A 243,793-nucleotide genomic window follows, 5' to 3' on the forward strand; every position below is an offset into this window, starting at 1 on the left:
TTGTCTGTGAAAGGCTGTCTAGAATATTGGCATGTGCTTTAATCTTTTTTTTTTTTTTTTTTTTTTTTTTGAGCTTACTGTTGATTTTCACTACTTTTGCCAGGTGGGCCATTGTTGTTTGCTGGGAGGGAGAGAGGCAAGACCGTGGCTCCCCTACTGGTGACATTGTACCAGGCTTACCTCCATACTGCTTCTTCTTCCTTCTCAGTAAGCATCAGTGACCCTCCTTCCAGAAAGCTGGTGGAGCAGTTTCACCAACCCAGTGAACCTCTTCTGCTTGTGGCATCTACAAACACTGCTTCTGGAAACCAGATTCAAGAGAAGCTAGGAGGTAGAAAGAAACATGTGACAAATATGCATAAGGTAAAGGTAAAGGTACCCCTGCCCGTATGGGCCAGTCTTGACAGACTCTGGGGTTGTGCGCCCATCTCACTTAAGAGGCCAGGGGCCAGCGCTGTCCGGAGACACTTCTGGGTCACGTGGCCAGCATGACATCGCTGCTCTGGCCAGAGCCAGAGCCAGAGCCAGAGCCGCACACGGAAACGCCGTTTACCTTCCCGCTGGTAAGCGGTCCCTATTTATCTACTTGCACCCGGAGGTGCTTTCGAACTGCTAGGTTGGCAGGCGCTGGGACCAAGCAGCGGGAGCGCACCCCGCCGCAGGGATTCGAACCGCCGACCTTTCGATCGGCAAGCCCTAGGCGCTGAGGCTTTAACCCACAGCGCCACCTGCGTCCCTTGACAAATATGCATATCTGGGCGCAATTTGTAGGTGCAGGGCCTCCGATGGGCCCCAATGACCTTGGTAGGTGCTAGTGGTGGCAGCGCCCTGGAAGAACACTTGTTGTTCAGTCGTTTAGTCGTGTCTGACTCTTCGTGACCCCATGGACCAGAGCACGCCAGGCACTCCTGTCTTCCACTGCCTACCGCAGTTTGGTCAAACTCATGCTGGTAGCTTCGAGAACACTTTCCAACCATCTCGTCCTCTGTCATCCCCTTCTCCTTGTGCCCTCAATCTTTCCCAACATCAGGGTCTTTTCCAGGAAGTCTTCTCTTCTCTTCTCATGAGGTGGCCAAAGTATTGGAGCCTCAGCTTCACAATCTGTCCTTCCAGTGAGCACTCAGGGCTGATTTCCTTCAGAATGGAGAGGTTTGATCTTCTTGCAGTCCGTGGGACTCTCAAGAGTCTCCTCCAGCACCATAATTCAAAAGCATCCATTCTTCGGCGATCAGCTTTCTTTATGGTCCAGCTCTCACTTCCATACATCACTCCTGGGAAAACCATAGCTTTAACTATATGGACCTTTGTTGGCAAGGTGATGTTTCTGCTTTTTAAGATGTTGTCTAGGTTTGTCATTGCTTTTCTCCCAAGAAGCAGATGTCTTTTAATTTCATGACTGCTGTCACCATCTGCAGTGATCATGGAGCCCAAGAAGGTGCTGCAATTTCCATTTCCACCAATGCCCCCGATGAAGTACCAATCTGGGAAAACAAGTACCCATGGAAATGCAATTTCCCCAAGTCTTCTCCCTTGCTTCAATGGTATCCCATTGGAAGCCAGTGTGGTATATGGTGAACCAGGTTCACGTCCCCGCTCCTCCACATGCAGCTGCTGGGTGACCTTGGGCTAGTCACTCTTCTCTGAAATCTCTTGGCCCCACTTACCTCACAGAGTGTTTGTTGTGGGGGAGGAAGGGAAAGGAGATTGTTAGCCGCTTTGAGACTCCTTCGGGTAGTGATAAAGTGGGATCTCAATTCCAAACTCTTCTTCTTCTCTTCATCCCATATTGAAGCCAATTCCATTTCTCCCATATAATTTATGGATAGCCACTGAAAAACCAGCCCCCTGTCCTACCCACATAGAGTGGTACCTCGGGTTAAGTACTTAATTCGATCCGGAAGTCCGTTCTTAACGTGAAACTGTTCTTAACCTGAGACACCACTTTAGCTAATGGGGCCTCCTCCTGCCACCGCGCCACCAGAGCATGATTTCTGTTCTCATCCTGAAGCAAAGTTCTTAACCCAAGGTAATATTTCTGGGTTAGCAGAGTCTGTAACCTGAAGCGTATGTAACCTGAAGCGTATGTAACCCGAGGTACCACTGTAATTCCTTCATCCCTGAAGTTCTGTGCTTACAGAGTGTTTCTGAAATTTCAGGTAAACTGGCCGTTATAAAAAAAATGGAGTCTCCTTTATAAAGGAAAACTCTGCAATAAAGTGTATGAATTGTGAATCCTTTACCGGCACATGAACTCTATCACTCACTCCTCCAATAATGCCCCCCCCCCAAGTCCTTCCAAAATGATCATGATATTTCATTGTGTTTCTACCTTTTGAAATTCATTGTGAGTTGCCAGCACTTAAGCACAGGGGGAGGCAGAAATATCCCCACCCTGTAATATATCTCCTGGTGTCAAGAAATAGAGAGCAAGTTCATCCTTAGTGCTTTATTTATTACCTCCTTCCGTGTTGCGAGCGCAGTTAGCTAAAGAGTCTTACCACTTCTCCGCACAATATTCTGTTCTGGCAGTTGCTTTCCATAAATATCTTACAGAGAAAAGAATCCCAGGCTGTGGGGAGTCGGGGAGAGAGAAGAAAGGGAGAGGAAAATGTAAAATTGTCCCCGATGGTGACTTTGCAAAGTAGGCATGTCCTTGAGATTCCACTATTCCATTTTTTTTTATTATTTTATTGAAAGAGAATGAAAGTCAGAATAAAAGATGCTAAGCACCTGTGAATTCAGGAGCCTTGGGAACTAGTATAATGGCATACCCTCCAACATTTCTTTGATGAAAATAGGGACGTCCTATTCCATCCCCTCCAACATCTGGTGGAACGCTCTGTCACAAGAGACTAGGGCCCTGCGGGACTTGACATCTTTCCGCAGGGCCTGCAAGACAGAGCTATTCCACCAGGCCTTTGGCCAGGGCACAGCCTGACCCCTTCCTTTGATAATTCTTCACAGAACTCCAGCCCAATGGTTGCCAGTAATTTGATTTGAACTGATTTTATAATGAATTGATTTTAGAACGCTGTATTATTTTACTGTTGCTAGCCGTTCTGAGCCTGGCTTTGGCTGGGGAGGGCGGGATATAAATAAATATTTTGTTGTTGTTGTTGTTATTATTATTATTATTTTCTCCAGTGAGCTTTTACGATACTACAAGTCAACCACATGTGGTAAAAGTTTCCCTCCTTTTCTTTACATTTCCAGCATTCCTTAATTTTTGTCTTATACATTTCTTGCTAATGAATATTCAACTCTATTGTGCGCAGTGTGATTTGCTGCTGGCTTGCTCCATTCAGGCCTGCCTTCCTTTCTGAGCGAGCTTCTAAAGACCACATGCCAGGGTGGGCGGGGCTTGAGGCAAAAGTGGGAGGAGCAAACCTTGTGAGTTTTTCCATTGTGCAGTCAGCTAGCTTCTACACACAACTCGCACACCCGTCTCTGTCCTGCAATCAGGAAAGCGAGAAGCAGAAACGGCGTTCAAGGACATATTCCAGCCAGGCAAAACTACTCAGGGAGAATGTGAAGTAAGGGTGGTAAGGATGGTGGCTGGGGAGGGGAGCGTGGATTGTGGAAAGGGCCAGAGACAAGGGCTGAAATTGACGTTGTTCATTACTGGGTGAGCATCATCTTATAGGCTGCTCGACCTTTGGAAGAATTAATAATAATAATAATAATAATAATAATAATAATAATAATAATATAATTTATTTATACCTAGCCCATCTTGCTAGGTTTCTGGTTGCCATCTGGGCAGCTCCCAATAAAATATTAAAAACACGATAAATACATCAAACATTAAAAACTTCCCTAAACAGGGCTGCCTTCAGATGGCTTCTAAAAGTCAGATACAGTGGCTTCCGGGTTGGCGCCATCGCCGAATGGCGGACTCCCTCCGAGCTCCGGAGGGAGCCTGCTCGGCAGGGGCTGGGTTCTACCGCGCCGGCGACGCGGGGACCCTCAAAAACCATGGGCGCTGAAACCCATGGGCATGGTGACTCGGCGGGCACCGTTTGCGTCCCCCCCGACCCGCGAAGGAGCCTTTTTAAAGGCTGTGGAGCGGGTGACGGGGGGTGTGTGCTGTGAGTCCTCCGCTTCCCCTGCCGAGCGAAGCTGCATGCCATTCGACGGAGAGCGCTGACTTCATCCATTGAAATTTTGGACTTTAAAAGAATAACCCGTGAGTAATTGGAACTTGGATTAAAAAAGGGGAAAAATTCTTTTTAAATTCGGAGCGAGCGGGGGAGGTGCAAAAAGGAAGTCAGCCTCCCCCCTGTTGTAGAGGAGCTAAAGCAAAGGATTTGACAACTAAGATCGAGTGCAACCTTTTTTTGATAAAGTTATTAACTTCGCGATGGAAAATTATAAGACTGGGCTGGAGGAGAAAAGTGGAATGTGAATTAAAAGGCAACCCCCCCCCCCGGAAACCCCGGGAGCGATCCGTAAGAGCACCGGGAGAGGAGAAATAGAGGTTTTGACAGCTGTCAAAGGAGCTGTCAAAGCGGAAGAACAAAAAGAGAACTTTGTTACGAGGACTTTGCTGGTCACATTTGTTACAAATTGGATATAAATTGTTTAAAACAAGGAATAATAAGTTACTTTGACTGTTGGGTGTGATCGGGAAGGAAACTGAGCTACTATAATCCCTCTAGAGGAGCTGTGGGACACTACAAGTATTATTGGCATCGAATTTGAATAGGACTTTTTATCTCCTGGGAAACTGCAGAAATGGAACACTATTTTGTCTACAGAGGTCTACACACTAAAGGAGACAATAGATTTATCTATTGAAGAATGGAAGGGACTTGACGTAATGTTTTGTTCCTGAATAACAAAGCCTCTGCAGAGGAATTAGAAGCTTTTTGGAATTAGAACATTTGTGCAGGAGAGCAGGAAAAAAAAAAAAGAGGAGGAGAGAGAACAACAAGAACAACAAGAATAACAAGAACTGGACAAAGTTGGAAGATAGACTCCTTCCAAGATTGGACATGTGAAATCAAAGATGACCAAAAGACGGCAAAGACTAATAAAAAGACGGCAAAGCGGACTGGTGAAGGACTGTGGTTTAGATGTGGGAGCTCCAGGATGACAGTAGATATTGACGGACATTGGGAACGCAACCGGGAAAGGGGGGAGGGAAATTTGGAATCCAAAGGGTGTTAAATTACATTTTATTCTTTTTTCTATTTTTCTGTTTATTTTAATCTGTATTGCATATTAAAGAGGGGAACTCGTGGAAGGGAACAGGTCGATTTTAGGGGATGGGAAAATATTTTTTAAATTGGGTCAATGATAAATAATTTTAAAATTTGGGGTAAGAATTTGTTGAATCTATTTGAAAGAATTGGAATACAAGAGGGGGAGGGGAGGGGAAGTCCTGGAAGGATGCCAATGAAAATTAGGTTTTAAATTTGGATGTTTTTCTTTTTCTGTTATATTTGAAAATCTTTAATAAATATTATTTTTTAAAAAAATAAAAAAATAAAAGTCAGATACAGTGGTACCTCGGGTTAAGAACTTAATTCGTTCTGGAGGTCCGTTCTTAACCTGAAACTGTTCTTAACCCAAAGCACCACTTTAGCTAATGGGGCCTCCTGCTGCCACCACGCCACCAGAGCACGATTTCTGTTCTCATCCTGAAGCAAAGTTCTTAACCCGAGGTACTATTTCTGGGTTAGTCGAGTCTGTAACGGGAAGCGTCTGTAACCTGAAGTGTCTGTAACCCGAGGTACCACTGTAGTTGTTTATCTCCTTGACATCTGATGGGATGGAGTTCCACAGGGCAGGTGCCACTACCGAGAAGGCCTTCGGCTTGGTTCCCTTGGCTCTGGACCTCAGTGAACAATGGGGGCGGAGATGCTCCTTCAGGTCTACTGGGCCGAAGCCATTTAGGGCTTTCAAGGTCAGCACCAACACTTTGAATTGTGCTCGGAAATGTACTGGGAGCCAATGTAGGTCTTTCAGGACCGGTGTTATATGGTCTCAGCAGCCACTCCCAGTCACCCATAAGCTCAGAAGAAATGAACAAGGCAAAAAAATAAATAAATCTTAAAGCAGCCAGTTTAACAAGAGAAAGGGAGATCCAGGGCATGTGCTCTCATTAATCAGGGAGAAAAAATACTTGTTAAACCAGAGTAGCGGCAGTTCCGAACATATCATTCTTTTAATCACAAAAACAAGCACTACAGAATCCATTCAGGAGACCATTCGGGACACGCCATTCTCCAAAGCACAGCACGTATATACCTCGAAGGTAATGAAGCTTTGGAGAAACTTTGCCTGGTTTCCCACCACCAAAGTCCCCTCATAACTTTACTTATGGAACAAACTTGCTTCTAGTTGCGTGGCAAGTTCCCGCCTCCCCCCATTGGAAATAAAGACACATGACACAGATATTTAAGGTTAATGGGCTAAATATGGCCACAACTTTATTGGTTACAGGTGATGAGCGGTATTGGCTTAGACATTGGTCCTAACCGACTATATCTGACTCCAGCCCATCTTCATGAAGTCCGGGAAGGGTTAACCACCAGTAGGGGGAGTCCTGCTGATGCACATCAACTAGGAACTCCCCCGGGGTCACCGCTCGGGGGCGTGCCTTGGGCCCTCACCTCCATAGGCTTCGGACAGGGCCACGCCCCCCGGAATCCTTTAACGGACTACCCTTCAATATGTGGGGCAGGTGATGGTGTTACCTCCCCTCTTCCATCTACATAACAATACCAATACCATTTCCTAACCGCCAATGCCAAGGAAGTTGTGACGATTTGCTACGAGGTAGGTGAAAACCAAGTGGCTGGTGCCAATTTGCCAAGTGGAAAAATTCCTACCAGGCCCCTTAACGGCGACCAACCAAGGTCCATAGCAAGGTCAAAGACGGGTGGGGGGGACCTTAAAAGGCAGGAGGGTGTGAAACTGGAGCAGCTGGAAGAGGCAAAGAGGGAGATCCCAGCCCCCCCCTGTGTTAAATGGAGCAGGCCACGCCCCCCAGGCCAGCCGATTGGCTCGCCAGGGGATGATGCGATTGAGGAAATCCCAAGCCAGCCCCCGTGCACATGGTGGGAGGGTGAAGCCCGCAACCCCACCTCCTTCTACGTCGGAAGTGGCTTTGTAGGGCCGGGTGCTTTGGAGATTGAATGATCCCCTAACCGGAAACATGCCTACCATGAGTTTGCCAGGCTGAGTTAACTCATGTGGCCTGGAGGATGCTGTGGCGTTCATATGGAGCCCCCGGTCGTCTCATGGACTATTGACCCGTACCCCACTAATCCACTGCCACCAACCAGGTCCTCCCTGGTAAAATCACTTCAGTCTCAGTCAGCTTTTCAATTCATAAAGAAGAGTGTATTTTATTTCAGACTTAAAGCAAAACTATTACAGCATTCCAAACAGTGTTCCTCTTTACTTTGTTAGTCTTATGTTCCTCTCTCTATCTCTGATACCACCCCACACTCAAGGACCAACTGCCCTAACTGTCTCTCTGTTACCAACTGCCTTTCCCAACCAGCCAACCCACTCAAAAACCAACCAACTCCCCACCCACAACTCCCAGCGAACTAACTCCCAGAACTCCTTTATAGACGCACTGACTCCACCCCCCTGGGCCCTGTCTGTGCAGCCTAGTTAACTACTTCCCCTCCAGCACTCTCTCATATATGGTAACGGCACAGATGCGTTTGTACAAATTCTGTGTTGGCCTCGCTTCGTTCCATCACGACGAACTGCCTTGACGAGATTGGAATTTTGGATTCATTTTCTGCAAGAGAACGAGCTCCGGGGCTGGGATGAATCAGAGGGCTCAACGCTTTTGATCAGCATGCAAGGGAGGCTTTCGCTGCCTCTCTGCTCTGCCTTCCTACACCTTGAATTATATAAAGTTAAAACGGAGAGGAAATATGACTCATTAGCTCACGACTAATAGGAATGGTTAAATGCATCTCTCTTTCCCTCCCCCCCTCTGGCTACCCTAGACAACCTCGGAAAATACATGATGAAATTCTCATTGATTCTATGTCCCCCATTTCTGTTCTCCATATGCAGCCACAGCTCCCAAATTCCCCCATTCACTTCAGTGGAGAAGAGGGTTGCCTGTGGGCACATTTCTTTGCATATCCACCATACAATACAATACGATATCTTTATTGTCATTGTCCCATACAGAACAATGAAATTGGAAAATCTGCACCAGACATTCAAAAATCCCTTAAAAACTCTGAAAAACCATTTAAAAATACAATATACTCCTATAGAGACTCCTTGTAAAGGTAAAAGGACCCCTGACCATTAGGTCCAGTCGTGGCCGACTCTGGGGTTGTGGCGCTCATCTCACTTTATTGGCTGAGGGAGCATACAGCTTCTGGGTCATGTGGCCAGCATGACTAAGCAGCTTCTGGTGAACCAGAGCAGCACACAGAAATGGCGTTTACCTTCCCGCTGGAGTGGTACCTATTTATCTACTTGCACTTTGACGTGCTTTCGAACTGCTAGGTTGGCAGGAGCATGGACCGAGCAACGGAGCTCACCCCGTCGCGGGGATTCGAACCACCAACCTTCTGTTCAGCAAGCCCTAGGCTCTGTGGTTTAACCCACAGCACCACCTGCATCCCATAGAGACTCCTTTTACTGGGTTTAAAACCAGAATTGCATTTGGGTAGAAACTGTTTCTCAGGCGGCTAGTCCTAGTCTTTATAACCCTGTACCTTCTTCCAGAAAAAAGGGACAATTGATATGACCCCCCCCCCAATTCCTGTATATATTTATCCAGCCTCTTCATCCCTGCAGGATGGGGAGCACTATTTTGTGGTTCGCCTCAGGTGCCAGAATGCCTAGGACTGGTCTTGGCAGAGGTTTTGAGGAAGATCATCAGGTTTTAGGATTTTCAGTTAATGCTCCCTGACTTTAGTGCATCGCAGGGTTAGCCAAAAGTGCCAGGGTGATCAATAATCACAGCTCCCTCCTCCTGCTCAGCAACAGGCACCAAGCTTTCCACAGGCAAATAAATGAGGTGGTTTGCCGTTCTCTGAGAACTGCTTATCGGGCGAGTTTCAAAGTGCTCCCATCCCATCTTGAACTTCTCTTATTTATGCAAGCATCCAGCAGGATCCTGCAGCTTCTGCTGATGTGATGCTTTAGAAGCAGGGCTGCCTGCCTTCTTCGTGGCTGGGTGTGAAATGATCGCAGAACAGCCAAACCTCTCCGAACGCCTTGAAAACGGGTATGGAATGTAAATCCTTAACCCTTGGCAACAGTAGAGAACTCCCATGCAGTGGCCTCCCGTTGAGAAACTGGCTGGTGGAAGAAACTACTCCAAGAAAACAGTTAACGGTTAAAAGAGGTTGCCCTCTGCGGGTGCCTTGTTTGTGTTAAATGTGGCATGGCCTGGGAGTGAATTACTTGCCTACACCACAAGTATTATAGCCTCATCCCCCTCACCCCAAAGGTCAATGTGTGTTTACATGTGCACTGCACGAGAGCCAGTGTGGTGTAGTGGTTAAGAGCGGTAGACTCGTAATCTGGGGAACCGGGTTCGCGTCTCCGCTCCTCCACATGCAGCTGCTGGGTGACCTTGGGCCAGTCACACTTCTTTGAAGTCTCTCAGCCCCACTCACCTCACAGAGTGTTTGTTGTGGAGGAGGAAGGGAAAGGAGAATGTTAGCCGCTTTGAGACTCCTGAAGGGGAGTGAAAGGCAGGATATCAAATCCAAACTCTTCTTCTTCTTCTTATGGGCAACAGTTGAAGGAGCTGGGTACGTTTAGCCCAGAGAAAATGAGACTATTATTATTATTATTATTATTATTATTATTATTTACTTATAAATTATTATAAGTGGCCTCCCTAGCCACTCTGGGTGGCTTCCAACAGAATATTAAAAACGCAATAAAACATCAAACATTAAAAGCTTCCCTAAACAGGGCTGCCTTCAGATGTTTTCTAAACGTTAGGTGGTTGTTTATTTCCTTGACATCTGATGGGAGGGCATTCCACAGGGCGGGCACCACTACTGAGAAGGCCCTCTGCCTGGTTCCCTGTAACCTCACTTCTCGCAGGGAGGAAACTGCCAGAAGGCCTTCAGAGCTGGACCTCAGTGTCTGGGTTGAATGATGGGGGTGGAGACGCTCCTTCAGGTATACTGGACCGAGGCTATTTAGCTCTTTAAGGGTCAGCACCAACACTTGGAATTGTGGTTGGAAATGTACTGGGAGCCAATGTAGGTCTTTCAGGACTGATGTTATATGCTCTCGGCGGCCACTCCCAGTCACCAGTCTTGCTGCTGCATTCTGGATTAATTGCAGTTTCCGGGTCACCTTCAAAAGTAGCCCCATGTAGAGCGCATTGCAGTAGTCCAAGCGGGTGATAACTAGAGCATGCACCACTCTGGAGAGACAGTTCATGGGCAGATAGGGTCTCAGCCTGTGTACCAGATGGAGCTGACAAACAGCTGCCCTGGACACAGAATAGACCTGCGCCTCCATGGACAGCTGTGAGTCCATAATGACTCCCAGGCTGCGCACCTGGTCCTTCAGGGGCCCAGTTACTCCATTCAGGACCAGGGAGTCCTCCACACCTGCTCAGCTCCTTCCCCCAAAACAGTACTTCTGTCTTGTCAGGATTCAACCTCAATCTGTTAGCCACCATACATCCTCCAGCTGCAAGGAGATACGATAGCCATCTTCAAATATCTGGAGGGTTGTCATTGTCAGGATGCCATCAGCGGCTTCCTGCTGGTTATCCGGGAAAGTATAAAGACAAGGAGAAGTTTCTTACAGTCCTTTTTTATTTCAGTCTTTACATTTGGAAACAATGGAGATGTACTGCAAAAGATTTGGATTACCACGAAAGATGCAGGAGGAAACGATTAACAATAAGACCCACAAAGGGGACGATGGAATCTTGTTTTTATGTTGTATGTAGGATATGTGATTGTAAAGTTTTAATCTGAAAAGCAAAATAGAGAGAGAGAGTGTGTGTGTGTGTCAAGGAAGAGGAGAAGCTGTTGACAATGGGATGCTCGCATGTCTGAATGCTTTCTTGGCCAGTTCAAAGTAGGAGGAAACCCAACAAAAAAGTATGAATGTGAAAATGCTCTTGCATAGAACATCCCACCCCACCCCTGGGATTTTGCAACAGAGCCATCAGAAAATTCAGTTTCAGATTGAGAAAGGTACCGATCGTTTCAGAACACTTTTCTTCCAATTAACTCACAAATCCCTCAGAGCAAACAATTCAAATTGACTTTAATGCGAGGAATTGGCTGAGTCAGTATTTAACCACTTTCTAAAGTCGGCAGAAATTGGATTCTGTTGATCCTATGACAGAACAGTGTGGGAAGTGGGAGATGCTTCAATTTCTATAAATGGTCCATCATCCTAGAGATCAGGGTGATTTGTAGGCTGCATGTGGCCTGTGAGGCCCTTTCCCATCCCAACTATGGAACTGCATTCATCTCCCCAACCTGGGTTCTTTCCCCCAGCAGCTAAAAACTTCCTTTGTCCAAACCTTTCCTGAAAGGGGAATGGGGCTGGAGTTTCTCCCTCTGCTTCCTGTTTTATTGCAGTTTTTAAGTGGGTGTCTTAATGCTTAATATTGTTGTTGAATTGGTTTGCCTGGAAGCTGTTCCTGGGCTCCCTTTGAGAAGGAACGAAGGGGTGAAAATATAATGCACAAATCCAACATCTTGTTCTGCATGTTTGCAGCCTTACTCTGAAAACAGACAAGCTTAACGGGAGCTAACTGCACGTCAGGCATCTCTGCTAGAGCCGTACTGTGGCCACATTAATAGATTGGCTCTTCTGATGCCCTCCTTTGGTTTTACAAGGATGCATAAAAATGTGACAGAGCAAACACTTTATTGGCTGCTGAGTCAGCGAGAGTTTCCTGCAGCAGGGTTTCTGGGCAACTCGTGTCATTTTACTGAAACAAAGGCTTGATTACATTTTGCCGAAGCACCAGGACCCTTTAAAATACAGAGCATTGCTGTTGGTGCAAATGGTGCTTTATTATACAGATCTATATTATGAAAATAGGGATGCGGGTGGCGCTGTGGGTTAAACCACAGAGTCTGGGACTTGCCGATCAGAAGGTCGGCGGTTCGAATCCCCACGATGGGGTGAGCTCCCGTTGCTCGGTCCCTGCTCCTGCCAACCTAGCAGTTCGAAAGCACATCAAAGTGCAAGTAGATAAATAGGTACCACTCCAGCGGGAAGGTAAACAGTGTTTCCGTGTGCTGCTCTGGTTTGCCAGAAGTGGCTTAGTCATGCTGGCCACATGACCCGGAAGCTGTACGCTGGCTCCCTCAGCCAATAAAGAGTCGAACACGACTTGACCTAAAGGGTCAGGGGTCAGGGGTCCCTTTACGTTTATATTATGAAAAAATGCAGGACTCTGTCCTGAGGAATGTATGGCAATAATAATTATAATTTAAATTTAAATTATAATATGTTTATACCCCGTCCATCTGACTGGGTTGCCCCAGCCACTCTGGGCAGCTTCCAACAAATTAAAATATTAAACACAGTAAACTTCCCTACACAAGGCTGCCTTCAGATGTCTTTTGAAATTAATATAGTTGTTTACTTCCTTGATGTCTGACAGGAGGGCGTTCCACAGGCTGGGTGGCACAACCGAGAAGGCCCTCTGCCTGGTTCCCTGTATCTTCACTTCTCGTAGGGAGGAAACCGCCAGAAGTCTCTCAGAGCTGGACCTCAGTGTCCAGGCTGAGCAATGGGGGTGGAGATGTTCCTTCAAGTACACTGGGCCAAAGCCGTTTAGGGCTTTAAGGGTCAGCACCAACACTTTGAATTGTGCTCAGAAACGGAGCCAATGTAGGTCTTTCAGGACCATTGTTATATGGTCTCAGTGGCTGCTCTCAGTCACAAGTGTACCTGCCACATTCTGGATTAGTTGTAGTTTCCAGGTCACCTTCAAAGGTAGCCCCACATAGAGCGCATTGCAGTAGTCTAAGTGGGAGATAACTAGAGCATGCACCACTCTGGTGAGACAGTCCATGGGCAGATAGGGTCTCAGGCTGCATACCAGATGGAGCTGGTAAACAGCTGCCCTGGACACAGATTTGACCTGTGCCCCCCTGCCTAAATAGTTTACTTCCTTTCTTCCTTATTAGTTTTGCACCCTGCCTTTCCTCCAAGTTGCTTGAGGTGGCCTACGTAATTCTCCTCCCCATTTTATCCTCCACAACGACCCTGTGAGGTAAGGTTTGGTCTGAGAGTGAGTTAATGGCCCAAGGTCGCTTCATGGACCTCGCAGGGCTGTTGTGAGGATGGAACGGGAAGGAGAACTGTGTAGGCCATCTTGAGTACCTTGGATAAATCAATAAATACTCCAGGCAAGCCAAGATAGGCAAGGAGGGTGGAAAACAGAGCCAATGAGCTATGCCAACAGAGGAGAAGGCAGAGGAGAGTCCAGGGAGGGAGGGGGAGAGAGAGAGAGAGGTCTGTGAGGTAAAGCATATTTAGCCGCTGTGCCTGAGGTTGCCCACCACTGCCCTAAACTAAGAGACAGAAAACAAAAGCTTCTCCTTTCCAAGAGAGTCCATTTCCGTATGATTGAAATATCACCTCTGTTTTCCCACCTAAAGGTCCCATAGTCATTTGATGTGGGGCTTTTGAATCATTTCCCCCTGACGGAGGGGTCGGCCATAGCCGAGAGGAAGCAAGTTTTTGCTCCAGACAAGCAATAAATGGGAAGGCAGGAGCGCCCGGAGGCTGGAGATCAGAAGAAAGCCAGGTTGGAGATTATGCCAGGCACATTACATAAAGATCATCAATGTTCGGTACAGTTTGTCCTGCCACAATAGAGAGCTCCCTGAACGCGGCTGACGCTCTGCATAAATCTGTATTGGAAGTGGGAGATCGCTGAATGATAAATAGTTAATAAAATAACATGAATAAGCCGTCGGGGGCAAACGGCAGCAAAGCTCTGATTGCCGCCCCATCGAAGGCCAATCACACTGCTGTTTTGGAGTTACAATGCGCTGTATCCCTAAAGGAGGAATTCAAGTTGTTGCTTTTTCTTAATCTTTCCATAATGCATTGGAAGTGGTTCTCTATATGATGGATTACAGGATTAAGAAGCGGCCTGTCTGTTGTTCTCCTAAATCACCTTAAAGGCTCCGTTCGGCCCCAGAGCAGACAACTTGTTACAAACATTGCAATGGGGCAACGGATGAAATTGTTACCTTTGTGCAGTAAAACTGGTTGCGTGGCGATTCCCGCCGCCTCCCACTAGTTGGAATAAATAAAGACACAGGACACCAGAATTTTAGTTTAATGAACGAAAAATGGCCACAACTTTATTGGTTACAGGTAAGAGCGGTACAGTGGTACCTCGAAAGACGAATGCCTCGAAAGACGAAAAACTCGCAAAACGAAAGAATTTTTTGTTTTTTGAGTTGCTTCACAAGACGGATTTCTCTATGGGCTTGCTTCGCAAGATGCAAACGTCTTGAGAGTTTGTTTCCTTTGTCTTGCAAGTTTGTTTCCTTTTTCTTAAAACCGTGCATTCACTTCGAGGAGCAACTCATAGCACGCGGCGTGGTAGCCTTTTTTGAGGTTTTTGAAGACTTTGGTGATTTTTGAAGCTTTTCCAAAGTCCGTGCTTCGCAAGACAAAAAAAATCTCAAGACGAAAAAACTCGCGGGACGAATTAATTTCGTCTTGCGAGGCACCACTATACATAAATCCGACACTGTTGGAGATACTGGGAGTAGGACTTTACTGCCATTTCTCATCATTGCAAGGATTTCCACTTGCGCAACCGGATTTTACCTTCCCTCCCTGCGCATGCCCCACACCCTCCCCAAATCTGTCCCAGAGGGTTCAGGAAACCCCTAGATCAGATCTGAGGGGGGGCATAGGAGAAAGGAGGGGGGAGAACATTCCACGGTGGAAGGAGAAATCAATACCACTGTATTGGCTTTAGGCATTGGTCCTATCAGACTATCCGGCATGAGAACTGGAAAGGGTTAACACCAGCAGGGGGAGCCCCTGAGATGCACATCCCTAGGCACTCCCCGAGGGGTCACCACTCGGGAGCATGCTTTAGGCCCTAGCCTCCATAGGTTTCGGATGAGGCAACGCGCCCCCCCCCCGAGTCCTTTATCAGACTACCCTTAAATATTTGGGGGAAGTGATGCGCTTCTCCCCCCCCCAACTCATCTGCATAATAATATCCCTACCAATGCCTAACTGCAGCTGGAATGAGGAAGGAAAGGGGCGATCTCGGGCTGCGCTGACCTTAAGTGACCCAAACCCCGCCCCTGCAGCCAGCCGATTGGCTGGCCCTGGGGCTGATGCAGCCTGAGGATTCCCTAGGTCACGCGAAGCCGCATCCAGCCCCATGCGGATGTTGGTGGGTGTGAGCCCGCAACCCCCCCCCCCTTATGTTGGGAGTGGCTCTGCGGCCCACACTCACACACCACTGCCCTCCCTCCTTGCAAGCAAGAATCATGATCAGAATTATTTGGTCCCAAATGGGGAGTCAAATCTTCCAAACCAGGGCATGTCCCTAATAAATATCAACTGTGGTTCTAAGGGTTGGCCCTTCCCATTTTTTCCGTCTAATGGGAAATGAAAAGGTGCTGCAAATTGTTGCAATAAGACTTACAAAAAAAAGCAAGCCTGTTCTTATTTTCTTACGGTCAGGCAGAGAGGTTGTGAAAGCTGAAATAGGAATCAATTACGTTTGGAGAGTTTTTCAGTGCCTCAATTCCTTTGATTGCAGGTATACCAAACCTTGAACCAAATATTGCCTTTGCGCAAACTCCCTCATTACACTACAGATTTAGCAGACAAGCTGTCAGCTTCCCGGTTTGCAGTCTGTCATGCTTTAACTTATAGAAGCAGTTGACAGGGATTTTGAAAAACTTTTCTTTTCTTTCATGGGAGGCTTCCATGCCCAACCTTTGGCCCCATCCATCATTATTATTTTTCTACTGATGTTAAGAGAAAGTTGGCATCAGCTGATATGATAGCAGTAAAAAAAGGTAAAGGTACCCCTGCCCGTACGGGCCAGTCTTGACAGACTCTGGGGTTGTGCGCCCATCTCACTTAAGAGGCCAGGGGCCAGCGCTGTCCACAGACACTTCCGGGTCACGTGGCCAGCGTGACATCGCTGCTCTGGCGAGCCAGAGCCGCACACGGAAACGCCGTTTACCTTCCCGCTGGTAAGCGGTCCCTATTTATCTACTTGCACCCGGAGGTGCTTTTGAACTGCTAGGTTGGCAGGCGCTGGGACCGAGCAGCGGGAGCGCACCCCGCCGCAGGGATTCGAACCGCCGACCTTTCGATCGGCAAGCCCTAGGCGCTGAGGCTTTAACCCACAGCGCCACCTGCGTCCCTATGATAGCAGTAGAATGTTCAATATTGCTTTTTTCTTTCACTTCACCCAGTTGCCTGTTGTTGCTTCAGTTTTTTGTATGCTGCTTCAAGATATTTTAATATTTTAAGCAGTATAGAAATTAAATAATCAATCTCTCCTTAACTCAGAAGCCAAAGCCAATTTTCCTTGCCTCTGTGGCAGAGGGAAGGCCGGACCGTGGTGGTACTACTGTGTGTGTATATGTTTCTCTGGATGTATAACACAAATGGTGCTTGGTACATTGTTACAAGGTACGAGGGTGGTGCTGTGGGTTAAACCACAGAGCCTAGGACTTGCCGACCAGAAGGTCGGTGGTTCGAATCCCTGTGACAGGGCGAGCTCCCATTGCTCAGTCCCTGCTCCTGCCAACCTAGCAGTTCAAACACGTCAAAGTGCAAGTAGATAAATAGGTATCACTCCAGCGGGAAGGTAAACGGCGTTTCCGTGCACTGCTCTGGTTCACCTGAAGTGGCTTAGTCATGCTGGCCACATGACCCGGAAAAACTGTTTGTGGACAAACGCTGGCTCCCTCGGCCAATAAAGCGAGATGAGTGCCGCAACCCCAGAGTTGTCCACGACTGGACCTAATGGTCAGGGATCCCTTTACATTGTTAGAAATGTACAGAGGGCTGCACATTTATGCTTGCCTCCTCTCAATTCGTGATGTACAGATGGAAGTTAAGAGAATGTAGGAGGGTGATGCAGAGTCATACCAAAATTCGTTTTGCGTGGGCTGCATCCACAACCATTTGCACATCACCGTCAGCATCCTCAATAATAGTTATATGCTGCTTAACGTACAAAAATCCCAAAGCAGTTTACATAAAACAGAGAGAGATGATTTTTTTAAAAGAAAAAGTAAATTGTATATGCCAAAGATACAAAGATACAAAGAAATACACCCGTCAAAACAGAGAAGCCATCAACAAAACATTCAGCAAGATAGCAATAAACAACAAAACAGAACAACGTGCTGAATCCACGGTGCTGGCAATGCAATGGTCACAGGTTCGATCCCCATCTGGGACAACTGCAAATTTCTGCATTGCCGGGGGTTGGGCTAGATGACCGTCAGGGTCCCTTCCAGCTCTACAGTTCTGTGGTTCTATGAATCTTATGAGCTCGGGGATGCCTGCTTAAATAGATGGGTCTTTAGGAGATATTTGAAGCTTGCCACAGTTTCTTCCTTGTGAGAAGTACATGGAAGGATGTTTGGCCATTGACCATGTTGACTGGGATGAGGGGATGGAAACAGGAGGAGACAGAGGGTGCTGTCCAGCTCCTGGCAATGAGCTCTTTCTGGCTCGGATTCCTTCACTGGCAGGGATATCAAAATTGTTCGGATGCTTCCACAAAAGCCTGAAAGCTCAGTTCTGCCTACCGAGACACCGCAGTTGCCAGGGCAATAATAACACACCCATAGCCTCCATGGGGCACAGTGTGTGGTTGTGATCAGGCGCAGCCTCTCTCCTTGATTTCCTGCTGATCCTGTTTCTGTGTGTCAATTATATCCAGTTTTCAAACACCGGTAAAAAAGGCTGTCAAGTGTTTATTTGGCACCTGCAAATCTGGTTTGCGCAGCTCTGTGCAGAAATTGGAATTCTAAGTTTATGTTAGTTCTTAGAAGAGAAATGGGAAGTATAATTTATTGAGAAAGAGACTTTGCCTTTCTTAAATCAGGCCTTGTACATAGCAGGGTGACGTTTGACTAAACCCACAGGGGGAAACTCCCTCAGATCTACATAGCGAATCAGAGCACATGCTGCCTCAGGGAGTGTCATGCAACCCTGACTGGTTGCTAAGGAACACATCCGCCCCCACACCCTCTTGGTTGGCTGATTTACTAATAGCAGAATTAACCCTTAGGTTACAAACAGAATGATCTATGCTGTTGCACTTCCGGTGCATGGAAATAGGGGCCACCAAGAAAAAGAAGATGATGGAGACTATTCAGAGATAATGTGGCCTTCCATTTCTGAGCAGGTGGGTGGGTGAGAAAACTTTCCTCACGAAGTTTTTCAGGAAAAGAAAAATCTTTGAGAAAATTCAATGCGACTCCTGCCTGATCTGCAGTTTTTTGTTTGTTTTAAAAACGATCAGAAATGTTATCAGTTATTGATGAGCAGCAAAGGGCAAGGAAGGAAGTGAAAATATATTTACAGGCGCTGATTGTTCCCGGCAGAAAGCCAGGAGCTGTCACTCACCCTCGTCCATATCAGAAAATGGTGCCAGGGATGTAAAGGGAGTAGATGGATCTGTCTCATGTAACTGAGAGGGGGAACTGGCTCCGAGTCAAGAGTATTATCTGGGAGCTTTCAAACAGAACATGCCTTTCTGCACATCTCTCTCCATTTTGTCATGTCTGGGCTTTTCAGCAAGGCCTGTCACAGGACTACGGCACTTTTTTTGTGGCTTAATTGCACAGGGTCTGAATAAATTTACAGGACCAACCTGCCTAATGCTCTACTTGCATTTGTTTGCGATCAGGGCCCGTGTTAGGTCTGTAGTCCTAGCCCACTAACAACAGGGCCCCCCTCCAGGAAATGAAGATCACGGCGGCTGTGGCATTTGCTTCACTCAATGTGTGTCTCTGCTGCGCTTAGAGGGAAGAGGCGTAGCTCAGCCAGAAGTGTAGCTAGCTGTTCCAGCACCGGGAGCATTGGGGCCGGGACAATCCACCCACAGAGATGGGGCCATCCGCCCACGGAGGCAGGGCAGCGATCCACCCAGGGGGACGCCGTGGCGAGCTGCCAATGGAGTCCGCCTGGCGGACGCAGGACCCACACTGCCTTTTTGGGCAGTGTGAGTCCCAAGCCACTGCGCCACTGCCAGGAGAGACGCATGGCTTATTGGCAAAACCTATTTTGTGTTTCACAACTTTCTGACTAGCTGCAGGACCTTAGCCAGACCTAGCAGAGTACACGCAGAATCCACGGAAGCAATTGGCGACTTGGCTGCAGACAGGATAGATGAAGCAGCAACCAGGAATTTGTAGTTAGGTGTTTATTATATACAGTGGACTATTTACAGGAACAGAACATGGATCCTTTTCTAGCTCTCTCTGACATGACTCACAACTCCTACACTGACACACTGAACCACTGAACTCACAAACTAACACATTCCAGTTAGTAGGCCATTAATTATCACTCCCTTGAGAGAGCTTGACCAATCAGGGAGCAGTCTCCATGCCTCTGTTATCTCCAGGCAGACTTACTCCTTCAGATTGCCTTCTAGCTATCTGCCAAACCTTAATTGGCTCTGTGTGAGTAGCTGCACGTACAGTTTCCCAACATGGCTCGGGCACACTGCAGGCCAGGCCCCACGGTAAGTGCCACCCCCTGTGGTGTGCATTTTGTCACCCCCTTAGGGATGACATCCAGGGTGAACCGCACTCCCTGCACCCCCCTCCCTACGCCCCTGAGCTCAGCAATAGAGCACCTGCTGTGCTGGTCCTGTGGGTTACCAGAGAGGCGAGGTCCAAGTCCGGTCCATGGTCGAAGGTACAACGTGGAAGCAGTCCATAGTAGCTGAAGCTGGGTACAGGGCAGGGAGTCGGGTGAACTCAGGAACAGGCTTGCAACAGGGAGCCAGGGCAGGTCAGGAGCTCCGGCAGAAAAGCATGACAGGGTTCAGGCAGGAACTATCAACCAACAATGTTGCTCCCACAACTTGGGACTGGGGCTGGCCGGCTTTTATCTGCCCTGAGGCATAGGGCGGCCCCGATCCACAGGTGACTCGCCCCTCCTGGCCTGGAGGCGAGCACTCCTCCTGCAGGAACTTAGTTCCCTCCGCCTCTCTGCCCTGAGCCTCTGCAGCTCAGGAGAGGCTGGAGGGTTACCGGACCCAGAGGCAACCTCAGCTTCCTCTGACGGGGCTGAGAGTGGAGCACCTGCAGGCAATGGGTCCTCCATCCCCTCAGGGGCCAGAGCAGACTCAGGTGGTGCCTGCACCTGAGGATCCAGCACAGGTGAGGACCCTTCAGGCTCATGCCCCAGCCCCGGCTCAGCTGGTTCTGGAGGCAGGGAATCCTGTGCAGGCTGGGATCCCTCAGGTTCAGCATCCGAGTTCGAATCCCAGGCCATCACACCTGCTTTGCATTCAAGAGGTCCCAGGATCAGTGTTCAGCCTCAGAGTCCAAACTTCTCCCTGTCACCGGCTCTTCATCCCCACCCCCTGAATAATACTTTATTTAGAATTCAACAATAACACAACACCACTTTTACTGAAGTTTTCATATTGCACTTTTATCCCTTTATCTCTTTCTTAACATATCAAAAAGAGAAAGAACAAGAAAGGAGACACAAAAAAGAGAAGAGAAGAGGAAGAGGAAGAGGAAGAAGAAGAGGAAGAAGAAGAAGAAGAAGAAGAAGAAGAAGAAGAAGAAGAAGAAGAAGAAGAAGAAGAAGAAGGGAATGAGGGGAAGGGGGGAAAGGGAAAAGGGAAAAGGGAAAAGGGAAAAGGGAAAACAAAACAAAACAAAAATACATTTGGCTTCTGATTAGACTCATTGTATTATTATTTCTACAATTTTTTTCACACACAGTTCCAAGTTATTGTATTTCTTTCTTTGTTTTTGTCAGATATATATATATAAAACCATTATATTTGCTGTTTTACAAGGCTCATTCTATTTCTGCCAGGAGATACTTGTTACTGTAATGCTTTTAAAAATACAGTGGTACCTCAGGTTAAGTACTTAATTCGTTCCGGAGGTCCGTTCTTAACCTGAAACTGTTCTTAACCTGAAGCACCACTTTAGCTAATGTGGCCTCCCGCTGCTGCCGCGCCACCGGAGCACGATTTCTGTTCTCATCCTGAAGCAAAGTTCTTAACCCGGTAATATTTCTGGGTTAGTGGAGTCTGTAACCTGAAGCGTATGTAACCTGAGGTACCACTGTACTCTTTAAAGATTTTCCATTCTCTTCCTGCTCACAAAGCCCTGTTTGCCCCTTCAGCATCCATCACCTCCCCCCTACCTTCTTTCTCGGTGTCCCACCACCAATGCCCTGCCTCTGAGCCTTCCTTCTCTGGGGTTTCAGATGGGGGTCCCCTAGTTGGTGCCTTCCACCGCTCCACCACTTCATCCAACCAGGCCCTGGCAATCGGTGACTCCAACTCAGAAGGTCACACCAGCAAAGTCCAGGGCAGGCATTGGACCCTCTCAGGGCACGGAGACCCCAGCAGCTGCCCAAGGTCACCAGGCCCTGGTGCCATCCCTGAGTATGTGGCTGCTATAAATAAGCATAAAAGGGAAATGGGGGAAATGATAATCCACCTACGTCCAATTTGCAAACAGAAGCGGATGGCTAAATTATTCCTAGAGATGCTTATTGGATGAAAATAGACCCTACATGTTTATTTCAATTTCCAGCGAGCCGGCTTTAATTTCCTCCTCCGTCGGCCCCTCCTGAATTGCCGCTTCCAGGTTGTCATTAACCTTCTTTGTCTTTCCTTAGAGTATGTGGGTTTTGTTTCTATTTTTGCCTAATACCTCCAAGTCCCTGCCTGCTTGCCTGCCTGCCTGCCTGCCTGCCTGCCTGCCTGGTTGCCATCTCAGTCCCAGGACAGAGGGGCTTGTTCCCCCTGTTTGGGCCTTACTCACCCAGAGGCAGCTCTGGTGACTACACATTTGTCAATTATATCTCTCTTCCGCAGAAGCGGAGGAGCTTTCCAAGAATCCACTATTAGCTGTTGCAGTCAAGGTGCCAGAAAGACTTGGACTTCACAGCGATGCATGGCGACAGCCAACTCCAGTCACTGTGAAGGCTTTGCGAGGGATGAAGAAGAAGAAGAAGAAGAAGAGTTTGGATTTGATATCCCGCTTTATCACTACCCGAAGGAGTCTCAAAGCGGCTAACATTCTCCTTTCCCTTCCTCCCCCACAACAAACACTCTGTGAGGTGAGTGAGGCTGAGAGACTTCAGACTAGCCCAAGGTCACCCAGCAGCTGCAGGTGGAGGAGCGGAGGCGCGAACCCGGTTCACCAGATTACGAGTCCACCGCTCTTAACCACTACACCACACTGGTTCGAGGCATTTCCACGTTCCATGGGTGTGCCTCCTAAGGCTGACTTGGGAACATGTACAGAGGTCTCCTGCCTGTAAGGCACCATGTTTCTTTCTTTCTTTTTAATCAATAAATTTTTATTGTTTACACAGTCATTTTACAATACATTAAACCACATACGCACTTTTAGCTCTGCCAAGCTTGCGACTTCCCTCTTTCCCTTCAGTGGGTATCCTTATTCTCTCCCGTCATGTATTTTCGATTTTTAACCTCATATCTATCTTATACATTGTAAGAGTTACTTCAGTCCTGCCAGTGTTTTTAAGTTCTTACAATTATCCTTTAAATATACAATAAATTTACTCCAACTTTCCTGGAATCTCTGATCGTCCTGATCCCAAATCCTGCCAGTCAGTTTGGCTGACTCCGCATAGTTCATCATTTTCGTCTGCCACTCCACAATGGTAGGAACTTCTTGTAATTTCCAGTTTGGGGCCAATTAATGCACGAAGGGGTTAAGATCATAGAGTAAGCTGTCCTGTCAGGTCACACACTCTCACACTCGGATGAAGGGCTACCAAAATTTTTCTTCTCTCACTTTCCACCATTCTTTTTTCACCATGTGAATGTGACCAGTAAGGAAGTCTAAGCTGAATGGTCCAAGTTATATTTGTGTTTCTATATAAATAATTTAAACTCTTACCATTTTTTTTTTTTTGAAACTATGTTGTACTGCCTGTCTTTTCTTGCTGCTGTATGGGAAAGCACATGAATCTGACCTTTGAAGAGATTGTAAGTAAACCATTTTTAACTTACCAAACTGTGTGGCCTCTTTCTATGCTAAGGGGAAGTGGGAAACTTTGGAAGCAAGTTAGGAGGACATATTTTAAAAGGTCTAACAGCCTATATTTCCATGCTTTACTTCTCTGGATGTTTTGTGGTTTTAAAATCTCTCCTGGGGTTCTCTCACCAAAGAGTAATTGCCCCAAACCTAGATCTAGGCATCCACGGAATTTTTCTTCCATTCTTTCACCAAATTACCAAAACCCAACAAGCAGGGCCCCCCGCCTCCTCTCTTTCAGCCATAAGGAACCTTCTGTGGGCACCGTCAGCCAATGGTGGCTGGAACCAAAAGCAAAAGTAGGCGATTATGATGCTTAGCTTTGTATAGCAGTGTCAGGGAACTGCCATCAGAACCAGAGGGAGAGGGAGGGCTCCAGAGGGATTCCGGAGAGCGTCCCGGGAGGGAGAGAAGCAGCCCATCTTCTGGGGAAGGAAATCAGCATAACACTAGTGGAGAAGGGGGGCAGATGGGGGAATCGGCGAGGTGGCTCCAAGACTCCTCGCTGGAGATCAGCGGGGAGAGCACGGGTCCTCCACTGCCCACACCCTCCCTGCGCAGAAGGCTTCCGCGCAGGGAGAGTAGGCGGAGACTAGGCATCAAAGAGCTTCTTTGCTGGAAGAAGTTCAAGAAACGCCCACTGACGGATTCTGCCAGCGATTGAGACAGCCACGGGCGAGTGGTTGTCTGGACAGAAAGGGTTCACCCAGGTAACTCAGCCAAGCGTGGCACCGATTTACGCACAAGCAACCCCTAGAACCATTACAAGCAGCCTTCAGCCACCAATGCAAAAGGAAGATTTTTATGCTCATGAACATCCTTCCATTCAGGCAAGTAAAGTGCCTTATCACAGTTCAAGGAACCATTCCAGGCAGGCGGCTGCACTCAAGGAGGGCACGAAGCTCTTGGGGTTTAAAAAATTAATTGGTTTATAGCGGAGTTCAAAACTTGGAAGCTAGAGTTACCCAGCCCCAACACCACTTGTTCTGTTGAATTCCCACATCACTAGGACTGCTTAACAGAGTTTAAACACACACACACACACACATGGTCCCACTGATGAAGAAGAAAAGGTCCCTTACTTACAGTTTCTTCATACTTTCGACTTTGGATTCTAAGCCTACGTGTAGGGAGAGGGGGAGAAAGAGAGAAAGGTGGGGTGTGAATTAAGGTTACCAGATGTCCCCGTTTCCCAGGGACAGTCCCCGGATTTAATCATCAGTCCCCATACAAAATCCATTGAAGTTGAAAAGTGTCCCCAGATTCATTGAAAAAAATCTGGTAACCTTAGTCTCTCTCTCTCTCTCTCTCTCTCTCTCTCTCACATACACACACACACACACACCAATTTCTTCCCCTCCAATCTAGATCTGGAAGCATCCCTTAGCAGCAAACAAATGGTCTGTGCACGTGTTGAGTTTTGCTATGTCTCCATTTGTGCCCAACAGGGTACCAAAGCAAACCTAGCTCTCTGAGCTGCATCTATTTAAAAATCTATCCAAGGCAAGGTTTCTTTTTTTTGGGGGGGGGGGAGCAGGGAGATGTGGCTTCTTCTTTTTAACAAGCTCTGCCATTAGCCTCTCATTTCTATTTTTTTTTTTAAGAAGTGACAGGATGTGTTTTAGTCATTGTTATCTCCTGTCATTTCTGGGTTTATTTTAAGCTTGCGGTCTATTGTCTCCTTTTGTAAGCAGAACTCTTTGGCCTCAGAACGAAGTACGCTGGGAATCGACTTGGGATGTTGCCCCCCCTGTCAACAGAAGAGTGGCGAGAGGAAAGAGGGAAGGTTTAAGGGTGGGGATGGAGGAAAGGAGCATCTGAAGGAGCATCTCTAGCCCCATTGTTCTACCCGGACACTGAAGTCCAGCGCCAAAGGCCTTCTGGTGGTTCCCTCACTGCGAGAAGTGAAATTACAGAGAACCAGGCAGAGGGTCTTCTCAGCAGTGGCACCCGCCCTGTGGAACACCCTCCCACCAGATGTCAAAGAGAACAACAACTACCAGACTTTTAGAAGACATCTGAAGGCAGCCCTGTTTAGGGAAGCTTTTAATGTTTGATGCATTACTGTATTTTAATATTTTGTTGGAAGCCGCCCAGAGTGGCTGGGGAAGCCCAGCCAGATGGACGGGGTATAAATAAATAAATTAATAAATAAATTAAAAAACAACAACAACAACATTCATTTTAAATGGATTAAGACCCAAATTACGCATGACAAAGATGTATGCAAACATGGCTTGATGGCTGGCAACGTTAACCCCGCCAGGTGGGAATGTCTTGCAGATGCCATAGTGCATCTGCAGCAGCACAACTGAATGCCTTCATCTGCCCCAGCTGCAACCAAACATGTCTCTCCCATATTGGTCTCTATAGCCACAGCAGATACTGTAACTCTCCAACAGTTTGAGTTCATCTGCAAAGGTGCATTCTTCCATTCTCTCCCAAAACAGATGGATGGCAACAACAACATAGATAGATAGATAGATAGATAGATAGATAGATAGATAGATAGAGTGGTACCTTGGGTTAAGAACTTAATTCGTTCCGGAGGTCCGTTCTTAACCTGAAACTGTTCTTAACCTGAAGCACCACTTTAGCGAATGGGGCCTCCCACTGCTGCTGTGCTGCCATTGCATGAATTCTGTTCTCATCCTGAAGCAAAGTTCTTAACCCGAGGTACTTTTTCTGGGTTAGCGGAGTCTGTAACCTGAAGCGTCTGTAACCTGAAGTGTCTCCTTTCTACCAGTGGCAGCAGTGATGACAATAGAGGAGCATGGGAAGTTAGCCAACTCCCTGGGCCCTGGGTGCCCGGGCACACACAAATTTCATTGCCAGGGCCATGCACACTGCATGGCATCCACAGCCCCCGGGCACCCAAGCTGGCACTCTGATGTGCACATGGCTGACAGTGCGATGATGGATAAGTGCAAATATAATATTAAGTTGTACATATAATCATGCATATCGTATGCAAGAATTGGCATTTTTGTTAGGTATAGTAGGGGAAGAGATCCCAAAGAGAGATATAAAACTATTTATGTAGGGACGTGGGTGGTGCTGTGGGTTTAAACCACAGAGCCAAGGACTTGCTGATCAGAAGGTTGGTGGTTTGAATCTCCATGACAGGGTGAGCTCCCGTTGCTCGGTCCCTGCTCCTGCCCACCTAGCAGTTCGAAAGCACATCAAAGTGCAAGTAGATAAATAGGTACCACTCCAGTGGGAAGGTAAATGGCGTTTCCATGCGCTGCTCTGGTTTGCCAGAAGCGGTTTAGGCATGCTGGCCACATGACCTGAAAGCTGTATACCGGCTCCCTCAGCTAATAAAGCGAGATGAGCACCACAACCCCAGAGTCGGCCACGAATGGACTTAATGGTCAGGGGTCCCTTTACCTTTACCTTTATGTATGTGACAACAGCAGCAAGAACTCTTTTAGCCCCAAAATGGAAGCAACAGGAAATTCTATCATTAGAAGAGTGGCAGACTTAGATGCACAATTGGCAAAGCTGACCAGGGAAATCCAAAACCAGTGTGATCAAGCTTTCTAAAAAGACTGGAGCAAATTTGTAAAATAGTTGAAGGATAACTGTGAACAATTAACAACACTAGCAGGGCTGTTGTAAGAAAACTTACAACAATGAACTGCACCTTTTTATATTTATTTTAAAATTTGTGATAAATGGCGGGGAGTGAAACGTAAATTGGAAAATGTATAAATGCTATGAAGTAATAATGAACTATGAAAACCATGAGGGAAGTTTGAAGCTCGATTGAGCAAATAAGTAATAAGGATGTGTTTAAATATGATAAAATGGAAACTTAATAAAACATTTTTAAAAAGGAATTGATTGTATTTTCAGAAGAACTGGGGTTTGAGGACTCACTATTTGTCAAGATTAAAAAGTGAGATGGGAAATAGGGAAGAAGAAGAAGAAATCCATGTGGGTAAGTTCTACATCAAGACTGTCAGAAAATCCCATCCCAATGAAGTGGGTTCTAACTCACCAAGGCTTGTGCCATAATAAACTTTAATGTTTTCACAAGAATCCTGGCTGTTTTGTGCAGTTTCCAAGCAGCTATAGGGGTCCTTGCCTTTGACCTCCCCCCAAAAAAGTGTTTGGATGATGCGAACACATGCATGTTCCTGTGTCAAACCTTTGCTTTCCATCTGTTTTGTGGCAAACATAATCATTTCTGCCCGTATCAGCTGCTGTGATCCACAATCTGCCTTTCCCTGCATGTAATTGTGAGCCCGGAAAGCCCAGCGACGGCCTTTTATTAATCACATTCTTTCCATCCATCAACAGTTCCAAACAAACCTATTCACTTCTCCTGAGCTGTTGCAAAGCTCCCTTTTAAATCTAATTAAGCTGGCATTAGGACGGAAAAGGTGAGGTTGGAAAAAAGCACATCCAGTAACTAATCAACAGAGGCATAAGAGCACAAGGCGATAAATATAAAGGAAAGTGGCCTTGCTGAAGGGTTATCGCTGGTTTCTCTGCTAGTCCAGGGGTTGAGAACCTAGAGCTCTCCAGATGGACTCCAAATCCCGGCAGCCTCAACCTTTCATGGCCAATGGTCAGGGATGATGGGAGAGGGAGTCCAGCAAATTCTTGAGAGCCGCACAGCTTCCCCATTTCTCATCTTGTTCTTCAACCTGTTTCAAATTCTGGCTGCCAGATGTTTCTGGGAAACAAGCAAGGCATTGCTAAATTGTGGAACTTGCTCCCATGAAAGGCACTGTTAGCCACCAGCTTCCATGGTTTTGAAAAATGGCGGAAGGAGGAGGAGATGATCAATGGTCACTAGCCATGATGTCCGTGCTCTGCCTCCACAGACAGAGGTTGCAAAGATTCTGAATATCAGTTGCATGAAGCCACAGGAGGGGACAGGTGGTCTTGAGTACAGGTCCTGCTTGCTAGTTTATCATAGGCATCCAGGTTGGCCACTGTGAGAAAGCCACTTCCGCCCTGCAAAGGAGGTGGTGTTGCGGGCTTCACGCCCCCACCATGCACGCAGAGGCTGGAGCTCAGCCTCTGCGCAATTGAGGGAATCCCCGGCCGCGTCACCCCCTGGCCAGCCAATCAGCTGGCTCTGGGGGCGTGGCCTGCTCTATTTAACACAGGTGCTCTCCCGGGGATCTCCCTCTTTTCCCACCTGTTCCCACCTGTTCCCACCAGCTGTTCCTGTTTCCCACCCTCCTGCCCTTTAAGGCTTTCGTTCCTTGACCTTGCTATGGACCTTGGTTGGTCGCCATTGAGGGGCCTGGTAGGAATTTTTCCACTTGGCAAATTAGCAGCAGCCACTTGGTTTTCGCCTACCTCATAGCAAATCATCACAACTTTCTTGGTATTGGCGGTTAGGCATTGGTATAGTTCTGTAGATGGAAGAGGGGAGGTAGCACCATCACCTGCCCCACATACTGAAGGGTAGTCTGTTAAAGGATTCTGGGGGGCGTGGCCCTGTCCGAAGCCTAAAGAGGTTAGGGCCCAAGGCACGCCCCCATCAGTGACCCCGGGGGAGCTCCTAGTTGATGTGCATTAGCAGGACTCCCCCTTGTTCTTCGTGACCCCATGACCAGAGCACGCCAGGCACTTCTGTCTTCCACTGCCTCCCACAGTTTGGTCAAACTTATGCTGGTAGCTTCAAGAACACTATCCAACCATCTCGTCCTCTGTCATCCCCTTCTCCTTGTGCCCTCCATCTTTCCCAGCATCAGGGTCTTTTCCAGGGAGTCTTCTCTTCTCATGAGGTGGCCAAAGTATTGGAGCCTCAGCTTCACGATCTGTCCTTCCAGTGAGCACTCAGGGCTGATTTCCTTAGGAATGGAGAGGTTTGATCTTCTTGCAGTCCATGGGACTCTCAAGAGTCTCCTCCAGCACCATAATTCAAAAGCATCAGTTCTTCGGCAATCAGCCTTCTTTATGGTCCAGCTCTCACTTCCATACATCACTGCTGGGAAAACCATAGCTTTTACTATACGTGGTTAAATGGGGACCAAAAGAAAGGTTTGTGCTTTCCCCCTAATAGGAAGGCTTTAGCCTGGCAGATTTGGAGTGGGTCTGTCCTTAGCAAACAGCCATTCAGCCACAGAGAACAGCCAGCAGCCTGTGACATTTGAAACCAGGAACATAATAATTTCAGCTTGTAAAGAAAGTGAGCTCAAGGGCTTCTATTAATAATGAATGCAACACTTTCCTGAAATAACGGTCTGTGTGTGTGTGTTGGGAAAATTCCCCCCCTAGAAACTGCCCGGACAATGAATGCATGAGTGGCCTGGAAACACTTGTCGTTGACATCAAAGACCTGATGCCCATAATTGAAATACCCTATTATTTTGAAATGCAGTACATGAAAGAAAGGGGTGAGGCTGGGGCAATGAGAGACAATTCTCCAACGGAATATGCTCATCTGTAAAACACTGAGCAATGGGTCCTCCCTGTGTATGTACCACACTCAGGGCTGCTCCCGGTGACCTGTTTGTTCAGCGTTCATCTTCATTGATCTGGTCTTTATTGAATATTCATTCCAATTTGTTTATGCGGACAGTTGTATGACTAGGAGCACTGATTTGCTTCTCAGGTTCTCCCGTGTCTTCCCATTAAGCATTCATTGGCCCAGCATTTTCCCATACATTTTCTTGTCACTTTCCAAACTGCAAAAGTCCTATTGTTCTTTTCTCTCTTTTTTTTTTTGAAAAAAAGGGAGGCTCCCAACAGAGATCAAACATTAAAAACTTCCCTAAACAGGGCTGCTTTCAGATGTCTTCTAAAAGTCAGATAGTTGTTTGTCTCCTTGACATCTGATGGGAGGGCGTTCCACAGGGTGGGTGTCACCACTGAGAAGGCCCTCTGCCTGGTTCCCTGTAACCTCACATCTCGCAATGAGGGAACCGCCAGAAGGCCCTCGGAGCTGGACAAGAACATAGGAATAGCTTGCTGGATCATAGGACATAGGAATAGCTTGCCCATCTAGTCCAGCATCCTGTTGTGTGGCGAGTTCTCGCCCCCCCCCCCAGTGGAAATAAAGACACATGACACAATTATTAAGGTTAATGGGCTAAATAAGGCCACAACTTTATTGGTTACAGATGAAGAGCGGTATTGGCTTAGGCATTGGTCCTAACCGACTATATCCGGGTTCGGCCCATCTGCTTGAAGTCCAGTAAGGGTTAACCACCAGTAGGGGGAGTCCTTTTTGAATTATGGTCTGGAGGAGACTCTTGAGAATCCCATGGAGTCTACCGCTCTTAACCACTATACCACACTGGCTCTCAAGTAGTGGCACCCGAACTGTGGAACGCCCTTCCATCAGATGTCAAGGAAACAAACAACTATCTGACTTTTAGGAGACATCTGAAGGCAGCCCTGTTTAGGGAAGTTTTTAATGTTTGATCTTTTATCTTGTTTTTAATGTGCTGTTGGGAGCCACCCAGAGTGGCTGAGGAAACCCAGCCAGATCTGTGGGGTATAAATAATAATAATAATAATAATAATTATTATTATTATTATTATTATTATTATTATTATTATTATTCACACTGTACCATTAAAGCACCTCTGAAGCACATTCTCTCCGCCCCCACTCAAAGAATTCTGGGCACTGTAGTTTGTGAAGGGATGCTGGGAATTCTAACTCTGTGAGGGATCAACTTGGTCATGTACTGGCTTGCTCACGTCCACAGACTGGAAGATGGCAGGATCCATTGCAAAGATGCCTGCGATGTGAAGGCTGGCAACATTAACCCCTTGCAGACAATGGACCACAGTGTCTGGAGACAGACAGTCAGGTTGTCTATCCACAGCGGTGATCAGAGGAGGAACAACTGCTGGGAGAAGCGCAGAAAGAAGAAACGCCATTGCACAACTGCAGCAGCGCAACTGGACGCCTTTATCTGCCCCGGCTGCAACAAAACATGTCTCTCCTGTATCGGTCTCTACAGCCACAGCAGACGCTGTAACTCTCTGGTAATTTGACTTTACTCCTCAAGGTGCACCCTTCTATTGTCTCCTGAGACAGATGGAGTAAGGGGTAAACGTCTATGCCCATACTTCTCCAAGGAAAAGGATGCTCTCTGGAGCCAGTGTGGTGTAGTGGTTAAGAGCAGTAGACTCGTAATCTGGTGAACTGGGTTCGATTCCCCGTTCCTCCACATGCAGCTGCTGGGTGACCTTGGGCTAGTCACACTTTTCTGAAGTCTCTCAGCCTCACTCACCTCACAGAGTGTTTCTTGTGGGGGAAGAAGGGAAAGGAGATTGTTAGCCGCCTTGAGACACCTTCGGGTAGTGATAAAGCGGGATATCAAATCCAAACTCTTCTTCTTCTTCTTCCATAACTTCAGGCTTCATCCTCAGATTCCAAAACAAGACAGGGCATTTTCACCTTGAGGTTGCCCCATGCCTCTGTTTTTCCTTCGGACGAAGCCTGAAACCCAAACCAGACCTTGTTTCCATCAATTAAAAGCAGCAGCAGCAGCAGCAACCCGCCCTCCCTTTCAATAAATAAATAAATAAAAAAGATAACGAAACATTTCTAATAATAGTGAGCTTAGAACCTGTTTCTTTTTTAAGAAAACAAGAGGAGGATTTATATTTTGACAGGCTTCCTTTCAACAAGGAATTCTTCTCGGGGGCAGAGGCTGACTAACTGAAGTATTTATATAGCAGCTGGGTAAACACTAGGAGCAGTGGGGATAGTGGCTCCTCTGTAAAAGTATCAGTACTGGACTTTGCGGCAGAGGGTGTCAGGGAGAGATGACTAGGGAAGACCCTCCCTCTGTTCTAAAAGGGTCCTGGGCCACAAAAGGGAAGTTTATTTATTTTGGGGGGGGGGGTGCTAAGTTCCAAAGTGACTCAGTTCCTTACACAATAAAGGGTTTTGAATTGGAAGAAGAAGAAGAGTTTGGATTTGATATCCCGCTTTATCACTACCCTAAGGAGTCTCCAAGCGGCTAACATTCTCCTTTCCCTTCCTCCCTCACAACAAACACTCTGTGAGGTGAGTGGGGCTGAGAGACTTCAGAGGAGTGTGACTGGCCCAAGGTCACCCAGCATCTGCAGGTGGAGGAGCGGGGAAGCGAACCCGGTTCACCAGATTACGAGTCCACCGCTCTGAACCACTACACCACGCTGGCTAATTTTGGACTCATTTTGGATTTAAAATGAACATATTTGGGGAGGGGGAAGGCTACTAGCCATGATGGCTATTCTCTGCTTCTACAGTTGGAGGCAGACATGCTTTTGAACGCCAGTTGCAGAAAGCCACAGGAAGGGAGCGGGATCTCGCACTCAGGTCCTGTGTAGTGGTTAAGAGCGGTGGACTCGTAATCTGGTGAACCGGGTTCGCTTCCCCACTCCTCCACATGCAGCTGCTGGGTGACCTTGGGCCAGTCACACTTCTCTGAAGTCTCTCAGCCCCACTCACCTCACAGAGTGTTTGTTGTGGGGGAGGAAGGGAAAGGAGAATGTTAGCCGCTTTGAGACTCCTTAAGGTAGTGATAGGGCGGTTCGAATCCCTGCGGCGGGGTGCGCTCCCGTTGCTTGGTCCCAGCGTCTGCCAACCTAGCAGTTCGAAAGCACCTCCGGGTGCAAGTAGATAAATAGGGACCGCTTACCAGCGGGAAGGTAAACGGCGTTTCCGTGTGCTGCGCTGGCTCGCCAGATGCAGCTATGTCACGCTGGCCATGTGACCCGGAAGTGTCTCCGGACAGCGCTGGCCCTCGGCCTCTTAAGTGAGATGGGCGCACAACCCTAGAGTCTGTCAAGACTGGCCCGTACGGGCAGGGGTACCTTTACCTTTACCTTTAGGGTAGTGATAAAGCGGGATATCAAATCCAAACTCTTCTTCTCTTCTTTCCTACAGGCCACTGTGAGAACAGGATGGTGGCTTAGATGGGCCATTGGCCTGATCCAGCACACTCTTCTGGTGTCCGTAAGAGGGGAGAGCCTTGTTTTCTGCTGCCCCAGAGGGCAGGACTAGGTCTGGTGGGCTTAAGTAATAGGATGTCAGAATAATGATAATGATAATGATAATGATAATGATAATGATAATTTATTATTTACACCCCACCCATCTGGCTGCGCTTCCCCAGCCACTCTGGGTGGCTCCCAACAGGATATTAAAATACCGTAATACATCAAACGTTAAAAGCTTCCCTAAACAGGGCTGCCTTCAGGTGTCTTCTAAAAGTCTGGTAGTTGTTGTTCTCTTCGACATCTGGTGGGAGGGTGTTCCACAGGTCGGGTGCCACTACCGAGAAGGCCCTCTGCCTGGTTCCCTGTAACTTGGCTTCTTGCTGTGAGGGAACCACCAGAAGGCCCTCGGAGCTGGACCTCAGTGTCCCGGTAGAACGATAGGGGTGGAGACGCTCCTTCAGATATACTGGACCGAGGCCATTTAGGGCTTTAAAGGTCAGCACCAACACTTTGAACGTGTGTGGAACAGTTTAACAATGGAACCTGTTCCTTCTGGGCTCCCCTTGCCTTTGGGTGGGCAGTCATCTGCCGTGGTGGCACCATCAGGGCAGGACTTTATGGCAGGATGAACAAGGGGGGCACATAGAGTGGGCTTCCCCTAGAGGAGAGGCAGTTTAATTGATGGAAACAACAAAGGCATTCTGTATGTGCTGAGAGGCCATTTGGTCTAGGGCATGAGTAGGCAAGGGACACGGGTGGCGCTGTGGGTTAAAATACAGAGCCTAGGACTTGCCGATCAGAAGGTATCTGGGTTATTTGTGGGGCGCAGGAATTCGTTCATATTTTTTTTTTCAAAATATAGTCCGGCCCCCCACAAGGTCTGAGGGACAGTGGACCGGCTCCCTGCTGAAAAAGTTTGCTGACCCCTGCTCTAGGGACCCAAAGCTCAGATCAACCCTCTGCTTCTCTAGAGCTGCAATCCCGAACATAGTTCATCTGAGAGTAAACCCCACAGAATTCAGCTTGGGCATTGACCTGCCTAGGCTTGCGTTGCACCGGTCTGAGCCTTCCTCCTTGGACCCCAAGAGCTTCTGGGGTCCCTGCTGTGGAAACAATCTACTAGTGGACTTCTTGTGGGCATCTGTGGAGAACAGCTTGCTGGACCAGATGGACCAGATCCTGCAGAGCTCTTCTTGTTCTCCAGATACCCACGGAGGCTGACCTGCTGGCAACTCATGCAGTGGCGTAGCATGGGGGGTGCAGGGGGGGCCAGCCGCACCGGGCGCAACATCTGGGCGTTAGGGTTAGGGGGCGCAAATCCATGTGTTAGGGGGTGCAAATCCACAGGTTAAAGGTAAAGGTAAAGGTACCCCTGCCCGTACGGGCCAGTCTTGACAGACTCTGGGGTTGTGCGCCCATCTCACTTAAGAGGCCAGGGGCCAGCGCTGTCCGGAGACACTTCCGGGTCACGTGGCCAGCGTGACATCGCTGCTCTGGCCAGAGCCAGAGCCAGAGCCGCACACGGAAACGCCGTTTACCTTCCCGCTGGTAAGCGGTCCCTATTTATCTACTTGCACCCAGAGGTGCTTTCGAACTGCTAGGTTGGCAGGCGCTGGGACCGAGCAGCGGGAGCGCACCCCGCCGCAGGGATTCGAACCGCCGACCTTTCGATCGGCAAGCCCTAGGCGCTGAGGCTTTAACCCACAGCGCCACCTGCGTCCTGGGGGTTAGGGTTAGGGGGCGCAAATCCATGTGTTAGGGGGTGCAAATCCACAGGTTAGGGGGCGCAAATTACTTGCCTTGCCCCGGGTGCTGACAACCCATGCTACGCCACTGAACTCATGCACCCCAGTCTGCGAATGGGCTGATTGTGGTGCTTGAGTGGAGAGAGGGGAGACCGCTTTGCACGTGCCCAGGAGCCCCCACACACCCCTCTCTCTCTCCGAATACCTTCCCCACCCAAGCCCTGCTTCCTGAAGCCAGGAGCTCTCCATAAAACCTGCCCTCTCGCCCGCGTGAGAAGTGCCACCACGACACCAGGTCAGTGGGCAGCTTTCTAGAGGCGCGGGTGGGGAGGTCCTCTGCACTTGCTCAGAGGTCCCCTTGTCTTCCTCATCTGTGATCTTAGCACACAGAGAGGGGGGGACCCTGCAACCGAAGGCAACGGGAGTTTCTCGCTCCTGCTGCCTGCTCCTGGATGCTCAAGGGCGGGGAGGGGGGACCTGAGCGAGGCAGCCTCGGGCGGAGCGCGCAGCGAGCGCAGGAGAAGGCGGCGGCTCTGCGGCAGTAGAGGAAGTTAGTTTGCCTGGGACTGGCCTTTTATTAGCCGCGGCGGCGGCGGCGGCGGCGGCTCCGGGCGCCTGCGATGCGCTGGTCTCTGCCGGAGCCGACGCGCTCGGGGCGGGCGTGAGGCGGAAAGGACGGCCGGCACCGGAGGCTGCCCTTATGGGGAGGCGCTCGGCCCAGCCGCGCAGCCCCCGTGCGCTCCCCGCCGCTTTCTTCTTCCTGCTGCCGGTAAGTGGCCGGAGAGAGGTCTCTTTCCTCTGCGGGGGAGGGGAGGAAGAGGTGCCTCTACGGGGAAAGCCCCCCCCCTCCCCGCCCCGCGCGCACCTAGCTCACACCTGCAGTTAGGGACCTGCGAAGCTGCTTGGTTGGTTGGTTCGGCCAGCTCCGTGGTGTCGACACGGACCGGCAGCGGCTCTCCGGGTTTTCCCCCTCCCCCCCCAAAAAAAGCGCCTTACCTGGAGATGTTTCCGAGGACCTTGCGCGCGCCACGAGGATGCTCTGGTACACATGTCTGCGACGCCTGGCTTGCTGTCCCATCCCCAGTGGTTGGGGGCGGAGGGTGAAGGCCCATAGGTAGCAGAAAGGGGGTATTCCCCCCCCCCCAGGAAGGAAGGGGAGCGGGGAGCACATTGCAGGGCACAGAGGAACGCTGGGGCTATTTATTTCATATTATCATTGCAGAGTTAGAAGGGGTTCCAAAGGTCATCCATTCCAACCCCCTTTTAATGCAGCTGAGGAGAAGGTTGTTGTGCTCAGATCTTGCTTGTGGACACCTGCCACCTTCTTTCTTTCTATATTTATGTCTTGCTTTCGCCCTGAGGTGGCGTACATGGTTTCTGCACGTGTGCGCGCACACGTCACATTATCTTCACAACAATCCTGTGAGGTAAGGCCAGCAGCTCTGAGAACAAGATTCTGGGCTAGAAACCCCTCCCCCCCCTTTTTATCAGTTTCTTTTAAAAAATAACACAATCAGGGAACTCACTGCAATCTTTCCCTACATGCTTTGAGGTGCAATTGCCTCCACAACACACCCAAAGTTGGTGGTCCTTCCCTGAAGTAAGAAGAATGGAAAACACTCTGCACATGAACAGAGGACCTCTTTTTAGATACGTTTAATAATCACCTTGCTCATGGGGTGAGGGACAAGTCCTGCTGTTAACAACAAGCTCTGGGATTCAGCTCCCGTGTGCTTTGAATCAAGCCCCCTTCATAATTATTAGGGTTATTATAATTAACCACCTTGCGCCCTAAAAAGATGGTCACATCCAGATTTCAGCCTATGGTGAAGTTTGTTCATTTGTTCCCAGTGGCGATTGCAAGTGCACCTTTTCACACTGGGACTTCCTTTGAACTGGGGGTCCCTAAGGCCCAAACCTAGACCCAAATATCTGAGAGACAGCCTCCTCTCCTACGGACCCTCTCAGGTCTTAAGATCAGTAGAGAGGTCTCTTGTGGTAGATCCACTGCCGTCCTTCAGACAGGGCCTTCTCTGCAGCAGCCCCTAAATTGTGGCAATTCCTCCCTGCAGAGGGATCTGGCCGCTTCACTGCATAGCTTTGGGTGAACAATGAAGATGCACCTCTTAAAATTTATTATTATCCTTTATTAAATTTGTCTACTGCTCAGTGCTTGCAGATCTGTTTTTTATTGCATTCTGTGCGTTGCCTTGAGATGGGCTTAGGAGGCAATTCTTATTATTACATAATAGGTTGTGTCAGGTGTCCATTTTTGTCGTTGTGTTCCCACAGTGGTGTGGCTGATAATTTCAGCTGGTTCCGATTGTGTGTCGATTTCAGTTCCTTGGGTGTCTTTCGCCATGTTCCATTCCTCTTGGTTGCACTGCACTATGGGTTTTGTAGTCTATAGCTAAATAAATGGATGGTTGCATTCCTGCACAATGAATACAAATGTATATTCCTCTTCCACCACGTAGAGCTGCTAGGCTGCCTCCCGCCCCGGTGTGGATCAGGCCCATATATCTGCTTAGCTATTCAAGAAGTTAGCTCCATTATGCCATGCCCTGAAGGCATGTGTTGCGCATGAGAATAGCGATTTGGTGGACAAAGGGAAGAGACTGAAAAGTGTCAACAATACAAATGCGTTTGTTGTGGCAATGTTCAGGGTGGCAGGAGAGGATATATTGTTTATTAATATTCTTCCTAACCTGCGCTAGCAAGTTCCTTTACTTAGCAGAGTTTACATTCCTCTTTTACATGCACAGCAGATAGCTGGTTGCAGGCTTGTGTAAACCTCTCACAATCATACAATTCAGTATTGGTAAGTTCCCTTTTATCCCTCTTAAAAGAACAAAGACACGACAATCTTATTTAAAGTCAATAAAAGATGTTTACTCACATCAGTTCACAGTTGGATCCCCAAAGGCAGACTTAGTTACACATATGTACATGTGGATCTACCCCATATGGGGGAATAATCCAGCGCTTCTGCCGGCTGAGAGCTAGCAGAGCAGTCCTAGCTAAAAGCTGGTCAAACAAAGAAGGAAGTGAAAAAGAGAGGGTGTGGCAGCATGCCTTGTCCTTTTGTTACCTGGACAGGTAAGGTCACGCCCACCTCTAGTCACATGCCAAAGGAAGGAGGCTCCAGCCAGGAGGAAAACAGGAAGTTTTCAACTGGCTGGACCAAACATTCCCCTGCATGTCCCCTCTAGGAAAACAAGGAATGTTGTACTTGACTGCTCTCAGTGGATCACATTCCACATTTTTGTGTGGATACATATGTTTTGTACCAGCAAAAGATAGTGCAAGAAATTAAGTCGTCACTAAGAATACATGCAGTTTCGGGTGTAAAGGATGGAATGTCACAAACAGCATGATCGACAATACATAATGTTTGCTCAGGCAAACATTATGTTGTAAGTTCAGTGGATTTTGGAATGGCTGCCAGAATGATTTGGACCAGACTTTGGAACTAATGGAATTTTAATATTTAATGCAAATTCTGGGGTTTGTTTTTAATCCGGCAATTAGGAAAGCTTAATGTCTGCTTTGGAACATAGGAAACTGCCTTATAGAAACTCACATTATGCATCCCTCTAGCTCGGTACTATCTCCAAGTGTGGAACCTGTGAGGCATGTGAACCTTCAGAAGTTTCTGGACTACAGTTCCCATCATCCCTGACCATTAGCCTTGTTGGCTTGGGCTTATGGGAGTTGGAGTCAGGGGGTTGGACTAGATGACCCTCATGGTCCCTCCCAATGCTACAATTCTATGATTCTATGATATGTGTAAATAAAACCTTCTACGATTCTGTGATTCTATAAGAGGCCAGGGTGTCAAACACATCAGTGATTAAATAATGCAATAAAAATATCTCAAAATCCATATATATGAAAACAATTAAAAACAATTCCAATTTGGGTGTAGACTGGGATGAATATCTCTGCTTAAGGGGCATGTTGAAAGATCTTTAGTAGGTTCCAGAAACACAGTAGAGATAGCACCTGAATAATATTTAATGGGAGGGGATTTCAAAAGGTAGGTGCCACCACAGTGAAGACCCTGTTCCTATATCATATGGAATGGACCTTCTGATAAGATAGTATCTACAAGCAAGGATGGATGAGCCTCTGATCTAGTCAGACTACAACTCCCATCGTTCCCAATCATTGGCCATGCTGGTTGGGGCAGATGGGAGTTGGATTTTGACAACATCTGGAGAACCGCAGTCCCCCACCAAGTTGCAGTTCTGTGCAAAAACTGGATGTGGTTGACTTTTTAAAATAAAATAAAACATACAGATTATAACCAGGCATAAATCCCCACCACTGTGTGAAACAATGTAGGCTGAATTTTAATTTCTGATGAAACCTTAATCAGTAGCAATGGTTTGACAGTTTGAGGCGAAGATATTCTGCAGCTCTGGAAAAACAAAAACAATATTTGGGTAATGGCATCGCTTTGCAGCAGTTCACACGCCTTTGACTTAAGGAATTGACTTTCTGTTTTCAGATGCGCAACTACTTTTTTTGTTTTAAGTTAGCCACAAAATGTAACTTAATAATCAAACAAATGAGGGAGAAATGTAAAGTATTGCACTTGGGCAAAAAAAAATGAGAGGCACAAATACAAGATGGGTGACACCTGGCTTGAGAGCAGTACATGTGAAGAGGATCTAGGAGTCTTGGTTGACCACAAACTTGACATGAGCCAACAGTGTGACGCGGCAGCTAAAAAAGCCAATGCAATTCTGGGCTGCATCAATAGGAGTATAGCATCTAGATCAAGGGAAGTAATAGTGCCACTGTATTCTGCTCTGGTCAGACCTCGCCTGGAGTACTGTGTCCAGTTCTGGGCACCACAGTTCAAGAAGGACACTGACAAACTGGAACGTGTCCAGGATATATTGTCAAAGGCTTTCTCCGCGTCCACGAAAATTAAAACTGCCTTCGTATTAATGTTCACTGTCAACATTTCTATAATATCAATTATATTCCTTACATTGGTAGATATATGCCTACCCGGGAGAAAGCCTGCCTGATCTTTATGGATCTCCTCCACCAACACCTTCTTCAATCTTTTTGCCAAAATGTCTGCAAAAATTTTGTAATCCACATTAAGTAGTGATATAGGGCGGTAGTTCTTGATCTGTTTTTTATCAACTTCAGTCTTTGGTATAAGTGTGATGAAAGCTTCTTTCCACGTCTCAGGTGCCCTTTTCCCCTCTAATATCTCGTTACAAACCTCCTTAAGCGGCTGGATTATCCAATCTTTCGAGGCTTTGTAATATCTGGAGGTTAGTCCATCTGGCCCTGGAGATTTCCCCAGTTGCATATTTTGAATGGCACCCTCAATTTCTTGTTCAGTTATTTTCTCATTTAAAAGCAACATACTTTGTTGCGAAATTTTTTGTAATCCATATTTCTTAAGAAATTCTTCAATGTCTCTTTTGTTTTCCGGCCCTTGTGCGTACAATCTTCTGAAATAACTCTGAAAGCAGTTGCTGATCTCATTTGGTTTCGAAATGTTCTTTCCATCTACCTCCAAATTTGTAACTGTATTCAATTTCAGTCTCTTCTTCAATTGCCATGACAGGAGTTTCCCACATTTATCTGCCGATTCAAATGTCTTTTGTCTCATTCGTTTAATTTTCCATTCAATCTCTTGATTCATCAATTCCATATATTGCTTCTGGTACAGTTTAATTTGTCTCAAGATCTCATGTGACTTTGGGTTGGATCTCAATTTCTTTTCACTGTCTTTTATCTTTTCCAAAATTTTATCTTTCTTCTCCTGTTGTTTCCTCCTTTTCAAGGAGTTCTGCTGTATCAAGAAACCCCTCATCACGGCCTTGCTTGCGTCCCAGATCACTCGTTTCTCCACTTCTGTCCTTAGATTTATCTCAAAATAGTCCTTCAAAGTCTTTTGGGCTTTTTGGTACACCTCTGGATCTTTAAATAGGGTGTCATTCATTCTCCATCTGAAGGAGCCAGCTGTTGTTATTTTCATTTCCATCTTTACCGCATTATGGTCGGAGCATGTCTTTGGGCAGATTTCCACTTTCTTTATCTTAGGAGCCATTCCACTAGTAATCCATATTTGGTCTATTCTTGTCCAGGTCATCTGTGATTCTGAAAAGAATGTTCCCTCCCTCTCGAGGGGGTTTCTTGTTCTCCAAATGTCAATCAGGTCCAAGTTGTCAGTCATTTCAAAAAAAGTCTTAGGTAGTCTCCCGTCCTTGGGATCACCTGTCTTTGAGCTTTGTCCATATTTGTAGAGACGACCCCATTCATATCGCCTAATAGGATCACCTTATAGTCCAGATAGTTCATTAATGTCTCATGTAGTTTCTTGTAAAATTCTGCCTTCCCTTCATTCGGTGCATAAATTCCAAATATCAAAATTTTTTCTCCTTGAATCTGTATCTCGATTGCCAAGATTCTACCCTGTTCATCTTTAAAAATCTGTCTTGGAGCCAATTTCTCTTTTGCATATATCACCACTCCTCTTTTCTTAACTTTATCTGATGAAATAAATTCTTGTCCCAGTCTTTTGTTTATAAGTAGTCTTCTCTGTGCTCTTGTCACGTGGGTTTCTTGTAGACAAATCAGATCCAATTGTTCTTTTTTCAAAATATGGAAAACCTCACGCCTTTTCCTGGGAAGGTTCAATCCATTACAGTTCCAAGTTAAAAATCTCAGAGACATTGTTGATTAGATACCTCCAACTGCACCCTGCAGCTGTTCTTCGTCCGTTGGTGATTTGAGTCCAAATGTCAAGTTCCCCAAGTCTGTATCTGCAGTTGAGTTCAGGACCCCTTTCACCAGGTCCTCTCCGTATTTGTGTAGAAACTGTTCTTTATCTTGCGCTGTTTTTATCTTAACTTTCTTTCCTCTGAAGTTAAAAGACAAACCCTGTGGAAATTCCCACCTGAAAAGTATGTTGTTCTTCTTCAGCAGGTCCACCAAATTCTTGAACTGAGCTCTCACCTCCAAAATATATTTTGGGATATCCCTGTAGATTTGCACAGAGACGTTTTGAATCTGAAGTGTTTTCTGATAATGCAAACTTAGTATCTTGTCTCTCTCCTCTTTCGACCTCAATGTGATCAGGCAGTCCCTTGGAATCTTCCTGCCTTGCCTTCTGCCCAATCTGAAGGCGGTTGTTATCTCGAATTCTGTCCCCTCTAGGTTTTCCTGCCAGAAATCTGAAATTTCTTTTGTGAGAAAGTCCACTAGGTTGTCCCCTTCACTCTCAGGAACCAACCTAAGTCTTAAATTCTTCTCCTTACGCTGCATGTCCCATAAAGAGAGGGTCGCCTCATGCTGGTCAAGCCTCCTACAAACAGGAACTAAATTTTCCTGTGTAGATTCCGCAGTAGTTTTAGCTTCTTCTGCAATTTTCCTTATTGTGGCGTTCTCCTCTACCAATTGTTGTATAATCTCTGTGTTAGACGTTACGCTCTTAGTATTCAAATCCAATTTTGCCGTTAAATCTGCCAGTTGCTTAGTATTTTCTGTACTCTGTTTGTTCAATCTTTCTAAAGATTCATTTATCTTCAATAATGCCTGCGTCACTGACTCCATGAATGCACTTATTCCCTTTTCCTGTCCACCTGGGCCTGTTGGCAATAGTCCTGATAAAGAGCCCCTTTTCTTATGTGCTGCCTTAGACTTGGATCTTGTTGCTATCTCATCTACAGGGCCGCTCATGTCCCAAGGTCGTTCTCACAGGAACAGGTTTGAATGGAAAAATCCAGTGACTTTGTTACAACTGTTACTTTCAGCCCTCTAGAGGGAGCTGAGATCTCCAATATAGCAAAGAAACAATGAATCCAAAAAACCCTCTAAGGGGAAAGTTACTAAAAAGTTCTTTCAGTCTTTTTCGCTGCAACCATATAATTTTTACAAAGTCTCAATAGGTTGTATCAAATAAAGTCTCCACTTTGCAACATCTCTGACAGGTCCCTGTCAAAGTGTTTCACCCAGGCAGTCCGTTCCCAGAGTCAGAGTCTGCGGTAAATTGTCCCTTTAAAAGTTTCCCAGCAGGTTTCCTTTCTTTTTCACCCCCCCCCCCGTTCCTGCTCCCTAGGGGGGGGACTTGGGTCAATGCTAGGGTTAGTCCTTTTTTTAAAAACTTTCCTTAAAAGATGTCAATTGCGGCTTGTCAAATCCGTTGCTTTAGCAGTCATGCAATCTGGGGAAGGCAGACTTCCTTTGTTTACCGTCCCCACTTTCGGCCAAATTTTTAAAAAGATTAAATTTAAAGTCCCGAAAGGGTTGCCAATCCTACTCACGGGAGTCTCTTTCAGTCCAAATTTCAGGAAGAAGTCGGCGCTCTCCGCTAATGGCGATGCGGCTTCACTCCACGAGCTGGGTAGCGACTCTCAGCTCTGCGCACCCCCGATGCTCCTCCGGAGCCTTTAAAAAGGCTCTTTCGCAGTAAAAGGGGGCGCAAACGATGCCCACCGAGTCTCCTTGCTCACAGGCTTCCGCGCCTGTGATTTTAGGGGTCCCCGCTTCGCCGTAGCGGTCAGACCCGAACTCGCGGAGCAGCTCCCTCTCCGGAGAACGGAGAGCAAGCCGCTATTAGCGCTGGCGCCAACCGGAAGACTGAACATGTCTATCATATCACCCCTTAACCTCCTCTTCTCCAGGCTAAACATGCCCAGCTCCCTTAGCCGTTCCTCATAAGGCATCGTTTCCAGGCCTTTGACCATTTTGGTTGCCCTCCTCTGGACCCGTTCCAGTTTGTCCGTGTCCTTCTTGAACTGTGGTGCCCAGAACTGGACACAGTGCTCCAGGTGAGGTCTGACCAGAGCAGAATACAGTGGCACTATTACTTCCCTTGATCTAGATGCTATACTCCTATTTATGCAGCCCAGAATTGCATTGGCTTTTTTAGCTGCCGCGTCACACTGTTGGTTCATGTCAAGTTTGTGGTCAACCAAGACTCCTAGATCCTTTTCACATGTACTGCTCTCAAGCCAGGTGTCACCCATCTTGTATTTGTGCCTCTCATTATTATTTTTTTGCCCAAGTGCAATACTTTACATTTCTCCCTGTTAAAATTCATCTTGTTTGTTTTGGCCCAGTTCTCTAATCTGTCAAGGTCGTTTTGAAGTATTATCCTGTCCTCTGGGGTGTTAGCCACCCCTCCCAGTTTGGTGTCATCTGCAAATTTGATCAGGATGCCCTTGAGTCCATCATCCAAGTCGTTGATAAAGATGTTGAATAAGACCGGGCCCTTGTCAAATGCCTTGCTGAAATCAAGGTAGGCTACATCCACTGCGTTCCCAGAGATGAACGCTGCAACCCCAGAGTCGGCCACTACTAGACCTAATGGTCAGGCGTCCCTTTACCTTTACCTTAGGTGAGGCTTAGCAGAATATACCTAAGGGTGGATGATATCCTAACCGCCAGTTGACCTTCCCAAGTTTTTAAAAATTAACGCTATTCTTCTTGAATCTGCTGAGATGTACAAGAATGCCTCCTGAATAATTTAAACATGGGTTTTGTTCTCAGTGTTTTTGGGGTGTTTTTTTTTTAAAAGATGTAAGCTAAATGAAAGAGAAAACCCATTAAAAATAGAGAATATTCAAGCCAGCGTTTTGTAGTGCTTTGGGCACAGTAAATATTCATGAAGGTCTGCAGCAGTGCCTAGAGCCTCCTTGTCTGGTTGAGAAGTGCCAAACGGATTTGCCAGACAGCTCTGGGACTTCTGAGATGCGAATTTTGTAAAAGCCACTTTGTGGTATGTTGTTCTCTATCAATATGAGGTGTTGGCAAAACCAGGAAATCTTCTTGCACATCAGGAACTGGTTAAACAACAGGAAGCCGAGAGCAGGAATGAACAGACAGTCCTCCCAACGAAAAGCTCCCAGTGAAAAAATCTTTATTGTGAGGAAAGTGGGGTGTTTATTTCAGAGAAAGAGCAAGTAAGAGTTGACCTGATGGAAGTGTACAAAATTACACAGGATGTACAAAGGGTGGACAAAGAGAAAAATATTTCTCCCTCTCTCACAACACCACATCTCAGGGACATCCAACAAGGCTGCAGTATTCAGGACAGACAAAAATGAAATATTCCTTCACATGCCACAGACTTAAACCAGCATATCTCAAACTTTGGTCTCCAGATGTTTTGGACTACAGTTCCCAGCGTCCCTGACCACTGGTCTTGCTAACTAGGGATGATGGAAGTTGAAGTCCAAAAATAGCTGGAGACCCAAGTTTGAGAAACACTGGCTTAAACTATAGAACACATTCTTACTGCCGGGTATAAATTTACAGTGGTACCTCGGGTTAAGAACTTAATTTGTTCCAGAGGTCTGTTCTTAACCTGAAACTGTTCTTAACCTGAGGTACCACTTTAGCTAATGGGGCCTCCTGCTGCCGCCACATGATTTCTGTTCCCATCCTGAGTTAAAATTTCTTAACCTGAGGTACTATTTCTGGGTTAGTGGAGTCTGTAACCTGAAGCGTCTGTAACCTGAGGTACCACTGTAGTGAGGGAAGATCTTAATTTAGTTAGATACATGAAGATGGACAGCATTTTTATTTCCCCATACGTAAACCTGAGGTACCACTGCATACCAGATTGGTTTCCCCAGCCACTCTGCGCAGCTCCCAACAGAATATTAAAACATTATAAAACATCAGACAGCTGGATGATGGGGGTGGAGACGCTCCTTCAGGTATACTGGGAACCAAAGAATCCTGGAAACTGTAGTTTGCTCAGGGTGCCCGAGTATTGATAGGAGACCCCCCCCCCCCGTTCCCCTCACAAAACACACAATGCAAACATCACAGTATGCTGTGGCGAAACACATCATGAAAGAATCTGTGGGTGAAGGTTCCTATTCTTTTTTTTTTTTTGAAAATGCAGTGTGCTCAATTCTACAATTCCCAGAGTGGTTTATCAATCAATCCCTCTTACCAGGGAACTCAGGGGAATGTAGTTCTGTGAGGGGAATAGGGATCTCTTAATAATGGCTCTCAGCACCCTAAAAAAAACTACAGCTCCCAGAATTCTTTAGGGGAAGCCATGTTGACAGCAGTCATGAAATTAAAAGATGCCTGCTTCTTGGGAGAAAAGCAATGACAAACCTAGACAGCATCTTAAAAAGCAAAGACATCACCTTGCCAACAAAGGTCCGTATAGTTAAAGCTATGGTTTTCCCAGTAGTGATGTATGGAAGTGAGAGCTGGACCATAAAGAAGGCTGATTGCCAAAGAATGGATGCTTTTGAATTATGGTGCTGGAGGAGACTCTTGAGAGTCCCATGGACTGCAATAAGATCAAACCTCTCCATTCTGAAGGAAATCAGCCCTGAGTGCTCACTGGAAGGACAGATCCTGAAGCTGAGGCTCCAATACTTTGGCCACCTCATGAGAAGAGAAGACTCCCTGGAAAAGACCCTGATGTTGGGAAAGATGGAGGGCACAAGGAGAAGGGGACAACAGAGATGAGATGGTTGGACAGTGTTCTCAAAGCTACCAGCATGAGTTTGACCAAACTGCGGGAGGCAGTGGAAGACAAGAGTGCCTGGCGTGCTCTGGTCCATGGGGCCACGAAGAGTTGTACATGACTAAATGACTAAATGACTGTCAACATGTTGACAGTGGGTTCCCTCAGGGATGGGCGGCCATTTTGCCCCATGAGTCCCCCAAACTCTACGGAGAAAAGTCACCGCAGTGAAATGCGTTATTTCACAGTTGCTTCTTCTTCACATGGAGCTGCACAAACTCAGTTTTAACCTTGAGGGTGAACAAATAGGGACTAATTGCATGGAAATGTCATCCGTTAAGGTGGCATTTCCCCCGTAAAAACGAACGGCACAAAATCGCTGTTTCTCATCTCTGCTGCGGTGAAGGCTAAGTGCACTTCACTCAGTGCCCTTGCTTAGGAACCCATCTGTATTTATAGACGCTAAAGAACAGGAGCTACCAAACTCCGTAGCCTTATTTTTCCTAAGTAAATAAGACTAATTAAAGCACTACAAAGTTCAGAGTAATCCTGGCTGAATTACCGAAAGCCTTCCTTGAATGGTTTTGAAGGGCGAGTAAATACAGAGCAGTCGAGATGTAGATTAACAATGAATTGTGTGTCCCCTTTTAACTTTCACACCAATAGGAGACAATCAGGGGCTTGGAAAGCTGGAACGGGATCTGCCTTGGCATGTCGATGGGTCTGGAATGCCATGGACTAATCGCCAGTGTTTTGAATCACTGGAGACACACTGGTGTTTTGTGTGCGTACCTGGAGGGGGAAGTTTATTGGCATGTCTCTCCCCCAATATCCAAGTGGTGAGAGATTTGTGGAGGTGTCCAGTGCTTACCCTGGGTTAACTTTGCTTGGAATTGTGGGAATGTTGAGGATAGGAAGAGAGGATATATTGATCAAATATGATCCTAACTCACGCTAGTGAGTTGGTAGCAGAGCACATTCCATGTATATCTCAGGAAGCTAGTTGGTAGATTCGTTAGAATCTCTTGAGTTAAGCAGTCCAGTCTGGCTTGTCCAGATTGGATTGTTCCTGGTAAATTCCCCTTTAAAAGGTAAAGGGACCCCTGACCATTAGGTCCAGTCGTGACCGACTCTGGGGTTGCGGCGCTCATCTCGCTTTATTGGCTGAGGGAGCTGGCGTACAGCTTCCGGGTCTTGTGGCTAGCATGACTAAGCCGCTTCTGGTGAACCAGAGCAGCGCACGGAAACGCCGTTTACCACCAGAGTGGTACCTATTTATCTACTTGCACTTTGAAGTGCTTTTGAACTGCTAGGTTGGCAGGAGCAGGGACTGAACAACGGGAGCTCACCCCGTCGTGGACCTTCTGATTGGCAAGTCCTAGGCTATGTGGTTTAACCCACAGCGCCACCCACGTCCCTTTTAAATTCCCCTTTAATTCCCTCTTAAAAACAATAAAGACACAACAGTCTTCTCTGAAAAGTAATAAGACGTTTACTTACATTCAGTTCACAATATGGTCCCAAAGGCAGGCTTTAGCTTGTAGTTACAGAAGAGAGAGTGGGTTCATCTCATGTGGGGAATGGGCCCATGTGCTGCTGGCTGGGGGCCAGCAGACAGCATAAGAGCATCAGGAAGAGTCAAGAGAGAGAAGGGAGAAGGGAAGATGGCTGCGTGACTGGCCCTTTTGTAGGGTCTGCCAGGGTCACACCCATCTACCTGGTCACATGCAGGGGCAGGATGCTCCAGACCAGGTGTGAGAGGAAGTCTCCTCCCGGCTGGAGCAACACTCTCCTGTGTGTCCACTCTGGGCAAACAGGAAATGTACTTGACTTCTACAGTGATGTTACATCCCACGCTGGAATGAAGGTCAACGGAGACTGGGCTGTCTTTGGGATACATGGTTTTATTTACACATATATACAACCTGAGCATAAGACGCGAGTGGCTCCCAGGATTAACACCCCAAAAGATCTTGCTTCTCCACCCAGCACAAAGAATGCATGTCTTTGTGTTTCCAATCTGCTCCCAGCTCAGCTCACCCATGCAACTCTGGCTATTGTTCTCCTACCTAGCAACAAGGTGAAAGGCCCATCCCTTTGTTCTATGGTACAGAACAATTTCTTTGGTTATGCTAATCGTGTTGCTTAACTAGTCAGCCAAAGCCGTTGCTGAGACAAAGGGACTGATTTGCTTGCTCTTATCGATTCTATGGGATCCCAAGAACTGGAGAGGACTCAGGACATCATCTAGACCAGGCATAGGCAAACTGGGCCCTCTAGATGTTTTGGGACTACAACTACCATCATCCCTAGCTAACAGGGCCGGTGGTCAGGGATGATGGGAGCTATAGTCCCAAAACATCTGGAGGGCCGAGTTTGCCTATGCCTGATCTAGACCGGGGTTTTCCAAACTTGGGTCTCCATCTGTTGTTGGACTACAGCTCCTATCATCCCTAGCTAGCAGGGTCAATGGTCAGGGATGATGGGAGTTGTAGTCCTCACACGGCTGGTGATCTAAGTTTGGGAAACACTGGTCTAACCTTCTTCTGCCTGGAGAGCAGCTCTCTCCAAGGACTCGGACAGAGAGGGCCTTTCCCATCACCTGTTAACTGATCTTTCTAACTAGAGATGTCGGGGACTGAACTTGGGAGATTTTTCTTGCCAAGGATGTGGTCTACCACCGAATGGTGGCCTCTCCACATAAAACAAGCAGTCCTTTTCCACATCTATGGCGGTTGTTGCTTTGGGAAAGGAAATGCTTCTCTGCTCTTTCTGCCAAGCGGGACAGCATTTATTTATTATCCTTTTTCATTATTTCCTCTTTTTCTTTTAGTAAGCTCAGAGTGGCTTGGATGGAGGCTCTGATTAGGTCCAGACCTAGTTAGCTGCAGCAGCTTCCCAGCCTCAGGTGCTCCAAGTTATTTAAACATCCATAACTGTCCCTTTCAGGTATCCCTAGGAAGCAAATGCCATGACTCTTGGGTTTTTGTAGTATAAATTAAAACCAGATGAAGCTTGTCCAAGTGCACACCTAGTGTTGTAAAAGGACCCAGAGCTGTCCCTGCAGTGGAATGCCAAGTCAATAATTAAGTTCTCACAGGCATTGAATAACAACAACAACATATTTATACCCCACCCATCTAGCTGGACGGCTTCCAGCAAAATAGTATGAGTTTAAAACAACAACAACAACAACAACAACAACATTCATTTATTTTATAAACAAGGGACTCACGGTGTGTCCAGTGGTGCACCCTCACATAAATAGTGACAGGAGTTAAAAAACAACTACAACCAAGCAGCAAGGCCAGCCAGGAAAACTGGGACCTAAGCTTTGCTGTTGTGTAGGTGTGGCCTTCAAGGAAACCAGCTCTGAGCATGCTCAGAACAGGTCCTCAGAACAATCTGTCTCCTGAGTCTACTATAGCAGCAGACCTATTAGTGTTTTATGCTATGGCTAGATTGCCAGGGCGACAAAAGAAAAACTTCACAACCAGGGCTAAGAATCACATGCCTTTTTTTCTTCCTTGGGAGAGATGAGCGGGACCTGGCCACAGCAATACTTTCGAATCAAAATTTGGTTGAGTGGTCCAGAGAGCCGATTGGCCAGAAATGTCTCCTGGATCCTCTTGAAATTCAAGTGGAGGATGTGGAGGACTTTGAGAGGGTTTTGTGTGAGGGGAGGTGAAAACAATTTCTTGACATTCCACGCAAAAGGGTTGTGCCCTGATTGCCAGAATGGATCGGACCCCACTGGTATAAATGCTGTAAATAATAGGCAATGAATGATTTTTCAAGCCCAGAGAGCTTGAGAGAGCGAGAGGGTGGGGAATCTGTTGTCACTTCAGATCTGAGATTTGCAAAAGGCAGAAGCAGTAGTAAGAGAGTAGCTTCCGATGCCTGAACTTTGACCTTGCATGAAATGGGAGAAGACCCCCACCAGTCTCTGGGCCAAGGGCAAAAGACTCCTAGGAGAGAGTGGAGAATGGTTTGCATACCATGGCTGTCTCCATCTTCAGTTCCTGGTGTGAAGCGACCTTCTGCCTCTCTCACAACAGATTTTGGAAGAACAGTGAAGCATGGAAACCCTTGATTGTTGGTGTAGCTTGGCTCCTAGCGAGAGAACGGTAGTGCTTTCTGCGTGCGTAAGGAAAAGGCCCTCTCGCACTCTGCAGGAGCCTGAGCCGAGCCCTCGAGCAAGCCTGACATTCAACCTTTCCCTTCCTCTTCTCGCTGTGAAAGCTGAGCAGTCTCCGTGCTCTCCAGAGCAGCCTCGTGAAGTGAACAGCTGCATGAGCGGGATGTAATTTAAACCAGGCGTTTTGAAGTACAGCATCTCTCTCTCTCTCCTCATTTCATTGATCGTGTAAAACAGGGTGTGCTGCGGCTGGTTTGCAGCAATTTTTAAATGCAGCTCGACAGTTCAGCGACAAGCAGTGGCCAGAGTTGCTTCAGAAGCCAGCAGTGGCGGAAGGACTGTTTGCTTTTTCCCCTCCCTTCCTAGTGTTAAAAGACTTTTGGGAATAAATTCAACAGGGAGAGGGTGGGGCTGCTTGGAGATATCGATTGCTGCCAATTCCATTTTGAAACGTTGCGATCGGATTAATGCACAGGTCACAAGTGAACCATCTGGCACAGATTTTGCACTGCTCTGAATTTTGCAATGCAATTCTTGGAAGTTTTAGGCATACAGTGGTACCTCGGGTTACATACGCTTCAGGTTACAGACTCCGTTAACCCAGAAATAGTGCTTCAGGTTAAAAACTTTGCTTCAGGATAAGAACAGAAATCGTGCTCCGGTGGTGCAGCGGCAGCTGGAGGCCCCATTAGCTAAAGTGGTGCTTTAGGTTAAGAACAGTTTCAGGTTAAGAACGGACCTCCGGAATGAATTAAGTACTTAACCCGAGGTACCACTGTACAGTAGTACCTTGGTTTGCAGACAATCTGGTTTGCATACATCTTGGGTTTCAAACATGTCAAACCCGGAAGTGCATGTCCCTTTTTTTGGATTACAACCCTTTAATTATTATTATTACGAACAAAAAAATTTTTGGAGGCCCCATTGGTGAAAGTGTGCCTTGGGTTACAACCTGTTTTGGTTCACAAACGGACCTCCGGAATGGATTATGGTTGTAAACCAAGGTATCACTGTAGTCTGAAATGCATTTAAGCACTGTTTTCAGGGAAAACTCGCATTTAAATGGTATTAAAATATACATCTACAGCAGTGAATTTTTTCATAGGGGAAGAGTCCAGGCCAGAGGTGCCAGCTTGCGGGGGCAATTGGGTGGGGGCAATTTTGTGCACATGAGCTTCGCACCTCCCTCCGTAAGCCAGGCAGACGATTCCCAGCTTTGGAAAAGAGGCACCAAGTTTTTGATACTTGAATACTCCAATTTACCAGGAACATTTAGGGGACTAACCTAGTCCCCCTAGTCCACGGACCACACACCACTGATCTAAAGATTATTCTTGATTATTATTATTTTTAAAAATGCAGATTTCTTTATTATTTATTATTTCAACATTTTGTACACAGCTTGATCACAGTCGTCCCGAAGCAGTGTATGAGAGACTCAGTACAGTAAGGCTAAAAATGAGTTGAAACTGTAGGGATTCCATTTAAAAGTCAACGGGAACATTTTTTAAAAGTCTTCAGTAGGTCTTGAAAGTTCTACAGGGAGGGGGATCTGCCTGACTTCATCTGACCTCAACTGGAAAACAAGTTCCACAAAATGACCCACAATACTGAACATACAGATCCTGGTGCATTTGTGTCATGCATCCGAGCCAAGGAGGACCTCAGACAGTGTCCCCTTTGAAAGGTTAGAATCAGAGAATCATAGAGTTGGAAGAGACCACAAGGGCCATTGAGTCCAACCCCCTGCCAAGCAGGAAACACCATCAGAGCACTCCTGACATATGGTTGTCAAGCCTCTGCTTAAAGACGTCCAAAGAAGGAGACTCCACCACACTCCTTGGCAGCAAATTCCACTGTCAAACAGCTCTTACTGTCAGGAAGTTCTTCCTAATGTTTAGGTGGAATCTTTTTTCTTGTAGTTTGGAACCATTGCTCCGTGTCCGCTTCTCTGGAGCAGCAGAAAACAACCTTTCTCCCTCCTCTATGTGACATCCTTTTATATATTTAAACATGGCTATCATATCACCCCTTAACCTCCTCTTCTCCAGGCTAAACATGCCCAGCTCCCTTAGCCGTTCCTCATAAGGCATCGTTTCCAGGCCTTTGACCATTTTGGTTGCCCTCCTCTGGACCCGTTCCAGAGTGCTCTTTCGATGGCCCTAGTGGTCTATTCCAACTCTATGATTCTATGATTCTATGATTCTATGATTCTATGATTCAATCATTGAGTCTTGAGTTTGCAACTTCATTAATCGCTGTGCCCAGGCTACCCCTGTCCAAGAACAGCTGAAGCTGGCATACCAGCCGAAGCTGGTGAATGTCATTCAAAGCCACTGTGTGTACTTGAGCCTCCAGCAACAAAGACAGAACCTTCCAATCTGTTCTTTTGAAGGGAGTACGGCCTCATCCAGAACCTGCAATACGCTGGCTACCAACCCCCTGTGTCTCTGTCTTCCCAGGGTTCAAGCTCAGCTTCCTGGTCCTCATCCACCACCAGAAAAGGGTAAAGATCATTTACGGCCTGTCCCAGACTCAGATGTTACAGAGAAGTAGAACCCCCTCAAAGATAAGGAAAGAAGTATCCAGCCTTCTGTGATACAAAAGGAAAAAGGAATGGGGAGGGAGGAGGAAAACAAGCAACTTCAGGTCCCAACTTTTCCACAAGGTTTCGTAACGCCCAGGCGGGGTGGCTATTGCAGAAGGTTGTTCGGCGGTTGTGGTGCAAGGAGGAGGAGGCAAGTGGCCAGTTTGATGGAGAGGGATGTGCTGGTCTCGCCAAGGCCTCTGGTGCAGCCATGTTTAACAGACCCCAGTGGAGGAAGTTATGGGATGTTGTATTTCTACGTTTGTCAACATGCAGAGAGAGAGGAGGATCCAAAGGGCATTTGGTCCTGGCAGAGCCAATAAAGGAGGCCTCAGTGACTCAAATTTCCTTCTTTTTCAGCTGCCATAGTATTCACTGCTGACAGTTTAGTGACGCTTCAACAGTCCTGCCTGTTCCCTTCCCTGCTTCACCCCTTTCCACCAATTGTACTCACTTGCACTGGTTCTTGGGTAGCAGCATGGTTCCTCTTTCAAGCTACAGAGCAGTTGAGATGCTTGTGAATATTCCGTAACATCACTGAAGTCTAATTTCTAATATTGTGAAGGCAAACCTCTTGCAGCCGATCGTAGCAACTAGCTATGGATTATTTTAAAAACTCAGCCTATATTTGTGTCCCAGTCTCCCTACCTTTTGAGGGCGAAGTGGCAAAAAGCATCGCTTTCTGCAAACCTGTGCTTTAATCTGACATCTCATTTGCCTCTCTACCACCATAAATACCTCAAAGGATTATCCAAAGCGGCTTTTGATATCACAAATAGAAGTGTTGCATAGAGTTCGTACTCCCCTCACCCCGCTGGCAAGATACCTCATTTTTTTAACAGCTCATTGAGAAATGAAAGATTAAGGAACTGAGATTCAGACTCTGAAATCTCCATTTGCAAGGCAGGGGGTGGGAATGGACGCTTTGCCTGGAACTCTAAAAAGTTGTTTACGATTCAAGTCAAGTCAGGGGTAGATAACCCTTTTCACTTTGAGGGCTGCATTCCCCTATTTATTACATTTATGCACCCACTCTGGGATTTGACCCATGAGAGGCAGTCAAGTACAACATTCCTTGTAATGCTAGAGAAGACATGCGAGGGAATGTTTGGACCAGCCAATCGAAACATCCTGTTTCTCCTGGCTGGAGCATCCTTCCTTTTGCATAGAGGTGGGCGTGACCTTACCTGTCCAGGTAACAAAAGAACAAGGCATGCTGCCACACCCTCTCTTTTTCACTTCCTTTGTTGTTTGACCAGTTTTTATCTAGGACTGCTCTGGTCCAAATCATTCTGGCAGCCATTCCAAAATCCACCAAACGTTCAACAAAATCTACTTACGAGCCATGCTTGCCTGAGCAAACATTATGTATTGTCAATCATGTTGTTTGTAACATTCCATCCTTTACACCCAAAATTCCATGCATTCTTAGTGACACCTTAATTTCTTGCACTATCTTTTGCTGGTACAAAACATATGTATCCACACACAAATGTGGAATGTGATCCACTGAGAGCAGTCAAGTACAACATTCCTTGTTTCCCTAGAGTGGACATGCAGGGGAATGTTTGGTCCAGCCAGTTGAAAACTTCCTGTTTTCCTCCTGGCTGGAGCCTCCTTCCTTTTGCATGTGACTAGAGGTGGGCGTGACCTTACCTGTACAGGTAACAAAAGGACAAGGCATGCTGCCACACCCTCTCTTTTTCACTTTCTTCTTTGTTTGACCAGCTTTTAGCTAGGACTGCTCTGCTAGCTCTCAGCCAGCAGAAGCACTGGGATTATTCCCTCATATGGGGTAGATCCACATGTACTGTACATATTTGTAAGTAAGTCTGACTTAGTTACAAATGTGTAACTGTGAACTGATGTGAGTAAACGTATTTTATTGACTTTGATTAAGATTGTGGCGTCTTTATTCTTTTAAGAGGGATTCAAGGGAACTTACCAGGAACGTACAGTTCAATCTGAGACAGACTGAATTGTATAATAGTGAGAGGCTCACACTAGCCTGCAACCAGCTATCTGCTGTGCATGTTAGAAGGGGGATATAACTACTAAGTAAAGGAACTTGCTAGCGCAGGTTAGGAAGGATGTTAATAAACAGTATATCCTCTCCTCCCACCCTGAACATTCCCACACCCATTTGCTGTCTTGGCACCCAAGGTGGTTGACAAGGGCCATGTCCACACCACACATTTAGAGCACTGTTATGCCACTTTAATATCTCTCTCTCTCTCTCTCTCTCTCTCACACACACACACACAGCTTTATTGTGCTCCATAGACCCAAAATACACAGCACAGCGATAATATATATCAACAGTTATTAAGGAGTAAGAGCAGCCTTGCTAGCAGCCATGGCTTCCCTCAAAGGATTCTGGGAGCTGCAGTCTGTTTAGGGTGCTGAGAGCTGTTTGCAGACACACAGCCCGCCCCATTTCCCCTCACAGAGCTACAATTCTGAATGGCTTAACAACCAAGCCTTCTTCGCAGGGAATTCTGGGAATGGCAGTTCTCTGAGCAGCAGTGCCAAGTTGTGCCCAACATTAAGGGCCCCCGTCGTGTGCACATGATGTCACATGCACGATGCCCCCCACCCAAGTCTGGCCCTGACCCCCCACTAAATTGTGCCCTGTCTCTGAGGGGAGTGGGGTCCTCTTAAAACAACGCTCAGCATCCTTGACAAACTGCAGCTTCCAGAATTCTTTGGAGGAAGCCATGGCTGCTGCTATTATTATTATTATTATTATTATTATTATTATTATCATCATCATCATCATCATCATCATTTATTAAATTTAGATACTCCCCTTCATCACAGAGCCATTTACAGTATATAAAAAAACTAAATGCATAGCACAGTAACACCAAAACAAAACAACAACAACAACACCCCTCACAAAAACAAAACAACACACCCCACACATTTCCCAGGGGACTCTGGGAAGTATAGTTTGGGGAATGGAATTGTGGTCTGTCAGCACCCTTAACAAACCACAATTCCCAGAATCCTTTAGGGGAGATCAGGGCTGTTAAAGTGATATCATACTGATTTAAATGCATAGATGGAGACATGAAGGTTCTTTCTGTGCATCTCTTTCTCCTCCCTTCCACTCCTCTGCCACAACTATATATTTCATTAGGGCTTAAAACCCCAATTAAACATGCAAATTGGATATAGCATGCACAAACACTTAATTAGAGAAAGAGGGACCTCAGTTGTCCATCATCTTGTCTGCTTTGGTCCTAAGCCAGCAGCCATTTCTGGCAGCATCAAATTCCATCCTTTCATCTGGCATTATGTGAATAAGTGCTTTTTTTTTTTTTTGTCTGCCCCAAATTTCTGTTGGCAGCATCGTGTAATTTCATATGAGGGAGCGTCTGATCGTCCCGTAATTGCCCTGCAACATAGCAATTGATCTCTTTTCATCTCAGATGTATAATTTTATAGGCAGAGCTGGACGGTGCCTTGAATTGTTCCCAAGGCTAGCTCCAACGAGAGCTTTCGGTGGACCATAATTCAGAGCACTTCGTGAGAAACAAAATTAGTCGCTGTTCCTCCACCTTGTGCATTGGGTGAACGCCTTAAATTGCCCACTGACTCATGCATGAAGGAATCCTTCATTGTTTGGAGGCTAAGCCCAGAAGGTTTCAAGCATGTGCCAGATGTCGCTGATGAAAAACTAAATATGAAATTGCAGAAGAGCAGCAGCGTTGGCATTCACAGTGTCTAGGCTCTGGTGAATGACAGCCAGCTATGCATTCAGCAACGAGGAACACTGACCTCTATGACTTCTCTTCTCCAGACGGTTGGTGATTTGCAGGAGGGATTCAGATGCGTACTGGAAATGTAGGTGTACAAAAGCATTCTGCCACCCAAGTGCCACAAATCCACCTTGTTTTCTTAAAGGCCACTTTGTGGTTAGGTAGGATTTCCAGATGTCCAGGGTTTCCCGGGCCTGTCCTCCTTTCAAGGTCCAACATCTCTACTTAGGCGGACGTTTACAATTTTCAAGAAATGAGTGGGGGGTTGTTTTGTTTTGTTCTTTGTTTGGGCAGGTGTGTGCCTGGGACGCTCCCCAGCTGAGCCAACACCAGTGCTCTCCCAGCTCACTCTCAAACCAGCGCCGGGCTGGTGGATCCTTTAACTGGCCCTGGGCTGTGGTAGCTCCACAGCCTGGAGCCAAATCCCTATGCCTTTTTCTTGGGCTTAGCTGGCAGCAGAGAGTGTGTGTGTGTGTGTACTGGCCATGTTGTGTGGATGCCTGATTATCGTCCTCCAAAGCAACAACTGTATTCCGAACTTAAAAATGGAAAGCGTAATGCCTGCGGTCAACAAAAGAGGTTCAAAGACTCTCTCAAGGCAGATCTTTAAAAAAAATGTAGTATTAACACCAACAAATGGGAGACACTGGCCTGCTTGCGAGCGCTCCAGTTGGAGAACAGCCTTTACCAAAGGTGTCATGGGCTTTGAAGATGCTCAAACTCAGGATGCAAGGGAGAAACGTGCTAAGAGGAAGGCACGCTTGTCTTTGTTTTTTTAAAAATATATTTATTAAGGTTTTACAGAATAAAAAAATGTTACATAATATATGACACACGAAATAAAAATAAAAAATAACAAGGAAAACGAGATAAAAACAATACAAAAATACACAGAAAAAAATACAAAATACAAAAAACAGAAAAAAAGAAAAAAACACTTAAAAATAAATCCATCTTTTCTTTACCTTATACTTTCTTTACTTATTTCCCTGACTCCCTCACACCTCCCTTTTCTGTATTTCAATTCACATTATTTAGTTCAGCAAGTCCTTTCCCTCTTTGTTTTAATCTTAATCCAATATCTTAACACATTATAACTTTATATTTTCATCTGTTATCAATCTATTTTTACAGTTTCATTTCAAGCTTGTTGCTAAAACCGCTTCGTTTTACTCCAACATCATTTTAACTTTCAATAATTTTACAATATTTCTGCAAATAATCTTTAAATTTCTTCCAGTCTTCTTTCACCGACTCTTCTCCCTGGTCCCTGTATTCTGCCAGTCATTTCCGCCAACTCCATATAGTCTATTACTTTCATCTGCCATTCTTCCAGAGTGGGTAGATCTTGTGTCTTCCATCGCTTGTCAAACCTTCACCGCGATCAACTCCCACAGTCCCCACAGTAGAAGGACGTGTGGATCCAGAATTGGCCTCCATAGTCACTTAAGGACTCATTGTTAAAACCGTGTTTATGGAAGACAACCTTACTTGGCTACGAGGGATCTCCAAAGAAGAAGTATGAAGTCAGCAAATATGTCCTCTTTCTTGTTCCTCAAAATATGGCAACCCTAGTTAGGAAGTGATGGGAGAATGATTTGGAAAGTGTAGAAAGACATATAACATACCCTCTAACATGCCTCAGGTGAAATTAGGGACATTTCTCAAACCCTCAAATTGACCCTCCTTGACCCCCTATTTTTGGTCTCCTCCCTCCTTCAGAACATTTCCTATCAGAAGAAGGATGAGTGCTGCCTACCTGTTGTTGTTGTTGTTTAGTCGATTAGTCATGTCTGACTCTTCGTGACCCCATGGACCAGAGCACGCCAGGCACTCCTGTCTTCCACTGCCTCCCGCAGTTTGGTCAAACTCATGCTGGTAGCTTCGAGAACACTGTCCAACCATCTCGTCCTCTGTCGTCCCCTTCTCCTTGTGCCCTCCATCTTTCCCAACATCAGGGTCTTTTCCAGGGAGTCATCTCTTCTCATGAGGTGGCCAAAGTACTGGAGCCTCAGCTTCAGGATCTGTCCTTCCAGTGAGCACTCAGGGCTGATTTCCTTAAGAATGGATAGGTTTGATCTTCTTGCAATCCATGGGACTCTCAAGAGTCTCCTCCAGCAGCAGAATTCAAAAGCATTGATTCTTCGGCAACCAGCCTTCTTTATGGTCCAGCTCTCACTTCCCATACATCACTACTGGGAAAACCATGGCTTTAACTATAGGGACCTTTGTTGGCAAGGTGATGTCTCTACTTTTTAAGATGCTGTCTAGGTTTGAAATTGCTTTTCTCCCAAGAAGCAGGTGTCTTTTAATTTTGTGACTGCTGTCACCATCTGCAGTGATCATGGAGCCCAAGAAAGTAAAATCTACCTAGGTACACCTACCTGTACTCAGCCACAAAGTTCCCTGGGTGACCTTGGGCTGCTCACTCACTCTCAACCTAACCTACCTCACAGGGTTGTTGTGAGGATGAAATGAGGAGGAGGTAGAGTTATGACCTTGAGCTCCTTAGAAGACAGGTTGGGCAATGAGTGTCCACATAACTTTCTTCCCAGAGAAAGACACTGAAAGGCTAATTTATTGGGGAAATGTAATAGTACCAGTACATTTTGTGTCATATTTCCATTTCTAGAAGGGCTAGAAACTTACAATCTTTTAAAAACGAAAGCTGGGGATCTGGGGATTATTATTAATTGGGAGGGGTGCCACCGCCCAACCACCAGACACCCATTGGTTTGATTTAGATTATCTCCAGTCTGCCCCAGCTCTAATCTCTGATTCTACAACACTTCTTCCCCTAACAAATCCTGTGTTTTCTCTTCTTCCTCCCTTCAGTTTCCCTACTAACAAATCTTCTTGTCTCCTTCCTTCCTCTCAGCTGATTCTGCACTGTGATTCTTCCGCAAGCCTGCCCTTCTCTGCTCTGCTGGAGAGATACTGTGAAGAATGGTCCTCCCATCACAATTTGACAGGTAATAATGACCTTGAGATAGTGTCTAATTAGTAAGGGATGCCCACTGGCTTAGACAACTTAAAAAAATGGAAATTTGCGGCAGAGAGGTATTTCAGTTGGTTGTGGCATTTTTTGGCCATGATAGTGAAATGGAACCTGCATATTCAGAGCCATATTACCTCTAAATATCAAGTGATAGAGACATGCAATGGGTTAGGGCTGTTGCCTTCTTGCCCTTGTCTGTAGACTCCATTTCAATTCTCTCAGTTTCTCATTTAACCAATCATAAATCCAACTGTCCACATTTTGCAGCAATCTGATTTCCTTTTTCTTTTAAGCAACTCATGCAAATTTATAAGCATTGTAGGGCTAAAATTCTCCTAGTAAACACATTTTATATGCAGCCTTGACTAATGTAAGCATTTTTGCAATCAATCTTTCCCAATATAATGCATTTTTATATTCTGTTTTCACTTTCCCCTGCTAGTTCTCACATTCTTTTGTAAAGGGCAAATTTGATAGATTTGGATTTAAATGTGCACTGAATAAAATTTCTTCTCCTTCCCCTACTTCCAGATGACCTGTTTTATTGAATATTTGATCCCTATATGTTTGTGCAAAGTTTGCAGGGAGGTTAAATGACGTCGGCTAGCTGCTGAGCAATCGTTCTGATTTGTTTCTGGGGAGGTTATACGATTCTGCATCCAGCAAGCGTCATCCCATTCCCAGTGGCTTTTATGCCAGTTTCCTTATCTCAGAAAGACCAGTTTGTGGGCAAGGACAGAGGACTCAGCTACATTAGTAAAGAAACAGCGATTTGAATGCACTATAATCATGCAACACCAGGGGGTGCCAGAGAGCAAGAAATTTTAAAACACTATTTTCAATAGAGATTTTTTTCTTTTGTTAAAACAATCTAATTTCTGACTTATTTATAGGGTCCCCCCCCCTGTCTCGATCCACCCAGGGTTTGTGGCACAGAAGCTGCAAATCAGCTCTAATTGCACAAACTCTGAATTTGGTGGTGCCTGAAAATAGTCTGGGAACACCTTCAGAAGCCACCTTGCATGACCGTAAAGGGGAATATTTCTCTTGGAGGAAGGGGACCCATATTATGTGTGTCCCGTCAAAGCAGAAAGTGCATGTCACTTTTAGGGATGGGCAAATCTGTCAATCTTGGTTTCTCTCTCATTTTCCAATCTTAAATTCCCTAGATTTCTTTTTTCTTTTCTTTTTTTATTAAATCTTTATTGATTTAAAATATGATACAATCATACAACGAAGGTAAGTATTTCAGATTTAAATACAAAAAAATGGGGGGAAAGAAATTTTTTGAAAAAAAGACAAAAAAATGATAAAAAGAAGAAGAAAAAAGATCAAAGATTTATACAACATTATATCTATCAAATAATATATTTATTTTTTTTGCAAAAAAAAACTTCCAATCTTTCTTATTATGCTTTTTCTGTTGTCATGGTATTATCACGCAGTTTTGTTTTATATCCTTTTTAATACATTCCACTATAATGTTTATATCATTTATATATTTCCCTACATTTCTGTTTACAACTCCCTCCTCCTTCTCACACTTTTCTCTCAGACCTCAAGCTGAGAGATCATCTTTAACTCACTGCCATTTAGTTTCCTGGCCCAATTCAAAGTGCTGGCTTTGACCTACAAAACCTTAAACAGCTCAGGACCGCAATACCTCAAGGACCGCCTCTCTCCATATGAACAAACCAGGACCCTGCAATCATCATCTGAGGCCCCTTTGTGTGAGAAATCCGGAGGGTGGTAACACCAGAAAGGGCCTTTTCTTTTTTTAAAAAAAAAAATATTTATTAAAATTTCAATAAGAAAAAGATTACAGAAATGATAAAAAAGCATAAAATACAAATTACAGGAAAAATAAAAACAGTTAAAAATAAGTCCCTCTTTCTATATCTTACAATTCATTTACTTATTTTCATGACTTCCTCACACCTCCCTTTTTTGTATTCCAGTTCAGATAGTTAATTCAGCAAATCCTTACGCTCTTTGTTTTGTCTTATTTCTTAATCCATTTTTACATATTCCTATTTAACCTTATTACTTCGTTTCATTCCAACGTCATTTTAACATTCAATAATTTTACAGTGTTTCTGTAAATAATCTTTAAATTTCTTCCAATCTTCTTCCACCGACTCTTCTCCCTGGTCTTAGATTCTGCCAGTCATTTCCTAGAAAGGGCCTTTTCTGTGGTGGCTCCCGGCATGTGGATATTCTCCCCAGGGAGGTTTGGCTGGCACCTTCATTATACATTATACACCTTTTGGCATCAGGCGAAAATGTTTTCTCTACAATGTTTCTCTACAACTAGGACTTTGAAAGATTACCTTTTTAAATGTGTTTGGGGGCGGGGTTTACTGGTTTGTTGTTGTTCTTATTTTTATTTTATTATATTTTTATTTTTACTATGTGTTTTGTGGTTCTTTTATTGTAATATTATGGTGTGAACTGCCCTGAGATCTATAAATGAAGGGTGGTATACAATTATTCTTTTCTTCTCATCTTCATCATCGTTAGCATTAACATTACATAACATGTAATACATTACATATTATTACAGTGAAACCTCGGTTTTCAAACGTAATCCATTCCGGAAGACCGTTCGGCTTCTGAAACGTTTGAAAACCACTTCTAGGTTTTTGCATTTGGGAACTGAAATGTTTGAGAGCGGAGCCATTTGAGTTCTGAGGTTTGACTGTATCACTATTATTAAGCTACACTCTGAGAGATCAAGGGAGCAAGCAAGGCTGCCTTGTTGTTCTCCAGACTTGTTAGCTAGACTAGAACTAGATACTTTTCTATCCAAGTTATAGATTTCCTGCAGGAAACAACTTTGCCATTTCCCCACCTACGAGCATCTCTGTGTGTGATTGCAACAAGTCTGCTCTCAAACCAAGATCTGACAGCTTAAGGGCTGCTCACTCTGTGTACAAAAAGGGGTTTCAGTAGGTAATTGACCCCTGTTATCCCAATGCAGGGTTAATCCACAGAGCCTAGGGCTTGCTGATCAGAAGGTCGGCGGTTTGAATCGCTGCGACGGGGTGAGCTCCCATTGCTCGGTCCCTGCTCCTGCCAACCTAGCAGTTCGAAAGCACGCCAAAGTGCAAGTAGATAAATAGGTACCGCTCCAGTGGGAAGGTCAATGGTGTTTCCGTGTGCTGCTCTGGTTCACCAGAAGCGGCTTAGTCATGCTGGCCACATGACCCGGAAGCTGTACGCCAGCTTCCTCGGCCAATAAAGCGAGATGAGCACCGCAACACCAGTCGTCTGCGACTTGACCTAATGGTCAGGGGTCCCTTTACCTTTTTTTACCCCAATGCAAGGCATTAAAGACGGCCTGCCTGTGCCCCCTAAGTTGGCCTCCTGCCCCCAGGAGAGCACTGTCCTTTGATCACCAGTTTCCAAATAAAATTCATCTGCCAATTCATCTGACTTCTGGGTCTGAACAGAAGTGCCATTTCTGCGGGCTCGTCCCTGTCTGCACCCGCCAACACTGCAGTCGATTGCTGATTTCCTGAGTTCCTCCTTTACAGTTATTCATTCCGTTGGTTAAATGCTCCAAAGCTACAGCTTATTTTTTATCGGTTAATTTCATTAAATGCAACTCCATTTTCCTTCCAGACAAGCCAGATGAAAAGACTATTCATCACGGAGTGGTTTGTTGTTGTCGTTTGGCTTTCTCTTCCAAATTAAGCGCTCTTCTTTCTTCATTCTCTCCACCCCAGCTTCAGATTTGTGGTCTTCTTAAATAAGATTTGAACACCACAATAAAACTGCAACGTAGTTTGCAACAAACAAATCTGTTATGCTTCCCTGCCCATGAAATTGGAACTTCCCAAGTGTGTTGGCATTCAGTCCTGGCAAATTGTTTAGTTCTCAACTGATGGATTTTTTTTACAAAAATCCCTCCTGCTACTGTATGCTGGTAGAAGGCAAATGGCTGAATTAGTTTGCATTTAAAGGCAAACTTGGCAAATTCGCACTTTCCAAAGCAATATGCCAGTGGTGGCCAAACTCGGCCCTCCAGCTGTTTTGGGACTACAATTCCCATCATCCCTGAGCACTGGTCCCGTTAGCTAGGGATGATGGGAGTTGTAGTCCCAAAACAGCTGGACGGCTAAGTTTGGCCACCACTTGAATATGTGGACTCAAATGCAGCCAGCCTTCAAAATTCATGCTTTTTCTGAATTTTGCAGTGCAGTTCCCCAGCCAAGCAGTGTGCACAAAAATGCATGTATTGTGCGCAACGTGTGCATGTAAAATGCATGTAATGGTGAGCATAACTTTCAAAGATGCACTGCATTAGGGGAAATGGTTGGCAAAAAATGTTTCTATTTCCCGAAACTGAATACGAAATTTGTGTTTATTAGGAGACATTCACAGCAGGCCACTGAAACATTACAGTGGTACCTCGGGATGTGAATGGGATCCGTTCCGGAGCCCCGTTCTCATCCTGAAGCGAACGCAACTCGCGTCCGCGTGTTGCGCATGCACGGATTGCGTTTCGCCGCTTCCACGCATGTGCGTGACATCATTTTGACTGTCTGCACATGCGCACAGGGCGAAACCCAGAAGTAATGCGCTCCGTTACTTCCGGGTCGCCGCAGAGGGCAACCCGAAAATACTTAACTTGGAGCACATTTATCCCGAGGTATGACTGTACTGTGGAGATTTTGTGGCTTGTTTGTTTGCTTTTAAGGGAAATTGCAGATTGCCGCAGTAATGTATTTTAAGAGCAGAAAAATGAGAAACGGAGAGAACCAAAAAAGGACAGATTCATCTATCCCTAGTTACAGAAGGGCAGATTTCAGTTGAAAATTAGGGGAAAATTCTTGATGAGAAGGGCAGTTTGACAATGCAACTAGCTACTTGGAGGAATGGAGGAGGTCTTTAAGCAGAGGCTGACCAGTGATCCGTTGAGGATATACAGTGGTACCTCGGGTTAAGTACTTAATTCGTTCCAGAGGTCCGTTCTTAACCTGAAACTGTTCTTAACCTGAAGCACTACTTTAGCTAATGGGGCCTTCTGCTGCTGCTGCTGCCGCCAGAGCACGATTTCTGTTCTCATCCTGAAGCAAAGTTCTTAACCGGAGGTACTATTTCTGGGTTAGCGGAGTCTGTAACCTGAAGCGTATGTAACCTGAAGTATATGTAACCCGAGGTACCACTGTTCTAACTCTGGATTTTTGCACTGAGGAGGAGGTTAAACTAGATGCCTGAACAGTGGTACCTCGGTTTATGAACTTAATCCATTCTGGAAGTCCGTTCTTAAACCGAAGCCATTCTTAAACCAAGGCACACTTTCCCTAATAATAATAATAATAATAATAATAATAATTTATTATTTGTACTGTGCCCATCTGGCTGGGTTTCCCCAGCCACTATTGGTGGCTTCCAACAAAGATTAAAAATACATTAAAATGTCACACATTAAAAGCTTCCCTAAACAGGGTTGCCTTCAGATGTCTTCTAAATGTCAGGTGGTTGTTTATCTCTTTGACATCTGAAGAGGCCTCCCACCGCCAGTGCCCTTCCACCATTCGGCTTCCGTTCGTAGACCAACCGGAATACTACTTCCAGTTTTGCGGAGTCCGTATACCGAATCGTTCTTAAACAGGGCTGTTCTTAAACTGAGTGTCAGGGAACTGCCATCGGAGAGTCAGGTGGTGGAGGGGCTCAAGGAAGCTGGGAGACCCTCGGATGCTGAGGAAGGAACCAGCAGGGGGAGAGGGAGAGTTCCTGCAGAAACTCAGTCGGAGGAATGGCTCCAAGATACTTCCAGGGAGAACAGCGGGGAGGTCTCAGGACCTCCGCTGGGGACGCCTACTCTGCGCAGGAAACTGTCACGCAGAGAATCCAGAAGGAGAGTTTCCGTTAAGGAACTCTTATGTTGGCGTAAATTCCGGAAGCGCCCACTGACGGATTCTGCCAGCGATTGAGGTAGTCATGCACCCATGGCTCCGTGGACTGGGAGAGTTTAGAAACTGATTGCAAAGCCTTGAGGGCTTAAACGCTTACGCACGAGTAGCCCCTTAATCCCATTACAGCAATCCGTCAGTTCTTGACGCTGCTTGTGCGAAGGAGAGGCATCATGAGCAACCCAAACGGAGCCGGAGGAGCAGGAGGAGCTGAAGCAGGACCAACTCTGGAGGAGAGAAACAGAGCGTTGGAACACCAGCTGGCACTGCTAACGGCGCGGCTCGAGGAAAGGAGGGCTCAGGATGCACAGGGGAAACCCACCCCCATCGCAAGGAAGGTACCGGGGTTGGTACAGAAATTCGGGGGTGACCCAAGAAGCTACCAAGCCTTTAAGACAGAAATGCAGTACGCACTGAACCTGCAGTTTGATGACTTTGCCGATGAGGAATCGAGAGTGGCTTTTGTGATTGGGCACCTCGAGGGGGGAGCTAGAGAATGGGTGAGGCCCCTGATGGCATCGAATAATGATGCCCTAAAAGACTTGAGGAAATTCTTTATCGCGATGGACTTGATGTTTTCCAGCCAGATTGAACAGGGCGTGGTACGCAGACAGTTAATGGCATGCAAACAGGGGAATCAGTCCGTCCGAGAGTATTGGACACAGTTTACCATGCTCATACATAAATTGGGGTGGGACCTGTCTTCGGACCCGATTCAAATGCTGTTTGAAGAAGGGCTAGCCCCGGCGGTGAAAGATGAACTTTCCCGCGCGCCCCGTCCGGAGTCCATAGACCAGCTGACCAAGGCGGCGCTTGCGATGGGAGCGTGCCAGGAGGCGAGGGCGCTGGAGAAGTGGGAAGGGAGAGGAGAGCATTGGAATGATTTCTGCATTCCTGAGATGCCGGAGCAACCTTTCCCGCCAGTGGAACCGATGGAGATTGGGACTGCGCGTGCACGCGGAATTTCAAACGTCAACGAAGGGCGGAAGAAGGAGGGGAAGAGCGCCAAAAAATGTTTCCTCTGTCAACAGCCCGGACATTTTGCCAGGGTCTGCCCGCAAGGGAAGGGATGGCAAGGAATGGTGGGGGCTGCTGGGAGTGAGGAGGAGGGGGTTAAGGAGCAGGTAAAAGCCAACGCCTGCTGCCAGCGACAGGGCACAGCAGCCAGGCCAAGGATCAGTGAACGTGCCCAAGCCTGAACCCCCTAGAGCGGCTCTCATCGTAGAGGTGCTGCTAGAGCTGCCCAACGGACATCCACTCACGATAAAAGCCCTATTAGACACAGGCAGCTCCTGCAATTTCATGAGTAAGGAGTTTGCATCAGAGCACCAAATACAGACACTGCCCTTAAGTCGTTCCTTGCAGGTGACAACGATTGATGGGAGGGAACTCCTGGGGGGGGGGAGTTACCCAACAGACGGTCCCCATGACAATGAGGGTGGCAAGGCACACGGAAGTCATTGCTTTTCATGTAGCCACCCTGGCGGGGCCTCCCATCATATTGGGAATGAGCTGGCTGGCGCTACATGATCCGCTAGTGGGATGGCACCAGCGCACAGTCTCTTTTGGGTCAGCTCATTGCCTAGAGCACTGCAAGGGGAGAGAACTTCAGGGGCTGGCTAGGGCAAGTCTTGCAGGGATGGCGGTGGGGAAGGAGGGATAAATACCACGACAATACGCCGACCTGAGTGACGTCTTCAGCGAGAAGGAAGCAGATAGACTGCCCCCGCATAGACCCTTTCACTGTCAAATTAACCTACTCCCGGGAGCCCAGCTACCAGTTGGCAAACTGTACGCTATGTCGGACAGGGAGATGCAGGAGTTAAGGGAGTTCATAGACAAGAACCTAAAAAGAGGGTTCATCAGGGAGTCAAGAGCGGTGGGGGGCAGCCCAGTGTTTTTTGTGGACAAAAAGGACTCTAGTAAACCCAGGCTGGTCGTGGACTTCCGGGCCGTGAATTCGGTGTCGGAACCAGTGGCCATTCCCATACCCAGGATTGACGACATTTTGACCAGGGTGAGGAAGGGAAAGATTTTTACCAAGCTAGACCTGAGGGGGGCGTATAACCTGATACGGATGAGGAAGGGGGAGGAATGGAAGACCACCATGTTCACCCCCTTGAGGGCCTTTGAGTATCTCGTTATGTCCTTCGGATTACAGGGGGGCTTAGCATGCTTCCAATCCTTCATGCACCACGTCCTAGGGCCTTTGCTCTATAAGAACTGTGTGGCCTTCTTAGACGATGTGTTGGTCTACTCAGAGGACGAGGAGCAGCATGTCCGAGATGTCCGGGAGGTCCTAAGCAGGCTGCAAGCAAACCAGCTGTGGGTAAAACTGGAGAAGTGCCAGTTCCATACCAGAGAGGTGGAATTCCCGGGGTACCGTTTGTCAGACAAGGGGTTGTCCATGGATCCCAACAAAGTCCAAGCGGTACTGGAATGGAAGACACCCAGAACCAGGAAGGACGTGCAGAGATTCCTGGGGTTTGGAAACTTCTATCGGAAGTTCATCAAAAACTTTGCCCATTTAACGGCGCCCATCACCAATTGTCTCAGTAGTAAGAAGAAATTCGCGTGGACGGAAGAGGTGCAGCGAGCGTTTGAACGGCTAAAGAAAGCGTTCGCTTCGGAAGAACAGCTCTTGCACGTAGACCTACAGAAACTGATGAGGGTGGAAACAGATGCATCAGACTGAGCGGTAGGAGCGGTTCTGCTCCAACCGGGGAAGGATGCGTCGGACTGGAGACCGTGTGCCTTCTTCTCGCGGAAGTTGAATAAGTCCGAAAGGAACTACACCGTGTACGACCGGGAACTGCTCGCCATTTATGAAGCGTTTCGACGATGGCGGCACCTGCTAATAGGAGCGCAGCACAAGGTCCAGGTGTGCACGGACCACAAGAACCTGGAATATTGGAGAACGGCCCGAGTCCTGAACCAAAGACAAGTGCGATGGGCACAGGAATTTTCCAAATTCCATTTTGAGATTCGCTATGTACTGGGGCCAGAGAACGTAAGGGCGGACGCTCTCTCTCGAAAGCCAGAGTATATGGAGGGAGAGAGGGCGCCCGAAGAAATGCATATCATCCCAGAGGACCACTGGGTGTGTGGAGCAGCATTGGTGGGGCAAAGAGAACTGGTAGAAAGGACAGAGAGCGATGAATACACCCAAGATAAGCTCAGAGGGCTCAGGAGAGCCGGGGAGAACACAGGGGGTTTTGAAGAAAGGAACGGGGCGTTGTATTACAAGGGGGCATTGTACATACCAGAAGGGGAATTGAGGGGTAGGGTACTCAAACAACTGCACGACAGCCCCACCGCGGGGCACTTTGGGCAACACAAAACCATGTGGTTAGTTACCAGGCAGTTCTGGTGGCCCAAGGTGAGGGAAGATGTACGAGAGTATGTAAGGGGGTGCGACTGCTGCCAGAGGGCAAAGGGGGAGAGGGTGGCACCGGCGGGGTTGCTGGAACCATTACCCACACCCGAAAGGCCATGGGAGACAGTGTCCATAGATTTTATGACGGATTTGCCAAAATCCAAGGGGAAAACTGCGGTAATGGTAGTGGTAGACCTGTTAACCAAGATGTGCCACTTTATAGCTTGCTCACATGCGGCCACGGCGGAAGAAACAGCCAGGTTGTTTGTAAAACACATTTTTAGGTTGCATGGCGCCCCCTTGAGGGTGGTCTCAGACAGAGGGAAACAATTTACGTCCAGGTTCTGGAGGAAGCTCATGAGCTTACTGGACGTAGAGGTCAATTTCTCGACTGCCAGACACCCAGAAACTAATGGGCAGGCGGAAAGGGCAAACAGTATTCTGCAACAATATCTGAGGTGTTATGTAAATGACAGAGAGAATGATTGGGTAGAGAAATTGGCCCTGGCCGAATTCGCCTACAATAACGCGGAAAATGTGTCCACGGGCATGAGCCCATTTATGGCCAATTATGGGTGTCACCCCAGGGCCAGTCCCGGGAAAGGGGGGGGAAAGATGAAGCGTACCGGCAGCGGAACATTTTGTGGAAGAAATGGAAGCCATACATCAACAGCTCAAGATGAATTTGGATAGGGCCAAGGAAGAATACAAGAAGCAGGCAGATAGGAGCAGAAGGGAAGGAGAGACCATAAGGGTGGGGGACCGGGTGTGGTTGTCAACACAAGGGTTACCCTTCAAGGGCGGGTGCAAGAAATTGAGGCCAAAACGACTGGGACCCTTTGAGGTTATACAACAGGTCAATCCGGTGGCCTTTAAACTCAGGCTGCCAGACAACATGAAACTGCATCCAGTATTCCATAGGTCATTACTGTCACCATACCGGGAGGGGCGGGAATTTTTGGGACAGGAAGGTGAGGTTCCCGCGGCACCGCAAGTAGAAGAGAGGGAGCACAGCAGTCATGTAGCAGAAATACTCGACTCTCGGTGGAAGGGCAAACAGGTGGAGTACTTGGTGGCATGGGAAGGGGAACCGGAGTCCGAAAATACCTGGGTACCGGCAGAAACGGTCAAGGATGAGGTTTTAGTAGGAACGTTTCATCGCCGGTTCCCAAGGAAGCCTCAGCCTTTGGCTAGGTTCTGGGAGGAACACTTCGGCACCACTGACGAGGAGGAGGAGTTCGAGGGGTTCCCAGAATCAGGACAGGAAGAGGAAGAAGAATCAGATGGGGAAGAGTATTCGGGAAGAAGGGACAGTAGTAGGTGGAGAGCGGTTTTCGAGTCATCCGAAGATGAGGAGGATCCTTTCAGGGGGTTCCCAGCCTCACCACCCAGAGAAGAAGGGGAAACGGGGGGTGAGGGGGGTCCTGGAGGGGAGGTGGATGTCAGGGAACTGCCATCGGAGAGTCAGGTGGTGGAAGGGCTCAAGGAAGCTGGGAGACCCTCGGATGCTGAGGAAGGAACCAGCAGGGGGAGAGGGAGAGTTCCTGCAGAAACTCAGTCGGAGGAAGGGCTCCAAGATACTTCCAGTGAGAACAGCGGAGAAGTCTCAGGACCCCCGTTGGGGACGCCTACTCCGCACAGGAAACTGTCACGCAGAGAATCCAGAAGGAGAGTTTCTGTTAAGGAACTCTTATGTTGGCGTAAATTCCGGAAGCGCCCACTGACGGATTCTGCCAGCGACTGAGGTAGTCATGCACCCATGGCTCCGCGGACTGGGAGAGTTTAGAAACTGATTGCAAAGCCTCGAGGGCTTAAACGCTTACGCACGAGTAGCCCCTTAATCCCATTACACTGAGGTACCACTGTACAACCCTGTGCAAAACATCTGCATGAAAAATAGTGTAACCCATATGGTCAGCCTAAAGAATGACTGCAGCAAGTATATGTGTTTGTGCATAATAGTAGGGATGTAAGCAGGCATCATTTCCCACCCTCAACCTGTACCTGCTGCATGCAGTACTGTTTCCATTCCACTGCAGTTTGACTTCTGCCAAAAGCTACATTATTCGCCTCTCTGTGTGCTGCAACAAAATTACATTAGGTGCGGAACGCACTCAATTAATTGCGCAAATTGCATTGTCATTACCTTATTCCACCACATTCATTTCAATGCAAAGGGAACATGATACATTTTTTTTTTTTTTGAGGGGGGGGGGATGTAATCAATGTTGTACCATTTACGGACTGCAAGCAACACCAGCAGTGATTACCAGTTGTATTTGTCACACTGGTTTCCGTTCCGGATGCCAGATGGCTAAGCAAAGATGGACAATCTCTGCTCCTGTCTTGATTTTTATCGGAATTCTCCAGCCTCTCTCGGCAAGAGGGCAGACATTTGATTTTAAAAGGAAACCAGGATTGTGTGGGTGTTTGTGAGCCAGTTGCATTCAAGACACACAAGAACCACTTTATGAAATAACTTGGAAGACCAGGGTTCAGATCCCCACTCAGCAATGAAGCTCATTAGGTGACCTCACCTACCTCACAGGGTCGTTGTGAGATGGAGAGGGGAAGAGCGCATCAGTTGTGCTGAAGAATGACTTGGTCTTAGGATCTATGCCTTTTAACAGTGCTCTTCTCTGCCCTCAATCTGCCTGGCTTCTCATGAACAAGACTGACTTTTGCTTCAACTGAAGAATGTTCCCCGTTCAGCCCTGCAGCCTTTTTTGCTTCCCAAAATAACAATGACAAAGGGGATTTTCAAGTGCATTTGTATCGTGTGGGTGAACGGAATCAGTCCATTGATTTTCTTTTTCTTTTTTTGGACATGCAACTCTTTCCCCCTCCGTAAAGCTCCCTCACTTTCTCGGGTGCCTAGATGTTGATTTTCAAAACTTGGCAACATTGTTCGCTCATGGAAGACTGGAACTTGACACGCACCCCGTTCGCCAACTTTACAATCTAACATGTTTGCAAATGGGAGGGATAAAGTGTCTTGATGCTTTTGGAGCACTATCGACCCTGAATTTTAGCAACAATCTGCGCAAAGCAAAAAGGAAGGTTACCTTGCAGCATAGCATGGAACAGATTTCTGTCTCTTCCTTCAGTTCCCCTCTGCTCCACATCTGTTGGGTTGCTGATTTCCTTTAAGAGTAAAGGTAAAGGTACCCCTGACCATTAGGTCTAGTCGCAGATGACTCTGGGCTTGTGGCGTTCATCTTGCTTTACTGGCCGAGGGAGCTGGCTTTGTCCACAGACAGTTTTTCCAGGTCATGTGGCCAGCATGACTAAGCTGCTTCTGGCGAACCAGAGCAGAGCACAGAAATGCCGTTTACCTTCCCACCGGAGTGGTACCTATTTATCTACAGTATTTGCACTTCATGTTTTCGAACTGCTAGGTTGGTAGGAGCTGGGACAGAGCAACAGGAGCTCACCCCATTGCGGGGATTCGAACCGCCAACCTTTTGATCAACAAGCCCTAGGATCGGTGGTTTAGACCTCCACCCCAACACATCTAAATAACAATACCCCTACCAATGCCTAACTGCCAAGACCAAGGAAGTTGTGACGATTTGCTACGAGGTAGGTGAAAAACCAAATGGCTCGTGCCAATTTGCCAAGTGGAAAAAATTCCTACCAGGCCCCTTAACGGCGACCAACCAAAGTCCATAGCAAGGTCAGAGGGAAGCCTGAAAAGAAAAAGGATTGGGTGGGTAGGAAACACGAACAGCTGTGCCGGTCAAAGAGGGAGATCCTGGGGCCATGCTCACCTTAAATGGGGCAAGCCACACACCCCAAGCCGGGCGATTGGCTGGCTCTGGGGGATGACAGGGACTGAGGATTCCCCTGATCGTGCGGTGGAAGCCAGCACCCGCGCTTGTGTTGGGGGCATGAATGCCCGCAACACCACCTCCTCCAGATGTCGGAAGTGGCTTCATGAGAGAGGGAGAGAAACAATCATGGTAAGGAATACGCTGTTAGTTCTGTCAGTTTTTCTTGGTCAGTTTTTCCCATGGGACTTCTATCCTGCGTCCCAACATTCCCCAATCATTTCACCCTGTTTCTGTTCTTGGCTGCCTTTATCTTGTGGTGTATAGAGCCACCAGTTCCTATTGCCCCCTGAATTTCACAATGCTCTGAAACGGGCTGTCAGAAACACTTAGGGAAACAGGGTGAGAAACCCACAGTGATTTTTATTTTTATTTTTTAAAAGTCTCACCCCCCCAAAAAATGTGACACTTCCATTGAGTTACTAGATTGTCCAAGCATGCTGAAAGATGAGAAAATAAAAGTTAGCTTTAAGGGCTCTCTCTTCTCTCGCTTTCCCCACCCACCCCAGTTTTCTTTTCTGCCTCATCTGTCATGTCCTAAAAGGCTTTTGGGGAATTCTAGAATGTGCAAAAATGTTTCTGAGGTGATATATGCAACACAACAGATGCAGAGTATTTTTTTTAAAAAAGGTGTTAGGAAATGGCGGACCCATGAGATTCCTTTCCCCTGCTTCTCACAAAAGAGATGGACCGCTCAGATCTTTTAAATACAGCTTAGTCCAGATTAGTTATTCCTAAGAAAACCCCTAAAAAACCTGGGTAGATGAAGAAAATAATTTCCTCTTCGGTGGTTAGATTATAGTCCTTTCTTCTCTTGTGGAATGGTGGTAGCCCATTCGCTAAAGCTTAACCAGGGAATCTCTGGTCCTCAAATGTGTGGGAATGTTCAGGGTGGCAGGAGAGGATATATTGTTTATTAATATCCTTCCTAACTTACACTAGCAAGTTCCTTTACTTAGCAGAGTTTACATTCCCCTTTTACATGCACAGCAGATAGCTGGTTGCAGGCTTGTGTAAGCCTCTCTATTATACAAATCAGTCCACTACAGATTAAATTGTATAGTTCCTGATAAATTCCCTTTAATCCCTCCTAAAAGAATAACGACACGGCAATCTCATTTAAAGTCAATAAAAGAAGTTTACTCACATCAATTCACGGTTGGATCCCTGAAGGCAGACTTAGTTACAAATATGTACATGTGGATCTACCCCATTTGGGGGAATAATCCAGTCCCTAGCTAAAAAGCTGGTCCAATGAAGCAGGAAGTCAGGGAGAGAGAGAGAGTGCTGCGTGACTTGTCCTTTTTGTTACCTGGACAGGTAAGGTCACACCCACCTCTAGTCACATGCAAAAGGAAGGATGCTCCAGCCAGGAGGAAACAGGAAGTTTCGACAGGCTAGACCAACATCCCCTTGCATGTCCACTCTAGGAAAACAAGGAATGTTGTATTTGACTGCTCCCAGTGGATTACATCCCACAAGATGTTGCCAGGCTACAGCTGCCATCATCTCTGACCACCGACTATGATTGCTAGGGCTGATAGATGTTGTGTCAGGTGATGGCTGGGTGAGGAGGTGTAGGGGTAGCTGCCCAACCAAGAGCCCCCCCAGGGAAAGCACAGAGGGACAAGATTTAGATCCTGGAACCTGGTGGTGGGAAACTATCCAAACCCCAGAGGAGGGGAAGAGCTGGGAAGTCCTGGAGGCTGGTAGCTTAAAGGATCAGTGGCGTAGCGTGGGGGTGCAGGGGGGGCCGTCCGCACTGGGCGCAACATCTGGGGGGGCGCTCGCACTCGCAATCTAGTAGAAGAGACTCGAGTGCTAAAATCCACAGGTTAGGGGGCGCAAATTACTTGCCTTGCCCCAGGTGCTGACAACCCACGCTACGCCACTGTGAAGGATGATGAAGAAGGGGAAACAGGCAGGTGCCCCAGAACAAGGCAGGGACAGAAATCTTCTTTTTTTAAAAAAATGCTTTATTGAATCCAAAAAGAAAACAAACAGCCAACATAAGAATAATGCACATTACCAAATGATGAAATACTTTCTTCATAAATAGGTTCTATAATGACTTCCAATCACCCCATCATGGGTCCTAAGTAGTTTTAGCATAGTGCACTTATCCTTATCAATCAAAGCAAATCCCAGTTCTCTTAAATTCCTAAGGTTTCCTACAGAAGTCACTCCAGACCTGCCAACAAGTTCAGGTTTATACAGTGCTCCCTGAGATATTTTCTGTACATGTCCCATTCTCTCGTAAACGTTTGATCTGTGTGGTCCCTTAATTTTTCTGTCATCCTTGCTAATTCTGCATATTCTGACAGTTTCTATTGCCACTTCAGTTTAGTCAGAGTTGAATCTCCCTTCCAATTTTTGGCTATTAGAGTTCTTGCTGCGACTGTAGCGTACAGAAATAATATCTTCCTCACGCTTTTTGGAATATCTGTGCCCATTATACCCAAAAGAAATGCTTCAGGTTTTTGTTTTGGTTTTTTGCAAAGGAGATCTTAAATATCTTTTTGAGCTTATTACATACCGTTTCCCCAAATTCCTTTACTTTCCTACAATTCCACCACATATGTCACATTGTATCTTCCGCCTCTCCACATCTCCAGCAATTGCTTGAGATATTTCTATACATTTCTGCTAACTTTTATGGTGTTAAATACCAACGATAAAGCATCTTCATAAAGTTTTCTTTCAATGAATAGCAGGCAGTAAACCTCAAGTCCTCCTTCCATAATCTTCCCCATGCCTCCATTGGAATGTTATATCCAAAGCAGTGGCGTAACGTGGGGGGTGCAGGGGGGCCCGGCCGCACCGGGTGCAACATCTGGGGGTTAGGGTTAGGGGGCGCAAATCCACGGGTTAGGGGGCGCAAATTATTTGCCTTGCCCCGGGTGCTGGCAACCCACGCTACGCCACTGATCCAAAGTCTTGGGCTGGGACAGGAATCAGACTTGGCAATTCTACCACAAACCCACCTTGATAGCCTCTTTGCAGACAGCCTGCTGGCCTCCCTCCCCAACTCCCAGAACGAGGGGTCTATTGCATGTTGCTATCAGGGACTGTGCAGAGGAAGAATGGTGGAGACCACTTCCCCAGCCTGACCCCTCCAGGGAGGAGGAAGAGGAAAACAGTATAGATTTACAACAGGGGTTTGAGCGAGGTCACAACTCAGAGGCAAGGGACGCGGGTGGTGCTGTGGTCTAAACCACTGAGCCTCTTGGGCTTGCCGATCAGAAGGTTGGCGGTTCGAATCCCCGCAATGGGGTGAGCTCCCGTTGCTTGGTCCCAGCTCCTGCCAACCTAGCAGTTTGAAAGCACGCCAGAAGTGCAAGTAGATTAATAGGTACCACTCTGGCAGGAAGGTAAATGGCATTTCCTTGTGTTGCTCTGGTTTCGGTGTTCCGTTGCGCCAGAAGCAGCTTAGTCATGCTGGCCACATGACCTGGAAAAACTGTCTGCGGACAAACGCTGGCTCCCTCGGCCTGTAAAGCGAGATGAGCACCGCAACCCTAGAGTCGTCTGCGACTGGACTTAACTGTCAGGGGTCCTTTACCTTTACCATTTTTGCAGCTCAGGGGCAGATAAGGGGAAAAGCTGGGAAATATTGGGAGAGCCAGAACAGCACCCGGCTGACACGTTGTCATTAGAAAGCATTGCAGCATCTCCCAGAAGCTGGCGAGCTTTGAAAGTAGGAGAGCAAATTGCTCAAAGACAGAGGGCACATAGCAGCACCCGTAGAAGTGACGAATGAGGAAGTGGGAGAGACGGGGGTGGAGTTTCACTTGGGACAACGCCATTATCCAAGAAGCTGGGTTCTATAGCCTCTCTCTGTAAAGATTGAAATAAAAAAGGACAGTAAGAAACTTTTCCTTGTCTTATACTTTCCTGGGCAACCAGCTGGGAGCCGCTGACAGTATCCTGACAGTTGCCAAGTAGAGAGCCAGGCAGACATAGGTCCCTTGGGGCTCGCCATAGACAGAGGGAGGGACCTGACCCAGGGGTAGGAATGAAGGGGGAGCTACAAGCCAGTCCAGGCAACTGCTTCATCTAGGCAGGAGCAATCCTTAGAAGTCTCCGTGTGTTCTCTGTTCAGCTTCCTTAATAATGAAACAAGATGTAAATTAGCCAGCATTTTACTTTCTTTCTCTGATCTGCAAATGACCTGTTCTCCTTGTCTGCTCCCTGACACGCTGGGAGTCCACCAACATCTGCAGGACCACATTATGTTTATATTCCAGATTTCCTCTATCATAGAACCCAAAGCACATGGTTTCCGGATAGTCACTCACAGGGCTGTCTTAAGCTTATGAGGTGCCAGGGTGCAAAGATCAGCCTGGTCCCACCCCCCAGGTTGCCCAGTCCCAGGCGCGCAGCAGGGTGGAGCCAGACAGCTGCCTCAGCGTCTCGCTGGCTTGGTCACCCCTGAACTCACAGCGCAGAGCCGCTCGTAGCAAAAGAGCCCACCGTGGCACTCCAACCAACAGATGGGCTCTTCACTGGACTCAACTCTCAAGCCCCGGACTCTCGGCCTGGCACCCCTTAGAGCCCAGGTGCCATATGGGTAAGACGGCCCTGGTCACCCATCCAAGCGCTGACCAAACCCAGAACTGGTTAGTTCCAGCAAACTGGTGGCCTCACATAATTTTGCACCATACAGTGTTCTTCAACCTGGTGTTCCCAGATGTGGGTGGGCTGCAAGGCCCACCATACACAGCCACCTTAGACCAATGACCAAGGATGATGGGCATTGTAGTCTACCCACATCTGGGGACCCCAGGCTGAAGAACACTGGCTGAAGAACATTCTTAGCTTAGAAGAGAAATGGGGAAATGGTGGTCCTTCTAATGTTTTCGGACCTCTCCCAACAGCACCTGTAAGACCTGCCCCGAAACTTTTAGATGTGCAAAAACAGTATTGAAAGCTGGATCGCATATAACTGCCCCAACACCATCATGAGCACAAATCATCATGAATGTACAATCATAATAAAAAGTATTTGTACAGTTGGCTGGTTTCTACACTCACTCACAAACCCCTCTCTATCCTCCATGCTGGAGAGCAAGAGGCATCCACAAAGGACATATTCCAGCCAGGCAAAAGTCAGAGAGAAACCACAGCAGATTTTGGTTAGTCCGCCTGAACCTGAAACCTGGTCTGAATTCCATTTTCTTCTGGAATCCCTTGACTTTCCTAGTGATGTCAGGTTTGGCTTCCTTCTAAGTAAACGGCTAAAAGGTGAATTTCCAAGTCAGCCATCTTCTCATGTCCCCTGCCATGCCAAAATCAGAAGCCCCACAAATAAGCATCTCTCCACCGAAGTTATGCATAAGCCTCCAAAACTGTAATATAGTCCATGTTATCACGATACCTTCGAGTATTAATCAGTAATCGCAAAAGTATAACCTCTCCCTGAGGCTCAGGCAAAGCAAACAGTCTTTAAGAGAACTATTTTAATTTGAAAAACCAAATAAATATTTTTTTAAAGAAAAGAAAGTGGCCACCTTAAGACCAGCCTCTGCACAATCCCTTATTTGCAAAAGGAGGCACCGTTCTCTCTCACTAAGACAGCAACACTCTGCAGCAAAACAAAAACTGCTTCTGATTTGCGTGTTTGTAGACCTTGACACGAGCTGAAGGATTGGAACTTTATAAGCGTGAATTATGCTGCTTCCGCACAGCCTGCTTTCTTCCTCATCCACCCACAGCCCCCACACTCTCCCCTCCCTGCAACAATCTGTGATGTGCTCCTTTGTATTTGCAAAACCCACTGGGAAACTTCCAGTGGCTGGCATGAAAAATCTAAATTTCCATGGATTGTGGGTTGGGGCGTGGGGTGGGGGAGAAGTGAATACTGCTCATCGCTCAGATGGAAACATCTCCCCAATTTCTAATGAGATAAAAGCACTCACTAGGGTGCTGGGAGCAACAATTTTCTTCTCAGAGGGACCCCTGGCCAGATACTCTCTGGCTTTTCCCCGAAAGGGAGGTTATCTTCAAGAGATGGACATACCGTAAGCACTGTGCAAATCCCATCAGCAAGATGAGTTTGAAGATCAGACCATCTGGCTTGAGACGCAAGTGATTCTGAGAGCAAATGTTTGAAGTCTCAGAAGTTATTCCACTATTAATCTCTCTCTCTCTCCATCAAAGATGGTTCTCAAAATACTGGGGCGTGCGCCTAATCTCCAAGTGACAGGAAACTCCAGGGGTGCTTGCATTTTTCAGGGGTTCGGTTTCCTCAGAATGAAGGTCACGGGAGACAGTGGTGCCTTTGGGATATATGGTTTTCTTTACACATATCATAGAATTGTAGCTTTGGAAGGAACCTGAGGGTCTTCTAGCCCAACCCCCTGAAATGGAGGAATCTCAACTAGATCATCCATGCCAGATCACCATCCAACATCTGCTTAGAAACCTCCAAGGAAGGAGAAAGCATAACCTCCTGAGGGAGACCATTCCCCTGCCAAACAGCTCTTCCTGTCAGAAACTTCTTCCTGATGTTTAATTGGTATCTCATTTTTTGTAACTTGAAGGCACTGCTTTGAGTCCTACCCCCCCAGAGCAGGAGAAGACAAACTTGCTCCATCTTCCATGTGATGGCCCTTAAGATCTTGGAAGTTGGCCATCATATCTTCTCTTTTTCAGGCTAAACATACTCAGCTCCTTCAACTTTTTCTCTCTCTTTTTTTTACATGTAAATTTTTATTATTTTTCCTTACAAACTTTTTCAAACAATACATTAATCCACATATATACCTTTTTTTTCTTTTCTTTTTTGCTCTACCAAGCTTGTGACTTCCCTCCTTCCCTTCAACCGGTATCCCATATCAAATCCAATCGTGCATTCTAACTCTTTACAGTATCTCTACATTGTAGGATCTACTTCAACCCTGCTAGTGTCTTCAGATGTTTACAGTTTTCATTTAAATATACAGTAAATTTACTCCAGTCTCTCTGGAATTTCTGATCGTCCTGGTCTCGGATCCTGTAATTCAGTTTGGCCAACTCAGCAAAACCCATCACCTTCTCCTGCCACTCCACAATAGTAGGAATTTCTTGTAATTTCCATTATCGGGCCAACAAAGTCCTCACTGTGACTGTTGCGTACATAAGGTCTTTGGTCTATCTTCATAATCTCATTTCCCATCAAGCCAAGCAAAAATGCCTCTGGCTTTTTGGGAAAGGTATACAGTGGTACTTCGGGTGAAGAACTTAATTCGTTCCAGAGGTCTGTACTTAACCTGAAACTGTTCTTCACCTGAAGCACCACTTTAGCTAATGAGGCCTCCCGCTGCCGCTGTATGATTTCTGTTCTCATCCTGAAGCAAGTTCTTAACCCGAGGTACTATTTCTGGATTAGCGGAGTCTGTAACCTGAAGCGTCTGTAACCCCAAGATACCGCTGTATCAACTGTTTCTCATAAGGCTTGGCTTCCATACCTGCTGGGGACTTCTATTTTGTGGTGACCATGGAGAGAGTACTGCATGGAACTGGCTGTTTTGAAACAGGGCCAGCACCAGATTAGCACCTCTGCAATTTCCATTGAAGCTCCCATTGCCCAGATGCTTGTTATCTTTTCTCCCGCTGCAACAAATGTGTTTCCCCAAATATGGCCCCTGGGTTGCCCTTTCTCTTTATCCCAAAGTTCCTGCGTCGCCTGGTAAGTCACGTCGGAGCTGTTCTAATAACAGCTTCTTAATGGCAAGGAAATGGATCTGACTCTTATCTGCAGAGATCGATTTTCCAATGCTTAATTATGTGGAATTCATCATGCAGAATCACTAATTCCATAATAACGCCTTGCCGGTGCTTCAGCCGACATAACTCCACAGGATAGCTGCCAACTTTGATTTTAAAAAGAAAAGAAAAGAATTACTGGACCCCTAGGGTGGGGAGGGAGAGAGTCGGGGCAGCACTTTGGTTTGATTGCCACTTGGTGGTGGATCCGAATCCTTGGCACTTCCTGAAACGATGCACAAATTGTATTGCAGGCGCACTTCTGCAAATCATAGTCTCCCTAGTTTTGCAATGCACGTCTCTGACCCAATTGCGTGTGCGATGATGGAGAGGGGCAGGCGTAGCCAAGAGGGTCCAGATGTGGGACTCCACCTTCCATCAGCCCCAACCAGCATGGCCAATGGTCAGGGATGATGGGACTCCAAGTCCATCAACACCTGGAGTACACAATGTTGGCAGCCCCTGGGTTGGGGGAATATGTCTGCCCTTCACACTGTGTGTTCACCGCATCCTAGGCCAAAACACCATCACAAAAACTGCAGTGCTACTTAAAATGCAAAGAAGCTAATAGAAAAATGAGGGTGGAATAATGCGAGGTTCAATATAGCAGTTTTTCACGCATTCATTCTTAGCACCTTTTAATGGGTTAGCTTCAAAAATTGACAATGTTGTGCCCAGATATCATTTTGGCGCAGTTTCTTTATAGTTTCCCAGCACGACTAACATAATTCTTCTCATGTAATAGGATTCACTCGCACAGTTTTTATAGGACTGAGGAATGGCAAAATGTGCTTACCCCCGGATAAAATATAGCCGGGGTGTTGTTGTGAAACATTCTCTTTAAAATAAAATAAAATATTTGCCCTATTGCAGTCCCTTCTTCTGGAAGCAGTAAATATTTCTTTCCCGTTTTTGTTGCAGCGTGAAGAATTACTGCGAGGAATCTGCATATTGACACTTTATTTGTTTTTATTTTTCCTTGACAAACCCTCCCATGTTGTCATTTTTCATTGCTTAATAGGAATTTGCTTTCGCTGCAGATGCCAGCTTGTCAGCTAAGAAAAAGACAAGCACTTGTCAAGAAAGGGAGTTAGATAAGACTGTGACAACCAAAAACATAAGCAATACCTGACTGTTTCAGAGATCAAGGGTCCCTCTGAGCCCCCAGCTGTATTTTCAGTGATGGCCAAGCAGATTCTATGAGCACAAACTGCTCTTCATCCGTAGTCAAAAAAGATGTTATTCCATTTGCCTAAGATCTGGCTGGTGGTCCCTGATTCTGGGACCTCGGAGATTTCACCAGCGTGTGTGATGGCCTGGGACTCGGGCTCAGACTCGAAACCAGAGGAGACTCAGTCTGCACCGGATCCTTTGCCTCAGGCATCATCTGAACCAAGTCTTGGGCTTGATGCTGAAGAATCCCAGTATGCACAGGTTCCCCTGCAACAAGCTCCAGCTGGGCTGAGTCAGGGGCCTGAGCCTGCCCTGGCTCCAGATGCGGGGATTATCTCGTTGCCTTCAGCTGGGCCATCACTTACAGCTGTTCCACTACCGGCTTGGTCAGGGGAGGCTGAGGCAGCCTCTGGGTCTAGTAACCCACCGACGTCTCCCGAGCTGCAGAGACTGAGGTCTGAGAGGAGAGACCTGAGTACTCGCAGGAGGAATGCTCGACGTCGGGCAAAACAGGGAGGTGAGTCGCTGGGGGATCAGGACCGGCCGTTACCCCAACAAAGATAAAAGGCTGTCGGACCTCTCCCCAGGTTGCGGGACCAACATTGCTGTTTGCTAGATCCTGTACCTGTCCTTGCCTGGTTTCCTGCCTCGTGTCCTGCCTTGGCCCTGTCAGACTGACTCCTAGCGGAACCTCTGGATTCTGGACCGGTCCTGGATCGTGTTTCATGGGTTACCCCTGGGCCCAGAACAGCAAGTAGCGCAGAAAGATGCCTCGGACTTTTGGTCTATCTGGTTCATTAAGAACATAAGAAGATGCTGCTGGATCAGGCCAGTGACCTGTCTAGTCCAGCTCCCTGCTCTCACAGGGGCTGAACAGTTGCCAGTAGGAAATGCATAAGCAGAATTCAAGTTCCTCTCCCCTTCTGCAGTTTCCAGCAATAGGCATTCAGAAGCATTGCAACTGTGGAGACAGAACATAACCATCCTGGCTAGCAGCTATGATGTCCACGCTGACTCTCAGGAGCTCTCTATGGTTTCAGACAGAGGAGTCTCCCAGTCTTGTTTGGAAACTAGGACTGAACCTGGGACCTTCTGTGTCAGACTTCAAAAGTACTCCAATCATCCTCCCTCCTGACTGGATGCCAGAAATGGAAAAACAAGACGTTCTTCTTGTTGTTGTTTAGAGTCGTGTCCGACTCTTTGTGACCCCATGGACCAAAGTACGCCAGGCACTCCTGTCTTCCACTGCCTCCCACAGTTTGGTCAGACTCATGCTGGTAGCTTCGAGAACACTGTCCAACCATCTCATCCTCTGTCGTCCCCTTCTCCTTGTGCCCTCAATCTTTCCCAACATCAGGGTCTTTTCCAGGGAGTCTTCAATGTTCTTCTTACCAATGTATTTATTCACAATTCACAGAGATATACAGAAGGGCAACCACTCGGACAATGGCGTTGCTTCAACTGGGCTCCTCCCCACTCCCTTCTTAGCAACAGTGTTTCCCTTTACGGTGGCCACCAGGGGTTAATTGTCTCTGAGTCTTTTGCTCTTTCACTTTCAATGCACGCCGGGTTCTGGTAGAAGGGAAGTCAGGAATGCTGTCCAGTGATAACGTGTCAGCTGACTGCTCTGTCTCTTTCTCTCCCCTCTCTTCTCCCAACTCCCCCAACTCTTCTGTTCACCTGTCTCTGAGCTGTGACCTTCCTCAAAGCACTGCCGCAAATCAATATCTTTCCCTTATCTGGAAGGTTCAAGAGGAGGGGGCGCAGTCTCCACCATTCCTCCTCAGTCTGGTCTCCCTCATTCCAGTCCCAGACATTCAACCTCATCAAAATCAAAGGAAGAAAGGATATTGGATGGCACAGAGTTATGTCTTAAAGCCCTAAATGGCTTTGGCCCAGTATACCTGAAGAAGCATCTCCACCCCCATCGTTCTGCCTGGACACTGAGGTCCAGCTCCAAGGGCCTTCTGGCGGTTCCCTCACTGCAAGAAGTGAGGTTACAGGGAACCAGACAGAGGGCCTTCTCAGTAGTGGCGCCCTCCCTGTGGAACGCCCTCCCTTCAGGTGTCAAGGAGATAAGGAACTATGCAACCTTTAGAAGACAAATGAAGGCAGCCCTGTATCGGGAAGTATTTGATGTTTGATGTCTTACTGTGTTTTAATTTGTTGGGAGCCGCCCAGAGTGGCTGGGGAAACCCAGTCAGATGGGTGGCATATAAATAAGTTGTTGTTGTTGTTGTTGTTGTTGTTGTTGTTGTTACGATACGATAATCTTTATTGTCATTGTCCCATACAGAACAACAAAATGGAAAAAAAATCTACATCAGACATTCAAAAACCAACAAGCCTGCTATCCCAGCCTTGTTAGCCCCCTAAAAACTCTGATAAAGGTAAAGGTAAAGGTACCCCTGCCCGTACGGGCCAGTCTTGACAGACTCTGGGGTTGTGCGCCCATCTCACTTAAGAGGCCAGGGGCCAGCGCTGTCCGGAGACACTTCCGGGTCACGTGGCCAGCGTGACATCGCTGCTCTGGCCAGAGCCAGAGCCAGAGCCAGAGCCAGAGCCGCACACGGAAACACCGTTTACCTTCCCGCTGGTAAGCGGTCCCTATTTATCTACTTGCACCCGGAGGTGCTTTCGAACTGCTAGGTTGGCAGGCGCTGGGACCGAGCAGCGGGAGTGCACCCCGCCGCAGGGATTCGAACCGCCGACCTTTCGATCGGCAAGTCCTAGGCGCTGAGGCTTTAACCCACAGCGCCACCTGTGTCCCACTCTGATACCCCATAATTAAATACAGTGGTACCTCTGGATGTGAATGGGATCCGTTCTGGAGCCCCGTTTGCATCCTGAGCAGAACGCAACCCACATCTGCGCGTGCCACGATTTGCCGCTTCTGTGCATGCACGTGACGTCATTTTGAGCATCTGCGCATGCGCGAGCAGCGAAACCCGGAAGTAACCCGTTCCGTTACTTCTGGGTCACCGCGAGACGCAACCCGAAGCATATTTAACCTGAGGTATGACTGTACTTGTTGTTGTTGTTGTTGTCGTCGTTGTCATCATCATCAAGGAGATGGAGTAGATCCATTATGAGGAAAGGTTGCAGCATCTGGGACATCTTAGTGTAGAAAAATGGCATGATTGAAGTTCATGAAACAATGTACAGTATGGCATTGGGAAAGTGGAACACTCCCCCAGGAGGCAGTGATGGCCATCAACTTGGATGGCTTTAAAAGAAGATTGGACGAATTCATGGAGGGGAAGACTATCGATGGGTACCAGCCATGATGCCTATGCTCGGCATCCACAGTTGGAGACAGTAATGTTTTTGAGTACCAGTTTCTGGAGACCACAGAAGGGAAGAGGGCTCCTGTGTTCGGCAGCAAGAATACTTATTGCAAAGTATTGGAAGACACAAGACTTACCCACCCTGGAAGAGTGGCAGATGAAGGTGATGGACTATATGGAATTAGCGGAAATGACTGGCAGAATCCGAGACCTGGGAGAAGAGTTGGTGGAAGAAGACTGGAAGAAATTCAAAGACTATCTGCAGAAACACTGTAAAATTAACGAATGTTAAAATGATGTTGGATTGAAAATAAGTGGTATTAGCAACAAAGTTAAAAAGAGTATGCAAAAGTGAATTGATAATGGGTGAAAACATAGAGTTTCAACATGTTAAGATAAGAGGGTAAGGATTTGCTGATTTGATTATATTAATGGGAATACAAAAACGGGAGGTGTGAGGAGGTCAAAGAAACAAGTTAATGAGTTTAAGGTTACAAAAAAGTGGATTTGTTTTAACTTTTTTTATTTTTTTATTTTTTTTTATTTTGTATTTTTTTCTGTTTTTCAGTTTTATTATGTATTTTTGTATCTATGATCTTGTAAAATCTTAATAAATATTCTTAAAAAAAAAAAAAAAAAGAATAGGACTCTGGTCTAGATGAGCCATTGGCTAGATCCAGCAGGCTCCTTCTATGTTCTTAGCAGCATTTGCTTTGGTAGGAATGGGACAAAAGGGCTGTTGGCTTCATGCCCTGCTTGTGAACTTACCGGAAGCATCCTTTCAGCCAACACAAAGAAAGATGCTGGACCAGGTGGGCTGATGTGATCTAGCACAGGGGTCAGCAAACCTTTTCAGCAGGGGGCCGCTTCACTGTCCCTCAGACCTTGTGGGGGGCCAGACTATATTTCGGAGGGGGGGGGATGAACGAATTCCTATGCCCCACAAATAACCCAGAGATGCATTTTAAATAAAAAGACACATTCTACTCATGTAAAAGCACGCTGATTCCCGGACTATCCACGGGCCGAATTTAGAATGCAATTGGGCCAGATCCGGCCCCCGGCCCTTAAAATCATAGAATCATAGAGTTGGAAGAGACCACAAGGGCCATCGAGTCCAACCCCCTGCCAAGCAGGAAACACCATCAGAGCACTCCTGACATATGGTTGTCAAGCCTCTGCTTAAAGACCTCCAAAGAAGGAGACTCCACCACACTCCTTGGCAGCAAATTCCACTGTCGAACAGCTCTTACTGTCAGGAAGTTCTTCCTAATGTTTAGGTGGAATCTTCTTTCTTGTAGTTTGGAGCCATTGCTCCGTGTCCGCTTCTCTGGAGCAGCAGAAAACAACCTTTCTCCCTCCTCTATGTGACATCCTTTTATATATTTGAACATGGCTATCATATCACCCCTTAACCTCCTCTTCTCCAGGCTAAACATGCCCAGCTCCCTTAGCCGTTCCTCATGAGGCATCGTTAGTTTGCCTACCCATGATCTAGCAGGACTTAAGTTCAGAACATTCTTCACGGAACCCCTGCTGACATTTCAAATCCCAACGCTGGGTAATGCTGAGCCAAAATTACAAAGATGGACACCGGCTTAGCTACCCAAGGCATTTCACTTCTTACAATACCCCACACCTTTCAGTGGGGTCTCCCTCGGAGATGACCCGGAGGTGATGCCACTGCCAGCAGCCCCACATCAGGGATCTAATCCCATCAAAATGCTCTCATTGTTCAAGCCGTTTGGCTAATTGAGCTCGTTGCAATATGTAACCACACACATGCATAGCGGGTGACATTGTGGGATTTCAGTGTGTGATAAAAAGTGCAAGGCTTAGTAATTGGGAAGACAGGACACTATCACTTAGCAACCAGCAGGCGCCTTGTAAACTCTCAGGCGAGTCTCTGTCCCATGGCATAATTGTGTAATGCGACCAAGAATATGGCTCCCAGATTTTTTCAATGAATTCGGGACACTTTTTGGTGAGGCAAAAGGCCCTGGGCCCAAGCACACATGCATATTGTATAAAGGTGCAGCGCCCTTCTTTCGCACCCTGTGAAACATAAATGCACAGAGTTTTTTAAAAAACTGAGCAATAGTGCCTGCCCATGGCTCCCGAGCCTCCCCCGATCGGTCAAAACAAAGGGGGAAGGGGAGCAGGAGATTGGGGGAGGCTCAGGAGCCATGGGCAGGCAGTGCGCCATTGCCCAGTTTTTAAAAAATTCTGCGCATTTCACAGGGTGCGAAAGAAGGGCTTTGCACCTTGCCCGGCAGAGAAACCATGCGCCTTGTGCCCCTCCTGGGCAACGGCTGCCCACTCGCAACTCCCGAGCCTCCCCCATCAGTCAAAACAAAGGGGGCAGGAGATCTGTACCGCCGGACGTCCCCGGTTCCCCTTCAGCAGTGGCGGCGGCAGTGGCAGTCGGCAGCCTGGAGCCAGCCAGAGCCGATTGCACTACCAGGCTGGCTCCGGGCTGCTGAGGCTGCCGCTGCCACGTTTCCCGGGGACAGATTTGCAAATCTGGGCACATTCCGGGGATGGAATTTGTCCGGGGACAGATTTGCAAATCCGGGGACTGTTCCCGGGAACCGGGGACGTCTGGTAACCCTAACCAAGCAGCCCTTGTGTGCTGCTCTGTTGATAACAAGAGGAAGTGAGGCCCGTGATCAGACTGTAGTAGTGCAGGACATTGTCACGCAGGGAACAGTGCTGTCAATATCTTTGAATTCCTTGCTTCAGAAATGGGGGAGGCCTGTGCCATTTCACCATCTGAGGTGAAGCAGGAATGTGCTGCTCCCTGCCCCCCCATTGCCAGAATGCCCCCTCACCCTCACTTAACTCCAGAAGAGCCAGGACACTCCTCAAAACATTGCTGCTTGTCTTCTCCACCCTAGGACAGGGAGATGAGCAGCAATGCTGCGTTCAAGGTGCTTCTCAATTCTTATCCACCTGTCATCATGGGCGGAGGAATGGGGTGTGTGGTGGGTGCGGGCCACTCCGGGTGTCACCACTGAGGGGGTGACAAAATGCCAGGTGGCACTCACCACAGGGCCTGCAGCACACTCAAGCCACGTGTCTTTCCTGGCTTGGACACACACAGGCTCCGTGCTGCCCAAACAGGCCGCTCACTTCCTCCCCCCCCCCCAGCTGTAGGGCTGCTAAGTAGGAGGAGGCAGGCAGACTCTGGAGGCCCCACGGTGCGCCCTGCTCCTATGGGTGGCTCCCCGCGCCCCTGGGCACACCGCCCCAGGCACCTGAGTGGTTTCCTCTGCCGTTGCCTGTCATGGGCTGGTTGGATGTAGAGGAATGGTGGGAGGAACTGTGGGATGTGAAACACAAGAGCAGTCAAGTACAGCATTCCTAGAGTGAACATGTTTACACATGGGGAGGATTGTTTGTCCAGCCAGCAAGTAAACTTCCTGTTTCCTTCTGGGCTGGGACAGACTTCCTCTGCATGTGACTAGAGGTGGGTGTGGTCTCACCTGTGCAGGTAACAACAAAAGCACAGGGCAGGGCAGCCATCTCTTTCTCTGTGACTACTTTCGTCAAAGAAGCAACATTTGCTTAGCCAAAGATGCCCTCTTGGCCTCCATCCAAGAGAGGACAAAGGGACTGTCTCCTTATGAAATAGTTTCCAGGTGTATCTTACTTTTCTAAGATAAGTCTGCCTTCTGGGATCCAATTGTGAACAGAATGTGAGTGAGTAAACTCTTTTTATACTTTTATAGAAGACTGTGTCATGTCTTATCTTTTATGAGGGAATAAGGGGAAAATACCAGAACAGTTATTATAGAGGCTTTAGTGAGCCTGAGCAAATGCATCCGCTATGAGTTTAAAAAGGGGAATGTTACTCTGCTAAATTGTGAACTTGTTAACACAAGTTGGAAAGCCTATAATCAAACAGTATATCCTCTCTTGCATCCCTGAACATTCCCACAGGAACCAGCTGGGAAACCTTCAAGGGAAGAAGGCTCAGAGCCAAGGAAGTGGTGGTGGGATGATGATGATGAGGGGTCAGAGGAAGAGACTGGAAAGAGGAGGTGTCAGAACCTGAAGAGTTTACAGGGTTTAGTGAGCAGGAAGAGGCTGTGGCAGAGAGCAGTCTAGAATTAGAGGCAGAAGCTGAAGCAGAAGAGAAGGGAGACCAAGAGGCAGAGATGAGTCAGGCTGGTGAAGAAGCAAGGGGGTCTCTCCCTCCTGCTGTGACAAGCTCCCCTCCCCTTGGTTTCCCAGGACCAGGAGAGGCATGAAGCACGAGGAGCAAAGACAGATACGCAGACAGAGTCTCTGATTGCTTGGGGGGGGGGGAACCTGGAGAGGAGGAGAGATATCTGGCTGTGGGGAGGCAGGAATCTTTAGACCCAGCAACTGCTTCATTGGGGCAAGACCTGAGTTGCTGTGCTCATTAGACCTGACACTCCTGTGTGGATCCTGTTTTGTTAATGAGGAGTTAACTCCAGCTTTCTTTCTGTGATTTACTTCCGGCTCCCTCCTGTCCCCAGGAAGGGTGGGAAGATGAGTGGTCATGCGCCCTCTCTCAAGCCACACCCCTTCTCCACAGGCAATGCCCCTCCCTTGCCCTGCTTTGCACCCTCGCGGAATGCTTTTGTGCAAATGAAATGGGCACGCCTGCAGCTCTGACCATGCTTTTCTGTTTGCCTGGATGGAGAGACCAGTGTATAGAGACGAGCCTATTGTACAAAAGTTACATTTACATTGGTTGCTTTGCCTCAGGGCCCACTCGCATGCGGCCCCTAAAAAGTTGCCCAGAAAGCAGTGTGGCCCTTGGAGTTAGAAGACCCCACCCCCACTTCAGGCTTAGCACTCCCTCCCTGTATTCCATGTCCCTCCTGAATTATAGAGAAAACACAGAGTGTGGAGGCCATGCATTGTGGGTGTGTGGCCTACATTAATCACAGCTCTCCTGGATTTCAGCACGATCAGATGTTTGCCAGAGGGAAGCCAGCACATTCAGTGCTGGGGGAAGGCAATGAGCCCCTTAGAACATTGGAATACAGAAGCTGCTTTCTACAGTCAGACCCTTGATTTCTCTAGCTCAGGATTGCCTAGTACAGTGGTACTTCTGGTTACAGACGCTTCAGGTTACAGGCGCTTCAGGTTACAGACTCTGCTAACCCAGAAATAGTACCTCGGGTTAAGAACTTTGTTTCAGGTTGAGAACAGAAATAGTGCGGTGGCGGCGCAGCGGCAGTGGGAGGCCCCATTAGCTAAAGTGGTACCTCAGGTTAAGAACGGACCTCCAGAATGAATTAAGTTCCTAACCCTAGGTACCACTGTATTTATTTACTGCATTCATGTCCCATCTATGCTCCTAGGCTCTCAAAGTGGCACACATGGTTCTCCCCATCCCAGTTGTTTATTTAGCATCAAGATTTGTTTATTTTTAAAGGCAGGGAATTATGCACACCAAAAATACGTAAATAATGCAGAAACAATACAGATGCACAAATTGCTCCGTTCATGTTGTTCCATAAGGTATAATTAATTATGATTGCATTTATATCCTGCCTTTCCCCCCAAGGAGCTCAGGCTAGCATGGTGGTTCTGCCCCAACTCATTTAATCCCCACAACAGGCTGAGAGGCAGGCACTGGCCCAAGGTCACTCAGCCAGCTTCGTGGTTGAGTGGGGATTTGAACCCTGGTCTCCCAGACCCTAGTCTGATGCCCTAACCACTACACCACACTGCCGCATCGGGATTGAACCCAGTGGCTTCTGCATGCGAAGCAGATGCTCCACCCCCCCCAGTAAGCTACATCGCTTGCCCTCTGGCTGTTGCCTTTCCCTTCTACAGCTTCGGGAGAAGAGATCTCCTGAGCCGTGCAACACCCAGCAAACCCTAAAAACGGATTTCCCTCAGATCATCTCGAATTCTGCCCTAAGCTGCCGGGCTGTTTTTCCCTCCCCGTGCTTGCAATCTGCCCGGGGAGAAGAGCGTCCCGGGGCATGTGCAGAGTGCTTTATCCTTTGCCACTGAGAGATGCTGCCCACCAAGGTTCCTGATTTGCAGCAGTTTGACGGGGGCGGGGTGGGGGGGGGGAGAAACCGATGCTCCTGGGCCCCGTCCCCTGGCAGGGAAGAGTCGGTTCGGTTTCGGATACACGAGGGGAGGTCGGACCCGTCTTGCGCTACGCCTTGAAACCGCTTCTCCCCGATTTCGCAGGAAATGTTTGTCGCTTAAGGGATAATCAAGGCGAGAGAGAGAGAGAGAGAGAGAGAGAGAGAGAGAGAGAGAGAGAGAGAGAGCCAAATGTCAGCAGGAGGGAGGCGCAGGAGAGAGCAGAAAAACCCCCACTGAGAAACCGGCTGTGATTTTATTGGCTCCTGAGCTGCTGTTTAAAGCAGGAGCGCTTGGGAAGATATCTCTGTGTTGGGTTCACCCACCCTCCAAAAGACAGAAGCAGGGAGGAAGGGAGAGAGAATGTAGCCAGTAGGCTTTGCTTCACTGGCAAAGGGGGAAGAGGCAAAAGAAAACCACGGGAGAAAGGAACCTGGAAACCAGCCCAGCTTGTTCCTCCTCCTCCTCCTCTTCCAGAACGGGACCATCATGAACGAGACGGTCGTCCTCCAGTACTTCATCGAGGAGCTGGATGCGAACTGCAGTCTCCTCGATTTGTTGCAGGATGGATTTGATGGTAGGGGAGCTCGAAGAGGGCTGGCAGAGTCTCTCGAGGGGTTCTCGGTGTGAGGGTCCCGGCGCGGCGCGCCCGGGCGCACGGAGCGCGGACGGTTTCAGTCACTCCCTTTTCTCTCTTTTAACTTGAAGGTCCCTACTGCAACGCCACCACCGATCAGATCGGGACCTGCTGGCCCAAGACCAGCGCCGGGGAGCTGGTGGAGAGACCTTGCCCCGAGTTTCTCAACGGAGTCAAGTACAACACCACGAGTAAGTGCCGATCGAACTCTCTCTCTCTCTCTCTCTCTCTCTCTCTCTCTCGCTCTCTCTCTCTCTCTCTGCCTTCGCTTTTCTTGGAGGATGAATTCTGGGCTTTTGGGGTGAAGGTGGGAATGGGTCTTGGTGGAAGCTCAGTGGCAGAATGCAAGATAGATAGATAGATGATGATATAGATAGATAGATAGATAGATAGATAGATAGATAGATAGATATAGATAGATAGATAGATAGATAGATAGATAGATGATAGAGATAGATAGATAGATAGATAGATAGATAGATAGATAGATAGATAGATATAGATAGATGATAGATAGATAGATAGATAGATAGATAGATATAGATAGATAGATAGATAGATAGATAGATAGATGATAGATAGATGATAGATAGATGATAGACAGATAGATGATAGATAGATAGATAGATAGATAGATAGATAGATGATAGATAGATAGATAGATGATAGATAGATATTATAGTCAATATTGCTGGCTCTTTATCTCTTGCCTGTTACGCGTGTCTCAAGGCAGGCACACCACAATAACAGGTAAAAATAGTTTTAAGAACAGTACTGAAGACAAGTTTTGAAATAAGGAGAAATGAACGTCTCAATGGGTGTATCCTCCCCCCCCCCCGTTTTCTCCTTAAGTGTTTTCCTGGAAAATGAGGAGTTTCGTTCCAGAAGAGAACAGATGCAAAATTGCGTTCCCATGTTAAGTTTGGTTTGCTAAGAGTTCATTGACTTATTTCAGTTTTCCCTCGTGGGGAGAAGCGGGAGCTGGGTGCTTTCAAACGGTGCAGTAAAATAATTAAGAAGTAAGACGAGCCACTGGGTGTGTTGTCATGTGGAATCCTTTCTTTCTCGGGGTGTGTGCATTATATCAATTTTAGGAAGTATCTAAGGTCGGCTGTAGTCACTTGGGAATATTCGAGTGTGTTTTGATCTAGTGGTGAAGTTGGGCAAATGTCTTGGCGTCTGCAGGTAGATGCAAATTCCTGGTTGCTACTGGGAATAAAACGCCTTCCCTGATCCGAAGCAAATCAAGCGTGCAGATGGGGAACAATGCGGTTCAGTATGCATGTGGCTCTGCTTGCTCTGGGCAAGAGTAGAGCTCTCTCTGCTCCTGAGTTTTGACCGTTTGGTGCTCCAGATCTGCCTGAAAATCGCATAACCCAGATTTCAGCTCCTAGAAGTCGGTCACCCAGCGACAATCAGCCCCAAGCACTTTATATAAGAGTATATATCATGTGAGTGTTGATCATCACAGACAAATGTGAAAATTTTGACACAGGTTGTTGACACAGTCACCTGAATGTGGCTGTATTTGACTGTGTGATTGTGCTTGAATAGCAGGGAAATAGGTTTTTGAATTTGACAGAATTCTTCCAGAATCAGCAATAGTCACTTCTCAATGTCAGCATTTGTAGATATATCTTGATCTAGTAGTGAAACTGGGCAAGTAATTGGGCAGGGTTTGGGATTCAGAGGAGATAGTGTTGTTTGGGGGGGAGACATTTCGCTGATACCAGGACACAGAATCATCTTTGAGTGGAAATCTGTAAGATCTTTAATCATTATGTTCAACCCACTGATTGCTTTGCAAAATATCTGAGGGACAATATAATCAGGGAATTTCCCATGCTTTTACCTGAGCACCCTGGCACCCAATCAGCACTTAACTGAATCAAAACATGTCCAGGCATCCTAGCCCTGTCCAGGGACCAAAAAGTCTTTTCTGCTAATTCTGGACCACCTCCTGTTCTGGATTACTTTGCATTGTGAGGAGTAAGCCCCAGATCTGGCAACGAATGATGGGACTGTTTCAAGAAGTGGCAGAAAGACATATCAAAATTTGTCTGGCAGGGCAAAAAGCCCAGAATTAAATTTAAGATTTTAACTGATGCAAAGGATAGAGGGGGGTTTGCCCTGCCGGACTTAAGACTTTATTATGAATCAGCAGCTTTCTGCTGGTTGAAACACTGGCTACTTCTTGAGAACACTGACATTTTGGATCTGGAAGGGTACGACAATAGTTTTGGTTGGCATGCATACTTATGGTACGACAAGGTAAAGGTGTATAAAAGCTTTAAAAACCATATTGTAAGGAAAGCATTGTATAACGTTTGGATTAGATACAAAGATTTGTTGGAAAGTAAAACCCCTAGGTGGGTGTCACCAATGGAAGCTAGGGAAGTAAAAAAACTTAATATGGATTCTAAATGGCCAAAATATCATGAGATTTTAGAATACGATGGCGAAAGGGTGAAACTTCAGAGTTATGAGAAACTAAAGCCTAAGGTTCGAGACTGGTTGCATTACCATCAGATAAATGAGACGTTTAAACAGGACAGGAAAATAGGATTTCAGAAAGAGAAGTCAAAACTAGAAACAGAATTGTTGGAACCCAATACTAAGAACTTATCAAAAATGTATAACTTGCTGTTAAAATGGAATACACAGGATGAAATGGTGAAATCAGCTATGATTAAATGGGCACAAGATATCGGTCATGATATTATGTTTGCTGACTGGGAACAGTTATGGACCACCGGTATTAAATTTACTGCATGTAATGCCTTAAAAGAAAATATTATGAAAATGATCTACCGATGGTACATGACCCCAGTCAAGCTTGCAAAAATATATCATTTGCCTAATAATAAGTGTTGGAAATGTAATGAGACTGAAGGCACTTTCTACCACCTTTGGTGGACCTGCCCAAAGGTTAAAGCTTTCTGGGAAATGATCTATAATGAAATTAAGAAGGTCCTTAAGTGGACTTTTCCTAAGAAACCAGAGGCTTTCCTTTTGGGCATGGTGGGCCAAATGGTGCCAAGGAAGGATAGGATTTTCTTTATGTATGCCACTACAGCAGCAAGAATTCTACTGGCAAAGTATTGGAAGACGCAAGAACTACCTACTCTGGAAGAATGGCAAACAAAGGTGATCGACTTTATGGGACTGGCCGAGATGACGGGCAGAATCCGGGACCAGGGGAAAGAGACAATGGAAGAGGACTGGAAGAAATTCAAAATATATCTTAAAAATAATTGTAAAATTGAGGAATGTTAAGATGTCAGGGGGTAAGAAGTAAAGAATTGCAGCAGTAAATAAAAAACTTAAGAAATTTTTGATGAAAGGGAATTAAGACAATGGACCTAAGGGTTGCTAAAGAATTATTAAATAAGGATGCAGGGTAGGGGAGGTATGGGGAAGTCAAAGAAAAAAGGGCATGAACCGATGAGCTTGAAGTTATACTGTTTTATATTGTTCTTTATTATTTGTGTGGAAAATTAATAAAAATTATTATAAAAAAAAAAAAAAGAATGATGGGGCTTGGCTCAGGTGTGGCTCAAATTAACAGCTGCTAGCAATGGCAAGTGTGGGGAATCTGTGGTTATCTCATGTGAAGTAGGAGCTACCTGTGCCAAACCTGTGATTTCCCCAAGAGATGCTTATATGCATTGTGAGTAGACAGCAGGAAACCAGAGCTCTGAACCAATGTGCCAGACACCTGGAAACTATCACAGGACAAGTTTATCTTACTGTATCAGCCACTTCGAAAAGATGACCTGATTGTTGCCTGGAGTCATGGAAGGTGGCACTGCAGTCTAAACCACTGAGCCTCTTGGGTTTGCCGATCAGAAGGTCAGTGGTTTGAATCCCCGTGACAGGGTGAGCCCCCGTTGCTCTGTCCCAACTCCTGCCAACCTAGCAGTTCAAAAGCACACCAGTGAAAGTAGATAAATAAGTACCGCTGTAGTGGAAAGGTAAACAGTGTTTCTGTGCACTCTGGTTCCGTCACGGTGTTCCATTGCACCAGAAGCGGTTTAGTCATGCTGGCCGCATGACCCGGAAAGCTGTCTATGCAGAAATGCCAGCTCCCTCGGCCTAAAAGTGAGATGAGCACTGCAACCCCATAGTCGCCTTTGACTGGACTTAACCGTCCAGGGGTCCTTTACCTTTTTACCTTTACCTGGAGATCTGGAGCTGGAAGGAACCTCAGAGGTCAACCCCTCTAACCCCACCTGCTCATCACAGGTTCTGCAGTGGAAAATGCAACTGTGGAAGGAGTGAGGCACCCTTTGACCTACCCGTTGTGGCTGAACTACAGTTCCCCTCAGTCCCAGCAAGCATAAACAACAACCAGGGGTTGTGGGAGTTGTAGTTCAGCAACACCTGGAGGGCCAAAGGTCCCCCATACCTGAAGTTCAGCATCCCTGAGAGGTGGACATGCAGATTCTATCTCCAGTGGCAGAGAGCCTCTACCTGCTAAGGTAGCCTCTTCCACTGTCAAAAAGCACTTATTGGTTAGGAAGTCTCCCCCAATGTTTAGTCACAATCAGTGGTGATTCCTCCATGGCAGGGGGTTGGACTAGCTCACCTAAAGTGTCCCTAAAGGTAAAGGGACCCCTGACCATTAGGTCCAGTCGTGGCCGACTCTGGGATTGTGGCGCTCATTTCACTTTATTGGCCGAGGGAGCCAGCGTACAGCTTCCGGGTCATGTGGCCAGCATGACTAAGCCGCTTCTGGCGAACCAGAGCAGTACACAGAAATGCTGTTTACCTTCCTGCCGGAGCGGTACCTATTTATCTACTTGCACTTTGACATGCTTTCGAACTGCTAGGTTGGCATGAGCAGGGACCGAGCAATGGGAGCTCACCCCATCGCGGGGATTCGAACCGCCGACCTTCTGATCGGCAAGCCCTAGGCTCTGTGGTTTAACCCACAGCGCCACCCGCGTCCCTACCAGCTCTAAAATTCCAAGATTCCAAGTCTGTTCTATCTTACGCATGAATAGCTATCAGCCCTGGCTATCTGGAAATAGCTCTTGTGTATGATTTAAATGTTTGATTCTAGCATCACTGTAGCACGGTGGTTAGGAGAGGGTGAAGCTGCAAACCAGAACGTCCTGTGTTCAAATCTCGCAGCTGTTGCAAACTCACCTGGTGGCCTTATATGAATGACTCCTCTGCCTTTCACCACAGGGGTGTGCAGTTGTCATCCGATGTGCTGATGTTATTTGAAGTGGGCTTGGAGTGCCTTGATTTGATCTGATGACTTCAAATCTTTGGGAGCTGCAGGGAGTCCTTTTCACACAAACCAAGCATGACAAAGGATACCATAGCAAAGCATCCCAGTGTGTGGTCTACATTTCTAGAGCCATCTGAAAATTAATTAAAATTAAGTTTACCGAGATCACCGACTCTCATTTCCTCTCCTCCTCCTCTTTATTAATTTATTCATTGACTGATTGCAATGTCGTTGATATTGTCTCAGTTGGGTATTACAGGAATGAGCCAGTTTGAGCTTCAGACTTTAGCAGTCTCTCTCCTCCTTTTTGCTGCAAAGAGGAGTTTCGAAGGATCTTCTTTCAGGTTTTAACTCAACCCAGTTAGTTGTTACATCCCAAGTGGGACCTGCAATTAGCTGAAATTCGCCATGGGCCAAAACCAGGTTTAGATCCTGGCTTATTTCAATAGAACCATGGTTTGAACAGACCATGGTTTGTCCTGGTGTAGCAAGAGAATGTGGTTAGTTTACACCAGGAAGCTTCCAATCTCTTCTCTGTTGCCAGGGAAGAAGAGGCAGTTGAGCCCATCGCTCATGAGCTGTCATTGCTGAAATGCTAAATTATGGTTTTGTGTTATGTCTGGACCAGGTCCAAATGTCTATCTCTGCGTATGTGTTGCTGGTTGCAATATGTCATTTCCAGTGCCTTAGTTACTAATAAACAGAGGAACAGGGGAATGTTCACGCCATTATTGTCCCTGTACTGAAAAAATCAAGGACACCTAAATACTCAAACAGCAGCATCACTGCAAAAAGCGAAGGCAGTTTCACAACAAACCATAAACTGTGTTGTGTGGTTTTCCCTAATGACTGGGATAGCTGCAGAGCTGGCAGAGGATGAGACTCTTAATCTCAGGATTGTGGGTTCAAGCCCCCCCCCCAAAGATTCCTGCATTGCAGGGGTTAGACTAGATGACTCCACAATGCTGTGATTCTAAGAAGTTTTGGAGTATAGCTTGCAGCCAGATGGGGGTGTAGTTTGAAAATTCTGGAGTGAACCAGGTTGGGGGACACTGGTTTGGTGAATTGCAAAAAAACAACTGCCTTGCTGGATCGGATTCATCAGGCCCAGCATCCTGCTTTTTCAGGAATAGTTTAGGACAGATGTCTTCAGGAAGCTTCCCAGCAGCAGTCCCCACCTCTTTTGTCATGTTCATTGTCTGGTATTCAGTAGCACACATCTCTGAACATGTTGCTTGCACTTAGCTGTCACCGGTGATACGCGCCTTCTTGACTCATCCATTTCAAACGTGATCTAAGTCTCACTCCTCAAGGAGGCAATGATGGACACCAGCTTGGGCGGTTTTAAAAGAGGACCGGACAAATTCATAAGTGGAGGAGAGGGCTTTCAGTAGCTACTACCAAACCACCAAAGGCCGTAACCATTCCAGCCACTGCAATTTGCCAGGCTGCAGATCACACCATACAGTAATTACATAAAACAAGGCACCAATGATGTGAAGAAAGAGTCAGAATTCATAAATATCACTTGCTAGCTCAATCCTACGTAACTTAACCCATGTTCAAGCTCCGAATCTCCTGCACAACTTATTGCAATACCATCTAGCTCTCGCTTTCTGATTATATATATATATATATATATATATATATATACATATATATATATACATACACACACACACATGCTTTTCAGGTTTATACATTTCACTGATTTTACAATCATTTTAGCATTTCAAAACTTGACATCCTTCCCCCTCTTTCTGCAGTTCCTTAAATTTATTTTTAACATCTTCTGCATATCCAAATCAACTTAATTTGCTCATTTATTCATCTACTTTAAATATATACAGTGGTACCTCAGGTTACATATGCTTCAGGTTACACACACTTCAGGTTACAAACGCTTCAGGTTACAGACTCCGCTAACCCAGAAATAGTGCTTCAGGTAGTGGTTAAGAGCGGTAGGCTCGTAATCTGGGGAACCGGGTTCGCGTCTCCACTCCTCCACATGCAGCTGCTGGGTGACCTTGGGCCAGTCACACTTCTCTGAAGTCTCTCAGCCTCACTCACCTCACAGAGTGTTTGTTGTGGGGGAGGAAGGGAAAGGAGATTGTGAGCCGCTTTGAGACTCCTTAAAGGGAGTGAAAGGCGGGATATCAAATCCAAACTTTGCTTCAGGATGAGAACAGAAATCGTGCTTCACCGGCGCGGCGGCAGCGGGAGGCCCCCTTAGCTAAAGTGGTGCTTCAGGTTAAGAACAGTTTCAGGTTAAGAATGGACCTCCGGAACGAATTAAGTACTTAACCCGAGGTACCACTGTAGTCTTATGAAACTGCAGGTTATTACAATAATCCTGCCAATGTCCTCATCTGTTGACAATTTATCTGTAAATATTCAATAAACCATTTCCATTCTTTTATAAAAAGTTTGTTATATTGATTACATATTCTTCCAGTAAGTTTTGCCATTTCTGCGTATTCCGTAAGTTTTGGTATCCATTCTTCCTTTGCTGGGACTTCTGCTTCTTTACATTTTGGGATGAGCAACATTCTTGCCGCTTTCTAATCTTTTTTGCAGCCAGAGCATAATGTGCCTCTCTATTTATCACAAAACTCTTAGCGTGTCTCTCTCTCTCTCTCTCTCTCTCTCTCTCTCTCACACACACACACACACACACACACACACACACACAGAGTGCCAGATTTACATATAAGCTAAACAAGCTATAGCTTAGGGCCCCACTCTCTTGGGGGCCCTCAAAAAATTTAAAGGAAAAAACTGGATGTACATTTCCAAAATATAAGATAAGTTCAACAATTACTTTGATAAAATACGTATTTTGTTACGTGCAAATGGCTTTAGATACCTATTAATTACCACATAGCATATACAGTGGTACCTCGGGTTACAGACGCTTCAGGTTACAGACGCTTCAGGTTACAGACTCTGCTAACCCAGAAATAGCACCTTGGGTTAAGAACTTTGCTTCAGGATGAGAACAGAAATTGTGCAGCGGTGGCGCAGCAGCAGTGGGAGGCCCCCTTAGCTAAAGTGGTACCTCAGGTTAAGAACAGTTTCAGGTTAAGAACAGACCTGCAGAACAAATTAAGTTCTTAATCCGAGGTACCACTGAATTCAACACAAAAAAGCGACAATTTGTGGTTGACCAAGGACAGCTGGGCATATAAAGGGCCCCATTGACTTCAGTAGCTTAGGGCATCATCAAATCTAAATCCGGCCCTGCTCTCTCTCTCTTTCTCTCTCTCTCTCTCTCCCACACACACACACACACAAACGAACAATTTCTGCCATACTAAGCCTGCTTCCTGGAGTCAGCAAAGGTATTAGCAATCGATCTCTTAGATCCCAATATAAAGGGCAGATCAGTGAGTAGCATATGTTGTCTTCCACCTGAGCTATAGCCACATATGCAGAGCCTGTCATAATATGGAACCCTGTTGCAGTGGCCACCCAAAACTGCTTTGGGCATCACATGGAAACTGAGCTCTCTGAAACCATTTTTTAATGTACCAGGCACAGGTATGGTCAAGTAGCATGCTCTGTGATGCTCTGTTTTCAGAAATGGGAACCGTGGCGAGAAGCTAGGATTCCTAATTAAATGCAATTAATTGCATTTAATTAATTGCATTTAATTAATTAATTAATTAAGCTCTTCTGGATTCTACCAAGATGAACCAATTCCGAAGTTGTACATGGTCAGAAGAGAATTCAATTCTGCATAGTACAGTGGTACCTCGGGTTAAGAACTTAATTTGTTCTGGAGGTCCGTTCTTAACCTGAAACTGTTCTTAACCCGAGGTTCCACTTTAGCTAATGGGGCCTCCCACTGCCGCCGCACCACCACCGCACAATTTCTGTTCTCATCCTGAAGCAAAGTTCTTATACCTGAGGTACTATTTCTGGGTTAGCGGAGTCTGTAACCTGAAGCATATGTAACTTGAAGCATCTGTAACCCGAGGTACCACTGTAATAACTCTCTATAAGGTACATCGTATAGACTTTCCAGTGTTGTGAATTACATTGTGAACCACCCTTTGTGCTGCGAACCATCCTGAGATCTACGATGGAAGGGAAGTATACAAGTAAAATAAATTAATAATAATAATAATAATAATAATAATAATAATAATAATAATGTAGGTTATTACCCCATTCCATATAGCACAAAGGAGGAAAATGTTCAGGGGGCTGAATTGATGAAATTTAGCTGGGTGCAGTCAGCTCTTACTTTAAGTGTTGGCCACCTCAGTTCTGTGCAGAAGAGCCTCTTTTCTGCCTCCACAATGCCAGAAACCACGAGAGGGGAGAGTGGCTCCTGTGTTCGAATCCTGATTGCAGGTTTCCCAGTAGAGACATATGGCTGACCCCTGTGAGAATGGAGGTGGAGGACTAGAGAGGCCGTTGGTCTCATCCAGCAGCCAGGCTCTCCTTCTGTTCTTAAATGTTCTCCCTCACCGAACTTTCAGATCTTGACACATCGCTTTGGCTGAACTCTTAACTGCAAGAGATGGAGACAAATTGCTTTTGGGTCATTCTCTCAATTATTCTTTACCGTACGACATCCTTAAGTGTGGGGTTCTGCGCTCTTAAGTAAATGGTGATTCATAAAAGAAAATGGGAGCTGTGATTTTATGTAGTCTCCCTCTCTGTTAACGAATGGAACAAACGAGGAGGGAGGTGAAACAAAAACCCACCCCGGTTACTGAAAGATATAATTGTCTCACATCAGAAATAATTTCAGATATATGTGACTGAGGAGCCAGGAGGAAGACGATGGGACAGCCATTATGTGGCTGCGCTGTAATTACGGAGAAATTTGTGGTTCCAAATGAACCTTTTAACCTGGCTTATTATATGCCAGGTAGGTAAATGTAATATTTGAGGAACATTGGAAACTTCCCTGTCTGTCTGTCTCCCTCCCCTCTCTTTCTCCTAGCCTAGATTCCCACAGCTTGCCAAGGAAACATAGGTATTTTTTTAAAAAAAAACCATGGAGCATCATAATGAGAAGAAACAGTTTGGGAATTATTATGGGCAGTAGTAATACTAGTAGCCGTGTAGTTGTTATTTATACAGTGGTACCTCGGGTTACATACGCTTCAGGTTACATATGCTTCAGGTTACACACTCCGCTAACCCAGAAATAGTTCTTCAGGTTAAGAACTTTGCTTCAGGATAAGAACAGAAATCGGGCTCCGGCGGCGCAGCAGCAGTGGGAGGCCCCATTAGCTAAAGTGGTGCTTCAGGTTAAGAACAGTTTCAGGTTAAGAACAGACCTCCGGAACAAATTAAGTACTTACCCCGAGGTACCACTGTATAACAAATAGCAGTGTGTTGGTGTTCAGAGTTGTTAAGAGTTCCAGCCAGCCAGGCAGCTCTGCTCTATTCCAGGATACACCATTCCCATAAAAGATCACATGCAAATTTTATACAAATTGTGCGCTCTCTCTCTCTCTCTCTCTCTCTCTCTCTCTCTCTCTCTCGTACTCTCCTTTGGAGATGCATAACTGCCTACTAGGGAAGGTCCTAGGAAGAGCTGACTTCCAAATTCTGGCTGCAGGCACCAAGAAGACACTGCCCTATGTCCTAGCCAAATGCCCAATTGAGAAACAGTTGAGGGAGGTGGGTGTGCTTAGCCCAGAGGAGGGGCATCTGAAGGTACCATGATATCTTCACGTCTAAAGGGCTGTCCCATGGAAGATGGAGCAAACTGGTTTCCTGCTGCTCCATGGGTAGGACCCGAACCAACAGATTCAAATGTTAAGAAAGGCAGTTTCAGCTACTGAACTTTCTGTTGGTAGGTGGAAGAGACTCCCTTGGAAAGTAGTGGACCCTCCTTCATCAGAGGTTTCTAAGCAGAGGTTAGAGGGCCAACTGTCTAGGGTTCTTTAACTCTGATTCCCGCATTGCAGGGGGTTGGACTAGACAAGCCTTTGGATTTCTTCCAACTCTACAATTCTGTGATTCCTCAGATATTGGGGAGGGAGTGAAAGGGGAACTGAGAGAAGCGCTGTATCAGAAGATCTTGGGAATGACAAAGCTTATCCTCACCTCCAGTTCAGTGACACAGCCCTGTAGTACCAACCACAGACACCTGCTCCCTGACTCTTGCCTGCGCTCATAAACTTCATGTCATGAATGAGCCAGCTCCCAGTGAAGGTTTGCAGCCAGCTCTCAGGGAAGGTTTATAGCCAGCTCCCAGTGAAGGTTTGCAGACAATTGAAGAAAGCAGCCAGGAACAGAGAGGGTTAACTGCCATGCCAGATGAGCATTGGCTAGTGCCGACTCCCCCACCCCTTGGAATGCCTGTTGATAAGGGAATGGCTGAGAGTGGGCCAGAAGCCAGCCAACACTCTAAGGAAGTGCAAACTGGCGCGAACAGAGAAGGAATCAGTTTGTCAGAATGGGAAGAGATTGGAGCTGATCCAATCCCTCCTAAGACTTGGCTGAGGGGAGGGATGTTAGACTGGAAATAAAGCAAGAGGTGAAAGTGAGAAAGTTATATCTTCTGTAACCAGAAGTGGTCTTCAGAAGGGTCATCGTGCTTGATGATGTTGGGAGGCTGTGTTGGAGCCATCCGGAGCTATTTTGACAAATCATCCTTTTTAATTAACTACGCTTACTGTGTCATCTGGGACACGGGTGGTGCTGTGGGTTAAACCACAGAGCCTAGGACTTGCCAATCAGAAGGTCGGTGGTTCAAATCCCCGTGATGGGGTGAGCTCCCGTTGCTCAGTCCCAGCTCCTGCCAACCTAGCAGTTCGAAAGCACGTCAAAGTGCAAGTAGATAAATAGGTACCGCTCCGGCGGGAAGGTGAACGGCATTTCCGCACTCTGCTCTGGTTCGCCAGAAGCGGCTGGCCACATGACCCGGAAGCTGTACGCCGGCTCCCTCGGCCAATAAAACAAGATGAGTGCCACAACCCCAGAGTCGGTCACGGCTGGACCTGATGGTTAGGGGTCCCTTTAGCCTTTACCTTTACTGTGTCATCAAGCTGGGAACTGGACTCCTGACACTTCATAGAGAATCACAGAGTTGGAAGGTACCTGTCAGGGAACTGCCATCAGAGACAGAGGTGGAGGAAAGGCTCCAGAGCGATGCCGGAGAGGGTCCCAGCAGGGAGAGAGGCAGCCCAGCTGCTGGGGAAGGAAATCAACATAACACCAGGAGAGAAGGGGGGCAGATGGGGGAATCGGAGAAAAGGCTCCAGGACTCCTCACCGGAGACTAGTGGGGAGAGCACGGGTACTCCGCTGCCCACACCCTCCCTGCGCAGAAGACTTCCGCGCAGGGAGAGTAGGAGGAGACTTGGCGTCAAAGAACTTTTTTGCTGGAAGAAGTTTAAGAAACGCCCACTGACGGATTCTGCCAGCGACTGAGACAGCCACACAGTGAAGGGCTGTCCAGACAGAAAGGATTCAACCAGGCAACCAAGCCAAGAGCGGCGGCAACTTATGCATGAGCAACCCCCTAGAACCATTACAGCACCTTGAGGATCATCTAGTCCAACCTGAGTATTCAGCTGCCCCATATGGGGATCAAACCTACAAACATGGCATTATCATCGCCATGCTCTAACCAACCGAGCAGTTAAAATGTGAGTTGTGCTGACCACACCATAGTAAACAATGTAGGGGTTTTTTTATATAAAAAACCCACAACCCACAGCAATATGGCATCAGTGTTGTTGAAGGAACCCCTATAACATGCATCCACTGGCATAAGCCCACCAGGAAGCAGATTGCCACATTCTCCACCAGTGAATGGAAGCGCAAGAGATGATTTCAAGGGCGGCGTGTGACGAGTACCTTAGCCTTGAGCTGACAAAAGCATGAATGATTGTTGCTAGGTTGTTTTTCCCCAGGAGCTGTAGGTGCAGAGCCACAAGGTCAGCTCTTGCCATCTGTCTCTGCTGAATGGGAGCTGCGGCAGATCGCTTCCCAGGCTGAGCTTTTCCCCACTGCACGGAGGTACAGGGCTTGCATCTGCTAGCCTCTGTCCTGTTTTTTAGCACGTCGAGACAAAAATCCAGGTTTGCATGTGAGGAATGTGTCCCTGAGATCTCTCTTGCATGCGGTTGCATACACAAAGTTCTCATTGGCGTGGGGTTGAATGCAGAAGTGAAATCAGCCATGCTTCGTTAGGAAAATGATGGTTTTTGTTTTGTTTTATTTATTATTATTTTTAGGTTTTTTTAAATCAAAATTATAACAAGTCATATTATCCAAAAACATATCATCCTTATTTCCCCCCCTATTTTTCCTCTCCACCCCCCACATGAAATCAAATGTTTATTGGATGGATTTCCCCCCAAACTGATCTTTGAATTCTGAATTTGTTATTATTCACATTTTATACTGTATTTTATGCTATTTTTTGTTGCATCAATTGTTTTAAATTTGTTGTTAGCCGCCATGAACCTGGTTTTTAAACTGGGAAGGGCAGGGTATAAATAAAAAAATATTATTATTATTATTATTATTATTATTATTATTATTATTATTATCCTCCCAAGCACCTTATTCTGTCCTTCCTCACTTTGTTGCCACCCCGCCCCCTGCTTTTGCCGCCTGAGGCAACTGCCTCGTTCTTTTTTTTTTGTTTAGTCGTTTAGTCGTGTCCGACTCTTCGTGACTCCATGGACCAGAGCACGCCAGGCACTCCTGTCTTCCACTGCCTCCCGCAGTTTGGTCAAACTCATGCTGGTAGCTTTGAGAACACTATCCAACCATCTCATCCTCTGCCATCCCCTTCTCCTAGTGCCCTCAATCTTTCCCAACATCTGGGTCTTTTCCAGGGAGTCTTCGCGTTCTACCTAACAGTAAAGGTAAAGGGACCCCTGACCATTAGGTCCAGTCGTGGCCAACTCTGGGGTTGCGGTGCTCATCTCGCGTTATTGGCCGAGGGAGCCGGCGTTTGTCCGCAGAAAGCTTCCGGGTCATGTGGCCAGCATGACCAAGCTGCTTCTGGCGAACCAGAGCAGCGCACAGAAATGCCGTTTACCTTCCCACCGGAGAGATACCTATTTATCTACTTGCACTTTGGCATGCTTTCGAACTGCTAGGTTGGCAGGATCAGGGACCGAGCAACAGGAGCTCACCCCATCATGGGGATTCGAACCACCGACGTTCTGATCGGCAAGTCCTAGGCTCTGTGGTTTAACCCACAGCGCCACCCGCATCCCTAACAGTACCTAACAGTAGAGCCGGCTATATTTGCATGCCAACCACAGTCTCCAGTAAGCTGTTTTCAGTCCCACATGTAGGGAAATGTTCCAATGCTTTGAAACATTGAGAAGGCAAGAATAGCCCTCCTGGAGCAGGCCCAAGGCCCATCGAACATCCTGTTCCCACAGCAACCAACCAGACGGGGAGCCCACAAGCAGGATGTGAAGGGCTACAGCTCTCTCCTGAGCTTGTTCCCTGACCAACTGGTACTCAAAGGCATGGGTACCTGGCCCTGGTGACTAACAGCCGTCGACACTCATGTCCTCCACGAATTTGCCTAAACATCTCTTAAACTAAGCCTTGCTGTACATCTTGTGGAAGCCGATTCCACCGTTTAGATCTGTCCTGGGTGACGAAGAGCTTCCTTCTGTCTTCTCTGAAACTCTCCCCCATTCAAGCTGCATCTGAAGACCTCTCTGTGGGAAAGTGCTTGCGTAATATAGTTGAGCGAGCAAGAAAATGTGAGAAAGGAATCCAGGCTCTGCCGTGCTTTCTGATCTAAAGGAATTAAATTAGCATTTTTGGATGGGTTTCATTTTTAATGCATGCTTATTGTCAGGGGTCTGCCATTGGAACAGGGAAGGGAGACAGAGGGGCAGCTGGGATACAGGGAACCTCCGAAAATCTTGCGAAGCAGTTCCTCTTCCTGCCGTGGGGAAAGCCACACCTCCAGTGGGGAAGAGGGAAAGGGAAGAGGGGAGCCCCAGCACCGCACCTCATCAGTCTGAATGTGGGGAAAGCCACACCTCCAGGGTAAAGGAGGGGAAAGGGCTAGAGGAGGATGCTGGGAGCCCCAGCACCACTCCTTGCCAAGCCGGCCAGGAGGGAAGCATGCCTCTTCCGTCGCCCACCTTGTGCAGAGTGCGAAACACAAAGAAGGGAGGAAAAGGCTGGGGGTGACTAAGCTCTTATGTTGGGGGAGCACCCAGAAACAACCACTCCCGGATTCTGCTAGCGATTGAGGCAGACATGAACTTGTGGTTGTGCACTGTAAATAGTTTTGCACCAAAATAGTAAAGTAAAGGGATCCCTGACTATTAGGTCCAGTCGTGACCGACTCTGGGGTTGCGGTGCTCCTCTCGCTTTACTGGCCGAGGGAGCCGGCGTACAGCTCCTGGGTCATGTGGCCAGCATGAGTAAGCCGCTTGTGGTGAACCAGAGCAGTGCATGGAAACGCTGTCTACCTTCCCGCTGGAGTGGTACCTATTTATCTACTTGCACTTTGACGTGCTTTCGAACTGCTAGGTTGGCAGGAGCAGGGACCGAGCAAAGGGAGCTCACCCTGTCGCAGGGATTCGAACTGCTGACCTTCTGATCAGCAAGTCCTAGGCTCTGTAGTTTAACCCACAGAGCCACCCACGTCCCTGATCACCAGGGCTAGCTGGCTAAATCAGTCCTATCTGGGCCAGCGAGGAGACCAGGGGAGAATTAGCTGTGGGATCCCAGAGCGGGTAATCTTCCTAAAAAGGGGAGGGGGAGGGAAAGAAGGGGAATAAAAGATCAGGCTAAGTTCAAATTGAAAGCGAGGCAGAATAGCTTGGTCTTACAGGCCCTGCGGAAGGAAGTTAAATCCTGCAGGGCCCTGGTCTCCTGGGACAGAGCATTCCACCAGGAATTTGACTATGAAGTCAAAGAAGCAAAAGGCCACTCTACTTTTAAGAACATGGCTCACATTCCGTCAGGTCTCTCTCCCTAGGCCACACCCATTTTCTGCTGGCCATGCGCCTCGCCAGGGCTACCACACACCCTTCTGGGGTGTTGCTGCCTGGCTGGAGTGTGCCCTTGTGCTCTGGTCATGTATCTTTCTCGCCATGGTGGAGGACAGAGAGGGCTATGTGAGTGGAAATGACGTGGGTCATTTCCCTACTTTAAGGACCCGGGTGGTGCTGTGGTCTAAACCACTGAGCCTCTTAGGCTTGCCGATCAGAAGGTCAGCGGTTGAAATCCCCACAACAGTGTTGAGCTCCTGTTGCTCTGTCCCCGCGCCTGCCAACCTAGCAGTTCCAAAGCGCACCAGTGCAAGTAGATAAATAGGTACCACTGCGGTGGGAAGGTAAACGGCGTTTCCATGCGCTCTGTCACGGTGTCCCGTTGCACCAGAAGCGATTTAGTCATGCTGGCCACATGACCCAGAAAGCTGTCTATGGACAAACGCCAGCTCCCTTGGCCAGAAAGCGAGGTGAGCGCTGCAACCCCATAGTCACCTTTGACTGGACTTAACCATCCAGGGGTCCTTTACCTTTTACCTTTACCTCAGATTAAGAACTTAATTCGTTCTGGAGGTCCGTTCTTAACCTGAAACTGTTCTTAATCTGAGGTACCACTTTAGCTAATGGGGCCTCCAACTGCTGCTGCACCACTGCCACACGATTTCTGTTCTCATCCTGAAGCAAAGTTCTTAACCCGAGGTACTATTTCTGGGTTAGCGGAGTCTGTAACCTGAAGCGTCTGTAACCTGAAGTGTCTGTAACTCTGTATTACTGTACAAAGTTGAAATTTGCATTCGTTGCTCCCCCACTTTTGCCTCTGACCTCGCCCACCGCTGTCATGTGTCTACCCCCAACCTTTGGCAGGTTACTCAGAAGGAATTGCAGCTCTTGGGCTGAAAAAAATGGAAATTTGGCCTGAATATGATATTCCAGCAAGTTCAGATTTCCTCAGCCTTGCATGGCATTTGACTGTGTCCAAAATGTCCGCTGTAGGACCGGTGGATTCCAGCCGGCTTTTGTGGGTCACAAGTTGCAGCGGCCAGATCTCACCCATTCCTGCCTGAGCAACCTTTCCAAACATCTCCCCCCCCCCATACTTTGTGATCTGCTATTTGCCTCCGTCACCCGCAAGGTCAAGATTCTGTTTACTTTTCGGTTTTCTGTGCTTATTTTAGCATTTTGCGTTATGTACACAATCTGCTCCGAGCGCGACAGATTGGAGCTGGCATCAAAACGCCTCTTGGTAATTTAATAAACTCTCAAAGCAAACCATCTCAGGGGAGTGGCGGTGGCGAGGGGTGGGGGGCAGAGAGAGCTATCGAAAGTGGGAGAAGCAGATGGGATGGGAACTTGCAAAATTGCTCTGCTTGAGTCCTGTTAGAGGAGCCTTTTAACGGAGCCACACGGTTCTGGCTCAAAGGTGAGAAACAAGTTTGGGCTGCGCGAGAGGAAGAGATATTTGCAAACAGGTACAATGTGGCATCAGGTGGGATGCAGGTGGCACTGTTGGGACACGGGTGGCGCTGTGGGTTGAACCACAGAGCCTCTTAGGGCTTGCCAATCAGAAGGTCAGCAGTTCGAATCCCCGCGAAGGGGTGAGCTCCCGTTGCTCGGTCCCTGCTCCTGCCAACCTAGCAGTTCAAAAGCACGTCAAAGTGCAAGTAGATAAATAGGTACCACTCCAGCGGGAAGGTAAACGGCGTTTCTGTGTGCTGCTCTGTTTTGCCAGAAGCGGCTTAGCCATGCTGGCCACATGACCCGGAAGCTGTATGCCAGCTCCCTTGGCCAATAAAGCAAGATGAGCGCCGCAACTCCAGAGTCGGTCACGACTGGACCTAATGGTCAGGGGTCCCTTTTGAGGAGATTTCACCCCTCCCATATCCAAGAATCTCCGGATGAGTCTGCTGATTCTCCAGAAAGGAGGGGCAGTGTTCTGCTCTCTACTTATTCTGCTCCAGCACCACATCAAAGAGCCAGTCAGTCAGTGTGTCGGAGAGAGAGAGACTGAGTGTTAGAGATTGTGTGTATGCTAAGAGCAGCTGCAGACACTCAGTGCAGTTCAGCATTCATTTATGTTTAGACCTCATTTAGCTCTGTATATAGTTGTGTATTATAGCTGCAGATAGAATAAAAGAAGATATTCTACAGAGCTGCTCTCCGAGTCGTTTATGCTCTGCTAGACTCTGCTATACTCTGCTGTGCGACGACTGTCTTCTTGTGGGAGTGAATCCGGTGCTCACAACTCTAAGCTGTGAGTCCACAGCACTTTGACCTGTTCCTGTGCAGAAGATGGTCTCTGGAAGTGCTACCCAGCTCCCCTAGCCCAGTTGGGGCTGAAGTGGACGAGTCCAGTTGGTGACACTGGCTCAAGGGCGATGTTGACACCTTTACCTTTACTTTACAATGTAGCATCAGGCACCGCCGCACCATACATTTAAAGCACTATGATACCACTTCAAACCATCATTGGCTTCCCCAAAGAATTCTGGGAGGTGTAGTTTATTAAGGCTAAACATTGGATCAGCGCTTGAATTTGCTCTCCCATGTGCATCAGGTTACCTGTCCACCTTAAAAAATATATTATGGGACATATATGTTTATCCTCCTGCCACAGCCAGAAAATTCACTAAAATTCATGCTTTGGCAGGGTTGAGGTGTGTTGATGATGTCCCAGGTATAAGCCAATTGGTGCCTTCTTCCATAACCTGGTTCATCACCCTCTCCATTTGACTGAACCACTCTTAAAAACCCTAACCCATTTTCCCAGACGTTATGAAAAAGGGAGAGAGGTTTAGAGACACCCAAAACGTTGCCTGCCCATCTGAAGCTGTTTCACCCATTCTCACTCTGAGAATTTAGCTATAAATATAACCGGCAACCGCCATTGGTTGATGTGTTCTCCCGCTAGCTTTTCACCTTGATGGGAAACGTATCCCCTTTATTATACGTGGGGAGCAATAGGGAAAAGACAAAAAGGAAAATGTGTCAGAAAAGCCGAAACTGGAGCGAGAGGCGTGTGTCGTTCTAGGAACACATTTATGCCAATATAAGTAGAATTCGGTTCATCATTGTTCTTTGATAAAGAACATTTGATATTCTTTTCCCCCCTTTGGTGGTGCAAAAGGGGGCACTTTCCTGAAGCTATTTTCCGATAAAGCGGTTACAGAACATGTTCTGATAATTAAAGAGCCTGTCTGTTTTACAAGCGGCCTGCCTGAAGGCTGTTCTGAGAGTGTTCCACACCTTTTGACTTCAGCGCAGCCCCTGAGGGCCTTTCTGTAATCTCTCAGTCCTGCATGTTCTAATTTCCTAATGGCTTCTCCTGAATTTTTAAGACAGGACCTTCCTCTGAATGCATTGGGCATTTGAAAATGGCATGAAAATGGCATGAAGGGATGGGTGTGTGTGTCAGTTCTGCCCCATTGAAAGCTATGGGGTTAACACCAGAGTGGAAGAGAGCAGGTCCCTGCCTCTGTCAGTGGTTGCGACAGTAGTAGTAGTAATAATAATAATAATAATAATAATAATAATAATAATTTATTATTTATACCCTGCCTATCTGGCTGGGTTTCCCCAGCCACTCTGGGCAGCTTCCAACAGAATATTAAAATACAATAACCTATTAAACATTAAAAGCTTCCCTAAACAGGGCTGCCTTCAGATGTCTTCTAAAAGGTTGGTAGTTATTTTTCTCTTTGACATTTGATTGGAGGGTGCTCCACAGGGCGGGTGCCACTACCAAGAAGGCCCTCTGCCTGCTTCCCTGTAACCTCACTTCTTGCAGTGAGGGAACTGCCAGAAGGCCCTCGACGCTGGACTTCAGTGTCCGGGCAGAATGATGGGGGTGGAGACGCTCCTCCAGGTATACTGGACCGAGGCTGTTTAGGGCTTTAAATACATCACTGGTTGGGATCTGACATTTTAAAAAGCAACAACTGCTCATATACACGTCATCCCAGAAAAGCAATGCAATCACTATACTAATCAAGGATAGCTTACACAACACTGTGGAAATGGTGTAACTGGGGGTTTTTTTAATGGAAGACATTTTTTTTAGAAGTCAAAATGCATTATAAGCTAACGACTGTAGGTCGCATTGACCAAAATCAGAATGTCTTTTTGTAATAAGCTTGCTTAAAGAGGAATAGATAATATAGAGGATTGTGTTCTTTGGGTATTTTGAGTGTTTGAAATGGGCTTTTGAATTATTCTAGTCATTGAAAGTCCTTTTAAAATGCCTTTACTAAGTGACCATTTTTGTAATGTCCACCAGATGGAGATTACATGATGTTCTCCGGTGCCTGCAATACATTTTTATAAATGGTTTGATTTTATCGCTTTAGTTTATGCTGATGATGCTCATAGTTTGATAGAAGGCTCCCTTGATATCAATATGTCTGGCAGCTGGCAACAGAAGGAACACATGCTGTTGTTGTGTAACAAGGAGCTGCTTGATTCTATACAGCAAACTTGTAGAAAATGCGTTGAATGGGGCTGCTCATCAGTTTCCAGCGAATCCCCAATCCTGAGCGCAAGTGAAGTGCCCTTTAAGGAGTCTGAGGCATAGCAGAGCCAAAGTGAGATCTATACAAGGTGACACAATGCAAACCGGAAACCCCTGAAGATCTGTGTGGCTGTGAGATGTAATCCACTGGGAGCAGTCAAATACAACATTCCTTGTTTTCCTAGAGTGGACATACAAGGGGATATTTGGTCCAGCCAGTCGAAACTTCCTGTTTCCTCCTAGGCTGGAACATCCTTCCTTTTGCAGGTGACTAGAGGTTGGTGCGAACTTACCTGTCCAGGTAACAAAAGGACAAGGCATCAGTGGCGTAGCGTGGGTTGTCAGCACCCGGAGCAAGGCAAGTAATTTGCGCCCCCTAACCCGTGGATTTGCGCCCCCTAACCCTAACCCCCAGATGTTGCGCCCGGTGCGGCTGGCCCCCCCTGCACCCCCATGCTACGCCACTGCAAGGCATGCTGCCACACCCTCTCTTTTTCACTTCTTTCCTCATTGGACCAGCTTTTTAGCTAGGACTGCCCTGCTAGCTCTCAGCTAGCAGAAGCACTGGGATTATAACTCCATATGGGGTAGATCTACATGTACATATCTGTAACCAAGTCTGCCTTCAGGGATCCAACTGTGAACTGAATGTGAGTAAACTTCTTTTACTGACTTTAAATAAGATTGTTGTGTCTTTATTCTTTTAAGAGGGATAAAAGGGAACTTACCAGGAACATAGGGACGTGGGTGGCACTGTGGGTTAAACCACAGAGCCTAGGACTTGCCGATCAGAAGGTTGGAGGTTCGAATCCCCGCAATGGGGTGAGCTCCCGTTGCTCAGTCCCTGTTCCTGCCAACCTAGCAGTTCGAAAGCACATCAAAGTGCAAGTAGATAAATAGGTACCGCTCCGGCGGGAAGGTAAACGGCGTTTCTTTGCGCTGCTCTGGTTCGCCAGAAGCGGCTTAGTTATGCTGGCCACATGACCCGGAAGCTGTCTGTGGACAAACGCCGGCTCCCTCAGCCAATAAAGCAAGATGAGCGCCACAACCCCAGAGTCGGTCACGACTGGACCTAATGGGCAGGGGTCCCTTCTCCTTTACCAGGAACATACAATTCATTACTGAGTTGTATGATAGTGAGAGGCTTATACGAGCCTGCAAACAGCTACCTGCTGTGCATGTAAAAGGGGAATGTAAACTGTTCTAAGTAAAGGAACTTGCCAGCACAAGTTAGGAAGGATATTAATAAACAATAGATCCTCTCCTGCCTCTATGAACATTGCCGGCACCCCGGCAATCTAGATGTGGAAAGAAATGCTACAGACAAGCCTTTGCTAAAAGCAAGCGTCCCTAAGATTACCGTATATATAATAATGCCAGGATGGGGATGAGAGAGAAAACATCAGAAAGGGGAGAAGGTAGATGTGGAGAAGACCTCAGTTGTGACTCACAGATCAAGCGTGTTGATTTTAATGCCCTTACCGGATAGTGGAGGGGAAGACACACTTTCTCTTTTTTTATACATTTTTATTAATTTTAAAACATATTAATTCCAACATTCATACAACATAACTTCTCATCCTATACAATATTTTTGGACTTCCGTCACATATTATGCATTTTTAAAGTTCATATTGCCTTTAATATCTTTAACTAATAATTCTCCTCATTGTCTTTTTTGCAATATTTCGAATAGTTCACCTTACAAAACTTCTTAAAAACCTACTAGCGTAATCTGTTCATCACAATCACTTTTCAAATAGTCTATAAATTTACTCCAGTCTTCTGAGAATCTCTGGTCCCGCAGGTTTCGAATCCTTCCTGTTAGTTTATCTAATTATGCATAGTCCATCAATTTCATCCTTCAGTCTGGGAAGACACTCTTTCAGATAACCTGGTTTAGAGCAGTTTAAGGAAAATGCAGTGGTGCCTCGCAAGACGAAAAGAATCCGTTCCGCGAGTCTCTTCGTCTTGCGGTTTTTTCGTCTTGCGAAGCAAGCCCATTAGCGGCTTAGCGGCTTAGCGCTATTAGCGGCTTAGCGGCTTAGCGCTATTAGCGGCTTAGCGGCTTAGCGGATCAGCTGATAAGCGGCTTAGCGGCTTAGAAAAAGGGGGGGAACCCGCAGGAACTCGCAAGACACTTTCGTCTTGCGAAGCAAGCCCATAGGAAATTCGTTTTGTGAAGCACCTCCAAAACGGAAAACCCTTTCGTCTAGCGGGTTTTCCGTCTTGCGAGGCGTTCGTCTTGCGGGGCACCACTGTAGTTGGAAAGGGAAATAAACCAGGCACAAGGTAGGTTTCGTCTACTTCATTGTGCTGTGTCTGTAGACAAGGCCTCATCCTCTCCTCCTTTCGGCCTTACCTTTCAAATTCCTCCTGTTCCAAACCTTCCTCAATTTGTACTTTTCAACCTTATCCCCCTTTCAATCACATCTCTGGTGTTTTCCGCTACATGGGTAACCAGTGTGGTACCTTCCAGATGTTGTGAACTGCTAGGTCCATCATCCTTGACTATCAGTCATGCTTACTGCCATTGATGGGAGCTGCAGTGCACATCTGGAGGACCCTACTTTGGCTGCCCCTTTCTGTTTGGGAAACCAAATTGTGACATATTTTGTTTTAGATTTCTCGTGCTGTTTCCCTACCTGGTGGATTCCCATGACATCTCTGAAGCAGTGGCGTGCTGTGAAATTTTGTGTAGGGGAACAGGGCCAGAGGCGCCAGGTTGCAGGGGCAATGAGGGGGCGTAACACAGGTGAGCATCTCACCTTCCTCTCTAAGCCAGACTGAAACTTCTCAGGCTTTGGGAAGGAGATGCCAGGGGAACATTTAGGGGACTGGTCCACTGACCGCACACCTGTGCTTTGAAAGATGGTCACATGAGAATTTAATATGCATTGAAAAGTGAAATCGATGCCTTTGTTTCTTCCCTTATCAGTTCAATGAAGCAATCCTAATTCGTGTGTGTGTGTGTGTGTGTTTTACAATTTAGAATATTCATTTAACCAACCTTAACATATCAAAAAATTCCCTTCTCTTTCCATGGTTCATTTTTCATATCATAAATCCCTGCACATTTTACATAAATTAAACCATTCCGTATTCCATTATTGCATCCATCAAAAATTATTTACACTGTTTTATCTTAATGCTGCCAATGTTTTCAAGTGTACATAATTTCCCCCATATATTCAATAAACATTTTCCAATCTTCTTTAAACGTATGTTCTTCTTGTTCTCTTATTCTATACGTTAGGTCCTCAAGCGACGCATATTACATCAGTTTAAGTTGCCATTCTTCGCTCGTTTTCCATTTTTGGGCTAACGAAACACGGGCCGCAATACTGGCATATATAAATAACCTGGGAATTTCCATCTGAATTATCCCCAACAAAAAGGACTCTGTTTTTTTGGGGGGAAGTGCTTTTAAACATTTTTTTCAATTCATTATGAATTATTTCCCAATACTCTTTTACCCTTTTGCAGGTCCACCACATATGAAAGAACGTGCCCTCAACCTCATTGCATTTCCAGCACTTATCTGATTCAGTCTTATACATCTTAGAAAGCCTAGTTGGAGTTAAATACCATCTGTATATCATTTGTATATCATCAGGTAGCTCTTCTGCAAGGAACAACATGCTGTAAGCTTCAGGTCACTCTTACAAAGTTTTCCCCCAAAGCAATCCTAATTCTCTATTCACATGGTCCTGCATTTCCTTTCAAACCAAGGCAGTAATATCTCAAACAATTTCATCAGGGCTTAGAGAGCCAGTGTGGTGTAGTGGTTAAGAGCGATAGACTCGTAATCTGGTGAACTGGGTTCGATTCCCCGCTCCTCCACATGCAGCTGCTGGGTGACCTTGGGCCAGTCACACTTCTCAGAAGTCTCTCAGCCTCACTCACCTCACAGAGTGTTTGTTGTGGGGGAGGAAGGGAAAGGAGAATGTTAGCCGCTTTGAGACTCCTTCAGGTAGTGATAAAGCGGGATATCAAATCCAAACTCTTCTTCTTCTTATCTCCTTGTTATAAGAGGATGAAAAAATGATAAGGCACCAGTCTTAGACAGACTTCTGGCAGAATCGTCTTAGAAATTTTGCGTTACGTTATTAATTCCTTTTATTAATAAAATAAATGAGCTCTCACAGCAATGGCAATATCTCTGAAACCTTGTAAAACAGTTCAGATCATTCTGAGAAGCAATAAAGTGAAAGGTTTATCTTCACCTGGATCATGCCCATGCATTTCCCAACTGAATCAGACTTCAAAATTTTAGACTTTTGCACATTTACACAGGAAATGTAGACTCACACATCATGACCAAACAGGTTTTGTGCTTGGAAGAAAAGTACATTCCAATGACGGAAGATTAATGATACTTGTAAGTGAAGGTCCATTATCAGATGATCAGGTTCAGGCTTGGCCAGAAGATGCACCGTAGGTCCTATTCTTGCTTTACACGTGTGTAAGACACCCCCACATTGAAGAAGCAGTGGGACCCTGTTTCTGACCCATCTCCTTGACATCTGCACCTTGAGCATGGATGATTGGGAGGAAGAGAGGAAGAGAGGCCCTCTGCATGAGAAGCTCATGAGAAGTGGCTCCATGTTCTAGCAAGACACCTGCACAATCCGATGGCCTAATGTCAGGAGCTGGAGTCAGGGGCAGGTCGGGATTAAAATGAAGTCAACTCGGGATTAAAATGAAGGAGCTGGAGTCAGGGGCAGGACGGGATTAAAATGAAGTCAGTGAATTCAACTCTTCATTCATGACCTCTGTGGATGGCAGGACACACAACTACAGTTTGGGTTCGACTTGATGTGTCATTGGCTTGAGTCAACAAGGCTATTGTCATATTACTATACCCATTCTGCAAATATGTTGTTGTTTAGTTGTTTAGTCATGTCTGACTCTTCCTGACCCCATGGACCAGAGCACACCAGGCACTCCTGTCTTCCACTGCCTCCCGCAATTTGGTCAAACTCATGCTGGTAGCTTCAAGAGCACTGTCCAACCATCTTGTCCTCTGTCGTCCCCTTCTCCTTGTGCCCTCCATCTTTCCCAACATCAGGGTCTTTTTCAGGGAGTCTTCTCTTCTCATGAGGTGGCCAAAGTATTGGAGCCTCAGCTTCAGGATCTGTCCTTCCAGTGAGCATTCAGGGCTGATTTCCTTCAGAATGGATAGGTTTGATCTCCTTGCAGTCCATGGGACTCTCAAGAGTCTCCTCCAGCACCATAATGGGCAAGAATAACTGTTGTTTCTACTGCTGCTGCTGCTGCTGCTGTTATACACCACCCATCTGGTTGGTTTGCCCCAGCCCTCTGGGTGGCTTCCCATACATAGAAAAACATAATAAAATGTCAAACACTAAAAACTTCCTGATACAGGGCTGCCTTCAGATGCCTTCTAAAAGCTGTGTTAGTTCTTTATTTCATTGACATCTGGTGGGAAGGCATTCCACAGGGACGGTGCCACTGCTTAGAAGGCCCTCTGCCTGGTTCCTCTGCCCCAGGGATGGAGGAAGGGGGATGTGGCGGGTGCGGGCCACCCTGGGTATCACCACGGGGGGGTGACAAAATGCCAGGTGGCACTCACCACAGTGGCACTCAACCAAAACAAAAGGTCTATCAGGATTGGAGAATCTTTAAAGAATATTTTGAAAACTATGGAATAAAAGGAAACATCTTGGCAGAATTAGACTGATCCCTGTATTATATAAATATAAGTTTGTAGGGAGGTAAAAAGAAATTATATAAGAAATATGTAACTGTGCAGTATAAAGTAATGGATAGACATATACAGTGGTATCTCGGGTTACATACACTTCAGGTTACATACACTTCAGGTTACAGACTCCGCTAACCCAGAAATAGTACCTCGGGTTAAGAACTTTGCTTCAGGATGAGAACAGAAGTTGTGCAGCGGCGGCGGCAGGAGGCCCCATTAGCTAAAGTGGTGCTTCAGGTTAAGAACAGTTTCAGGTTAAGAACGGACCTCCGGAACGAATTAAGTACTTAACCCAAGGTACCACTGTACAGTGAGATTAATTGGAAGTCAGTTTTAAATTTCTTTTCTGTAAATTTTATAATTGTGTTCAATACCAGGAGTATATAGGATGATAATTATATTAATCATCTTATATCTTATAGTGTGGTGGTTTGTTTGATTTTCTGTTGTTTGTTTGATTGTATGTTTGTTTACTTGTATGTTTTTCATAAATGTATTTCTTTTAAATTAATAAAGATATATATTTTTTTTAAAAAAAAAAGGAGATATGCATGCATTCGCTACCTTTGCCGGAGATAAGGCAGCTGGCTTGGAACCTATATCTCTCCCATTTTTAAAAATTAAATTACCTCTGATTTGAGGAGCTGGGTGTGTTGGGTGACCTGTTGGGATGGGCACTCTGGCATTCCGAATGGCCAAAGCCAGTTTTCCTAATCCACAAGCAAAAGCTATTAATGCCATCTGGGAGAAATATTAAAGGGAGCTGACAGCTGTTTCCTCCCACCATAGACTTTTTTGTTGTTGTTATTATAATGGATTCAGCACAGCTGCTTTGTGTTGAGATTTCTCTGTTTGGAAATGGCATGGTTTCACAAAAATAAAAGACTTGGAGGAGGCGGTGAGTTCCTGTAGATCATTTCTTCCTTGCAATGCACTTTGGGAGGACTTTGTGATACCCCTTGCCTGGGCTCCTTTGGGAAGAAGAGTAGGATATAAATTTAATAAATAAGGTGTCTGGGGAAAGGAAGGCCGGGAGAGCTGGGAGCCTGGTGCCGAGAAGATTGCAACGCAGGCAGCAGAGAGCCTCTTTAGGGATGCTCTAATTATAATTGGAAATGAATATTGCACCCATAATAAGAATAAAAATATTAGGTAACAGGAATGCTTCCACGCTAATCTGCTCAGGGGGAGTGTATCTGCAAACGTTCTCCTGTATCCGACTGTGAGGGCGAACAACAAAATAAAATTAGGGATACTGACGCAGCTTGAGTGACAGGGAGCTCAAAAGCAGGTTCTGTATATTGAGGCCGATTCACAGGGATACCGGAAGATCTAATATAGCATCCTGGCCAATCAGCTGCCTCCAGGACGCCTGCAAGCAACTTGTATTCAGAAGTATCGCTATTTCAAACTCAGTGGCGTAGCCTTGGGGGGGGGCCACAGGGGCAGTTGCCCCAGGCGCAAAATTGTTAGGGGGTGCAAAATTTCACCAGGAAGTGACTTCTCCAGGCAACAGAACAACTCTTCTTTTCTTATCTCTGTGGCTGCGATCTCCTGGGTGACGTGAACGCCATTAGGCAGTTGAATGCTCATGTATGCTCCATCCGTTTTCCTCCAACCCACGCTCTCTGCATGGCCCCGGGCACTGCCAACCCACGCTATGTCACTGCTCTGACTGTAGAGGCAGAGCAAAGCCTTGGCAATCTTTTTTTTTTCCCAATCTTTTTTTATTATTTTCTTAACACATCCTTTCTTACAATACATTAATCAACATACAAACATTTTTTGCTCTGCCGAGCTTATGACTTCCCTCCCTCCTTTCAGTTGGGATCCCTCATCAAATCCAATTGCATATTTTATCTTTTCACATCTTCTATCATCTACGATGTAGGAATTACTTCAGTCCTGCTAGTGTCTTTAGATTTGTACAACTATCCTTTAAATACACAATAAATTTACTCCAATTTTCCTGGAAATCTCTGATCGTCCTGATCCCGAATCCTTCCGGTCAGTTTGGCTAGCTCCGCCTAGTCCGTCATTTTCGTCTGCCACTCCGCAATGGTGGGAACTTCTTATGATTTCCATTTTTGGGACAACAAAGTCCTTGCAGCAGCTGTGGCATACATGAATAATCTTTGATCTTTTATCTTAATCTCCTTTCCCATCCAGGCAAGTAGAAAAGCCTCTGGCTATTTGGGGAAGGTATATTTTAATATCTTCTTAAGTTCATTGTAAATTGACTCCCAAAATGTCTTTACTTTATCACACATCCACCACATACGGTAATATTCTCCATTTGCCTGGTCCTCTTTTACCGCCATCCAAGCTGGTGGCCATCACATCACTGCCTCCTGTGGAAGTGAGTTCTGTAGTTTAACTATACACTGCAACAAAACGTCCTTTATCTGCCCTGAACGGCACAGTTTAAGGAACAAACATCAGGAATCAGCATCGAAAAGCAGGTTTTGTGCCTGTCGTTTGAAGCTCCCTGCCTATCAATCCATGTTGGGTAGAGATCTTAAATGCAGCTTGAGAATCAATGGGAAATCACACAATTCTGCTTTGATTGTCTTCCACAGTTGGATAATAATGATGACTTGGAAATGGTTATGAGCTGGCTCACTGAAGCCAACGTGTCACTTGCTGCACACTGAGGGGCACAGAGTTGATTCCCCTGCCTCAGTCGCTCTTGTGTTATTGTTTTCCTGGATCTATGATGTGACATTTATGCCTAAATCAAGCAAATCCACAACGGGGAAAGAAGACAGAGGGGCAATGAGCAAATGCAATGCCGGTGTAGTGAAGCAGTTAGAGTGTTGGACTAGGACCTGGGGGACCCAGGTTCGAATCTCCCCTCAGCCCTGAAGCTCACTGGGTGACATTGGGCCAGTCACTCACTCTCAGCCTAACCTACCTCACAGGGTTGTTATGAGGACAAAATGGGGAAGGAGGGGGGGGACCTGTGAGATTTTGACCAGCTTCGGCCCATCTGAAGCTGATACAGGCTCGTCTTATCTTGAGCCCAAGCAGAGCGTCGTCACACAGCAGAAGGATAAGCAGTATGTGCTACATTCTTAATTTTTATTTGCACTCTATGCTGAGAGAATACAAACATGCATCTTGCCTCTGTGAGAGCAGAGAAACAACTCCTCTCGGAAACAAAGAACACCGAGAGGACAGTGAAAAACAGGAAACCAGTGAATGTCACATCCAGTCTCCCATTCCCGTGGGAATCCAACAGTAACTCTGACTGTGGAATGCAAAACAATGCCTTGTGACTGCGGTTGCTGCTCAGTGAGGGAAATAGAAACCAACAGGACCATGGAAGCCATTTGAGCTTCTTGAACTGAAAGGTGGGCTATAAAACAATAAATACTGTATTTTTCGCTCCATGAGATGCACCTGACCATAAGACGCACCTAGTTTTTAGAGGGGGAAAACAAGGAAAATATATTCTGAGCAAAACAGAGGATGTGTGATTTTTGTGATTCATGCTGTGGCCACAGACATGTGATCTGACGGTGAGTTTGGGGTAGCCCAATGCAAAATCCTAAGAATCCATGTGGATCTGTGCTTTCTAACCACATTTTTGCGCCATTGCAGCCCCACACAACAGTGGGTGCGTGATTTTTTTGGTGCAGGGTGTAGCCATGGACATGTTATGTGATCTGATGGTGAATTTTAGGTGACCCAATGCAAAAATCCTGAGGATCCATGTGGATCCATGCTTTGTAACCACGTTTTTGCACCACTGCGGCCCCACACAACAGTGGGTGCGTGATTTTTTGGGTGCAGGCTGTAGCCATGGACATGCTATGTGATCTAATGGTGAATTTGGGGTGACCCAATGTAAAAATTCTGTGGATCCATGGGCTTTTACCTCCCCTCTTCCAGGCAGCCGCTGCTAGCGTCCCTTATCTCTCTCCCAATCCCACCGATCAGCTGCTTCCTTTCAATACTCCCTTCCCTCTTGTTTGCCTTAGTGTCTTTTCCTTAGCTGGAGCAGTGTTTTGCTCCTCCTTTTCATCTAATTTCTCTCCTCATTGATTTAGTCTTCCTGTCTCCTCCCCTTGCAAGTTTGCTGTCTTTACCTCCCCGCTCCCAGGCAGCCTCCTTTATCTCTAGCATTCCTTATCTTTCTCCCCGATCGGCAAACGATCAGCGGCTTTGTTTCAACACCGACTTCCCTCTTTAAACAACAACAACAAAAAAGCATGATCTGCTTTTCGCCCCTGGGCAATTTTGGCTCCAGGGACCATGCATTTGCTCCATAAGATGCACAGACATTTCCCCTTACTTTTTAGGAAGAAAAAAGTACGTCTTATGGAGTGAAAAATACAGTAACTGCCTGGTTGGTGCATGAGTGAGTCTGTTGTCCCCAGGAGAGCTGCGGTGCAAAACGGAAACAGACCAACACCCCCAAATGGCATACTGAGAAGGGGGAGAATTTTGACTGTGCAGAGATGTTACCTGGTTGTCAAAATGGGGGAGGCAAAGGCATTCTGGTGGGATCCCAGAGGTAAGGGGCAATAGAAAGCCCCCACAGAAAGAGTGTTCTGAGGGCAGAGAGGAGGTAGATTTGAGTCTAGCTGCAAGCCTGATCAAACTCACATCAGCCACATTTTGCAAAAGAAAAGAAAAGAAAAAGGCAAAACCCAGCAATATTTCCCAAACTCCCTTTTTGGAATCTGCTACAATTCTGATCACACAGAGAGCAAGACAGTCCTTACCCAACAATCAAAGATCAGTGAAGCCGCCTTGAGGGATCCTATATGGATCACCTAAACTCACCACACACAGACACAGACACACTGATAGCCAGTGTGGTGTAATAGCATAGCAATAAGAGAACAGGCATTTTCTGTGGTGGCTCCCCTACTGTGGAATGCTCTCCCTAGAGGGGCTCGCCTGGCACCATCATTCCATATCTTCAGACGCCACATTCCAAAAACATTCCTCTTTAGCCAGGCCTATGGCTATTACATAATCTATGGCCTGTGAAAGTTTGGGGGAGAGGACTGATATCATGACGATTGTTTTCTTATTAGTCTCTCTGTCAGTTTGCTTTTTATTATGCTTTTATCACTGATGTTATATAATGTGGCGCAGTGGTCTAAACCACAGAGCCTAGGGCTTGCTGATCGGAAGGTTGGCGGTTCAAATCCCCGCGGCGGAGCGAGCTCCCGTTGCTTGGTCCCTGCTCCTGCCAACCTAGCAGTTCGAAAGCACATCAAAGTGCAAGGAGATAAATAGGTACCGCTCCGGCAGGAAGGTAAACGGTGTTTCTGTGCGCTGTTCTGGTTCGCCAGAAGCGGTTTAGCCATGCTGGCCACATGACCCGGACGCTGCTGGCTCCCTCGGCTAGTAAAGCGAGATGAGTGCCGCAACCCCAGAGTCGGCCATGACTGGACCTAACAGTCAGGGGTCCCTTTAACTTGAATGTTGTACACCACCCTGGTTTCTTCTGATAAAGGGTGGTCTATACATTGAATAAATATGAATTTAAGGGTTCAGATCCGTTACTTGACCATGATGGTCTCTCATGGGTGACCTTGGGGCAATTGCTGCCTCTCAGCCGAACCAACCTGGCAAGGCAGTTGTGAAGATTAAATGAAGCAGAGTTTTGACAGCAGCCTGCAGTGCTGGATTTACATATAAGCTAAACAAGCTATAGCTTAGGGCCCCCCTCTCTTGGGGGCCCCAAAAAAATTAAAGGGGAAAAAAACCCTGGATGTACATTTCCAAAACATATGATAAAAAAGAAATAAAATAAAATCTTCATACAGCAACAGTGTTTTGTGTTGTGTAGGCTCCTATGATGTAAGTAATGGGCCCCATATGCTAGCCTGCTCCCGAAAATATCACTGGTTTGCTCATTTCTATAAATAGGGTGCCTCATGGACTGGCTGCATGGCAACATGTGCAAATGGCTTGAGATACCTATTAGGTCCATAAATGACCACATAGCATATATTCAACACAAAAAAACAGTGACAATTTGTGGTTGACAAAGGAAAGCTGGACATATAAAGGGCCCCATTACCTTCAGTAACTTAGGGCCTCATCAAACCTAAATCCGTCCCTGGCTGCCTATCAGAGACGTGTTTTTCCTACTTAGCATCCACAGGAGAATTTGTGTGCATGACCTTTTCTCCTTTCTGGAGCATCTCTTGTTATGAGGCACCTTTTATCATTAGGTGGCTGTGTGGTTTCGCAGCAGGGTAATAGATTGAAAGCAAAGTTCAGGTCTTTCAAAAGCAAACACTAATTCTCTTTATTCTCCCCGCATGTCACTTTAAAATGTTCAGCTTCTGTGAGCATTTTTTTTTTTTAAAGAAAATAAAAGACTGTAATTGCCTCTTCTCTATAATGATTAGGGATACTTTGACAATCACTGCCTCTCCAGATCCACACACACACACCCCACCGCTAATTGATTAGAAATCAAGTTTCTTGTGAAGTTCTGAAGTCAGTTCCCCAATCAAATTGGTTCCCGACTCTCACGGGACCATATTTTAGCTTCACACCATATTTTGCACTCTCTTCTTTCACCCTCATTAAAAGGTTCTTTAATTCCTCCTCACTTTCTGCCATCAAGGTTGTGTCATCTGCATATCTGAGGTTGTTGATATTTCTTCCGGCGATCTTAATTCCGGCTTGGGATTCATCCAGCCCAGCCTTTCGCATGATGAATTCTGCATATAAGTTAAATAAGCAGGGAAACAATATACAGCCTTGTCATACTCCTTTCTCAATTTTGAACCAATCAGTTGTTCCATATATTGCACAATTAGACTTTGCAAAAGCTTTTGGAGAAATGCCTCACCAAAAACTCCCAAGTAGAGCTTGGCGGTCATGGAATAAGAGGAGAGGTCTTATTGTGGATCAAGATACAGGAACCAGAAATAAATAAATGGACAATTCTCCAAAGGCAAGGATGTAGAAAGTGGAGCCCCACGAGGACTGGCGTTGTCTTGTCTTTGCAAACTGCATCAGGACTCATTCTGGTTGGGTAAAGTGATACATAAGTCACATAAACCAACTTGCGACAAACAAACCTAACCTTCACACTGAGCCATCAGGCTTCAACTGATGCTATTATTTTCAGTTAGGGTATTTTCTCAGATTAGGAGCCACCTGGCCATGAGCTCATTTTCTACGAAACAGATGGAAAATGTTGAGACATCTGGATTAATAGATGCTAAAAACCCTACACCCTGACTGCAGGTATGGCCTTGGGTTTGTTCTGTTTCATCTTGTCTCTAGCATTATCCTATATAAATGACTGCTGGAAATAATTTTTCAGGGTTATTGGGATGTTAAGAATGCTAACCACCTGTTTCCCATGTTTGCTGCAGCGAGCGTTAGCGTTCTGTGCTTTCATTTCAGAAGTATTTAAGCTGTTCCAAGGGCATATCTTGTTTTGTTGATGGAGCCTGTGTCTATTATAACTTCTCCTCTCCATTCATGGCTGGAAAGCAATTCCTGTTGTACCTTTCTGGGGGAATTTCAAAGTTCGAAAAGCCGACAAGAGTTGTAGAATAAACATGGCACATGAGCAGGACTGTAAATATCAAAATTCCACCTGTGTTCCTCACATTTTCTTGCTTGAGCTGCTGGTTACAGGGTTGCAGCACACTCAGTTCCACTCAAAGTAGACCCATTGAAATAAATGGGCCTAGGTTAGCCATAGGTATTCCTTTCAATGGGTCTACTCTGAGTATGTCTAGCATTGACTGCAAGTCAGAATCTCTTCTGCCTCCCCTATTTCTATCCTTCTGGCTTCTGAAAGCTCCTTAAAACATCCACCCAATAGAGCCAATGGATACTGCATAGTGCATTTAGTAGAAAGGGCAATGATAGGCTAAGTTGCTGTGACATCATGGAATGTTTGCAGTGGAATGGTCTATGCAGATCAGCTGGGAGGGGCCTTAAGTGTGTATAGTATTGCAAAGTCACACTCTTCTTTCCCTCGCTTTTTTTTACTGACACAGTTTCAGATCTCATTACAGATCACAGCAAAAATCCAATGGATTTAGGATTTAGGCCATTGTTTGGGAATAGGAATGAGAGGATCTGCCAATTTAAGTTTCAGTTTCTCATTTTTTCCCAGTCTTTTCATTTCTCCATATTTACACATCAGTTTGCAGTTTGTTTCTTATCTCAGGTCCTCATGAAAATTCATCAGCGTTGTTTTGATTTATTATCTGTCCTTCAGCATAAAGGTCCTAGGGCAGGTCATAACAATTCAAAATGCAAAAATTAAAAGCAGTTCAAACGAGTTGCAATCACATAATATGCAAATGTTTCTATGCTCTTTTTGCCTAATACGACATGTTTGCAAAGCAATTGTTCTTCTAAAAGGCATTTTCGTATGGGAAAATTTTGCCAACATCTACACTGTTGCACACTTAACACCTAGTATGTTCAGATTTGTACACACGGGGTGAGCTCCCATTGTTCGGTTGCAGCTCCTGTCAACCTAGCAGTTCGAAAGCACGAAGTGCAAGTAGATAAATAGGTAAACGGTGGGAAGGTAAATGGCGTTTCCATGCGCTGCTCTGGTTCGCCAGAAGCAGCTTAGTCATGCTGGCCACATGACCCGGAAGCTGTACGCCGGCTCCCTCGGCCAATAAAGCGAGATGAGCACCGTAACCCCAGAGTCGGCCACGACTGGACCTAATGGTCAGGGGTCCCTTTACCTTTACCTTTAACACTTGTTATGTGCAGATTTTTTTACACATTATTTGGCTGGAAAACTGCAATGCCAAATTCAATGCAAATTTTGAGGTTCATGCATTTTCAGAAGTGCAAATTCAGTAGGTTCACCTTTAAACATGGACTGAAACAAATGTCTCCTCCATCCCTAGTTCACAGTAAGTTTTGCCGTCTCATTTCCTTTCCTTCCACAGTGGAAACCAATTTATTGCTCATGCATTCATACAGCTTATGACTCCAATTTCCAGCTACAATCAGGCACTCTGAGCAATCCACAGTACAGTAAAAGTTAAATCAAAATGTACAATATACAGCACCATCAAAGGAATAAAAAGGGGCCCTCAGTTAATGATCTTTGAGAGCGATATCTGCATCCTCATTAGAGACATTGTTATCGTTTTACTTCGTTAGACTCCCCGCCACCTCTTGGTTTTGTTTTTTTTCATTTCCAGATGTTGCTTTTTAAAAAAAAAAAAAACGTGGAGAACACGGCAATAATTGCACAGCAGAAATGGAATCAACAAAATTACTATGGAAACAAGTGCCAAACGTGAAGCACTGAGAGGGAAAGAAACCTTTCACATTCTGTTTCATTAATGGGGAATATGGGGTACTATCTTGGCACACTTCCAAGGAAAAGGCTTAGAATTCGGGACAGGGAGAATTTTGATTCAATTTGCATTGAAAGGTGAACCTAACAGATAGGCATTTCCTGATAGGCACAAAACCCAGCCAAGGCGTCCTTCATAATTTCTACATCCCTGAATTTTGCAATCCAAGTCTCCAGCCAAGGACTGTGTAAAATAAATGCACATTCCAGTTTCTGGCAATCACGATCATGCTGTGACATTCATAGAATCATAGGACGGTAGAGTTTGAAGGGACTTCAAAGGTCATCTAGTTCAAACCCCTATAATGCAGGCATCTCAATACATGGGTCCCCCATCCAATTTGAAACCAGTCTGGACCCTGCTTAGCTTTGCAAATGAGCTAGCAGTTTTATTGCTCATGTCCTGCTTCCCACTGTCATCTGGTTGGCCACAGTGAGGATGCTCAGCTAGATGTGCATTTGGCTGATGGAGCATGAACTTAGCCTACTTCACTTACTAGTGTTTATGGGTAACAATTTTGTTGTTTCCCTTCTATTCTGCTACATTGTAATAGATGGGCTTGGGAACTTTTAATAGACAGGTGGAATGCAGCCATCTAAAATAATAACTTTTGCACTCCTGCCTGGGGTTTGGGACGTTCATAAAATTGGCCGGAGATTCTCAAGGTTCAAGAGTTTGGGAGTATTCTCTGCAACCTGCATCGTTCAAGCAACCTTTGATTTGCGTGGACAGGTGGATTCAGTCCCCCAAACCCTGGGCGGCCCCCATGTGGAATAATGACTCAAGACAATGTGCTATGGGATTAAAATTGGCCACAACTTTATTATGTTTCAGGTGTGGGTAGACCTTGGCTCAGGCATTGGGCGTTTATCCCTCCCAGTCCCCCGCCAGGGATCTGGGGAACATCAGGGTTATCCAGTGGGGGGGGGGGGATGGGCTGGCTCTGGAGAATATATTTTCAAGTAGAGAGAGCCCGCCCCCATTATGCCGCCATCGCAGGGGAGAGCAATGACAACCTCTAGGCGTACGGCCAGAGCCTCCCCTCAAACAACCCCTTTAATGGGGAATCCTGGTATCGCCGCTGAAAAGAGGAGGCCCTCCCCCATTTAGGGAAGATAAACTAAAGGATTCTGCCCAAGGCCTGATACCGCCAAAGCTGTGACGTTTTGCTACAGGAAAGGCAAACCTGCCAATGCAGGAGAATTCCTTTCCGGCCCTTCAGCAACGACCTTGATGTAGCAGCGCCCGCGTACCTGTGGAGAAAAGGTTAACCTGAAGAAGAAGTCTTAACTGAGGGTGGGTAGGGTGGGAGAAGCTCTGGAGCCAACTGACGATTCCCAGGTAAGATCCTCCCCCTATTGTGTAGGCAGGTGGTCCCTCCCCCTACCTGGCCTGATCACCTTGGCAACGCCTCCCCAGGTGGGATTGGGCAACTGGCTGGGGTAGGCGGAGACCTTCAGGTATCCCACCTGGGGGGAGGCGAAGCCAAGCCTGTGCTAATGGTGCCACATAGGGTCCAGGGGGTTGCGTGCGACCACGAAGGGCACTCCCCATTTAATGTGGGGAGCGGTCATTCCTTTTCAAATAGAAACTCTTCCTTAACTATCAGCTCCTCTTGAAAACATAGACAGTTGATGGGATAAAGGTTGGTTCTGTAGACATTGGTGTTCCACTGGTACCCAGTTTGGAACTCTGCCTCTGAGTCTTTCCTAGTCCCCATTTATTACTTTAGCAATTACCGCCATAGAGGCCTTGCTTACTAATGGGCTGTCTGGCTGAGTCCTTGCCCACACGTTGCATCCATCCTAAGAAGAAGCCATACACTTTGAGCGTTAATGGCAAAGTTATTGCAGGTGCTGAAAGCATTCTGATCAGTTACACATGTCCAGGAAAGATGCCTAACTGTAAATCCATCCATTTTGCACTTTGAGGCTCCATTTGGAAGGTACGCTTCTTACCAAATACAACCACCTCTTGGCTTCAAAGATGCTCTGTCTAGAAAGATCACATGTCTTCTTAAAAATTGCTCAATCTAAGCCGGCTAGCTTCCCAGGAGAATTTCATTATTTCTGTATTTCAAACAAGCTCGCTACTGATGTATCTTCTGCATCTAATGATATGCCCCCAACAATTGATTTTATTTTTTTGCAATTTGTTCTAGCACAGATTTGTCCAACAGACCAGAACTCCTTGGAGAAGGAAGGCTGCCAATGTATATAGATAGATGCAGATTAAAAAATGAATGGAAATGAGGGGTGTGCAGAGGTCATACCTGTTTTTCTAGAGAAAAGAGGGGGTGCTGCTTCTGATTGGAAGATTGATTGATTGATTGATTGATTGATTTAATGAAATTTATCCACCACTTGAGGGGACGCGGGTGATGCTGTGGGTTAAATCACAGAGCCTAGGACTTGCTGATCAGAAGGTTGGCGGTTCGAATCCCCGTGATGGGGTCAGCTCCTGTTGCTCGGTCCCTGCTCCTGCCCACCTAGAAGTTCGAAAGCACGTCAAAGTGCCAGTAGATAAATAGGTACCACTCTGGCGGGAAACTAAACGACATTTTCGTGCGCTGCTCTGGTTCACCAGAAACAGCTTAGTCATGCTGGCCACATGGCCTGGAAGCTGTACGCCAGCTCCCTCAGCCAATAAAGCGAAATGAGCACCGCAACTCCAGAATCGGTCACGACTGGACCTAATGGTCAGGGGTCCCTTTACCTTTACCTATCCACCACTTGATTGTAAGAGAGAGAGAGAGAGCCCTCAAAGTGGTTTAGAAAGAGAGTAAAGCAATAAAATTATCGGTAAAAACAACTCTTTAAAACGTTCAAAGTTAAAATCAGCATTAAACTGAAAACATATTACAACATACATCAACATTCTACATGCCTGTGTAGGCTTGTCTAAACAAAAACCTTTTTGTAGCAGGCTATGAAAAGAGTATAGTGAAGATGCTTGCCTGATGTCCATAGGCAGAGAATTCCAGTGCATAGGTGCTGCTACACTAAAAGACTGATATTATTATTATTAGTAGTAGTAGTAGTAGTATACCTGCAGGTCTCACAGGAAAAATTATCACACATTACGGTGGTAGCTTGGTTCTCAAACACCTTCGTTCTCAAACGCCTAGGTTCTCAAATGCCGAAAATTCTTGTCCTAATTTTTTATTAATAAGTAATTTTCTATGTGCTCTCATCACATGTGTCTCTTGTAAACAAATCAAGTCCAATTGTTGTTTCTTTAATATATGAAAAACGTTCTTCCTCTTCCGAGGTATGTTCAAACCATTGCAATTCCAGCTCAAAAGTCGCAAAGCCATGATGGGGTTATTTACTTACTCCTCCTACTGCTCCCAGTCGTTGTTCCACTTCTGTCGGTGGCTGCAATCCAAACGATAAGTTTGCTATGTCCAATATTCCTTTTCCTGGTAATGTTGATTCCTCTCCAGCCTCCACTTCCTTCAACAGATCCTCTTCGTGGTCTCTCAAGTGTTCTGGTTTTCAAATGTTTTTTGGAAGCTGAACATCTGATGCGTCTTTCAGCTATTGTTTCCGGGGCACCTGAACCAATCAGAAGCTACACCTTGGTTTTCGAACATTTCGGAAGTCAAACAGATTTCCGGAATGGATTAAGTTTGGCACTTTTGTTTTTTCTATTTCTATCTTGTTTTTGAGGCTTTTTGGTTAATTTGTTTTTGTGACTATGTGGCACACAGTTCAGCCACTGATTGATTGATTGATTGTGTGACTGCGGAAATGGATAAAAGCCCCCCATCTAAACAGTGACTATCATCAGTGCAGGTAAGTATTTTTAAAAATTTAATTGTAATCTTCTACAGTACTGTTGTATTTATTTTATAGTACATTGATTATTGCTTTCATCTTATGGATCAATGGTCTCATTAGATAGTAAAAATCATGTTAAATTGCTGATTTAGGGGTTGTTTTTAAAAGTCTGGAACAGACTAATCCATTTTGCATTACTTTCTATGGGAAAGCACACCTTGGTTTTGGAACGTTTTGGTTTTGGAGTGGACTTCTGGAACAGATTAAGTTTGAGAACCAAGGTACCACTGACTTATCTAGCTTGACTAATCAGTTGATTAGAAGTTTTCTGTTGCTTAATCTAAAATTGATCACCTTTGATTGAGCTTAAATCAATCTCCTGCCCTCACACCGTCTCTCTCACTGCTTTAGGAAATTCCATTCTCTAATAAAGATGGTCCATAGCCCTCTTCAGTGTTCAAAAAAGCACATGAGGATTCATGTGAAGCTGGTTTACACAGAGTCAAACCACTCTTTTTTTAAAAAAAAATAATATTTATTAAAGTTTCCAGAATAAAAAAGGAAAGATAGAAAAAAGAAAAGAATAAAGTTTACACTTAATTTCATTGACATCTTTCCCAGACTTCCCCCCTCCCCCTCTTGTATTCCCATTCCATAAAATTAATTCCACAAATTCTTACCCCAAATTTAAAACCGTATTATAATTATAAATAACCCATTTATTCAAAATTAATTTATCTTATTTAACCATTTCTCCTTATAATTTTTATGCTTCCCTAAGGTCGACCCCAGTTCCCTTCCACGAATTCCCCTATTTTCATAGAGCAAGAAAAAATAAGAGAAAAAAAAAGAAAGAAAAAATATGTAATTTTACAGCCTTTGGATTCCAAATCTCCCTCCCCCTTTTCCCGGTTCCGATCCCCAAAGTTCATCCATCTGTCTACTGCCAAACTGGAGAACCCACGTCCATGTCTCAGTTCCACTTTGCCGTCTTTTGATAGCTTTTGGTTTCTGAAAGTCCAATCTCAGAGAAACTCTCAGAAAAGATCATTCTTCTTCCATCCAGACCTCTATGTTTAAGAGTATAACTCAAATTCTGTTTCTTGATCCTTTTAAAGTCTGGATGTCCCAAATGTTCCAACTTCGAGTTTAGTCCAACTCTTATTCCTCAGGTTTCTTTTCCTGTTCTGCTGCAAGAACCTTCTAATTCAGAAACTTCTTGTTCTCCACAGAGGCTTTATTTATTCAGGAACATTAACTTACGTCAAGTCCCTTCCTTTCTTCAATAGATAAATCCATTGTCTCCTTTAGTGTAGAAACCTCTGTAGACAAAATAATGCTTCGTTTTTGCAGCTTTCCCAAGAGATAACAAATCCTGCTCAATTTCATAGTATTTTTCCACTTACTGCTACTGTTGCAATGTCCTAACCTCCCTCTAGAGGGAATATGGTAACTTAATTTCTTTCCAGATCAGAACCAAAAGTCAAATAACTTGTTGCCTTTATTTCCAATAATTTATGTCCAAATTGTAACAAATCTAACCAGCAAAGCCATCGTAACAAAGTTCTCTTTTATTTTCCTGCTTTGACAGCTACTTTGACAGCTGTCAAAGTTTCTGTGTCTCTTCGCCAGTCTCTCATGACGGATCGCTCCCGGTTCCCGGGGGAGTTACATTTTAGTTCTCACAAACCAATCTTCTCCTCCAGCACAATTATTGTAATTTCCCTTCGTGAAATTAATTTTTTTCAAATAAACAAGTTCATCTCTCGATCTTAGTTGTCAAATCCTTGCGTTAAGACATCTACAACGGGGGGGGGGGCGGACTTCCTTTTTGCACCTCCCCCGCTCGCTCCAAATTCGTAAGTCAAATTTTTCCTTTTAAGTCCGATAAATTTACTCACGGGTTGTTCTTTTTAATCCAAATCCAAAATTTTCCAAAGAAGAAGTCGTTGCTCTCCACCGAATGGCATGCGGCTTTGCTGGGCAGGGGAAGCAGTGGACTCATAGCACCACACACCCCCCCCCCGTCACCCGCTCCGCAGCCTTTAAAAAGGCTCCTTCACGGGTTGGGGGGGGCGCAAACGGTGTCTGCCGAGTCACCAAGTCCATGGGCATCACCGCCCATGGTTTTTGAGGGTCCCCGCGTCGCCGGCGCGGCAGGACCCAACCCCTACCCAGCAGGCTCCCTCCGGAGCTTGGAGGGAGTCCGCCATTCGGCGATGGCGCCGACCCGGAAGTCCAAACCACTCTTCTCTCCCAAGGCACAAAGATGTCATGACACAAGGCTCCAACTCCCCATCCTTAGGGGACAAACCATGGATTCAGAGGACATCTTGGACTGGGAAGAGGATTTGTCTCCCAGAACCTTCAGCCTTCAGTGACCCCGACCTTCCTGAAAGGTCCTAGAGATGCCACAAGGCCAGTGCCTCTCCAACTCGAACAGATCACAATGCCTTCTTGAGGATCCAGAGATTCCAGCAAAGAGGCCATACTAGATCCCTGGCCAAAAAAGGTTGTGTCCCTTTAAAGGGGGTGGAGGAGCTAACTCCCATCAGATGTCAAGGAAATAAACAACTATCTGACTTTTAGAAGACATCTGAAGGCAGCCTTGTTTAGGGAAGTTTTTAATGTTTGATGCTATTTTTAATATTCTGTTGGGAGCCGCCCAGAGTGGCTGGGGAAACTCAGCCACACGGGTGGGGTATAAATTATTATTATTATTATTATTATTATTATTATTATTATTATTTCCTAGAAGGAACTATGGTCCTACTTACAGTTGGTCCGGATTTTCTTTTTCCTTTTTTTGATACAATTTATTAATTTTATGATAACAAACCCCCCCAAAAAAATTACAATCAAATATTTAAACCATAAGTCTTAATTGACTTCCCTCCACTCCCCCTCCTAGTTTTATACTTATTCATACACGTCCATATAATCTTATATTCTTAACCGTCCATTTTTGAAACCTCATTCATCTTGCTACAAGTGACTTTTGGAACTTTGACTAATGTAGAAACTTATACGCAAAGCTTACATAATATGCAATAACATTTCTCCTTTTTTTAAAAAAAAAAAATCAATGCCCTTTTTCTTCTTTGGATTTCAAATGATCTAATATGTCCTGCATAGTTCAGTATTTTGTTTTGCCAGTCCTCTTCGTCTTCTTTGGCAGTGGCTTCTTCCTTCTGTAAAGTTGGGCTGGTCTTGACCTGGCATCCATAGTCACGTACAGAGGCCAAGTCTATAAGTCCATCAAATCCTGTACATCTCAGTGTCATAACTTTTTCTGGAGCAACAGTAAACTGCTTTGCGTGTCTACCAGCTTGCCTTCGCTTGGAGCTCTCCAGGGTGCTACTACCCGTCCTGCTCATTTGACTTATGAACCTCTGCTTCCTCTAAACTTGCTCAGCTCAAACCTGATCTCTGCTAAACTTGACATTCTTTACTGGATCCTGACCTGGGACTTGCAGCGCATGATCTTGGGCCCTGGAATCTGTGCCTATATCCCCCCACCCCGCCTGCCCGAATACACACACATAGAGGCTAAAACCTTATCCCCCCTGGACAGTAGCACCACCTGGGGTAGACCAGAAGGTTTGCCAATACATTGGTACCTCTGGTTAAGAACTTAATTCATTCTGGAGGTCCGTTCTTAACCTGAAACTGTTCTTAACCTGAGGTACCACTTTAGCTAATGGGGACTCCCGCTGCTGCCGTGCCACCACCACACAATTTCTGTTCTCATTCTAAAGCAAAGTTCTTAACCCGAGGTACTATTTCTGGGTTAGCAGAGGCTGTAACCTGAAGCGTCTGTAACCTGAAGCGTCTGTCACCTGAGGTACCACTGTATATTCTTACTGTTTTCTAGTAAATGCAGTCAGAATTCTCCCTGCAGTTGAGAACCTTGATTGCTCCTGCTTGCAAGGTGTAAAGGGTAAAGGGACCCCTGACCATTAGGTCCAGTCGAGGCCGACTCTGGGGTTGCGGCGCTCATCTGGCTTTATTGGCCAAGGGAGCCAGCGTGCAGCTTCCGGGTCATGTGGCCAGCATGACTAAGCTGCTCCTGGTGAACCAGAGCAGTGCACGGAAACACCGTTTACCTTCCCGCCAGAACATTACCTATTTATCTACTTGCACTTTGATGTGCTTTTGAACTGCTAGGTTGGCAGGAGCAGGGACCAAGCAATGGGAGCTCACACCGTTGCAGGGATTCGAACCGACGACTTTTGATCGGCAAGTCCTAGGCTCTGTGGTTTAACCCACAGCGCCACCCACGTCGCTTGCAAGGAGTATTCTGTGTTAAATGAATGTGTTTAGAATTCCCCTCAGTTATTTTGATTTCTTATTGTTCTGGTAAGTTTTGCCATTTCTGCATATTCCATAAGTTTTTGTATCCATTCTTCCTTTACTGGGACTTCTGCTTCTTTACATTTTGGGGCGAGTAACATTCTTGCCGCTGTAGTAGCATACATTAATAAGTTTCTATACATTTTAGGTAGTTCTGTCCCTATTATTCCATAAATATATTTTTTATAAAAGAATGGAAATGGTTTATTGAGTATTTACAGATAAATTATGAACAGATAAAAACATTGGCTGTAAAAACCTGCAGTTTTATAAGAGTATATATTTAAATAAGATGAATAAATGAGCTAATTATGTTAATTTGGATATGCAGAAGATATTCAAAACAGATTAAAGGAACTGCAGAAAGAGGGGGGGTAGAAGTCAAGTTTTGAAATGTCAAAATGAATGTAAAATGTAAAATTAGTGAATTGTATAAAATAGTGAAATGTATAAACTTGAAAAGAATGAATGAATGAATGAATGAATGGGGAGGGGGGGAATAGAATTCCCCTCGGTGCCCAAAGATTGAGAGAGGAGCTGGGATGCGTGAGGACTTCAGGGATAGGGTTTGATCCATGCCCCTTCCCACTTTAAACCCACATGTAGCAGGGATGCGGGTGGCACTGTGGGTTAAACCAATCAGAAGGTCAGTGGTTCGAATCCCCGCGATGGGGTGAGCTCCCGTTGCTCAGTCCCTGCTCCTGCCAACCTAGCAGTTCGAAAGCACATCAAAGTGCAAGTAAATAAATAGGTACCACTCCTGTGGGAAGGTAAACGGCGTTTCCATGCGCTGCTCTGGTTCGCCAGAAGCGGCTTAGTCATGCTGGCCACATGACCTGGAAGCTGTATGCCGGCTCCCTCGGCCAGTAAAGCGAGATGAGCGCCGCAACCCCAGAGTCGGCCACGACTGGACCTAATGGTCAGTGGTCCCTTTACCTTTACGTTTAGCAGGCTTGAAGGCGACTAAAATTAAACACCAGATTTAATCATGCCAAGCATTGTATCGAGTTATCAAATGCAAATTCAGTACACACCGTTATAGCCAGCTGGTAGCATACTGAGAAAACAAGGAAAAAACTGTGAATTCTCTTTGCCCTTCCAATCGCCCCCATCGGAATTGTACACAGAGATTATGCAAAGGATGCCCATTTGCATACATTGAATCATTTAGGCTGCATCAGCTAGTCAGTGGGGAATGCTAAGGCAGTATGTGGGGCACAGAATCCCCCAAACCAGTGGGAATCCTGGCATAACTGCCCGAGCTCAGATTATGGGGCTTGACACAACCTTGCCCCTCAGACGGAACTGTTCCAAAGCCTATTACAAAAGAGGTGAGTCATTTAAACTGGTTTTATTGCCGCGACGCTTAAGACTAGGGCCTGATTTATAGACAACTCGGGCTGTCAGAGAGACATTAAGTCCCGGAATTTGCTCTTGCTGTTGAATAAAATGTACATCATAAAGCGCAGCTCACAAAGGGAGCTGATTTAATTCTTCTCTTTCTTATATTGTCGCCGAATGTGCTGACAGAACACTGTGCTGCATAGAGCAAATAATTAGGGATGTATAGAATTTCGGGAGGATATCAAAACCTCTCCCTCCTTCTGAATGCCTTTGAATTCCTAAGAAGAACATCTATGCTTGAACACTGTCTTCTACCACTCCATCTTCCCACGTTTGTTGGACTCTGCAGACATTATTTTATTTTGGAAAAACAGTCGCACTTAAAAAGTGTGCATGGATGTGGTACGGTGAACAGAGTCACCGTCACTGGGTGGTGACCTGAGAATGCGCAGTGTGGGGAGATGATATTGTTAACGACTTGATGTCGTTAAACTACAGAATTCACTCCCACAAGCTATAATGATGGCCACCAACTCTGTTGGCTTTAAAAGAGGGTTTTATAAATTCATGGAGAGTGAGGCTGTTGATAGCTATCAATGGCTATTGATGTCTCTGAATACTGGTGCTGTTGTCCTTGGGTATTGCTTGCCAATGAACATCTGTTTGAGTGCCTGGAGACAGTTGGAGGATGGATGGTGGCTAACGGATTGAGGTTGAATCCTGACAAGACAGAAGTACTGTTCTTTGGGGATAGGGGGCTTTTCAACATCTACATGCAGCCATTGGGAGAGATCATCAGGGGGTTTGGGTTGGGTGTTCATCTATATGTGGATCATACCCAGCTCTACCTCTCTTTCAAATCAGAACCAGTGAAGGCGGTGAAGGTCCTGTGTGAGTGCCTGGAGGTGGTTGGAGGATGGATGTGTTGGTTTCTGCTCTCTTCACTGTGCAGCGAAAGTGCTTGTCACGAGACAGGTGTTTACATTCCACAGTCAATTACTGTTGGGTTTTCTCACGGGAAAGGGAGACTGGATGTGACGTACACTGGTTTCCTGTTTTTCACTGTTCACATAGTGTGAGTTCTCTCCGTGCTTCAGAGGAGAGAGGATGCCTTTTCTGCTCCGGCAGAGGCAAGATGTTTTTCTGTAATCTACCAGCTTTGAGATGTAAATAAAGCAATATAGAGTATGTGCACGTATTCCTCATCATTCCGCTGTGCACGGGACACTGCAAATATCAACAGGATGGTGGCTAACAGATTGAGGTTGTATCCTGACAAGACAGAAGTACTGTTTGGGGGGGACACAAAGGGTGGGCAGTTGTGGAGGACTCCCTGGTCCTGAATGGGGTAACTGTGCCCCTGAAGGATCAGGTGAGCAGCCTGGGAGTCATTTTGGACTCAGAGCTGTCCATGGAGGTGCAGGTCAATTCTGTGTCCAGGGCAGCTGTCTAACTGCTCCATCTGGTACGCAGGCTGAGACCCTACCTGCCTGCTGACTGCCTCAGCAGAGTGGTGTGTGCTCTGGTTATCTCCCACTTGGACTACTGCAATGCACTCTTCATGGGGCTACCTTTGAAGGTGACCCAGAAACTACAATAATCTAGAATGTGGCAGCTAGACTGGTGACTGGGATTGGCCACCGAGACCATATAACACCAGTCCTGAAAGACCTACATTGGCTCCCAGGTGATATTCAAGCACAATTCAAAGTGTTGGTGCTGACCTTTAAAGCCCTAAATGGCCTCTGCCCAGTAGACCTGAAGGAGTGTCTCCACATCCATCATTCTGCCCGGATACTGAGGTCCAGCTCCGAGGGCCTTCTGGCAGTTCCCTCCCTGTGAGAAGTGAGGTTACAGGGAACCAGGCAGAGGGCCTTCTCGGTATTGGCGCCTGCCCTGTGGAACACCCTCCCATCAGATGTCAAGGAAATAAACAACTATCTGACTTTTAGAAGACATTGGGGTCTGTCGGGTGGCACCGGGGCCTGTAGGGCGGCACAATGGCTACTGGGTGTTGGGGGTGGGCTTCTGGGCCACATGGCAGCTTGAAGGTAGCACAGCAGCTGCTATCTGACTTTTAGAATACATCTGAAGGCAGACCTGTATAAGGAAGTTTTTAATGTTTGATGTTTTATCATGTTTTTAATATTCTGTTGGGAGCCACCCTGAGTGGCTGGGGAAACCCAGCTGAATGGGTGGGGCAGAAATAAATTATTATTATTATTATTATTATTATTATTATTATTATTATTATATTTGGTTGGCCAGTGTGAGAACAGGATGCTGGAGTAGATCTTCAAATATCTCAAGGGCTGTCACATGGGAGATGGAGAAAGCTTGTCTTCTCCTGCTCTGGAGGGTAGGACAAAACAATGGCTTCAAGTTACAAGAAAAGAGATTCCAACTAAACATTAGGAAGAACTTTCTGACAGTGAGAGCTGTTGGGCAGTGGAACTGTCTCCATTGGGAGGTTACAAACTCTCCTTCCTTGGAGGTTTTTAAGCAGATGTTGAATGGCAATCTGGCATGGATGATCTAGTTGAGATTCGTGAATTTCAGGGAGTTGGACTACAAAACCCTTGGGGTCACGTCCAATTCTACAATCCTGTGATTCTCAGATACTAGATGGGTTCTTCCTATATTCCTACTCCTTAGAAGCCACAGTGTGACTGTGTTGGAGAAATTTATAAGGGGTTCCTATGCTGGAGGTATTCCTCCCCCCAAAAAACAAAACCCCAAAGAAAAAGATGCAGACTCTAAGTGAAAAGATAGGCCTTTATTGAGAAGCAAATGTGCGTAGGGACAGCCTTAAAACTAAGGAGGAGGCTGCAAAGAATCACATCCAAAGCAATGTTTTCATACACTCCCAGATTACACACATGATTTCTATTCACCAGTCAAAGTATCACAGCAATCTTAATAACTGCAACCCAGTGTCATCATCCTGAACCAATCACAATCAGTTGGCTCTTCAGATCAGCCCTCATCATAATATTATGTGATTACATACAATCATTTTTCAATGTCTTTCTTTATTAAGACTTTGACTAATTTTCCTATTCATTAAATGCCTTCCAAATGCCTTTCATCTATCTACAAAACAATGGAAGATTAATCACAATTGCCATGCTGAGCCCTTTCTCTTTTCGTGCATACAATGGCCACCATAGATTCTAAAAGTTTATTGTTTGTGTGTGTGTGTGTGTGTGTGTGTGTGTGTGTGTTTGTGTTTTCTGGAACGGATATTCACTGCATACAGTGCTAGTTCTGTGCTGTATAAAGGAAGGAAGGCAAAGGCCTTTTCATTTTAGCTAGGACATAAACTCAAAAGAAAATGGGATCATCAAAGGGATACAGTTTTGTGAAATTATCATTTTCTCTGTCAGCTGCAGCCTGGAACCCAAACACTGCAACCCCGGAAGTAATTGTTCCGGTTTGCTAACTTTTTTCAGAAGCCAAACGTGCTCCGTTTTGAGTGTTACTCTTCCAATTTGAGTGCCACACTTCCATTTTGAGTGCTGCGCTGAGGTCTGTCTGTTTTTGCTATTTATTTTGCGTTTTTGTTTTTGCGGCTCTTTTTTGTTTTGTGACTGTGACTGTGTAGAACCCAGTTCAGCTACTGATTGATTGATTGTGTGACCGCAGTGCACTGTTTATTGCTTTTATTTTATGGAGCAATGGTCTTGTTAGATAGTAAAATTCATGTTGTATTGCAGTTTTAGGGGTTGTTTTTAAAAGTCTGGAATGGATTAATCCATTTTGCATTAATTTCTATGGGAAAGAGAGCCTTGGTTTTGGAACGCTTTGGTTTTGGAACGAACTTCCGGAAAAGATTAAGTTTGAGAACTGAGGTAATAATAATAATAATAATAATAATAATAATAATAATAATAATTTATTATTTGTACCCCGCCCATCTGGCTGGGTCTCCCCAGCCACTCTGGGCGGCTTCCATAAAAACCAAAAATACACTAAAATATCACAGATTAAAAACTTCCCTGAACAGGGCTGCCTTCAGATGTCTTCTGAATGTCAGGTAGTTATTTATTGCTTTGACATCTGGTGGGAGGGCGTTCCACAGGGCGGGCGCCACTACCGAGAAGGCCCTCTGCCTGGTTCCTTGTAGCTTTGCTTCTCGCAATGAAGGAACCGCCAGAAGGCCCTCGGTGCTGGACCTCAGCGTCCGGGCAGAACGATGGGGGTGGAGACGCTCCTTCAGGTATACTGGGCCGAGGTACCACTGTATTGCCATCTGGAGCATCAGAGAACCTGTCTCCTCCATCTTCTGCAGGACAGCCCTTCAGATTATTGAAGACTACTTTTATGTCTTCTCCATAATCTTCTCCAGGCTAAGCATATCCAGCTCCTTCAACTGTTCCTCATATGGCTTGGTTTCCAGACCAGTCATCCTCCAGAGGTCATGTTCCACAGGACCCTGACTCTTCAAGGTCTCTGTGTCTTCCTCCAGTTACCTGAGATCCTGAAACCAAAGATGCTGGGACCTTTGTTGAGCAAACATGTGCTTGACCAGTGAGCTAGGGCCCCTCCTCATAGGTAGCAACCAACAGTTCCTCAGAAGGAGTTTCTTCCAGGGGAGGCAAAGGAAGGAAGCCTTTGGTACAACCCTGTAATCCAATCACACACACACCATGGCTTCTTTCATCTCAGGTCACTATTCTTGCTTTCCTGAACCATCAAAGCTTTACCTTCTCAGCTCCATCAGATGCCAGTTGATCATAACCAAAGCGAATATATAGTCAACTCTTCTAATAGTGCCTTGAATTCAGTTGTTGCCATTCTGATAGCCAATGCCAGTGTCGTGTAGTGGTTAAGAGCGGTAGTCTCGTAATCTGGGGAACCGGGTTCGCATCTCCGCTCCTCCACATGTAGCTGCTGGGTGACCTTGGGCTAGTCACACTTCTTTGAAGTCTCTCAGCCCCACTCACTTCACAGAGTGTTTGTTGTGTGGCTATTCCCGCTCCCCCCCCCACAGGTGGAATAAATAAAGACACCGGACACAAGAATTTAGGTTAATGGGCGAAAATGGCCCATATGGACAGCGGTGGTTGCAGCTCCGATGCGAAAGGAATGCGCGGCGTATTCCTCATGCGGGAGACCAATGGCCGCGATCGCTTTGCGCATGACCCTCGTGAACTGATGTTTTGACAAGAGAGAACCGTCAGCGTGCACGAAGAAGGGGCCGCTTGATTTTGATCTTAAGAAGAGAAACTTTCTGGCATCTTTTACTGGGCAGGGGCCAGCTTTTCGAGTAGCCTGAAGGCGAATCATGGCCCCTCTGCCCAGCTGATCGGTCTTGGAGCTGCGGATTTTTAATATCACGTGCGAGCTAGCTACAGTTACATCCTCAAACAGTAGCCCCCTATTGTTCGTGGCTGGGCGGTCTTCGCAGACCACTTCGCCTATGCGCAAGGCGCCAAAGAAGGTGAAGGAAAATGCTGCTGAGAATAACCTGGTTTCGTATTTGGACCAACAGATGACCCTGAGCTTTTTACGGATTTGCATGAGTAAGTCGAATGTTATGGGTCTCCTACCGTCAGGGCAAGGAGGCCGAGACCTTCGCCAACCCTCCAGCATTTTCCGCACCACAAAGTGTGCGCAGGGATCCACAGAAAAAAAGAGCTTTTGAGAAGAAAGAGATCGCAGCTGAATGGATATTGAGGGTTTTGGGGGCCTGGCCTAGATCGCGGAGGTGAACCATATATTCTATGACCTCGAACTCGGAGGGCGGCCTGCCTGGCTTAAAACGTTCCTTTTTTTGCGAAAAGATGTAAAATCTGACCACGCCTTATTGTATGATCTCAGGGTTGAAGGTGCCACAGCTGACAATACTCCCTTTATTGCTTCTCGTTGCCAATACTCCAGAGGTGCTCCGGAAACGGTTGCGGCAGCAGCTGCGCATCCGGCGCCAATGAGCGAAAGCGTTCCATCTGGAAACGAGATAGAGCGTCAGCGATGTTGTTATCTATACCCGGTACAAACCTAGCAGAGGCGTGAAGATTTATCCGGAGGCAGGAAAGGACAAAGTACCGAAGCAATGAGGCTACCCTGGGGGAATGTGAGGACTGCTTATTCAGAACCGACACCACTGCTTGGTTGTCCGTCCAGAAACACACCCTATGGTCCTTGAACTGTTCCGACCAAATGTGAATTGCAACTAAGATAGGGAAGAATTCCAGGAATGTCAAATCCCGCAGTATTGATTTCCCCTGCCACGAAGGAGGCCATCGTTGAGCACACCACTGCCCCCTAAAATAAACCCCAAAGCCCAACGACCCGGCTGCGTCAGAATGCACCTGGAAATCTGACTGTAGGGACATGCAATCCTGCCACAATGAAACGCCATTATAACCATCTAAGAATTGCAACCAAACCTGGAGATCTGCCTTTACCGTCTTAGATAGGCGAACCCTATGATGTGGAGACCGTAGGCCCGCGGACAGCCTTGCCAGCCGGCCGCAAAAGGGGCGACCGGGGGATACTACATGACAGGCGAAATTGAGGTGCCCAAGCAGTGATTGAATCTGTCTCAATGTGACCTTCCTTAAAGGCAGCATCTGTGCGATAAGTTCTCTTAGGGCATCCAACTTCTCAGCCGGTAGGCGTGAAGTTTGAGCAAGAGTGTCAAGTTCAATACCCAGGTACGTCAAGGTGGTGACCGGGCCCTCCGTCTTCTCGTTTGCTAAAGGGACCCCCAGCTCCCTCGCCAATGACTCGAAGGCCTGCAGCAGGGTCTTGCAATCGCTCACGTTGGTCTCCACCAGAATAAAATCATCCAAATAATGGCCCACACCTTCGTACCCAGTTTTAAATTTCAGGGCCCATTCCAAGAAGGTGCTGAAGGCCTCAAAAGCGGCACAGGCGATCGAGCACCCCATAGGCATTGCCTTATCAATGAAGTAAGCGCCCTGGAATTTAAAACCTAGACAACGGAAGTCCTCCGGGTGAACTGGAAGAAGGCGAAAGGTGGACTCTATGTCGCATTTTGCCATGAAGGCGCCCCTGCCAAATCTCCTGACCAACTTGACTGCTTGATCAAAGGATGCATACTTCACCGTGCACAATTCTTGGGGAATGGCATCATTAACTGAAGCCCCTTTCGGGTACGAAAGGTTGTGTATCATTCGAAATTCCCCAGGGGCCTTTTTTGGGACGATGCCCAGTGGTGAAATGTGCAGCCCATCAATGGGAGGTGCAGCGAAGGGACCGGCCACCCTCCCAGCGACAATCTCCTTATGGATCTTTTTTAGGGCAATGTCGGGCCTCTCTAAGACTGATTTCTGATTTGGGGGGCAAGCAGCATTGGGGGTGAAGACGACTGGAATTCTTTTGACCTCCCTCCGGCGACTCCCGGCAGGAAAAACACACGAGGTCCGTTCCGGCAATTTTCCTCAGGCTGTGAGAAAAACACACCAACTGCTTCTCCTCCTCCCTGCTCCCTGCATATCCCCAGGGAGGGGAATCAGACTCAGACAGAAATGTATCTTACATGCTTTTATTCCTGTCTTTAGCAGTCATACAGTGAAAGATGTCCGCTCTCTTCAACAAACAGAGAGATACTCCAAACTCCACCCATGTACATCCTGTACAGGTCATATGACACACACACTGAGTTAACATCCGGTGCTCAATACAGAATGGACTGCCCCTTTGTTTCCATGGCAACAGTCACACACATCCTGTTTGGCTTTCCAGCCACAAGCAGCTGACTGAGCTGCTAGAGCCTTTGCTTGCTGCAGCATTGCTGCTTTAGAATAACACCGTTTGGGATAACCCCCAGACACCACCGCCATGAACACCTGATAGCCGTTAAGCCAGTTCTCGAACGTGCGCTCGGCCCGAGGAGTCCTGTATCTTTTTCTCCCATAATACCTCCTTTTCTCCCCCTTTCCCTTGATTTGTGTTGGGGGCAGCAACGTGAACATGTCTACGTAGTCGCCATTCAATATCTTATCCCTCTTCCTCTTAGTGAGGTGGTTGCCCAAGATAAAGTCAGTGGAAGAGTTAGTTGAAACTTTAACGTCCTCAACTAGGGCCCTATCTTTCCACTCCAGGGTGCCATTGAAGGTTTTCCGGTGCGAATTGGCCCTCCTTTCGTGAACCCACAGGGGGACACCTGTCTCTTCACCCTCCCCCCAATAAGTCTCCATTGGCGCATCACTATCCCCCTCGGATGAAGAAGTACCTGTCTCTTCCTAGGAGTCAGATGGGTCCCTCCTCCTGCTCATCTTGGACAGATGCTTCTTCTTAGCCTTCCGCTTCCCACCCCGAGAGCTGCCGTCTCGCGGTGCAGGGTCACTAGCGGCCGCGGCTGGCTGCTGTGGGGGCAGTTCCTCCTCCGATGATGACCCCTCCGACGAGCTCGGCTGGGCCGGATTGTCCTGGAAAACACTAGGCACATCGATTACCTCCTGTCGTGCCGCTGCTGGGGTGGCAACCAACGGCCCGGACTTCTGAGTTTTGGCCTTAGGCTTATGAGCCTTACCCTTCTGTGCACCAGATTTAGACTTCTGCACCCGCGCCGTTTGCAGACGTGTCTGAGGCCTGCTTGTGGGCTGGCGATCAGTGCTAGCACTACTTGTAGAGGGACCAGCTTGTCCCTGCTGGCTGGGGGGGTGTCAGGTATACAGTCCTGAGACACCTCCACTATGTTCGGTGAGGGGGTGACTGGGGACCTACATTGAGCATAAAAGGATTGAAGCGCGGAGAACAGTTGCGCCAGCGCCTGCGGGTTGCAGGGCGCCATGGGAACCAGGGCATTGCCCGGGAGTGGTGCTTGGGCATTGCCATTGCCCTCCATGCTGCCCCCAATCTATGTGTTGTACGGACTATAAACCGACTATAAGCGGGTTGGGTTAACCACCTTTTGTAAGTATGTGTGTGAGTGTGTGATATATGTAGATATGTGTATGCGTGTTAAAGCGTCTCCCAACCCTATTGGAGATGCTGGGGATCAAACCCAGGACCTTGAGGTTGCAAGTCAGGTACTCTGCCACTGAGCTATGGCCCTTCCCTTTTTTTTAAAAAAAAATTATTATTATTTATTTATTTACTTACTTACTTTTAACCGTTGCTATGTTATATATATATATATATATATATATATATATATATTATTAATTTTTTTATTTTATTTTATATATATATATATTTTTATTAATATTTTTATTTATTTATATATATATATATATATATATATATATATATATATATATATATTTCTTTATATATATATATTTCTTGTTTATGAATTATTAATGCAATATTATTATTATTTTTTAATTGTAATGTTAATCCTATTGGTTATGTATTCCCTAATAATCAAATGATAGCACCACTGCCACTGCTAAAAGCGTTTTCAGTAAGGCAGCAAGGACAGCGGCGCACCCCTTGAAGGATTATCCCAATAAAACCAGAGAGTTATGCAAAGAAAGCAGGCCTTAAGCAGTAATCAATAAATTGATAAATTAAGCAGAAATCAATAAATCAATAGTAGACTAGGCCACTAAACTCAATCCTGGGAACAAAAGGCAATAACTAGCCAGGTGGAAAGACCAGGCACCTTACAAAATTATTCGAAATCAATCAAACGCAAACAGAACCTGACGCTAGCAAGATCAAACTGAATTAATCGCTTATTATGATGGTATATAGATGAATTAACTAACTAGGAAGACTAGCAAGGATCTAGTGAGCGCAAGCGGGCAGAGACCTCATACGAAGAAAAGCAGGTTTAGATTGCGAAGCCACCCACCAGCCTGCTATTGAAGGGGCTGGGGATTGCGAACAAGGCAAACCTGTGGTCTATTGTTACTAAGGACACCGCTTGAGGGCGAGGGTATGCCTCACCCAAAATGGCCGCCGACGCGACCACGTGGTCCAAACAAGATGGCGCCCGGCTCCGCTTTGTTGCCCGGGTAACCACCCACGCCTAGAAGAACCCGGGATGCTGCCTAAAATATACCAGAAATCAAGGGAAGAGAGCTAAACTGGTATCGTGGTAAAATGCTACAATCTCTGAGTTGGAGCGCTGAGCCCTTAGCGATCTAACCTAATCAGCGCGAGGAGCTGCCTGTTAACGGGTAACCCGCCGCCCAACAGCTGATCCGCCCGCCTAACAGCTGATCTGTTCCCGACTCTCCTGCTTACAAAGCGCTACCGAAAATTGCCGGGAAAAACCCACTTCAATTACCCTCCCCGTCACCTTTTGTGAGCGCTGTGGCGGCTCACAAGAAAATCCGCTTCGGGAAATGCAGGGGGTCTTAGAAAGGTGGACGCAAGCCGGCTAAGGGCGCAATCCACTGACAAACGGCATGGAGAGAGTCGCTGGCTCCCGCGCTGTTCCTGGGCGGTAATGCGCTGAGGTTTTGCAGCGGCACGATCGTTCGGCACAAGCGTTGCTAGATCGTAGCGGCACAAGCGTTGCTAGACGCTTGAATCAGCGAAGACAACAAGGAAGGAAAAGGAAAAAGGCCGAAATCCTCGAAGCAGCCGCCACCGTTGCGACCAAACCGCAGCTGCTGAAGCGGAGAAAAGGGGCGAGCCAGCGTCGCCCTGACCTTAAGTGGCCTTTGTTCGGCCCGCCCCCGCCGCCAGCCGATTGGCTGGCGCCACGGGGGATGCAAATTAAGGGGAATCCCTGCTTCCCGCGAGGCTGGCGTCAGCCCCGCGGGAGTGTGGGTGGGGGCGTGAGCCCGCAACCCCACCCCCTCCTGAAGGTCAGTTCGGTAGTGGCATTGTGGGGGAGGAAGGGAAAGGAGAATGTTAGCCACTTTGAGACTCCTTCGGGTAGTGATAAAGCAGGATATCAAATCCAAACTATTCTTCTTCTTCTACAGTTTGCATCAGCTAAGCATGTTTACTCAGAAACAAGTCTTACTGAGTTCATTGGCTTTTACTCCCAATGAAGTTTGCAGCCTCGTTATTTCATAAACAGTTGCTTCCAGTATCTTTTTAAATTTATCCTTCCAAACATATTTTTCAGCTTGAGTACTGGAGTGTTGATTGAAGTTTGTTCAGCTACAGAACTTTGCCTTCACTCACAAAGAAGTGTTCAAGGTTAAAGGATCACCTGTAACATGTTTTCTTCTTGTTGTGAACAGAGTACCCAAAATATAAACAATCCACAAAAAATTGTGGTTAGGTCACAAGCTCACCTAGATTTTGATTCTGCAGCTGTGAAGGTGTTTCAAATAACAGAGTAGTTTCAGTTTTACACTGGTGTAAAGGAACAGATGAATTCTAATCTTGGAAGAAGAGGGCATTGCATTATGATCTGCAATACTGTTTCTTCCTCTTTCAGATATGTAAATCTTCTCTTGATTCCTTTGTGGCTATATATTTATAAGTGTAGTCTTTGCTTTGCTTTCGATTTCTTTGTTCTTTAGAATTCTCTGTTGTGATTGTGCTTCCCGGACCACAAATCGTTTTTTATTATTATTGCAGCTTGTGCCGGGAGTATAATTGGCAGCTCTCTTGAAAAAAAACAAACCACAAAAACATAAATTTCATTATTCTGTAGAAAGTTTTGATATTTAGCAAAGTAGACGTTCAGTTGCTTTTGTTTTATATTTTGGCATCTTGCTAACAGTGAGTTTCTCCTTTTGATTGGAAAAGCTCAAGAAAATGAAAAGTGTTTTTGATTCAATTCTTCTTTGCTTTTCCCCCCTTGCTTTTTTCTTTCTTTCTGAAGTTTGAACAAAAGTTTGCCTTTGTTTCTGCAGTTACTTATATATTGAAGAGCCATGTACTCGTTCACACTTTCTGGCTTTACTAATGATATCTGCTTTCGTTAACCAAAATGGATCCCAACGAAGAAAATAATCAAAGAGAGAGGCTGATGGATTGGTGCATTAATTTCATGCTATCTGCAGAAATGGACATTGGTAATATGCTGTTGTGTGCGAGGCGAACATTTGACACTCTCCCCACAGCACTTGCAGTGCTGGGTAAACAAGACATGTGCATTGGGAAGAAGATGTGAGGCTCTGGCAGGGAGTGAACTTTCCAGATAGATACAGTACGACCACATTGCATGCATTTAACTTGTGCTATTTCAACCTTGTGTGGTTGAAGGCCAGCTGTTTGGAATTGTGTGTGTTAAATGCAAGCAAGGCAGAGAGGAGAGCTTAAAGAGTTTCCCAGTGTAGAAAGAGTTTTTTAGCTCTCTGACTTACCCCAGTGTGGTAAGGCCTTCTCACTGCACCAGTTCTGGGATGCTATCATTGTGGGAACGTTCAGGGAGGCAGGAAAGGATATATTGTTTATTAATATCCTTCCTAGCTTGCGCTAGCAAATTCCTTTACTTAGCAGAGCTTCACATTCCCCTTTTAAATGCACAGCAGATAACTGGTTGCAGGCTTCTGTAAGCCTCTCACTATTAGGTTCCTGGTAAGTTCCCTTATAAATCTCTTAAAAGAAAAAACACACACCACAATCTTGTGTATATAAAAGAAGTTTACTCACATTCAGTTCACAATTGGATCCCTGAAGGTAGACTTCGATACATGTGGATCTGTCCCATATGGGGATAATCCTAGTGTCCTCTGTTGCTGGAAGCCAACAGAGCATCTCTAGCTAACAAGCTGCTCCAAAAAAAATGAGAGGCACAAATACAAGATGGGTGACACCTGGCTTGAGAGCAGTACATGTGAAAAGGATCTAGGAGTCTTGGTTGACCACAAACTTGACATGAGCCAACAGTGTGACGCGGCAGCTAAAAAAGCCAATGCAATTCTGGGCTGCATCAATATAGTATAGCATCTAGATCAAGGGAAGTAATAGTGCCACTGTATTCTGCTCTGGTCAGACCTCACCTGGAGTACTGTGTCCAGTTCTGGGCACCACAGTTCAAGAAGGACACTGACAAACTGGAACATGTCCAGAGGAGGGCAACCAAAATGGTCAAAGGCCTGGAAACGATGCCTTATGAGGAACGGCTAAGGGAGCTGGGCATGTTTAGCCTGGAGAAGAGGAGGTTAAGGGGTGATATGATAGCCATGTTCAAATATATAAAAGGATGTCACATAGAGGAGGGAGAAAGGTTGTTTCCTGCTGCTCCAGAGAAGCGGACACGGAGCAATGGTTCCAAACTACAAGAAAGAAGATTCCACCTAAACATTAGGAAGAACTTCCTGACAGTAAGAGCTGTTTGACAGTGGAATTTGCTGCCAAGGAGTGTGGTGGAGTCTCCTTCTTTGGAGGTCTTTAAGCAGAGGCTTGACAACCATATGTCAGGAGTGCTCTGATGGTGTTTCCTTCTTGGCAGGGGGTTGGACTCGATGGCCCTTGTGGTCTCTTCCAACTCTATGATTCTATGATTCCAACGATGGAGGAAGTCAAAGAGAGAGAGAGTGCTGTGTGCCTTGTCCTTTTGTTACCTGGACAGGTAAGGTCACACCCACCTCTAGTCACATGCAAAGGAAGTATGTCCCAGCCACGAGGAAACAGGAAGTTTTCAGCTGGCTGGACCAAACATTCCCCCACATGTCCACTCTAGGAAAACAATGAATGTTGTACTTGACTGCTACTTATGTGCCACATCCCACAATCAAGGTACCATCCAAGTTCCTGGGGCATCTCGTGTGAGCATCCCTAGGCTTCCAGAGTTTGTTAAAACTTGCTGAGAACTGTAACTCTGTGAGGCCAGAGTTCTTTGAGGAGAAGAATCTATTGTGTGTACACAGCATCAGAGAGATGGGGCCTGGGGACCTTTCCCTGATGCAAAAGCCTTACAGTTCTGCACTTTATTATTCATTAATGCTTCCCACTGAACCACACACATGGTGTGGATTACTATTCAACTGAACAATCTGTATTCCAGCAGCCCATCGTTTCTTCCCCTTCCTTCCTCTGCTTTCCTGCTACACTAAGTGAACATTCTTCATTTAGAGGCAGTCCCACAGTCCTACACAGGCAAAGCAATTTGATTTTTCAAAGGAGGCCAGGGATGCAGAATCTATAATATAACTTTCATCTTTAGAAAGAAAATTAGGCATGAACACTGCAGATGGAAATGTTGTTTCATGGAGGTGTTGCATAAAGGATTTCATTTGTCTTCAAAGCGGATTCCTTCTTTTTTTTCCCCTTGCTTGATGATTAATTTCCCTTTCCCTGCAAAAGATATTTTGTCTTCCTCGGCTTTGTTGTGGCTCTGCACCCTCCTTGAATGTCTTAACCTGGTCAGAATGTGTCCTTGAATATTATGATGGCCTGGATGGAGAGGCGTGGGCATCTAGGAACCTCTGTGTGGCTGGAATACTGCCTACAAAACAAAAATAATTGTTAAATAGGTTGTTGTGCCTACCTTTGCATCTTGCCACCACTGGCTGTGGGCCCCAGAAGGTTTCACGCTGAAAGGAAAGCTTCCCCAGCCCTGCTTTATAGAAACATGTGGCCTATCCTTAAATGTTTGCTCAGAACCCAACCTCAGAAAAGCTATTTGGTGTATTCCCAACAATAATCGCTCCCTAGCAAATAATATCTCCCAGATCAGGGTGTACATCTATTACACAGATCTTGTTTGATCAAGAGAAAAATCCACCTTCTTCTTCTTTGATGATCACCCACGACCCTGAGATTAAGAACCTCGTGCTCTGCCACTGAGCTACTTCATCTCTGCTTGGAACCCATAGCTTCTTCTTCTTTGGCGATCACTCGTAGCCAAGTAAGTTTGTCTTCCATGAACACGGTCTTAACATTGAGTACGTAAGTGACTGTAGAGGCCAATTCTGGATCCACACATCCTTTCACAGTGGGGATATAGGTTTCCAGGCAGGAGTTGATCACGGTGAGGGTTTGCCAAACGTACCTTCTCCTTAGCACATTTCTCCCTTTCGTCCTGAGTTTGAGCGTCTTCAAAGCCCATGACACCTTTGGTAAAGGCTGTTCTCCAACTGGAGTGCTTGCAGGCCAGTGTTTCCCAGTTGTCAGCGTTTATATGACATTTCTTTAGATTTGCCTTGAGAGAGTCTTAAAACCTCTTTTGTTGACCACCAGCATTACGCTTTCCATTTTTAAGTTTGGAATAGAGTAGTTGCTTTAGAAGACGATAATCAGTTATCCACACATGACCAGTCCAAATAAGTTGATGTTGAAGAATCATTGCTTCAACACTGGTGATCTTCGCTTCTTCCAGTACACTGGTATTAGTTCACCTGTCTTCCCAAGTGATGTGTAAAAAATTTCAGAGACACCGTTGATGGAATCTTTTGAGGAGTTGGAGATGGCGTTTATATCAATATCCTCTAATGCTTTTTCTGACAGTTTTTGGTTTTCCCCCTTCCAACGCCTGAGTCACACTGAGGCAACCCAACCAAGGCAGGAGATGATCACCAGACTTTCACATCAAATGCCATGGTTTTGATCCAGACCATGAGTTGGTTGTATGGAATTCCCACTGAAATCAATGGGCCTTATCTTGTGTCATAACTTATTTCAGTGGGGACTAAATTCAACTAACTTAGTCTGGATCCAACCCAATATGAACAAATAGCTGCAGGCATGCATTGAGTTTCATACTCCACAAAGTATATCTTGTGAACCACCATGAAATCTTGTGAAGATGGGAAATATATAAATCTAATAAATAAAATAATAAAAAATAAAATATGGCAAGTCCTCTTGAGGGCATTGATCTGGTCTTCACAGGTGATGCATTCATAGGTATTTAAGAACCATACTTGGGCTGGCTATAGGTTTCTAGAAGCCCTCTAGTTGGTAAAAAAACCCCACAATATTTATTTATTGAAGTACGTTATTAAATACATACACACACACACACACACACACAGTCCTCCAGTCTTGTTTTATCGGCTGCAAACTATCTTAAACCATCAAATCAGCTAGAGAGGACCTGTGTAAAAAGGAAGGTTCTCAGCAGGCATCTACAGCACAGAATTACAGCTGCCTGTCTCATTGCCAAGGAGATGGATTTCCATGAGGCTGGTGCAGCCTTGTTGTCAGGAAGCACTGACTGGTCTGGCAGCACCAGCAAGGCCTCATCAACTTACACAGGAACCAGGGGGGGCATAACCGGGGTAAGATAATCTCTAAAGTGACCTAGCCTTGAGTTATTTAGGCTTTTGTAAAGGGTAAAGGGACCCCTGACCATTAGGTCCAGTCATGACCGACTCTGGGGTTGCAGCGCTCATCTCGCTTTATTGGCCGAGGGAGCCGGCGTACAGCTTCCGGGTCATGCACCCAGCATGACTAAGCTGCTTCTGGCGAACCAGAGCAGCGCACGGAAATGCCGTTTACCTTCCCACCGGAGCGGTACCTATTTATCTACTTGCACTTTTATGTGCTTTCAAACTGCTAGGTTTGAGCAGGGACTGAGCAACGGGAGCTCACCCCACCACAGGGATTTCAACCGCCAACCTTCTGATCGGCAAGCCCTAGGCTCTCTGGTTTAACCCACAGCACCACCCTTGGTAATAGAATATAGCCATCTTAACTAACAGCCGTGGGAAGCTTTATTTATTTATTGCATTTTACAGACCCCTATTTTACAGGGACACTCCCGGACTTACAGAAACCATCTTGGTTTCTGATTTGATCCCGGAATGTCCCACTTTTTCTTAGGACATCCCTATTTTAATGCGAGATATGTTGGAGGCTATTATGCATTTATAATCCCACTTTACCTCCAAGGTGAGTGTACAAGATTCTCCCCCCTCCTCATTTTAACCCCACAACAACATTGTGAGGTAGGTTAGGCTGAGGGACAGTGACTGGCCCCAGGCCACCAGGTGTTCTTCACAGCCAGGTAGAGATTTGAACCCTGGTCTCCTAGGTCCTGGTCCAACATACCAACGATCAGGTTTGTCCAATCCTCTGCTGAAGCCATCCAAGTTGGCAACCAACATTGTGTCTTCCGAAAGTGAATTCCATATTTTGGCTATGTGCTGGTGAAGTACCGTATTTTTCACTCTATAGGACGCACTATTTCCCCTCCACTTTTTCGTCCTATGGAGCGAGTGCACACTCCTTGGCTTCAGCGATAGCAACACGAAACCTCCAAAGCGCAGAGGGACAGCTCCCCCTGTGCTCCGGAGGCTTTGTGTTGCTTTCGCTGAAGCCGCCTGAAGCCCCCGGAGCGCAGCGGGAACTTCCACTGCGCTCTGGAGGCTTCAGGCAGCTATCCGCAAGCCTTCGGAGCGCAGCAGGAGTTCCTGCTGCACTCCAAAGGCTTGCGGATAGCCGCCTGAAGCCTGGAGAGCGAGAGAGGTCAGTGCGCACCGATCCCTCTTGCTCTCCAGTCTTCGCTTCGCTGGAGAGGCGCTGCACAGATTTCCCTCTCTGCGCAGCGTCCCTTTAGCAGAGTGGGAGGAGAAATGGAAGGGGCTCCATTTCTCCTGCCACTTTGCTGAAGGGGCGCTGAGCAGAGAGGGGGAGAATTTTTTTTTTCCTGTTCTCCCCCTCCTATGGTCCGGTGCGTCCTATGGTCCGGTGCATCCTATAGAGCAAAAAAATATGGTACAGTGGTACCTCGCAAGACGAATGCCTCGCAAGACGAAAAACGCGCAAGACGAAAGAGTTTTCCAGTTTTTGAGTCGTTCCGCAAGACGAATTTCCCTATGGGCTTGCTTCACAAGACGAAACGTCTTGCGAGTTCTTGTGAGTTTGTTTCCTTTTTCTTAAAGCCGCTAAGCCGCTAATAGCCGCTAAGCCGCTAAGCCGTTAATAGCCGCTTAGCCGCTAATAGCCGTGCTTCGCAAGACGAAAAAACCGCAAGACGAAGAGACTCGCGGAACGGATTAATTTCGTCTTGCGAGGCACCACTGTACTTTCTCTTGTCTGTCCTGAATCTCTGAAGACATTGAACTCAGCAGCCAGTACAGTTCTTTCAGCAAAGGTGTTCCTTGTTGACAGGAGCCTGCCCACAGAGCAACCTAGCTCCGGAGTAAATATGTGCTGGGCGAAAAGTACTCGTAGTTTTCCGGGAGGTTAGGAAGCCAATCTGTCTCAAGTCCCAGCAATTTGCAATCACAACAACATCTTTCTACAAGTAGTTGCCTTGGGGTCAACCAACCACCTGCCCTTAAGCTTGCAAAGCACACTTTTAATTGCCGGCATTTGTTCCCGAGGCAAATGTTATCAGCTCTGCCAATCTATCACTGCTGTCTTTACACAGGCTCGCTGTCACGCATGGTTGAAGGTAGATTACATTTTTCATCTTAATTGAGGCGGTTAGATATGTAACCCTTGTCGAAAAATAAAAATAATTGGCACGTACCCTGCACCCTCGCCTCGCCTGATCATAATTAGATTATTCCTAAGTAGCTGGAATGCAAGGTACGCTGAAGTCATTTTAAAGTACACAGTTCTGCATTTGCATCGCTCTCTGAATGTATCACCGAGATGGTGTTGAAATCAGCACTGACCATCTAGCAGTGGCCACAGATAATTTGGCCAGAGTTGCTCCATTTGTTGACTTTCTGTCTCTCAGGGAAATTTTGCTAGTGAGGATGGAAGGTGGGTGGCAAGAATTCGCCTCTGACAATAGGGTCAATACACCTTCCCAGGGCCCCCACAATGCAATGTCTTCAGTGCTGTTCAGATAAAATCACTCACAGCCATTCCAAACCTGGGGTGCCTTTTTGCTTGGAAGTGCTTGACTGGAAGCAGCAGCAGACCTACGTTTTGGAGGCCCTGAAGCTTGAAGTGTTATGGGGGCCCGTTCACAACCAGCAATGAGTTTTGGATAACCACTGTTGATCTTCTTCAATGGGCTTGTTCCACAACATATCACCACACCTTGACATCTGTGCTACTGACTCTCAAACTTTGTTGAAATACAGTGGTACCTTGGTGTGGTGATCACACAGGGTCCCCGGATGTTTCACCGGCTATTGATCCCTGTGCCACCACTTTACTTCCCGCTGCCACCACCCAGGCCCTACCTGGTACAATACTGAGTCCAGTCAGGGTTAAATTGGAACATAAACTTTTGTTTATTTATTGCAGTTTAACAAGCGTGTGGTTTCATAAATGGTATCGGTCAATTTCATTCATGGGGTGCCTATCCAGACCTATAACTTCCGCTACCTGCTCTCCCTCACTAAACCACCTCTCAGATATTTACCTGTCTTCCTAGCTCCTAACTGTTCCTGATTCAGCTTATTTTGCTACACTAACTCAACCTACCCACAGACTCTATCCCAATTCACTCCCACTCCAGCCAACCAACCAACTCCCAATGAACTCCTCCCTTCGCCCCTCCCAGAGCTGGTTTTATAGTCCCTCTGACTCCACCCCTCTGGGTCCTGATTGGGTAACCTGTTTAACTATTTAACCACTGAGAGCCAGTGTGGTGTAGTGGTTAAGAGCGGTAGTCATGTAATCTGGGGAACCGGGTTCGCTTCCCCGCTCCTCCACATGCAGCTGCTGGGTGACCTTGGGCCAGTCACACTTCTTTGAAGTCTCTCAGCCCCACTCACCTCACAGAGTGTTTGTTGTGGGGGAGGAAGGGAAAGGAGATTGTTAGCCGCTTTGAGAATCCTGAAGGGGAGTGAAAGGCGGGATATCAAATCCAAACTCATCTCTTCTTCTTCTTCTATTTCACCTCCAGCACTCTCATATGTTAACATCACACTTGGTTCTCAAATTTAACCCATTCCGGAAGTCCGTTCCAAAACCAAAGCATTCCAAAACCAAGGTGCACTTTTCCATAGAAAGTAATGCAAAATGGAGGAATCCATTCCAGACTTTTAAAAACAACCCCCTAAAACAGATCACTTGCTAGATTACTTACACAGACACCACTTTCATGCTTGGAAATAATTTGCTTCTTTACCTCTATTGTTGTTCTGTCAATGGTTCTCTTGGCTTTACAGCTTTTATCCATTTCTGTAGTCACACAATCAATCAGCAGCTGAACTGGGTTCCACACAGTCACAAAAACAAAACAAAAAGCCACAAAAAATGCAACATAAATAGCAAAAACAGACAGACCTCAGCATAGCACCCAGAACAGAAGTGTGGCACTCAAAACAGAGCATATTTGACTTCCAAAGAAAGTTCGCAAGCCCAAACACTTACTTTCATGTTTGCAGCATTTGGGTTCCAAGTTGTTCGAAAACGAAGCTGTAGAAAAACCAAGGTACCACTGTATATACAACAAAAAACTGATCAATGTGAGTCATGCAACTCAAATTAGGTCTCCTATACCTAAATTGGGACGCTGGTGCCGCTGTGGGTTAAACCACAGAGCCTAGGACTTGCCGATCAGAAGGTCGGCGGTTTGAATCCCCGCGATGGGGTGAGCTCCCGTTGCTCGGTCCCTGCTCCTGCCAACCTAGCAGTTCAAAAGCACATCAAAGTGCAAGTAGATACATAGGTACCGCTCCAGTGGGAAGGTAAATGGCATTTCTGTGTGCTGCTCTGGTTCGCCAGAAGCGGCTTAGTCATGCTGGCCACATGACGCGGAAGCTGTCTGCGGACAAACGCCGGCTCCCTTGGCCCATAGAGCAAGATGAGCACCGCAACCCCAGAGTCGGTCACGACTGGACCTAATGGTCAGGGGTCCCTTTACCTTTTTATACCTAAATTGTTCAAGCAATGCGGACTGAAGTCACTTCTGGGGATCCTCTGGGATTAGGAGCCCTGAAGCTTAAGCTTCATTCGTTTCATAGTGGATCTGCCCCACTGTCTGGAAACATTTGAGTGATGGGCGAATTCAGTCTTTGGGAACTCCAGTAGGAACTTATTGACATAATGGGTGAGTTGGAACTTAATGGTGCAATCCACAGACAGCGTTGGCAGAGCAGCAGGACCACCAGTGCATCTGCAGCCAAGACACTTGTGGCGGCTGTGATGGAGAGTGGGGAAGGAGGAAACTCGAGTCTGATTCTTCTGCCAGGTCCTTCCCTGCCCTGCTCTCAAAACACCCCATGGCAGGGTTTTCCACTGGGCTCCACCGACAACAAACACATAGAGCCCTGGTTGGATCAGGCCAATGGCCCATCTAGTCCAGCATCCCATGGCTGGATGTGGAAGAGTGTGTCAGGAGTTCTTTGAAGCCTACACTCGAGTAGGACTCTGGCAGAGACACATGCCCGAATGGCATGTTCCCTCCCTCCTGGTCAATCATTCAGGAGCTTCAAAAGCTTTCTTCAGCCCGAACATCACAGCGACCAATGCCAACAGACACTGGCACACTTAGGGATCCGCAGAGTTTGCACAACTTGCGTGACAGACCTCAGCAACTCAGCATTTTGGCTAATCTACTTTATTGACATATAAACACACACGGAGCACTGCAACATGGCTCCCTCTCTCTCTAGCATCAGACAGCAAAGAGAAAAAGAACAAAGGACAATAGTCCCACTTCACGGAATACAGTAATGCAAACATCCTGTCTCCATCACTTCTCACTCTGTGGAGTCAAAACATACACCATCATGTGAAAGACAACAATCCCATGACTGCAATCATGGAGCAGGAATTCTAACAGAGTGGTGGGAGCTGCCTTCCCAGGGATGACACAGAAGACAATTTGGACCCTGGATCACGGTGGTGGGACACTGGGGAGCAGTCTGGGGAAGGGACGGCCTGGGAGGTGCTAGAAGCAGGGGCGTTGGGCGATTAAGGAGGGTCAGAAGGAGGAGGACCTTCCAGGACAGGGTTAGAGGCTGAGAGTCGCAGTGTGAGCACAAACTCAGGTAGAGAGGATTCAGACGTTGCCCTTGCTACCCAGCAGCAGGACAGTCCCAGTCCTGCTGGCGCTCCTTCCCCTCTGATACCTTCATCAAGGAGACTCCTGCACGCTCCTGAGCAATAGGCCAGGCAGGTTCAGAGGCGGAGTCCACCCTCTTCGTCTTCTTGGGAACAATCCAGAGTGAGAGGCTAGAGGGGGAACGGCAGGGCCAGTGGTCAGTTTCAGCAACGTCTCCGCTGAATTTAGACAAACCAGCAGACTCTGCTGTGTTGTCCTTTTCTGTTAATAAAAAGCTAGGCGCATTCCATGCCTCCTGTGCTTCACTGCCCTGTGGATGACTTGGGCTAGCCTGACAGCCCCCTGACACGTAATCACAGTGGCCAACCTGATGCCTGCAAGCATGACCGGTGCCGAATTTACGTATAAGCTAAACAAGCTATAGCTTAGGGCCCCAATCTCTTGGGGGCCCCCAAAAAAAATTAAAGAAAGAAAAACCATGGATGTACATTTCCAAAATATAAGATAAAAAAGAAATAAAATAAAACCTACATACCGCAACAGTGTTTTGTGTTGTGTAGACTCCTATGATGTGAGTCATGGGCCCCGCCTGCTATCCTGCTCCCAAAAATATCACTGGTTTGCTCATTTCTATATATAGGGTGCCTACATTCTGCATGTGCAAATGGCTTTAGATTCCTGTTGTTGTTGTTGTTTAGTCGTTTAGTCATGTCCGACTCTTCATGACCCCATGAACCAGAGCACGCCTGGCACTCCTGTCTTCCACTGCCTGCCGCAGTTTGGTCAAACTCATGTTCGTAGCTTCGAGAACACTGTCCAACCATCTTGTCCTGTTTTCCCCTTCTCCTTGTGCCCTCCATCTTTCCCAACATCAGGGTCTTTTCCAGGGAGTCTTCTCTTCTCATGAGGTGGCCAAAGTATTGGAGTCTCAGCTTCAGGATCTGTCCTTCCATTGAGCACTCAGGGCTGATTTCCTTCAGAATGGATAGGTTTGATCTTCTTGCAGTCCATGGGACTCTCAAGAGTCTCCTCCAGCACCAGAATTCAAAAGCATCAATTCTTCGGCGATCAGCCTTCTTTATGGTTCAGCTCTCACTTCCATATATCACTACTGGGAAAACCATAGCTTTAACTATACAGACTTTTGTTGGCAAGGTGATGTCTCTGCTAGATTCTTATTATGTCCATCAATTACCATATAGCATATATTCAACACAAAAAAACAGCCCCATTACCTTCAGTAGCTTAGGGCCTCATCAAACCTAAATCCAGCCCTGAGCATGACTCCAGCATAATAATAATAATAATAATAATAATAATAATAATAATAATAATTTATTATTTATACCCTGCCCAGGCTTCCCAAAAAAAAAATTAAAATACAGTAATGCATCAAACATTAAAAGCTTCCCTAAACAGGGCTGCCTTCAGATGTCTTCTAAAAGTCTGGTAGTTGTTGTTCTCTTTGACATCTGATGGGAGGGCGTTCCATGGGGCGGGTGCCACCACCGAGAAGGCCCATCTCTGGTTCCCTGTAACCTCACTTTTCGCAATGAGGGAATCGCCATCTTTTTATTTCTAACAAATGGTAGTCTCTTTGCTTTCTGTCTCTGGAGGAATTTCGCTAGCTTGGGATAAGGATGGATGGCAAGAATTCAGCGGAGACAGCATTTGCTGCTCACCTGCATGAGAATACTGTGGCGCTTGAGTCTGCTTACAAGCTTTCTACAAGTATCTGGTTGGCCGCTGTGAAAACAGGGCGTGCAACTAAATGGGCTGTTGCCCCATTGTTCTCTCTCTGGACAGGCAAGGTTGGCAGGTTTTTGGATCGATACGAAAACTTGCCTGACCCTCTTGGCCAGAGGCAGAAATGGAAAATCGCAAATGCTGATCTCTGTCTTGAACCGCCTTCATCACTCTGAGAAAAAAGAAAGTGCTATCTGCCTCTAGCTCAAGAAACTTCCTCTCCTCTGAATTTAAACTAATCACCATAAAAATGAGATTGCAGAGGCTTCGCCATGAATATATTCATCAGCTAGAAAATGGATCCTTGATTTCCCCCCCTACTTGGAAAATAATTTGAGCGAGTTGGATTGTAAGAATTTTTTAAAAAATAGATTTAAAAAATGGAACCTATCACCAGGAGGTGTTTTAAATAATTGTGGCAACTGAGTTGATTCAATTTTTTTCACCTTGCAATTATTGTGTGTGTGTGTGTGTGTGTATACATATTTTGAGGTTCCCAATCTATTCCTGGTGTCAGAATATGATTCAGAATGAACTCCTGTCAAAACTATCTTTTACAACTGTCAGCAAACAAATCTAATATTCCAGAAAGCAATTTTAACGCAGTGCTTCTGACTGCGTTCAGCTGAAGAAAATGAATTTTCGGCTAAACCCTATCTTGACAAAATCCTCCGTTTAATCGCTTGGGAGCAGAGCTGGAGGCTAGAAAATGCCAGGCGTTATTCAGATATTAAGTGCAGGAAAGGTGTGTACAGAATCGCAAGGCAAAGAAAGGCACCCAGAATTATAGACACACACCCTGAAGAAAAAAAAATCAATTCGGTCCAAAAGCGTCTGAAAAACATCTACTGTTTTTGCCGGCAATGCTGTGTGAATTTTGTTTTTATATTGTCGCAATATATATTGCCCCATGATTGATAATAGAAGAAAGCATACCCTCCAGCATTTCTCTGATGAAAATAAGGATGTCCTATTCCCTAATAATAATAATTTTATTATTGCAACCTTTAGAAGACATCTGAAGGCAGCCCTGTATAGGGAAGATTTTTAATGTTTAATGTTTTATTATGTTTTTATATATGTTGGAAGCCACCCAGAGTGGCTGGGGCAACCCAATCAGATGGACAGAGTATAAATATTATTATTTGTTACTATTATTATTATGAAATATGACTCCCCTATTTTCATTGGAGAAATGTTGGATGGTATGATTGCAGTGGTTTGGACTATGAAGGCAGAACATAGTCAGCCCACAATGCTGGACTAGATGGGTCTTTGGCCTGATCCTGCAGACCTTTCTTATGTGCTTATGAAATGTACCCACATAAAAAGCACATTATTATTATTATTATTATTATTATTATTATTACTACTACTACTACTACTACTACTACTATTACTACTCCGCCTTTTTCCCTGACAGGGACTCAGTGTCAGGGACTCAAAGTCTACAGATAAGAACTGCCAAAAAACATAGAAAAAGCAATAATTAAAAACAATGATAGAATTAAAGCCAGTGCTTTTTTTCTTTCTTTAAAAATAATAATAAATGTTTAGGGGTACTCACATTTTGACTCAAGAAAATCACCATTTTACAGTTCAAATCAGGGGAAATAAATACAGTAAATGGACAAAATACAAAGACTTACAAAATGTTTTGGGGTATGTGTCCCCCCGGTGATTAAATCTATCTGTTTATTTATTTATCTGCCTGTCTATCTAGTTGAGATTCCTAGATAACCCTCGGGGTCCTTCTATGCTTCTTTGAGTCTATATATCATACCAATAAATACCATAAAAACCTCATGGCACCAGCCCTTTCCTTAAAAGCAGCCTGTTCCCAAAAGTCTGTTGGAAAAACAAGGGGGGAGTCAGCCTAGCTTCTCTAGGGAAGGAGTTCCAAAGTCTGGGAGCTACCACCAAGAAGACCTTCTCTCATGTTCCTATAAAATTATATTATTATTATTGATTCTGAATTGATTTTAGAATGAATTGATTTTAGAATGTATTTCAATTAATTGATTGTGATTTTATGGAAACTGTGTTACTTTTACTGTTGTTAGCCGCTCTGAGCCCGGCTTTGGCTGGGGAGGGCAGGATATAAATATATTATTATTATTATTATTATTATTATTATTACCAAGAATGCCTGTGAGGGTGACGGGACCAAGAGAAGGGCCTCCCACTACGATCTCAAAACCCAGGCAGGTTCGTATGAGAGGATGCTGTCTTTTAAATGGCTTGGACCTAAGCCACCTTAATCAGGAGGTGTGGACCAGGAGACTTCGCTTTGGAAATGGCGCTTGCCAAACAATTCATAAAAGATGAATTCATAAAAGAGGCCATGACAAAATGGGCTATTGATTTAGGACATAACATAGACTATGATGCATGGGCTAAACTCTGGAATGAGAGTCTAAAATTCACCGCATGCTTTGCCTTAAAAGAGAATGTTATGAAGATGGTTTATCATTGGTATCTCACTCCCACCAAATTGGCAAAAAATGTATAGGACAAGTAGTAAAACTTGTTGGAAATGCAAGGAAAAGGATGGCGACTTCTACGACATGTGGTGGTCGTGTAATAAAATAAAAGAGTTTTGGGAATTGGTCCATAATGAGTTAAAAAAGATGTTTAAGTATAGTTTTCCCAAAAAGCCGGAAGAATTTTTGCTAGGTTTGGTGGGAGAAGATATTAAGAAGATAGACCAAAGACTATATCTGTATGCAACAACAGCAGCTAGAGTATTGATAGCCCAAAAGTGGAAGCTCCAGGAGATTCCGACAGTAAGAGAATGGCAGATAAAGCTGGTAGAATACGCTGAAATGACCAAATTGACACACAAAATTTATGGTTTATATAAGTGAGAACTGTACAAATATGAAAACATTGGCAGGATTGAAATAAATCTTACGTCACGGTGTAATTTTTAATTAATGAAACTTTGAATTATAGATTGGAACAGGAAAACTTGTGGAAGGGAAGGGCGGAAGTCAATAGCTCTATGGAGTATAAAGTAGGATATATGTAATAAGACCTGATGTTTTTGTTGGTTGGTGTTGGTGTTCTTCAGTTTCAATAAAAATCATTGGGGGGGGGAGGAGGAAATGGCCCTTGCCAACTCCCTCCCCACCACTCAGTTGGAGCTGGGAGGAAGAGCAAAAAAAAGGTCTGTTAATAAGCTCAGTAGCAATATCTGCATCAATAGGAGTATAGCATCTAGATCAAGGGAAGTAATAGTGCCACTGTATTCTGCTCTGGTCAGACCTCACCTGGAGTACTGTGTCCAGTTCTGGGCACCACAGTTCAAGAAGGACACTGACAAACTGGAACGTGTCCAGAGGAGGGCAACCAAAATGGTCAAAGGCCTGGAAACGATGCCTTATGAGGAACGGCTAAGGGAGCTGCGTGTGTTAAGCCTGGAGAAGAGGAGGTTAAGGGGTGATATGATTGCCATGTTCAAATATATAAAAGGATGTCACACAGAGGAGGGAGAAAGGTTGTTTTCTGCTGCTCCAGAGAAGCGGACACGGAGCAATGGATCCAAACTACAAGAAAGAAGATTCCACCTAAACATTAGGAAGAACTTCCTGACAGTAAGAGCTGTTTGACAGTGGAATTTGCTGCCAAGGAGTGTGGTGGAGTCTCCTTCTTTGGAGGTCTTTAAGCAGAGGCTTGACAACCATATGTCAGGAGTGCTCTGATGGTGTTTCCTGCTTGGCAGGGGGTTGGACTCGATGGCCCTTGTGGTCTCTTCCAACTCTATGATTCTATGATTCTATGATCTGTTTGGCCCCTGCTCAGCTGTTCACGAGCTGAAAATCTTCCCTCCTCGAGACTGCAAGACCCTGGGCCTGGGGGTCCCTTCCAACTCTACAATTCTATGGTTCTATGAATCTTGACATGCTGCATCATGTTTGCAACTGTGACCACTCCTGTGTTAGCAACTTCTGTGCCGTTAAGCAATCGTTCAAGCCTGAATTCCGATTCCTGTGGGTGATCTGATATTCCCAACGGGAGGAGATCAGCAAGGGAATTGGCAATCAATTTAGCTGAAAGGCTCCTGATGATATTAGTTTGCTTTCAGAGAAATCAGTCAGGGGGAAACTTCAATATATCAGTGAGCAGAAGAAAACAATAACCTCCCACCCCCTTGCCTTCATTATCCAAATGACCGCAATTATTCAGTACAGCTTGTTCAAAGGAAAAGCAGATCAGTGTTTGAAAGGAAGATTCTCAGTTTTATTTTTGAAAAGAATAATGATGGCACAACTCTGATGGGAGCAGGAGAGTGTGTTCTGATTTGTGGTGAGTGCGCTAAACAGAACTTTAAGTTTCTCCTTTTTTAATCCTTGTAAAAAGATCTTAACTCAAAGGGTCTGTTCTATTTTTTATGATAATTTTTTATTCATTTCCCCACAATTTAACAAATTCAGTTCAGTTTCCATACAATATCCCCTTAGCATTTGACTTCCCATCCCTTCCATGATGTTGCGTATGAGCAGAAGCGCCGAATCGCAACCCGTGCATGCACAGACATGGCGCTGCGGGTTGCGAACGTGCCTCCCGCACAGATCACGTTTGCAACCCGAGCATCCACTATACTTATTTCTGTAGCATAGGCCCTACATTACAATCCCTTTGCCTACAATATGCTTCCAATCCTGCCTGAAATTTCATTTGACTCTTGCATTTTCTCAAATAATCCCAAAAAAAGGGTATCCAATTTTCCACAAACATTTCATCTTTTGGGTCTGTCTCTTATTTGGCCATCTCCCAATAGTCCAATAGCTTTAAAGACCACTCCTCTTTTGTTGAAACTTCTTCCTCTTCCCATTCTAGACCTCTCCTCTCTGCTTCAGTTTCGCCACGACGTTTGCAGACCACTAAGTTTGAAAGAGGCATTGTGGCTATTCTGGGGTTGAGAGGACCTTGTTCTGAGGGGCATTCTGGGGGAAAGAAGGGGCAGCCACTAGCCAATCAGAGCAAAAACCCAGTTCCTTGGCTCTGGTCCGTATGTGTGGAACTCCCACCCCATTGATAGACACTTCCCTCTGAACCTTCGCTAATTTGGAAGTACAGTGGACCCTCTGGATATGAACTTAATTCATTCCGGGGGTCCATAAAGGTAAAGGGACCCCTGACCATTAGGTCCAGTCGTGACCGACTCTGGGGTTGCGGCACTCATATTGCTTTATTGGCCGAGGGAGCCGGTGTACAGCTTCTGGGTCATGTGGCCAGCATGACTAAGCCGCTTCTGGTGAACCAGAGCAGCGCACTGAAACGCTGTTTACCTTCCCGACGGAGTGGTACCTATTTATCTACTTGCACTTTGACGTGCTTTCGAACTGCTAAGTTGGCAGGAGCAGGGACCAAGCAACGGGAGCTCACCCCGTCATGGGGATTCAAACTGCCGACCTTCTGATCAGCAAGTCCTAGGCTCTGTGGTTTAACTCACAGTGCCACCCGGGTTCCCCAGGGGTCCGTACATACCCCAAAAAGTCCGCATCTAGAAGCGCCGCTTCTGCGCACATGCGCAGCATGGTAGAGCGCTTCTGCGCACACGCACAGTGCACAGAGCACTTCTGCACATGCGCACACAGCGAAACCCAGAAGTATACACTTCCAGGTTTGCTGCGTTCACAACCCGAAAGTTATGTTACCCAAAGGTAACTCGAGGTTCCACTGTATAGTGGTACCTTGGTTCCTGAACGGCTTAGTTGTTGAACAAATCAGCTCCCAGATGCAGCAACCCTGGAAATAAGTGTTCTGGTTTGTAAATGTTTTTCGGAAGCCAAACATCCAGCGTGGCTTGCCCACCTTCTGATTGAACACAGGAAACTCCTACAGCCAATCAGAAGCCACACCTTGGTTTTCGAATGCTTTCGGTAGTCGAACGGACTCCTGGAACAGATTTAGTTTGAGAACCAAGGCAGCACTGTACACCTGGTTGGTTGGTTGGTTGGTTGGTTGGTTGGTTGGTTGTCGAATGACAGAACAGCGTTGTATCATTTTTTCTGTTTTCCTTAGAATCCTTTTATTTATTGCAACAAGAACATTTCCTTCAATAGCATTGACCTAACCTGGGGAGAAAACAGTAAAGATCTGATGAAGAGAGCACAGTTATATTTTCGGAGAATCCTCCGGAAAAACAATCTCTCAAAGGACCTGTTGATGGCATTTTACCATTGTACTGTTGAGAGTGTATTAGCGTATGGTCTGTGTGTGTGGTTTGGGAGCTGCAAGGTCAGGGGGAAAACAATGCTGTCCAGGGTTGTAAAACTGCAGAGAGAATAATTGGATGCACTCTTCCCACCTTGGGTCAAATCTATGCTTCCAGGTGCTATAAGAAAGCTGCAGAGATAGCGCAGGATAGTGCGCACCCCGGAAATGACCTCTTTCAGCTTCTGCCTTCTGGAAGAAGGTACAGGGTTATAAAGACTAGGACTAGCCGCCTGAGAAACAGTTTCTATCCAAATGCGATTTTGGTTTTAAACGCAGTGTAAAGTAGTCTCTATGGGCGTATATTGCAGTTAATTATGGGGTATCAGAGTTTCTAGGGGGTTAACTGGGACAGCTGGGATAGCAGGCTTGTTGGTTTTTGAATGTCTGATGTAGATTTTTTCAATATTGTTGTTCTGTATGGGACAATGACAATAAAGAGTATCGTATCGTATCGTATCATATGCTCAGCCTCATTTACATTAGCTTCCAAACATAAAGCCCAGATATTATTCTCCACTTTCAGTTTTAATGGTTTTACATTATCACCCATTTCAAGGCATATCTTCTTAGCACCCAGATTGATTTCACGCAAGTGTTATGCTGAGCTATGGAATGGTGTTTCAATCGATCGTCTAAGGCGTTCTTTTTTTGTTTGTTTATAGAATCATAGAAGTGTGCAAGAATCTCAACTAGATCGTACATGGCCTCTGCTTAAATGCATCCAAGGATGATGATGATGATGATAATAATAATAATAATAATAATAATAATAATAATAATAATAATATATTTATACTCCACCCTTACCAGTTCAGAAAACCGGGCTCAAGGCGGCTAACAACAAAATTAAAACACTTAATTGATGCAATAAAATCTGGTATAAAACATGAATAACAATAAATTCAAAAATCAATTTAGGGGGGAAATCCATCCAATAAACATTAGATGGTCACCAGGGCTAGCTGGTTAAATTAGTCCTATTTGGGCCAGTGAGGAGACCAGGGGAGAATTAGCTGTGGGATCCCAGAGCGGGTAATCTTCATAAAAAGGGGAGGGGGAGGGAAGGAAGTGGAATAAAACATCAGGCTAAGCTCAAATTGAAAGCCAGGCGGAATAGCTCTGTCTTACAGGCCCTGAGAAAGGAAGTTGAATCCTGCAGGGCCCTGTTCTCATGGGACAGAGCATTCCACCAGGTTGGAGCCATCACTGAGAAGGCCCTGGCCCTGGTGGATGTACAGGAACAGGGGGAGAAGGTTAATCCTTCCTTCCCCCAGCTGCACCCCCCCCCAAAAAAAAAAAATCAAAAAGATTTAGAAAAGCCTACCTATTGGCTGGAACAGAAGGCTTTTGTCAAGCCTAATTGCTGAGCTGGTGAGGGGTAGAGAAGAGACTGCAGGCCATATCTGGTCTGCAGGCTGGCAGTTCTCCACTCCTGAGGTGAATTATTTGGGGAGGCCTTTGCCTTGAAAAGTAGCATATGGATACTCTACATAACTTAATAAATTCATTTGCTGCCTTACCTGCCTGAACAGATGGGGGAGATTTCCCCCATTTAATATTACTACTACTAATAATAATAATGGATGGGAAGCGGGTGGCGCTGTGGTCTAAACCACTGACCCTCTTGGGCTTGCTGATCAGAAGGTCAGTGGTTCGAATCCCCGCAACAGGGTGAGCTCCCGTTGCTCGGTCCCAGCTCCTGCCAACCTAGCAGTTTGAAAGCACACCAGTGCAAGTAGATAAATAGGTACTGTTGTGGCGGGAAGGTAAACGGCGTTTACATGCGCTCTGGTTTCTGTCAAGGTGTCCCGTTGCACCAGAAGCAGTTTAGTCCTGCTGGCCACATGAGCTGTCTGTGGACAAACACCAGCTCCCTTGGCCTGAAAGCGAGATGAGCGCCGCAACCCCATAGTCGCCTTTGACTGGACTTAGCCATCCAGGGGTCCTTTAGCTTTTACTACCAATAATAATAATAATAATAATAATAATAATAATAATAATGTCATTGTTTGTTGTTGAAAACCAATTCCAAGCCTTTGGCTTGGAATCAGCTTGATCCCCTCCCCCTCTTTCCTTTTTCTTTTCTCCTTCTGTGGTGGAACTCCTTTTTCAGGACTTCCCTGGCTTTTTTCTGGCCCATGTAGGACCAGTCTGGATAGTTGGCCTTGGTGAAGACTTGACGTTTTCATCCCCTAAAAACTTTTTGATTTGAGTTTCTACTGAAATGAGGCTGCATTTTAATGTTGTATTTTAATCTTGATTTTAAGTGGTATTTTAATCAATTGTTTTTATACCTGGTGTTAGCCGCCCTGAGCCCAGTCTTGGCTGGGGAGGGCGGGGTATAAATAAAATTTATTATTATTGTGATTAATCTGATTTCATTTCTGGTTTTTCCTGTCAGGAAATGTTTACCGAGAATGCATGGGGAACGGGACCTGGGCCTCCAAGGCCAATTACTCCCAGTGCGAGCCGATTCTGGTTGAAGAGGTCTGTATATCTCTGAGCTTTCTGCATTCTTGTTGCATGAAGTTTGTCAGTTTCTGAAAAACCCTGGCAAGCTCCCTGTCCTCTCCAACCCAAACACTTGGGTTCCTCCTTCGCAATGCCTCAGGGGCAATTTCATACCTTGGGAACGTTGGTGGTCTTCATTCAGAAGCCCGTTTCGCACTTGAGGCATCGGTATGCTTCTCTTACTTGCAAGTACAATGACCACTCCTGCTCACAGTATGGAATACACTGGCATCTCTCCCTCATTGTGGCCATAGCTCAGTGGTAGAGCATCTGTTCTGCACCCAGAACGTCCCAAGTTCAGTCCCCAGGTAGGGCTGGGAGGGTGTCATTTTTATTTGCCCAGTGGACCAGCCTCCACTGGTGACAGTGATGATAGCTTCCCCAACCTGGGACCCTCCAGATGTTCTGGTCTAGCGGACAGTAGCAAGAGCTCAATGCCAGCTTCCTTCAGGGGTTACACTGATTTTCTAACACAGATTTTCTCCACACCCCTTATTACAAATAAAAATTGTCCAGACTAATAATAAGAACTACTACTACTACTATTATTATTATTATTATTATTATTATTATTATTGATTCAAAAGCTTTACTCACAAAACTTGTTCCAAAAACAGACACAAATAATACTAATAATTTATTATTTATACCCCGCCCATCTGGCTGGGTTTCCCCAGCCACTCTGGGCGGCTTCCAACAAAACACTAAAATACACTAACCTATTAAACATTAAAAGCTTCCCTAAACAGGGCTGTCTTCAGATGCCTTCTAAAAGTTTGGTAGTTATTTTTCTCTGTGACATCCGGTGGGATGATGTTCCACAGGGTGGGTGCCACTACCGAGAAGGCCCTCTGCCTGGTTCCCTGTAACTTGGCTTCTCGTAGCGAGGGAACCGCCAGAAGGCCCTCAGAGCTGGACCTCAGTGTCCGGGCAGAACAATGGAGGTGGAGACACTCCTTCAGGTATACTGGACCAAGGCCGTTTAGGGCTTTAAAGGTCAGCACCAACACAAAGCATTCAATGATACATCCAGATAGTTGTATAAATAATACACTTGTCAAAGCATCGGTTCAGCTTCTTAAAAACATAACATAGCTATGATCAGCGCTAAAAACAAACCTCTGTCTCTTTCCTAGCCTGCATTCCAGCCTAAGACTATGTTCTCCTGAAGAGAGACCATTATCACATCCTTTGTTCTCTGTGGTTTAGAGAAAGACAGCTCCCTTCAAGAAGGAGATTTGTGACTGAATAACCACTCACATTATCTAAAGTTAAACACCACATAAGAGAGCAGAGCAGAGGTACACCCTAAGTTGATTAGCACCCCTTTAGATGCTCAGAGAGCTCTCTAATTTAGCTCAGTGAAAATTTCCAACGGCAAACCCTTAGCAAGACGCATACAGAGCATATACAGAGTTATTTCCATTTCAGTGTAACCGTTATACTTAACACCCCTCGCACGAATTTCTGCCGCTCTTTGCATCAGAAAAACAAACATGGGGGAGCTATGCCCAAACATCTTCCTGTCACAGGGCTAGTCACATCTGATCAGTTTATGTTCCATGCTTTCTGTCATGGGAGCACTGAAGGCTCTCGCCATCAGTCAGGAGCAGAAAGATTCCCAGAAGTCCAGCTTGGTGTTTGAAAGGCATTAAGATATTTGTCTGGTAGTTCCTCATTGGTTTGCCGAAGTGCTTTATAAATATCAAAGCAGAGGAATATTCCCAAATGCCTGCTCAGATCTCAAATGAGAAAGAGAGGCAGGGAGGGAGGCTGGGTTTATCACCAAATACTTCCCCGTCATTCCAGTTTTGATTAAAGCTCCGATTTAGCCCGCTTCCAATGACCTTTTTCCTGCCGTTTGCTATTATTCATTTTTTAATCTCTATGGATGGGATATATTATTTTCTAGATTGACCAGATGCAACCAGCCCAGTTCCAAATGCTAAAAGAGCAGGGGGGGTGTTCTCCCACTTTCCTCTCCAAACTGAGCTGAATACATAGGAGCCGACTCCTAGGGGCCCAGGTCCCTTCAGTTCCCCCCAATAAAATATTTGAGGGCCTCCTCCAAAATTAATGGGCATTGCTATTCACATGCTGTGTGCATGCCTCATCTTCTTGTGGGGCATGGCTCACCTGCTCCCCACAAAAATATTTTATTCAAATTGGCTCCACTGGATGAATATTAACCGTTGAAGTCTCTGGTGAACCAGACTAGGGCCACATTTACACCATACACTATGATACTACAGTGGTACCTCGGGTTACGTACTTAATTCATTCCGGAGGTCCGTACTTAACCTGAAACTGTTCTTAACCTGAAGCACCACTTTAGCTAATGGGGCCTCCTGCTGCTGCTGCACTGCTGGAGCACGATTTCTGTTCTCATCCTGAAACAAAGTTCTTAACCTGAAGCACTATTTCTGAAGCGTATGTAACCTGAAGCGTATGTAACCTGAGGTACCACTGTACTTTAAACCATCATGGCTTCCCTCCCCCAAAGGATCCTGGGAACTGTAGTTTGCTAAGGAAGGGTGTGGATAGTTGTTTGGAGATCCCCATTCCCCTCACAGAGCTATAGTTTCCCAAGCTCCCTGTGAAGAGGTATTGTCAACTCTCAGCAACCCTTGGGTTTTGGATTTTGGATTTTGGTTTTTGGATTTGATATCCCGCTTTATCGCTACCCGAAGGAGTCTCAAAGCAGCTAACAACCTCCTTTCCCTTCCTCCCCCACAACAAACACTCTGTGAGGTGAGTGAGGCTGAGAGACTTCAGAGAATTGTGACTAGCCCAAGGTCACCCAGCAGCTGCATGTGGAGGAGCGGGGAAGCGAACCCAGTTCACCAGATTACGAGTCCACCGCTCTTAATCACTACACCATATTGGCTCTCAAACTGCAGCTTCCAGGACACTTTGGGGGGACCAGTGGTCAAGGATGATAGAAACAGCTGGAGTGCAGAAACAGCTGGAGACCCGAGTTTAAGAAACACTGGTATAAGGCGATGCAATCTTTCAGTTGGCCAAGCTACGTTGGGTGATTTGCTTGCCTAAAAGTGTAGGTGGGTTACCACTTTCTCAACTGATTCGCCATATCCTAATTTGAAGGTGAAGGAACTCTGACCTTCGAGACTTTCAGCAGTAAACAGCAACTCGTATCATCTCAGGCCATTGGTCATGCTGGCTGGGACTTCTTCTTTCCTTGGCAATCACTCGTAGCTGAGTAAGATTGTCTTCCATAAACACAGTTTTAACAATGAGTCCGTAAGTGACTTTGGAGGCCAGTTCTGGAACCACACGTCCTTCCACAGTGGGGACATTGGTTTCCTGGTGGGAGTTGATCACGATGAGGGTTTGCCAAACGTACCTTGCTCTTAGCACGTTTCTCCCTTTCGTCCTGAGTTTGAGTGTCTTCAAAGCCCATGACACCTTTGGTAAAGGCTGTTCTCCAGCTGGAGCTCTCACAGGCCAGTGTTTCCCAGTTGCTGGTGTTTATACTACATTTTTCAAGATTTGCCTTGAGACAGTCTTTAAACCTCTTTTGTTGACCACCAGCATTACGCTTTCCATTTTTAAGTTCGGAATAGAGTAGTTGCTTTGGAAGACGATCATCAGGCATCCGCACAACATGACCAGTCCAAAGAAGTTGGTGTTGAAGAATCATTGCTTCCACACTGGTGATCTTTGCTTCTTCCAGTACACTGTATTAGTTCGCCTGTCTTCCCAAGTGAGTCCAGCAATCTTTTAAGGGCCATAGGATGGGCCACCCGCCTTGATTCAGGTCCATAGATTCAGGCTGTTTTGCTCATGAGACCTCTCTTTCTGTTTTCTCACCCCCAGACGAAGCCCGCTCTCTATTACCAGGTTGCCATGATCATAAACTACCTGGGGCACTGTATTTCTGTAGGCGCGCTCATCATCGCCTTCCTGCTCTTCCTGTGCTTGAGGTGAGTAATTGGCCCTGACTGTGCAGCTTGCAGACATGTTAGCAAACTCCCTTAAAGGTAAAGGTAAAGGGACCCCTGACCATTAGGTCCAGTCGTGGCCGACTCTGGGGTTGCAGCGCTCATCTCGCTTTACTGGCCGAGGGAGCCGGCGTACAGCTTCCGGGTCATGTGGCCAGCATGACTAAGCCGCTTCTGGCGAACCAGAGCAGCGCACAGAAACACCGTTTACCTTCCCGCCAGAGTGGTACCTATTTATCTACTTGCACTTTGATTTGCTTTCGAACTGCTAGGTTGGCAGGAGCAGGGACCGAACAACAGGAGCTCACCCCATCGCGGGGATCCAAACCGCCAACCTTCTGATCCGCAAGCCCTAGGCTCTGTGGTTTAACCCACAACGCCACCCGCTTCCCTTACAAACTCCCTTAGCAAATTTTTTTCAACTGCAGACAGTCTCTGCAGCTACTATGGGGAAGAGAGAAAGAAAAGCGGCTATATATTTTGCAACTCCACAACTCCACTGCACAAGCCTAGACATTAGTCTGAAGTAGAAAAATTCCTTCAAAAAGTATCCCCTTTAGCTAACAGAAGACTATGCAAAACCCACCTCAAGTAAGATCATTACAGCTTGACATTCCCAGTCGTTGCCTTGCCCTCAGTTGCCTTGAAGGACTTCCAGGTCTGGTGAACGACAGGAGTTAAGGATGGGGGTGGGGAATGTTATTCTGTTCCTGAACCTATTGAATTCTCGCTTTCTGCAACAATGCACAGCCATTCTCCAAAAATTTGCACTTTTCTGAATTTTGCAATGCAGTACCTCTTCAGCCAGGACTTTGGCTTGTTGATTTCTTCTAGCCCTTTTAAATGTGTTCGCGGGAAGGGGAGGTCTATTGGTTTGTGGATTTTGTTCTTGTTTTCATTACACATTTTGTGTTTTTATATTGTATTTTATGTTGTGAACCACCCTGAGATCTACAGATGAAGGGTGGTATTTAATAATAATAGTAATAATAATAATAATAATAATAATAATAATAAAAAATACTCCAGTCAGGTAATGTGTACATAATGCATTTAAGGGGGCAGAATGTGCATTAATAGGAATTGATAAAATCCCTTTGCAAATGCATTTTGTTAGGGAAAATTCCTTTGCAAAATGGGCACATCAGTCAATACTGCAAACAAAGAGAGAAATTTGCAGAGAAATTTGCACGAAACGCTGGTGCGTTTTCATGAGGAACTTTTAAAAAAAAATATCACAAACTCATGTGGAAATGTGAAGCAGTGAACTAAAGGCTAGAAAAATGAGAAACGAAGAGAACTCAGTTTCACTCAACTCTGGCTTCTGGCTTCCTGCAAGAAGAACTGGAGTGGGGGGAGGTGATGAGTGCTGAACATCTTCATTCCTCTTTCTCTCCTGTCTCCTGAGTCGCTTTGTCTGCTGATCTGCAGGGCAACAATAGCAGCTGCTCTGCCAACTGCTGATGAAGTGGAAAGAGAAGAGTAAATGCCATTGCCAAAAAAGCAGGCTGTAAAGTGGGAGGGCAGCTCCTGCAGAGAAGCTGTTTCTCAGTGATCCTTCATGCAGTGTAATATCCCTGGGGCGGGATATGAACCGCCAGGGTGCTGCTGTCCTTGCAGAAAACATGACTCTTTTACACACACAGGGGAAGCAGCCAGGTTAGGACCTCATTCTGCCCAGGTGGCCGACGGATGCCCTTTCATTCATCATCCTGCCAAGACAGGAACAACCAGCCAATTCAGCAGCATAGGTTTCAGGCTAAGCAACAGCTGTTTTGTTTCTTTCTGGAAGAAAGATAAAATCATCTGACAGGTGTGGGGAATCTCAGGCTCAGCAGCCCAATGCAAACCCCACCCCCTCTGTCTGCCCCCTCCCAAAGCTCTCCCTAGGCCACCACCACCCGCTTAGGCCGCACCCCTTCTTCTGAGGCCACACCCTCCACCAGCGCTGCTCCACAGCTGCCTTGGATGTCTTTGTCTTGGGCAGAGCTGTGGCAAACTCTTTTGCTTGGAAAGACGGAGATAGTTGGGGGTGCATTAGCCCCTTACTTCTCAGTAGCTGCTTGATGCCCACTGGGCTGCTAACGTTCACAGGTGGCAGGGGGTCTCCCCAAAGGATTCCCCGTAAGGACTGAAAAAGTTTTCCCACCACGTCAACAAGAGGCTACTTTGCAAGATGGCACATCAACGTTCCAGTGTGCAGGCTGCCAGGGTATGGCACACACCGATTACACATTGTGAGGAGCTTCTGAGGGGCTTGGGGACACCATGGTTTAAAGGAAAGCAAGGCTCCACACCGTCTGGTATACATTTTGGGAGTAGGTGGCACTGTGGTTGTTATGTACTGAAGTTCTCACCCTGGGCCAGCAGGGGGATACTGTAGATAGTTTTCACTCAGGTCCATGTCAGTTATTTTAGGCGGGAAACCCTGGGTTGTTGTTGCTGCAATGTTGACAGCCGGCTGCCTATAAAAGCAGGCCGGCTGAGCTGTTTGCTGTTCAGTTCTGCCAGCGTACAAATAAAGAGCTGCTCTGGAGAAATCGCTGTGTCGTCTGCTATGTTTGCCCACAACTTAACACTGGCGACAAAGGTGGGATAGATGGACATCACAGCACAGCCAGATGCAGCCATCTCTGAGCAGAGCTGAATTACTGAGCGAAATCTCTGAACAGAACCAATTCAGAGCTGACTGTTCTGGGTAGAGCACAGTGTTCCATCCATCGCCCTTCACGCCGGCATCGGAATCATGGCTTCACTTGTGCCTTTACCGCCGTTTGTGGCCACCCCGTCCACACCCCTCTTGGGCTTGCTGATCAGAAGGTCAGCGGTTCAAATCCGCACGACGGGGTGAGCTCCCATTCCTCTATCCCAGCTCCTGCCAACCTAGCAGTTTGAAAGGACACCAGTACGAATAGATAAATAGGCACCACTGCAGCGGGAAGGTAAATGGTATTTCCATGCACTCTGGCACTCGTCATGGTCTCCGTGCACCAGTAGCAGTTTAGTCCTGCTGGCCACATGACCTGGAAAGCTGTTTGCGGACAAACGCTGGCTCCCTCGTCCTGAAAGCGAGATGAGTGTCACACCCCATAGTTGCCTTTGACTGGACTTAACTGTCCACAGGTCCTTTACTTTTACCTTTTTTTACCTTTATACATTCTGAAAGACATGGCGCGAGAGGAGGAGGGATGGAGGAGGGAGGAAGAAAAAAGCAAACCCAGCCGTCGTTTCTTAGTTGCACAGTTCTTGCAAGTGGCCTTTCTGGCACAGAGAGGCAAAGCAAACTCCCTGTCGCTGCTTCTTTTCCTGGACAATAGATGGAGTTGTTCTTCCCCTTGCCATGATGCTGTTCCTTTGAGGCAGGAATAGCGGTAGCCCTTGGTCTCCTTGATTGTAATGTCTTCTTCACCTCCAAATAACCAGGTTCAGATGACAAGGATTTCATTGCAGCAGTGGGTTAGCATAGTGGGCAATTGAGCCCCATTGATGTTGCCCCACTCTTTCCCTACCCCCTCTGATCATGGATTCCTTTTTCTCTCTTTTTTGCCATACACCACAAATGTAATTATGGCCACTGCAAGGATCAAGGAGACAGGTGGTCGGTTTCACTCATCCAAGCAGCCTGTCCACATCCTCAGAGGTAACAGATTGGAATTGATCCCATGCAACTTGACCAGACAGGACTGCAGCACTCTCCCGCCCCAGCCCTGCTCCCATGGTGGAGTCTACCTCTTTCCAAATCTGAGCGACTTTGTGTGCAAAAAACTTTGCAAAATCATTGCAGGAGATCTTGGGGCCCTTACCGGGCCCCGGTGGTGCAGGTGGTTCCGTTAAATTGCAGACCACCTGAAAGAGTCCCTGCTGCTGTTTTCTGCAGATGCAATAGAGGCGGTGAAGAAGGTCCTCTATGCCGTCGCTATCGCCACTTGGCAGGCTCGACGTTGAGCTCTAACCTGTGTCTGGTCAGATTCAGAATGAGTTTTCCGTCACCGGCGCTTTAGTCGTCTCAGCGATTGTTTCATTGCCCTCAGCTCCGGGGAAAACCACGGGGCTGTCCGGGCTCCATGCAATCGGAGAGGGCGCTTCGGGGCCAGACAGTCAATAGCCCTGGATAACTCTGCATTCCAGCGGGCCACCAGGGAATCAGCTGAAAGGCCATCAACATGGGATAAAGCATCCCCTACCACTCTCTGGAAACCATGTGGATCCATTTGTTGGAATCTGCATTCAACCGAGCTACTCCACCTCCGGTCAAGTCCTTCAGAATCGCCTCCAACGTGATTAACAACCTGAGCCTCTGATAAGGCTCCAGGCACATCCCCCATTCAGCAGAGTTTCCAGCACAGGGAAGAGACGAGATAGTATGGGCTACATTGCTAGGTTTTATTACTAAGCTACTCAGGCAGAAAAGAAATCATCCTCTCTCTGTGAAAGGCAGAGAGCAACTGAAACAAACAAAGGAACAGGAAACCAGTAACGTCACATCTGTCTCCCATGAGACTTCCAACAGCCTGGAATGTCTCTGGAATGTAAACAGAGTCTTGTGACTCTAAGCAGCTGCACAGTGGCAAACAGAAACTAAGACCATTAAGTGGCGGGGGCGGACCATGAAGTGACTCCTAATACAACTGAGTTACATTGGTGGCATAATGACAACAAGTGAGATGTGCAACGAAATCTGTAGCAGGAGTGTTGCCACTCAGGTTTTCTCCCTCCTTCAAGGATGCTGTGAGGAGCTTAAGGCATTCTGCTCCTATTTATTTTTTTTCCGGCAGACTCGAAATTCTGTGGCTGCTGAATATCCTCAGTCCTCATTGGGCTCTTTGGGGTTTCTCCACTATCCCCGCTTTAGGTTTGTTTGTTTGTCTGTCTGTCTGTCTGTTTGTTTGTTTGTTTGTTTGCAAACATCATCATTCCCCAAGCATGCTAACGCCCACCTTTTATTTCTCATTGCCCCCCTTTTGGCTCTGTTTCCGTTGGCACACACCACCTGTGTTTTGCGATTAGAAGGAGCGATGCTAAAATCGCTGTTGGGTATGGATGGATGTCAGAAAGCTAATGCTTTGCACAGCCATTTTGAGCTTGTTCTGGGGGATGCAGGGGTTTCTCAAAACAATAGGGGTTTCTCAAAACAATAGCAGTCACGGTGGGCAAAGATCCCTAAAAGATTGGGGTGAGTTGCAACCGGTCAAAGTAGGGTGACAGTGTTGTCTAGTATAAGGCAGATTTATATGTTCATAGGAAGCCAAACTTCCCCACCCTTGCTGGAGGAATTCCTGCTTGTTGGATGGGAAATTCAGACTTACAACAGCTGTTGCAAGCTGCGGCTGAAGATCTACTCTGTGTAGCTTAATGTTTTTGAAAAATAAAATTTCTGTATATTACATCTCGCACAGCAAGGGCAAACTTGTGCATAGAAGGGAAGAAAGTTCTCTGGAAGGTTAAAAGTACATGGGACAAGTTTTGCCCAGGAATTTTTGTATGGGATGGTCAAAGATTCATTCTAGGAACCTGAAGATTAAGATTAAGAAATTGTCCCATTTTCTGTGGATTTTTTTTTTATGTGCACTGTTTAGAAATGCAATTAAATTGAGTTCTATAGAAATGTTAGGAAGGAAGAAAGGGAAAAGGACGGAAGGAAGGAAGGAAGGAAGGGAAGGAGGGAAGGAAGGAAGGAAGGAAGGAAGGAAGGAAGGAAGGAAGGAAGGAAGGAAGGAAGGCTGGAACACTTTAAGAGTGTTGGAGCACTGGAAAATATTAGAGAGCGCAACTGGGCACTGTAGGAAGAAGGAACTAGGAAAATACCATGAAGTGAAACAAAAGCTGTACTGAGGGATAAAAATTATTATGGTAAGTATTGGCTTGGTTAGGGAAACAGTCTACAGTTCTAGATGACTACATTTATTTCTCATTGTTTTAAAAAAATTGTTCTTATGGGTAATGGGCTCCAACTATAAAATTATGATTTTTTAACTCTAAAATCATTTCTTCAGAATCTGTTTATCTTGTTGCTTTACTAAATATAAAAGGGTGGGGGGAGATATTTTGAAGTCCCACTGTATACCTTGCAGCTAAGCACCACACTTCTCTAGCCAATATTGGGATTGGGTTGGGCCACTTAAAGTCCAGCATGTTAGCAGGCAGTTCATTCAACTTCCTGCCTTTTCATCCTAAACTCTCAAGTAGGGGGGCAGGGGGTTGGACTCGATGGCTCTTGTGGTCTCTTCCAACTCTATGATTCTATTCTATGATTCTCTATGAGTCACGTTCCCAAATACATTCTTTTCCAGATGCTTTTGATGCCTTTGAGCAGCAGAAAATGTACAAAATACCTACCGATTACCTATTCCTGTTGGGAACATTTGTGTTCCCTGGCTCAAGGAAAACGGCAAAGCGGTTCCTTTTGGGATTGGTTTCATTCCAATCCTTAAACCATCACAACACTTCAGCCAAAATGTCAGCCTGTTCTCAACAGCGAATGACTTTATCCTAAAAATGTATTACCACACCATGCCAGTAATGTCACTGATGTGGGGGTTTTTTACACGGCCATATTTTTAGAATGTGCTCAGGGTGGATTCGTATCTCGAGGCTCAGAAAAAAATCCTCGAGACTTCGTTTTGTCTCTCTCAAATTCAGTGTTCCATAGGTAAAGGGTAAAGGGACCCCTGACCATTAGGTCCAGTCATGGATGACTCTGGGGTTGTGGCTCTCATCTCGCTTTATTGGGCAAGGGAGCTGGCGTTTGTCTGCAGACAGCTTCCAGGTCATGTGGCCAGCATGACTAAGCCACTTCTGGTGAACCAGAGCAGTGCACGGAAACACTGTTTACCTTCCCACCGGAGCGGTACCTATTTGTCTACTTGCACTTTTTGGTGTGCTTTTGAACTGCTAGGTTGGCAGGAGCAGGGACCAAGCAACGGGAACTCACCCCGTCGCGGGGATTCGAACCGCCGACCTTCTGATCGGCAACTCTTAGGCTCTGTGGTTTAACCCACAGCGCCACCCGTGTCCCTTCAGTGTTCCATACAGAGCTCCTAATATTGATTCTTGCTCTGTAGAATCCACACAACCTTTCGCCAACCTCGTGTGTGCCAAAGACTTTTCTGCCTTTTGGGGTCTCTCTTTAACAAAATCCATTTGAGCTTTACACCGTATAAGGGAATCTACAATCTAATCTGTTTCAGTATCATGTCTTTCCCCTGTAAAGCAGAGCAAACTGTACGATAAGGAATCCGCCAGTTTCTTGAAAGGTTATCAGGAGTTCCTTGCTGCGAAGATTAGCAAAGGTGGACATATTACATGGCGGACTCAGCTGCATTAGTCAAGAAACAGTGTTTGGAATGTGTTATAAGCATGCAACACCCAGATGGCGCCAGAGAGCAAAACAAAATTTTAAGCGATTTTCGATAGTGTTTTTTCCCCCTTTTGTTATAACAATTTAATTTCTGGCTTATTTATAGCGGGGGCGGGGGTTTCCTATGTGTAGATCTACCCAGGATCAGAGCATGCCTGGAAGTGTGCAGTCACAAGGAAATCTCGGGTGTTCTGTGCTTTGTTTAGAATCGTAAATTGTGGCAATGGAAATTACCTATGGGGTCATTTAGTCCAACCCCCTGCAATTTATATCCTGCCTCTCAAATGTAGTTCATCTCTCTTTTTTTGTTACAATATATAGATATTGAAAAACACAGGTGCAAATAATTTCCGCAACTGTTCCTTCTCAGTCAGAAAAACATGCACAAATATACATATACTAATCAATATCATCTATATCTATATCTATATCATCTATATATAGATACACACACACACACACACACATTAATCAATACTACTCTATTCCAAACTTTAAAATGGACAGCGTAATGCTGGTGGTCAACAAAAGAGGTTTAAAGACTGTCTCAAAGCAAAAATTTTCTTTAGAAAAATGTAGTATAAACACCAACAATTAGGAAACACTTGCCTGTGAGCGCTCCAATTGGAGAACAGCCTTTACCAAAGGGGTCATGGGCTTTGAAGACACTCGAACTCAGGACACAAGGAAGAAACGTGCTAAGAGGAAGGCACGCTTGGCAAATCCACACCATGATCAACTCCCACCTGGAAACCAGTGTCCCCACTGTGGAAGGACGTGTGGATCCAGAACTGGCCTCCACAGTCACTTACGGACTCACTGTTAAAACTGTGTTTATGGAAGACAATCTTACTCAGCTACGAGTGACTGCCAAAGAAGATGAATTAATCAATAAATGCCAGTTCTAAAAAAAAACAGCTTCTCCTTGGTCTTGTAGCTCCAATTTGTAATGGCAGCGTGTGATTTTAACATGGTAGAAGTTTACAAAATGGAACTCATGCAGTGTAAATGTTGCGAGATAAAGGACAGATAAAGGACTTCTTTGTGCAGCATGCAGTTAATCTATGGAACTCACTGCCACAGGAGGCAGCGATGAACACCAGCTTGGATGGCTTTGAAAAGGTTTAGACAAATCCATGGAGGAAGAGTCTACCAATAGCTACTAGTCATGGTGTCTAAACACAGCCTCCATGGTCGGAGGCAGTAATGCTTTTGAATAACAGTTGCTGGGAACTGCAGGAGAGGAGAGATTTCCGGTCCTCAGGTTCTGCGTGAAGGTTTTGCACAGGCGGTTGCTGTGAGAATGAGATGCTGAACTAGATGGGTCATTGGCCAGATCAGGGGCACTGACTCTTGGGGGCTGAGCTGTTTTGGGCCACCTCAATATTTTGGGGGAGCAAGCCCAGCCTCCCCATGCAGGGCCAGATTTAGGTTTGATGAGGCCCTAAGCTACTGAAGGCAATGGGTCCCTTTATATGTCCAGCTGTCCTTTGTCAACAACAAATTGTCGCTTTTTTGTGTTGAATATATGCTATATGGTGGGATGTGGGTGGCGCTGTGGGTTAAACCACAGAGCCTAGGACTTGCTGATCAGAAGGTCGGCAGTTCGAATCCCCGCGAAGGGGTGAGCTCCTGTTGCTCAGTCCCTGCTCCTGCCAACCTAGCAGTTTGAAAGCACATCAAAGTGCAAGTAGATAAATAGGTACCACTCTGGCGGGAAGGTAAACGGCGTTTCCATGCACTGCTCTGGTTCGCCAGAAGCGACTTAGTCATGCTGGCCACATGACCTGGAAGCTGTACGCTGGCTCCATCGGCCAATAAAGTGAGATGAGCACCGCAACCCCAGAGTCAGTCACGGCTGAACCTAAAGGTCAGGGGTCCCTTTACCTTTATAGACCAATGCTATATGGTCATTGATGGACCTAATAGGTAGCTCAAGCCATTTGCACATGTTGCCATGCAGCCAGTCCATGCAGAATGTAGGCACCCTATATATAGAAAGGAGCAAACCAGTGATATTTTAGGGAGCAGGCTAGCAAGTGGGGCCCATGAATTACATCATAGGAGCCGACACAACACAAAACACTGTTGCTGTATGTAGGGTTTATTTTATTTCTTTTTTATCTTATATTTTGGAAATGTGCAGCCAGTTTTTTTCCCCTTTAATTTTTTTGGGGGCCCCCAAGAGAGTGGGGCCCTAAGCTATAGCTTGTTTAGCTTATACGTAAATGTGTGGGACGCTCTGGTGCACAGCACTCACCACGGCGCCCGGCCTCCTCCCCACACCCAATTGCAATCACACACTTTAATGATCTGCGTCATTGCCAGAACAGAGTCATTTGGGCAGGCCCTGGCTATGCCTGCCATAGAAATCCGGGAGCAATGGATTTCAGACTTGGGCGGAGATATCAGTGGGCTTGATCTGCCCCGTTGAGCACGTTCCATTCCTGTTGATTTCAAAGAGAGGAGGGAGAGATGTATCTTTTTGACTTGCTTCCCAGTGGAAAATCAGCAGGATGTAGAAGTGCTAGGCTTCTCCTGATTTGCACTCACTGCTTTTTAATGAGAGATGCAACTCAAATGGGTTTTGATAATGGATTTGTGAATTCCAGGCCACTTGAGCTCTGTCTCATGTGGAATTGCTTCTTACGTCAAGGACCCACTTCCGTCCCAGTTGCTTATTTAAGCATCAAGATTTATTTATTTATTTTTAAGGCTAGGAAGTATGCACACCAAAAATACATAAATGAGACCAAAAAAATGCACAGTTGCTCAGTTTGCACTCAGGTTCTTTCATGTTGTTTAGTCGTGTTCGACTCTTCGTGTCCCCCTGGACCAGAGCATGCCAGGCACTCCTGTCTTCCACTGCCTCCCGCAGTTTGGTCAAACTCATGCTGGTGGCTTCGAGAACACTGCCCCACCATCTCGTCCTCTGTCGTCCCCTTCTCCTTGTGCCCTCCATCTTTCCCAACATCAGGGTCTTTTCCAGGGAGTCTTCTCTTCTCATGAGGTAGCCAAAGTATTGGAGCCTCAGCTTCAGGATCTGTCCTTCCAGTGAGCACTCAGGGCTGATTTCCTGCAGAATGGATAGGTTTGATCTTCTTGCAGTCCATGGGACTCTCAAGAGTCTCCAGCACCAGAATTCAAAAGCATCCATTCTTCGGCGATCAGCCTTCTTTATGGTCCAGCTCTCACTTCCATACATCGCTACTGGGAAAACCATAGCTTTAACTATACGGACCTTTGTCGGCAAGGTGATGTCTCTGCTTTTTAAGATGCTTTGTCATTGCTTTTCTCCCAAGAAGCAGGCGTCTTTTAATTTCATGGCTGCTGTCACCATCTGCGGTGATCATGGAGCCCAAGAAAGTAAAATCTCTCACTGCCTCCATTACTTCCCCTTCTATTTGCCAGGAAGTGATGGGACCAGTGACCATGATCTTAGGTTGTTGTTTTTTTTATGTTGAGCTTCAAACCATATTTGGCGCTCTCCTCTTTCACCCTCAATAAAAGGTTCTTTAATTCCTCCTCACTTTCTGCCATCAAGGTTGTGTCATCTGCATATCTGAGGTTGTTGTTTCTTCCAGCAATCTTAATTCCGGCTTGGGATTCATCCAGCCCAGCCTTTCGCATGGGTACAAATGCCAAAAAAACAAAAACAAAAAAGTTGCAGAATTACTCTTACAAACACAAGGTAAATCTTCTGAGATATAATAGTGAAGTATTTCTCCAGTTTTATATCACAAGAAAAGAAACGGAGAAGGAATTAGAAGCTATTGGAAGGAAACACCTATGTAGTGGTGATATTTAACTAATTAACTATTTAATCTCTTTGAGCCGCACACCTTCCACAAAAGAATTTTTTTTTAAATGCGCTCTGGGAGGACCAGAGCAGAACATATTAAAAACAATCTAACAAAGAAAATGAACCAATAAAACCAACAGCAGCAGAAAAAGCACACAACAACTTTGCTTCGGAGCCAGCCTAAATAATTCAGTCGAAGTTTTTAAAAAGGTCTGGGGAAATGAAAAACGAAAAGAAGTTTCGGCTGCTGCCTAAATCTGGTGATGGGGGAAAGAAGGACAGGGAAGAAAACAAGAAAAGAGAAAAACCTTTACAGCTCTGTTCCTAGGGAGAGGCTGAAAATGTTGGCCATTGAAACCCAGGGCACTTCCAAACGAAGCTTTTAGTATTTGACATTTTATTATGTTTTATATGTGCTGGAAGCCACCCAAAGTAAGTAGGGTATCAATAAAATATAATAGCAACAGCTATTATTATTATTATTATTATTATTATTATTATTATTATTATTATTTTGAGCATACATCCTGATTGGTTTGCAGGGCGATTACACAATGTGGGCTATTTGGTGATCATGCATTCTGATCTGTGACATTACATCAAAGGAAACACCATTTCCCCCTGCATTTCCTGGTCACTTTCCTTCCTGCAAAACATCCAATTTTTTTGAGGGTGGGGGGGGGGATAAATGGACTTGTCGTACGATCCGTTGCAATGGCGCAACCCAAATTTTTTCATTTATAAAAGTATTTATAGCTTGCCAGTTCATGCAATACAGCACAGCAGTGTGCTACAATATATACATGATGACTGGCTAATAAAATAAATAAAATCTAAACAGCTGCAAGGTCTGTCAGCTTTAACAAGTCTTCAAAAGATGCCTGAAAGTCGGAAGCAAAGGGGCCTATTGCAACTCTGCTGGAAAGCTGTTCCACAGCATAGGACTGGCAATGTGAGTGAGTGAGTGAGTGAGTGAGTGAGTGAATGAATGAATGAATGAATGAATGAACGAATATTTGCGTCAACCATAGGCCATAGCAATAAAACAACAATACGATATACAGAGAATAAAAATAAAAAGTCAATTATATAAAATACATTTTTGGGTTTTGAATCAATAGTCAAATAGTGGATCTTATTCTAACTGCCCCAGCTAAAAACCTTGCAACCTTTGCTGTCACCTGCTCATCTTGATCTGCCAAGAGAAAGGGCACTGCGGTAGTGGCTGGGTGACCCAAAATGGACAATAGAAGAGGGGTGATAATCTCATTCCTCAAGTCTTTATGAAAATGCAAGCCAGAAGGTCATGCACCACCGATTCGGTACTGCCATCTCCACAGGGACATAAGATTTTTTCGTGTGGAATCTGTTGGAATCGTCCCTCGAGGACAGCTGAGGGCAAGACATTCAATCTTGCAAGAGTAAAAGCGCGTCTATATTTTAGAATTGCTAGGTGAAATGTTTGAACTAGAGGGGAGGCTAGTCCAGCCTTTGTAACACATGAGGCAATGAGGCTTTTGAGCTTGCTGATCGGAAGGTCGGCGGTTTGAATCCCCATGACGGAGTGAGCTCCCATTGCTCAGTCCCAGCTCCTGCCATCCTAGCAGTTTGAAAGCACACCAGTACAAGCAGATAAATAGGTACCGTTGCAGTGGGAATGTAAACAGTGCTTCCATGCACTCTGGCACTCGTCATGGTCTCCGTGCACCAGTAGCAGTTTAGTCATGCTGGCCACATGACCTGGAAAGCTGTCTGTGGACAAACGCTGGCTCCCTCGGCCTGAAAGCAAGATGAGTGCTACAACCCCATAGTCACCTTTGACTGGACTTAACCATCCAGGGGTCCTTTACCTTTTACCTTTTTTTTACCTATGGCTTGTCTTATCATTCCGCTTTTATTTTTCACCTTAATGCAATATTCCTGCCTCTCTGTGTGTGTGTATTTGTGTGTCGTGCGTTGCTTGATTTCGATTCGGCACCCAGACCTATCATTATTTTTTAGCCAAGGGCAGTGAACATGGCAGTTTTCACCTTTCCTGCAGCTTTTGGTGCAAATCATGTTTTCATTTTTTTAAAAAAAATAATTTAAAAAATCCAGTGCATCTGAAGATGCAAGGAGCTTTTTAAAAAACCACCTTCTCTCCTGTTGGATAATTTTGCAAAACCTAATTGGAATGAAACTTTGGAATGCCCCCAGGCTGTGCTGTTGCAAACACACACACAGAGGCACACAGTCAGAGAGAGATAGAGCTGCAGCAGCCCTTGGAATGTAATTTTTGAGCTCCAATACACGGTGGGTGTTGAAAAGACCTTCGATATTGTGGAGTGTGAAAGTTGGGGAAATAATATCTCGGAGCCATTCTCCACCTCATTAAGACACTGATGCGGCGCTCTTTATGCAAAATGTTTAGCAACTGGAAAATGAGGAATGAAGCTGCTTTGCACAAGCCATTAATTCTGAAGCGGTTTCACAGTAGTCTTCTTAAAGTGCAGACAATTATTCCGGAGCCAACAGTTTGCAGATTGCAACCTATCCCAGCAATTCTTCATTTGCGTACTGCAAGAGATCTGCTAGCATGTCATAAGAAATGAACAAATCAAAATTCTCCTGCGAGGCCGAAAACTCCCACACACAAAGGGATGTTCTGACCTTCTTATATTAAGCCTGATTCGTTTGTTTGTTTATTAAAATTAATTTTATTGTTATAATTAATTTCATTTCTACGCCGCTTCATATTTTAAAGGGGGTAAATCTCAGAGTGGTTTACAACTCATTAAAACACAACATTAAACAATCCAGAATAATAATAAAGACTCAAGCTTCGAGGAAAATATTTCAGATCCTTCTCTAAGCGACATTTTGCTTTCCCCATATTATTTACCTACTTGATTTATAGAGCTGCTCCACAGCAAAGGGACTCTAGGAAGGCAGTGGGGTGTAGTGGTTAGAGTGCTAGAGAGACCAGGGTTCAAATTCCCACTCAGTCATGAAGCTCCCTGGGTGACCTTGGAGATGCAAAAAGGAGGAGGGGTCATACTATCATATGTGGTGGACATGTGTAAAGGTAAAGAGACCCCTGACCATTAGGTCCAGTTGTGGCCAACTCTGGGGTTGTGGCACTCATCTCGCTTTATTGGCCGAGGGAGCTGGCGTACAGCTTCCGAGTCATGTGGCCAGCATGACTAAGCCGCTTCTGGCGAACCAGAGCAGCGCACGGAAACGCTGTTTGCCTTCCCACCTACTTGCACTTTGACGTGCTTTCGAACTGCTAGGTTGGCAGGAGCAGGGACCGAGCAATGGGAGCTCACCCCGTTGCGGGGATTCGAACTGCCGATCTTCTGATCAGCAAGCTCAAAAGCCTCATTGCCTCATGTGTTACAAAGGCTGGACTAGCCTCCCCTCTAGTTCAAACATTTCACCTAGCAATTCTAAAATATAGACGCGCTTTTACTCTTGCAAGATTGAATGTCTTGCCCTCAGCTGTACTCAAGGGACGATTCCAACAGATTCCACACGAAAAAATCAGCAGTCCTAGGCTCTGTGGTTTAACCCACAGCGCCACCTGCGTACTTCGTGGACATGTGTAGCCATTGGCAAATACTGGAATGATATTTACAATGAGTTTAAGAAACTATTTAAAATCACCTTAAAAAAAACCCCTAGAGATTTTCCTAATTGGTATACTACCACCAGAAATTAAAAATGATATAAGATCATTGTTTATGTATGGTATAACAGCAGCTAGAACCGTTATAGCAAGGAACTGGAAGAATGACACGCTTCCAGAGATTACAGATTGGCAGATACTCATGTTAGAATATCTACAATTAGCAAAACTGACGGGATCAGTTAGAGGGCCATCGAAACAAAAAACAACTAGAGAATGGATAATATTTAAGAATGATGTAAAACGTTATTGTACAAATAACTCCATATTAGCAGAAATTGAGTGATATTCATAAAGAAAAAGATCAAAGGAATGTATACAAAGCAGAAAGAAATGATATTATACAATGTAAACCTGTGTAAAAAAGCAAGTTATATCAAACAGTATAATGAGAAGGATTATGCTGATGAGTACTTTTACCATGTAAATAACTTTGTCTCTTTTTTTAAAAAAATGATTTCTTTGTTTCTTATCTTTGTTACTTCTTTATTTATTTTTTTCTTTGTAAATTTTCTATTTTATATAATTTTCTTTTTTTTTTTACCTGTTAAGAGATAGTACATAATGTTTGTATGGACATGCAAATCCTTTAATCAATAAAGAATTGATAGTTCAAAGAAAACAAAAACAAATTCCCACTCAGTCATGGAGCTCCCTGGGTGACCGTGCTGTCAGTCGCAGCCCCTTAACCTACATCGCAGGGTCGTTGTGGGGATAAACTGAGGAGGGAACGGAGACCATGGACTACTTGGAGAAAAAGCTGGGATAGAAAGGCAATAAGAGAGCCAGTGTGGTGTAGTGGTTAAGAGCTGTGGACATGTAATCTGGGGAACCGGGTTTGATTCCCCGCTCCTCTGCATGCAGCTGCTGGGTGACCTTGGGCCAGTCACACTTCTCTGAAGTCTCTCAGCCCCACTCACCTCACAGAGTGTTTGTTGTGGGGGAGGAAGGGAAAGGAGAATGTTAGCCGCTTTGAGACTCCTGAAGGGGAGTGATAAAGCGGGGTACCAAACCCAAACTCTTCCTCTTCTTCTTCAATAAGCTTTTTCAAAAGGTCCTTATGAAAACTCAACAGCATTTTAATGCACATTCCTCCTAATAGGCACATACATGCAGATTTTGCAATGTGTATGAAATTTTGCATCAGGTGCACATTATTGCAAAGCAGTTCCCGCTAATGCATTTCATATGTTATTTTCACCAAAATGTTCATTTTTGTTCATTTTAAAAATATGTGCTTTTAAAGAAAAAAAATTGCATTGCAAAATTCGGAGATGTGGGAATTGCCCGGAATAGCTGTGTTTCAGTTCTTACAGTGTTTCAGAAACTGTGAATTGGGTCGGTTCGACTTTCTCCCTCAGTATGTCTCTTGTTCCGTCAGCAAAATGATTTCTCCTTCCACCGTGGAATGTTCTCCCCCCTCCTTTCTCCTATGCCCCCCCTCAGATCTGATCTAGGGGTTTCCTGAACCCTCTGGGACAGATTTGGGGGGGGGGCATGCGCAGGGAGGGAAGGTAAAATCCGGTTGCGCAAGTGGAAATCCTTGCAATGGTGAGAAATGGCAGTAAAGTCCTACTCCCAGTATCTCCAACAGTGTCGGATTTATGTATAGTGGTGCCTCGCAAGACGAAATTAATTCGTTCCGTGAGTTTTTTCGTCTTGCGATTTTTTCGTCTTGCGAAGCACGGACTTTGGAAAAGCTTCAAAAATCACCAAAGTCTTCAAAAACCTCAAAAAGGGCTACCACACCGCGTGCTATGAGTTGCTCCTCAAAGTGAATGCACGGTTTTAAGAAAAAGGAAACAAACTTGCAAGACAAAGGAAACAAACTTGCAAGACGTTTCCGGCTTGCAAAGCAAGCCCATAGGGAAATCCATCTTGCGAAGCAACTCAAAAAATGAAAAACTCTTTCGTTTTGCGAGTTTTTCATCTTACGAGGCATTCGTCTTGCGAGGTACCACTGTATAAGCTAAGCAAGCTATAGCTTACAGTCCCACTCTCTTGGGGGGGCCCCAAAAAATTAAAGGGGGAAAAACTGGATGTACATTTCCAAAATATAAGATAAAAATAAAATAAAACCTACCTACAGCTACAGTGTTTTGTGTTGTGTAGGCTGCTATTATGTAAGTAATGGCCCCCGCCTGCTAGCCTGCGCCCTAAAATATCACTGATTTGCTCCTTTCTATATACAGGGTGCCTACATTCTGCATGGACTGATTGTAAGAATTACTTTGATAAAATGCATATTTTGTTATGTGCAAATGGCTTTAGATACCTATGGGTGCCATAAACGACCATATAGCATATATTCAACACAAAAAACAGCAGCAATTTGTTGTTGACAAAGGCCAGCTGGACTTATAAAGGGCCCCATTACCTTCAGTAGCTTAGGGCCACATCAAACCTAAATCCAGCTCTGATCTCCAACCAGGAACGGGTGCTCTGTAGACCATTTCCACCAGAGAGATGGAATTTGGCCCCCCAGTCAAAATGATTTGCCGAAACCCATGAGGTGGGACCGATTCGGATGGTCCGCCCCCGCCACTTAATGGATCCAAATGGTTTCCAGAGAGTGGTAGGGGATGCTTTATCCCATGTTGATGGCCTTTCAGCCGATTCCCTGGTGGCCCGCTGGAATGTGGAGTTAACCAGGGCTATTGACTGTTTGACTCCGAAGCGCCCTCTCCGATTGCATGGAGCCCGGAGAGCCCCGTGGTTTTCCACGGATCTGAGGGCAATGAAACAATCGTTGAGACGGCTAGAGCGCCGGTGGCGGATAACTCATTCCGAATCTGACCGGACACAGGTTAGAGCTCAACGTCGAGCCTACCAAGTGGCGATAACGACGGCGAAGAAGACTTTCTTCACCGCCTCTATTGCATCTGCAGAAAACAGCAGCAGGAGACTCTTTCAGGTGGTTCACAATTTAGCGGAACCACCTGTAACATCGGGGCCCAGTACGGGCCACATGTTCTCCTGCAATGATTTTGCAAATTTTTTTGCAGATGAAATCGCTCAGATTCGGGAAGAAGTAGACTCCACCGTGGGAGCAGGGCCGGGGCGGGAGAGTGCTAGAGTCCTGTCTGGTCAAGTTGTGTGGGATCAATTCCAATCTGTTACCTCCGAGGATGTGGACAGGCTGCTTGGACGAGTGAAGCCAGCCACCTGTCTCCTTGCCCATCCTGGCTTATAAAAGCTAGCCGGGAAGGACTAGAAGTGCTGTTTTTGGGGGACAGGAGGCGGGCAGGTGTGGAGAATTCCCTGGTCCTGAATGGGGTAACTGTGCCCCTGAAGGACCAGGTGCGCAGCCTGGGAGTCATTTTGGACTCACAGCTGGCGGTTCCCTCACTGCGAGAGGTCAAGTTACAGGGAACCAGGCAGAGGGCCTTCTCGGTAGTGGCGCCCACCCTGTGGAATGCCCTCCCATCAGATGTCAAAGCAATAAACAACTACCTGACGTTCAGAAGACATCTGAAGGCAGCCCTGTTCAGGGAAGTTTTTAATATGTGACATTTTAGTGTATTTTTCATCCTTGTTGGAAGCCGCCCAGAGTGGCTGGGGAAACCCAGCCAGATGGGCGGGGTACAAATAATAAATTATTATTATTATTATTATTATTATTATTATTATTATTATTATCTTGGAAATGAAGCCTCAATCCCAGTGTCTGTTGAGAACGCCACTCTGCCAGCAGAATTTAGAAGAAGGAAAGAGTCGGAATCCTTGCTGAGCTGCTGCAAATCGCTCTGATCCAGCGGATCCCAGTCTAATTCCCCCCCCCCCCAAATCTTGACATAGGAATGCGGGGGGGGGGGAGTGTGAAAATTCTGCAGTCTTATTAATATTCTAATCCTTAATATTTACTACCACCTATTCTTTTTCTGCCCCTAAGCCTATTTGTTACTTCCAAGAATTTTCTAATTATCTTATATCACAATATTTAGCTAAATATTCTTTAAATTTCTTCTGGCCTTTGCCTCTTTAGGAGCATCCGATGCCTTCGGAATATTATCCACTGGAATCTGATCACCACCTTCATCCTGAGGAATGTGATGTGGTTCTTGCTGCAGATGATAGATCACGACATCCACGAAAACAATGAGGTACTAAATCATCATCATCATCATCATCATAGAATTAAGCAACTTGCAGTTGGCAATGCAGGGATTGCAGACCAACCAAAGCAGTAGAAATGGAAAAGCATCTCCTGGTCTGCCCCGCAGAGGACCTTAAGGTCCATGAATAATCATAGTTTAGAGGTTCCGGGCCCTAAGGAAGTCAGATTATCCTCCACCCGGGCCAGGGCCTTCTCAGTGATGGCTCCGACCTGGTGGAATGCTCTGTCCCATGAGAGCAGGGTCCTGCAGGATTCAACTTCCTTTCTCAGGGCCTGTAAGACAGAGCTATTCCGCCTGGCTTTCAATTTGAACTTAGCCTGATCTTTTATTCCCCTTCTTTCCCTCCCCCTCCCCTCTTTATGAAGATTACCCGCTCTGGGATCCCACAGCTAATTCTCCCCTGGTCTCCTCGCTGGCCCAAATAGGACTCATTTAGCCAGCTAGCCCTGGTGACTACCTAATGTTTATTGGATGGATTTCCCCCCCTAAATTGATTTCTGAATTTTGAATTTATTGTTATTCACGTTTTATACTGTATGTTATGCTGTTTTATGTTGCATCAATTAAGTGTTTTAAATTGGTTGTTAGCCGCCCTGAGCCCGGTTTTCTGAACTGGGAAGGGCAGGGTATAAATAAAAATATATATATTTATTTATATATTTCCTTCCTGCGTTGGAGGCTGTGTTTGCTATGCAATCCATCCTGGGTTACAGTGTTCCAGGCTGACTTTTGGGGGGCTGGGTGATGCTCTAGTCTGCAACAGGGTGGGAGCTGGGTACCACGTGGTCTCCTGCACAGCCCTGCCACCTGGTTGGCCCAGAGGGATGCTTGTAAGCCGGACGGGCTGGAGCGCTCATGATGCAAGGATGCTGAAAACTCATTCTGAAACGATCCGTGCTGAAGAGAAGCAGGGAAGCTGATGCGTTCAGGCACAGAGAATTCAAAGTGGGAGGCTGGATGAGGACCCGGTAGTTGAATGCTGGCAAGACAAAGGCCTTGTGGGCAGGTGGTTCCGAGGTCTTCAGCTGGGATAGCTCGGTTGGTAGACCGTGAGACTTTTAATCTGAGGGTGGTGGGTTTGAGTACCACGTTGGGCACTGCAGGGGTTTGGACTAGATGGGCATCACAACCCCTTCCAACTCTACAGTATTATGGTTCCATGAAGCCTTCTCCAGCCAAGTAGGGTGGCTGTTTGAGACAGGGTAGTGCTCACCTTTACAGAGCTGGTGTGACATTTGGGGGTACACCTGGGTCCCTTGTTGTCATAATAATAATAATAATAATAATAATAATAATAATAATATATTTATATTCCGCCTGTCTGGCTGGGTTTCCCCAGCCACTCTGGGTGGCTCCCAACAGAATATCAAAAACATGATAAAAACTTCCCTAAACAGGGCTGCCTTCAGATGTCTTTTAAAAGTCAGATAGTGGTTTATTTCCTTGACATCTGATGGGAGGGCATTCCACAGGACGGGGGCCACTACCGAGAAGGCCCTCTGCCTGGTTTCCTGTAACCTCCCTTCTCACAATGAGGCAACCTCCAGAAGGCCCTCGGAGCTGGACCTCAGTGTCTGGGCTGAACGATGGGGATGGAGACGCTCCTTCAGGTATACTGGACTGAGGCCGTTTAGGGCTTTAAAGGTCAGCACCAACACTTTGAATTGTGCTCGGAAACGTACTGGGAGACAATGTAGGTCTTTCAGGACCAGTGTTATGTGGTCCTGGTGGCCACTCCCAGTCACCAGTCTAGCTGCTGCATTCTGGATTAGTTGTAGTTTCCGGGTCACCTTCAAAGGTAGCCCCACACAGAGCGCATTGCAGTAGTCCAAGCGGGAGATAACCAGAGCATGTACCACTCTGGCAAGACAGTCTGCAGGCAGGTAGGGTCTCAGCTTAAGTGGTCACAGTAGTTTTGCGTACCGTCTTCCAGCTTCTGTTTTTGGACAGAGATGACCTGACCACAGTGATCTGTGCATTGTCAACGTCAAGACTGGCTTGCCGTAATGCGTGCCACATGTGGCTACCCTTAAGGCTGAGTCCAGACACTGCGGCTTACCTAGGAAGCAACCTTATACCAGGCATAGGCAAACTCGGCTCTCCAGATGTCTTGGGACTACAACTCCCATCATCCCTAGCTAACAGGTTCAGTGGTCAGGGATGATGGGAGTTGTAGTCCCAAAATATCTGGAGGGCTCAGTTTGCCTATGCCTGCCTTATACTGAGACAGACCTTTGGTCTATTGAGCTCAGTATTGTTTACACTGACTGACAGCAGCTCTCCGTAGATTCAGAAGGAGTCTCTCCCATCCCTGCCCAGAGATGCAGGGGACTGAAGCTGGAACTTCTGCATGTAGGATATGTCCTCTGCTGCCAGGCTATGGCCGCTGAGCTATGGAGGGACTCAGAAACATAGCAGGAATGGAATGGACTATCCTAGGAAAGGCTGGCTGGCTGGCTGACACTCTAAGCAGAAGTACTCTGCACTGCAACATTATGTTGCAGACCCCGCTTGTTTTATATGTACTGAATACACACACACACACACACAGGTGCATTTTATTCCCAGAGTTTTAGACCCTGCTATATGCACTCATTTTTTTTCTCCCCCCAGTAGTCTGATCCTTACAAGAACTTTAAAGTGATTTATGATGCTACACCTCACCCAGGTCTTGATGGTACCTTGAGAAGAAGGAAGGGGAAACAAATTCAATCCATTAATCTCCCCCCCCCCCCGAAAAGATCATTCCTATAAATAATCCTTGCCTCTTAGACAGGGCTCAGTCCTAAATAATAGGATTGTGCCAGACCAAATTATAGTCCCTCCTTGTCAACGCCTCAGAATTATGGTTTTCATTCTGCCTTATCTCATCTCTCCTTTTCTTTCGTTATCCTGGACAACGTCCCTCCAGCAAATATTCTGGGCCAGTCCTGGCTTCCCCCCCCCCACTTGCAAAGACTCCTGGGAGATGTGGTTTCTTAGAGGGGCTGAGAGTTGTTAAGAGAGACCACCACCCTCATCCCCCTCACAGAACTTCAGTTCCCAGAGTTGTTTAACAACAAATCCCTCTTCCCAGGGGACTCTGGGAATTGTAGCTCTGTGAGGGGTCTCCTACCAGCTGTCAGCACCCTAGGACCCTCGTACGTACAGGACCGCCTCTCCTGGTATGCCCCACAGAGGACCTTAAGGTCCACAAATGACAACACTTTGGAGGCCCCAGGTCTCAAGGTGGTTAGGTTGGTCTCAACTAGGGCCAGGGCCTTTTCAGTACTGGCCCCGACTTGGTGAAATGCTCTGTCACAAGAGACTAGGGCCCTGCGGGACTTGACATCTTTCCGCAGGGCCTGCAAGACAGAGCTGTTCCGCCTGGCCTTTGGCTTGGACTCGGTCTGACCCTTATGTTTCCCTCCCCGTATGGCCTTGATTTATGGGCTACTTTTAAAATGAGGCTGCATTTTAAATTGCATTTTAACCTGTATTTTAAATTGGGGGTTCCCCCCCCCATTATGTTTTTATTGTAATTTTACTGGTGTTAGCTGCCCTGAGCCTGGCTCTGGCCAGGGAGGGCGAGGTATAAATTATTATTATTATTATTAATATTATTATTATTATTAACAAACCACCGCTCCCAGGATTCTCTTTGGTGTAAGCCAGACTGCATAAAGTGGCGTCGTAGTGCTTTGAATCATAGAACTGTAGAGCTGGAGGGGACCCTGAGGATCATCTAGTCCAACCCAAGAATATGCAGCTGGCCCTTAAGGGAATCGAACCTGCAACCTTGGTGTTATCAGCACCACACTCTAACCAACTGAGCTATCCAGTACGTAGTGCAGATGGTGTCAAAGCCCATCGGAATATAGCTAGGATGCTGGACTAAGATGGGTCATTGACCTGATTCCCCCAAGCGATTTATTTGCCTCTTAAATGAGTTCCAGGTAAATTGAGAATGAAAATGAACTTACCTACTGATCACCAGAAGCTCATTCTTTGCCTATTAATTGCATGGGCGAGAGAGGGAGGGTGGGCTACCCTCACTTATCCGCCCCCCCCCCCCCGCATTAAAATCTTTCGTGTTTTGTGCAAATGAAGCCCAGAGTTCGGGTTCCTCAGGGAGACAAGACAAGGCCTCTCTTTTAGCTCAGCTTAATCAGCTGGCTGTATAATTTTATGTCTCTCCAAAAAGGAGAATTGATTAGTACCTGTTTAAGGAATGGTATGTCTAATCACATGCTTCGTGAGCTGTGAGCTTGCGAGTCTGGAGGGAATTAAGCCATTTTCTTCATTTTCTGAAGCGGAAACTTTTTAATAATAATAATAATAATAATAATAATAATAATAATAATAATGTATTTTTAATTAATTCTTTTTCAAATAGAGTCATTCAGATATAGGAGCCTAGGCTGTTGCCTTATAACATTTCAGACCCTGGGCCCATCTAACACAGTATAGCATTCCTAGTCCCTTCGGATGGAAAAATCTGCTCCAATGTTGTGAGCAATACCTGCTGATTCTCAACAGACAAAGGGTTGGGTGGATATTATTTCCATTCGTTAGGGAGCAGGGAATCAGTGCATTCTCAAAAACCTAGTGCCTCACACCATGATAAATAGGGCAATCCTATATGTGTCTACTCATAAGAAAGTTCCATTGCTTTCAGTGGCGCTTCCCTGAAGGTATATATCAGGCATAGGCAATCTTGGCCCTCCAGATGTTTTGGGACTACAGCTCCCATGATCCCTAGCTAACAGGACCAGTGGTCAGGAATGATGGGAATTGTAGTCCCAAAATATGTGGAGGGCCGAGTTTGCCTATGCCTGGTATATATGGATGAGACCTGGCAGACCCTGCTCAGCCAAACAAACAAACAAACCCTACCCTAAGTCTTAGAATCATAGAATCATAGAGTTGGAAGAGACCACAAGGGCCATCGAGTCCAACCCCCTGCCAAGCAGGAAACACCATCAGAGCACTCCTGACATATGGTTGTCAAGCCTCTGCTTAAAGACCTCCAAAGAAGGAGACTCCACCACACTCCTTGGCAGAAAATTCCACTGTCGAACAGCTCTTACTGTCAGGAAGTTCTTCCTAATGTTTAGGTGGAATCTTCTTTCTTGTAGTTTGGAGCCATTGCTCCGTGTCCGCTTCTCTGGAGCAGCAGAAAACAACCTTTCTCCCTCCTCTATGTGACATCCTTTTATTTATTTGAACATGGCTATCATATCACCCCTTAACCTCCTCTTCTCCAGGCTAAACATGAAGTCTAAACATGAAGTCTATCATGGATCTCTCAGTCTAGCCTACCTTACAAGGTTGCTGTGATCATTGAAGGACATGTCAATGTGAAAAATGCAAAATACATTTCTGCAATTATTTTCACTTGTATATTGTGGGCGCACAATAAAAAGTCTTGTTTAGGCTGAATTATCCCAGCAGGTCAGGAATATTGCAGATATTAATATTGCACAGTTTGAAGCAACTGGATGCATAAAAACTAATTCCTTCTGAAATAAAAACATTGCCAAGGCCCATAAGTTTAATTAAAAACTTTCCTCGCAGAACTTTCTTCATAACATAGCAGAAATATCAAATGATACATCGAAACAGTTCCATAAGACATACACCAGTCCAAGGCATAGGCTCCAAGTACCTGACAAAATATGAAATAATTCCAACAGAAATAATTCCAACAGACCTAGAAGCAGAGGTCTGTTTCTCTCCATAGCCTGCATTCCAACCGGCATCCTGTTTTAGGCTGTTTACCTGGAGAGCTTCATTTACATCTCAGAGTCTGGGAACAAAAAAATGGCAGATGCCACCCTTCCAAGACAGCAGATTTGCAATTCAATACCTCTCATGTGGTCTAAGGTTAAACACTCCCGTGTTAGCTAGCAGAAAACAACCATAGTTCATTATCGACTCAGTCAGAGTTCAGAGTCCTATTCTTGCCATCAATATAGCCCCATGGAAAATCCCCATGTTAAAGCCTTCATGAATACACATAGCCATTCCCACTTCAGTGTCAATTAAACCAATTAAACTTAACGAGGAAGTGTTCACCTGCCCTGTAGGCCTCACCTATGCTTCCCTTCTGCTTCCCCTTCTAGCTGTGGTGCCGGTGCATCACAGCCATCTTCAACTACTTTGTGGTGACCAATTTCTTTTGGATGTTTGTGGAAGGCTGCTACCTGCACACGGCCATCGTCATGACCTACTCGACAGACAAGCTGAGGAAGTGGGTTTTCCTCTTCATCGGATGGTGTAAGTAACACGCCGTAGGCTTGTCTAAACAAACAAAAAAAAGTTTTTAGGTCTCGCAGAGAAGAGCCACCTGCCTGATATCAATAGGCAGGGAGGTCGAAAGTGTGGGTGCTGCCACGCTAAAAAAAAAATCAGGTCCTTACAAATGCAGAACAGATATTATGGGGCAGCAGTAGCAGTGCCAAGTCTGCTGGTCGAAGCAGTCAAGTGGGCATTTGTGGCTGGGAGAAGGAGTAGGTACCATAGCTGTCAACCGTCCCTTATTTGGCGAGAAACTCCCTTATTGCAGCGCCGTGTCCCGCTGCTGTCCCTTATTGATGATGTCCCTTAAATTTCCCGGGTTTCATGCTCACCCGGCTTGGGAGGGAAGCAGCGGCTCGGGGTCTTCTGCCACGAGAGAGCGTGCGCGCACGAGCTGCCATGTCTCCGTCTCTCCCTTTTTCCCTTCAGGGGCGCGTCGTGAGGAGATGGGTAGTGGCGGGCGGGCAGGCAGCCCCTCTCTTGCGAGACTTCCGCCGCGCTGCCAGAGGAAGCCAGAGGCGGCTGAGGAGGCGGCCTGAGGGAGGAGGAAGAGGAGGGGATAGGGAGGGACGCAAAAGGGCGGTGCTTCAGCGGCCGCGGCAGAGCCACAAACGCCTCATGCCAGGCTTGTGAGCGGCGTGGGCGAGAGTCTGTCTCCTCCCCTCCCTCTCTCTCAGGAGGGGAAGGGCTGATGGAACTCCTCGCACCAGGACAACAGCAGCACCGACATGCTGCTTAGCATCCCCTCCAACCAGTGCAGCATCTTAATGTAGTGATTTCCCCCTCTCCATCCCTTTCATAACTCTATTTTTATAAATCATTTGTCCATCCATAGTTCAAATTTTTACAAGTTTTCTGTCAATCCTACCAATGTATGTAACTCTTTAAAATAGCTTTTCAACTAAATTATAAACTTTCCCCATTCTTTATTAAAGAGGTCCTCTTCCTGGTTTCTAATTCTGCCTGTAAGCTTTGCCATCTTGACGTCGTTCATCAGTTTTGTCTGCCAATCTTCTTTGGTCAGAGTTGTAGACCCTTAGGATCATCTAGTCCAACCCCCTGCAAAACATAGTTGCAGCAAAAGCAGCATGGCTCCATCAGTGCGGGATTTCTGTATAAGCTAAGCAAAATCCTTTATTTTGGCTGCTGATCCCTTATTTTTGAGTCTGCTGGTCCCTTATTTTCAATTGACAGCTATGGTAGGTACGAAAGGGGGTGGAGGTGACCATGGGGTTTGTGGGTGTGTGCAAAGGGGGCTGTACAACTGCAGAGAAAAGGCACACGAATTTGTCAAAGCTACCTGGACAAACTCTCTTTCCCCCCTGCCCCACTGCTTTTGCAGGTATTCCTTGTCCAATTATTATTGCCTGGGCTGTCTGCAAGCTGCATTATGAAAACGAGCAGTGAGTACAACCTTTTCATCCATTTCTCATGACTGAGTAGCTGGGTCAAAACTCTCCTTAGCAGGCGCCAGCGTCTGTGTGGATGCGCTCTAACCAGGGACAATGGAAAGTGAAAATTGCCATGAGATTAAGATGGACAGGATTCTATCTGCCAGTTTTCATTTTTTATATATATAAGATATTTATTGAGATTTTCCAGAATAATACATTGTAAAACAACAAGAAAAGAAACACAAAAATACAAAAAAGAATTCAAAAACCATTAAAAAAAAGACAAAACACATAAAATTTCCCTTTACTTATTTTCTTTTAACTTATTTTCCAGACCTCCTCATACCTCCCTTTCTTATATTCCAATTCAAATTATTAATTCAGCAAATCCTCTCCATTAGTTTTTACTTATTTCAAAACCTTATTTTCCCTATCTCTTAAAGCATTACAGCTGGGAACCACTTAATTTCTATCCAACATCATTCTAGCATTCATTAATTTTACAATATTTCTGCAAATAGTCTTTAAACTTCTTCCAATCTTCTTCCGCCGACTCTTTTCCCTGGACTATCTGTCAGTTTTCAGAGCTGGGTGCTTTGAAGGAAGGGAGTTGCCACAAATTTTCAAGGACCCGACAGCCGTTTGAAGGCCATTTCTTCCCGATTCCTCACCTCATCCTTTTGCTAAGAACCAGCCAAACGCTTGCTAATTGGATGACATGTGAGAGCATGTGTAAACTCTGAAGGAGGAAAATATCTCCTCATTTCCACAGCAGACTTGAAAGTGAGGAGGTGCACCTCAGACATTTGACCATGTATGCGCATTGCAAGGGCTGTTTGGAAATTGTAATCTGCCATTACAGTCTTTGTCGAAAGGGAGTGCATGTGATGGAGACACACACCAGATTCACCCGTTTCCTTTCCCATGCGCTATTGTGCTGAAAAACGAAATGGCGTTTCAGAAGCCGTAGTTGTGTGCAATCCTTCAAGATCCAAGCCAGCCTTAGTCTAGTTTAGTTGATAGGTGGGATTTGCACGAGCTTAAGAAATGATGTTCTGTTTGCAGGTGCTGGTTTGGAAAGGAATCGGGGAAGTATATAGACTACATCTACCAAGGACCAGTGATTCTTGTCTTGCTGGTAAGAAAAAAAACGGCATTGGAAGCCTCCTCGGAAATATGCAAAATTCCACCTGTCTCAATTTCTACCTGGATTTAAGGTTTTCATGTGACCTGACCATGTTTACAGAGTGGTAAAGGTAAAGGTAAAGGTAAAGGTAAAGGGACCCCTGACTGTTAAGTCCAGTCGCGGACAACTCTGGGGTTGCGGCGCTCATCTCGCTTTACTGGCTGAGGGAGCTGACATTTGTCCGCAGACAACTTTTGGGTCATGTGGCCAGCATGACTAAGCCGCTTCTGGTGAACCAGAGCAGCGCACGGAAACGCCGTTTACCTTCCCGCCGGACTACTTGCACTTTGACATGCTTTCGAACTGCTAGGTTGGCAGGAGCAGGGATCGAGCAACGGGAGCTCACCCCGTTACAGGAATTCGAACCGCCAACCTTCTGATCGGCAAGTCCTAGGCTCTGTGGTTTAGACCACAGAATAATAACAACAACAGCAACAACAATAATTTTATTATTTATACCCCACCCATCTGGGTAGGTTTTTGAAGCCACTCTGGGCAGCTTCCACCAGAATATAAAAACATGGGAAAAGGCCTTCCACAGGGAGGGCGCTATCAGCAAGAAAACCCTCTGCATTATCAATCTGCTATTGATTTGCTTGCTGATGTCTTTAATAATAATAATAATAATAATAATAATAATAATAATAATAATTGTTGTTGTTGTTTAGTCGTTTAGTCGTGTCCGACTCTTCATGACCCCATGGACCAGAGAACGCCAGGCACTCCTGTCCTCAATAATAATAATAATAATAATAATAATAATAATAATTTATTATTTATACCCCGCCCATCTGGCTGAGTTTCCCCAGCCACTCTGGGCGGCTTCCAATCAAGTGTTAAAAACAATACAGCATTAAATATTAAAAACTTCCCTAAACAGGGCTGCCTTCAAATGTCTTTTAAAAATAGGATAGACTTATTTCCTTCACGTCTGAAGGGAGGGTGTTCCACAGGGTGAGCGCCACTACCGAGAAGGCCGTCTGTCTGGTTCCCTGTAACCTCACTTCTCAGAATGAGGGAACCACCAGAAGGCCCTCGGCGCTGGACCTCAGTGTCCGGGCTGAACGATGGAGGAGGAGACACTCCTTCAGGTATACAGGACCGACGCCATTTAGGGCTTTAAAGGTCAGCACCAACACTTTGAATTGTGCTCGGAAACGTACTGGGAGCCAATGTAGATCTCTCAGGACCAGTCTTAGCGGCCGCCCCCAGTCACCAGTCTAGCTGCAGCATTCTGGATTAATTGCAGTTTCCGGGTCACCTTCAAAGGTAGCCCCACGTAGAGCGCATTGGAGTAGTCAAAGCGGGAGATAACCAGAGCATGCACTGTTAGGATATTCCGTTCCACCTTAAAAGGGGACAGGCTGTTGTGAGTCACAGCCTACGTATTTCCTGTTCACAGGATGTTTCTGTTTTGTTATTGCTTTCATTTTCTCTCTGTGCCTGAGACATCAACGCAGGCAGTCATGTTTTCTTTGTTCTGACCAACGCTGAATAAAATTGTAAATAATGCTCTCCTGCGTGCATCTTTCGCTGTGCATTATCTGCTGATAGAGCATGCAAGAGCTCTGGAATGTGGGAAGCTATTTCTGGGGCTCATGTCGCTAATTAACTGGTACTGCGTTTCTACAAGAGATCGCTGGATCGTCCGGAGACGGCATGGGGCATGATGGCCTTTGTCTCCCTGGCAGTATCCCAACATGCACCACTCTGGCAAGACAGTCCACAGGCAGGTAGGGTCTCATCCTGCATACCAGATGGAGTTGATAAACAGCCGCCCTGGACACAGAATCAACCTGCGCCTTCCTTTGTTGCCATTTTCAGTTTCACTGACAGTGGAACAGACTGCTAGAGGTTTTTAAGCAGGGGCTGGATGGTCACCTATCCGGGATGCCATACAGCAGATTTCTTAGATTTGGACTAGAGGGCCTTTGAGGTCCCCCTGCCTCTATGCTATGCCTCTCTTTGGCACAAAAGGCAATTTTCCAGTCTAGTGTTTGACTTGCTGTTATGTGCTTCCGTAAGGCAAGTTGTGAGATTATCCTTACGCTGCAGGTGAGGCGAACGGTATGGAAATAAGAGGCGCTCCCATAACGCCAGAATTCGTGGACATGTGGGAGGTTCAAGGCAGACGAAAGAAAGCATTTTTTTATACACAGCGCTTGGTTGAAATATGGATTTCTCTCCCACAAGCTGCCATGATGGCTAGCAAGCTGGGCGGCTGTAACAGAGGATTAGACAAATTCATGGAGGAGCAATGGCTGCCAGCCACAGTGGCTGTGCTCTGAACTCCACTGTCAGAAGCAGCTGTGCTCCTGAATTTCAGGTGCCATGAAATCGCAAGAGGGAAGAGAGCTTTGGTGCTCGAATCCTGCTTGTGGCACCTCGTTGGCCACTGTTAGAACAGACTGCTGGACTAGATGGGCCATTGGCCTGATAAGGTGGACTCTTCTTAAAAAGCTGCAGGTATAGCAATGCACCACAGAGCCACAGAATTTTTGAGCTGGAAGTGTAATGGTTGTAAGGGGGTTACTTGTGCGTAAATTGCCTTCGGTTTAGTTTGATTGCTTGCCCAACCATGCTTAGGCTCACAGCTCGCCCTCCGTGACCTGTTAGTCACTTGCAGAATCCGTCAGTGGGCGTTTCTTGAACCTCTTCCAGCATAAAAGCTGTTTGACGCCAAGTCTCCGCCTATGTTCCCTGCACGGAACTCGTCTGCGCAAGTAAGGGGAAGGCTGGGGCGTGCCAGCACTCTCTCCACTAGTTTCTGGTGAAGGGTCTCGGAGCCCTGTCACCAATTCCTCCATCTCCCTCTCTTCTCTACTGGTGTTACGCTGAATTCCTTCCCCCCTGCTGGTCCCCTCTCCGGCATCGCTCTGGAGCCCTGCCTCCGCCTCTCGCTCTGATGTCAGTTCCCTGACAGGAAGGAACCCATAGGATCGTCTACGTAGTCCCTGCCATGCTATGAGAATTTGAACCCTGGCTCAAATTCACCCCAACACTTGCAAAATGTCAGCAAGGCTTGGCGTGCATATGCAGCTTTTTGAACCAATTCCACAGGAGATCCCAGCAAGGCCCCTGCTGCACGCTATGATCCTGGTACCACTGTCTAATGGCAAAAAGATGTCTTTCAGGCCCATCAGCAGCTGCAGGAAAGATTCCTCTCTGCTGCTCCCCCCCCCCCACACACACACCAACTTTTTCCATTTTGTTTTACCTGAAAAGCAGCCCTTCTCTTGTTGCCTTGGGATTTGGTGGCTGATCATTCCTCAGCTGGGAATGAGATGACTTAATTGGACGGTTTGCTGTCTCCAAAGCTCCGCAGACACAATATTGTCAGCCCAGGTGAGAAGCGAGGCGAGGAAGGAAGCAGAAACCAGTGGAGGCCAATAAGCTCTTAATGACATGCCGGGCAGAGCCTCTCTCTTCCTTGCATAAAAGCATCCTTAGCAGTTCAAACTGCAGAGAAAGAGATTGGAGTGAGCCACCTGCAGAAGAGGCTCCCTGCTCTCTCTCATAATAAACACCTTCTCTCCACCGTCTGCTGCTTGCTTATCGCGGGGCAAGAGGAAATGGAGCCGGTTGGTTGTTGGTTCCCACCAGTTTACATCCAGAGAGGGGAAATGGTCTGTTAGGGTGAATGTGGCATTGCCCAGCCAACCTCAGTCGGCCGTCAGCCAGCTCACACCTGCCTGGCTCCATTTGCCAAAAAATGACCAGTCTTCTCTGCTAACACAGTTGTCCATTTGGAAAATGGGGATCAGAAACCTTTGTGGGTCTACTTCAAGCCATCAGTAGGTCCCAGAACATCTTCTTCCGCCCTCTGTGCTATAGCACCAAATGATAGGTGTGGGGGGGGGGGGAGAGAGGGGGGTAGGGCCAGATTTAGGTTTGATGAGGCCCTAAGCTATGAAGGCAATGGGGCATTTATATGTCCAGCTGTCTTTTGTCAACAACAAACTGTCGCTGTTTTTTGTGTTGAATATATGCTAAGTGGTAATTTTTGGACCTAATAGGTATCTAAAGCCATTTGCACATAACAAAATATGTATTTTATCAAAGCTATCAGTAGGTCCCAGAGCATCTTCTTCCGATCTCTGTGCTATAGCACCAAATGTTAGGTGTGTATGGGGGGGGGGGGGAGAGAGAGAGAGCTTTAAAAACTGTGACATGTGGCCTTTGTCACTCTATTTATGGAAATCATAATGGTAGGGGTTGATACTGCTGAGTGAATAAAAGGTTGGGTTTTTTTTTACAATAGGCAACAGACTCGTAAAAGAGCCGCCGATTTGTGGGAAACGATGATAAATGCACTTAATGAGTTCCTTGAAACACGCTTGGCACCAGATTCCCCTTAATTGTGTTAAGACAGCGCTACACGACGGTTTACAGGAACCTTCGTTGTATGTGTTTAACCGCTGCAAGACAGACCACCAGGAAGCCTCGGAAGGCGGAATGGCTTAGAACGGCTTGGGAATTATTCACTTTAACAAATTTAACGCAGCCCGTCAATTTTCTGCTCGATAGTGCCAATCAGCTCTAAACATGTCTATGAATTGCTGTTGGTCCTAGCAGACAAATGGGATCTCCATGTTTCAGGAGTGGTAAGCCTGTATATTTAGAAACACAGGAAACTGCCTGGTGTTGAGTCAGAACCATTTGTCCATCTGGGTCAGTCAACACTGGTTGGCAGCGGTTCTTCAGGGTTACTGTCACAGAATCTCCTTCCTTGGAGGTTTTTAAACAGAAGTTGGGCAGCCACCTGTCAGCGATTCTTTAGCTCCGACCCCTGCATTGCAAGGGGTTGGACTAGGTGACCCATGAGGCCCCTACCACCACTAATAATAATAATAATAATAATAATAATAATAATAATTTATTTATACCCCGCCCATCTGGCTGGGCTTCCCCAGCCACTCTGGGTGGGTTCCAACAAAATATTAAAATACAATAATGCATCAAACATTAAAACCTAGACAGCATCTTAAGAAGCTGTCGACATCATCTTGCTGACAAAGGTCCCTATAGTTAAAGCTATGGTTTTCCCAGTAGTGATGTATGGAAGTGAGAGCTGGACCATAAGGAAGACTGATCGCCAAAGAATTGGTGCTTTTGAATTATGGTGCCGGAGGAGACACTTGAGAGTCCCATGGACTGCAAGATCAAACCTCTCCATTCTTCAGGAAATCAGCCCTGAGTGCTCACTGGAAGGACAGATCCTGAAGCTGAGGCTCCAATACTTTGGCTACCTCTTGAGAAGAGAAGACTCCCTGGAAAAGACCCTGATGTTGGGAAAGACGGAGGGCACAAGGAGAAGGGGATGACAGAGGACGAGATGGCTGGACAGTGTTCTTGAAGCTACCAGCATGAGTTTGACCAAACTGCGGGAGGCAGTGGAAGACAGGAGTACCTGGCGTGCTCTGGTCTATGGGGCCACGAAGAGTTGGACATGACTAAACGACTAAACAACAACAACAACAAAAACCAGGGCTACCTTCAGATGTCTTCTAAAAGTCTGGTAGTTGTTGTTCTATTTGACGTCTGGTGGGAGGGCATTCCACAAGGCAGGCGCCACTACCGAGAAGACCCTCTGCCTGGTTCCCTGTAACTTGGCTTCCCTATAATTCACATAGGCGGAGGACCATAACCAAAGTGGTCCACCTCGGATGCTGTTGGACCATGGTTCTCATCACACCATTGGCAATGCTGGCTGAGGCTGATTGATGCCGGGGTCCATCTGAAGGGCACCATGTTGCCTCTGCCACCTTGCTCTAACCATTACACTGCTCTGCCTCTGAAAAGAGAGCAAGGAATCATGGTATCCTTACAATGCCCGCCAACAGAACTCTTCCCAGGTGCATCTGTCTGGGGGGGCTGTGTGGAGTTCTCCGGCCCGCCCCACTTTCTTCCTCGGATATACTGTATTTCCAAACATTTCGCAAAATAGCTCCTTGATTGCAAAGATCCCTCGTTTCCTCATCCCTTGCCACTCTTCCGGAAGCAAGTTGCTCACGTTTCAAGATGAATATTCAAAACGAGCCAGCGGGGAGGCATGTGGTTTTGCCATTTGCTCCTCCGTTCAGTCTTCTTTGAGCATCTCAAATATAATAAGTGGACTTTTAGACCAGGCCGAAGGTGAGGGTGTAAGTCTGGTGTATACGAAGCCCTGCCTATAATTTTGAAGGAAAAGGTCCGCTTTAAATTCTTTCATTACATTTCTTCCGCAGCCAGCCATGTCTTAGGAAATGGGTGGAATAATGTTTATACCTTGATTGTAAACTGAGCCTTACTCCCAGGTAACTGGGTAAAGACAGGGCAGCCTTACACTGCAATACGGAGCATTTTTTTCAGAACTAAATCCCACTGGGGACGCGGGTGGCACTGTAGGTTAAACCACAGAGCCTAGGACTTGCTGACCAGAAGGTCAGGGGTTTGAATCCCCGTGACGGGGTGAGCTCCCATTGCTCGTCCTTGCTCCTGCCAGCTTAGCAGTTCGAAAGCACGTCAAAGTGCAAGTAGATAAATAGGTACCGCTCCGGCGGGAAGGTAAATGGCGTTTCCATGCGCTGCTCTGGTTCGCCAGAAGCGCCTTAGTCATGCTGGCCACATGACCCGGAAGCTGTACGCCGGCTCCCTCAGCCAATAAAGCGAGATGAGCGCCGCAACCCCAGAGTCGGCCACGACTGGACCTAATGGTCAGGGGTCCCTTTACCTTTTTAAATTCCACTGAGTTCAATAGGATTTACTCTCTGGTATGTTCCTGACCATTCTCAGTGTTGCCATTATTATTATTATTATTATTATTATTATTATTATTATTATTCACTTTTTCCTCTAACAGGGACTCAAGGCAGCTTATTTCATTCCACGTATCTGTGGAAGGTGTTGCATATTATCCTTCCCTCGCCCATTTCTTTTACAACGATCCTGTGAGGTAGGATTGGCATGGAGGTTGTAATTGGCTCGAGGTGGCCAATGTCAATGTGCGTATGGCATCTATGTGTGTGATAGACATCAGACATGGGAGAAGCCTCCTGATGCAGAAGGGGATGTCCCTATTTTCATCTGAGAAATGTTAGAGGGCATGGAAGCATGCTGCCTCTGACAGCGAACGCAGAACACAGCTTTCATGGCCAGTAGAACAGGATGCTTGGGAAAGATAGGTAAAGGTAAAGGTACCCCTGCCCATACGGGCCAGTCTTGACAGACTCTGGGGTTGTGCGCCCATCTCACTTAAGAGGCCAGGGGCCAGCGCTGTCCGGAGACACTTCCGGGTCACGTGGCCAGCGTGACATCGCTGCTCTGGCGAGCCAGAGCCGCACACGGAAACGCCATTTACCTTCCCGCTGGTAAGCGGTCCCTATTTATCTACTTGCACCCGGAGGTGCTTTCGAACTGCTAGGTTGGCAGGCGCTGGGACCGAGCAGCGGGAGCGCACCACGCCGCAGGGATTCGAACCGCCGACCTTTCGATCGGCAAGTCCTAGGCGCTGAGGCTTTAACCCACAGCGCCACCTGCGTCCCTTGGGAAAGATAAAAGGTAAAGGTAAAGGTACCCCTGCCCATACGGGCCAGTCTTGACAGACTCTGGGGTTGTGCGCCCATCTCACTCAAGAGGCCAGGGGCCAGCGCTGTCCGGAGACACTTCCGGGTCATGTGGCCAGCGTGACATCGCTGCTCTGGCGAGCCAGAGCCGCACACGGAAACGCCGTTTACCTTCCCGCTGGTAAGCGGTCCCTATTTATCTACTTGCACCCGGAGGTGCTGTCGAACTGCTAGGTTGGCAGGCGCTGGGACCAAGCAGCGGGAGCGCACCCCGCCGCAGGGATTCGAACCGCCGACCTTTCGATCGGCAAGCCCTAGGCACTGAGGCTTTAACCCACAGCGCCACCTGCGCCCCTTACTTGGGAAAGAGAGGCTCCTCTTAATAAGTTCTTAATTTCTTGGTGGCACTACAGTGTTGCCCAGAAAACCAGCAGCCTTTGACCAGCTGTAGCATGGATTTTTAATATATATATTTGGCTCAGAGCTTGGCAAAGCAGCCTGGGCTGCACAGTTCTGTCTGACAGTCTCCATCTCCAGAAGCCCTGGCAAGCAGACTAAAGGTTAAGGGGATTTAGATGATGCACACCAGGCCTTAGGGGAAAGAGCGCTATCCCTTGTGCTCCCGACTAATTGCAACAAACGGCAGCTGCCACAGGTTCTGAATCACTCCGTGGCATTTGCGGGCAACAGGAAGAGCTTGTTAGCATTCTGTATTTCCAGTTACTCAGACCCCACCCTCCTCACACACACCCTTCCCAGAGGACTTGGCCTAATTGACTCATAATGCACACAATCCACGGGTCTAGCCTCTAGACCACAGATGCTTTCATTTCCCTTCATCTCTGGCCTGCACAGACTGACCGAGATGTTCCTTTGCACCTGCTTCAGTGATATTACATAATATCACACCTGCAAGGCAATATGCTTTGGTGCCAGTATTAGGTTTGGGGAGGTTCACAGGCAAGATTTGACTGCATAAGCTTCTTGCTGCCGCTGCTGCCTGCTCTCTTCGAATTGTAGGATAGTAAAGCTGGAAAGGTGCGCTGGGCTCGGGGGCAACCCTTGAAACGCGGTCCAGGACCGGTCCAGAATATGGAGTCAGTCCAACAGGGCCAAGGCAGGATCATAGCTGTCAACTTACAGATTTGAAAATAAGGGATCAGCAGCCAAAATAAGGGATTTTAGTCAACCAGCAGCCAAACAAAGCCTCAAGCGGTGGTTCCCACAGCACAACAATCCGGCAAAGGGGATGCAGCAAGGAAAACCGCCGTCACCTCTGGGAAGCGCTGAGCAAAGGCGAGTCCCCAGGCAAGGCGGTCGATTTGATCAGCACAAAGCAGGCAAGCTCCACCCCCCCCAGTCGTTCTTAGACTCCTTATTGGGTGAGCAATGCAGCCGAGCAAAACAGTTGTAGCCTCCCTCCTCCCTGGCCAGCAGGGAGGGAGGGAGAGGAGCTGCTTCCTTTGAAACCCCGGAAATTTAAGGGACAGCAGTGGGACACTGTGCTGGGATAAGGGACTTTCCCACCAAATAAGGGACAGTTGACAGCTATGGGCAGGATATGAGGCAGGAAACCAGGCAAGGACAGGTACAGGATCTCAGGCAGGATCTAGCAAACAGCAATGTTGCTCCTGCAACCTGGGGAGGGGTCTGACAAACTTTTATCTTTGTTGGGGTAACGGCCGGTCCTGATCCCCCGGTGACTCACCTCCCTGTTTCGCCCGAAGGCGAACACTCCTCCTGCGAGTACTCAGGTCTCTCCTTCTCTCAGACCTTAGTCTCTGCAGCTCGGGAGACGTTGGTGGGTTACTAGACCCAGGGGCTGCCTCAGCCTCCCCTGACCCAACCGGTAGTGGAGCAGCTGTAAGTGATGGCCCAGCTGAAGGCAATGAGGTCATCCCCACATCTGGAGCCAGGGCAGGCTCAGGCCCCTGACTCGGCCCAGCTGGTGCTTGTTGCAGGGGAACCTGTGCAGACTGGGACTCTTCAGGATCAGGCCCCAGACTTGGTTCAGATGATGCCTGAGGCAAAGGATCCGATACAGACTGAGACTCCTCTGGTTCCGAGTCCGAGCCCAAGTCCCAGGCCATCACAAAGGGACTCTGAGGGCCATCTAGTCCAACCACCCTGCAAAGCAGGGATCTTGCTGGCTCCCGCTTGAGCCCAGCCTGGGCCGCTGCCCCAAAGGGCAAGGAATAGATGCTGAGAAACATCTGAGGTTGCTCCATTAGAGTGAACTGGGCATTGCCCCACCAGCCTCAATCCGCCCTCTGCCAGCCCATTCCTGCCTCCCCACCTTCTAGCTTATAAAACTATTCTAGGGGTGGCACTGCCTGTTCATTACCTCCTCCTTAGGCTCAGGGTTGCTGCCACTGACTGGCTGGATACAGAGGTGGGGTGGGAGGCATGAGCGGGGAACCCATGGGAATCTCCTGGGGAAGGAGGCTATGAGCCCGGGGATTGGTGGTGGGACAACAGGAGTGGTTAGTGGAAGAAGACTGGGAGGAGCAGGAGGTGTCAAAGACTGAAGACTGTCTCACAAGAGTGGTGCATGCTTTAGTTATCTCCCGCTTGGACTACTGCAATGCGCTCTACGTGGGGCTACCTTTGAAGGTGACCCGGAAACTACAACTAATCCAGAATGCGGCAGCTAGACTGGGAGTGGCCACCAAGACCATATAACACCGGTCCTGAAAGACATACATTGGCTCCCAGTATGTTTCCGAGCACAATTCAAAGTGTTGGTGCTGACCTTTAAAGCCCTAAACGGCCCTGGCCCTGTATACCTGAAGGAGCATCTTCACCCCCATCGTTCTGCCCGGACACTAAGGTCCAGCTCTGTGGGCCTTCTGGCGGTTCCCTCCCTGTGAGAAGTGAGGTTACAGGGAACCAGGCAGAGGGCCTTTTTGGTAGTGGCGCCCGCCCTGTTGAACGCCCTCCCATCAGATGTTAAGGAAATAAACAACATTCTGACTTTTAGAAGACATCTGAAGACAGCCCTGTTTAGGGAAATTGTTAATGTTTGATGTTTTATCGTGTTGTTAATATTCCGTTGGGAGCTGCCCAGAGTGGCTGGGGAAACCCAGCCAGATGGGTGGGGTATAAATAAATGGTGGTGGTGATGAAACAACAGGGTTTGGTGAGCAGGAAGAGGCTGTGGCAGAGAGCAGTCCAGAACCAGAGGCAGAAGCAAAGGCTGGTGAGGAAAAGGGCCAAGAGGCAGAGTGGAGGCAGGCTGCTGAAGAAGCCAGGGGGGTCTTTCCCTCCTGCTGTGACCAGCTCCCCTCTCCCTGGTCTCACAGAACATGGAGAGAAATGAAGATGGTGGAGCAAAGAGAGACTAGATGAAGGAGCCTTAGGCTGCTGGAGAAGGAACTGGGGAAAGAGCCTTAGCAGTGGGAAGTTGGGGACCTTCAGTCCTCACAACTGCCCCATTGGGACAAAACCTACTGGGTTGCTGTGATCACTAGGCCTGTTTTCATTTCTTTGAACAAAGAGTTGACTTCACTTTTATTGCCAACCTACTCCTGACTCTGGCTGCTGACATTTGCCCTTGTGGGACACTGCAGGGAGGAGGAGGAGGAACAATGCTAGAAGGAGTTGCCTGCTGTTGGCTCACGTCTCAGAATGGTTCGGTGAATCCTAAAAGGGATTCTTTCTGGGATGCGTATCATTCTTCAAAGGAAATGAGACTTACTCAAGAACAGCAAGGCAATCTGAAAAGGCAAATGAAGAAGAAATCCGGAGGTCAGGAGACCATTAGTTGAGCGAGGTCAGGCTGACAAAACGCTGAAGAGCTCGGGTTATCAAATCACAGGATTTGGGGTTGGCATTACTTTTCATACATCAGCAAAGGATGATTATTCAGGATAATGGCTTTGCTTACTAAGAAAGCGTCTCCTGCTAAGAGAGCAATTAGGAAATGGCCCGTGGTCTTGTAACTGATTCATAACAGCAATTTTAAAAGCACAGATAGTCAGCTGTAAAGCATCGCCCCCACCCCCAACTCCAAAACCTGAATGGAAGACATTCTGGACCAAGTTGTCAAAGAACAAAATAGCATTGAATAGTGTGGTGGTGGCTGGGGAAACCCAGCCAGATGGGCAGGGTATAAATAATGAATTATTATTGTTACTAAATTGCTGGTATCTGGCCTAAAGCATTAGTTAGCTCTTTGAATCTCAATTTATTTATTTATTTATTTGCTTTACTCATCTTAGAAGCCCCTAATTTAACAAATTCTCTAAGCAACTCTCAGGAAATTACAATCATTAACCGGCAAGCAAGAGGTAAAGATGTGCTATCAAAATACAATTAAAAATCCATTTAAAAAAAATTGAGCAGAACATTGAAAGCAAAAGTACCGAGCAGGGTGATGGGAAAATAAATCAAGAAAATAGATAGAGCTAATATGGTGGCATGAAAATATATATTGCCCCTCTTGGGTGCTACCCTTCGGAAGCATCAAGGCTGCTCTACATTGTTGTGAACTATTAATAGTGTGGCTCTAGAACCAGCCTGTAAAGGATTGGACCTCTCTGAATCCTGGCTCTTGTTGCCTCTGATAGGAGGAAAAGAAGGCTCTTGTGGCTCTCCTTGCCTTCCTTAGACTTCCTTAGAGAGCCAGTGTGGTGTAGTGGTTAAGAGCGGTGGACTCGTAATCTGGTGAACCGGGTTCGCTTCCCCGCTCCTCCACCTGCAGCTGCTGGGTGACCTTGGGCTAGTCACACTTCCCTGAAGTCTCTCAGCCTCACTCACCTCACAGAGTGTTTGTTGTGGGGGAGGAAGGGAAAGGAGAATGTTAGCCGCTTTGAGACTCCTTCGGGTAGTGATAAAGGGGGATATCAATTCCCAACTCTTCTCCTTCTCCTTCTCCTTCTCCTTCTCCTTCTCCTTCTCCTTCTCCTCCTTCTTCTCCACGAACGCCTCCTTTGGCTGATTTCAGAGGCTGATTTGCCTCTTTCTGATATTCCGACGTTAATGAAATCTCAGCATTTTGACTCTAAAATGTATTTAAGTCAGAACACATAAACTGAGCTCACTTCGGTGTCTGGTTTCAGGAACTGTAACACTACCGATTCTGCATAAACAAAAAGCAACCTGCATAAACAAAAAGTAAAATTTGCCTGCCGGGTCAGGCCAAAGTCCAGCACCCTGTTCTCACTGGGGCCAACCAAATGCCTGTGGAAAACCGGCAAACAGGACCCAGGCACAAGACTAACTCTCCCCTCCTGTGGTTTTCAGAAACGGGCATTCAAAAGCAGCACAACCTCTAGCCATGCAGGCAGAGCATAGCCGTCGAAGTTGCTGGCCATCATTGGCTCCATATTGGACCACCGGTCCATCTCTCTCAGGACTGCTTGCATGCCAACAGAGGTGGCATCTCTGTGGGGTTTGAGGCCAGTTTGAGATGCCAGGGAGTGGACCTGGGACCTTCTGCATGCAAAGCAGCTGCTCTCTCTCATTCAGCTACAAACCATCAAAAAAAGAGGAGGCACAAGCATATCAGTGTCATGGTGCAAAGTGTTGGGAAGTTGCCAGGGAGACGGGGGCATTTGGCAGGCCCCCAGCTGGCTCCAGCCACCGGCCGGCAGCCAGGCGAACACCAGTTCCCGGTACAGCACCAATCAGAGACACGAGCCTCAGATGCGTTTAGAAGCTTTGCACGCTCTTATCTTCTTCTTTTTTTAATATAATTTTTATTAGTTTTTTTTAACATATCATATTCAACAGTAATTAAACATACTTTTACATCTTATTCAAATTTTTGACTTCCACCAGTCCTGTCTGAAAATTTTCCAATCTAATCTCTCAGTATGCATTTGTTATCTTCCCTATTACATTTCAAACTCATAACCAATATATCTATCCTTTTCTACTTTGTAAGAACTTTGCATATTTCTCCTTACAAAACTTCTTGTAGTCCTACTAGCATAATTTGTTGATTACAGGGGCACACTCTTATCTTCTTCTTTTTTAAATATTTTTATTAAGTTTTGCATAACTATATTTCACAGACATACAACAGACAAAAGTAAATGAAATAAACATAAAAAGAAAAGAAAAAAAGAAAAGAAAAAGAACATAAAATACGTACAACATAAACAACACAACTTTAACAACACAACAATAATTTTACAACTTAAACAACACAACATTAATTTTACAACAACATTGATCTTATCAGCAGAGTGAATAAATCCTCACAACGGAAATGGCAGACAGAGACATGTGTAAGCATTATTTACAGCATTTATTCAGCATAGTTCAGGAACAGAGGAAAAAGCATGTCTGCTTCCCTTCATCTCCAGCAAAACAGCAATAAAGGAAAAGCAATATACAAACGGAAGTTCCCAGCAGACTTGTGCTGGAAGTAAACAGGCATGTGACACACAAATCATGCCTGTTCCTTTTAAGGTGGAACGGAAATATATCCTAACACAAAGTTAGGGTATAGGGAGGGGGCAGTGGAAAATGTCCTCTGCCTCCCCCACCTCCCCAATCCCCGGCGTGGTGGCGGCAATCAAGCGGGAAAACGTGCTGGCGGACATGCTCTCTGTGTCGTGGCACCCGAGAAGGCAGCCGGGGAAGGCTGTGTGCTGCCTTTCACCAGGAAGCAGGAGGAGGACAACGACTGGGAGCACGGCTGTCCTTAGCAGATGCAGAGGCCTGGGAGGGAAGCTGCACAAAGCTGACTTCCTAAGCCTCTGCAGGGATCGCTCTCTCCTGCAGAGCATTGGGAAGGAAGCTGCATGCCCACCAGCCATATAGTTGGCGGGGCGCAGCTGGCAGGCGTACAGGGAAAGTGGAGGCTGCCAGCAAAGCCACACAGCTCCCCCACTCACTAGGGCACCCCTGAGAGGCTGATGCCCTGGCGCAATGAACCTGTGATGGCCTGGGATTCGGACCCGGATGCTGAACCTGAGGGACCCCAGCCTGCACAGGAGTCCCCGCCTCCAGAACCAGCTGAGCCGGGGCTGGGGCCTGAGCCTGAAGGGTCCTCACCTGTGCTGGATCCTCAGGTGCAGGCACCAGCTGAGTCTGCTCTGGCTCCTGAGATGATGGAGGACCCATTGCCTGCAGGTGCTCCACTCTCAGCCCCGTCAGAGGAAGCTGAGGTTGCCTCTGGGTCTGGTAACCCTCCAGCCTCTCCTGAGCTGCAGAGGCTCAGGGCAGAGAGGCGGAGGGAACTAAGTTCCCGCAGGAGGAGTGCTAGCCTCCAGGCCAGGATAGGCGAGTCACCAGAGGATCGGGGCTGCCCTATGCCTCGGGGCAGATAAAAGCTGGCCAGCCCCAGTCCCAAGTTGCGGGAGCAACATTGTTGGTTGCTAGTTCCTGCCTGAACCCTGTCCTGCTTTCCTGCCTGAGCTCCTGACTTGCCCTGGCTCACTGCTTGCATGCCTGTTCCTGACTTCACCCGACTCCCTGCCCTGCACCCAGCTTCAGCTACTACAGACTGCCTCCACGTTGCACCTTTGACCACGGACTGGACTTGGACCTCGCCTCTCGGGTAACCCACAGGACCAGCACAGAACCACTAACACCAATGGGAATGATGGCTCTGGTAAGACACATGCCAGAGAACAGAAGGATCAAGAGAGTGGCAAATTTCCCTTTCCCCTTGCTCTCCACTCCATTTCCAAGAGCATTTCAATCTCTCAATTATGGTGAATCAGCAAAGAGACCTTGCTGTAATGAAGAGGGGAATCCTGCATTTTATTCCCCTCCGAGGACCGAAAGGATTTCATTATTGCTCCGGCCTCATTTTCCTCACCTCAGCAAGGGAAGTTCTCCTCCTCCAGCAAAACCTGCCGAGTTACCGCCATTGTTGATTTGCATCATTCTTCCTTCCCCCACCTCCCCAACCAATGCACCTGGAACATTTTTGTCTGCAGTAGGATTTGGAATGACTCGTGCACGCACATGAAACCTCCTCGTGTGTTGCAAGAGGGGACCATTTTTGATAACTAGAAAATAAGCTCTTGCTGGAACGTTGTCCTGATTTTTTTATAGCTCAGCTGCTCGATGCTTCCCCATTGTGATAATAATAATAATAATAATAATAATAATAATGCTGCACCAGGCAGTACTCGCCCCTCAACCATGCAACACACAGGTCTCCTAGGGAGAAGCAGCAGTCGGTGTCGTATCCCCTACATCCGAGCCCCAAGGTTGCCCTGAGGACTTAGATGAATACCAAGCCACCCCACTCAGGGCTAGGAGCCCTCAGCACCCACTTTTATATTGAGGATGGAGGACGTGGTTCTTCCATCACCCTTAGACTCTGAGGGTGACTCCCCTGTTCCACCAACATGTAATCTGATTCCACTATGAGTCCTTTAAGGATTGCAGGGAGATTGGTAGAACACGAGACTCTTAATCTCAAGGTCAGGGGTTAGAGCTCCACATTGGGCAGATGATTCCTGCATCACAGGGGGTTGGACTAGATGACCCTCATGGTCCCTTCAAACTCTATGATTCTATGTCCTGGAAGAGAGGCACCGGGAGGAGCTGGATTGGTAGGCCTTGTAGTCTTCTCCTTCTTCTTAAGCCTTCAAATTATTCTGGTCCTTTGCTGAAACAACGTCCACCACAGCTCAGCATGCAGGATCCACTGGGAGCTGACCAGGGTCCTGAATTGGTCTGGCTGTACTAGATTGAAACAGGTTCTGGTAATTACTTCCACCTGCGAGTCCCAGCAAAACAAATAGTTCTCGGCTTAAGTAGAACGAGGCATCCCCGAGGCATACAGCAATGGTACTCTGCCATAAATACGATCAGTTTGGAGCTGTCATTTCCATTTATCAGTTCCTGCCTTTGAGGCAAACCTTCTGAAGAGGAACTTTCAGATCGTAAAGATCACTATACTCAGCCAAATCTGTTATTCCAAACGTCTCTCATATCTCTACTGGGTGTCATCTCACAAAAGGCTTTGGGGAGAAAGGGCCTGGGGGGCGCTTGGCTCTCATGTCCCAGTTCAAGGGGACATACCTTCAAAAGCAGTGCCTTGCGGGAGCAGACCAAGGTCCGTCTGGCCTGCCCACCTGGTCAAGCCTTCTGCATCCAGACTGATGCCTGTTGAGAGTTCACAAGCAGGGTACAAATGCCATCCTTTGTTGTTCATCCCTCCTATCTGCGGTCTTGCTGTTTCTGATGTTCAGGGTGTGAGTGTCGTTCCTTTTGGAGTCCGCATGCCACCATCCAGATATGGGGGGGGGGGATGACCTAGAGGTGTGTGGATGTGTGTTCAACCCCTCAGAACCCAGCTCATTAGTGACTGAGCATGCTCAATGGGTGCAGAATCCTGATTAACAGTGTAAAGGTGGTTCTTCCCACCATTCATGACCACTTCACAACAGTAAGTTGAGCTCAGATCCCCGACCTACTGAAATTCTAAAGCAGGCATAGGCAAACTCTGACCCTCCAGATGTTTGGGACTACAATTCCCATCACCCATTACCACTGGTCCTGTTAGCTAGGGATGATGGGAATTGTAGTCCGAAACATCTGGAGGGCTGGAGTTTGCCTATGCCTGTTCTAAAGGCATTCTAAAGGCATTTCTTCCCCACAGGGGAAGAAAATTCGGCAGAAAGTGGAAGACAGATTTCAGCACAGTGCTATTGTTGCAGACACAGATCTGAAAGCAAGTCGCAGAACTGCGGAGTCACTGATTCTTACAGCTAGGAGAAATTCTCAGTAGAGTCACCAGGGCTAAATAAAATTACTTTGGGGAGTTGACAGTCGTCAGCTTGGATTTCAGATAACCATTTCTCTGCCTCCTCCCCAAACTGCCTCTTCAACGGCCTTTGCAGCTTAAGATTGGAATGAGCGTGCCTTCATTCCACCTGAACATATTGCTCCTTTATTGGAACTCATCTCAGACAGGTAGAAAAGAGGGAGACTCCAGCAATGGCTCTCCAGGAAGAAGGCCAATTTAATTTTCACTCCCTTTATTGTATCACAACTTGCAAGAGGAGAAGCTCTTCCTGCACCACAGAAAACACATCAATCATTTCATTGCGCCTCGTACGTGTTTATCGGCACTGATCTTGTTTCCTCTCCCCCCGCCCCATTTTTCTTGCAGATAAATTTTGTTTTCCTGTTTAACATAGTTAGGATTCTAATGACAAAGTTGAGAGCGTCGACGACTTCAGAAACAATACAGTACAGGTAAGCTGAGTGCTGCGCTGCTGAAAAACCACCTTTCCCCTTATATCCCCAACCAATCACTGGTCCCAGGATCAACTCCCAGCAATCTCCAGGGGGCGCTGGGAGAGAACTGAAGAACGTCTGCCAGCCATAATTCACATCCATCAAACCTCCTTTGGGGAAGGTTCTCAGGCAGGGTGGAAGGAGAAAGAACTTGCCCATGTGAAGACCACCTGGTGGAAACCCTTACACATATGGTTCTTAATTGTAAACTATATGCTGATCTCCGCCAGCAATTTCTAGATCAACTCTGTATCCCCAAATGGAAACCAGAGTCGGAGGTCATACATTTTCTATTACTGGCAAATGATCAGGAGTTCAACCAAGTTAATGGCTAAATAACTCCATTTGGTTTTTTGTCGTCGAAATACACTGCAGACGTCTGATCTCCCTGGAGACCAAGAGATGTGGTGATAGACTGCTCTGCCTCCTTTCTTTTTGCAAATGTTTTGTGCCACTGGGGAAGTGGTAATTCTGTATTGATTTGTTTTGGATGTTTGTAAAGGTAAAGGTAAAGGGACCCCTGATCATTAGGTCAAGTCGTGGCCGACTCTGGGGTTGCGGCGCTCATCTCGCTTTATTGGCCGAGGGAGCCGGCGTACAGCTTCCGGGTCATGTGGCTGGCTTGTCTAAGCCGCTTCTGGTGAACCAGAGGAGAGCACGGAAACGCCATTTACCTTCCCGCCAGAGTGGTACCTATTTATCTACTTGCACTTTGAAGTGCTTTTGAACTGCAACGGGAGCTCACCCCGACACGGGGATTCGAACCGCCGACCTTCTGATCGGCAAGTCCTAGGCTCTGTGGTTTAACCCACAGTGCCACCCACGTCCCTTGGATGTTTGTAGGTGATTCCAATAAAAGGTTTGAAAAGAAATTGTAGACATGTCAGAACTAGATGGACCAATGGTCTGACTTGATATAAGGCAGTTTGATGTAAGGTGGTTCCCATGTTTTCTGCAGGAGACTGCCTCATAGAATAATAGAATTGCAGAATTGTGGGATTGTAGAGTTGGAAGGGACCCTGAGGGTCATCTAGCCCAGCCCCCTCAAATGCAAGAAGCTCAACTAAAGCATCTATGACCGATGGCCACCCAACCTCTGCTTAAAAAGCTCCAAGGAAGGAGACCCACAGCCTCCCAAGGGAGTCTGTTCCACTGTTACCGTCAGAAAGTTCTTCCTGATATTTAGCCAGAACCTCCTTTCTTGTAACTGGAAGCCATTGGTTTGAGTCCTACCCTCCAGAGCAGGAGAAAACAAGCCATTTATTTACTTTACAAATGTATAGACGGCTTTACAACCCAAGTCTGTCTATACAGGATTAAATAAAAAATAAATAAGATTGTGACTAACATATTTCTTACACGTAAGTGAAGCCACGCCGCTGGGTTGTGTTCTGAAATCTGAGAGAAGCCAGTTGGAAATCCCACGAGCCTCTGAAATCCTGTGGCCTTTCATCCCCCGCGCACCTTAGAAATTGCCAGTCAGTCTGGCAAACTCAAAGCTCATTTGCTTAAACATGTCATTTCAACACTCCTTCACCTTAATCACTATGAAGTCAATCGGGTGCTGAGGTTTCATTTCACTGCAAAAGACACCAGTTATTATAAAGAAAATTCAATAGAGAGTTGTGATTGGAATCAGGCTGAAGAACATCACTGCCAATTGCTACCTCTTCATTTAACATTACCTTCCTTTAATTATAGACGGTTTGTGTGTCATAGAGTGGCTCAGGTTAAGAATATTTCGTAATAGCAAAATGTGCATTTGCTTGTGGGGGGACAAGGGATCATCCAGCTGTTCTTGGACTCTGAACCTCCACTAAAGGTCAAGGGGTATAGGGACCCCTGACCATTAGGTCCAATCGTGGCCGACTCTGGGGTTGCAGCGCTCATCTCGTTTTCGTGGCCGAGGGAGCCGGCGTACAGCTTCCGGGTCATGTGACCAGCATGACTAAGCCGCTTCTGTCAAACCAGAGCAGCGCACGGAAATGCTGTTTACCTTCCCGCCGGAGCGGTACCTATTTATCTACTTGCACTTTGACGTGCTTTCGAACTGCTAGGTTGGCAGGAGCAGGGACCGAGCAACGGGAGCTCAACCCGTCATGGGGATTCGAACTGCTGACCTTCTGATCAGCAAGTCCTAGGCTCTGTGGTTTAACCCACAGCGCCACCCGCACCCCTTCAACCTCCATTAGCCCCAGCCATAATCATCAATGGTCATGGATGATTTGAGTTGTAGTCTTTTGGAAGACCACAGGCTGCCCCTCCTTGCTACATGCGATCAGGTGACTGTCAGTCTCATTCTATCTCATATTTTATATTTAGTTCTGCTGACTTTCCCTCTCTATGCAAGAAAAACCCTGGCTTTAAGACCCATTTCGCTCACTCTCACATTGAAAGCTAAATTGCCCTCTCTCCCCCTGTTCAGCTCCGCCTTCCTTTGAGTTTTAGAATCAAATTTATTGGCAATTAAGCTAAATGTTCCAAAAGCTGACTTGCTAGATCCCAGCTAATGCTTTGCAAAGCAGCGCTTCTGCAAGCAAATTAAAATAAGCTGATCTGCTCTTTACAAGTCCTCTATTCTCCCACCTCCCCCCCCTTTTTTTTTTGCAAAGTTAAGATAAACTTTGCTGAACCTGAACTGCTGGAGAGTTCCACTCAAGGTTGTGTTAGCAAACTAAGCAAGCGATACCTAGCTCTGTAGACCCAGCTGTAGAAATCTGGGATATAGCAACATGAAGCATCCTAGAGTCAAATTATGGGGAACAGAGGAGACACATGGCACACCTCTCCTAGGGCTGTAACATTTCAGAAAGCAGGGGTTGCCTGTTTGAGGTTAAGAACTCCTTGCAAATAGAAAACTAGGGTTTAGAGGAAAGCCTGGCTTGCAACCTCCTAATATTTCACAGGGAAAGAGTTGGTAGGGTATTTCAGCTTATGATTTGCACCACCCATGTTCTGAAATGGTACAGTCCCAGGAGCCCCCCACCCCACCCCCACCCCGAATTATACCACTACATTGTGAAATGTATAGATCAGCTCTTTGGGAGTTTGATTTTAGCATATGTGTAACCGAGGCAATGGGACGCGGGTGGTGCTGTGGGTTAAACCACAGAGCCTAAGACTTGCCGATCAGAAGGTCAGCGGTTCGAATCCCCGCGACGGGATGAGCTCTCGTTGCTCGGTCCCTGCTCCTGCCAATCTAGCAGTTCGAAAGCATGTCAAAGTGCAAGTAGATAAATAGGTACCACTCTGGCGGGAAGGTAAACGGTGTTTCCGTGCTCTCCTCTGGTTCTCGTACGCTGCTCTGGTTCGCCAGAAGCAGCTCAGTCATGCTGGCCACATGACCCGGAAGCTGTACGCCGGCTCCCTCGGCCGATAAAGCGAGATGAGCGCCGCAATCCAAGAGTCGGCCACAACTGGACCTAGTGGTCAGGGGTCCCTTTACCTTTACCTTTTAACCGAGGCAAATGAATTAGGACCTTGCAGTGGAATGCCCTGTTTCCCAAGTGCAAACAGGGCCTTTTCAGTGGTAGCACCTGAACTGCAGACCTGTGCTTTCAGAGTGGTATGCCTGGCACCACTGAGTCTCCTTTTTTTAGCACTAGCAGAGACCTAAAAAAAATAAATTACCCAGACCTTTAAATCTATTATTTTCCATTTATTCTTTGGACAGAGTTAGGGATGGGGGGGAGGGATTCAATTCAGTTCACATTTAGAGGTAAACCTACCTAATTTGCACTCCATGAAAAAATATGTGAACCAAAACACAGCCGCTGTTCAAAATTCACCCTTCTCTGAATTTTTCAGTGTAGTTCTTCGGCCAAGTATTGTGTATAAAAATGCATATAGCAAAAATGTGTATATTAGGCAAAATTCCATACAAATATGTGTTTATTGGGATAAATCAGAACTAAAACTCTGGTTAGTTTTCCCGGTTACTTTCTTATAATTCGCAAACTGATGTGGAAATGTGGGGAAATAGTTTTAAGATTGGAAAAATGGGAACCAGACAGACACTGAAATTGTCCGACTCATCTATTCCTGGCTGTGTCAGTATTGACTTGGGCAAGATCAGAGTCAACATTGTTGGGTTCATAGGCTTCAACTCCCTGGCTTCACCCCTAAACTCCCAGCCACACTGAACAGGAAGCGATAAAGGAGGCTGAACGTTTGGCTATAACGTTGTGCGGATTCTCTGTAAAAAGTGAGTGAACAAATGATGGCACAAGCTATTTGGGAATCTCCTGAGCCTCGTTGTCTGAAATTCTGCAATTTTGGTGGCCTTTCATCCCACACATAGCTTAGAAACTACCACAGGTCAGGCAAATCCAGTCTCATTCACTGAACATGCGATTTCAGCATTTCACTGGTGAGATGTTGTCTTCCATCAATGTTCTCATTTCCTGCCGTTTTTGTGAACTTTCCCCCTTTGATCTCCCCTTAACAGGAAGGCTGTCAAAGCAACATTAGTTCTTCTGCCTCTTCTGGGTATTACCTACATGCTTTTCTTTGTCAACCCTGGGGAAGATGATATCTCCCAGATATTTTTCATCTACTTCAACTCTTTCTTGCAGTCTTTTCAGGTAAGGGATGTTAAAAGAAAAATGGAAAATGGGCATTTAAATGCCTAAATGCCTAAACTGGCTCAGCTTTGACAAGTGTGTTACTCTGTCGGCCGCTAGAGCTCGCAATCAGGGTGACTGACAAGGAATGATAGCCAAGAGAAATACCTCACAGACTGTGGATGGGTTATAATGTATGGGGTCCTTGCCATGGGATCGCATTCATCCAGTGCTTTACCAGCTGCACTGGCTCCCGGTGGAGTACAGGGTCAGGTTTAAGGTGCTGGTTTTGACATTTGAAGCCCTATGTGGCCTAGGACCCTCGTATCTACGGGACCGCCTCTCCTGGTGTGCCCCACGGAGGACCTTAAGGTCCACAAATAACAACACTTTGGAGGTCCCAAGCCACAAGGTGGTTAGATTGGTCTTAGCTAGGGCCAGGGCCTTTTCAGTACTGGCCCCAACTTGGTGGAACGCTCTGGAGAATGCTTTGGAGAACATTCACTCAATAATAATAATAATAATAATAATAATAATAATAGGAAGAAGAAGAAGAAGAAGAAGAAGAAGAAGAAGAAGAAGAAGAAGAAGTAGTTTTATTTATACCCCACCCTCCCCGGCCAGAGCCAGGCTCAGGGAGGCTTACACCAATAAAATTACAATAAAACATAATGGGGGGGCCAAACAAACAAACAAGACAGCCAGTTTATTAAAATACGAGTTAAAATACAATTTAAAATGCAGCCTCATTTTAATAGTAGCCCATAAATCAAAACCATAAGGGGAGGAAACATAAGAGTCAGACTGAGTCCAGCCCCAAGGCCTGGTGGAACAGCTCTGTCTTGCAGGCCCTGCAGAAAGATGTCAAGTCCCGCAGGGCCCTAGTCTCTTGTGACAGAGCGTTCCACCAGATCAGGGCCACGGCCGAAAAAGCCCTGGTTGAGGCCAGCCTAACCTCCCTGTGGCCCGGTACCTCCAAGATCTTTTTGTTTGAAGACTTTAAGGTCCTCCGTGGGACATGCCAGGAGAGGCGGTCCCATAGGTACGAGGGTCCTAGGCCGTATAGGGCTTTAAAGGTTAAAACCAGTACCTTAAACCTGATCCTGTACTCCACCGGGAGCCAGTGCAGCTGGTATAGCACCGGGTGAATGTGATCTCGCAGCGAAGACCCCGTAAGGAGTCTCGCTGCAGCATTCTGCACCTGCTGGAGTTTCTGGGTCAGTCTCAAGGGCAGCCCCACATATCACTTATAGAAGTGGAGTCGGGCTTTATGTAGTAACCATCTGTGATATATACATGATTTCCAAGATGTAATGTCCGGTTAAAGAGATTTGTCCCCCAAACCAATTTATGAACAGCCAGCCATAGATCTAGACCAGGCAGGGCTGATCTGTGACCCTCAAGGCAACAGGGCCCGTGTTCAAAAGTGTTTGTTTTATTCTGTTTTACTCTGTTTTTATTGCTCTCTCATAGCCACCTGGAGACTAGCTGGAGATGGGATACTATTTTTTTTTAATTGAACAAACGAATGGAATTCTAGTCCAACAGCATCTGGGGGTTTCCAGGTTAGGCACCCCTAATCTAGACAATATTAAGGATCGCTCTGGTGAGATAATGCAGCCTTACTTTGAGATGTATCTCAATAAAGCGACTGTTCAGGAATCAACTTGTTGGCAGAGGAATATTGGCTGAGGGACATCAGAAGTAAAAAAGGGAGGGCTTTGTGATATTCACCCCCAAAACATTCCAGCCCTTTTGAATGCATCTTCCTATTCTCTTTTGCAACGGGAGGAAAATAACCTCATACCGATGTCTTTCTGTTTCTTCTAGGGCTTTTTTGTGTCTGTGTTTTACTGCTTCTTAAATGGAGAGGTAAGTTTCATTATTCTCTGTCTGCACCGTCCCTTAATAAAAAGTTGGTGGGTTGTTGTTTTTTTTAGCAAAATGGCTTCCTAATAGAAAAAGGACCATCCAGTCTTGGTTATGTTTGTCTTCCCAGCCACTCTGTGAGGGAAGCCTCAGTCGGTAAACCGTGAGACTCTTCATTTTAGGGTCGTGGGTTCGAGCCCCAGGTTGAACAAGAGATTCCTAAATTGCAGGGGGTTGGACAGATGACCCTCATGGTCCCTTTCCAGTCTGCAATTCTATGAAATTATTTCCAATCTACATAGGAGAGATTGAGGCACCAGGCAAATCAGTTGCTTCATAACTTGCTGGGCTGGGTCATTTCAAGATTTTCAACATGCTTGGAGGATCTGCAACATACATCAGATTGCGCATGTTATCCTCACAGCCCCTTGAGATGCACAATCTTAACTTCGCCCCCCCCCCCAAAAAAAATAATAATTCTGGCAACACATTCTGAATCCATATCCATATCCACACTCCAAACCTTTGCTTTGAAATATATCATATTTTTCAGGGTATAAGACAATAGTACATTGGTGACTTGGGTTACAGACGCTTCAGGTTACAGACGCTTCAGGTTACAGACTCCGCTAACCCGGAAATAGTACCTCAGGTGAAGAACTTTGCTTCAGGATGAGAACAGAAATCGTTCTGTGGCGGCACAGCAGCAGCAGGAGGCCCCATAGGCTAAAGTGGTGCTTCAGGTTAAGAACAGTTTCAGGTTAAGAACGGACCTCCAGAACGAATTAAGTACTTAACCCGAGGTACCACTGTAAAGGTAAAGGGACCCCTGCCCATTAGGTCCAGTCGTGGCCGACTCTGGGGTTGCGGCGCTCATCTCGCTTTATTGGCCGAGGGAGCCGGCATACAACTTCCAGGTCATGTGCCCAGCATGACTAAGCTGCTTCTGGAGAACCACAGCAGCGCACGGAAACGCCATTTACCTTCCCGCTGGAGCAGTGCCTATCTATCTACTTGCACTTTGATGTGCTTTCAAACTGCTAGGTTGGCAGGAGCAGGGACCGAGCAACGGGAGCTCACCCCATCTCGGGGATTCGAACCGCCAATCTTCCCATCGGCAAGTCCTAGGCTCTGTGGTTTAACCCACAGCGCCAATGATTTTTGCTTTAAAAAATAGGCAAAAATTGGGTGTCGTCTTAGATAGTGAATGCAGAGGAGGGACGTGCAATTAATGGCAGCAGCAAGCAGGAGATTGGCGGCAGCGATTGGGCGGGTGATTGGTGGCTGCGGTAAGGCCTGCTGGCGATTGGCTGTGGCTGCGGCAATTAGGCAGGCGATTGGAGGCTGTGGTGAGGAGGGCAGGCGATTGGTGGTTGCGGCAAGTGGGCGGGTGGGCTGTTGGCGGCGGCGAGTGGGCAGACAATTGGTGGCTGCGGCGAGGTGTGAGATAGTCATTGGCTGTGGCAAGTGATTGGCAGTGGCAGGGCAGGCGGGTGAGTGATTGGCGGAAGTGACCTCCCACCCCCACCCCCAAAAAAGCTAAACAACTTAATTTCTTAATTTGGGGTTAAAAAAAATAGGGGTTGTCTTATACGTGGGGGCGTCTTATACACGGAAAAATACGGTATGTCTCAAAAAGTAGAGTTCAGATGCAGCAAACAAGTGTGCACACCAGGAAATGGGAGCAAATGGATGTAGCAAATGCAAAATTAAAGGGAGGGATCATGGTTCAATCCTCTCCCCTTGGCATCTCCAGGTAGGACTGGGAATGTCCTCTGCCGCAAACACTGGAGAGCCTCTGCCAGCCAGTGTAGACAATACTGAGCTAGACCAGGTATTTGACTCAGAATAAGGCAATTTCCTATATGATCTTCTGGTGGTGGTGCACTCTCAGGGAAAACAGCTCCCCGATTCTCTGGCTGACAATGCAACAACATCTTCCACTGTTTGTACATTTGCTGAGCAAGAACTTTGCAAGAGCTATTTGCTTTAACAAGAATTTTAAAGCTGGCTTCTATACAGACATGCACACACGTCTTGCTCCCATTTCCTCACTGCAGGCCGTTTAATCCCTTTGGGAGGGATTTCCCATCTTCCTTCCTGGAGCCTTTCATTGAGCGCTCATCCCCTCCACTCAAGCAGATCACCACCCTAATAGTTTTCTCTCCTCTCCCTGCACGGAGGACTTTTCAGAGCCATTAGCAACAGCACCGTTCTTCTCTTTCCATTCTGCCTTTTCTGACTTGACTCATTCCATCCCATTAGCCAGGTATAACAGCATTTGATTGCGATAATTTCGGGACTCATTTGCTTCCCTTTCTGCCCGCGTGATTCCCTGCTCTCCGCCTCCCACCCTGTGCAAAGTAGAAAAGCCTTTTCCGTGCACCTCTTGCAATTATTCTAAGGCTTCTTGAAACATACAAATAGGGAGGCAAGTCCTTCCTATGTCAACCCAACACATTTGGCGGCTTTCTCCAGCTTACCAGACTGCCGCTTCCTCGTTGCATTGTTCAGTCCATCAATAGTCCATCACATAAGCACGCTTATGTGAGTCACTCCAGACACAGGAGAGAGAGAGAGAAGATGGGGTAAAACAAGATAATGTTATTTCGTCGGGGTTCGGCACCAAGGGTTGGCATGCTTGGCCAGATGTCAAGGGCCCATGTCCCAGCAGAGGACCCATTCTCATGCACACACACACACAAACACACACTCATGGGGGCTCACCTCTCATTGGCCATGCTCCAGGGTCTCCTTGAGTGCTTTTGTCTAGCTAGCATGAGTTGCGTGGCAAGTCCCCACCCGAGCCCCAGGTGGAAATAATGACACATGACACAATTATTAAGGGTAATGGGCTAAGAAAGGCCACAACTTTATTGGTTACAGGTGATGAGCGGTATTGGCTTAGGCATTGGTCCTAACCGACTATATCCAACTTCAGCCCATCCGCTTGAAGTCCAGGAAGGGTTAACCACCAGTAGGGGGAGTCCTGCTGATGCACATCAACTAGGAATTCCCCCGGGGTCACCGATAGGGGGCGTGCCTTAGGCCCTCACCTCCCCAGGCTTCGGACAGGGCCACGCCCCCAGAATCCTTTAACGGACTACCCTTCAATATGCAGGTGATGGCGCTTCCTCCCCTCTTCCATCTACAGAACTATACCAATGCCTAACCGCCAATACCAAGGAAGTTGTGATGATTTGCTACGAGGCAGGCGAAAACCAAGTGGCTGGTGCCAGTTTGCCAAGTTGAAAAATTCCTACCAGGCCCCTCAATGGCAACCATCCAAGGTCCATAGCAAGGTCAAAGAAAGAAAACATTAAAGGGCGGGAGGGTGGGAAAACAGAACAGCTGATAAGCGGCAAAGAGGGAGATCCCCAGCCGCGTCCTGCCTTTATAGGGTAGGCCACGCCCCCTGAGCTAGCCGATTGGCCGGCCAGGGGGTGACACGGCTGGAAATCCCCCCAATCATGCGGGGGCTGGCCTCCACCCACCGCGCGTGTGGAGGGGCTGTGAAGCCCGTGACCCCACCTCCTCCAAAGGGCGAAAGTGGCTCTCTTGGACTGTGCTGATGCTTCTTGCTTGGCTGGATGGAGAATTCAGAGAAGTGTGGCCAGTGGGGGGAGAGGGAGAAACTGTGTGTGTGTGTGTGTGTGTGTGTGTGTGTGTGTGTGTGTGTTAGAGAGGGGGGGAGAGAGAAGAAACCTCTGGCTTTTCATGTAGCCTAATGTACAAAGGTAAGAGCCATAGGACGCAGGTGGCGCTGTGGGTTAACCCACAGAGCCTAGGACTTGCCCATCAGAAGGTCGCAGTTTGAATCCCCGCAATGGGGTGAGCTCCCGTTGCTCGGTCCCTGCTCCTGCCAACCTAGCAGTTCGAAAGCACATCAAAGCGCAAGTAGATAAATAGATACCGCTCCAGTGGGAAGGTAAACGGCGTTTCCGTGCACTGCTCTGGTTCGCCAGAAGCGGCTTAGTCATGCTGGCCACATGACCCGGAAGCTGTACGCTGGCTCCCTCGGCCAATAAAGCGAGATGAGCGCCGCAACCCCAGAGTCGGCCACAACTGGACCTAACGGTCAAGGGTCCCTTTACCTTTACCTTTAAGAGCCATAGCCATGGATCAGTTGTCAGGGGCTGGTTGGACGCAGAGGAATGGTGGGAGGAACCAGCTGGGGAATCACCAAAGGAAGAAGGTTCAGAGTGGTGGTGGGATGACAATGAGGCATCAGAGGGACAAGGTTGGGAGGAAGAGATGTTGGAAGCTGAAGAGGTAACAGGGCTGTGTGAATGGGGAGAGTCTGTGGCAGAGAGAAGTCCGGAAGCTGAAGCAGGAGAAGAGGAAGACCAAGAGGCAGAGATGAGTCAGGCTTGTGAAGTGGCCCAGGTGGGGTGAAGAGGCCCAGGAGGGGTGGCTAACACCCCAGAGGACAGGATCACACTTCAAAACGACCTTGACAGATTAGAGAACTGAGCCAAAACAAACAAGATGAATTTTAACAGGGAGAAATGTAAAGTATTGCACTTGGGCAAAAAAAAGGAGAGGCACAAATACAAGATGGGTGACACCTGGCTTGAGAGCAGTACATGTGAAAAGGATCTAGGAGTCTTGGTTGACCACAAACTTGACATGAGCCAACAGTGTGACGCGGCAGCTAAAAAAGCCAATGCAATTCTGGGCTGCATCAATAGGAGTATAGCATCTAGATCAAGGGAAGTAATAGTGCCACTGTATTCTGCTCTGGTCAGACCTCACCTGGAGTACTGTGTCCACTTCTGGGCACCACAGTTCAAGAAGGACACTGACAAACTGGAAGGTGTCCAGAGGAGGGCAACCAAAATGGTCAAAGGCCTGGAAACGATGCCTTATGAGGAACGGCTAAGGGAGCTGGGCATGTTTAGCCTGGAGAAGAGGAGGTTAAGGGCTGATATGATAGCCATGTTCAAATATATAAAAGGATGTCACATAGAGGAGGGAGAAAGGTTGTTTTCTGCTGCTCCAGAGAAGCGGACACGGAGTAATGGCTCCAAACTACAAGAAAGAAGATTCCACCTAAGCATTAGGAAGAACTTCCTGACAGTAAGAGCTGTTCGACAGTGGAATTTGCTGCCAAGGAGTGTGGTGGAGTCTCCTTCTTTGGAGGTCTTTAAGCAGAGGCTTGACAACCATATGTCAGGAGTGCTCTGATGGTGTTTTCTGCTTGGCAGGTGGTTGGACTCGATGGCCCTTGTGGTCTCTTCCAACTCTATGATTCTATGATTCTATGTCTCTCCCACTCCTGCTGCACCCAGCTCCCCTCCCCGCTTGTCTCCCAGAACCAGAAGAGGCATGAAACGAGAGGAGCAAAGGCAGGCACAGAGGCATAGTATCAGATTGCTTGGGGAAACCCTGGAGAGGAGGAGACGTAGGCAACTGTGGGGAGGCGGGAACCTTTGGTCTTCATGGGGGCAAGACTTGCCGGAGATGAGTTGCTGTGCTCATTAGGCCTGACACTCCTGTGTGGATCCTGTATTGCTAATAACGAGTTCACTACAACTCACTCAGTGTGCTTTGCTGCTGCTTGCTCCTTTCATTGGCCCTCTGTTCTTTCTGGCTCCACTCGCCATGAGCATGTGGCTTCTCAGGAGGCTCATTTGGGGGGTGGGATGTAGCCCTGGAATTTAAAAAGGTTCCTCTACCCTGTTTTATAATTTGCCTGGTGAGGTCCTGCCTCTCCCCAGTAGGAATAAAGACACATGACACCATTATTTTAGGTTAATGGGCTAAAATTGGCCACAACTTTATTGGTTACAGGGGATGAGTGGTATTGGCTTAGGCATTGGTCCTATCCGACTATCCGGCTTCAGCCTATTTGCCTGAAGACCGGGAAGGGTTAGCACCAGCAGGGGAACCCTGCTGATGCACATCAACTAGGGACTCCCCCGGGGTCACCGCTCGGGGGCGCGTTTTAGGCCCTGACCTCCATAGGCTTTGGACGAGGCCACACACCCCAGAATCCTTTACCGGACTACCCTTCAATATTTGGGGTAGGTGATGGCGCTCCCCCCCCCAACACATCTACATAATAATCCCCCTACCAATGCCAAACCAAGAAGTTGTGACGATTTTCTACGAGGTAGGCGGAAAACGAGGTGGCGCTGTGGGTTAAAGCCTCAGCGCCTAGGACTTGCCGATCGAAAGGTCGGCGGTTCGAATCCCTGCGGCGGGGTGCGCTCCCGCTGCTCGGTCCCAGCGCCTGCCAACCTAGCAGTTCGAAAGCACCTCCGGGTGCAAGTAGATAAATAGGGACCGCTTACCAGTGGGAAGGTAAACGGCGTTTCCGTGTGCGGCTCTGGCTCTGGCTCTGGCCAGAGCAGCGATGTCACGCTGGCCACGTGACCCGGAAGTGTCTCCGGACAGCGCTGGCCCCTGGTCTCTTAAGTGAGATGGGCGCACAACCCCAGAGTCTGTCAAGACTGGCCCGTACGGGCAGGGGTACCTTTACCTTTACCTTTAACCTAACCTCCCTGTGGCCCGGGATCTCCAAGATGTTTTACTATTTTGGAAAGGCCTTTCTAAGCTGAAAGAGCTTCCCTCTGAGGAAATAGAGCTTCGAACACCCTTCCATCAGTACAGTGGTACCTCTGGTTATAGATGCTTCAGGTTACATACGCTTCAGGTTACAGACTCCGCTAACCCAGAAATAGTACCTCGGGTTAAGAACTTTGCTTCAGGATGAGAACAGAAATTGCGTGGCAGCAGCGGGAGGCCCCATTAGCTAAAGTGGTGCTTCAGGTCAAGAACAGTTTCAGGTTAAGAACAGACCTCCGGAACGAATTAAGTAATTAACCTGAGGTACGACTGTACTTAGGCTCGCTTGCATGGAGCTCCCAGCCCCAGAATGAGCTGACCGTGGTCCTGAACACTCAGGTCCCATACCCTGGACTCTTCAAAAGCAAACCCTGCAGACTTCAGCCTGGAACAGGAGGCGGTCCTGTTGTTGCCAGTTTTACCTTCCTTTTCCCATATCAATTTAATGCAGGGGCGAACCAACATGGTGCCCTACAGATGTTCCTGGACCACAACACCCCTCATCCCTGTTCACCGGCCATGCTGCCGGCGTCTGATAGGAGTTTAAATCCAACATCTGGCAGGCTCCATATTGGCCGCCTCTGACCAAGAGGCTCAAAACTCATTCTAAGTGAAGCCTCTCATCACAACTCATTGGGCGTCCTTTTGCTTTCTCTCACCAGTGCCTACCAGGCAGCCTTAAAAAGGTAAAGGGACCCCTGACCATCAGGTCCAGTCGTGGCCGACTCTGGGGTTGCGGCGCTCATCTCGCTTTATTGGCCGAGGGAGCCGGCGTACAGCTTCCGGGTCATGTGGCCAGCATGACTAAGCCGCTTCTGGTGAACCAGAGCAGTGCACAGAAATGCCATTTACCTTCCCACCGGAGCGGTATCTATTTATCTACTTACGCTTTGACGTGCTTTTGCCAGACTGTTTATTTTGGCACACCACTCCAATATATTTGCCATACTCCAGGAAGTATAAGGTGGCTTCCTATACTCCTGTGCCTTTTTAAGCACCGCATGTATGCTTGTTAAAGTTTCCCTCTCCTTTTGCCTGGTGAAAACGTTTCTCTATAATCAGGTTTTGGGCTGATTAACATTTTATGTGCTTGTGGGAAGAGGGTTCATTTTTGTTTTGTTACGTAAGCTGCCTTTAGTGTCCGCTGCTTCTAACTCTGTTTTTTTGTAAGCTGCCTTGTAAGCGTCTAATCGAAAGGCAGAGTAAACTTTAAAATAAATAAAAGCCCTTTCTTTACAAATTAGAAAGGAGAGATTATACAATTGCCTTTGCAAAGGCAGTGCCTTCCAGATGTTTTGTGCTGCAAATCCCGCCAGCACCAGCCAGCAAAACTGAGTTGATGGGAGATGGCAATGGAAACATCTACAGGGCACTCAGCTGTTGAAGGCCAACCTAGACAGACAGCTGGAGGGTAGATTTATCTGCTCCCATCGCATCTGGGAAATGGGGCAGTTCTTTTCCATGCCAAGGGAATACATCGTATTCATCTGACTGGGAAAACAATCTTGCAAATCAACTACTTCTGACGTTTCGCCAGCAGATTCAATTGTTTCCTCCTAGCGTGAATTAAGAGCGACAGCCGCTTTCCAGCCGTGGAGAAAAAGGAGTCCAGCCATTTCTCCTCCGATCCATCTGAAGCAAGCTGGCTTTTTTATTTATAACAGCGGTGTTTATAGATAAGCATCTATGTGGTGCCCATAATTGATGTATTTTCTCTTGAGGAAGCAGGGGGGCAAATCCCTTGGTGATTCAAAACACTAGCAGGGGGAAATCGTTCAGCAATACCTGCCATTCCATCATTACAGAGCATTAGTTGTAACCAACAGCTCTGCAGGGCAGAAAGCACATCCATTCATTCCTTGTCCTCTAACTAATCTCCCCTACCAGCTGGAAACCACACAAAAATGGGCTTTCTGTCCTTTTCTGTTGTTTAAGGTTATCTCTCTGCCTTGGCTGCTAACTATCCTTGCCCCTCTTCCTTTAAGCTGCCAGGGAAGATTAGACTAGATGAGAGAGATAATGGAGAGGAATATCAGGAACAAAAAGCAGTTTCTTCTTCTCTCCATTGTGACTTCACACCTGCTTTGCCTCCCTCTCCTCTCTGTCAGGAAGGAGCTCTGAAAAGCAAACCGCAGGCTCTTTTTAGCAGGTGCTAAACATGGCCTGCAGCTCACATTTCAGGTCACGGAAGACCCAGCTCTTATATCTGATCAAATCCAAGAGGTTTTGAAGCTTGGAACTCTCGCCTCAGAGGTGTCATCACAGCTTCCAGTCCGTTGCAAAAGATAAAATAATTATTTTGGTTGGCAAATGACTATGTCAGCTTCTTCTCTGCTAAAAGTATTCAAAGCCACTTACACTCAAATAGAAATACAGCAATCCAATCGTGTGTGTGTGTGTGTGTGTGTGTGTGTGTGTGTGTGTGCAGGGATTTTTAGCAGCTGGATTTTATGCTTATTTCTGTACTGCTGGAGGACTGGATATTGTTAACATGTTAATTGGAGTTGCACAGCTAAGGCTTGAGCAGCGAGGTGGTGACTGTTTAACCCTGTTCTTAAAGGTAAAGGTAAAGGGACCCCTGACTGTTAGGTCCAGTCATGGACAACTCTGGGGTTGCGGCGCTCATCTCGCTTTACTGGCCAAGGGAGCCAGCGTACAGCTTCCGGGTCATGTGGCCAGCATGACTAAGTCGCTTCTGGTGAACAGAGCAGCGCACAGAAACGTCGTTTACCTTCCCACCGGAGCGGTATCTATTTATCTACTTGCACTTTGACATGCTTTCGAACTGCTAGGTTGGCAGGAGCAGGGACTGAGCAACGGGAGCTCACCCCATTGCGGGGATTCAAACCGCCGACCTTCTGATCAGCAAGTCCTAGGCTCTGTGGTTTAACCCACAGCACCACCGATGTCCCTCAACCCTGTTCTTATGTGCTGCCAAAGTTTTCTGTTGCCATTTGAGGGTGGGGTGCTGCTGTTTTGTGTATGTTGTGTGTGTGAATTGCAGGTGTTTTGTATGAATCTGTTAATAGCGCAACGTGTTTATGTTTCTAAATGTGTTCCGAGTCACTTGGGGACATTTGGGCAACAAGCAAGTAACCAGTCCAACTCCCACCATCCCTGACCGCTGGTCCTGCTAGCTAGGGATCATGGGAGTTGTAGTCCAAAAACAGCTGGAGACCCAAGTTTGGGACTAGACATTAGACATTGTACATAAGGCAGTGTGGAATGCGGTTCTCATCTTTGGGAAATCTCGATTCCGCAGAGAAGGTACCACCTCGCCCAAGGTGGCTGATTTTATTTGTAGTCCTGATATGCCAGCTCTGAGAAACCTGAACTTGCAATCAACTATATATTCAACTGTAGAAAGACACTATGTGATGAGTGAACGTGCAGCATTGATAGCCTGGAAAATCTCTCTCTAAGCAGCAGGTTTTGCAACAGCGAGATTGTCTTAGGAGCACCAAGCAACAATCTGCCTCATTGTACGCGTGGCTTTTATTACGAATTCAGCAGCCTGGGAGCTTGCTTGTCATAATAGCCCGTTATGAATCATGATTTAACTGATGAGCTACCCACCTGCCCGCACAGCACTGTTGAGAGACGCTTTTCAGGCCTCGCTCAGGAAGGAGACATGCTGTTACGAAAGCATCCATCAGAAATCAGAACCACCAGATTCGTAGGACCAGGAGGGCATCGCTACTCAGCAAGGCTTTTGCTAAGGGGCAGGGAACCTTTTTAGATCTGAGGCCCATATTTGCTCACATGCAGTCTTCTGGGGGCGACATGCCAGAGGCAAAAAAAAGGGGGGGATCAGCAAGTTATGTAGTCTGGCCTTGGTCCACATGGACAGAGCACTCCCCATAGTCTTTCCTAGCCCTGCCTAGAGACAGTATTGGGGATCGAACCTCCTGCATGCAAGGCAAATGCTGTCCCACTGAGCCACAGTTCTCCCCGCTCCCGACCAAATCCTAGTCTCACAACCAAGATTCACGGGGCTATGAGAGGATGTCCCTCTGCTCAGTTGGCCTCCAGGTTAGCTCCTCCCCAAAGAAATTACCGTATTTTTCACTCTATAAGACGCACCAGACCACAAGACGCACCTATTTTTGGGGGGAGGAAAACAAGAAAAAAAATATTCTGAATCTCAGAAGCCAGAACAGCAAGAGGGATCGCTGTGCAGTGAAAGCAGCAATCCCTCTTGCTGTTCTGGCTTCTGGGATAGCTGCACAGCCTGCATTCGCTCCATAAGACACACACGTATTTCCCCTTACTTTTTAGGAGGGAAAAAGTGAGTCTTATAGAGCAAAAAATACGGTGCCTCTAACACACAGTCTCGTACAATTGCATAGTTGGTAAAGGGACCCCTGACCATTAGGTCCAGTCGTGGCCGACGCTGGGATTGCGGTGCTCATCTCGCTTTATTGGCCGAGGGAGCTGGCATACAGCTTCCGGGTCATGTGGCCAGCATGACTAAGCCGCTTCTGGCGAACCAGAGCAGCACATGGAAATGCCGTTTACCTTCCCGCCAGAGCGGTACCTATTTATCTACTTGCACTTTGATGTGCTTTCGAACTGCTAGGTTGGCAGGACCAGGGACCGAGCAACGGGAGCTCACCCCGTCACGGGGATTCGAACCGCCGACCTTCTGATCGGCAAGTCCTAGGCTCTGTGGCTTAACCCACAGCGCCACCCGCGTCCCACCGCACAGTTGGTAGGGACCCCCAGATTCACCTGGTCCAAACCCCTGCAATGCAGGAATCTCAACTAAAGCATCCATGACAGATGGACACCCAATCTCTGCTTAAAAACCTCCAAGGAAGGAGAATCTATTGCCTGCTGACTGTGGCACTGCGTCCTTTATTGGTGTTGGGGGGGGGCAGGATCAGGCAGGACCAGGGGCTGGGTGTGGAGGCTTGGGGCCTCTCTCTCACCACCAGGCAAGCTTGGGGCATGGAGAGTTCACAGGGCCACACTGCACAGCCTGCCTGCCTACCCATCCATGCTTGAGGGAGCCCAGCCGGCCATCGCGGCCATGTGCCTGGGGCTACGGCCACCCTGTCCCTCTGCACGCAACGCCCCTGTCTCCTGAGGGAGCCCATTCAACTGTCCAACAGCTCTTACTGTCAGAAAGTTCTTCCTGATATTTAGTACTACCCTCCGGAGCAGGAAAATACAAGCTTGCTCCCTCTTCCGTGTGACAGCCCTTGAGATATTTGAAGGTGGTTATCGTATCTGCTCTCAGACTCCTCTTCCTTGGGCTAAATATGCCCAACTCCTTCAACCGTTCCTCATCAAGCTTGGTTTCCAGACCCTTGATCATCTTGGTTGCCCTCCTCTGCACATGTTCCAGCTTGGCAGAATTGGGTGGGAATTACCACTTCCCTTGACTGTTGATGCAGCCTAGAATTGCATTAGCTTTTCTTGCTGCTGCATCACACCGTTGACTTGCGGCTGACTTTCACCCTCTCTCTTTCTCTTCTTTCTCTCTCTCTCTCTCTCTCCTTCCCACTAGGTACGTTCTGCAGCCCGGAAAAGATGGCACCGCTGGCAAGACCACCACTCCCTTCGAGTCCGCGTGGCTCGAGCCATGTCCATCCCAACCTCTCCGACAAGGATTAGTTTTCACAGTATAAAGCAGACGGCTGCCGTGTGACAAGCCCAGCCAACCACCAGCTGACTATGGAGTTTTGTTCTCTTTCCTCCTTCTCCTCCTCCTCATTCCCAGACCAGGAAAAATACTCTTTCTCCCTGTGTTCTTTTTTCTCTTTTTAACCCCTTGGTTGTCACAATTCCTCCTCGTCCATGTGGTAGAGTAATAAAATTATATATTTGGAAGGGACCCTGAGGGTCATCTAGTCCAACCCCCCTGCAATGCAAGAATCTCAGCTAAAGCATCCATGACAGATGGCCACCCAACCTCTGCTTAAAAAGGAAGGAGAGTCCACAACCTTCGGAGGGAGTGCCACAGCCCTTACTGTGTTCTCCATTTATTGCTTTCCCACACTCTCCCCTCCAGAAATACCCTATGCTTTGAAAACCCAAATAGGAGAACTGCAACCATAATAATAATTTATTATTTATACCCGGCCCATCTGGCTGGGTTTCCCCAGCCACTCTGTGCGGCTTCCAACAAAATATTAAAATACAATAGTCCATCAAACATTAAAAACTTCCCTAAATAGGGCTGCCTTCAGATGTCTTCTAAAAGTCTGGTAGTTGCTTTTCTCTTTGACATCTGGTGGGAGGGCGTTCCACAGGGCAGGCGCCGCCACCAAGAAGGCCCTCTGCCTGGTTCCCTGTAACTTGGCTTCTCGCAGGGAGGGAACCGCCAGAAGGTCCTCAGAGCTGGACCTCAGTGTCCAGGCCGAACGATGGGGGTGGAGACACTCCTTCAGGTATACTGGGCCAAGGCCATCATGGGGAATCTCTGGACGGGCCCATACAACCCCACTGTAACAGGGAACCTAAACTCATTTCAGGGAGACCCTGAACTTCTGTTTGCTGGGGATCCTGCTAAATGAAGGGATCATATGCGAGAGACCATTGCCTTTCGAAAACTAACAAGCCAATCCTATGCAAGTTTACTGAGCTTTAAATCCCAAGTGAGTCTGCCGCCTTATTTATTTTATTTATAAAACAAAAGTGGCTGCAGGAATCGTGGTTAGGAACATGGGAAGCTGCCTGGCAGCAGTGCAGACCAATGGTCCATCTAGGACAGTATTGTGTACTGACCGGCCACGGCTGTCCAGGGTTTTGGATTGGGGCCTCTCCTAGCCCTGCCTTGATGCAAAGATCTCCTAAAGGCAAAGCCTATCTGCTCCCAGTGAACTCTGGGCCTAGAGCCAAAGAAATCTAAAGTTGGAAGAGACCCCAACGGTCATCTAAACCAACTGCCCACCGTGCCAGAATCACAGCTAAGGAATCCCTACCAGGTGGTCTTTTCCCTACTATTGAACAGTCTTGAAATCCTAGTCTTGAAGCTCTGTGCCAATTTTATTTTATTTTAAGGATGCTGCGTTTGAGGAACAGCCCTCAACTTCTAACGTTGACACACACAAACAGGACCTCACAATTCTGGGTGGTTTCAAGTTGTAAGATCTGTGCTACTGGTCAGTAATGGCACCTTAGGTCCACCTCTAAACCACTGCAGCTTTGACACAGCCACATTCCACCCATCAGGAACACTGGGGCCAAGCTACCAGAAGGAAAGTCACATTTCCAGAGCTACACAATACTGCGATTGGAGGACTGGGATATTGTGTCACCCACCCAAAGGAAGCCCCACCTAAAAGGCAGGGATCCAGAACACACACACACACACACCCTATTACCAGCAACTGTGCAATTGTCCTGCAGAAATAACCATCTGGGAATGTCTCATTCTTCTCGGTAGCCTTACCCCTGCATCCCCTTGCCACCTGTGTGGGTTGCAAATCACAGCCCGAAGAAGGCACTAGCCCTCAAGAATTTCACATTTGTCCATTGGCCTTTCATGTCCCTTTTTTCGTCATTTGTGGAGCACCGGTAACCTGAATGCAACGGCAACAAAAGATCTAGCCGCCTTGTGACCTTCCTCTCCTAGTGGCCTGGAGGTGAAGCTCACTTAGCTTGGCGATTTACAAGCCTGTTTCAATGTCCAAGACAACACTTCGCCCCCCCCCCAAAAAAGGTGGACATATGGGGAATGGAGGGTTAGAAACTGCACACGGACCTTCTCCGCTGTTTTCAAGGTCTTGGGAGCAGAATTTTCCTTCCGTGCTACATACTGGTCTTGCTGGCAGGCGAAGCTTTTAAATGGACCATCTCTGTAGTATTTCTCTCTCTCTCTCTCTCTCTCTCTCTCTCTCTCTCTCTCTTTCTGTCTATCTGTCTCTCTCTCAGATTGTCTTTTTGTTCACCTCTCCTTCACCACTGAGCTTTGAAAGAGTGCTGACCAGCTTCTTCAGCGGCCTTTGCTTTTCCCTGGAAAGAGGACAACAGAGAGATTTCTCAACGTCTTTTGAGGGAGGCTCAGAAATGAGCTGTTGCTTTTTTCTAAAGGGAAACACGATACAAAGATGATTGTGACAATGCAGCTGTGAGGCTTGCATTGCATCAAGAGTGTCTCGTCTGCATTGGGGAATGCAGTAGACAATCCTCGGGGGCTTTTTATGTCACACTGATGATATGGTGTAAATATTTTCAATAATAAACACTTCTTCTGTTTTTGGGTTTCTATGGATTTGGAGAGTTTTGTTCTTGCCGTTGTTTAACCAGAAATAAGACGGGAATAGCATTGGTTTATTGGCTGGAACACGATTTGGGTTGCGTGGCAAGATCCCGAACACACACACACAAACCCTTGGTTGAATAAAGACACATGACTCAAATATTTAAGGTTAATGGGCTAAAAAAAGGCCACAACTTTATTGGTTACAGATGATGAGTGGTATTGGCTTAGGCATTGGTTCTAACTGACTATATCTGACTCCAGCCCATCTGCAGGGAGTCCGGAAAGGGTTAACCACCAGTAGGGGGAGTCCTGCTGATGCACATCAACTACGAGCTCCCCCGGGGGTCACTAATAGGGGTCGTGCCTTAGACCCTCACCTCCAGCCCATCTGTGATGCTCATCTTGCTTTATTGGCCGAGGGAGCTGGCGTACAGCTTCCAGGTCATGTGGCCAGCATGACTAAGCCGCTTCTGGTGAACCAGAGCAGTGCACAGAAACGCCGTTTACCTTTCCGCCGGAGCGGTACCTATTTATCTACTTGCACTTTGATGTCCTTTCGAACTGCTAGGGTGGCAGGAGCAGTTGCAACAGGAATTTTAAAACAGTTCCATATCATGCCTAATTTGGCACTATATAATGCGGCAAGGTCCATCCCTCAAGTGTTATCTTTCTAGAACGTTTGCTCAGACTCAGCAAAGATCCCTTGCAACTTGAATTAGAAGTTTCCTCCTTGCAGTTTCTGCCATTAATTGCTTCCAGCAGCATTACTGATTAATTGGCCCCCTAATTAAACAATATGGGATGCAGGTGGTGCTGTTGGTTAAACCACAGAGCTTAGAATTGCTGATCAGAAGGTCGGCAGTTCGAATCCCCGTGACAGGGTGAGCTCCCATTGCTCAGTCCCTGCTCCTGCCAACCTAGCAGTTCGAAAGCACCTCAAAGTACAAGTACCTCAAAGTACAAGTAGATAAACAGGTACTGCTCCAGCGGGAAGGTAAACGGTGTTTCCGTGTGCTGCTCTGGTTTGCCAGAAGCGGCTTAGTCATGCTGGCCACCACCTGGAAGCTGTACGCCGGCTCCCTCGGCCAATAAAGCGAGATGAGCATCACAACCCCAGAGTCGGCCATGACTGGACCTAATGGTCAGGGGTCCCTTTACCTTTAATTAACCAATTCCTATTCCTTGGGGGGTGGGGCGGGTGAGGGCATCCTTTTGCTACAGAGTGCAGGAGCTGCTTCAACCTTCCATGCTGTTTCTCTCCCTGGTAGCTCAAGTGAAGATGTTGGTGAGCCAGAGGAGATGGGGTGGGATGGCATGGCATGGGAGCAGTGGTGCAGCATTACCTAGAAGCTCACAGCAAATGCACAAAAGGAAGGATGCTGTGCTGTCAGGCAGAGATCCCAGGGACAGAGAAAGGGTGGATGGGTGGAACTTGAAGTTGAAGAATTTATAGACTACAGGCACAGCACGGAAAATGAAACGAGGAGAAAAGGGGCTAGATTACAAGGAGATATAATGGTACAAGGAAAGGAAGCAGGTGGAGTGGTGGAGTCTTCTTCTTTGGAGGTCTTTAAGCAGAGGCTTGACAACCATATGTCAGGAGTGCTCTGATGGTGTTTCCTGTTTGGCAGGGGGTTGGACTCGATGGCCCTTGTGGTCTCTTCCAACTCTACGATTCTATTCTATGATTCTAGGACTGAGTGGTGAGCCAGAAAGGAACAAGGGGAAATGAATCACTCCATTAGAGAAAAACTTAAGAGCTGTCAGTGGAAAGAGCTCTGATCCAGATAGTAGGCTAGCTTGCAGATTCACTGGTGAGAAGGGTACTGGAAAGATTCGATTGGGAGGTCTCTACAAGAAGAGGCAATCTGTTACGATATGGATGCAATGCAGCTGCAAAGTGCTAGCTTGAAAAGTAAACTTGATGGGAATGTTGGGACTGCCCGTGGGAATCAGAGGGACAGTCAATTCACAGTGCGAAGCACCGGAATTAGCTCAGAATGTAATATGAGCTCTTCCGTTTGTTCCTGTCCAGGAAGTGTTTGTCACTAGACTGCTGGAGTTTGAAGAGAGCAGTCATGTTTTTTGTAATGCTGTAAAGACAGAAATAAAGGCATGTAGATACGTTTCTGTCTATCTCTTTCCCCTGCCAGGGGGCAGGAAAGAGGGGGTGTGCTCTTCTCATGTTTGAGAAGAATCGCCTATCGAGACCTAGCCTGGATCTTGCTGGGGAATGCAGCCAGGGAGGTCAACAGGGAATCATGCCAGATGCCTGGGAGAGTTGCCAGTTTCTCCTGATAAAGGCTTGATTTCCGACATGATGATCCAATCTGGACCTTAAGGGACACATTTATGATGCAAGGCATCTTCCGTTGACCATAACACCCAGGTTGGTTGGTGAGAAGGTAGATGCTCCTTCTGGTTCTTTAAGTACCAAGTTGTCCAGGGCTCTATATGCCAAGTACAAGGCCTTGAATCACACACCTGGTACCTTACTTGCAGCCAGTGTGTGGCACCTTCAGAACTAGTGAGACAAGAGCTCTCCTTCCTGCTCCTGCCAACAGTTTAGCTCCAGCTTCTGGGCCACCTCCAGGGACAACAGCAGAACATCTTACAGCAGACTACAGGAAAAGCAGTCAGACTGTTGTGGTTGGTTGGTTGGTTGGTTTGTGTGTTGCAGGAATGGAGACTCATTGATAGCATCACAGTGAGGACCTCCTGAAATCTGTCACCACTGTCAGTGTCAGTATTTGATAGGCTTGGATTTCCTACCAGAATTTAAATAGTTATACTTTGGCACATCAATGGGTGGCCTTGAACTGGATGGTTTGTTGGTGGGGAGGCACATACTGGCAGTGAGCAGGACTAGAACCGGAAGTAGGTTCCTCTCTCTTCATCCTGAATTTTCCTTCCACATCACCCTCATGAAATTAGTATGAAGACTGCACAGGATTAGTCCATTGCTCCTTTCTTTCAGTTTCTCATTTCTTCACATTTCCACATAAGTTTATCTACCCTCATGAAAATTCATCAGTGTTTTAGTGCAAATTTCTCCTAATATGTTTGCATTCCAGACTTGCCTAATATCTGCATTTTTGCAATTTGGGGGATTCGGAAAATAATAAAAACAACAGCAAGGCAAATGAAACACGGGAAGTGGTAGGAAGGGTGAAATTAAGAAAATTAAAGAAGGGATAGAAGCAAAAAAGGGATGGAATGAAAAATAACGAATAACCCTCAGCAGGGAGATCCCACCAGTAACTCAACAAAATAACAAAACAATTGAGAGTTGTGGTAAAGTAACTGGATAGGAAAAAATGAGTGAGCCTAAGATGAGCACGAGAAGCAAACAAGGGACAATTACAGCAACACTAGGAATACAAGCGAGAAGACAATCTTTAATAGACCCGGACGCAAATGCGGATATAAAAGAGATTCTAGCCAGAATGGACAAAAATTTGAATGATAAATTAGATCCAATGGATTTAAAAATTGAAAAAATGGATACAAAAATTGAATGAAATGCTAAATAACTAAGAATTATCGGAACAATTAAAATATTTATTGAGGAAACATAAAGATATGGACAAATCAGTACAGGATCTGAAAAGTAAAGTTAATAAACAGGCTGCTTTGCAGTCTTTGGAGGGGTGTAAATCTCAATGCAGGGCTGTGTTCCGGTTCTTGAATTGAATTAACCAATTGTGAACTGGGCAGGTTAAATGGAGAATGAATTGAATTTGCCCCCTAT

The 243,793-nt window shown here is 46.5% G+C and overlaps 1 protein-coding gene across 6 annotated transcripts; it reads left to right on the forward strand.

Annotated features, from left to right (window-relative positions):
• The first annotated feature begins 35,401 nt into the window (after positions 1-35,401).
• Positions 35,402-240,043, forward strand: CRHR2 (corticotropin releasing hormone receptor 2). 6 transcript variants are annotated; one of them, XM_079946965.1, is made up of 13 exons: positions 35,402-35,657; positions 59,726-59,819; positions 91,968-92,087; positions 169,199-169,284; positions 173,146-173,252; positions 192,082-192,199; positions 198,319-198,472; positions 199,836-199,896; positions 200,953-201,025; positions 218,702-218,787; positions 223,277-223,412; positions 225,222-225,263; positions 237,343-240,043. In XM_079946965.1, exons 1-13 carry the CDS (start codon positions 35,589-35,591, stop codon positions 237,481-237,483), a joined length of 1,287 nt encoding a protein of 428 aa, XP_079803091.1. In that variant the 5' UTR covers positions 35,402-35,588; the 3' UTR covers positions 237,484-240,043. The 6 variants fall into 6 exon arrangements, with proteins under 6 accessions (XP_079803091.1, XP_079803093.1, XP_079803092.1 ...); XM_079946967.1 differs by lacking the exon at positions 35,402-35,657 and adding an exon at positions 91,737-91,836; XM_079946966.1 differs by lacking the exons at positions 35,402-35,657; positions 59,726-59,819 and adding an exon at positions 91,452-91,836.
• The last annotated feature ends 3,750 nt before the right edge of the window (positions 240,044-243,793 follow it).

This window comes from Podarcis cretensis (genome assembly GCF_951804945.1).
Source record: "Podarcis cretensis genome assembly, chromosome: 12".
Lineage (NCBI taxonomy): Eukaryota > Metazoa > Chordata > Lepidosauria > Squamata > Lacertidae > Podarcis > Podarcis cretensis.

What these genes read in the sequence shown, in the direction of transcription:
- CRHR2 (XM_079946965.1), top strand. Translation starts at nt 35,589, where the DNA reads ATGGGGAGGCGCTCGGCCCAGCCGCGCAGCCCCCGTGCGCTCCCCGCC. An exon ending in CTCCCATCACAATTTGACAG is followed by an intron (nt 59,820 to 91,967) that starts GTAATAATGACC and finishes TTTAACTTGAAG; the next exon opens with GTCCCTACTGCAACGCCACC. An exon ending in AGCCGATTCTGGTTGAAGAG is followed by an intron (nt 169,285 to 173,145) that starts GTCTGTATATCT and finishes TCTCACCCCCAG; the next exon opens with ACGAAGCCCGCTCTCTATTA.